This window comes from Mobula birostris, chromosome 24, assembly GCF_030028105.1.
Source record: "Mobula birostris isolate sMobBir1 chromosome 24, sMobBir1.hap1, whole genome shotgun sequence".
Taxonomy (NCBI): domain Eukaryota; kingdom Metazoa; phylum Chordata; class Chondrichthyes; order Myliobatiformes; family Myliobatidae; genus Mobula; species Mobula birostris.
In genome coordinates, this window is record NC_092393.1 from 63,314,906 (window position 1) to 63,584,484 (window position 269,579).

The 269,579-nt window shown below is 44.7% G+C and overlaps 1 protein-coding gene across 3 annotated transcripts; it reads right to left on the bottom strand.

The window, feature by feature from the left end:
• Positions 1-65,275: 65,275 nt before the first annotated feature.
• ube2o (ubiquitin conjugating enzyme E2 O) lies at positions 65,276-221,933 on the bottom strand. 3 transcript variants are annotated; one of them, XM_072242695.1, is made up of 18 exons: positions 221,814-221,933; positions 173,613-173,675; positions 164,015-164,125; positions 158,718-158,815; positions 155,981-156,044; positions 144,851-144,994; positions 142,611-142,720; positions 129,951-130,101; positions 126,463-127,043; positions 118,358-118,512; positions 107,928-108,040; positions 100,631-100,762; positions 89,723-89,815; positions 83,316-83,982; positions 82,679-82,815; positions 75,245-75,448; positions 74,025-74,082; positions 65,276-66,479 (listed from the first exon to the last, which is right to left on the bottom strand). In XM_072242695.1, the coding sequence occupies exons 1-18, from the start codon at positions 221,916-221,918 to the stop codon at positions 65,743-65,745; spliced, it is 3,723 nt and encodes a 1,240-aa protein (XP_072098796.1). In that variant the 5' UTR covers positions 221,919-221,933; the 3' UTR covers positions 65,276-65,742. The 3 variants fall into 3 exon arrangements, with proteins under 3 accessions (XP_072098796.1, XP_072098793.1, XP_072098794.1); XM_072242692.1 differs by lacking the exon at positions 221,814-221,933 and adding an exon at positions 196,951-197,351; XM_072242693.1 differs by lacking the exons at positions 89,723-89,815; positions 221,814-221,933 and adding an exon at positions 196,951-197,351.
• Between the last annotated feature and the right edge of the window lie 47,646 nt (positions 221,934-269,579).

Genomic DNA, 269,579 nt, shown 5'->3' on the forward strand with positions numbered 1-269,579 from the left:
CCCTGAAACTCATGCCCTGAATCTCATGCCCTGAAACTCCTGCCCTGAATCTCATACCTTGAAACTAATGCCCTGAATCTCCGGCACTGAAACTCATGCCCTGAATCTCATACCCTGAAACTCCTGCCCTGAATTTCCTGCCCTGAAACTCATGCCCTGAATCTCATGCCCTGAAACTCCTGCCCGGAAACTCATGCCCTGAATCTCATGCCCTGAAGCACCAGCCCTGAAACTCCAGCACTGAAACTCCTGTCCTGAATCTCCTGCACTGAATCTCATGCCCTGAATCTCATGCACTGAAACACCAGCCCTGAAACTCCAGCACTGAAAATCCTGTCCTGAATCTCCGGCACCGAATCTCATGCCCTGAAACTCATGCCCTGAATCTCTAGCCCTGAAACGGCAGCGCTGAATCTCACTTCCTGAAACTCCTGACCTGAATCTCTTCTGCTGAAACTGCAGCCCTGAAACTCCTACCCAGAATCTCCTGCCCTGAAATTCATGCCCTCAATCTCATGCCCTAAACCTCCGGCACTGAATCTCCTGTGCTGTATCTCCTGTACTGAAACTCATGCTCTGAAACTCATGCCCTGAAAGTGCTGCCCTGAATCTCCTGCCCTGAAACTCATGCCCTGAATCTGATGCCCTGAAACACCTGTACTGAAAGTCATGTTCTGAATCTCCTGCCCTAAAACTCATGCCCTGAATCACATGCCCTGAAACTCATGCCCTGAATCTCATGCCCCGAAACTCCTGTACTGAATGTCATGCCCTGAATCTCCTGCCCTGAATCTCATGCCTTGAAACTAATGCCCTGAATCTCCGGCCCCGAAACTCATGCCCTGAATCTCATACTCTGAAACTCCTGCCCTGAATCTCATGCCCTGAATCTCATGCCCTGAATCTCCTGCCCTGAAACTCATGCCCTGAATCTCATGCCCTGAAACTCCTGCCCTGAATCTCAAGCCCTTAAAATCATGCCCTAAAACTCCGGCACTGAATCTACTGCCCTGAATCTCCTGCCCTAAAACTCATGCCCTGAACGACATTGCCCTGAAACTCATCCCCTGAATCTCATGCCCTGAAACTCCTGCCCTGAATCTCATGTCTTGAAACTAATGCCCTGAATCTCCGGCCCTGAAACTCATGCCGTGAATCTCATACCCTGAAACTCCTGCCCTGAATTTCCTGCCCTGAAACTCATGCCCTGAATCTCATGCCCTGAAACTCCTGCCCATATTCTCCTGCCCTGAAACTCATACCCTGAATCTTATGCCCTGAAACACCAGCCCTGAAACTCCAGCACTGAAACTCCTGTCCTGAATCTCCTGCACTGAATCTCATGCCCTGAATCTCCTGCCCTGAAACTCCTGCCCTGAATCTCCAGCCCTGAATCTCCAGGACTGAAACTCCTGCCCTGAATCTCCTACCCTGAAACTCATGCCCTCAATCTCATGCCCTAAAACTCCGGCACTGAATCTCCTGTGCTGTATCTCCTGCCCTGAAACTCATGCTCTGAAACACATGCCCTGAAACTCATGCCCTGAATCTCATGCCCTGAAACACCTGTACTGAAAGTCATGCCCTGAATCTCATGCCCTGAAACTCCTGCCCTGAATCTCATGCCTTGAAACTAATGCCCTGAATCTCATGCCCTAAATCTCCGGCATTGAATCTCCCGCCCTGAATCTCCTGCCCTAAAACTCATGCCCTGAACCACATGCCCTGAATCTCATGCCCTGAAACTCCTGTACTGAAAGTCATGCCCTGAATTTCATGCCCTGAAACTCCTGCCCTGAATCTCATGCTTTGAAACTAATGCCCTGAATCTCATGCGCTGAAACTCATGCCCTGAATCTCATGCCCTGAAACTCCTGCCCAGAATCTCCTGTCCTGAATCTCCTGCACTGAATCTCATGCCCTGAATCTCCTGCCCTAAAACTCATGCCCTGAACCACATGCCCTGAAACTCATGCCCTGAATCTCATGCCCTGAAACTCCTGTACTGAAAGTCATGCCCTGTATTTCATGCCCTGAAACTCCTGCCCTGAATCTCATGCTTTGAAACTAATGCCCTAAATCTAATGCGCTGAAACTCATGCCCTGAATCTCATGCCCTGAAACTCCTGCCCAGAATCTCTTGCTCTGAAACTCATGCCCTGAATCACCAGCCCTGAAACTCCAGCACTGAAACTCCTGTCCTGAATCTTCTGCACTGAATCTCATGCCCTGAATCTCATGCCCTGAAACTCATGCCCTGAATCTCTAGCCCTGAAACCACAGCGCTGAATCCCATGTCCTGAACCTCCTGACCTGAATCTCTTCTGCAGAAACTCCAGCACTGAAACTCCTGCCCTGAATCTCCGGCCCTGAAACCCATGCCCTCAATCTCATGCCCTAAAACTCCGGCACTGAATCTACTGCCCTGAATCTCCTGCCCTAAAACTCATGCCCTGAAACACATTGCCCTGAAACTCATGCCCTGAATCTCATGCCCTGAAACTCCTGCCCTGAATCTCATGCCCGAAACTCAAGCCCTGAATCTCATAACCTGAAACTCCTGCCCTGAATCTCATGCCCTGAAACTCATGCCCTTAATATCATGCCCTGAATCTCATGCCCTAAATCTCCGGCATTGAATCTCCTGCCCTGAATCTCCCGCCCTAAAACTCATGCCCTGAACCACATGCCCTGAAACTCATGCCCTGAATCTCATGCCCTGAAACTCCTGCCCTGAATCTCATACCTTGAAATTCATGCCCTGAATCTCATGCCCTGAAACACCAGCCCTGAAACTCCAGCACTGAAACTCCTGTCCTGAATCTCCTGCACTGAATCTCATGCCCTGAATCTCCTGCCCTAAAACTCATGCCCTGAACCACATGCCCTGAAACTCATGCCCTGAATCTCATGCCCTGAAACTCCTGCCCTGAATCTCATACCTTGAAACTAATGCCCTGAATCTCCGGCACTGAAACTCATGCCCTGAATCTCATACCCTGAAACTCCTGCCCTGAATTTCCTGCCCTGAAACTCATGCCCTGAATCTCATGCCCTGAAACTCCTGCCCGGAAACTCATGCCCTGAATGTCATGCCCTGAAGCACCAGCCCTGAAACTCCAGCACTGAAACTCCTGTCCTCAATCTCCTGCACTGAATCTCATGCCCTGAATCTCATGCCCTGAAACACCAGCCCTGAAACTCCAGCACTGAAAATCCTGTCCTGAATCTCCGGCACCGAATCTCATGCCCTGAAACTCATGCCCTGAATCTCTAGCCCTGAAACGGCAGCGCTGAATCTCACTTCCTGAAACTCCTGACCTGAATCTCTTCTGCTGAAACTGCAGCCCTGAAACTCCTTCCCAGAATCTCCTGCCCTGAAATTCATGCCCTCAATCTCATGCCCTAAACCTCCGGCACTGAATCTCCTGTGCTGTATCTCCTGTACTGAAACTCATGCTCTGAAACTCATGCCCTGAAAGTGCTGCCCTGAATCTCCTGCCCTGAAACTCATGCCCTGAATCTGATGCCCTGAAACACCTGTACTGAAAGTCATGTTCTGAATCTCCTGCCCTAAAACTCATGCCCTGAATCACATGCCCTGAAACACATGCCCTGAATCTCATGCCCCGAAACTCCTGTACTGAATGTCATGCCCTGAATCTCCTGCCCTGAATCACATGCCTTGAAACTAATGCCCTGAATCTCCGGCCCCGAAACTCATGCCCTGAATCTCATACTCTGAAACTCCTGCCCTGAATCTCATGCCCTGAATCTCATGCCCTGAATCTCCTGCCCTGAAACTCATGCCCTGAATCTCATGCCCTGAAACTCCTGCCCTGAATCTCAAGCCCTTAAAATCATGCCCTAAAACTCCGGCACTGAATCTACTGCCCTGAATCTCCTGCCCTAAAACTCATGCCCTGAACGACATTGCCCTGAAACTCATCCCCTGAATCTCATGCCCTGAAACTCCTGCCCTGAATCTCATGTCTTGAAACTAATGCCCTGAATCTCCGGCCCTGAAACTCATGCCGTGAATCTCATACCCTGAAACTCCTGCCCTGAATTTCTTGCCCTGAAACTCATGCCCTGAATCTCATGCCCTGAAACTCCTGCCCATATTCTCCTGCCCTGAAACTCATACCCTGAATCTTATGCCCTGAAACACCAGCCCTGAAACTCCAGCACTGAAACTCCTGTCCTGAATCTCCTGCACTGAATCTCATGCCCTGAATCTCCTGCCCTGAAACTCCTGCCCTGAATCTCCAGCCCTGAATCTCCAGGACTGAAACTCCTGCCCTGAATCTCCTGCCCTGAAACTCATGCTCTGAAACACATGCCCTGAAACTCATGCCCTGAATCTCATGCCCTGAAACACCTGTACTGAAAGTCATGCCCTGAATCTCATGCCCTGAAACTCCTGCCCTGAATCTCATGCCTTGAAACTAATGCCCTGAATCTCATGCCCTAAATCTCCGGCATTGAATCTCCCGCCCTGAATCTCCTGCCCTAAAACTCATGCCCTGAACCACATGCCCTGAATCTCATGCCCTGAAACTCCTGTACTGAAAGTCATGCCCTGAATTTCATGCCGTGAAACTCCTGCCCTGAATCTCATGCTTTGAAACTAATGCCCTGAATCTCATGCGCTGAAACTCATGCCCTGAATCTCATGCCCTGAAACTCCTGCCCAGAATCTCCTGTCCTGAATCTCCTGCACTGAATCTCATGCCCTGAATCTCCTGCCCTAAAACTCATGCCCTGAACCACATGCCCTGAAACTCATGCCCTGAATCTCATGCCCTGAAACTCCTGTACTGAAAGTCATGCCCTGTATTTCATGCCCTGAAACTCCTGCCCTGAATCTCATGCTTTGAAACTAATGCCCTAAATCTAATGCGCTGAAACTCATGCCCTGAATCTCATGCCCTGAAACTCCTGCCCAGAATCTCTTGCTCTGAAACTCATGCCCTGAATCACCAGCCCTGAAACTCCAGCACTGAAACTCCTGTCCTGAATCTTCTGCACTGAATCTCATGCCCTGAATCTCATGCCCTGAAACTCATGCCCTGAATCTCTAGCCCTGAAACCACAGCGCTGAATCCCATGTCCTGAACCTCCTGACCTGAATCTTTTCTGCAGAAACTCCAGCACTGAAACTCCTGCCCTGAATCTCCGGCCCTGAAACCCATGCCCTCAATCTCATGCCCTAAAACTCCGGCACTGAATCTACTGCCCTGAATCTCCTGCCCTAAAACTCATGCCCTGAAACACATTGCCCTGAAACTCATGCCCTGAATCTCATGCCCTGAAACTCCTGCCCTGAATCTCATGCCCGAAACTCAAGCCCTGAATCTCATAACCTGAAACTCCTGCCCTGAATCTCATGCCCTGAAACTCATGCCCTTAATATCATGCCCTGAATCTCATGCCCTAAATCTCCGGCATTGAATCTCCTGCCCTGAATCTCCCGCCCTAAAACTCATGCCCTGAACCACATGCCCTGAAACTCATGCCCTGAATCTCATGCCCTGAAACTCCTGCCCTGAATCTCATACCTTGAAATTCATGCCCTGAATCTCATGCCCTGAAACACCAGCCCTGAAACTCCAGCACTGAAACTCCTGTCCTGAATCTCCTGCACTGAATCTCATGCCCTGAATCTCCTGCCCTAAAACTCATGCCCTGAACCACATGCCCTGAAACTCATGCCCTGAATCTCATACCCTGAAACTCCTGCCCTGAATCTCATGTCCTGAAACTCCTGCCCTGAAACTCATGCCCTGAATCTCCTGCCCTGTAACTCATGCCCTGAATCTCATGTCCTGAAACTCCTGCCCTGAATCTCATGCCTTGAAACTAATGCCCTGAATCTCCGGCCCGAAACTCAAGCCCTGAATCTCATAACCTGAAACTCCTGCCCTGAATCTCATGCCCTGAAACTCATGCCCTTAATATCATGCCCTGAATCTCATGCCCTAAATCTCCGGCATTGAATCTCCCGCCCTGAATCTCCCGCCCTAAAACTCATGCCCTGAACCACATGCCCTGAAACTCATGCCCTGAATCTCATGCCCTGAAACTCCTGCCCTGAATCTCATACCTTGAAACTAATGCCCTGAATCTCCGGCACTGAAACTCATGCCCTGAATCTCATACCCTGAAACTCCTGCCCTGAATTTCCTGCCCTGAAACTCATGCCCTGAATCTCATGCCCTGAAACTCCTGCCCGGAAACTCATGCCCTGAATCTCATGCCCTGAAGCACCAGCCCTGAAACTCCAGCACTGAAACTCCTGTCCTGAATCTCCTGCACTGAATCTCATGCCCTGAATCTCATGCACTGAAACACCAGCCCTGAAACTCCAGCACTGAAAATCCTGTCCTGAATCTCCGGCACCGAATCTCATGCCCTGAAACTCATGCCCTGAATCTCTAGCCCTGAAACGGCAGCGCTGAATCTCACTTCCTGAAACTCCTGACCTGAATCTCTTCTGCTGAAACTGCAGCCCTGAAACTCCTACCCAGAATCTCCTGCCCTGAAATTCATGCCCTCAATCTCATGCCCTAAACCTCCGGCACTGAATCTCCTGTGCTGTATCTCCTGTACTGAAACTCATGCTCTGAAACTCATGCCCTGAAAGTGCTGCCCTGAATCTCCTGCCCGAAACTCATGCCCTGAATCTGATGCCCTGAAACACCTGTACTGAAAGTCATGTTCTGAATCTCCTGCCCTAAAACTCATGCCCTGAATCACATGCCCTGAAACTCATGCCCTGAATCTCATGCCCCGAAACTCCTGTACTGAATGTCATGCCCTGAATCTCCTGCCCTGAATCTCATGCCTTGAAACTAATGCCCTGAATCTCCGGCCCCGAAACTCATGCCCTGAATCTCATACTCTGAAACTCCTGCCCTGAATCTCATGCCCTGAATCTCATGCCCTGAATCTCCTGCCCTGAAACTCATGCCCTGAATCTCATGCCCTGAAACTCCTGCCCTGAATCCCTAGCCCTTAAAATCATGCCCTAAAACTCCGGCACTGAATCTACTGCCCTGAATCTCCTGCCCTAAAACTCATGCCCTGAACGACATTGCCCTGAAACTCATCCCCTGAATCTCATGCCCTGAAACTCCTGCCCTGAATCTCATGCCTTGAAACTAATGCCCTGAATCTCCGGCCCTGAAACTCATGCCGTGAATCTCATACCCTGAAACTCCTGCCCTGAATTTCTTGCCCTGAAACTCATGCCCTGAATCTCATGCCCTGAAACTCCTGCCCATATTCTCCTGCCCTGAAACTCATACCCTGAATCTTATGCCCTGAAACACCAGCCCTGAAACTCCAGCACTGAAACTCCTGTCCTGAATCTCCTGCACTGAATCTCATGCCCTGAATCTCCTGCCCTGAAACTCCTGCCCTGAATCTCCAGCCCTGAATCTCCAGGACTGAAACTCCTGCCCTGAATCTCCTACCCTGAAACTCATGCCCTCAATCTCATGCCCTAAAACTCCGGCACTGAATCTCCTGTGCTGTATCTCCTGCCCTGAAACTCATGCTCTGAAACACATGCCCTGAAACTCATGCCCTGAATCTCATGCCCTGAAACACCTGTACTGAAAGTCATGCCCTGAATCTCATGCCCTGAAACTCCTGCCCTGAATCTCATGCCTTGAAACTAATGCCCTGAATCTCATGCCCTAAATCTCCGGCATTGTATCTCCCGCCCTGAATCTCCTGCCCTAAAACTCATGCCCTGAACCACATGCCCTGAATCTCATGCCCTGAAACTCCTGTACTGAAAGTCATGCCCTGAATTTCATGCCCTGAAACTCCTGCCCTGAATCTCATGCTTTGAAACTAATGCCCTGAATCTCATGCGCTGAAACTCATGCCCTGAATCTCATGCCCTGAAACTCCTGCCCAGAATCTCCTGTCCTGAATCTCCTGCACTGAATCTCATGCCCTGAATCTCCTGCCCTAAAACTCATGCCCTGAACCACATGCCCTGAAACTCATGCCCTGAATCTCATGCCCTGAAACTCCTGTACTGAAAGTCATGCCCTGTATTTCATGCCCTGAAACTCCTGCAATGAATCTCATGCTTTGAAACTAATGCCCTAAATCTCATGCGCTGAAACTCATGCCCTGAATCTCATGCCCTGAAACTCCTGCCCAGAATCTCTTGCTCTGAAACTCATGCCCTGAATCACCAGCCCTGAAACTCCAGCACTGAAACTCCTGTCCTGAATCTTCTGCACTGAATCTCATGCCCTGAATCTCATGCCCTGAAACTCATGCCCTGAATCTCTAGCCCTGAAACCACAGCGCTGAATCCCATGTCCTGAACCTCCTGACCTGAATCTCTTCTGCAGAAACTCCAGCACTGAAACTCCTGCCCTGAATCTCCGGCCCTGAAACCCATGCCCTCAATCTCATGCCCTAAAACTCCGGCACTGAATCTACTGCCCTGAATCTCCTGCCCTAAAACTCATGCCCTGAAACACATTGCCCTGAAACTCATGCCCTGAATCTCATGCCCTGAAACTCCTGCCCTGAATCTCATGCCTTGAAATTAATGCCCTGAATCTCCGGCCCTGAAACTCATGCCGTGAATCTCATACCCTGAAACTCCTGCCCTGAATTTCCTGCCCAGAAATTCATGCCCTGAATCTCATGCCCTGAAACTCCTGCCCAGAATCTCCTGCTCTGAAACTCATGCCCTGAATCTCATGCCCTGAAACACCAGCCCTGAAACTCCAGCACTGAAACTCCTGTCCTGAATCTCCTGCCATGAATCTCATGCCCTGAATCTCATGCCCTTAAACTCCTGACCTGAATCTCTTCTGCAGAAACTTCAGCACTGAAACTCCTGCCCTGAATCTCCTGCCCTGAAATTCATGCCCTCAATCTCATGCCCTAAAACTCCGGCACTGAATCTCCTGTGCCTAATCTCCTGCCCTGAAACTCTTGCGCTGAAACACATGCCCGGAAACTGCTGCCCTGAATCTCCTGCCCTGAAACTCATGCCCTGAATCTCATGCCCTAAAACTCCTGCACTGAATCTCCGGCCCTGAATCTCCTGCACTGAAACTCTTGCACGGAATCTCATGCCCTGAAACTCCTGCCCTGAATCTACAGCCCTGAAAGTCATGCCCTGAAACTCATGCCCTTAAACTGCTGCCCTGAATCTCATGCCTTGAAACTAATGCCCTGAATCTCCGGCCCGAAACTCAAGCCCTGAATCTCATAACCTGAAACTCCTGCCCTGAATCTCATGCCCTGAAACTCATGCCCTTAATATCATGCCCTGAATCTCATGCCCTAAATCTCCGGCATTGAATCTCCCGCCCTGAATCTCCCGCCCTAAAACTCATGCCCTGAACCACATGCCCTGAAACTCATGCCCTGAATCTCATGCCCTGAAACTCCTGCCCTGAATCTCATACCTTGAAACTCCTGCCCTGAATCTCATACCTTGAAACTAATGCCCTGAATCTCCGGCACTGAAACTCATGCCCTGAATCTCATACCCTGAAACTCCTGCCCTGAATTTCCTGCCCTGAAACTCATGCCCTGAATCTCATGCCCTGAAACTCCTGCCCGGAAACTCATGCCCTGAATCTCATGCCCTGAAGCACCAGCCCTGAAACTCCAGCACTGAAACTCCTGTCCTGAATCTCCTGCACTGAATCTCATGCCCTGAATCTCATGCACTGAAACACCAGCCCTGAAACTCCAGCACTGAAAATCCTGTCCTGAATCTCCGGCACCGAATCTCATGCCCTGAAACTCATGCCCTGAATCTCTAGCCCTGAAACGGCAGCGCTGAATCTCACTTCCTGAAACTCCTGACCTGAATCTCTTCTGCTGAAACTGCAGCCTGAAACTCCTACCCAGAATCCCCTGCCCTGAAATTCATGCCCTCAATCTCATGCCCTAAACCTCCGGCACTGAATCTCCTATGCTGTATCTCCTGTACTGAAACTCATGCTCTGAAACTCATGCCCTGAAAGTGCTTCCCTGAATCTCCTGCCCTGAAACTCATGCCCTGAATCTGATGCCCTGAAACACCTGTACTGAAAGTCATGTTCTGAATCTCCTGCCCTAAAACTCATGCCCTGAATCTCCTGCCCTGAATCTCATGCCTTGAAACTAATGCCCTGAATCTCCGGCCCCGAAACTCATGCCCTGAATCTCATGCCCTGAAACTCCTGCCCTGAATCTCAAGCCCTTAAAATCATGCCCTAAAACTCCGGCACTGAATCTACTGCCCTGAATCTCCTGCCCTAAAACTCATGCCCTGAACTACATTGCCCTGAAACTCATCCCCTGAATCTCATGCCCTGAAACTCCTGCCCTGAATCTCATACCTTGAAACTAATGCCCTGAATCTCCGGCCCTGAAACTCATGCCGTGAATCTCATACCCTGAAACTCCTGCCCTGAATTTCCTGCCCTGAAACTCATGCCCTGAATCTCATGCCCTGAAACTCCTGCCCATATTCTCCTGCCCTGAAACTCATACCCTGAATCTTATGCCCTGAAACACCAGCCCTGAAACTCCAGCACTGAAACTCCTGTCCTGAATCTCCTGCACTGAATCTCATGCCCTGAATCTCCTGCCCTGAAACTCCTGCCCTGAATCTCCAGCCCTGAATCTCCAGGACTGAAACTCCTGCCCTGAATCTCCTACCCTGAAACTCATGCCCTCAATCTCATGCCCTAAAACTCCGGCACTGAATCTCCTGTGCTGTATCTCCTGCCCTGAAACTCATGCTCTGAAACACATGCCCTGAAACTCATGCCCTGAATCTCATGCCCTGAAACACCTGTACTGAAAGTCATGCCCTGAATCTCATGCCCTGAAACTCCTGCCCTGAATCTCATGCCTTGAAACTAATGCCCTGAATCTCATGCCCTAAATCTCCGGCATTGAATCTCCCGCCCTGAATCTCCTGCCCTAAAATTCATGCCCTGAACCACATGCCCTGAATCTCATGCCCTGAAACTCCTGTACTGACAGTCATGCCCTGAATTTCATGCCCTGAAACTCCTGCCCTGAATCTCATGCTTTGAAACTAATGCCCTGAATCTCATGCGCTGAAAATCATCCCCTGAATCTCATGCCCTGAAACTCCTGCCCAGAATCTCCTGTCCTGAATCTCCTGCACTGAATCTCATGCCCTGAATCTCCTGCCCTAAAACTCATGCCCTGAACCACATGCCCTGAAACTCATGCCCTGAATCTCATGCCCTGAAACTCCTGTACTGAAAGTCATGCCCTGAATTTCATGCCCTGAAACTCCTGCCCTGAATCTCATGCTTTGAAACTAATGCCCTGAATCTCATGCGCTGAAACTCATCCCCTGAATCTCATGCCCTGAAACTCCTGCCCAGAATCTCCTGTCCTGAATCTCCTGCACTGAATCTCATGCCCTGAATCTCCTGCCCTAAAACTCATGCCCTGAACCACATGCCCTGAAACTCATGCCCTGAATCTCATGCCCTGAAACTCCTGTACTGAAAGTCATGCCCTGTATTTCATGCCCTGAAACTCCTGCCCTGAATCTCATGCGCTGAAACTCATGCCCTGAATCTCATGCCCTGAAACTCCTGCCCAGAATCTCTTGCTCTGAAACTCATGCCCTGAATCACCAGCCCTGAAACTCCAGCACTGAAACTCCTGTCCTGAATCTTCTGCACTGAATCTCATGCCCTGAATCTCATGCCCTGAAACTCATGCCCTGAATCTCTAGCCCTGAAACCACAGCGCTGAATCCCATGTCCTGAACCTCCTGACCTGAATCTCTTCTGCAGAAACTCCAGCACTGAAACTCCTGCCCTGAATCTCCGGCCCTGAAACCCATGCCCTCAATCTCATGCCCTAAAACTCCGGCACTGAATCTACTGCCCTGAATCTCCTGCCCTAAAACTCATGCCCTGAAACACATTGCCCTGAAACTCATGCCCTGAATCTCATGCCCTGAAACTCCTGCCCTGAATCTCATGCCTTGAAATTAATGCCCTGAATCTCCGGCCCTGAAACTCATGCCGTGAATCTCATACCCTGAAACTCCTGCCCTGAATTTCCTGCCCAGAAATTCATGCCCTGTTTCTCATGCCCTGAAACTCCTGCCCAGAATCTCCTGCTCTGAAACTCATGCCCTGAAACTCTTGCGCTGAAACACATGCCCGGAAACTGCTGCCCTGAATCTCCTGCCCTGAAACTCATGCCCTGAATCTCATGCCCTAAAACTCCTGCACTGAATCTCCGGCCCTGAATCTCCTGCACTGAAACTCTTGCACGGAATCTCATGCCCTGAAACACCTGCCCTGAATCTACAGCCCTGAAAGTCATGCCCTGAAACTCATGCCCTTAAACTCCTGCCCTGAATCTCATGCCTTGAAACTAATGCCCTGAATCTCCGGCCCTGAAACTCATGCCCTGAATCTCATGCCCTGAAACTCCTGCCCAGAATCTCCTGTCCTGAATCTCCTGCACTGAATCTCATGCCCTGAATCTCCTGCCCTAAAACTCATGCCCTGAACCACATGCCCTGAAACTCATGCCCTGAATCTCATGCCCTGAAACTGCTGTACTGAAAGTCATGCCCTGAATTTCATGCCCTGAAACTCCTGCCCTGAATCTCATGCTTTGAAACTAATGCCCTGAATCTCATGCGCTGAGACTCATGCCCTGAATCTCATGCCCTGAAACTCCTGCCCAGAATCTCTTGCTCTGAAACTCATGCCCTGAATCTCATGACCTGAAACACCAGCCCTGAAACTCCAGCACTGAAACTCCAGCACTGAATCTTCTGCACTGAATCTCATGCCCTGAATCTCATGCCCTGAAACTCATGCCCTGAATCTCTAGCCCTGAAACCACAGCGCTGAATCTCATGTCCTGAACCTCCTGACCTGAATCTCTTCTGCAGAAACTCCAGCACCGAAACTCCTGCCCTGAATCTCCTGCCCTGAAACCCATTCCCTCAATCTTATGCCCTAAAACTCCGGCACTGAATCTACTGCCCTGAATCTCCTGCCCTAAAACTCATGCCCTGAAACACATTGCCCTGAAACTCATGCCCTGAATCTCATGCCCTGAAACTCCTGCCCTGAATCTCCTGCCCTGAAACCCATGCCCTCAATCTCATGCCCTAAAACTCCGGCACTGAATCTACTGCCCTGAATCTCCTGCCCTAAAACTCATGCCCTGAAACACATTGCCCTGAAACTCATGCCCTGAATCTCATGCCCTGAAACTCCTGCCCTGAATCTCATGCCCGAAACTCAAGCCCTGAATCTCATAACCTGAAACTCCTGCCCTGAATCTCATGCCCTGAAACTCATGCCCTTAATATCATGCCCTGAATCTCATGCCCTAAATCTCCGGCATTGAATCTCCTGCCCTGAATCTCCCGCCCTAAAACTCATGCCCTGAACCACATGCCCTGAAACTCATGCCCTGAATCTCATGCCCTGAAACTCCTGCCCTGAATCTCATACCTTGAAATTCATGCCCTGAATCTCATGCCCTGAAACACCAGCCCTGAAACTCCAGCACTGAAACTCCTGTCCTGAATCTCCTGCACTGAATCTCATGCCCTGAATCTCCTGCCCTAAAACTCATTCCCTGAACCACATGCCCTGAAACTCATGCCCTGAATCTCATACCCTGAAACTCCTGCCCTGAATCTCATGTCCTGAAACTCCTGCCCTGAAACTCATGCCCTGAATCTCCTGCCCTGTAACTCATGCCCTGAATCTCATGTCCTGAAACTCCTGCCCTGAATCTCATGCCTTGAAACTAATGCCCTGAATCTCCGGCCCGAAACTCAAGCCCTGAATCTCATAACCTGAAACTCCTGCCCTGAATCTCATGCCCTGAAACTCATGCCCTTAATATCATGCCCTGAATCTCATGCCCTAAATCTCCGGCATTGAATCTCCCGCCCTGAATCTCCCGCCCTAAAACTCATGCCCTGAACCACATGCCCTGAAACTCATGCCCTGAATCTCATGCCCTGAAACTCCTGCCCTGAATCTCATACCTTGAAACTAATGCCCTGAATCTCCGGCACTGAAACTCATGCCCTGAATCTCATACCCTGAAACTCCTGCCCTGAATTTCCTGCCCTGAAACTCATGCCCTGAATCTCATGCCCTGAAACTCCTGCCCGGAAACTCATACCCTGAATCTCATGCCCTGAAGCACCAGACCTGAAACTCCAGCACTGAAACTCCTGTCCTGAATCTCCTGCACTGAATCTCATGCCCTGAATCTCATGCACTGAAACACCAGCCCTGAAACTCCAGCACTGAAAATCCTGTCCTGAATCTCCGGCACCGAATCTCATGCCCTGAAACTCATGCCCTGAATCTCTAGCCCTGAAACGGCAGCGCTGAATCTCACTTCCTGAAACTCCTGACCTGAATCTCTTCTGCTGAAACTGCAGCCCTGAAACTCCTACCCAGAATCTCCTGCCCTGAAATTCATGCCCTCAATCTCATGCCCTAAACCTCCGGCACTGAATCTCCTGTGCTGTATCTCCTGTACTGAATCACATGCCCTGAAACTCATGCCCTGAATCTCATGCCCCGAAACTCCTGTACTGAATGTCATGCCCTGAATCTCCTGCCCTGAATCTCATGCCTTGAAACTAATGCCCTGAATCTCCGGCCCCGAAACTCATGCCCTGAATCTCATACTCTGAAACTCCTGCCCTGAATCTCATGCCCTGAATCTCATGCCCTGAATCTCCTGCCCTGAAACTCATGCCCTGAATCTCATGCCCTGAAACTCCTGCCCTGAATCTCTAGCCCTTAAAATCATGCCCTAAAACTCCGGCACTGAATCTACTGCCCTGAATCTCCTGCCCTAAAACTCATGCCCTGAACGACATTGCCCTGAAACTCATCCCCTGAATCTCATGCCCTGAAACTCCTGCCCTGAATCTCATGCCTTGAAACTAATGCCCTGAATCTCCGGCCCTGAAACTCATGCCGTGAATCTCATACCCTGAAACTCCTGCCCTGAATTTCTTGCCCTGAAACTCATGCCCTGAATCTCATGCCCTGAAACTCCTGCCCATATTCTCCTGCCCTGAAACTCATACCCTGAATCTTATGCCCTGAAACACCAGCCCTGAAACTCCAGCACTGAAACTCCTGTCCTGAATCTCCTGCACTGAATCTCATGCCCTGAATCTCCTGCCCTGAAACTCCTGCCCTGAATCTCCAGCCCTGAATCTCCAGGACTGAAACTCCTGCCCTGAATCTCCTACCCTGAAACTCATGCCCTCAATCTCATGCCCTAAAACTCCGGCACTGAATCTCCTGTGCTGTATCTCCTGCCCTGAAACTCATGCTCTGAAACACATGCCCTGAAACTCATGCCCTGAATCTCATGCCCTGAAACACCTGTACTGAAAGTCATGCCCTGAATCTCATGCCCTGAAACTCCTGCCCTGAATCTCATGCCTTGAAACTAATGCCCTGAATCTCATGCCCTAAATCTCCGGCATTGTATCTCCCGCCCTGAATCTCCTGCCCTAAAACTCATGCCCTGAACCACATGCCCTGAATCCCATGCCCTGAAACTCCTGTACTGAAAGTCATGCCCTGAATTTCATGCCCTGAAACTCCTGCCCTGAATCTCATGCTTTGAAACTAATGCCCTGAATCTCATGCGCTGAAACTCATGCCCTGAATTTCATGCCCTGAAACTCCTGCCCAGAATCTCCTGTCCTGAATCTCCTGCACTGAATCTCATGCCCTGAATCTCCTGCCCTAAAACTCATGCCCTGAACCACATGCCCTGAAACTCATGCCCTGAATCTCATGCCCTGAAACTCCTGTACTGAAAGTCATGCCCTGTATTTCATGCCCTGAAACTCCTGCAATGAATCTCATGCTTTGAAACTAATGCCCTAAATCTCATGCGCTGAAACTCATGCCCTGAATCTCATGCCCTGAAACTCCTGCCCAGAATCTCTTGCTCTGAAACTCATGCCCTGAATCACCAGCCCTGAAACTCCAGCACTGAAACTCCTGTCCTGAATCTTCTGCACTGAATCTCATGCCCTGAATCTCATGCCCTGAAACTCATGCCCTGAATCTCTAGCCCTGAAACCACAGCGCTGAATCCCATGTCCTGAACCTCCTGACCTGAATCTCTTCTGCAGAAACTCCAGCACTGAAACTCCTGCCCTGAATCTCCGGCCCTGAAACCCATGCCCTCAATCTCATGCCCTAAAACTCCGGCACTGAATCTACTGCCCTGAATCTCCTGCCCTAAAACTCATGCCCTGAAACACATTGCCCTGAAACTCATGCCCTGAATCTCATGCCCTGAAACTCCTGCCCTGAATCTCATGCCTTGAAATTAATGCCCTGAATCTCCGGCCCTGAAACTCATGCCGTGAATCTCATACCCTGAAACTCCTGCCCTGAATTTCCTGCCCAGAAATTCATGCCCTGAATCTCATGCCCTGAAACTCCTGCCCAGAATCTCCTGCTCTGAAACTCATGCCCTGAATCTCATGCCCTGAAACACCAGCCCTGAAACTCCAGCACTGAAACTCCTGTCCTGAATCTCCTGCCATGAATCTCATGCCCTGAATCTCATGCCCTTAAACTCCTGACCTGAATCTCTTCTGCAGAAACTTCAGCACTGAAACTCCTGCCCTGAATCTCCTGCCCTGAAATTCATGCCCTCAATCTCATGCCCTAAAACTCCGGCACTGAATCTCCTGTGCCTAATCTCCTGCCCTGAAACTCTTGCGCTGAAACACATGCCCGGAAACTGCTGCCCTGAATCTCCTGCCCTGAAACTCATGCCCTGAATCTCATGCCCTAAAACTCCTGCACTGAATCTCCGGCCCTGAATCTCCTGCACTGAAACTCTTGCACGGAATCTCATGCCCTGAAACTCCTGCCCTGAATCTACAGCCCTGAAAGTCATGCCCTGAAACTCATGCCCTTAAACTGCTGCCCTGAATCTCATGCCTTGAAACTAATGCCCTGAATCTCCGGCCCGAAACTCAAGCCCTGAATCTCATAACCTGAAACTCCTGCCCTGAATCTCATGCCCTGAAACTCATGCCCTTAATATCATGCCCTGCATCTCATGCCCTAAATCTCCGGCATTGAATCTCCCGCCCTGAATCTCCCGCCCTAAAACTCATGCCCTGAACCACATGCCCTGAAACTCATGCCCTGAATCTCATGCCCTGAAACTCCTGCCCTGAATCTCATACCTTGAAACTCCTGCCCTGAATCTCCTACCTTGAAACTAATGCCCTGAATCTCCGGCACTGAAACTCATGCCCTGAATCTCATACCCTGAAAACTGCTGCCCTGAATTTCCTGCCCTGAAACTCATGCCCTGAATCTCATGCCCTGAAACTCCTGCCCGGAAACTCATGCCCTGAATCTCATGCCCTGAAGCACCAGCCCTGAAACTCCAGCACTGAAACTCCTGTCCTGAATCTCCTGCACTGAATCTCATGCCCTGAATCTCATGCACTGAAACACCAGCCCTGAAACTCCAGCACTGAAAATCCTGTCCTGAATCTCCGGCACCGAATCTCATGCCCTGAAACTCATGCCCTGAATCTCTAGCCCTGAAACGGCAGCGCTGAATCTCACTTCCTGAAACTCCTGACCTGAATCTCTTCTGCTGAAACTGCAGCCTGAAACTCCTACCCAGAATCCCCTGCCCTGAAATTCATGCCCTCAATCTCATGCCCTAAACCTCCGGCACTGAATCTCCTATGCTGTATCTCCTGTACTGAAACTCATGCTCTGAAACTCATGCCCTGAAAGTGCTTCCCTGAATCTCCTGCCCTGAAACTCATGCCCTGAATCTGATGCCCTGAAACACCTGTACTGAAAGTCATGTTCTGAATCTCCTGCCCTAAAACTCATGCCCTGAATCTCCTGCCCTGAATCTCATGCCTTGAAACTAATGCCCTGAATCTCCGGCCCCGAAACTCATGCCCTGAATCTCATGCCCTGAAACTCCTGCCCTGAATCTCAAGCCCTTAAAATCATGCCCTAAAACTCCGGCACTGAATCTACTGCCCTGAATCTCCTGCCCTAAAACTCATGCCCTGAACTACATTGCCCTGAAACTCATCCCCTGAATCTCATGCCCTGAAACTCCTGCCCTGAATCTCATACCTTGAAACTAATGCCCTGAATCTCCGGCCCTGAAACTCATGCCGTGATTCTCATACCCTGAAACTCCTGCCCTGAATTTCCTGCCCTGAAACTCATGCCCTGAATCTCATGCCCTGAAACTCCTGCCCATATTCTCCTGCCCTGAAACTCATACCCTGAATCTTATGCCCTGAAACACCAGCCCTGAAACTCCAGCACTGAAACTCCTGTCCTGAATCTCCTGCACTGAATCTCATGCCCTGAATCTCCTGCCCTGAAACTCCTGCCCTGAATCTCCAGCCCTGAATCTCCAGGACTGAAACTCCTGCCCTGAATCTCCTACCCTGAAACTCATGCCCTCAATCTCATGCCCTAAAACTCCGGCACTGAATCTCCTGTGCTGTATCTCCTGCCCTGAAACTCATGCTCTGAAACACATGCCCTGAAACTCATGCCCTGAATCTCATGCCCTGAAACACCTGTACTGAAAGTCATGCCCTGAATCTCATGCCCTGAAACTCCTGCCCTGAATCTCATGCCTTGAAACTAATGCCCTGAATCTCATGCCCTAAATCTCCGGCATTGAATCTCCCGCCCTGAATCTCCTGCCCTAAAATTCATGCCCTGAACCACATGCCCTGAATCTCATGCCCTGAAACTCCTGTACTGAAAGTCATGCCCTGAATTTCATGCCCTGAAACTCCTGCCCTGAATCTCATGCTTTGAAACTAATGCCCTGAATCTCATGCGCTGAAAATCATCCCCTGAATCTCATGCCCTGAAACTCCTGCCCAGAATCTCCTGTCCTGAATCTCCTGCACTGAATCTCATGCCCTGAATCTCCTGCCCTAAAACTCATGCCCTGAACCACATGCCCTGAAACTCATGCCCTGAATCTCATGCCCTGAAACTCCTGTACTGAAAGTCATGCCCTGAATTTCATGCCCTGAAACTCCTGCCCTGAATCTCATGCTTTGAAACTAATGCCCTGAATCTCATGCGCTGAAACTCATCCCCTGAATCTCATGCCCTGAAACTCCTGCCCAGAATCTCCTGTCCTGAATCTCCTGCACTGAATCTCATGCCCTGAATCTCCTGCCCTAAAACTCATGCCCTGAACCACATGCCCTGAAACTCATGCCCTGAATCTCATGCCCTGAAACTCCTGTACTGAAAGTCATGCCCTGTATTTCATGCCCTGAAACTCCTGCCCTGAATCTCATGCGCTGAAACTCATGCCCTGAATCTCATGCCCTGAAACTCCTGCCCAGAATCTCTTGCTCTGAAACTCATGCCCTGAATCACCAGCCCTGAAACTCCAGCACTGAAACTCCTGTCCTGAATCTTCTGCACTGAATCTCATGCCCTGAATCTCATGCCCTGAAACTCATGCCCTGAATCTCTAGCCCTGAAACCACAGCGCTGAATCCCATGTCCTGAACCTCCTGACCTGAATCTCTTCTGCAGAAACTCCAGCACTGAAACTCCTGCCCTGAATCTCCGGCCCTGAAACCCATGCCCTCAATCTCATGCCCTAAAACTCCGGCACTGAATCTACTGCCCTGAATCTCCTGCCCTAAAACTCATGCCCTGAAACACATTGCCCTGAAACTCATGCCCTGAATCTCATGCCCTGAAACTCCTGCCCTGAATCTCATGCCTTGAAATTAATGCCCTGAATCTCCGGCCCTGAAACTCATGCCGTGAATCTCATACCCTGAAACTCCTGCCCTGAATTTCCTGCCCAGAAATTCATGCCCTGTTTCTCATGCCCTGAAACTCCTGCCCAGAATCTCCTGCTCTGAAACTCATGCCCTGAAACTCTTGCGCTGAAACACATGCCCGGAAACTGCTGCCCTGAATCTCCTGCCCTGAAACTCATGCCCTGAATCTCATGCCCTAAAACTCCTGCACTGAATCTCCGGCCCTGAATCTCCTGCACTGAAACTCTTGCACGGAATCTCATGCCCTGAAACACCTGCCCTGAATCTACAGCCCTGAAAGTCATGCCCTGAAACTCATGCCCTTAAACTCCTGCCCTGAATCTCATGCCTTGAAACTAATGCCCTGAATCTCCGGCCCTGAAACTCATGCCCTGAATCTCATGCCCTGAAACTCCTGCCCAGAATCTCCTGTCCTGAATCTCCTGCACTGAATCTCATGCCCTGAATCTCCTGCCCTAAAACTCATGCCCTGAACCACATGCCCTGAAACTCATGCCCTGAATCTCATGCCCTGAAACTGCTGTACTGAAAGTCATGCCCTGAATTTCATGCCCTGAAACTCCTGCCCTGAATCTCATGCTTTGAAACTAATGCCCTGAATCTCATGCGCTGAGACTCATGCCCTGAATCTCATGCCCTGAAACTCCTGCCCAGAATCTCTTGCTCTGAAACTCATGCCCTGAATCTCATGACCTGAAACACCAGCCCTGAAACTCCAGCACTGAAACTCCAGCACTGAATCTTCTGCACTGAATCTCATGCCCTGAATCTCATGCCCTAAAACTCATGCCCTGAATCTCTAGCCCTGAAACCACAGCGCTGAATCTCATGTCCTGAACCTCCTGACCTGAATCTCTTCTGCAGAAACTCCAGCACCGAAACTCCTGCCCTGAATCTCCTGCCCTGAAACCCATTCCCTCAATCTTATGCCCTAAAACTCCGGCACTGAATCTACTGCCCTGAATCTCCTGCCCTAAAACTCATGCCCTGAAACACATTGCCCTGAAACTCATGCCCTGAATCTCATGCCCTGAAACTCCTGCCCTGAATCTCATACCCTGAAGCTCCTGCCCTGAATTTCCTGCCCAGAAACTTATGCCCTGAATCTCATGCCCTGAAACTCCTGCCCAGAATCTCCTGCTCTGAAACTCATGCCCTGAAACTCCTGCCCTGAATCTCATACCTTGAAACTAATGCCCTGAATCTCCGGCCCTGAAACTCATGCCCTGAATCTCATACCCTGAAACTCCTGCCTTGAATTTCCTGCCCTGAAACTCATGCCCTGAATCTCATGCCCTGAAACTCCTGCCCAGAATCTCCAACCCTGAAATTCATGCCCTGAATCTCATGCCCTAAAACTCCTGCACTGAATCTCCGGCCCTGAATCTCCTGCACTGAAATTCTTGCACGGAATCTCATGCCCTGAAACTCCTGCCCTGAATCTACAGCCCTGAAAGTCATGCCCTGAAACTCATGCCCTTAAACTCCTGCCCTGAATCTCATGCCTTGAAACTAATGCCCTGAATCTCCGGCCCTGAAACTCATGCCCTGAATCTCATGCCCTGAAACTCCTGCCCAGAATCTCCTGTCCTGAATCTCCTGCACTGAATCTCATGCCCTGAATCTCCTGCCCTAAAACTCATGCCCTGAACCACATGCCCTGAAACTCATGCCCTGAATCTCATGCCCTGAAACTGCTGTACTGAAAGTCATGCCCTGAATTTCATGCCCTGAAACTCCTGCCCTGAATCTCATGCTTTGAAACTAATGCCCTGAATCTCATGCGCTGAGACTCATGCCCTGAATCTCATGCCCTGAAACTCCTGCCCAGAATCTCTTGCTCTGAAACTCATGCCCTGAATCTCATGACCTGAAACACCAGCCCTGAAACTCCAGCACTGAAACTCCAGCACTGAATCTTCTGCACTGAATCTCATGCCCTGAATCTCATGCCCTGAAACTCATGCCCTGAATCTCTAGCCCTGAAACCACAGCGCTGAATCTCATGTCCTGAACCTCCTGACCTGAATCTCTTCTGCAGAAACTCCAGCACCGAAACTCCTGCCCTGAATCTCCTGCCCTGAAACCCATTCCCTCAATCTTATGCCCTAAAACTCCGGCACTGAATCTACTGCCCTGAATCTCCTGCCCTAAAACTCATGCCCTGAAACACATTGCCCTGAAACTCATGCCCTGAATCTCATGCCCTGAAACTCCTGCCCTGAATCTCATACCCTGAAACTCCTGCCCTGAATTTCCTGCCCAGAAACTTATGCCCTGAATCTCATGCCCTGAAACTCCTGCCCAGAATCTCCTGCTCTGAAACTCATGCCCTGAAACTCCTGCCCTGAATCTCATACCTTGAAACTAATGCCCTGAATCTCCGGCCCTGAAACTCATGCCCTGAATCTCATACCCTGAAACTCCTGCCTTGAATTTCCTGCCCTGAAACTCATGCCCTGAATCTCATGCCCTGAAACTCCTGCCCAGAATCTCCAACCCTGAAATTCATGCCCTGAATCTCATGCCCTGAAACACAAGCCCTGAAACTCCAGCACTGAAACTCCTGTCCTGAATCTCCTGCACTGAATCTCATGCCCTGAATCTCCTGCCCTAAAACTCATGCTCTGAACCACATGCCCTGAAACTCATGCCCTGAATCTCATACCCTGAAACTCCTGCCCTGAATCTCATGTCCTGAAACTCCTGCCCTGAAACTCATGCCCTGAATCTCCTGCTCTGTAACTCATGCCCTGAATCTCATGCCCTGAAACTCCTGCCCTGAATCTCATGCCTTGAAACTAATGCCCTGAATCTCCGGCCCGAAACTCAAGCCCTGAATCTCATAACCTGAAACTCATGCCCCGAATCTCATGCCCTGAAACTCCTGCCCTGAATCTCATACCCTGAAACTCCTGCCCTGAATTTCCTGCCCAGAAACTTATGCCCTGAATCTCATGCCCTGAAACTCCTGCCCAGAATCTCCTGCTCTGAAACTCATGCCCTGAAACTCCTGCCCTGAATCTCATACCTTGAAACTAATGCCCTGAATATCCGGCCCTGAAACTCATGCCCTGAATCTCATACCCTGAAACTCCTGCCTTGAATTTCCTGCCCTGAAACTCATGCCCTGAATCTCATGCCCTGAAACTCCTGCCCAGAATCTCCAACCCTGAAATTCATGCCCTGAATCTCATGCCCTGAAACACAAGCCCTGAAACTCCAGCACTGAAACTCCTGTCCTGAATCTCCTGCACTGAATCTCATGCCCAGAATCTCCTGCCCTAAAACTCATGCCCTGAACCACATGCCCTGAAACTCATGCCCTGAATCTCATACCCTGAACCTCCTGCCCTGAATCTCATGTCCTGAAACTCCTGCCCTGAAACTCATGCCCTGAATCTCCTGCTCTGTAACTCATGCCCTGAATCTCATGCCCTGAAACTCCTGCCCTGAATCTCATGCCTTGAAACTAATGCCCTGAATCTCCGGCCCGAAACTCAAGCCCTGAATCTCATAACCTGAAACTCCTGCCCTGAATCTCATGCCCTGAAACTCATGCCCTTAATATCATGCCCTGAATCTCATGCCCTAAATCTCCGGCATTGAATCTCCCGCCCTGAATCTCCCGCCCTAAAACTCATGCCCTGAACCACATGCCCTGAAACTCATGCCCTGAATCTCATGCCCTGAAACTCCTGCCCTGAATCTCATACCTTGAAATTCATGCCCTGAATCTCATGCCCTGAAACACCAGCCCTGAAACTCAGGCACTGAAACTCCTGTCCTGAATCTCCTGCACTGAATCTCATGCCCTGAATCTCCTGCCCTAAAACTCATGCCCTGAACCACATGCCCTGAAACTCATGCCCTGAATCTCATACCCTGAAACTCCTGCCCTGAATCTCATGTCCTGAAACTCCTGCCCTGAAACTCATGCCCTGAATCTCCTGCCCTGTAACTCATGCCCTGAATCTCATGCCCTGAAACTTCTGCCCTGAATCTCATGCCTTGAAACTAATGCCCTGAATCTCCGGCACGAAACTCAAGCCCTGAATCTCATAACCTGAAACTTCTGCCCTGAATCTCATGCCCTGAAACTCATGCCCTTAATATCATGCCCTGAATCTCATGCCCTAAATCTCCGGCATTGAATCTCCCGCCCTGAATCTCCCGCCCTAAAACTCATGCCCTGAACCACATGCCCTGAAACTCATGCCCTGAATCTCATGCCCTGAAACTCCTGCCCTGAATCTCATACCTTGAAACTCCTGCCCTGAATCTCATACCTTGAAACTAATGCCCTGAATCTCCGGCACTGAAACTCATGCCCTGAATCTCATACTCTGAAACTCCTGCCCTGAATTTCCTGCCCTGAAACTCATGCCCTGAATCTCATGCCCTGAAACTCCTGCCCGGAAACTCCTGCCCGGAAACTCATGCCCTGAATCTCATGCCCTGAAGCACCAGCCCTGAAACTCCAGCACTGAAACTCCTGTCCTGAATCTCCTGCACTGAATCTCATGCCCTGAATCTCATGCCCCGAAACACCTGCCCTGAAACTCCAGCACTGAAAATCCTGTCCTGAATCTCCGGCACCGAATCTCATGCCCTGAAACTCATGCCCTGAATCTCTAGCCCTGAAACGGCAGCGCTGAATCTCACTTCCTGAAACTCCTGTCCTGAATCTCTTCTACTGAAACTGCAGCCCTGAAACTCCTACCCAGAAACACTTGCCCTGAAATTCATGCCCTGAATCTCATGCCTGAGTCACCAGCCCTGAAACTCCAGCACTGAAACTCCTGTCCTGAATCTCCTGCCCTGAATCTCATGCCCTGAAACTCCTGACCTGAATCTCTTCTGCAGAAACTCCAGCACTGAAACTCCTGCCCTGAATCTCCTGCCCTGAAACTCATGCCCTGAATCTCATGCCCTAAAACTCCTGCACTGAATCTCCGGCCCTGACTCTCCTGCACTGAAACTCTTGCCCGGAATCTCATGCCCTGAAACTCCTGCCCTGAATCTACTGCCCTGAAACTCATGCCCTGAATCTCATGCCCTAAAACTTCCTCCCTGAATCTCATGCCCTGAAACTCCTGCCCTGAATCTCATACCTTGAAACTAAAGCCCTGAATCTCCGGCCCTGAAACTCATGCCCTGAATCTCATACCCTGAAACTCCTGCCTTGAATTTCCTGCCCTGAAACTCATGCCCTGAATCTCATGCCCTGAAACTCCTGCCCTGAATCTCCTACCCTGAAATTCATGCCCTGAATCTCATGCCCTGAAACACCAGCCCTGAAACTCCAGCACTGAAACTCCTGTCCTGAATCTCCTGCACTGAATCTCATGCCCTGAATCTCCTGCCCTAAAACTCATGCCCTGAACCACATGCCCTGAAACTCATGCCCTGAATCTCATACCCTGAAACTCCTGCCCTGAATCTCATGTCCTGAAACTCCTGCCCTGAAACTCATGCCCTGAATCTCCTGCCCTGTAACTCATGCCCTGAATCTCATGCCCTGAAACTCCTGCCCTGAATCTCATGCCTTGAAACTAATGCCCTGAATCTCCGGCCCGAAACTCAAGCCCTGAATCTCATAACCTGAAACTCCTGCCCTGAATCTCATGCCCTGAAACTCATGCCCTTAATATCATGCCCTGAATCTCATGCCCTAAATCTCCGGCATTGAATCTCCCGCCCTGAATCTCCCGCCCTAAAACTCATGCCCTGAACCACATGCCCTGAAACTCATGCCCTGAATCTCATGCCCTGAAACTCCTGCCCTGAATCTCATACCTTGAAACACCTGCCCTGAATCTCATACCTTGAAACTAATGCCCTGAATCTCCGGCACTGAAACTCATGCCCTGAATCTCATACCCTGAAACTCCTGCCCTGAATTTCCTGCCCTGAAACTCATGCCCTGAATCTCATGCCCTGAAACTCCTGCCCGGAAACTCCTGCCCGGAAATTCATGCCCTGAATCTCATGCCCTGAAGCACCAGCCCTGAAACTCCAGCACTGAAACTCCTGTCCTGAATCTCCGGCACCGAATCTCATGCCCGGAAACTCATGCCCTGAATCTCTAGCCCTGAAACCACAGCGCTGAATCTCATTTCCTGAAACTCCTGACCTGAATCTCTTCTGCTGAAACTGCAGCCCTGAAACTCCTACCCAGAATCTCCTGCCCTGAAATTCATGCCCTGAATCTCATGCCCTGAGTCACCAGCCCTGAAACTCCAGCACTGAAACTCCTGTCCTGAATCTCCTCTCCTGAATCTCATGCCCTGAAACTCCTGACCTGAATCTCTTCTGCAGAAACTCCAGCACTGAAACTCCTGCCCTGAAACTCATGCCCTCAATCTCATGCCCTAAAACTCCGGCACTGAATCTCCTGTGCTGACTTTCCTGCCCTGAAACTCTTGCCCTGAAACACATGCCCTGAAACTGCTGCCCTGAATCTCCTGCCCTGAAAAACATGCCCTGAATCTCATGCCCTAAAACTCCTGCACTGAATCTCCGGCCCTGAATCTCCTGCACTGAAACTCTTGCCCGGAATCTCATGCCCTGAAACTCCTGCCCTGAATCTACTGTCCTGAAACTCATACCCTGAATCTCATGCCCTGAAACTCCTGCCCTGAATCTCCTGCCCTGAAATTCATGCACTGAAAGTCATGCCCTGAACCTCATGCCCTTAAACTCCTGCCCTGAACCTCATGCCTTGAAACTAATGCCCTGAATCTCCGGCCCTGAAACTCATGCCCTGAATCTCATACCCTGAAACTCCTGCCCTGAATTTCCTGCCCTGAAACTCATGCCCTGAATCTCATGCCCTGAATCTCATGCCCTGAAACACCAGCACTGAATCTCCTGTCCTGAATCTCCTGCACTGAATCTCATGCCCTGAATCTCCTGCCCTAAAACTCATGCCCTGAACCACATGCCCTGAATCTCAAGCCCTGAAACTCCTGTACTGAAAGTCATGCCCTGAATTTCATGCCCTGAAACTCCTGCCCTGAATCTCATGCTTTGAAACTAATGCCCTGAATCTCATGCGCGGAAACTCATGCCCTGAATCTCATGCCCTGAAACTCCTGCCCAGAATCTCCTGTCCTGAATCTCCTGCACTGAATCTCATGCCCTGAATCTCCCGCCCTAAAACTCATGCCCTGAACCAGATGCCCTGAAACTCATGCCCTGAATCTCATGCCCTGAAACTCCTGTACTGAAAGTCATGCCCTGTATTTCATGCCCTGAAACTCCTGCCCAGAATCTCTTGCTCTGAAACTCATGCCCTGAATCACCAGCCCTGAAACTCCAGCACTGAAACTCCTGTCCTGAATCTTCTGCACTGAATCTCATGCCCTGAATCTCATGCCCTGAAACTCATGCCCTGAATCTCTAGCCCTGAAACCACAGCGCTGAATCTCATGTCCTGAACCTCCTGACCTGAATCTCTTCTGCAGAAACTCCAGCACTGAAACTCCTGCCCTGAATCTCCGGCCCTGAAACCCATGACCTCAATCTCATGCCCTAAAACTCCGGCACTGAATCTACTGCCCTGAATCTCCTGCCCTAAAACTCATGCCCTGAAACACATTGTCCTGAAACTCATGCCCTGAATCTCATGCCCTGAAACTCCTGCCCTGAATCTCATGCCTTGAAATTAATGCCCTGAATCTCCGGCCCTGAAACTCATGCCGTGAATCTCCTACCCTGAAACTCCTGCCCTGAATTTCCTGCCCAGAAACTCTTGCCCTGAATTTCATGCCCTGCAACTCCTGCCCAGAATCTCCTGCTCTGAAATTCATGCCCTGAATCTCATGCCCTGAAACACCAGCCCTGAAACTCCAGCACTGAAACTCCTGTCCTGAATCTCCTGCCATGAATCTCATGCCCTGAATCTCATGCCCTTAAACTCCTGACCTGAATCTCTTCTGCAGAAACTTCAGCACTGAAACTCCTGCCCTGAATCTCCTGCCCTGAATTTCATGCCCTCAATCTCATGCCCTAAAACTCTGGCATTGAATCTCCTGTGCTGTATCTCCTGTACTGAAACTCATGCTCTGAAACTCATGCCCTGAAACTGCTGCCCTGAATCTCCTGCCCTGAAACTCATGCACTGAATCTGATGCCCTGAAACACCTGTACTGAAAGTCATGCCCTGAATCTCCTGCCCTAAAACTCATGCCCTGAATCACATGCCCTGAAACTCATGCCCTGAATCTCATGCCCCGAAACTCCTGTACTGAATGTCATGCCCTGAATCTCATGCCCTGAATCTCCTGCCCTGAATCTCATGCCTTGAAACTAATGCCCTGAATCTCCGGCCCCGAAACTCATGCCCTGAATCTCATACTCTGACACTCCTGCCCTGAATCTCATGCCCTGAATCTCATGCCCTGAATCTCATGCCCTGAAACTCATGCCCTGAATCTCATGCCCTGAAAATCCTGCCCTGAATCTCAAGCCCTTAAAATCATGCCCTAAAACTCCGGCACTGAATCTACTACCCTGAATCTCCTGCCCTAAAACTCATGCCCTGAACGACATTGCCCTGAAACTCATGCCCTGAATCTCATGCCCTGAAACTCCTGCCCTGAATCTCATGCCTTGAAACTAATGCCCTGAATCTCCGGCCCTGAAACTCATGCCGTGAATCTCATACCCTGAAACTCCTGCCCTGAATTTCCTGCCCTGAAACTCATGCCATGAATCTCATGCCCTGAAACTCCTGCCCATATTCTCCTGCCCTGAAACTCATACCCTGAATCTTATGCCCTGAAACACCAGCCCTGAAACTCCAGCACTGAAACTCCTGTCCTGAATCTCCTGCACTGAATCTCATGCCCTGAATCTCCTGCCCTGAAACTCCTGCCCTGAATCTCCAGCCCTGAATCTCCAGGACTGAAACTCCTGCCCTGAATCTCCTACCCTGAAACTCATGCCCTCAATCTCATGCCCTAAAACTCCGGCACTGAATCTCCTGTGCTGTATCTTCTGCCCTGAAACTCATGCTCTGAAACACATGCCCTGAAACTGCTGCCCTCAATCTCCTGCCCTGAAACTCATGCCCTGAATCTCATGCCCTGAAACACCTGTACTGAAATTCATGCCCTGAATCTCATGCCCTGAAACTCCTGCCCTGAATCCCATGCCTTGAAACTAATGCCCTGAATCTCGTGCCCTAAATCTCCGGCATTCAATCTCCCGCCCTGAATCTCCTGCCCTAAAACTCATGCCCTGAATCACATGCCCTGAAACTCATGCCCTGAAATTCCTGCCCTGAATTTCCTGCCCTGAAACTCATGCCCTGAATCTCATGCCCTGAAACTCCTGCCCAGAATCTCCTGCCCTGAATCTCATGCCCTGAATCTCATGCCCTGAAACACCAGCACTGAATCTCCTGTCCTGAATCTCATGCTTTGAAACTAATGCCCTGAATCTCATGCGATGAAACTCATGCCCTGAATCTCATGCCCTGAAACTCCTGCCCTGAATCTCCTGTCCTGAATCTCCTGCACTGAATCTCATGCCCTGAATCTCCTGCCCTAAAACTCATGCCCTGAACCACATGCCCTGAAACTCATGCCCTGAATCTCATGCCTTGAAACTCCTGTACTGAAAGTCATGCCCTGTATTTCATGCCCTGAAACTCCTGCCCTGAATCTCATGCTTTGAAACTAATGCCCTGAATCTCATGCGCTGAAACTCATGCCCTGAATCTCATGCCCTGAAACTCCTGCCCAGAATCTCCTGTCCTGAACCTCCTGCACTGAATCTCATGCCCTGAATCTCCTGCCCTAAAACTCATGCCCTGAACCACATGCCCTGAAACTCATGCCCTGAATCTCATGCCCTGAAACTCCTGTACTGAAAGTCATGCCCTGTATTTCATGCCCTGAAACTCCTGCCCTGAATCTCATGCTTTGAAACTAATGCCCTGAATCTCATGCGCTGAAACTCATGCCCTGAATCTCATGCCCTGAAACTCCTGCCCAGAATCTCTCGCTCTGAAACTCTTGCCCTGAATCACCAGCCCTGAAACTCCAGCACTGAAACTCCTGTCCTGAATCTTCTGCACTGAATCTCATGCCCTGAATCTCTAGCCCTGAAACCACAGCGCTGAATCTCATGTCCTGAACCTCCTGACCTGAATCTCTTCTGCAGAAACTCCAGCACTGAAACTCCTGCCCTGAATCTCCGGCCCTGAAACCCATGCCCTCAATCTCATGCCCTAAAACTCCGGCACTGAATCTACTGCCCTGAATCTCCTGCCCTAAAACTCATGCCCTGAAACACATTGCCCTGAAACTCATGCCCTGAATCTCATGCCCTGAAACTCCTGCCCTGAATCTCATGCCTTGAAATTAATGCCCTGAATCTCCGGCCGTGAAACTCATGCCGTAAATCTCATACCCTGAAACTCCTGCCCTGAATTTCCTGCCCAGAAACTCATGCCCTGAATCTCATGCCCTGAATGTCATGCCCTTAAACTCCTGACCTGAATCTCTTCTGCAGAAACTCCAGCACTGAAACTCCTGCCCTGAATCTCCTGCCCTGAAATTCATGCCCTCAATCTCATGCCCTAAACCTCCGGCACTGAATCTCCTGTGCTGTATCTCCTGTACTGAAACTCATGCTCTGAAACTCATGCCCTGAAACTGCTGCCCTGAATCTCCTGCCCTGAAACTCATGCCCTGAATCTGATGCCCTGAAACACCTGTACTGAAAGTCATGTTCTGAATCTCCTGCCCTAAAACTCATGCCCTGAATCACATGCCCTGAAACTCATGCCCTGAATCTCATGCCCCGAAACTCCTGTACTGAATGTCATGCCCTGAATCTCCTGCCCTGAATCTCATGCCTTGAAACTAATGCCCTGAATCTCCGGCCCCGAAACTCATGCCCTGAATCTCATACTCTGAAACTCCTGCCCTGAATCTCATGCCCTGAATCTCATGCCCTGAATCTCCTGCCCTGAAACTCATGCCCTGAATCTCATGCCCTGAAACTCCTGCCCTGAATCTCAAGCCCTTAAAATCATGCCCTAAAACTCCGGCACTGAATCTACTGCCCTGAATCTCCTGCCCTAAAACTCATGCCCTGAACGACATTGCCCTGAAACTCATCCCCTGAATCTCATGCCCTGAAACTCCTGCCCTGAATCTCATGTCTTGAAACTAATGCCCTGAATCTCCGGCCCTGAAACTCATGCCGTGAATCTCATACCCTGAAACTCCTGCCCTGAATTTCCTGCCCTGAAACTCATGCCCTGAATCTCATGCCCTGAAACTCCTGCCCATATTCTCCTGCCCTGAAACTCATACCCTGAATCTTATGCCCTGAAACACCAGCCCTGAAACTCCAGCACTGAAACTCCTGTCCTGAATCTCCTGCACTGAATCTCATGCCCTGAATCTCCTGCCCTGAAACTCCTGCCCTGAATCTCCAGCCCTGAATCTCCAGGACTGAAACTCCTGCCCTGAATCTCCTACCCTGAAACTCATGCCCTCAATCTCATACCCTAAAACTCCGGCACTGAATCTCCTGTGCTGTATCTCCTGCCCTGAAACTCATGCTCTGAAACACATGCCCTGAAACTCATGCCCTGAATCTCATGCCCTGAAACACCTGTACTGAAAGTCATGCCCTGAATCTCATGCCCTGAAACTCCTGCCCTGAATCTCCTGCCCTGAATCTCATGCCCTGAAACTCCTGCCCTGAATCTCATGCCTTGAAACTAATGCCCTGAATCTCATGCCCTATAATCTCCGGCATTGAATCACCCGCCCTGAATCTCCTGCCCTAAAACTCATGCCCTGAATCAGATGCCCTGAAACTCATGCCCTGAAACTCATGCCCTGAAACTCCTGCCCTGAATTTCCTGCCCTGAAACTCATGCCCTGAATCTCATGCCCTGAAACTCCTGCCCAGAACCTCCTGCCCTGAATCTCCTGCACTGAATCTCATGCCCTGAATCTCCTGCCCTAAAACTCATGCCCTGAACCACATGCCCTGAATCTCATGCCCTGAAACTCCTGTACTGAAAGTCATGCCCTGAATTTCATGCCCTGAAACTACTGCCCTGAATCTCATGCTTTGAAACTAATGCCCTGAATCTCATGCGCTGAAACTCATGCCCTGAATCTCATGCCCTGAAACTCCTGCCCTGAATCTCATGCCTTGAAATTAATGCCCTGAATCTCCGGCCGTGAAACTCATGCCGTAAATCTCATACCCTGAAACTCCTGCCCTGAATTTCCTGCCCAGAAACTCATGCCCTGAATCTCATGCCCTGAATGTCATGCCCTTAAACTCCTGACATGAATCTCTTCTGCAGAAACTCCAGCACTGAAACTCCTGCCCTGAATCTCCTGCCCTGAAATTCATGCCCTCAATCTCATGCCCTAAACCTCCGGCACTGAATCTCCTGTGCTGTATCTCCTGTACTGAAACTCATGCCGTAAATCTCATACCCTGAAACTCCTGCCCTGAATTTCCTGCCCAGAAACTCATGCCCTGAATCTCATGCCCTGAATGTCATGCCCTTAAACTCCTGACATGAATCTCTTCTGCAGAAACTCCAGCACTGAAACTCCTGCCCTGAATCTCCTGCCCTGAAATTCATGCCCTCAATCTCATGCCCTAAACCTCCGGCACTGAATCTCCTGTGCTGTATCTCCTGTACTGAAACTCATGCTCTGAAACTCATGCCCTGAAACTGCTGCCCTGAATCTCCTGCCCTGAAACTCATGCCCTGAATCTGATGCCCTGAAACACCTGTACTGAAAGTCATGTTCTGAATCTCCTGCTCTGTAACTCATGCCCTGAATCTCATACCCTGAAACTCCTGCCCTGAATCTCATGTCCTGAAACTCCTGCCCTGAAACTCATGCCCTGAATCTCCTGCTCTGTAACTCATGCCCTGACTATCTCATGCCCTGAAACTCCTGCCCTGAATCTCATGCCTTGAAACTAATGCCCTGAATCTCCGGCCCGAAACTCAAGCCCTAAATCTCATAACCTGAAACTCATGCCCTGAATCTCATGCCCTGAAACTCCTGCCCTGAATCTCATACCCTGAACTCCTGCCCTGAATCTCATGCCTTGAAATTAATGCCCTGAATCTCCGGCCGTGAAACTCATGCCGTAAATCTCATACCTGAAATTCCTGCCCTGAATTTCCTGCCCAGAAACTCATGCCCTGAATCTCATGCCCTGAATGTCATGCCCTTAACTCCTGACCTGAATCTCTTCTGCAGAAACTCCAGCACTGAAACTCCTGCCCTGAATCTCCTGCCCTGAAATTCATGCCCTCAATCTCATGCCCTAAACCTCCGGCACTGAATCTCCTGTGCTGTATCTCCTGTACTGAAACTCATGCTCTGAAACTCATGCCCTGAAACTGCTGCCCTGAATCTCCTGCCCTGAAACTCATGCCCTGAATCTGATGCCCTGAAACACCTGTACTGAAAGTCATGTTCTGAATCTCCTGCCCTAAAACTCATGCCCTGAATCACATGCCCTGAAACTCATGCCCTGAATCTCATGCCCCGAAACTCCTGTACTGAATGTCATGCCCTGAATCTCCTGCCCTGAATCTCATGCCTTGAAACTAATGCCCTGAATCTCCGGCCCCGAAACTCATGCCCTGAATCTCATACTCTGAAACTCCTGCCCTGAATCTCATGCCCTGAATCTCATGCCCTGAATCTCCTGCCCTGAAACTCATGCCCTGAATCTCATGCCCTGAAACTCCTGCCCTGAATCTCAAGCCCTTAAAATCATGCCCTAAAACTCCGGCACTGAATCTACTGCCCTGAATCTCCTGCCCTAAAACTCATGCCCTGAACGACATTGCCCTGAAACTCATCCCCTGAATCTCATGCCCTGAAACTCCTGCCCTGAATCTCATGTCTTGAAACTAATGCCCTGAATCTCCGGCCCTGAAACTCATGCCGTGAATCTCATACCCTGAAACTCCTGCCCTGAATTTTCCTGCCCTGAAACTCATGCCCTGAATCTCATGCCCTGAAACTCCTGCCCATATTCTCCTGCCCTGAAACTCATACCCTGAATCTTATGCCCTGAAACACCAGCCCTGAAACTCCAGCACTGAAACTCCTGTCCTGAATCTCCTGCACTGAATCTCATGCCCTGAATCTCCTGCCCTGAAACTCCTGCCCTGAATCTCCAGCCCTGAATCTCCAGGACTGAAACTCCTGCCCTGAATCTTCCCTACCCTGAAACTCATGCCCTCAATCTCATGCCCTAAAACTCCGGCACTGAATCTCCTGTGCTGTATCTCCTGCCCTGAAACTCATGCTCTGAAACACATGCCCTGAAACTCATGCCCTGAATCTCATGCCCTGAAACACCTGTACTGAAAGTCATGCCCTGAATCTCATGCCCTGAAACTCCTGCCCTGAATCTCATGCCTTGAAACTAATGCCCTGAATCTCATGCCCTAAATCTCCGGCATTGAATCACCCGCCCTGAATCTCCTGCCCTAAAACTCATGCCCTGAATCAGATGCCCTGAAACTCATGCCCTGAAACTCTTGCCCTGAAACTCCTGCCCTGAATTTCCTGCCCTGAAACTCATGCCCTGAATCTCATGCCCTGAAACTCCTGCCCAGAACCTCCTGCCCTGAATCTCCTGCACTGAATCTCATGCCCTGAATCTCCTGCCCTAAAACTCATGCCCTGAACCACATGCCCTGAATCTCATGCCCTGAAACTCCTGTACTGAAAGTCATGCCCTGAATTTCATGCCCTGAAACTACTGCCCTGAATCTCATGCTTTGAAACTAATGCCCTTAATCTCATGCGCTGAAACTCATGCCCTGAATCTCATGCCCTGAAACTCCTGCCCAGAATCTCCTGTCCTGAATCTCCTGCACTGAATCTCATGCCCTGAATCTCCTGCCCTAAAACTCATGCCCTGAACCACATGCCCTGAAACTCATGCCCTGAATCTCATGCCCTGAAACTCCTGTACTGAAAGTCATGCCCTGTATTTCATGCCCTGAAACTCCTGCCCTGAATCTCATGCTTTGAAACTAATGCCCTGAATCTCATGCGCTGAAACTCATGCCCTGAATCTCATGCCCTGAAACTCCTGCCCAGAATCTCTTGCTCTGAAACTCATGCCCTGAATCACCAGCCCTGAAACTCCAGCACTGAAACTCCTGTCCTGAATTTTCTGCACTGAATCTCATGCCCTGAATCTCATGCCCTGAAACTCATGCCCTGAATCTCTAGCCCTGAAACCACAGCGCTGAATCTCATGTCCTGAACCTCCTGACCTGAATCTCTTCTGCAGAAACTCCAGCACTGAAACTCCTGCCCTGAATCTCCGGCCCTGAAACCCATGCCCTCAATCTCATGCCCTAAAACTCCGGCACTGAATCTACTGCCCTGAATCTCCTGCCCTAAAACTCATGCCCTGAAACACATTGCCCTGAAACTCATGCCCTGAATCTCATGCCCTGAAACTCCTGCCCTGAATCTCATGCCTTGAAATTAATGCCCTGAATCTCCGGCCGTGAAACTCATGCCGTAAATCTCATACCCTGAAACTCCTGCCCTGAATTTCCTGCCCAGAAACTCATGCCCTGAATCTCATGCCCTGAATGTCATGCCCTTAAACTCCTGACCTGAATCTCTTCTGCAGAAACTCCAGCACTGAAACTCCTGCCCTGAATCTCCTGCCCTGAAATTCATGCCCTCAATCTCATGCCCTAAACCTCCGGCACTGAATCTCCTGTGCTGTATCTCCTGTACTGAAACTCATGCTCTGAAACTCATGCCCTGAAACTGCTGCCCTGAATCTCCTGCCCTGAAACTCATGCCCTGAATCTGATGCCCTGAAACACCTGTACTGAAAGTCATGTTCTGAATCTCCTGCCCTAAAACTCATGCCCTGAATCACATGCCCTGAAACTCATGCCCTGAATCTCATGCCCCGAAACTCCTGTACTGAATGTCATGCCCTGAATCTCCTGCCCTGAATCTCATGCCTTGAAACTAATGCCCTGAATCTCCGGCCCCGAAACTCATGCCCTGAATCTCATACTCTGAAACTCCTGCCCTGAATCTCATGCCCTGAATCTCATGCCCTGAATCTCCTGCCCAGACACTCATGCCCTGAATCTCATGCCCTGAAACTCCTGCCCTGAATCTCAAGCCCTTAAAATCATGCCCTAAAACTCCGGCACTGAATCTACTGCCCTGAATCTCCTGCCCTAAAACTCATGCCCTGAACGACATTGCCCTGAAACTCATCCCCTGAATCTCATGCCCTGAAACTCCTGCCCTGAATCTCATGTCTTGAAACTAATGCCCTGAATCTCCGGCCCTGAAACTCATGCCGTGAATCTCATACCCTGAAACTCCTGCCCTGAATTTCCTGCCCTGAAACTCATGCCCTGAATCTCATGCCCTGAAACTCCTGCCCATATTCTCCTGCCCTGAAACTCATAGCCTGAATCTTATGCCCTGAAACACCAGCCCTGAAACTCCAGCACTGAAACTCCTGTCCTGAATCTCCTGCCCTGAATCTCATGCCCTGAATCTCCTGCCCTGAAACTCCTGCCCTGAATCTCCAGCCCTGAATCTCCAGGACTGAAACTCCTGCCCTGAATCTCCTACCCTGAAACTCATGCCCTCAATCTCATGCCCTAAAACTCCGGCACTGAATCTCCTGTGCTGTATCTCCTGCCCTGAAACTCATGCTCTGAAACACATGCCCTGAAACTCATGCCCTGAATCTCATGCCCTGAAACACCTGTACTGAAAGTCATGCCCTGAATCTCATGCCCTGAAACTCCTGCCCTGAATCTCCTGCCCTGAATCTCATGCCCTGAAACTCCTGCCCTGAATCTCATGCCTTGAAACTAATGCCCTGAATCTCATGCCCTAAATCTCCGGCATTGAATCACCCGCCCTGAATCTCCTGCCCTAAAACTCATGCCCTGAATCAGATGCCCTGAAACTCATGCCCTGAAACTCATGCCCTGAAACTCCTGCCCTGAATTTCCTGCCCTGAAACTCATGCCCTGAATCTCATGCCCTGAAACTCCTGCCCAGAACCTCCTGCCCTGAATCTCCTGCACTGAATCTCATGCCCTGAATCTCCTGCCCTAAAACTCATGCCCTGAACCACATGCCCTGAATCTCATGCCCTGAAACTCCTGTACTGAAAGTCATGCCCTGAATTTCATGCCTTGAAACTACTGCCCTGAATCTCATGCTTTGAAACTAATGCCCTGAATCTCATGCGCTGAAACTCATGCCCTGAATCTCATGCCCTGAAACTCCTGCCCAGAATCTCCTGTCCTGAATCTCCTGCACTGAATCTCATGCCCTGAATCTCCTGCCCTAAAACTCATGCCCTGAACCACATGCCCTGAAACTCATGCCCTGAATCTCATGCCCTGAAACTCCTGTACTGAAAGTCATGCCCTGTATTTCATGCCCTGAAACTCCTGCCCTGAATCTCATGCTTTGAAACTAATGCCCTGAATCTCATGCGCTGAAACTCATGCCCTGAATCTCATGCCCTGAAACTCCTGCCCAGAATCTCTTGCTCTGAAACTCATGCCCTGAATCACCAGCCCTGAAACTCCAGCACTGAAACTCCTGTCCTGAATTTTCTGCACTGAATCTCATGCCCTGAATCTCATGCCCTGAAACTCATGCCCTGAATCTCTAGCCCTGAAACCACAGCGCTGAATCTCATGTCCTGAACCTCCTGACCTGAATCTCTTCTGCAGAAACTCCAGCACTGAAACTCCTGCCCTGAATCTCCGGCCCTGAAACCCATGCCCTCAATCTCATGCCCTAAAACTCCGGCACTGAATCTACTGCCCTGAATCTCCTGCCCTAAAACTCATGCCCTGAAACACATTGCCCTGAAACTCATGCCCTGAATCTCATGCCCTGAAACTCCTGCCCTGAATCTCATGCCTTGAAATTAATGCCCTGAATCTCCGGCCCTGAAACTCATGCCGTGAATCTCATACCCTGAAACTCCTGCCCTGAATTTCCTGCCCAGAAATTCATGCCCTGAATCTCATGCCCTGAAACTCCTGCCCAGAATCTCCTGCTCTGAAACTCATGCCCTGAATCTCATGCCCTGAAACACCAGCCCTGAAACTCCAGCACTGAAACTCCTGTCCTGAATCTCCTGCCATGAATCTGATGCCCTGAATCTCATGCCCTTAAACTCCTGACCTGAATCTCTTCTGCAGAAACTTCAGCACTGAAACTCCTGCCCTGAATCTCCTGCCCTGAAATTCATGCCCTCAATCTCATGCCCTAAAACTCCGGCACTGAATCTCCTGTGCCTAATCTCCTGCCCTGAAACTCTTGCGCTGAAACACATGCCCTGAAACTGCTGCCCTGAATCTCCTGCCCTGAAACTCATGTCCTGAATCTCATGCCCTAAAACTCCTGCACTGAATCTCCGGCCCTGAATCTCCTGCACTGAAACTCTTGCCCGGAATCTCATGCCCAGAAACTCCTGCCCTGAATCTACAGCCCTGAAAGTCATGCCCTCAATCTCATGCCCTAAAACTCCGGCACTGAATCTCCTGTGCTGTATCTTCTGCCCTGAAACTCATGCTCTGAAACACATGCCCTGAAACTGCTGCCCTGAATCTCCTGCCCTGAAACTCATGCCCTGAATCTCATGCCCTGAAACACCTGTACTGAAATTCATGCCCTGAATCTCATGCCCTGAAACTCCTGCCCTGAATCTCATGCCTTGAAACTAATGCCCTGAATCTCGTGCCCTAAATCTCCGGCATTCAATCTCCCGCCCTGAATCTCCTGCCCTAAAACTCATGCCCTGAATCACATGCCCTGAAACTCATGCCCTGAAATTCCTGCCCTGAATTTCCTGCCCTGAAACTCATGCCCTGAATCTCATGCCCTGAAACTCCTGCCCAGAATCTCCTGCCCTGAATCTCATGCCCTGAATCTCATGCCCTGAAACACCAGCACTGAATCTCCTGTCCTGAATCTCATGCTTTGAAACTAATGCCCTGAATCTCATGCGATGAAACTCATGCCCTGAATCTCATGCCCTGAAACTCCTGCCCTGAATCTCCTGTCCTGAATCTCCTGCACTGAATCTCATGCCCTGAATCTCCTGCCCTAAAACTCATGCCCTGAACCACATGCCCTGAAACTCATGCCCTGAATCTCATGCCCTGAAACTCCTGTACTGAAAGTCATGCCCTGTATTTCATGCCCTGAAACTCCTGCCCTGAATCTCATGCTTTGAAACTAATGCCCTGAATCTCATGCGCTGAAACTCATGCCCTGAATCTCATGCCCTGAAACTCCTGCCCAGAATCTCCTGTCCTGAACCTCCTGCACTGAATCTCATGCCCTGAATCTCCTGCCCTAAAACTCATGCCCTGAACCACATGCCCTGAAACTCATGCCCTGAATCTCATGCCCTGAAACTCCTGTACTGAAAGTCATGCCCTGTATTTCATGCCCTGAAACTCCTGCCCTGAATCTCATGCTTTGAAACTAATGCCCTGAATCTCATGCGCTGAAACTCATGCCCTGAATCTCATGCCCTGAAACTCCTGCCCAGAATCTCTCGCTCTGAAACTCTTGCCCTGAATCACCAGCCCTGAAACTCCAGCACTGAAACTCCTGTCCTGAATCTTCTGCACTGAATCTCATGCCCTGAATCTCTAGCCCTGAAACCACAGCGCTGAATCTCATGTCCTGAACCTCCTGACCTGAATCTCTTCTGCAGAAACTCCAGCACTGAAACTCCTGCCCTGAATCTCCGGCCCTGAAACCCATGCCCTCAATCTCATGCCCTAAAACTCCGGCACTGAATCTACTGCCCTGAATCTCCTGCCCTAAAACTCATGCCCTGAAACACATTGCCCTGAAACTCATGCCCTGAATCTCATGCCCTGAAACTCCTGCCCTGAATCTCATGCCTTGAAATTAATGCCCTGAATCTCCGGCCGTGAAACTCATGCCGTAAATCTCATACCCTGAAACTCCTGCCCTGAATTTCCTGCCCAGAAACTCATGCCCTGAATCTCATGCCCTGAATGTCATGCCCTTAAACTCCTGACCTGAATCTCTTCTGCAGAAACTCCAGCACTGAAACTCCTGCCCTGAATCTCCTGCCCTGAAATTCATGCCCTCAATCTCATGCCCTAAACCTCCGGCACTGAATCTCCTGTGCTGTATCTCCTGTACTGAAACTCATGCTCTGAAACTCATGCCCTGAAACTGCTGCCCTGAATCTCCTGCCCTGAAACTCATGCCCTGAATCTGATGCCCTGAAACACCTGTACTGAAAGTCATGTTCTAAATCTCCTGCTCTGTAACTCATGCCCTGAATCTCATACCCTGAAACTCCTGCCCTGAATCTCATGTCCTGAAACTCCTGCCCTGAAACTCATGCCCTGAATCTCCTGCTCTGTAACTCATGCCCTGAATCTCATGCCCTGAAACTCCTGCCCTGAATCTCATGCCTTGAAACTAATGCCCTGAATCTCCGGCCCGAAACTCAAGCCCTGAATCTCATAACCTGAAACTCATGCCCTGAATCTCATGCCCTGAAACTCCTGCCCTGAATCTCATACCCTGAAACTCCTGCCCTGAATTTCCTGCCCAGAAACTTATGCCATGAATCTCATACCCTGAAACTCCTGCCCTGAATTTCCTGCCCTGAAACTCATGCCCTGAATCTCATGCCCTGAAACTCCTGCCCATATTCTCCAGCCCTGAAACTCATACCCTGAATCTTATGCCCTGAAACACCAGCTCTGAAACTCCAGCACTGAAACTCCTGTCCTGAATCTCCTGCACTGAATCTCATGCCCTGAATCTCCTGCCCTGAAACTCCTGCCCTGAATCTCCAGCCCTGAATCTCCAGGACTGAAACTCCTGCCCTGAAGCTCCTGCCCTGAAACTCATGCCCTCAATCTCATGCCCTAAAACTCCGGCACTGAATCTCCTGTGCTGTATCTCCTGCCCTGAAACTCATGCACTGAAACACATGCCCTGAAACTGCTGCCCTGAATCTCCTGCCCTGAAACTCATGCCCTGAATCTCATGCCCTGAAACACCTGTACTGAAAGTCATGCCCTGAATCTCATGCCCTGAAACTCCTGCCCTGAATCTCATGCCTTGAAACTAATGCCCTGAATCTCATGCCCTAAATCTCCGGCATTGAATCTCCCGCCCTGAATCTCCTGCCCTAAAACTCATGCCCTGAATCACATGCCCTGAAACTCATGCCCTGAATCTCATGCCCTGAAACTCCTGCCCTGAATCTCATGCCTTGAAACTAATGCCCTGAATCTCATGCCCTAAATCTCCGGCATTGAATCTCCCGCCCTGAATCTCCTGCCCTAAAACTCATGCGTTGAATCACATGCCCTGAAACTCATGCCCTGAATCTCATGCCCTGAAACTCCTGTACTGAAAGTCATGCCCTGAATTTCATGCCCTGAAACTCCTGCCCTGAATCTCATGCTTTGAAACTAATGCCCTGAATCTCATGCGCTGAAACTCATGCCCTGAATCTCATGCCCTGAAACTCCTGCCCAGAATCTCTTGCTCTGAAACTGATGCCCTGAATCACCAGCCCTGAAACTCCAGCACTGAAACTCCTGTCCTGAATCTTCTGCACTGAATCTCATGCCCTGAATCTCATGCCCTGAAACTCATGCCCTGAATCTCTAGCCCTGAAACCACAGCGCTGAATCTCATGTCCTGAACCTCCTGACCTGAATCTCTTCTGCAGAAACTCCAGCACTGAAACTCCTGCCCTGAATCTCCTGCCCTGAAACCCATGCCCTGAAACACATTGCCCTGAAACTCATGCCCTGAATCTCATGCCCTGAAACTCCTGCCCTGAATCTCATGCCTTGAAATTAATGCCCTGAATCTCCGGCCCTGAAACTCATGCCGTGAATCTCATACCCTGAAACTCCTGCCCTGAATTTCCTGCCCAGAAATTCATGCCCTGAATCTCATGCCCTGAAACTCCTGCCCAGAATCTCCTGCTCTGAAACTCATGCCCTGAATCTCATGCCCTGAAACACCAGCCCTGAAACTCCAGCACTGAAACTCCTGTCCTGAATCTCCTGCCATGAATCTCATGCCCTGAATCTCATGCCCTTAAACTCCTGACCTGAATCTCTTCTGCAGAAACTTCAGCACTGAAACTCCTGCCCTGAATCTCCTGCCCTGAAATTCATGCCCTCAATCTCATGCCCTAAAACTCCGGCACTGAATCTCCTGTGCCTAATCTCCTGCCCTGAAACTCTTGCGCTGAAACACATGCCCTGAAACTGCTGCCCTGAATCTCCTGCCCTGAAACCCATTCCCTCAATCTCATGCCCTAAAACTCCGGCACTGAATCTACTGCCCTGAATCTCCTGCCCTAAAACTCATGCCCTGAATCTCATGCCCTGAAACTCCTGCCCTGAATCTCATGCCTTGAAACTAATGCCCTGAATCTCCGGCCCTGAAACTTATGCCCTGAATCTCATACCCTGAAACTCCTGCCCTGAATTTCCTGCCCAGAAACTTATGCCCTGAATCTCATGCCCTGAAACTCCTGCCCAGAATCTGCTGCTCTGAAACTCATGCCCTGAATCTCATGCCCTGAAACACCAGGCCTGAAACTCCAGCACTGAAACTCCTGTCCTGAATCTCCTGCCCTGAATCTCATGCCCTGAATCTCCTGCCCTGAAACTCCTGCCCTGAATCTCCAGCCCTGAATCTCCAGGACTGAAACTCCTGCCCTGAATCTCCTGCCCTGAAACTCATGCCCTCAATCTCATGCCCTAAAACTCCGGCACTGAATCTCCTGTGCTGTATCTCCTGCCCTGAAACTCATGCTCTGAAACACATGCCCTGAAACTGCTGCCCTGAATCTCCTGCCCTGAAACTCATGCCCTGAATCTCATGCCCTGAAACACCTGTACTGAAAGTCATGCCCTGAATCTCATGCCCTGAAACTCCTGCCCTGAATCTCATGCCTTGAAACTAATGCCCTGAATCTCATGCCCTAAATCTCCGGCATTGAATCTCCCGCCCTGAATCTCCTGCCCTAAAACTCATGCCCTGAATCACATGCCCTGAAACTCATGCCCTGAATCTCATGCCCTGAAACTCCTGCCCTGAATCTCATGCCTTGAAACTAATGCCCTGAATCTCATGCCCTAAATCTCCGGCATTGAATCTCCCGCCCTGAATCTCCTGCCCTAAAACTCATGCCCTGAATCACATGCCCTGAAACTCATGCCCTGAATCTCATGCCCTGAAACTCCTGTACTGAAAGTCATGCCCTGAATTTCATGCCCTGAAACTCCTGCCCTGAATCTCATGCTTTGAAACTAATGCCCTGAATCTCATGCGCTGAAACTCATGCCCTGAATCTCATGCCCTGAAACTCCTGCCCAGAATCTCTTGCTCTGAAACTGATGCCCTGAATCACCAGCCCTGAAACTCCAGCACTGAAACTCCTGTCCTGAATCTTCTGCACTGAATCTCATGCCCTGAATCTCATGCCCTGAAACACATGCCCTGAATCTCTAGCCCTGAAACCACAGCGCTGAATCTCATGTCCTGAACCTCCTGACCTGAATCTGTTCTGCAGAAACTCCAGCACTGAAACTCCTGCCCTGAATCTCCGGCCCTGAAACCCATGCCCTGAATCTCATGCCCTGAAACTCCTGCCCTGAATCTCATGCCTTGAAATTAATGCCCTGAAACTGCTGCCCTGAATCTCCTGCCCTGAAACTCATGCCCTGAATCTCATGCCCTGAAACACCTGTACTGAAAGTCATGTCCTGAATCTCATGCCCTGAAACTCCTGCCCTGAATCTCATGCCTTGAAACTAATGCCCTGAATCTCATGCCCTAAATCTCCGGCATTGAATCTCCCGCCCTGAATCTCCTGCCCTAAAACTCATGCCCTGAATCATATGCCCTGAAACTCATGCCCTGAATCTCATGCCCTGAAACTCCTGCCCTGAATCTCATGCCTTGAAACTAATGCCCTGAATCTCATGCCCTAAATCTCCGGCATTAAATCTCCCGCCCTGAATCTCCTGCCCTAAAACTCATGCCCTGAATCACATGCCCTGAAACTCATGCCCTGAATCTCATGCCCTGAAACTCCTGTACTGAAAGTCATGCCCTGAATTTCATGCCCTGAAACTCCTGCCCTGAATCTCATGCTTTGAAACTAATGCCCTGAATCTCATGCGCTGAAACTCATGCCCTGAATCTCATGCCCTGAAACTCCTGCCCAGAATCTCTTGCTCTGAAACTGATGCCCTGAATCACCAGCCCTGAAACTCCAGCACTGAAACTCCTGTCCTGAATCTTCTGCACTGAATCTCATGCCCTGAATCTCATGCCCTGAAACTCATGCCCTGAATCTCTAGCCCTGAAACCACAGCGCTGAATCTCATGTCCTGAACCTCCTGACCTGAATCTGTTCTGCAGAAACTCCAGCACTGAAACTCCTGCCCTGAATCTCCGGCCCTGAAACCCATGCCCTGAAACACATTGCCCTGAAACTCATGCCCTGAATCTCATGCCCTGAAACTCCTGCCCTGAATCTCATGCCTTGAAATTAATGCCCTGAATCTCCGGCCCTGAAACTCATGCCGTGAATCTCATACCCTGAAACTCCTGCCCTGAATTTCCTGCCCAGAAATTCATGCCCTGAATCTCATGCCCTGAAACTCCTGCCCAGAATCTCCTGCTCTGAAACTCATGCCCTGAATCTCATGCCCTGAAACACCAGCCCTGAAACTCCAGCACTGAAACTCCTGTCCTGAATCTCCTGCCATGAATCTCATGCCCTGAATCTCATGCCCTTAAACTCCTGACCTGAATCTCTTCTGCAGAAACTTCAGCACTGAAACTCCTGCCCTGAATCTCCTGCCCTGAAATTCATGCCCTCAATCTCATGCCCTAAAACTCCGGCACTGAATCTCCTGTGCCTAATCTCCTGCCCTGAAACTCTTGCGCTGAAACACATGCCCTGAAACTGCTGCCCTGAATCTCCTGCCCTGAAACCCATTCCCTCAATCTCATGCCCTAAAACTCCGGCACTGAATCTACTGCCCTGAATCTCCTGCCCTAAAACTCATGCCCTGAATCTCATGCCCTGAAACTCCTGCCCTGAATCTCATGCCTTGAAACTAATGCCCTGAATCTCCGGCCCTGAAACTTATGCCCTGAATCTCATACCCTGAAACTCCTGCCCTGAATTTCCTGCCCAGAAACTTATGCCCTGAATCTCATGCCCTGAAACTCCTGCCCAGAATCTCCTGCTCTGAAACTCATGCCCTGAATCTCATGCCCTGAAACACCAGGCCTGAAACTCCAGCACTGAAACTCCTGTCCTGAATCTCCTGCCCTGAATCTCATGCCCTGAATCTCCTGCCCTGAAACTCCTGCCCTGAATCTCCAGCCCTGAATCTCCAGGACTGAAACTCCTGCCCTGAATCTCCTGCCCTGAAACTCATGCCCTCAATCTCATGCCCTAAAACTCCGGCACTGAATCTCCTGTGCTGTATCTCCTGCCCTGAAACTCATGCTCTGAAACACATGCCCTGAAACTGCTGCCCTGAATCTCCTGCCCTGAAACTCATGCCCTGAATCTCATGCCCTGAAACACCTGTACTGAAAGTCATGCCCTGAATCTCATGCCCTGAAACTCCTGCCCTGAATCTCATGCCTTGAAACTAATGCCCTGAATCTCATGCCCTAAATCTCCGGCATTGAATCTCCCGCCCTGAATCTCCTGCCCTAAAACTCATGCCCTGAATCACATGCCCTGAAACTCATGCCCTGAATCTCATGCCCTGAAACTCCTGCCCTGAATCTCATGCCTTGAAACTAATGCCCTGAATCTCATGCCCTAAATCTCCGGCATTGAATCTCCCGCCCTGAATCTCCTGCCCTAAAACTCATGCCCTGAATCACATGCCCTGAAACTCATGCCCTGAATCTCATGCCCTGAAACTCCTGTACTGAAAGTCATGCCCTGAATTTCATGCCCTGAAACTCCTGCCCTGAATCTCATGCTTTGAAACTAATGCCCTGAATCTCATGCGCTGAAACTCATGCCCTGAATCTCATGCCCTGAAACTCCTGCCCAGAATCTCTTGCTCTGAAACTGATGCCCTGAATCACCAGCCCTGAAACTCCAGCACTGAAACTCCTGTCCTGAATCTTCTGCACTGAATCTCATGCCCTGAATCTCATGCCCTGAAACACATGCCCTGAATCTCTAGCCCTGAAACCACAGCGCTGAATCTCATGTCCTGAACCTCCTGACCTGAATCTGTTCTGCAGAAACTCCAGCACTGAAACTCCTGCCCTGAATCTCCGGCCCTGAAACCCATGCCCTGAATCTCATGCCCTGAAACTCCTGCCCTGAATCTCATGCCTTGAAATTAATGCCCTGAAACTGCTGCCCTGAATCTCCTGCCCTGAAACTCATGCCCTGAATCTCATGCCCTGAAACACCTGTACTGAAAGTCATGTCCTGAATCTCATGCCCTGAAACTCCTGCCCTGAATCTCATGCCTTGAAACTAATGCCCTGAATCTCATGCCCTAAATCTCCGGCATTGAATCTCCCGCCCTGAATCTCCTGCCCTAAAACTCATGCCCTGAATCATATGCCCTGAAACTCATGCCCTGAATCTCATGCCCTGAAACTCCTGCCCTGAATCTCATGCCTTGAAACTAATGCCCTGAATCTCATGCCCTAAATCTCCGGCATTGAATCTCCCGCCCTGAATCTCCTGCCCTAAAACTCATGCCCTGAATCACATGCCCTGAAACTCATGCCCTGAATCTCATGCCCTGAAACTCCTGTACTGAAAGTCATGCCCTGAATTTCATGCCCTGAAACTCCTGCCCTGAATCTCATGCTTTGAAACTAATGCCCTGAATCTCATGCGCTGAAACTCATGCCCTGAATCTCATGCCCTGAAACTCCTGCCCAGAATCTCTTGCTCTGAAACTGATGCCCTGAATCACCAGCCCTGAAACTCCAGCACTGAAACTCCTGTCCTGAATCTTCTGCACTGAATCTCATGCCCTGAATCTCATGCCCTGAAACTCATGCCCTGAATCTCTAGCCCTGAAACCACAGCGCTGAATCTCATGTCCTGAACCTCCTGACCTGAATCTGTTCTGCAGAAACTCCAGCACTGAAACTCCTGCCCTGAATCTCCGGCCCTGAAACCCATGCCCTGAAACACATTGCCCTGAAACTCATGCCCTGAATCTCATGCCCTGAAACTCCTGCCCTGAATCTCATGCCTTGAAATTAATGCCCTGAATCTCCGGCCCTGAAACTCATGCCGTGAATCTCATACCCTGAAACTCCTGCCCTGAATTTCCTGCCCAGAAATTCATGCCCTGAATCTCATGCCCTGAAACTCCTGCCCAGAATCTCCTGCTCTGAAACTCATGCCCTGAATCTCATGCCCTGAAACACCAGCCCTGAAACTCCAGCACTGAAACTCCTGTCCTGAATCTCCTGCCATGAATCTGATGCCCTGAATCTCATGCCCTTAAACTCCTGACCTGAATCTCTTCTGCAGAAACTTCAGCACTGAAACTCCTGCCCTGAATCTCCTGCCCTGAAATTCATGCCCTCAATCTCATGCCCTAAAACTCCGGCACTGAATCTCCTGTGCCTAATCTCCTGCCCTGAAACTCTTGCGCTGAAACACATGCCCTGAAACTGCTGCCCTGAATCTCCTGCCCTGAAACTCATGCCCTGAATCTCATGCCCTAAAACTCCTGCACTGAATCTCCGGCCCTGAATCTCCTGCACTGAAACTCTTGCCCGGAATCTCATGCCCTGAAACTCCTGCCCTGAATCTACAGCCCTGAAAGTCATGCCCTGAATCTCATGCCCTGAAACTCCTGCCCAGAATCTCCTGTCCTGAATCTCCTGCACTGAATCTCATGCCCTGAATCTCCTGCCCTAAAACTCATGCCCTGAACCACATGCCCTGAAACTCATGCCCTGAATTTCATGCCCTGAAACTCCTGCCCTGAATCTCATGCTTTGAAACTAATGCCCTGAATCTCATGCGCTGAGACTCATGCCCTGAATCTCATGCCCTGAAACTCCTGCCCAGAATCTCTTGCTCTGAAACTCATGCCCTGAATCTCATGACCTGAAACACCAGCCCTGAAACTCCAGCACTGAAACTCCAGCACTGAATCTTCTGCACTGAATCTCATGCCCTGAATCTCATGCCCTGAATCTCTTCTGCAGAAACTCCAGCACTGAAACTCCTGCCCTGAATCTCCTGCCCTGAAACCCATTCCCTCAATCTCATGCCCTAAAACTCCGGCACTGAATCTACTGCCCTGAATCTCCTGCCCTAAAACTCATGCCCTGAAACACATTGCCCTGAAACTCATGCCCTGAATCTTCTGCACTGAATCTCATGCCCTGAATCTCATGCCCTGAAACACATGCCCTGAATCTCTAGCCCTGAAACCACAGCGCTGAATCTCATGTCCTGAACCTCCTGACCTGAATCTGTTCTGCAGAAACTCCAGCACTGAAACTCCTGCCCTGAATCTCCGGCCCTGAAACCCATGCCCTGAATCTCATGCCCTGAAACTCCTGCCCTGAATCTCATGCCTTGAAATTAATGCCCTGAAACTGCTGCCCTGAATCTCCTGCCCTGAAACTCATGCCCTGAATCTCATGCCCTGAAACTCCTGACCTGAATCTCTTCTGCAGAAACTCCAGCACTGAAACTCCTGCCCTGAATCTCCTGCCCTGAAATTCATGCCCTCAATCTCATGCCCTAAAACTCCGGCACTGAATCTCCTGTGCTGTATCTCCTGCCCTGAAACTCATGCTCTGAAACTCATGCCCTGAAACTGCTGCCCTGAATCTCCTGCCCTGAAACTCATGCCCTGAATCTGATGCCCTGAATCTCATGCCCCGAAACTCCTGTACTGAATGTCATGCCCTGAATCTCATGCCCTGAATCTCCGGCCCCGAAACTGATGCCCTGAATCTCATACTCTGAAACTCCTGCCCTGAATCTCATGCCCTGAATCTCCTGCCCTGAAACTCATGCCCTGAATCTCATGCCCTGAAACTCCTGCCCTGAATCTCAAGCCCTTAAAATCATGCCCTAAAGCTCCGGCACTGAATCTACTGCCTTGAATCTCCTGCCCTAAAACTCATGCCCTGAACGACATTGCCCTGAAACTCATGCCCTGAATCTCATGCCCTGAAACTCCTGCCCTGAATCTGATGCCCTGAAACACCTGTACTGAAAGTCATGCCCTGAATCTCCTGCCCTAAAACTCATGCCCTGAATCACATGCCCTGAAACTCATGCCCTGAATCTCATGCCGCGAAACTCCTGTACTGAATGTCATGCCCTGAATCTCATGCCCTGAATCTCCTGCCCTAAAACTCATGCCCTGAATCACATGCCCTGAATCTCATGCCCCGAAACTCCTGTACTGAATGTCATGCCCTGAATCTCATGCCCTGAATCTCCGGCCCCGAAACTGATGCCCTGAATCTCATACTCTGAAACTCCTGCCCTGAATCTCATGCCCTGAATCTCCTGCCCTGAAACTCATGCCCTGAATCTCATGCCCTGAAACTCCTGCCCTGAATCTCAAGCCCTTAAAATCATGCCCTAAAACTCCGGCACTGAATCTACTGCCTTGAATCTCCTGCCCTAAAACTCATGCCCTGAACGACATTGCCCTGAAACTCATGCCCTGAATCTCATGCCCTGAAACTCCTGCCCTGAATCTGATGCCCTGAAACACCTGTACTGAAAGTCATGCCCTGAATCTCCTGCCCTAAAACTCATGCCCTGAATCACATGCCCTGAAACTCATGCCCTGAATCTCATGCCGCGAAACTCCTGTACTGAATGTCATGCCCTGAATCTCATGCCCTGAATCTCCGGCCCCGAAACTGATGCCCTGAATCTCATACTCTGAAACTCCTGCCCTGAATCTCATGCCCTGAAACTCATGCCCTGAATCTCATGCCCTGAATCTCCTGCCCTGAAACTCATGCCCTGAATCTCATGCCCTGAAACTCCTGCCCTGAATCTCAAGCCCTTAAAATCATGTCCGAAAACTCCGGCACTGAATCTACTGCCCTGAATCTCCTGCCCTAAAACTCATGCCCTGAACGACATTGCCCTGAAACTCATGCCCTGAATCTCATGCCCTGAAACTCCTGCCCTGAATCTCATGCCTTGAAACTAATGCCCTGAATCTCCGGCCCTGAAACTCATGCCGTGAATCTCATACCCTGAAACTCCTGCCCTGAATTTCCTGCCCTGAAACTCATGCCCTGAATCTCATGCCCTGAAACTCATGCCCTGAAACTCCTGCCCATATTCTCCTGCCCTGAAACTCATACCCTGAATCTTATGCCCTGAAACACCAGCCCTGAAACTCCAGCACTGAAACTCCTGTCCTGAATCTCCTGCACTGAATCTCATGCCCTGAATCTCCTGCCCTGAAACTTCTGCCCTGAATCTCCAGCCCTGAATCTCCAGGACTGAAACTCCTGCCCTGAATCTCCTGCCCTGAAACTCATGCCCTCAATCTCATGCCCTAAAACTCCGGCACTGAATCTCCTGTGCTGTATCTCCTGCCCTGAAACTCATGCTCTGAAACACATGCCCTGAAACTGCTGCCCTGAATCTCCTGCCCTGAAACTCATGCCCTGAATCTCATGCCCTGAAACACCTGTACTGAAAGTCATGCCCTGAATCTCATGCCCTGAAACTCCTGCCCTGAATCTCATGCCTTGAAACTAATGCCCTGAATCTCATGCCCTAAATCTCCGGCATTGAATCTCCCGCCCTGAATCTCCTGCCCTAAAACTCATGCCCTGAATCACATGCCCTGAAACTCATGCCCTGAATCTCATGCCCTGAAACTCCTGTACTGAATGTCATGCCCTGAATCTCATGCCCTGAACCTCCTGTCCTGAAAATCCTGACCCGAAACTCCTGTCCTGAATCTCCCGCCTTGAAACTCCTGCCATGAAACTCCTGCCATGAATCTCCTGGCCTGAAACTCGACGCCTGAACCTCCTGCCTTGAGTCTCCTGCACAGAAACTCCTGCCTTGAGTCTCCTGCACAGAAGCTCCTGCACAGAAATCCCTGCCTTGAAACTCCTGCCCCGAAACTGCTGCCGTGAAACTCGACCCCTGAAACTCCTGCGCTGAATCTCCTTCCCTGAAACACGACCCCTGAAACGCCTGCCATGAAACTTCTGCCCTAAAATTTCTGCCATGAAACTCCTGCCCTGTATCTCCTGCAGTGAAACTCCTCTCTTGAAACTCGACCCCTGAAAATCCTGCCCTGAAACTTGACCCCTAAAACGCCTGCCTTGAAGCTCCTGACCTGAAACTCCTATCCTGAAACTCCTGCAATGGCCTGAAACTCCTGCCCTGAATCTCCTGCAGTGAAACTCCTGACCTGAAACTCGAGCCCTGAAAATTCTGCCCTGAAACTCCTGCCTAGAATTTCCTGCCCTGAAATATATGGCCTCAAGCTCCTGCACTGATACTCTGGTCCTGAAACTCCTATCGTGAATCTCGACGCCTGAAACTCCTGCGCTGAGACTCCTTCACTGAATCTACTGCGCTTAAATTCCTGCCCTGAATTTCGTCCCCTGAAACTACTGCCTTTAAACTCCTGCCCTGAAACACGACCCCTGAAACTAGACTTCTGAACCCCTGCCCTGAACCTCCTGCCCTGAAACTCATGCCATGAACCTCCTGCAGTGAAACTCCTGCTCTGAAACTCGACTACTGTAAATCCTGCCCTGAAACTGGACCCCTGAAATTCATGCCCTGAAACTCCTGCCCTGATACTCCTGCCCTGACAATGTTGCCCTGACACTGTTGTCCTGAAGCTCGACCCCTGAAACTCCTGCCCTGAAACACGGCGCTGAAACTCCTGCTCTGCAAATGCTGCGGTGAAACTCGACCACTGAAAGTCCTGCCCTAAAACTCGACCCCTGAAACTCCTGAGCTGAAACTCGACCTCTGAAACTCCAGATCTGTAACTCTTGCCATTAAACTCCTTCCCGGAATCTCATGGCCTGAAACCCCTCCACAGAAACTCCTGCCCTGAAACTCGACCCCTGCAACTCCTGCCCTGAAACTCGACCCCTGAAACTCCTGCCTTGAAACTCCTAACCTGAAACTCCTGTCCTGAATCTCCCACCCTGAAAGTCCTGCCTTGACACGTCAGCCATGAAACTTCTGTCCTGAATCTCCTGGCCTGAAACTCGATGTCTGAATATGCTGCTGAACCTCCGCCCTGAAACTCTACCCCTAAGTCTCCTGCCCTGAAACACATCCCCTGAAACTCCGGCCCTGAAACTAGACCCCAGAAGCCCCTGATCTGAAACTCATTTCCTGAATCTCCCACCCTGAATCCCCTGCCATGAAACTCCTGCCCTGAAACTCGACCCCTGAAAATTCTGCCCTGAAACTCGACCCTTGAAACTCCTGCCTTGAATCTCCTGTCATTAAACTCCTTCCCGGAATCTCCTGGCCTGAAACTCCTGCTCTGAAACTCGACACCTGAATCTCCTGCCCTGAAATACTACCCCTGAATGATCTGACCTGAAACCACTACACAGAAACTCCTGCCCTGAAACACTACCCCTGAATGTCCTGACCTGAAACCACTGCACAGAAACACCTGCCCTGAAACTCCTGCCCTGAATCTCCCACCCTGAAACTCCTGCCTTGAAACTTCAGCCATGAAACTCCTGCCCTGAATCTCCAGACCTGAAACCCCTCCACAGAAACTCCTGCCCTGAAACTCGACCCCTGGAACTCCTTGCTTGAAACTCCTAAACTGAAACTCCTGTCCTGAATCTCCCACCCTGAAAGTCCTGCCTTGACACGTCAGCCATGAAACTCCTGTCCTGAATCTCCTGGCCTGAAACTCGATGTCTGAATCTGCTGCTGAACCTCCGCCCTGAAACTCTACCCCTAAGTCTCCTGCCCTGAAACATATCCCCTGAAACTCCGGCCCTGAAACTAGACCCCAGAAGACCCTGCCCTGATACTCCTGCCATGAATCTCCTGCCCTGAATCTCCTGCTGTGAAACTCCTGCCCTGAAATCGACCCCTGAAAATTCTGCCCTGAAACTCGACCCTTGAAACTCCTGCCTTGAATCTCCTGTCATTAAACTCCTTCCCGGAATCTCCTGCCCTGAAACTCCTGCTCTGAAACTCGACGCCTGAATCTCCTGCCCTGAAACACTACCCCTGAATGATCTGACCTGAAACCACTGCACAGAAACTCCTGCCCTGAAACACTACCCCTGAATGTCCTGACCTGAAACCACTGCACAGAATCTCTCACCCTGAAACTCCTGCCTTGAAACTTCAGCCATGAAACTCCTGCCCTGAATCTCCTGGACTGAAACTCCTGCCTTGAAACTCCTGTCCTGAATCTCCTGGCCTGAAACTCGATGTCTGAATCTGCTGCTGAACCTCCACCCTGAAACTCTACCCCTAAGTCTCCTGCCCTGAAACACGTCCCCTGTAACTCCGGCCCTGAAACTAGACCCCAGAAGCCCCTGCCCTGATACTCCTGCCATGAAACTCCTGCCCTGAATCTCCAGCTGTAAAACTCCTGCCATGAAATCGACCCCTGAAAATCCTGCCCTGAAACTCGACACCTGAAATTCCTGCCTGAAACACCTGCCCTGAAACTCGACCCCTGCAACTCCTGCCCTGAAACTCCTGCCTTGAAACTCCTGACCTGAAACTAGACCCCAGAAGACCCTGCCCTGATACTCCTGCCATGAAACTCCTGCCCTGAATCTCCTGCTGTGAAACTCCTGCCCTGAAATCGACCCCTGAAAATTCTGCCCTGAAACTCGACCCTTGAAACTCCTGCCTTGAATCTCCTGTCATTAAACTCCTTCCCGGAATCTCCTGCCCTGAAACTCCTGCTCTGAAACTCGACGCCTGAATCTCCTGCCCTGAAACACTACCCCTGAATGATCTGACCTGAAACCACTGCACAGAAACTCCTGCCCTGAAACACTACCCCTGAATGTCCTGACCTGAAACCACTGCACAGAATCTCTCACCCTGAAACTCCTGCCTTGAAACTTCAGCCATGAAACTCCTGCCCTGAATCTCCTGGACTGAAACTCCTGCCTTGAAACTCCTGTCCTGAATCTCCTGGCCTGAAACTCGATGTCTGAATCTGCTGCTGAACCTCCACCCTGAAACTCTACCCCTAAGTCTCCTGCCCTGAAACACGTCCCCTGTAACTCCGGCCCTGAAACTAGACCCCAGAAGCCCCTGCCCTGATACTCCTGCCATGAAACTCCTGCCCTGAATCTCCAGCTGTAAAACTCCTGCCATGAAATCGACCCCTGAAAATCCTGCCCTGAAACTCGACACCTGAAATTCCTGCCTGAAACACCTGCCCTGAAACTCGACCCCTGCAACTCCTGCCCTGAAACTCCTGCCTTGAAACTCCTGACCTGAAACTAGACCCCAGAAGACCCTGCCCTGATACTCCTGCCATGAAACTCCTGCCCTGAATCTCCTGCTGTGAAACTCCTGCCCTGAAATCGACCCCTGAAAATTCTGCCCTGAAACTCGACCCTTGAAACTCCTGCCTTGAATCTCCTGTCATTAAACTCCTTCCCGGAATCTCCTGCCCTGAAACTCCTGCTCTGAAACTCGACGCCTGAATCTCCTGCCCTGAAACACTACCCCTGAATGATCTGACCTGAAACCACTGCACAGAAACTCCTGCCCTGAAACACTACCCCTGAATGTCCTGACCTGAAACCACTGCACAGAATCTCTCACCCTGAAACTCCTGCCTTGAAACTTCAGCCATGAAACTCCTGCCCTGAATCTCCTGGACTGAAACTCCTGCCTTGAAACTCCTGTCCTGAATCTCCTGGCCTGAAACTCGATGTCTGAATCTGCTGCTGAACCTCCACCCTGAAACTCTACCCCTAAGTCTCCTGCCCTGAAACACGTCCCCTGTAACTCCGGCCCTGAAACTAGACCCCAGAAGCCCCTGCCCTGATACTCCTGCCATGAAACTCCTGCCCTGAATCTCCAGCTGTAAAACTCCTGCCATGAAATCGACCCCTGAAAATCCTGCCCTGAAACTCGACACCTGAAATTCCTGCCTGAAACACCTGCCCTGAAACTCGACCCCTGCAACTCCTGCCCTGAAACTCCTGCCTTGAAACTCCTGACCTGAAACTTCTGTCCTGAATCTCCCACCCTGAAACCCCTGCCTTGAAACGTCAGCCAAGAAAATCCTGTCCTGAATCTCCTGGCCTGAAACTTGATGTCTGTATCTGCTGCTGAACCTCCGCCCTGAAACTCTATCCCTAAGTCTCCTGTCCTGAAACACGTCCCATGAAACTCCTGCCCTGAATCTCCTGCTGTGAAACTCCTGCCCTGAAATCGACCCCTGAAAATCCTGCCATGAAACTCCTCCCCTGATACTCCTGCCATAAAACTCCTGCGCTGAATCTCCTTCCGTGAAACTCGACCCCTGAAACTCCTGCCTTGAATCTCCTGCCATTAAACTCCTTCCCGTAATCTCCTGGCCTGAAACTCCTGCCCTGAAACTCGACGCCTGAATCTCCTGCCCTGAAACACTACCCCTGAATGTCCTGACCTGAAATCACTGCACAGAAACTCCTGCCCTGAAACTCCTACCCTGAAACTCCTGCCTTGAAACTTCAGCCATGAAACTCCTGCCCTGAATCTCCTGGACTGAAACTCCTGCCCTGAAACTCGACGCTTGAATCTCCTGCTGAACCTCCTGTCCTGAAACTCTACCCCTGAATCTCCTGACCTGAAACCCCTGCACAGAAACTCGTGCCCTGAAACGCGACCACTGAAACTCCTGCCCTGAAACTCCTGCTCTGAAACTCATTTCCTGAATCTCCCACCCTGAAACTCCTGCCCTGAATCTCCTGCTGTGAAACTCCTGCCCTGAAACCGACCCCTGAAAATCATGCCCTGAAACTCGACCCCTGAAACTCCTGCCTTGAATCTCCTGCCATTAAACTCCTTCCCGGAATCTCCTGGCCTGAAACTCCTGCTCTGAAACTCGACGCCTGAATCTCCTGCCCTGAAACATTACCCCTGAATCTCCTGCCCTGAATCTCCTGTTGATCCTCCTGCCCTGAAACGCTACCCCTAAATCTCCTGACCTGAAACCCCCGCAGAGAAACTGCTGCCCTGAAACTCGACCTCTGAAACTCCTGCCCTGAAACTCCTGACCCGAAACTCCTGTCCTGAAACTCCCGCCATGAATCTCTTGCGCTGAAACTCGACGCCTGAACCTCCTGCCTTGAGTCTCCTGTACAGAAACTCCTGCCTTGAGTCTCCTGCACAGAAATCCCTGCCTTGAAACTCCTGCCCTGTAATTCATGGCCTGAAACTCCTGCCCTAATACTCCTGCCGTGAAATTCCTGCCCTGAATCTCCTTCCCTGAAACACGACCCTTGAAACGCCTACCATGAAACTTCTGCCCTAAAACTTCTGCCATGAAACTCCTGCCCTGTATCTCCTGCAGTGAAACTCTTGCCCTGAAACTCGACCCCTGAAAATCCTGCCCTGAAACTTGACCCCTAAAACTCCTGCCCTGATATTCTTGTCCGGAAACTGCAGCCGTGAATCTCGACCCCTGAAACTGCTGCGCGAAATTCCTGCCCTGTAACTCCTGCTCTGAATCTCCTGCACTGAATCTGCTGCGCTGAGATTCCTGCCCTGAAAATCGACCCCTGAAACTACTGCCCTGAATCTCCTGCAGTGAAACTCCTTCCCTGAAACACGACCCCTGAAACGCCTGGCATGAAACTCCTGCCCTGAAACTCTTGCTCTGAATCTTGACCCTCGGATTGAAGTGCAACCCGTCCTTTTTGTACAGCTCACACCTGCTCCAAGAAGTCCCGGTGATCCAGAAATCTGAAACCCTGCCTCCTGCTCTAATCCCTCAGCCACGCATTTATCCTCCACCTCACTTTATTCCTACACTCACTGCCGTGTGGCACAGGCTGTAAATCCAAGACTACTACCCTTGAGGTCCCGCTAATCAACTTCCTTCCTAACTCCATGTAGTCTGTTTCCCGGACCTCTTCCTTTTTTCTATCTATGTCGTTGGTACCAATATGTAGCACAAACTCTGACTGTTCACCTTCCCACTTCAGGTTATCGTGGACACGATCAGAAACATCCTGGACCCTGGTACCTGGGAGGCAAACTTCCATCCGTGTTTCTTTCCTGCGTCTAGATTCACCTGTCTGGCCCCCTAATTATAGAGTCCCTTATTATTGCTGCCATCCTCTTCCTTTTCCTACTCTTCTGTGTCATGGTCCGGTCCGTGAAGTCAGCATTCCAGTTCATGGTCCGGTCCATGGACTCAGGACTCCAGGTCTTCCAGCTGTCCTTTGTTTGACTAAATCAAAGGCACCTGATTCCCATCTTTGGGCTTGCAATATAAGTAGCCTTGGGATTGAGTGTTGGCTGCTGGTTTGTCTTGTCAGTCCCTCTTGGAGCAACCTGCTGATGAAACTATTTGTGATCTCTAGGCCTGGTTGGAGGACCACTGCTTCATGGAGCCTTGTTGCCACTTGTTGGAGTAGTCTTTGTGGGATGGATTCGGCTGTTTCCCGGGCCAGCTGAGTGGCTGTCAGCCACTCTGAGCTAGATAAGAATCTTGCTGTTTCTGTAGCCAGCTGAGGTTGCTGGCTGAACTGAGACTTGGAGCTACCCTGGAGCAGAGATGGAACTGTCTGTTGTTCTTTGGTGTTTGTCTCTTTTTGTCCTCCCCTCGGTGGGGTAAGTGGGGCTGTTTTGCCGTTGCCCTGCGGGGGTTGGGGGGCGGTCATGTCTTGTCTTCTCCTCGCCTCCGTGGGGTAAGTCAGGCCGTCTTGCCATTACCCAACAGGTGGACTTGTCCCACTTTGGTGTGGAGATGAAGTTGAGTCCCGGCTCTATGTCTATGTTCTGTCCTGTCTCATGTTAGTGTTGTGTTAAGGATGAGTCCTGGCTTGTTGAAGGATAAGTCCCGGCTCTATGTTGATGTTCAGTTCCCAGTCTGTCTCTCAGCTCCAGCCTCTGAGTTATCAGCCTCCACATTTCAAGACGATGATCCAGCAGCCAAGCTTCACGAACCCAAGCCTCGAGGATCCCAAGCCAAGCTCAAGACCCAAAACCCCAAACCTCAAGCCATGTCATGTCCTTGCCTGGTTCTGGGGTCCGAGCCCGAGGCAAGACCCAGATTCTGGGTCCTTGTCCAATCTCAGGCTCGGAGTCCAAGCCTTGTCTCCTAGTCCATGGTTCTTAGTCCTGGTCCCGCTTTCCCTAGCCCAACTCTGCATTCTTGTCCCTGCTCCTGGTCTGAATCCTGTCATGTCCCTACTCTAGTCAAGTCCTATTCCTTGTACTTCAGTGTCTGTGTCTTGCATTTGGGTCCGTTCCCAGCACCCCATTGTGACATTCTGAGCCACAGGGCCAGATTCTGTGCCAGAGACGTGGCCACTGTTGCTTTCACCAGGTAGGCCACCCTGCCCACCCCCCCAGCAGTACTCAAACAGGAGTACTTATTGTTAAGGGGGACAGCCATAAGCGTACTCTCTAATATCTGATTCTTGCCCTTCCATCTCCTGACTGTTACCCACTTATCTGTTTCTCGAGGCCCCGATGTGACTACTTGCCTTTTGCTCCTCTCTATCACCTCCTCACTCTCCTGAACCAGACGAAGGTCATCAAGCTGCAGCTCGACGCAGCTGGCACAGATGTGGCCATTAGGGAGGCTGGGAGTCTTCTGGTCTTCCCATATCTGACACCCAATACAGAACACCGGCCCAGACATGCTTCCTGTTTCTATTCTTCACAGGTAATCGATCGTGCCTCGACGCATTATCACTGAGGCCCCATTGAGCCAAAGCCCTCCTATTCTGTTTGCCTCTACTCCGTTGCCCGTTCCTCTGAAGCTCACTCTATAAAGCTGTCTCCTTTTAACTCTTCTAACTCGTTGTCATCCAGGTGTTTGCACAGTCATATCTCAATCCTTCAAGATGAGCTCCAACTTTTGTGTGCATTTGGACTGGGTTAACTGTAACAGGCCATTTTAATGTTGTTTATTTTCTTTTCTCTGCTGTTTGATAAAGCTGACATTTCTATATATACTTTTTTTTCATAATTGTGTGCAGTATACGATCTGCTTTTTCTTGCCGACAGACAATTGCATGGGGGCAGTAGATACACAGCGTTCATACACATTGGGGTTCGAGTGGACAAGACATCTCAACCTGAGTTTGGTGGGACCCAAGTCATCTCACCACTGAGTCCGGTGGTTGTCAGCGAGGGGCTAACGAACTGCATCTCTAGAGACACCTGGCAAAAAAAACAAGGGTTTCGTTATGGGGGCTATCGTCCGCAAATGGATTCACTGAATAATGTGTAATTGCTCTAAGAATGAAGAATTTAAACTAGATTTGCAGGGGGTGGGAACTGAAGTGAAGAGGCAGAGGATGGGGTGGTAGGCGCACATGTCGAGTCAGCTTGTAGGGAGTTTGTGAGGAAGGATAAGCAGATGATAGAACAAAAACGCACTCAGACTGATGGTTTGAGATATGTCTATTCTAATGCAAGGAGTATCATAGACAAGGCGGATAAATTTAGAGCGTGGAACGATACATTGATGTTGTGGCCATTACAGAGACTTGGATGTCTCAGGGGCAGGAATGGTTGCTGAGTATGCCGGGCTTTAGATGTTTCAAAAAGGACAGGGAGGGAGGCAAAAGAGGTGGGGGAGTGGCACTGCTAATCAGGGCTGCAGAAGAGGAAGTCATGGAGGGATTGTCTACTGAATCATTGTGGATGGAAGTCAGAAACAGAAAGGGGGCAATAACACTAATGCAAAAAGAAGAAATAATATATATTAAAAAAGTGAAATAGTGTCCAGGGGTTCAATGTCCATTTAGCGAGGGGAAGAAGCTGTTCCTGAATCACTGAGTGTGTGCCTTCAGGCTTCTGTACCTCCTACCTGATGGTAACAGTGAGAAAAGGGAATGCCCTGGGTGCTGGAGGTCCTTAATAATGGGTGCTGACTTTCTGAGACACTGCTCCTTGAAGATGTCCTGGATACTTTGTAGGCTAGTACTCAAGATGGAGGCAACTAGATTTACAACCCTCTGCAGCTTCTTTCGGTCCTGTGCAGTAGCCCCCCACCTCCACCCCCCCATACCAGACAGTGATGCAGCCTGTCAGAATGCTCTCCATGGTACATCTACATAAGTTTTTGAGTGTATTTGTTGACATTACCAAATTTCTTCAAACTCCTAATGAAGTATAGTCACTGTCTTGCCTTCTCTATATCTGCGTTGATATGTTGGGACCAGGTTAGATCCTCAGAGATCTTGATGCCCAGGAACTTGAAGCTGCTCACTCTCTCCACTTCTGATCCCTCTATGAGGATTGGTATGTGTTCCTTCATCTTACCCTTCCTGAAGTCCATGATCAACTCTTTCGTCTTACTGACATTGAGAGCCAGGTTGTTGCTGTGACACCACTCCACTAGTTGGCATATCTCACTCCTGTACACCCTCTCGTCACCATCTGAGATTCTGCCAACAACTGTTGCATCATCAGCAAGTTTATAGACAGTATTTCAGCTATGCCTAGCCACACAGTCATGGGTATATATAGAGTAGAGCAGTGGGCTAAGTACACACCCCTGAGGTGCACCAGTGTTGATCATCAGCGAGGAGGAGATATTATCACCAATCCGCTCAGATCTAATTAAGAATAAAAGAAAAGCTTATGAAAGGATCAAGAAACTAGGTACTGTTAAAATTCCAGAAAATTACAAGGGTGCCAGGAAGGAGCTCAAGAAGGAAATTTGGAGAGCTAGAAGGGGCCATGAGAAGGCCTTGGTGAGCAAGATCAAGGAAAGCCCCAAGGCATTCTACAAGTATGGGAAGAGCAAAAGGATAAACCATGTGAGAATAGGAGCACTCAGGAACGATAGTGGAAATATGAGCATGGGGCCAGAGAAAATAGTGAAAGTACATAATGAATACTTTGCTTCAGTATTCACCGGTATAAAGGACCTTGGCAATTATGGGGATGACTTGCAGCAGACTAAAATGCTTGAGCATAGACATTAAGTAAAAGGATGTGCTGAAGCTTTTGAAAGGTATTAAGTTAGATCAGTCGCAGAGACCAGATGAGATATACCCCAGGCTACTGTGGGAAGCGAGGGAGAAGAGTGCTGAGCCTCTGGCAGTGATCTTTACATCATCAATAAGGACGGGAGAAGTACCAGAGAATTGGAAGGTTGCAAATGTTTTTCCCTTATTCAAGAAAGGAAATTATAAACCAGTGAGTCTTACTTCAGTGGGTGGTGGGCAAGTTGTTGGAGAAGATCCTGAGAGGCAGGATTTATGAGCATCTGGAGAGGCATAATCTGATTAGAGATAGTAAGCATAGCTTTGTCAAGGGCTGGTTATGCCTTACAAACCTGATCGAATTCTTTGAGGATGTAACAAAACATATTGATGAAAGTAGAGTGGATGTAGTGTATATGGATTTCAATAAGGTATTTGATAAGGTACTCCATGCGAGGCTCATTCAGAAAGTAATAAGGCATAGGATCCAAGGAGATCTTGCTTTGTGGTGCGATTCAAAGAGGTTACTCGAAACTAAGGTTTGTGTTTGAGCAGGGTGGCTATCTGCAATCCAGATGAATTGCTAATAAGAGCTTGAAGTTACTTTCCAGAATTAGGGAAAGTTACAATGATGGAATGGCAGGCAAAAATGTCCTTTTAGTTCAGACTAGCTATGACGTGACGCAAGTGGATCTGCCTGTTATGCTTGGGGTGCCTGGAGAGGCGGGGCTGTCCATACTTTTAGAGAAGAGGGGAGTGTAGGCGAGAGTGCCAGATTGGAAGTCAAGTTTCCCATAGGGGAGGGCAGACTAAAGACAAGTTGTCCTCCATTCTGCAGGAGTGAGGGGAAGGAGTGGTCTGATATGAAAGGTCTGAAGAGTCCTTCAGCAGTGGACTTAAATTCTGAGCTTGTTTTGGCTATTACATCACTAGCTGATAAATGCTGAAGTGTTTGTATATCTGCAGAGAGCCAAGGTTATTGTAGGCTGAGTCTTTTCTGAGGTCAAGCCCACACCTGATGGGGAAGCATATGAGGCTTGGGCTGAGCAGACATCTCAGTTACTGGATGAATAAATGGCAATGCTCAGATCATATGAAAAATACTGAGACTGGTGGAGAGCTTAAAAGGCCCAGCAGCTGATATGGTGAGGTTCCCCAAGCCCAGAAAATCCATTAGCCACATCAGCTAATTACCTGCAAGTTCTGGAAGATGTTTTTGGCACTGCTGGAAGTGCAGCTGATCTAAGAATGAAGTTTAGGCACACATTTCAGGAGGAAGGAGAGTAGTTGTCTGTCTATGTTTTCAGGCTGCTGCACACCCGGTGCCACAAAGGGGTCATTCAACTGTCTGAGAGAGGATGGAGCAAGATGTGAAAAGCAGGTGTGAAATGATGCAAATGCTCTACAAATTCAGATGATCTGCAAGAAGGCCCCTCCTCCATCTTTTACTGAATTACTCATAAATTAGAGAGGAGGAAAACACGATGGAGGAGCGGGAGGCCTCTGTCAGCAGGGCAAAGTCCTCGGTAGTAACCTCTGTTGCTAAAGCAACCTGATGCCACACAAGCTGGGATTTTGCAGGATGTTGTGAAAAATCTGAGGCCCGAGGTACTTTTGGATGGTATCGGTTGGTGCTGCCACCGAGCATGACAAGGCTGAAAGGAAGCCAGACCCAATGGTGGGGTATATCAAGGCGAGGGCTGCTACTGAGCGGGTTCCTTGACCAGGGAAGTGACCGGTATTTTCTGTTACAACTGTGGAGAAGATGGACATTTCAAGTGGGAGTGTGAAGGACAGGAAAATCTTGGAAAAGTAAATCAGGGATTAATCAAACAGTGAAGGAAAGAGGTAAAGATACGGAGGGACCCAGTAAAGGATGGGCTGACGTTTTGGAGAGGATATGTTCTTATCAGTGCATAAAGGGAAATACTTAAGTTCAAAATACTATTCCCTAAGGTTTAGTGGGACCAAGCTCTGATGTAACCATATGAATTGAAGGTGTTTATGTTAAGCTATACTTGACAGAGTCTTGTTACTTTGCTTTACAGATCCTTTTACAAATGGTATTTAACACATTTACAATTGACACCACTCTGTAGTCTTGAAATTCACAAGCTTAATACTGGTGAGTATCCATACGATGATTAATTGCCATTGAACTGGAGTTTTCGGAAGCAGACTTTGGAGTAACTGAGACGATTGACACACCAGTGTTGGTCTGCCTGGATCCGGTTGAAAAGGCTGGAGCTTTTGATAACCTTCTCAATTCAACCCTGGGTAGCCTCCAACCTGATGGCATGAACATCCACTTCTCTAACTTCCGCTAATGCCCCACCTCCCCCTCGTACCCCATCCGTTATTTATTTTTACACACACATTCTTTCTCTCACTCTCCTTTTTCTCCTTCTGTCCCTCTGACTATACCCCTTGTCCATCCTCTGGGTTTCCCCCCCTTGTCTTTCTCCCCAGACCTCCTGTCCCATGATCCTCTCATATCCCCTTTGCCAATCACCTGTCCAGCTCTTGGCTCCATCCCTCCTCCTCCTGTCTTCTCCTATCATTCTGGATCTCCCCCTCCCCCTCTCAAATCTCTTACTAACTCTTCCTTCAGTTAGTCCTGACAAAGGGTCTCGGCCTGAAACGTCGACTGCACCTCTTCCTAGAAATGCTGCCTGGCCTACTGCATTCACCAGCAACTTTGATCTGTGTTCAGCACTGCTTTTAAGAAGCTGAGTTCAGTCATGGAGCAGAGGAGGGGGCTGAGCCGCTGGAAGACACAAGTGATAGACAGGAGGAGGCATCCTCTAGTAGGCAGGAAGGATCACAAGGGGTGCTTGAAGTTTCAGCCAAAGGTGGATGGGATAAGGAGGGCTTAAAGAGTCAGGAAACCCCCAAATAGGCTAAATGATGTTGCATCTATTCCTCCTACCATTTATAAATGGAAAGGAGGTCATGACATTAACAAAGTTCTTGTGAAAACCGTTGTTAATAATGGGTTGGTAAATTTCAAATCATGAGGGCATGACTATTTTTGGTGGGAGGAAGAGTGTAATGCCCTGGTTAAGATTTTTACTGCTAAGCTGTAGGTATTTCTTTTTAGTAGTTCTGTAAGAGCAATCTGTTCTGCTTTTAGCATGTTTGGGTTTGAGCTAAAGATAAGGAGCCATGTTGTTCAACTTATCAGCCAGTCAGGAGGGTGGAATTGGGAGTAGATTCTAGGGAACACTGGGCAGTGAGGTATTGTGATGGCCACTAGTGTGGGTCGAGGTCTTTTGGGCTAGTGTTGGGATAAGACAGGAGGGAAGATGGCTGAGGACGCTGTCCCTGTTTCACAACTAATTTCAACACTCTTGGGTAGCATCAGCAAAACTTCCTGCCAGGGTATTGGTTCCAGGTCATCCCTGTCCTAGAAGGTTGCATGGATCCCAAACCTTGCTCCCACCCTAACTGCTTAGAAACATATTTAAATTTCTGTTCCAACACTGCTGATGAGGAATGCCCAGTTCCTGCCATTCGGGACAATTGGGATACAACATTGGCTTGGGGGAAATATCTCAGGTAATGGAGGGCTGCAACTTGGACTACAAGTATGCAACCGATGGTTTACATTGATATTGAAGAATTGTTGCCTGACATATTTGGAAGAGTGTAGGTGGTTCGATTAGTAAGTTTACTGTTGGCATGAAAGTTGGTGGAGTGATAGGTAGAGAAGGTTGCCTAAGAATCATATGAGATGAAAACTTGGGCAAAGTGGTGGGAGATGGGAATTTAATCCAGTTAAGTGTGAAATAATGTACGTTATGATGTGGACAGAGTAAATGGCAGGGTCCTCCTCAGGAGATCTCAGGGTGCACTTAATACAGCTACATCTCCTTAACCATTTCAAGCCTGTCACTGGAGTTGCAAGTTCTTTTAAAAATTGTCTGTAGTGACATTAATAGTCATGGATTCCCATAGCAAATCCACCCTATCTGACCAACCAGTGCAGAATTTCAATCTAGCCCCCAAAGACTTTACTACTCAGTGATCAAGATGCAGGTACAATGTTTCGTCACGCTAATGTTACTGGAATACTGTAACAATTACTAAACAGCAAAAAATGTAGAAACCCAAATTCAGTGACATCTTAAGGCCGATTTAATTGTAAAGTCTTATATTACACTAGTATAAGGCAACCAAAAATAAATTTTAAAAAATAAAGCACGCACTCTTACAATTTCTACATAAATAGGAAGCAATCAAGCATTCTGAACTTAATACAGGTCCACACATGTAGACATTTAAATCTGGATTAAATAGTGTATACATCAAGCTATAAACTCCACTTTGTTAGTGGGAGAAACATTTATCAATATTTTACATCTTAGTCTCATACTGCAGCCATTTATCAGCAGGGATGCAATTGACCAAATGTAACATGCGTTAAGATGCTCAGGCTTCGGTTTCTCTCCCTCACTGGATACACATTAATCCTACTCCACTTCAGATACAAAAAGCCAGCAGCTCTCATTGGCACACTATCTTTTTGCTTTATTACATAATTATCAAAAGTCTAGAAAACTTTGTAAACCTGCGGCACAGATGCAGTGCTCATCTCTCTTCCCTCCTCTCTGGAATTCCACATTCTATTAATGCTTCCTTATATCGCTGTAGACAGCCACAGATGCTTTTCACAAAGCCTTTAGAGAGGGGAAACAGAGGGAAACCTATATCAGGGTAACCACGCTTCTCAGGGAGAAAGCTCCTATAACTCTTTCGCCGTCTTTTTGGCTTGACAATAGCCTGCGATGAAGCCTTCTGTTCTGCAGTTAAAGAGGAGGGTTCAGCTGCTGCCTGTAATTGCTCAGTGGAATTCATATCGAGGCACATACTTTCCTCAGGGCTAGCTTCTGCCAACAACCTCTGCTCTATACTGCTTGCATGCATTTCAGAACTCTCCATTCCTGGCTCCTTGGTGGCCTCAGATTGAGCAAGCACCTGTGATGGAGATGGTGAAACATGCACAACCTGCCCATCTGCCACTTCAGAAGAGCAGCTATTAACAGACAGGTCTTCAGCAATAAGTTCAGTACTTTTTTGGATCATTTCATTAATTTCCAGCCAAGACTCCATCCTGTTTAAAAGGCGCCAGCCGTTGGTATAGAAGTGCTCTTTTATTTCTTGTTCAAATATTTCCACAGGTTTGCGAATCAGCTGTGTCATAGATTGTACCAGTTTTATCAAAGCCATCTCATTGTAGCAGCGACTATTTTCATAACCTTCTTGCAGGCCACGATCACTGTCAAACCCAGCCTCATTGTAATAGGGCTCATTCACCAGGATCAATCCTGCAGAATCAATAACACAATGTAGACGAAGTAACAATGATAAGTCTTGAAAATACAAAGACCTGCTGCATAGATTATATACTTCTATAATGATATTGAATCCTATATAGGCACCAAACACAACTTTCACAAGCATTTCACACAACTCCAACATCATAGGCAAAAACATGCAGCTTTCATTTAAATTTTGTTTTAAAAAAGCATTTATTTGAAACTTCTGAAATGTTATACAGAGGGTTACTTTAGTGATACTGAAGCTTATTTTTAAATGAGGGTGTGGGGACAAAACCATGAACTGGAATTGATACATCATTGTCACCGGTACCAAGATTCAGTCTAAAAATTGTGTGCATGCATGCATTCCAGACAGATCAGCAGATGGAGTTAAATACAGACAAGTGTGAGGTATTGCACGTTGGAAGGACAAACTAAGGTAGAACATACAGGGTTAATGGTAAGGCACTGAGGAGTGCAGTGGAACAGACACAAAACTCCCTAAAAGTAGTGTCACAGGTAGATAGGGTGGTAAAGAGAGCTTTTGGTACATTGGCCTTTATTAATCAAAGTATTGAGTATAAGAGCTGGAATGTTATGAAGAAGTTGTATAAGGCATTGGTGAGGCCAAATCTGGAGTATTGTGTTCAGTTTTGGTCACCAAATTACAGGAAGGATATAAATAAGGTTGAAAGAGTGCAGAGAAGGTTTACAAGGATGTTGCCGGGACTTGAGAAAGGTTGAATAGGTTAGGACTTTATTCCCTGGAGCGTAGAAGAATGAGGGGAGATTTGATAGAGGTATATAAAATTATGATGGGTATAGATAGAGTGAATGCAAGCAGGCTTTTTCCACTGAGGCAAGGGGAGAAAAAAAACCAGAGGACTGGGGTTAAGGGTGAGGGGGGAAAAGTTTAAAGGGAACATTGGGGGGGTTTCTTCACACAGAGAGTGGTGGGAGTATGGAATGAGCTGCCAGACGAGGTGGTAAATGCGGGTCCTTTTTTAACATTTAAGAATAAATTGGACAGATACATGGATGGGAGGTGTATGGAGGGATATGGTCCGTGTGCAGGTCAGTGGGACTAGGCAGAAAATGGTTCGGCACAGCCAAGAAGGGCCAAAAGGCCTGTTTCTGTGCTGTAGTTTCTATGGTTCTATCATGCCATACAGAATTGTATCAACATAGTAAAAAGGAAAAAACAGAAGGTAGAACAACAAATTTCATGACATATCAGTGATAATAAACTTGATTCTGAAAAGTTATGGAGTTACACACACAGCGCAGTGCAGGTAGACAAGCAAAGCATAAGGGCCGACTGGGAGATCACAAGAGTTTCTCTTTTAGCATATTCAAGAGTCTGATAACATCAGGATAAAAGCTATCCTTGAGACTGATGGCACAGGACTCAAGCTTCTGTATAAACTGCTTGATGGAAGGGGGAAGAGAGAGAGAATGACTAGGTGAAGGAGAGAGATCCCTGATTACATTGGTTGCTTTACCCAGGCCAGGAGGTGGGGGAGTATAGGGAATATAGACAGTCAATAGCGTGGACACTAGTTTGTATGCTGGACTGGGTCGCGTTCACACCTCCGTGCAATTTTCCTCAGTCTTGGGGACAACAGTTGCCATACTCAGCTGTGATACATCTGGTTAGGATACTTTCAATGGTGCCTCTGTAACAACTGGCAAGTCTTCAAGAACTTTCAATTTCCTTAGCCTGAAGAGGTAAATGCATCGATGTGCTTTTTCTTTTTTAAATAAAAAGTTCTCGCAACCATGTGGTTGGACCAGGACAAATTGTTGGTGATATTTACACCTAGGAGCTGAAGCTCTCAACCATCTCCACCCAGCACCATTGATACAGAATCCACCCTACTTCCTGAAGTCAATGACCCACTTCTTTGTCTTACTGAGGACAATCTGTTGTCTTGACACCATATCACTAGGCTCCATTTCCTTCCTGTATTCCATCTTGTTGTGTAAAAGTTAGCCCACAATGGTGATGTCATCTGTAAAACTGGTAACTGAAGTTGAGCAGAACTCAGTCACAGTTGTGAGTGTATAGGGAGTATAGTAAGGGCCTGAGGATGCAGCCTTGCAAAAAAAATAGAATTGCATGAAACCATGAAATTGATATTGTCGCCTATCCATTAAGACATCTGGTCAACGTATTTTGTTAAATTCCCAATCACTTTCAGGAGCAAAATAGGACTATGGCTGCAGCATATGCAATCACCACAGATGGACAATTAATTTAAAATAGTTAGAATTGAATGACCAGAGGTGGCTCTTTAGCCCAAGCATGTTCTGCCATACGATGAGAGCATGGATGATCAGTGACCCAAATCTATCCTTAATTTGTAACTCCCAGAACTTTACACAAGACACCAAATGCGCCCTGCCTAATTTTCAAATGGCTGCAGCAACATTCCCACATTATAGGTTTGCATTCAAAACTGAACATAATACTCTAGTTATGGCCCAGCTGACATTTTATGAAGTCGTACCATAACCTTTCATATTTTATACTGTGACTAATGAAGGCAGTATCCCATATGTGACCTTAACTATCTTATCTATCCCATGTTGCTACCTTTAGGGATTTGAGACAGAGGTACCTCACTCTCAGAATCAAAGTACCCTTGAAGGTATCAGCACAGGGACACACAGAGCGGCAAAGGTGGCATATAGGAAACCCATTAGGCAGGGCACAGAATGTAAGAGACAGATTATAATAAACACTCTGCTAGAAGAAAGCAAGGCTGCAGGACCGGATGGTGTCAGTACCAGGGTGCTCAAACCCTGTGCCCCTCAGCTATGTGGAGTACTTCACCATGTATTCAACCTGAGCCTGAGGCTCCGGAGGGTTCCTGTGCTGTGGAAGATGTCCTGCCTCGTCCCTGTGCCGAAAACGCTGCGCCCCAGCAGCCTCAATGACTACAGACTGGTGGCATTGACCTCCCACATCATGAAGACCCTGGAGAGACTTGTTCTGGAGCTGCTCCGGCCTATGGTCAGGCCACACTTAGATCCCATCCAGTTCGCCTACCAGCCCCAACTAGGAGTTGAGGATGCCATCGTCTACCTGCTGAACCGTGTCTACGCCCACCTGGACAAGCCAGCGAGCACTGTGAGGGTCATGTTTTTTGACTTCTCCAGTGCGTTAAACACCATCCACCCTGCTCTGCTGAGGGAGAAGCTGACAGCGATGCAGGTGGATGCTTCCCTGGTGTCATGGATTCTTGATTACCTGACTGGCAGACCACAGTACGTGTGCTTGCAACACTGTGTGTCCGACAGAGTGATCAGCAGCACTGGGGCTCCACAGGGGACTGTCTTGTCTCCCTTTCTCTTCACCATTTACACCTCAGACTTCAACTACTGCACAGAGTCCTGTCATCTTCAGAAGTTTTCTGATGACTCTGCCATAGTTGGATGCATCAGCAAGGGAGATGAGGTTGAGTACAGGGCTACGGTAGGAAACTTTGTCACATGGTGTGAGCAGAATTATCTGCAGCTTAATGTGAAAAAGACTAAGGAGCTGGTGGTAGACCTGAGGAGAGCTAAGGTACTGGTGACCCCTGTTTCCATCCAGGGGGTCAGTGTGGACATGGTGAAGGATTACAAATACCTGGGGATATGAATTGACAATAAACCGGACTGGTCAAAGAACACTGAGGCTGTCTACAAGAAGGGTCAGAGCCGTCTCTATTTCCTGAGGAGACTGAGGTCCTTTAGTATCTGTCGGACGATGCTGAGGATGTTCTACGAGTCTGTGGTGGCCAGTGCTATCATGTTTGCTGTTGTGTGCTGGAGCAGCAGGCTGAGGGTAGCAGACACCAACAGAATCAACAAACTCATTTGTAAGGCCAGTGATGTTGTGGGGATGGAACTGGACTCTCTCATGGTGGTGTCTGAAAAGAGGATGCTGTCCAAGTTGCATACCATCTTGGTCAATGTCTCCCATCCACTACGTAATGTACTGGTTGGGCACAGGAGTACATTCAGCCAGAGACTCATTCCACCGAGATGCAACACAGAGCGTCATAGGAAGTCATTCCTGCCTGTGGCCATCAAACTTTACAACTCCTCCCTTAGAGGGTCAGACACCCTGAGCCGATAGGCTGGTCCTGGACTTATTTCATAATTTACTGGCATAATTTACATATTACCATTTAATTATTTATGGTTTTATTACTATTTATTTATGGTGCAACTGTAACGAAAACCAATTTCCCTTGGGATCAATAAAGTATGACTAAGTCAGCAGTTTATGGGAGGAAAACAGTTGTCAACATTATGGGTTAAAACACTACAAGCAAGACAGAGTGGAGAGGTGAGTTGGTCAGCACTTTGGGGCCCACATCCAAGGAAAAACATTCTGGCCTGGGGAGGGCACAGAGGGTTACAAGAATAATTTCAGAATTTAAAGACTTAACCCATGAGTAACATTGATGTCTTTGGGCCTGTAATCACTGGAGTTCAGAAGAAAGAGGGGTGGGGGGGGTGGCGGAATCTCAGAGAAAACTGCTAGATTCAGAAAGGCCAGGATGGAGTGGGTCTGTCCATTAGGAGAGTTTAGGATCAGAGGGTATAGTCTCAGTGTAAAAGGACAACCCTTTAAAACAGATGAGGAATTTCTTTAGCCAGAGTGGTGAATCTGTGGAATTTGTTGTCATATGGGCCATGAAGGCCAAGTCATTGGGTGTATTTAAGACAGATAAGTAGTTCTTGATTGGTAAAGGGGTTAAGGGTTACAGGAAGATGAGAATCAGATTGAAAAGATAATCATCCATGATTAATTAATGATTAAGAGATAATCAATGATGGAGCAGACATATGGACCAAATGACCTAATTCTGCTCCCATCTCTTAATGCATTATCATATACAGAAGGTGAGAGGTAAGACAGGAGACCGAGGTGATTTAGATGAAGGTGGGGTGCCAGATCAACACAAACACAAAGTGCTGGAGGAACTCAACGGGCCAGGTGAAATCTATCGAAAAGAGTAGAGCCGATGTTCCGGGCAGATCGGGAGTTTGTGCAAGAAGTGAGGAAGGTGCAAGACAGGAATATTCCAAAAAAGAAGAAATTTTCGAATGGAAAAAGGATGCAACCGTGGCTGACAAGAGAAGTCAAAGCCAAAGTTAAAGCAAAGGAGAGGGCATTCAAGGAAGCAAAAATTAGTGGGAAGACAGAGGATTGGGAAGTTTTTAAAAGCTTACAAAAGGAAACTAAGAAGGTCATTAAGAGGGAAAAGATAAACTATGAAAGGAAGCTAGCAAATAATATCAGAGTTTTTTTCAAGTATATAAAGAGTAAAAGACAGGTGAGAGTAGATATAGGACCGATAAAAAATGATGCTGGAGAAATAGTAATGGGAGATAGGGAGATAAGGAGACAGCGGAGGAACTGAATGAGTATTTTGCATCAGTCTTCACTGAGGAAGACATCAGCAGTTTACCGGACACTTGAGAGTGGCAGGGAAGGGAAGTGTGCGCAGTCACAATTACGACAGAGAAAGTACTCAGGAAGCTGAATATCTAAAGGTAGATAAATCTCCCGGACCAGATGGAATGCACCCTCATGTTATGAAGGAAGTAGCTGTGGAGATTGCAGAGGCATGAGTGATGATCTTTCAAAAGTCGATAGATTTTGGCATGGTTCGGGAGAACTGGAAGATTGCAAATGTCACTCTGCTATTTAAGAAGGAGGCAAGGAAGCAAAGAGGAAATTATAGACCTGTTAGCTTGACATCGGTGTTTGGAGTTTTTGGAGTCGATTATCAAGAATGAGGTTATGGAGTACCTGAAGGCATATGACAAGATAGGCGGAACTCAGCATGGTTTCCTTAAAGGAAAATCCTGCCTGACAAACCTATTACAATTTTTTGAGGAAATTACAAGTAGGCTAGACAAGGGAGATGCAGTGGATGTTGTATATTTGGATTTTCAGAAGGCCTTTGACAAGGTGCCACACGAGGCTACTTAACAAGAGCCCATGGAATTACGGGAAAGTTACATACGTGGATAGAGCGTTGGCTGATTGGCAGGAAACAGAGAGTGGGGATAAAGGGATCCTATTCTGGTTGGCTGCCGGTTACCAGTGGTGTTCCACAGGGGTCCTTGTTGGGACCGCTTCTTTTTACGTTGTACATCAACCATTTGGATTATGAAATAGATGGCTTTGTGGCTAAGTTTGCTGATGATACGAAGATAGGTAGAGGGGCTGGTAGTGCTGAGGAAACAGAGTCTGCAGAGAGACTTGGATAGCTTGGAAGAATGGGCAAAGAAGTGGCAAATGAATTACAATGTTGGAAAGTGTATGGTTATGCATTTTGGCAAAAAAAATAAACCAGCAGACTATTATTTAAATGGGGAGAGAATTCAAAGTTCTGAGATGCAACGGGACTTGGGAGTCCTCGTACAGGATACCCTCAAGGTTAACCTCCAGGTTGAGTCAGTAGTGAAGAAGGCGAATGCAATGTTGGCATTCATTTCTAGAGGAATAGAGTATAGGAGCAGGGATGTGATGTTGAGGCTCTATAAGGCACTGGTAAGACCTCACTTGGAGTACTGTGGGCAGTTTTGGGCTCCTTATTAAAGAAAGGATGTGCTGACTCTGGAGAGGGTTCAGAGAAGGTTCAGAGAAGATTCACTAGAATTATTCTGGGAATGAGAGGGTTAACATATGATGAACGTTTGTCTGCTCTTGGACTGTATCCCTTGGAGTTTAGAAGAATGAGGGGGGCCCTCATAGAAACATTTCGAATGTTGAAAGGCATGGACAGAGTGGATGTGGCAAAATTGCTTCCCATGATGGAGGAGTCTAGTACGAGAGGGCATGACTTGAGGATTGAAGGGCACCCATTCAGAACCCATTTTTTAGCCAGAGGGTAGTGAATCTGTGGAATTTGTTACCACAGGCAGCAATGGAGGCCAAGTCATTGGGTGTATTTAAGGCAGAGATTGATAGGTATCTGAGTAGCCAGGGCATCAAAGGTTATGGTGAGAAGACAGGGGACTAAATGGGAGAATGGATCAGCTCATGATAAAATGGCGGAGCAGACTCGATGGGCCGAATGGCCGGCTTCTGCTCCTTTGTCTTATGGTCTGATAGTGTGAAGGTAGGGAAGGGGACCAGAAATAAAAATGGGAGAAAGAGGCCAATAAATGATAGATGGGGACAGATAAAGGGGGAAAAATATATAGATGATGGAGCAAGTTTAGCCGAGGGGAGTGGGTTCACCAAGTTCATGTCAAATAATATAATTCTGACCCACGTCTTTCAACCAAGGTGCCTTTCTGAGCTACTGCCGTTTGCTTATGTTAACCCTTTGCTATCCACAAACGTATTAAATGTCTTTTGAATATTGTACTTGTAAGTGGAAACCCATAAGAATCCGATTAAGAGAGAGTCTGGACCAGTGAAAAAGCCTGCTTCGAAAGGAGCCCAAAATCCACAAGCATTCAGTCACTCCTTTCTGCTGCATTCAAGTAAAACATAACAATAACTACATTTGTAGATCAACATTTCTCAGCACTAACCTTGAATGGATATGAGCACCTGCAGAAGACTGGATTTAGTTGTCCATCTCTCTGTTCCCTAAATAAAAGTCAAAGCATGAAATTGTGAAGAGAATACAGATAAATAGTGATTCCTAAACAAAATAGCACATGGAAACAAATCAGAGCAGATATTATGGTTGACAGGATTAAAGACTCCCTTTCAATCTCATGCTTTAATTATTACCAGACCAGCATTCAGTCGATGGCTATGCTGGACACCGCAGAAGGCCTAAAGGCACTGCTCAAACACATTGAGCCCCAGATCGATCCACCCATCATCAGCAACTCTATTAGTAGAGAAAAGTGCCTGTTTTCTCTTTCTTTATTTTACAATGTTTTTAAATTAATTCTCAGTTCCTTCCTTCCCTTGGCACTTTCCTATTTAACTAAAGGATATACAACGTCTTGTCTTTTAGCTCCTCTTCGTGGTTTTCATAGTACCACTTCCTAGTTCAAGCAATAGTACATTTCCAATTCTTACTGCTTTTTACTACTTAACATAGAACTGAGAAACCTCCCGATTTCAAAATACTGCTATGAGACGTTCCGCAATCCCTGGAGGAAGTGCAATGCATGCACTTCCCCCTCAATGCTAGCATGTGTTTTTGCACTATAATCTCTGAACTCCTTACCCTTCTGACTCAGACGCAAGTATGCTGACAACCAAGCTACAAGCAAGTATTTAGCAGTATTTTTAGTTTTGATCATTACCAGTTGCAATCACTCCAATGTCTGGTGCATGGAGGCTATTCAACCTATTGTACCTATTGCAGCTCTCTCAAAGAGCTAGCCATTAGACTCACTGCCCTTTCTCAGTGGACTTTAAAAGAGCTAGCCACTTCATCCAACTGCCTTTTCTCTGTAGACTCTAAATATTCAAGTCTTCATACATTTAATTTAATACCATGCCAGATTCCACTAGCCATTCAGACAATACTTTTCAGATTATAATGAAGTCCTTAGTGCTGCCTTCAGTCTTGTCTGTTATGTTCAGTGGCTAACACTCGTTACTGCTGAAATAGTTTACTGTTAAAACCTTTCATGATTGAATTCATATCAAATCTCTTAACTTCTGCTTAAAGAATAACCATAGCTCCTTGGTTTTTCCTTTAACTATTTCTGTCAAAAGAAACTAATCTAGTAGAAAATCTTACCAAATGCTACCTACAAATAATGAGTCATTTCCATCAAGTGCATACCTTTCCAATCCATGTGCCCAAAAGACTTACGCAGACTTTGCCATTATCATACAAGTTGGGGTTGAGACGCCCACTACATTGAGAAATGTAATGGAAAAGTGGAGGAACTGCAGGGTAAACATTAGGAAGCTGAATATCAAACAGAAACAACCCATCATCATATGGAGTCCGTGTTGGCCCTTTGATTAGAGCTGAGAACAGATCCTACGGAAAGAACGTAAATTACTAGGAGTCTCAAATCCAGTTATAAAAAAATGAGGGTATTGAGTAATTATGTCTTGGCCAACAGAAAAATTATCAGAGGAGAGAGACTGACAAGCCTTCAAACTCAAAGTGGATAAATTCCCAGGGGCCAACCAAGTGCTTCTTCAAGAATGTGGGAAGTTAGAGACGAAATTGCAGAGTTCCTTGCAGAGATATTTGCTTCATCTTAAGCCACATGTGAAGCTCTTGAAGAAAGGAGGGCAATTAATGCAGTACCATTACTTAGGGACAGAGAACTACAGGCTGATGGGTCTGACGTCAGTGGTGGCTCAGTTACTGGAGGGTATTTTGAGGGACAGAAACAATCAGCATCTTGATAGGCAAGGTTAATTAGGGATGGTCATCCCTTGTTCCAAGCCTTCCTGGTAATGCTCCCCAACTTCTCATGCACTATATTGAACACTGCATTAGTGCTGCTTTCTGCACCCATGCTGAGTTCACCAATTTCATCAACTTTGCCTCCAACTTTCACCCTGCCCTTAAGATCATTTGGCTATTTCAGACACTTCCCTCCCCTTTCTCCATCTCTGAAGGCACTGTATACTGACATCATTTAACAGCTCTCTTCGCTATATTTCTTCCCAATAACTCAGAAATCATACCTCTTCCCACCCTGTCTGTTGTAAAAATGCTATTTCCTTCTCAGTTCCTTCATCTCTGCTGCAAATGTTCTCAGGATGAGGCTTTCCTTTCCAGGACATCAGACATGTCCTCCACCTTCAAAGAACGGGGTTTCCCTTCCTCTACCATTGATGCTGCCCTCACCCACATCATCTCCTTTCCTAGACACTTGCAATCATCCACCATCCCACCTTAACAGGGATGCAGTTTCTCTTTTCCTCAGCTATGACCCCCTGAGCCTCTGCATCCAACACACCAATTGCATCCTACCACCAAACACATCTTTACCTTCCACTCTCTGCTGGGAATTGGCCCACACATTAGGATTCACTTGTCCTTTCTTCCCTACCCACAAATCTCCCTCCCGGCACTTCCTACAAGCTGCTTAAGTGCTACACCTCCTCCCTTACCTTCATTCAAGGCCCCAAGCAGTCCTCCCAGTTGAGGCACATTTCACCTGCAAATCTGCTATTGTATCCAGTGCTCTCAGTGTGGTCTCCTCTACATTGGTAAGACCCAACCTAAAGTTGGGGACTGCTTTGTTGAGCACCTCTGCTCCATCCACCAAAAGCCAAATTTCCCAGAGGGCAAACATCTTAATTCCATTCCAACATTTTGGTCCATGGCCACCCTTTTTTGCCATAATGAGGCCACCCTAAGGGTGGAGGAGCAACACCTCATATTCCATCTAGGTAGACTCCAACTTTATTTTCCCTCCCCTTCCTCTTCTTACCTGCCTATCATCTCCCCCAGCCCCTCTCCTTCTCTTTCTCCAGTGTTCCACTCTATCAGATTTCTTCTGTGTACAGCTTTGCTTATAAGAAAGACATTAAATTGGGAACAGTCTAGAGAAGATCCCTGAAAGTTGCCTCACAGGTAGATAGGGTAGTTAAGAAAGCTTATGGAGTGTTAGTCTTCATAAGTCGAAGGATAAAGTTTAAGAGTTGCGAAGTAATGATGCAGCTGTATAAAACTCTGGTTAGGCCACACTTGGAGTACTGTGTCCAGTTCTGGTCGCCTCACTATAGGAAGGATGTGGAAGCATTGGAAAGGGTACGGAGGAGATTTACCAGGATGCCACCTGGTTTAGAGAGTATGCACTATGATCAGAGATTAAGGGAGCTAGGGCTTTAATCTTTGGAGAGGAGGAGGGTGATGAGAGGAGACATGATAGAGGTATACAAGATATTAAGAGGAATAGATAGAGTGGACAGCCAGCGCCTCTTCCCCAGGGCACCACTGCTCAGTACAAGAGGACATGGCTTTAAGGTAAGGGGTGGGAAGTTCAAGGGGGATATTAGAGGAAGGGTTTTTACTCAGAAAGTGGTTGGTGTGTGGAATGCACTGCCTAAGTCAGTGGTGGAGGCAGATACACTAGTGAAATTTAAGAGACTACTAGACAGGTATATGGAGGAATTTAAGGTGGGGGGTTATATGGGAGGCAGGGTTTAAGGGTCGGCACAACATTGTGGGCCGAAGGGCCTGTACTGTGCTGTACTATTCTATGTTCCATATGAACAAGGATGCTGCTGAGGAATTGAGGACAAAAAAAATCATTTTGAACCTAGGTAACCTCTGGCTAAAAGAATAATTGGGACTGAACAGGAAATTTTGAACTGAAGTAAACTGTCTTCAGCAGTTAGTTAAAAAACTGGCTTATGCTAGTTCTCTCCTAATTAACAGAGACATTGAGAATTTGATAAATATATTGTACCCTCGTTTGAGTAGGGGAGGGGAGGACTCACTGATAAAGGACAGGAATGAACATCTGTCTGTAATTAAGTCCAGGCCTTACAAAGAGAATAACTGATAAGGACTGGACAGCACATCCATCTGTAATCAAACCTTGATTTAGTGGACTCTCTTATCTAAGTAATTAAGTTTTGCACCAACAGACTTGGTGGGCGTACCAGTTCTAATAACAGATTGCAATAATAATGTATGGGGCTTACTATGTATAAATATACGGCTGTAACCTGACTAAGAGAGTCCACTTGCCAGATGGTGGCAGTACTTACGTGCCTTCCCTTTGACAACTGGGTCTCAAACTCCTGCAGGAGAGTGCGCAATAAACTGTGGTGATGATAAGACGCTGGTCTCCCGAGTTTTATTCAGATTTGACTTTAACACTGCTATGACTCAAAGGTGTGAGTTATAGGGAGAAGACGGGCAGGCTAGGGCTTTGTTCTGTGGAGCACAGGACACTGATAGGAGTTACCTTACAAGTGTATAAAATTGTGACAGGTATTAATCACAAACGGGAACCAAAAACTAGAGGGTGTGTGTTCAAGAGAAACAAGGTTTAAAAGATGTATAAAATCATGAAGGACAACTTTACTCGAGGTGGTCTGTACATGGAATGAGCTAGCAGACAAAGTGGCTGAGGCAGATACAACAAAATCCAAAACTACGGTGCCTGTAAAAAGTATTCACCTCCTTGGAAGTTTTCACGTTTTGTTGTTTTACAACATTGAATCACAGTGGATTTAATTTGACTTTTTTGACACTGATCAACAGAAAAAGACTCTTTCGTGTCAAAGTGAAAACAGGTCTCTACAAAGTGATCTAAATTAATTACAAACATAAAACAAAATAATTGATTGCATAAGTATTCACCCCTCCTTTAATATGACACACCAATCATCACTGGTGCAGTCAACTGGTTTTAAAGTCACATAATTAGTTAAATGGAGATCACCACATGCAGTCAAGGTGTTTCAATTGATTGTAGTAACAATACACCTGCATCTAGAAAGCCCAACTGTTAGTGAGTCAGTATCCTGACAAAAACTACACCACGAATAGAAAAATTGTCCTGGTTAATCTATATGGACCTAATGTAGATGATCCTTTTTTTTAAAAAGTGTATTTGGTTTATTGCCAGATTCAAATGAATATATGTTGTTAATAGGTAGTGATTTTAACTGTTGTTTAAATCCTTTGATTGACAAGAGTTCAACCAATCAATGACTTCCAAGTTGTTCAGCAACACTTATTAACTTTTTTTTAAATTGATTATGGTTTGATCAAAATATGGAGAAATTTACATCCTAATGATAAGAGATTATTCTTTTTATTCACGTTCTTAATAAATATTCAAGAATTGATTATTTTATAGCTGATTTCCAATTTTTATCCAAAGTCCAGAAATGTGAATATGATGCTATCGCTGATTCCGATCATAATTTGCCTTGGCGTTTTCCAGAAAATTTATTACAAAGTTCGGACTTTGTCAAATTTATTGAGACTCAGATAAAAGATTTTTTTCTTTTTAATAATACAGGAGATGTGTCGAAATTGATTATTGGGGTACACAAAGTATATTTGCGAGGTCAGATAATTTATTTAGCTAAGCTTAAGAAACAGACAAGAATAGAGTTAGATAAGATTTCAAAACAAATTAAAGACTTGGATAATATTTATGCAGTCTCTCCTAACATTGATTTATTTAAACAAGGGGTTGAACTTCAATCACAATATAATTTACTATTAACTTATCCTATTGAAAGAAATTTGCTTAAATTAAAAAGTCAATTTTATATGTTTGGAGACAAAAATAATAAGCTATTAGCATCCCAATTAAAGGCAGCTGGAGCTAAAAGACAAATTTTAAAAATTCGTAAGGGAGATGGTTGTTTAGCTTGTAATTATGAAGACATTAATAAAATTTTTCAGGACTTTTACAGTGAACTCTATAAATCTCAGTTTCCAGCTGATCCTTCTAAAATGAATGCCTTTTCACAAAAGATTGATTTTCCTAGAATATCTGTTGAAGATCAACAAACTCTTGATACTCTTATTACTGAAAAGGAAATTCAGAAAGCTGTTCTTTCAGTGCAATCTGGTAAAGCTTCTGGATTGGATGGTTTTTCTGTAGGATTTTATAAAAAATATGAAGAATTGCTTTCTCCATATACGTTGGAAATGCTCAAAGATTCTTTTTTGTTAGGAGAGTTACTTCCCATGTTTTATGAAGCTTCTATTTCTTTAATTCTTAAGAAAGATGAAGACCCTACTGATTGCGCTTTATATAAATCTATTTCACTATTAAATGTGGATGCTAAAATTCTTTCAAAAATAATGGCTAATCAACTGGAGAATATTCTAGCTAAAATTATTTCTCAGGACCAAACAGGTTTTATAAAAGGCCGTTATTCCTTCTGTAATACTCGGAGACTGTTAAATGTTATATACTCATCCCTTTGTAAGACTCCCCAATGTGTTGTTTCTCTTGATGCTGAAAAGGCATTTGATAAAACACATCATCTCTACCATGAAGCAAGGTGGTGGCTGCATCATGCTGTGGGGATGTTTCACTGCAGCAAGCCCTGGAAATCTTGTGAAGGTAGAAGGTAAAATGAATGCAGTAAAATACAGGGAAATCCTGGAGGAAAATCTGACGCAGTCTTCAAGAGAACTGTGACTTGGTAGAAGATTTGTTTTCCAGGAAGACAATGACCCCAAGCATAAAGCCAAAGCTACACAGGAATGGCTTAAAACAACAAAGTTAATGCCCTATACTGGCCAAGTCAGAGTCCAGACCTCAATCCAATTAAGAATTTGTGGCTAAACTTGAAAAGGGCTGTTCACCCAGGATCCCCATGTAATCTGACAAGTGTTTCAGCAGTTTTGTAAAGAAGAATTGGGAAAAATTGCAATGCCCAGATGTGCAAAGCTGTCGGGAGTCCTATCCACAGACTGTAATTGCTGCCAAAGTTACATCTACTAAATACTGACTTGAAGGGGGTGACTACTTATGCAATCATTTTACCTTTTACATTTGTAATCAATTTAGATCACTTTTTAGAGATCTGTTTTCACTTTGATACGAAAGAATCTTTTTTCTGATCAACAGAAAAAAGATTCTTTTGTATCAAGGTGAAAACAGATCTCTAAAGTGATCTAAATTAATCAATTGAATCAAATCCACTGTGATTCAATGTTATTAAAACAATAAAACATGAAATCTTCTGGGGGCGGGGTGAATAAATTTTTCTTAGGCACTGTAAATTCATTGGAAAGATAGAACATAGAAAACCTACAGCACAATACAGGCCCTTCAGCCCACAAAGTTGTGCCGAACATGCACTTACTTTAGAGCCTAGGGTTAACCATAGCCTTTTATATTTCTAAGCTCCATGTACCTATTCAGGAGCCTCTTAAAAGACCCCATCGTATCAGCCTCCACCACCATTGCCGGTAGCCCATTCCACACACTCACCACTGCGTAAAAAACTAATCCCTGACATCTCCTCTGTACCTACTTCCAAGCACCTTAAAACTGTGCCCTCTTGTGTTAGCCACTTAGCCCTGGGAAAAAGCCTCTGACTATCCACACGATCAATGCCTCTCATCATCTTATACACCTCTATCAGGTCACCTCTCATCTTCTGCCACTCCAAGGAGAAAAGGCAGAGTTCACTCAACCTATTCTCATAAGGCATGCTCCCCAATCCAGGCAACATCCTTGTAAATCTCCTCTGCACCCCTTCTATAGTTTCCACATCCTTCCTGTAGTGAGGTGACCAGACTGAGCGCAGTACTCCAAGTGGGGTCTGATGTTGTAACTATTTGTGAGTCTTAGTTGCAGGAGGGACAGGACTGGCAGCTCAATTATTAGGGGTTCTGTCATTTAAGATGTGATTGAAGGTGAAGCATTAAAGAGGGAGTGGTGGCATTACTCAAGGCTCTACAACACAGAAACAAGCCCTTCAGCCTATCTGGTCCAGTGCTTAACTGCTATTCTGCCTAGTCCAATCAAACCACACCTAGACCATAGCTCCCCACCACTCCCCCAACTGCATTTTCCACTTTCAATGGCAGCTTGTTCCAAACTCAGACCAGCATCTTAATGAAGTTCTCTTTCAGGTTCCCCTTAAATATTTCAGCTTACACCCTTAACCCATCACCTCCAGTTCTAGTCTCAACCAACCTTGGTGGAAAAAGCCTGTTTGCACTTACCAATTTATACTCTTCAATTCTGTATACTTGTATTAAATCTCCTATGCTCCAGAGAATAAAGTTCTAATCTATTCAACCTTTTCCCTACAACTCGGGTCCTCAAGTCCCAGCAACATCATTGTAAATTCTCTCCTGTACTTTTTCCAATCCTGAAATGTTTTGTACGTAGGTGACCAAACCAGTTTTGGCCAACTTTGATGATATCTGGTGTGGATTGGGAGAGGTTATCTTCTGTCAAAGATGCTTGGTAAGTGGGAGGCTTTCAAATCATGAAATATTGGGACAGAGAAACTGTTAGAATAATAAGCAAGGAAAACGGGTTATTAAGGGTTAGAGACCCTGGTAAAGAAAAAGTAGGATCAGGTATAGACTGTTAGGATCAAATGTGGCACTTAAGTATAAGAAATTCAAGGGAGCACTTAAGGAAAAATCAGGAAGGCCTAAAGAGGACATGAGGTTGGTCTGGCAGACAAGGTGAAGGAGAATCCCATGGACTTCTATAGATATATTAAGAGCAAAAAGAAAGCGAGGTACAATGGTTACTTCATTTAACTACCCATTCAACAAACAAAAACTGGTTCAACTTGCCATTCTGTCCTCGAATGTTTTGACCATGATGCCATCAGGAAGTGCAGTAGCAAGCAATGCCATTTCTTTTCTCACAGTGCTGAAAAATTTCTTTGAATCTGCTGGCTGAAATTCCATTTTTTTGAATGCATGGCTCTCTGCAAGCAAACAAAATTGGAACTACACATTATTGATGCCACGTGAAACAAGCAGCTACAGATTCACCACCCTCCACATGGAACAACACTCCCTGGCAAGCCAAGCTCCACCATAACCCCTCCACCACTGCACATATCACCATGGAGGAAATAATTTGTCCCATCAGATCACCAATCTATCCTGTAAACTATTAGCAAACCAACCTCATGTAAATTTCCTTCATGGTTTAATATCGTTTAAGAATCTGCCCTGCTCCTTGTCCATGTTAAAAGGAATTCCCTTTTGTGCTAAGGACAGAACAGCACAGAAGATGAGCCGAGATCCAGTCTTAAAACAGTAGCCATCTTCTATAATGGAACACTGTACAGCTACAGTTGTTGCTTCAGTTACATTAAACCAATACAGTCAAAGATAATTAATTTCTACTTTTAGTAATTGGTGGATAGGTTTCCTTGGAGCAAGGAAAGCAACCTGGAGTTTTGAAATTTGGAGATTTTACCTGGTACTGACTCGAGAACAGAGAAGACTTCCCCTTTTGCACTTGTGAATGTAACTCCAGGTTTGCTGCTCTGCTGGCAAAGCACAGGCGTATCACTTGTCCACTCAGACCTCACGGGAACCTGCATATCAACTTTTTCTTCTTTGCTTTCAGTTTCTGAAACAGCTTCCATCTTCTCTTCCTCCACTATGGCTACATTGTCAAGAGTCTTCTGAAGGGTTTCCTGCAGCTTCTTGATATCATCTCGAAACTTCTTCTCCTTAGTTTGCTTTTCTGGTTCTATTGTTGGGGAGGTAGCAGAGCCTGTCAACAACTGCTCAACTGTCATATTCTTTAAACTTTCCAAAATTTTGATTGCTTCCTTTATCTCATGAAAGCCTTTGGGAGATCCATCCTTTCCAGTTTTATCAGAATTAGAACTACTTGACGCTGCACCAGCTCCCTGTGCTTGTTCTACCTCATTCTTGCTTTCTTCCAGTGGTGTTGCCACCTCTATTCCAACTTCAAGTGCCTCACTCCCCTTTGCATTCTCATCCTCAGTCAAACCATCATCCGTTTCCCAGCTATCACTTTCATCTTCCCATTCATCTGAAGTAGCACCAGAAGAGGTACCATCCAGAGAGTCCAGGTCAGATTCTTCAATGTCAGACTCAACGTTATACAAGTGCTATATTAAATAAAAAACACAAATTTATTGAAAAAACAATTTGATTTGTTAAACTACATAATTTATGTTAGGACAGACAGAAAAGGCACTGCCTCAAGAAGGTGGCATCTATTATTAAAGACCTCACCATCTGAAACATGGCCTCTTCACGTTATTATCAATGGAGATTTTGCACAGGAGCCTGAAGACTCACACAACATTTTAGGAACAGTTTCTTTCACTCTGCCAGATTTCTGAAGTCAATGACCACCTTATTTTTTGGCACTATTTAATTTTGTTACGTTGCTGCAAAACATCAAATTTCAGAACGTATGTTAGTGATAATAAGCCTGAATCTAACTGGGGTGCAAACAGTTTGCCCCTAATCAATCCTAACTTTTGTACAAACCACATCTAGCCACATACCATTGCCTCACCACCAAGAAACAAAAGTTAAATGTTGGTACAGAGGACACTGGATGAGGTACTACATTAAAGGTCATTGACATGAAAATTGGTGTTGTAGATTGCAAAAACGGTTGCTCAAGGCGACAGTGAGCTCTAATGGAAGGTTGGGCAGAGCATTGACAGATAATTTTGGGGAGTCACATGAGTTAGGACACATACAGTAAATGGTAAAGCATGAAGGAAAAGAACAACACTGGAGTTGAAATCCATTGTTCCCCGAAAGCAGCAACAAATGGAAAGTGTGTTGAAGGCAGTTAGCATGCTTGTCTTCATAGGTCTGGCACAGAATACAAAAGTTGGTGTTATGTTGCAAATTTACAAGATTCTGGTTAGAATATACTTGAGGTATTTTGTGCATTTCTGGTTGCCACACTTTGGGAAGGGTGTGGTATGCTGGGAGAAGTGCAGAGGTGATTCACTTGGCTGGTGTCTGGATTGGGGAAGATGGGAAGGGTGTAGTATGCTGGAAGTGCAGAGGTGATTCATCGGGCTATTATCTGGAGTGGGGAAGTTAGATATGGGGAGGATATCTGGATGTTTTCCCTGGCGAGAAGCCTAAGAGGCATCCTAATAGAGGGGCAAATATAGGGTAGATCAGAATAATTTTCCCATGGTAGGAGCATCAAAAAGGTGAGAGGAAGGAGTTTTAAAGTGGATTTAAGAGGAAAGTACAGAATATGGAACACTACCAAAGGAGCTGGTGGAGTTCTATACCATCGTTTCAAGACATTGTTACACTACTTAGATGGGTACTGGAATGGACAAAGTATAGAAGGATAGAGATCCTAATGGGATCGGTATAGATAGTGAAAGGGGTTGGTACCTGGCCAAGCTGGGTTTGCTTAGTGTCGCGTCGAGCCCAGTTCCATCACCTCCACAAGATGTTAATGGTGGCAAACCTATTGGTGCTAATGTTATAAAATGTCAAAGGAATGTGGTTAGGCAAGTTGAGGTTTTTGTGGGCTGGATGCAACTTGCCGTTAATCAATCCATGCCTGAAAGCTGTTTTGGTCTTTGTACATCTAGGTAAGGTATTGTGAAGCATCACGGTAGTGTAGCAGATAGCGAGATGTTATTACAACTCGGGGTATTCTGGATTTAGTTCAATTCCATCGTCATCTGAAAGTAGTCATGTATGTTCTCCCCGTGGAATGGGTGTGTTTTCTCTGGGTTCTCTGGTTTCCTTCTACAGTCCAAAGATGTACTAGTTAGTAGGTTAAGTAGTCATTGTAAATTGCCCTATTATGATAGGGTTAAGTCGAGAGTAGTTGGGCAGTGCAGCTAGAATGGCCTGTTCCGTGCTGTATCTGTAACAAGCTCACTAATGACTGCTTCATTTACTGAGTATGGTATTGGACATTAGGCAATAAACTAATTCTTCACTTCACTTCTTACAATGGAAGGTAGGTCACAATGAAGCAGCTGATGATTTATGCCCTGAGAATGGGAAGGTTGACCACCAAGAGGATATCATTGTCTTTTAAACATGGTACGACTCCGACTACTGGAGATTTGCTACCCTTAATTCCCACCAACTTCAATTCTATTAGGGCTCCTTAGTTGCATATTTTGTCAACTGTACGACTGAGACGTCCCTCTCGCCCTTGCAATTCAGTTCTATATATATATTTGGGTATGCTTTCATCCAGAGACCACAAGGTTCTCCACCCCGGAGTAAGTCAGTGAACTTTGGATTTTGCACAGATTGGTAGTTTTCCCCGGTTATGTTCCTGACACTAGCTTTTCATTTCCCATTTAATTAACAGTTCAATTATAAACAGCATGTCCTCATACCTCTCACTTCTTTGCTCATTTTTTCCTCTTGTCCTAGACTCTCCCACCATGGGAAACATCCTTTCCACATTTACTCTGTCTAGGCTTTTCAACATTTCAAAAGTTTCAATGAGATCCTCCCCCTCATTCTTCTAAATTACAGCAAGTACAGACCCAGAGCTATCAAACATCCCTCATATGATAATCCTTTCATTTCCAGAATCCTTATGAACCTCCTTTGAACCCTCTCTAATGCTAGCACATCTTTTCTAAGATGAGGGGCCCAAAACTGTTCACAATACTCAAGGCGAGGCCTCACCAGTTCCTTATAAAGCCTCAGCATTAAATCCCTGCTCTTGTATTCTAGACCTCTCGAAATGAATGCTAACATTACATTTAGCTTCCTTGCCACTGACTCTACTTACAAGTTAACCTTTAAGGTGTTCTGCACAAGGACTCCCAAGTTCTTCGCATCTCTCATTTTCTCCCCACTTAGAATATAGTCTGCAAATTTATCTCGACCACCAAAGGGCATGACCATGCATTTTCCAACATTGCATTTCATTTGCCACTCTCTTGCCCATTCTCCTAATCAAAGTCTTTCCGCAGCCTACCTGTTTCCTCAACACTAGCTGCCCCACCACCAATCTTCGTATCATCTGCAAACTTGGCAACAAAGCTATCTATTCCATCATCCAAGTCATTGATACACAGCCTAAAAAGAAGTGGTCTCAACACTGACCCCTGCGGAACACCACTAGTCACTGGCTACCAACCAGAAAAGGTTCCTTTTATTCCCACTCGCTGTCTCCTACCAATCAGCCAATGTTCTAACCATGCAGTAACTTTCCTGTAATACCATGGGCTCTTAACTTGTTAAGCAGCCTTATGTGTGGCACCTTGTCAAAGACCTTCTGAAAAGTCCAAATATACAACATCCACTGCATACCCTTTATCTGCCCTGTTTGTAATCTCCTCAGACAATTCCAACAGGTTCATCAGGCAAGATTTTCCCTTAAGGAAACCATGTTGACTTTGTCCCATCTTGTCCTCTGTCATCAAGTACTCCATAACCTCATCCTGAAGGATTGACTCAAACATCTTCCCAACCACTGAGGTCGGGCTGACTGGTCTATACTTTCCTTTCTGCTGCCTTCCTCCTTTCTTAAAGAGTGGAGTGACACTTTAAAAAGCTCCGAGAAAGTTTGAAATACTTCTTTCCAAAATTTATCAAGCCGCGGGCAGGACCAAAACATATGAATTAGAGAGGCCTCTTCGACATTACACCTATTACAGTATGGAGAAAAATCTGAGTAAAAATGAGAGAGTCATATAGGCACTATGAACCACTTTAAATTGTAAAAGAGAGTGACGCGCACATAACGAAGAGGTGTGAATAAGTTTAAAAATTCTTAGTATCCTCATCAATTGAAATCTGTAGGTCATGTTCCCAGAGGTTTTTAATTTTGTCTAATGGAATGTTTCTCAATGCCAACAACATACTATAAATATTTGAAATAGATCCATTATGAAAAGATTTCAAAGTAAAATCTGTATCAATTAAATTCTTATCTGGACATTTATAAAATGTATAAAGTTGAGAACGCAAGAAGTCTCTAATTTGTAAATATCTAAAAAAAAGTGAGCTTTACAAAGATTATATTTAATAGATAGTTGATCAAATGAGGAAAGACCATCTCCGACAAACAGATCCTGAAAACATTTAATACCTAGTCTATTGCACTCTTTAAAAACTACATCAGTCAAAAGTGGTTTAAAAAAAATTAGAAAAAATGGGACTAGAGTGTGAAAAACCAAATAATCCAAAGAATTTTCTAAATTGTAACCAAATCCTCAAAGAATGTTTAACTACAAAATTATCAGTTAAATTACTTACGGATAGAGGAATTGAACAACCAAGAAGAGAAATAATAGGAAATTTATTAACAGAATTAACTTCTGAAGAAACCCAAACCGGACAGTCTTCACGATTAATGTAGTATATCCAAACATAAGGTAGCATATGTTGACTGCCCAGCAGTAAAACCTAAAATTGGGTAGGGCTAAAACCCCATTTTTTTCAGTTTTCTTTTTTTTTTTTGCCACTGATGTTTTTTTGATAGCTTGTTTTCATATTTCATCTTTTTCTTCCTAATGATTCTTTTAGTTGCTCTCGAGGTTTTAAAAGCTTCCCAATTCTCTGTCTTCCCACTAATTTTTGTGTTGTTGTATGCCCTCTCCTTTGCTTTTACATTAGCTTTGACCCCTTGTCAGCCACAGTAGTACGATTTTGCCATTTGAGTATTTCTTCATTTTTGGAATACATCTATACTGCATCTCCCTCATTTTTCAGAGAAACTCAAGCCATTGCTGCTCTGCTGTTAGCCCTGCCAGCAACTGCTTCCAATTTACTTTGGCCAACTCCTCCCTCATACCACTAATTTCCTTTACTCTACTGAGATAATTGCTGCATCAGACTTTGCGTTCTCCCTATCAAATTTCAGTTGAACTCAGTCATATTGTGATCACTGCCTCCTAAGGATTCTTTTACGTCAAGCTCCCTAATTATCACCGGTTCATTACATAACACCCAATCCAGTATAGCTAATCCCCTAGTAGGCTCAACAACAAACTGCTCTAAAAAGCATTCTCGTAGACAAACTTGAGATCCATTTCCAACCTGATTTTTCCAATCGACCTGCATGTTGAAATCTCCCAGGACTATCATCCATTGCCCTTTTGACACGCCTTTTCTATTTCCTATTGTAATCTGTGGTCCAAATCCCAGATGCTGTTGGGAGGCCCGTATATAACTGCCATCAGGGTCCTTTTATCCTTGCAGTTTCTTAACTCAACCCATAAAGATTTAACATCTTCCAATCCTATGTCACATCTTTCTACTGATTTGATGCTATTCTTTACCAGCAGAGCCACGCCATCCCCTCTGCCTGCCTTCCTATACCTCTGATACAACTGTAACCTTAGACATTCTACTTCCAACTACAACCATCCTTCAACCATGATTCCATGATGGCCATAACATCATACCTGACAATCTGTAATAGTGCAACAAAATCACCCATCTTTATTTTTATACTCTATGTATTGAGATACAACATCTTGAGTAATGTATTTGCTACCCTTTTTGATTCTGTATTCCTAATGCACTAATACTCATCCTGCTGGCTGAATGGCCTAATTCTGCTCCTGTGTCTAATGGTCTTATTAGCAGAATTGGGACAATTAGTCTCAGAAAAGATGCTTAAGAAATATTCACAATACCAGACAATGATTTAGATACAGTACAGAAGAAAGTTATTCCTTCTGGTGAGAACTTAGATTTAAATTCATTGACAAAGGATCTAGGAGAGACAGAAATGCTTTTAACCCATTAATTGTTGGAAACAATTTTCATTCATATCACATATCCTCAAGCAAGCAGTAGAAAGACATTTACCTTCAAAGCTGGAAGCAGTGCCAATGTTCTTTGGACAACTTTTACTGATGGGTAACTTCTTACCTGAGGTAGTATACTGGATTTAGAATTATCTGCCCAGACTACTTCAACCTTCCCACAAACATCAACACGAGACACTTGACCAACAGAAGGCTCCTGAAGCAAAAGAGTATTGTTTAACTGTAATATACAATTCCTCCTTTTCAAATGAATGAATTCTAATTTCTCAAAAAGCAAGGCAAAAGACAACTGAAATGCACCCCTCAAAACCGAAGTTCTGAATTCCTTTTGGCCAATAACTGAGATGCTTTTTATTTCTTTGAGAACAGTACACTTTAGGGAAATGGACTACAAATTTCATCAACATCTAGCAGGAAGCGGGGCAAGTCAGAGGACAAGTGGACTTGAATGGCTTTTTCAGTCTGTTCTTCCATTCTATCTCCTGGTTGATCTGATCTTTGGACATAAAATTCTAATTTACTCTTTGATTCCATAATCTTCAAGTCACTGATGTATTTTACAGATATAGGCTAATGAAACCATGTTGTATCATGTTATTGCCTTGGGGAAAGAGCAGGCTCAAAGGGCTGAATGGCCTATTTCTGACTATTGTTTTTGCATGGAACTTTCTTGCATTACTTTTAGATTCATTGCCAATTGTCTTATGTCCCCTAGTTTTGCATTTCATAAGCACACAGAGATCCAAAGATATGGATACAATAATCACAATCTCACTTATCAAATACCAACTTTAATTGACCTTAAAAGTTCCTTCAACCCTTATACAAACACACGATTTAGGAATAAGAGTATGCCACTAAATCCCTCAGGCCAGATTTACCACTCAGTAGGACTATGGCTGATATGAATGCAATCTCCACTCTACATTCTCACTCTGTTAACTTTTTAATCCACTTTTTCATAACTGCCTGGGTCTCAAAAATATTCAAAGACCATTTACATTAACATTTGACAAGAAGAGAAGATGGTGGCATGACGCAGCGCGCAGCGGCCACACCGGTGATGAATATCTTATCTGTCAAGTAGGATGCCGTGCACAATCCTGATTTGATGGGGGCAGACGTGAGAAGCGCGGAGGAACATCTGATAAAACTTCTGAAATGCCTATTTCGCTGCCGCTGCTACTGTGCGATCCAGAATCTCCGGAGGCGAAGGCCCCGAGTCCTCGGCTTTGCTTGTTGCGTGGCAGCCGGGGTGGGGTCGAAGTGCTCGGCGGAGATGGTGCTCAGTGTCGGAGGCTCGAAGTCTTCAGACAGACTCAGAGTCGGCTGTGGTCAGGTGCTTCCAGGGTGCTGCATCAGCAAGTTTGCGGCGCTGGAGGTTCACGGCAAGGAGTGTTTCTCCCTTCTACCGTACCGTCTACGTGAGATGATGGGGATATCAGGACTTGAGGCTTTTTTTTTTACCGTGCCCATGGTCTGCCCTTTATCAAATTACAGTATTGCTTTGCACTGTTGTAACTATATGTTATAATTATGTGGTTTTTGGCAGTTTTGGTCTGTCCTGTGTTTCTGTGATATCATACCAGAGGAAAATTGTATCATCTCTTAATGCATACATTTTTAAATGACAATAAACGAGGACTGAGTGTCCTCATAATCTAATAATAAAAAGTTCCAAAGAGTCATGCCCCTCAGAAAAAAAATATTCTGAGGTCCTACCTCATGTATGTGTTAATGTGAAGATTAGGTGGTTTGATAATTTTTGAAAACCTTAATTACCGTGCCCTGTAAAAGTATTCCGCCCTCAACCCTTTGTTCACATAACTGAGTATTACAATCAGGGATTTTGATCAATTTAACTGATAATTTTTATTTGTGAATCACATGCTCCTCCCTCCCCCACCCCACAGCACAAAAAATGGAAAATTGTAAAGCACGGAAAACTAAAAATTCAAAAACTGAAAAGTCAGCAGTTCAAAAGTATTCATCCCCCTTTGCTCAATACTCACAGCTATTAGGGCTAGCAGTCTCTTTATACATCTCTATTAGCTTCGCACAATGTGGCAACGCAAGATCTGCCATTCATAGAAACATAGAAAATAGGTGCAGGAGTAGGCCATTCGGCCCTTTGAGCCTGCACCACCATTCAGTATGATCATGGCTGATCATCCAACTCAGAACCCTGTACCAGCCTTCCCCCCATACCCCCGATCTCTTTAGCCACAAGGGCCATATCTAACTCCCTCTTAAATACAGCCAATGAACTGGCCTCAACTGTTTCCTGTGGCAGAGAATTCCAGATTCACCACTCTCTGTGTGAAGAAGTTTTTCCTAATCTCGGTCCTAAAAGGCTTCCCCTTTATCCTCAAACCGTGACCTCTCGTTCTGGACTTCCCCAACATCGGGAACAATCTTCCTTTATCTAGCCTGTCCAATTCCTTTAGGATTTTATATGTTCCAATAAGATCCCCCCTCAATCTTCTAAATTCCAACGAGTATAAGCCTAGTCGATCCAGTCTTTCATCATATGAAAGTCCTGCCATCCCAGGAATCAATCTGGTGAACCTTCTTTGTACTCCCTCTATGGCAAGGATATCTTTCCTCAGATTAGGGGACCAAAACTGCACACAATACTCCAGGTGTGGTCTCACCAAGGCCTTGCACAACTGCAGTAGTACCTCCCTGCTCCTGTACTCGAATCCTCTTGCTATGAATGCCAGCATACCATTCGCCTTTTTCACCGCCTGCTGTACCTGCATGCCCATTTTCAATGACTGGTGTATAATGACACCCAGGTCTCGTTGCACCTCCTCTTTTCCAAATGGCCACCATTCAGATAATAATCTGTTTCCCTGTTTTTGCCACCAAAGTGAATAACCTCACACTTATCCACATTAAATTGCATCTGCCATGAATTTGCCCACTCGCCTAACCTATCCAAGTCACCCTGCATCCTCTTAGCATCCTCCTCACAGCTAACACTGCCGCCCAGCCTCGTGTCATCCGCAAACTTGGAGATGCTGCATTTAATTCCCTCATCTAAGTCATTAATACATATCGTCAACAACTGGGGTCCCAGCACTGAGCCTTGCCACCAGTCACTGCCTGCCATTCTGAAAAGGTCCTGTCTATTCCCACTCTTTGCTTCCTGTCTGCCAACCAATTCTCTATCCACATCAATACCTTACCCCCAATACCGTCTGCTTTAAGTTTGCACACTAATCTCCTGTGTGGGACCTTGTCAAAAGCCTTTTGAAGATCCAAATATACCACATCCACTGGCTCTCCCCTATCCACTCTACTAGTTACATCCTCAATAAATTCTATGAGATTCATCAGACATGATTTTCCTTTTACAAGTCCATGCTGACTTTGTCCGATGATTTCACCGCTTTCCAAATGTGCTGTTATCACATCTTTGATAACTGACTCTAGCAGTTTCCCCACCACTGATGTCAGGCTAACCGGTCTATAATTCCCCGGTTTCTCTCTCCCTCCTTTTTTAAAAAGTGGGGTTACATTAGCCACCCTCCAATCCTCAGGAACTAGTCCAGAATCTAAAGAGTTTTGAAAAATTATCACTAATGCATCCACTATTTCTTGGGCTACTTCCTTAAGCACTCTGGGATGCAGACCATCTGGCCCTGTGGATTTATCTGCCTTTAATCCCTTCAATTTACCCAACACCACTTCCCTACTAACATGTATTTCCCTCAGTTCCTCCAACTCACTGGACCCTCTGTCCCCTACTATTTCCGGAAGATTATTTATGTCCTCCTTAGTGAAGACAGAACCAAAGTAATTATTCAATTGGTCTGTCATATCCTTGCTCCCCATAATCAATTCACCTGTTTCTGTCTGTAGGGGACCTACATTTGTCTTAACCAATCTTTTTCTTTTCACATATCTATAAAAGCTTTTACAGTCAGTTTTTATGTTCCTTGCCAGTTTTCTCTCAATCTTTTTTCCCCTTCCTAATTAAGCCCTTTGTCCTCCTCTGCTGAACTCTGAATTTCTCCCAGCCCTCAGGTGAGCCACTTTCTCTGGCTAATTTGTATGCTCCTTCTTTGGAATTGATACTATCCCTAATTTCCCTTGTCAGCCACGGGTGCACTACCTTCCTTGATTTATTCTTTTGCCAAACTGGGATGAACAATTGTTGTAGTTCATCCATGCGATCTTTAAATGCTTGCCATTGCATATCCACCGTCAATCCTTTAAGTGTTCCTCCAAGCAAACCTGCTCAAGAGACCACGGACAACAATCTTGAGGTCTTGCCAGAGATGTTCAATCATGTTAAGGTCAGAATTCTGACTGAGCCACTCAAGGACAATCAAGGACATCAACTTTCTTCATTTGAAGCCACTCCAGGGTTGCTCTGGCAGTGTGCTTTGCCGTCATCGTTCAGCTGAAATGCAAACTTTAAGTTTAAGCATTCTGGCAGAGGCTAGCAGATTCTCAATCTACGATCTCTATATTTAGCAGCAATCATCTTCTCATCAATCCTGACCAGATTCCCAGTCGCTGCTGCTGAAAAGCATCCCATAGCATGGTGCTACCTCTGCCATACTTCACAGTAGGGATGGTGTTACCTGGCTGATGCACTGTATTAGATTTATGTCATATGAATCACTTAGTGTTGAGGCCAAAAAGTTCCACTTCAGTCTCATCCAACCACAAGACTTTCTTCCACATCTTTACAGTATCTTCTAAGTGAAGCTTTGCCACATCTTTACAGGCAAGGATATGCTTTTTTTTTTTAAAGCCAGTGGTTCTTCCTTTCCACTCTTTCATAAATGCCCTCTTTATCCAAGGACTTATAAATAGTGGAGCCGTAAACTTCATCTCCAGTTGCAGCCACCGTCTTCCCCAACTTACTCAGAGTGATTGTTGCCCTCACAGTAGCTTCTCTTACAAGCCCATTCTTCTCTGGTGTCCAAGTTTAGATGGCTGGTCTGACCTTGGCAGTGGGGCCATCGTTTCCTATTTTTCTACTTTTTGAACTTCAAGGCATGTTCAATGCTTTTGAGATGGTCTTGTACCCTTCCTCAGATTTGTGATTCTCTATCATTTCTCTTAACTGTCTTGAATGCTCTTCTGTCTTCATTTTAATTTGGTCTATTGAAAATCTACCATACTCTTTGACCTTACAGAGAGAGGGGGTACTTATTCTTATGAATTCATTGAAAACAGATGATCCTCCAATTTTCTACAACAAATTGGTTGAGTTGGTAAGGTAATACAGTAGATTGCACTGGAGGAAAGTTAGCGTAATAATTGCAAAGGGGATGAATACTTTTTCAGCCTCACAATGTTGGTTTTTAATTTTTAGTAAATTGTTGACAAGTTTTGGAATTTGGCCACTCTAGGACATTAACTTCATTGTTTTTAAGCCATTCCTGTGTAGCTTTGGCTTTATGCTTGAGGTGATTGTCTTGCTGGAAAACAAAACTTCTCCCAAGTCACAGTTCTCTTGCAGACTACATCAGGTTTTCCTCCAGGAATTCCCTGCATTTTGCTGCATTCATTTTACCCTCTACCTTGTGTTGGGCACACGGCCAAGTGGTTAAGGCGTTTGTCCAGTGATCTGAAGGTAGCTAGTTTGAGCCTCAGCTGTGGCAGCGTGTTTGTATCCTTGAGCAAGGCACTTAACCACACATTGCTATAGTGTCTGTGAGAGGAGTGGCACCCCACACAGACTTCCAATCTGCGCCTTGTAAGTCATGAAAATGCCCAAAACAGGCCTCTCATGGTCTGAGTCGACGTTCCCTCCCTCCCTCCTTCATAGGCCTTCCAGGGCCTGCTGCACTGAAGCACCCTCACAGCATGATGCAGCCACCATCACAGTAGGAAGGGTATGTTTTTCGGGAAATGCAGTGTTTGGCTTATGCCAAACAGTGTTTAGTCTGATGGCCAAAAAGCTTAATTTTGGTTTCATCAGACTGTACAACCTTCCTACATGCCTTCTGGCAAACTCTAGCTGAGATTTCATGAGCTTCCCCCCCCCACCCCCACCAGTGGCTTTCCCTTTGCCACTCTCCCATAAAACTACGACTGGCGAAGCACCTGGGCAACAGTTGTTGTATGCGCAGTGTGACAAGAGTACACATAGATTAAGATGTTAGCTGTCCTGTGTGATCAGCAGTTGGTCTGCCACCTGTCTTCAGGAGAGAGAGATAAGGGAAACAATGGAGCAGCATTTGGAGATGTGTAATGAAGGGGAAGGAGAGCTGTCAAGAGCGGCTCCCCCTTTGAACCCTGAACTGTTTGAAGTGATGGACAGGCGATACCCCAGCAGGGGGATAAAAAGGGACAGGTTCGCTAAGGCAGGACACACACGACACCCGAAGTAACAAGACCCTGGAAGCGGTGCGTCTCTCACAAGTCGGTGGGTAGCTTTTGGACGGCTGATCGCGGGATCAAGCCTTAGACGTTCAGGGTGGAAAGGTACGATCGGCGGGAACCTGGTGTGTCTCCATCCTTGCCTGGGTGCCAGGTTCACCGCAGGGAAACGATCGTGTCTGGAAATGGAGGGGTCACGGTCGGTGACCTCTGATGACATCACAAAGGACTCGCCCAAAAGCTGACTGCGAAGGTCTGTGTGTGGAAGCCTTGAATATTCATTCGTGTTTGCTCTCTCTCTCCTCCCCCCCCCACACTGTCCATCGCCACTGCAGCGATTACTGCAAACTGAACTGAACTTTGCGTTGCTTTGAAACTGGTCATTTACCCCTAGACAACGATAGAGCTTGATTGATCCTGTTATCTTAATTCTGTGTACATGTATGTTTATCATTGCTGAACTGTTGCACTTATTATCCTTTCGATAAGAGTACTGTGTTGCTTGTTTCTTTAATAAAACTTTCTTAGTTCTAATAATCCAGACTCCAACTGAGTGATCCATTTCTGCTGGCTTGGCAACCCAGTTACAGGGTACGTAACATAAGTCTCTCCCATCTCAGCCACTGAAGCTTGTAACTCCTCCAGAATTGTCATAGGTCTCATGGTGGTCTCCCTCACTAGTCCCCTTCTTGCACAGTCACTCAGTTTTTGAGGATGGCCTGCTCGAGGCAGATTTTCAGCAGTGCCATATTCTTTCCATTTCTTGATGATTGACATAACTGTACTCCAAGAGATATTCAGTAACTTGGACGTTTTCTTGAATCCATCTCTTGACTTGTGCTTTTCAATAACAGTTTCACGGAGTTGTTTGGAGTGTTCTTTTGTCTTCATGGTGTGATTTTTACCAGGATATTGACTCTCCAGCAGATGGAACTTCCAGATATAGGTGTATTTTTACTACAATCAATTGAAGCACCTTGACTGCACAGAGTTCTCCATTTAACTGATTATGTGACTTCTGAAACCAATTGGCTGCACCAGGAATGATTCGGTGCATCATATTAAAGGGGGTGAATACCTATGCAATCAATTATTATTATTTTATGTTTTACATTTGTAATTAATTTAGATCACTTTCTAGAGATCTGTTTTCATTTTGACAAGAGTTTTTGTTGATCAGTGTTATAAAAGCCAGATTAAATCCACTGTGATTCAATGTTGTAAATCAATAAAACATGAAAACTTATAAGGGGGAGTGGGGGACAGTACTTTTTATAGGCACTGTGAGTGGAGGAAATCACAATTGGCATTTAGCCTACATGACTGCAAAGTATTATTTTCTGGCCGTCAGACCAGGCTAGGACTTTCAGTACAGAGTAAACCATGGGAGGTGTTTCATACAGAAGAACAAGCCTGTTGTTCATGATTCTCTGAAAGTGGCATCATAGGTAGACATGGAAGTGAAGGCCTTTGGCATGCTAGCCTTCATCAATCATCGAGTGTAAGAGTTGGGATGTTGCAGTTGAAGATGTTGAGGCCATACTGAAATACTACGTACACTGTCAGTTCCCTTTTGAGGAAAAGTCATTAAACTGGAAAGAGTGCAAAGAACATTTACAAGAGTTAGGAGAGGTCGGACAAGTTAGCACTTCATTCTTTGGAACATAGGAGACTGAAGGATGACCTTATTAGAGGTGTATATAATGATGAGAAGCACAGACAAGGTGAATGCAGAATTTCCTCACCTCAGAAATAGCAAATCAAGAGGTTGAGGGCATAGGGTTATCATGAAAGGTAGATGAGCTTGTAGCACAATTACAGAATGGCATGTATGGCATTGTGGGCATCAATACATCGTGGCTGAAACAAGACAAACTGGGAACTTAGTGTCAAAGGACACACTGTATTGAAAGGATAGGCAAGAAGGTAGAAGGGGTGGGTCTGCTGGTAAAAAAAAAAAAATCAAATCAAATCTTGAGCTGTAACAGAATTGTTGTGGGTACAGCTAAGAAACCGCAGGGGTAAAAAGAGCCTGATGGGACTAATATACAGACCTTCCAACAGTAATAAAAACGTGGTTTACAAATTACACCAGGAGATGGAAAGTGCATGTCAAAATGGCAATGGGAGATGGGCAATGATAGTCATGGGAGATATCAATAAGCATGTAGATTGGGAAAACAGGTAGTGCTGGGTCCCAAGAGTGGAAAATGTAGAATGCCTTTGTGATGGCTTTTTAGAGCAACTCACGGTTGAGTCCACTGGGAGATCAGCTATTCTGGATTGGGTGCTGTCCAATGAACTGGAATTGATTAGGAATCTTAAGGTAAAGGAACCTTTAAGGGCCAGCAATCATATGATCAAACTCATCCTGCAATTTGAGAAGGAGAAGCTAAAGTCAAATGTATCAGTATTACAGTGGAGTAAAGAGAATTACAGAAGTATGAGAAGAGACTTGGTTGGAAGGAAACAGAAGCAGGGATGACAGCAGAGCTGCAACGGCTGGAATTTCCGGGAGCAACTCAGAAGACAAAGAGGCAGCATTCAAAAGGCAGAATGATACAACGACAGCTGACATGAGAAATCAAAGCCAACATAACAGCCAAAGCAAGAGCATATAATGCAGCAAAAATTAGTGGGAAGCTTTTAAAAACCAACAGAAGTCACAAATTCATGTAGAAGGATAAGATGGAATATGAAGGAAAGCTAGCTGATAATATTAAAGAGGATACCAAAAGTTTGATGGACGAACTGAATAAATACTTTGCATCAGTCTCCACTATGGAAGGTACTAGCAGTATGCAGGAAGTTCAAGGGTGTTAGGTGGTAGAAATGTGAAGATACCATTACTAGGGAGGAAGTTCTTGGGAAACTGAAAGATCTGAAGGTAGGTAAGTCACTTGGACCAGATGGTCTACACCCCAGGGTTCAGAAAGAGGTGGCTGAAGAGATTGTGGAGGCATTAGTAATGATTTTTCAAGGAGGAATTAATTCTGAAATGGTTCCAGAGGACTGGAAAATTGCAAATGTCACTCCACTCTTCAAGAGAGTAAGGCAGAAGAAAAGAAATTATAGGCCAGTGGTTGGGAAGATGTTCCAAGTGGTTGGAATCAACTCTTAAGAATGTAGTGTTGGGCTACTTGGAGGCACATGATAAAAATAGGATGTACTCAGCATGGTTTCCTTAAGGGGAAATCTTGCCTGGGAAATCTGTTGGAACTCTTCAAAGAAATAACAAGCAGGATAAAAAAGGAGAATTTGTTGATGTTGTGCACTTGGATTTTCAGAAGGCCTTTGACCAGGTGCCACACATGAGGCTGCTTAACAAGTAAAGAGCCCATGGTATTACAGGAAAAGTGGGTGGTAGTGGACACAAGTATTATAGAGGTGTTTAAGAGGTTCTTACACAGAAAATGGAGGGATATGAACATTGTGCTGGTGCTGTACTTTTCTGTGATCGGAAGGCAGGTTTAAAAGGATATGGACCAAAAGCAGGCAAAATAGGACTAGCTTGGATGGGCATATTGGTCAGCCTGTGCAAATTAGGTGGAAGTTTCTGTTTCTATGCTGTATTACTCTATGCCCATTCAAGCATGACAAGACCCCTTAGTGAAAGGTGACAGCATTATTCACATGCAATACTGATTCCTCTTTTCCAGCAGCACCTCTCGGTGAAAGGTGAAGGACACAGCATTATCCACATGCAATGATTACCATTTTCCAACAGTTTCACCAGTGACTTTTAACCCTTGATTTTGTTTTTCAGCCAGTGAATTTTAAATGTTACTTCATATATTTATTCATATGAAGCTTAATATCTAATTAAAATTAAATGGGTTGCCCTTTAAAGTAGATAAAACAAGATTATTGCTCTGAAAAGGTTATAAGGGAAGTCTTTGGAACACTCTTCCTCAAAAGGCAGTGGAAACAGTCTGTAAATATCTTTAAGGCAGAGATAGATACTTGAACGAAAGAATCACTGGTTTCTGCAGACTGACAAGGAGGAATTGGATCAGCAATAAACATGTTTAATGGCAGATCAACAAGAGGCATTGGAACAGCCATGAATCTGTTTAATGGCAGATTTACTGGAGGAATTGGATTAGTCATGAACCTGTTTAATAACAGATGGACAAGAGGAATTGGATCACCCATGAACCTGTTTAATGATGGACAGATGCGACAGTGAGGTTCTTTACTCCTGCTTTGAATTTGCAAGTGCATTTAGGAAGTTCAGCACCATGTCACTGTAGCCAAAGCTGATGACAGATTAATGGACACCAGAGGCAGCAGAAAAAGTGATAGATCTAAAAATCTTTCAAATAGGATACTGACTACGCCATACAATTTAGTATTTCAATTTACTCTTTTTGCCATCTAAAATGTCAATAAAAGCACCTTTCTTAGTAATGACACTGCAGCAAGGTTGACTAAGATAGACGAGTCCTAAATGTTAATTTTAAATGTTATTGCCGGCATCCAAACCTCTACCTGCGAGACAAACATTTGCTGTATGGACAGAATGGGGCTTGTTATGATACCAGCTACTCAGGACAGGCACTTACAATTTTAACTTAAATAATTTTGAGTACAAGAACGCCAATTAAAAATTACTCTAAAAAAACTGCCACAGGGGAAAAAAGGAAAAAGTACACCTTTACTGTACCTCATCAGCTTTACGCGTAGCTCTGCCTTCTTCCACATTCCCAATACGAATCACAATGTCAGTAATGCGGAAGTGGAAATCCGGATGGTCAGCAATATCATAAACACTAATATCTTCTTCATGGCCCAGCACCTGCAATTTTAAGTTCAAACTTCAAGTAAGTTTATTATCAAAGTACATGTCACCATGTAAAACAATAAGTCATTTTCTTACAGGCATACTCAAATCCGATAATCATAATATAATCAATGAAGGACCACACCAACAGGGCAGACAACCAGTGTGCAAAAAACAAACTGTGCAAATACAAAAAGAAAAAAGATAATAAATAAGCAATAAATAAATATCAAGACACAAGATGGAGTCCTCGAAGGCGTTCAGAGTTTGTGGGAACAGTTCAGTGAAGTTGAGTGAAGAATCCCCTGGTTCAAGAGCCTGATAGTTGAGGGGTAATAACCTGGTAGTGTTGGACCCGAGTCTCCTGTACCTCCTTCTTGATGGCAGCAGCGGGAAGAGGGCGTGACCTGAGTGGTAAGGGTCCCTGATGGATGCTGCTTTCCTGTGACACGTAGATGTGCTTAGTGGTGGGAAGGGCTTTACCCATGATGGACCAGGCTTTATCCACTACCTTTCATAGGATACTTCATTCAAGGGCATTGGTTTTTCTATCACATATCTATAGAAATTTGTCAAAATTTTAGATGTTATGCTAGAGCTTCGCAAAATTCTAAGTTGAGATGCTGTCATTTAATAAATGAGGTTTATTTGAATAACCCATCTGAAAAAGAGCTGCCAGCAAACATCTACAGCGAAATCTGTCCTGATGTTGTTGATCTGAATGACAAGAATTAAGGTAGTGAGAAGGCAGGACATTCCCCTGCAGAGGCAATGGTATTCTGGTTCAAGTCCCTATTATTATCAATGTCCAAAAATCAAAAGCGATGATTGTGGATTACAGGAGGAATGGAGATAGGCTTGCTCCGATCAACATCAATAGTTTTGTAGTTGACAGGGTGAGTAGTTTCAAGTTCCTCAGTACACACATCATCAAAGATCTCACCCAGACTGTACACATCGGCCGTGCAGCAAAAAAAAAGCACAACAGTGTCTTTTCCACTTCAGGTGACTGAAGTAGTTCAGCACGAGCCCCCAGATCCTCAAGACCTTCTACAGGAGTACCACTGACAGCATCGTGACTGGCTGTACAGGAACCGCACCAACCCTGATCACTGGGCACCAACAGCCCAGCACATCTGTGGATGTGAACTTCCCTCCATTGAGGATATTTATAACAACAGGTGCAGAGAGGAGGCCTGGAATATCATCAGGGACACCAGTCACCCCAGCCATAAACTGCCTCAGCTGCTTGCAAACGGCAAACAGCACTGCAGTATTACAGCCAGAACCAACAGGCTATGGGATAGCTTCTTTCTACAAGCCTTCAGACATAAATTCACGTCTGTACATTGCAACAAAGTCATAACGCAAAGAATTTTACTCCTTCATGTTGTGGGATGGATGTAAGATTTAAATAAACTCAATAAATAAATTCAATATGCCAATATTGATTCAATATCTAATATTCTACCAACGTGCCCCAGTGCTGTTGATCTGAATGATAAGGATTAGGAGAGTGAGAAGGCAGGATATCCCTTTGCAGAGGCAAGGGGATTTTGGAGCGAGTCCCTATTATTATCTTCCCTTCTATTGCATCGTTTGTAGCCCAGATTAACTTTACCAATGCAACATTTATAATCAATTTACAACCACATATTGGTCTATTGGTCTTTTAGAAATAAACTACATCATCTGGTCTTGCAAATCAAGCTAGAAGAATTAAGGCATTATTGACTGAGCTACATCTCAAATCAAATTAACCAGATTACTAAGACTGCATTCTTTCATTTAAGGAAAATTGCAAGAGTTTGATTTCTTGTAACATCTCAAGATGCAGAAAAACTGATAATCACTTTTGATTTTAGCCAATTAGACTACTTTAATAGGCAAGACTGTCTAAGAAAGATATCAATCAGCCGCAGCTTGTTCAAGATACAGCAGCAAGAACCTTAACCACAGGAAAACTGAGCACATTTCACTGGTCTTCGCATCATTACACTGGCTGCCTGTGTCGTTAGGGATCAATTCTAAAATTGATCCTTAATTGTATATAAGGCTCGGAATAATCTAGCTCCTCCATATATGTTGGTGTGGCCATCTCCTTACATCCCTAATCATAATCTTAGATCCATAAATACTGATTGCTTAGTGTTCCTGGAGCCAGTATAGAAGAACTGGTCATATAGAATACCTTACTGACTGAGATACGCCAGGCTAGCACTGTGAAATGCTTCAAAACTTCTAAAAGTCTACCTTCTACTAAAAAAAAATTGGTCTACTTATAGGATTACTTTTAACCTGTTGATATTGATTATATTTATATAGATTGGTACGATTTGATATAGATTGGTTTCACTTATGATTTTTAATTTTGTATATTTTATGACTGTATTGATTTGTCATTACCATTTGTATATAGTATAGGTAATGGAGCTTTCACCAGTGACCAATCAATACATCGGAAGTTTGAGAGGAGGGAATTTCACTCACGTCCACTGCCCGAGTAGGAAAAGGCAACAATGGGTTGCAATAGCATAATAACGCTTTGACCAGCAAGCAATCTGTGTTTGAGACTGATTAGCATGAGCAAATGAAAGGCAGGCAGGGACAGAGTGGCTGCCATCGTCTGAGTGGACAGAGACAGGGCGGTGCACTTGAGGCTTCAGTCAAAGAAAGGAAACAAAAGAGTTGCAGGAGGCTGGGAACCAGACTGCCAGAACAGTTAGTGGAGAGGTTGTGGAGGCAAATGTTAGTAAGACCTCAGACAACGTCAGGAATCAAAAGGCTGAGCATTATGTGACTAGTGTCTTGAGCGGTGTATATTTCAAAGTGTGAAGTATCATAGGAATGGCAGGTGAGCTCAGGGCATGGATCAACAGCTGGAATGTAGCCATTAATGAGAGCAGGCAGGACTGGCAGCTCAATATTCCCAAGATCCAATAGGACAAATCGGGGATGAAGAATCAAAAAGGGTAGAAAATACAGTACTCAAAGTGTTATATCTCAATGCACAGAGTATAAGAAATAAGGTGGATGATCTTGTTGCAGTTTTATAGATTGTCAGGTATGATGTTGTGGCCATCAATGAATCGTGGCTGAAGGATGGTTGCAGTTGCGAGGGTAAAAGGACCCTGATGGCAGTTATATACAGGCCTCCCAACAGTAGCTGGGATGTGGGCCACAGGTTACACCAGGGAAGAGAGAAGGTGTGTCAAAAGGACAATGTCATGATAGTTCAGAAGATTTTAAAAACATGCACATAGATTGGGAAAAATCAGGTTGGTAATGGATCTCAAGAATGAACGTCTTGAATGCCTACAAGATAGCTTTTTAGAGCAGTTTGTTGTTGAGCCTACTCATACTGAAAGGTATACAAACTTGAGGGGTATAAATTGGGTAAATGGAAGCAGGGTTTTTTCCACTGAGTTTGGGTGGGACTAAGATGTCATGGCTTAACCGTGAAAGGTGAAAAGTTTAAGGGGAACATGAGGGGAATCTTCTTCACTCAGGGCCATAAGAGTGTGGAATGAGCTGCCAGCACAAGTAGTCCACGTGAGCTTGATTCAATGCTTAAGAGAAGTTCAGATAAGTGTGTGGAAATAGGGATATGGAGGGCTATGGTCCAGGTGCAGGTCGTTGAGAGTAGGTAGTTTTAAATGGCTTTGGCATGGACTAGATGGGCCAAAGGGCCTGTTTCCGTACTGTACTTCTATGACTAAGCACTTTAAACCCGCATTGTAATGTACGAAAGATGCTATATAAAGTTATTATATGCTAAAATGGTATGCGTGTACAAATGAAGTAGTCAAAGAAAATGCAAGTTATCAGAGCATTTTCTGTACAGTGCAAAGTCATTTGTACCTGGTCAAGTATTTTATCAGAATTTTCTCACAATCCCCAAGGTTAAATGTTGGTGCTGTCAAACACAGCAGCTACACTGGGTCAAATCGAATGTGTATTTGTCCGTCCTGTAAATCTACAGTGATTCAAGTCACTGATCGATACTATGAACATCAAGAAAGACCATAAAGACATAGGTGCAGAATTAGGTCATTTAGCGCATTGAGTCCACGCTGCCATTTCATCACTGCAGATCCCATTCAACCCCATACATCTGCCCTCTCACCATACCCCTTGATGTCCCAACCAATCAGGAATCTATCAACTTCTGCTTTAAATATACCCACGGACTTGGCCTCCATTGCAGTCTGTGGCAGACCATTCCACGGATTTACCACTCTGGGTTAAGGAAAAAAAATGAATAAATTCATCCTTACTACTGTTCTAAAAGGTCGTCCCTTAATTTTAAGGCTGTGCCCTCCAGTTCGGATAATCCCACCAGAGGAAATATCTTCACATCCATCTTATCTAGCCTCTGCAACTTTTATTTGGTTTCAATGAGGTCCCCACGCACTCTCCTAAATTCCAGTGAGAATAGCCCCAAAGCTGCCAAATGCTCATGTGTTAACCCCTACATTCCCAGAATCATCCTCATGAACCTCCCCTGGACTCTCTCTAATGACGATACAGCCTTTCTGAGATAAGGGGCCCAAAACTTGACAAAACTCCAAGTGTGGCCTGACTAGTGTCATAAAAAGCTTCAGCATTATCTCTATTTTTATATTCTATTCCCCTTGAAGTAAATGCCAACATTGCATACGTCTTCTTTACCACAGACTCAACCTGCAAATTAATCTTCTAGGAGTCTTCCACAAGTCCCTCTGCACCTCCGATCTTTGAATTTTCTCCCCATTTGAATAATAGTCCACACTATTGTTCCTTTTACCAAAATGCATCATACATTGCCCAACACGAGATTCCATCTGCCACTTTTGTCCATTCTTCCAATTTGTGTAGGTCCTGCTGCAATCACATTGCTTCCTTAGCACTGCCTACCCCTCCACTTATCTTCATATCATCTGCAAACGTTGCCACAAAGCCATCAATTCCCCTATCTAAATCATTGACAATGTGAAAAGTAGCAGACCCAATACTGACCCCTGAAGAACACCACTAGTCATTGGCAGCCAACCAAAGACCCCCTTTATTCCCACTCGCTGCCTCCTGCCTGTCAGCTATTCCTCTACCCATGCCAGTATCTTTCCTGTAACACCATAGGATTTTTCATCTTGTTAAGCAGCCTCACTTGAGACACCTTCTGAAAATCTAAGTAAATGATATCCACTACCTCTCCTTTGTCCACCCTGCTTGTTACTTCCTCGAAGAATTCTAACAGTTTTGTCAGGCAAAATTTCCCTTTACAGAAACCATACTGACTTTGACTTATTTTTATCATGTGCCTCCAAGTACCCCGAAACTTCGTCCTTAATAATGGACTCCAACACATTCCCAGCCACTGAGGTTAGGCTAACCGGCCTATAATTTCTTCTCTTTTGTCTTCCTCAAGAAGTGGAGTGATAGTTGCAATTTTCCAGTCCTCCGGGACCATGCCAGGATCCTCTGTTATCTCTTCAGCAATCTCTTTCAGGACTCTACGATGTAGACCATCTGGTCCAGGTGACTTATCCACCTTAAGACCTTTCAGTTTGCCTAGCACTCTTTCCCTTGTAATTGTAATAGCAATATCAAAAGTAGTGCAGGACAACCCCATCAGCAAGTTGCTCAATAGAAATGGAGCTGGACTTATTGCATACCGTTCGTGTTGTCACTTGGACTTGTTGCGTACCGTTGTGCTGTGACTGTGCACGGTGCAAATCAATGTTGTGTACATTTATACTGGGATTGCAAAACCCTGCTGGACATTGGTAATACAGTATATTGCAAGTCCAGTTCATTAGTTCATTGGCAAGACCAACAGTGGGGGAGCTGCAATGCCTCGGCTGTGGCAAGGACTAGGCCAAAGCCGCAGGCGCACCTATTGCAGCCATCCATGGCAAGAGGACTGAGGTAGTGTAGAAGAGAGCAGGGACTTCTGTTGCGCATGCTAGAATTCATCCTGGGTTGGGGCCTTCCAGTGTTCGCTCGATGCTATTCTCCAAGGTTTGCTTGGTGGAAGGACAAGCTGGATCAGGACACAAGTCATTCCACTCAGGGACTTGGGCTATTATTTTTTTTTGTGACTATGTTTTTCTGAAATCGCAACCACGTGTTACTTGTGCCATGTGCTGCTGGTAATGTGTGTTGCTCCTTGGCCCCGGAGGAACACTCTTTCATTTGGCTATATTCATGTATGGCTGAAAGATAATTGAACTTGGTGACAATTCACATCTACTTAACTTTGCAAGGCAACTGCAAGTGTTCGTGAACTTATCTTCAGGATGCAGCTCCAAAGGAGAATGTTGGTTGTCCGTCACATTCAACAATGACTAGACGACCTGTGTGGCAGAGTTTTTAAAAAGAGGAAAAGCTGTTGCACTGGGACAGCTCTACTCTCTTGACCTTGGAAGTCCAGGTCCAGTGATACAAGGAGTCGACACAAACTGGGGTCTTACTTGATTGCAGTGGATGACCATGACTACTTCTGTGCGTTTGTTATGCCAGAGAATAGCACCACCTTAAAGCCTGGAGTTTACATGCTATTAAACAACTATCAACTGACAAAGGACTTTAGGTGTTGATCCATTTTCTTCATTTTAATTCCATTGACTTTTACATCATAACTATTATGACTACCAGCGGATTATCGGCACCCAATTGCCCACCATTGAGAACGTCTACCATAAACGCTGCCTGGGCAGGGCGAAAAGCATTATCAAGGATGCATCTCACCCTATGGACTTTTTACTCTCCTCCCATCCAGCAGGCGCTACAGGAACCTCCGCTCCCACACCAGCAGGCTCAGGAAGAGCTTCTTCCCTGAGGCTGTGACCCTGCTGAACCTCACATCACAGCGCTAAGCAGTATTGCACCCATATTGGACTGTCTCAGTACTTTTATATTTGTATGCGGTAGCACTTACTTTTATTCGCAGTTATTTTGTAAATAATACTATTCTTTTGCACTTCTGGTCAGATGCTAATTGCAGTTCATTAGCTTTGTATCTGTAGTCAGCACAATGACAATAAAGTTGAATCTAATCTAATCTATAAATTAGACACTGTTTCAGGAGACAGCCTATGCCCTAACCTCAATTTTAAGATCTTTAACAGCCATTTATCCAACAGACATGAATTAGCAAAAAATCTGCAGTTTCAATACAATTGTTCTTTAAATTACTCACCTCAATCTCATTACCATTTGCCTTCGGTTTGAACCATTTGACTGAGCACGTCCGCCCAAAATGGTCAACGGATTGGACAACGCCATACACACCAATTTCCTGGGCACCTTGAGCTTATAGGAAAGAATAGTTAGTACAAAACAGGAACTAAATTGAAGTCCTACTTTTAACCTGAATTCTTAATAATACTCCTTTATCCAAATGACCAAAGCTTTGGTCAAGGTCACAGAAGTCAAACATTATCATCTTTCAATTATTATATGTATTGTTTGCTTTGCAGTTGGGTACTGCTTCTGGGGCTTTGAACACAAATGAGTTACTAGAGGTACAGTCGGTCCTCCTTATCCGTGAGTTCCGCATGCACGAATTCAACCAACCGCGATTCCGGAAAACCCGGAAGTTCTCTCTCCAGCATTCGTCGTTCAAGCATTGTTCGCCTCGTGTCTCGTTTGTTCGCTACTTTGTTTCTGTGAAAAAATGGCTCCTAAAAAGCAATTACATGGTCAAAGCAATTCCTCAAAGGCTAAGAGGGAGCGTAAAGTGGTATCTCTCACCAAGAAATTAGAAATATTAGATTCTTTGAAAAGTGGGATGTCGCATTCCGAAGTGGGCAGTAAGGTCAGTAAGAACGAATCGAACATTCGCACAATAAAGCAGAAAGAAGCTGAAATTCGTGTGTTAGTGCTAGGGATGGCTGGCTGGCGGGCGATGTAAAGCACTACAGCCTCAAGAACTTAAAGATCACGGGAGAACTGGGATCGGCTGATGCCGAGGCAGCATCAGCATTTCCCAGAAGAGTTACGATGGTTGCGTCTGTACTAAACATGTACAGACTTTTTTTTCTTGTCATTATTCCCTAAACAATACAGTATAACAAGTTAGACAACCTCTCCTCCTCCTCTCGCCCTGAACACCGGCGTGTCTCAAGGCTGTGTGCTGAGCCCTCTTCCGTACTCCTTTTTCACCTATGACTGCGTTCCAGTACATGGTTCTAACTCCATAATCAAATTCGCAGATGACACCACGGTGCTTGGCCTGATCACGAGACGGCCTACAGGGACAAAGTCCAGCACCTGGCCGCATGGCGTGCCGACAACAACCTGGCCCTTAACACCCAGAAGACTAAGGAGATCATTGTGGACTTCAGGCATGCTAGGAGCCACACTCACATCCCCACCTACATCAACAGAGCTTTAGTGGAGCATGAATTAGACTTCAAATTCCTTGGTGTCCACATTTCCGAGGATCTCAGCTGGTCCCTGAACTCCTCCATCCTGATCAAAAAGGCGCAATAGCGCCTTTATTTCCTGCAGAGCATCAAGCAAGCTCACCTCTGTCCCAGGATATTGACAGACTTTTACCGCTGTACCATTGAGAGCATACTCACCAACTGCATCTCAGTGTGGTATGGCAATTGTCCCATATCGGACCGTAAAGCACTCCAGCGTGTGGTGAAAACTGCCCAGCGGATTATCAGCACCCAATTGCCCACCATTGAGAACATCTACCATAAACGCTGCCAGGGCAGGGTGAAAAGCATTATCAAGGATGCATCTCACCCTAACCTTGGACTTTTTACTCTCCTCTCATCTGGTAGGCTCTACAGGAGCCTCCACTCCCGCACCAGCAGGCACAGGAAGAGCTTCTTCCCTGAGGCTGTGACCCTGCTGAACCTCACATCACAGCACTAAGCAGTATTGTACCCATATTGTACTGTCTTCAGTACTTATATATTTGTGTGCTGTAACACTTACTTTTTATTCGCAGTTATCTCGTAAATAACACTATTCTTTGCATTTCTGGTCAGATGCTAACTACATTTCATTGGTTTTGTATCTGTACTTGGCACAATGACAAAGTTGAATCTAATCTAATTTACATTGTATTAGGTATTATAAGTCAACGGAACAGAAACACTGCGAGCAGTGGGTCCTGTGCTGTTCTGGGTCCTAAAGTCCACCAGCACTGAGACAGGTTAAATAAGGTCTGGAGCTACCCCAGGTCCTAAAGTCCACCCACGCTGAGACAGGTTAAATAAGGGACTTGAGCATCCACGTTTTTTGGTATCCGCGGGGGGGTCTCGGAACCAATCCCTCGCGGTTAAGGAGGGCCGACTGTACTAGGAAATTAAAAAGGCCAGTTTTCTACTGATATCTCAGGTTAGCTGGGCTCTAGATTAACATCTGACCTTGTTTCTTCCTAAGATTGTAATGGAGCTAGTGCTACACAAAAGCAATCTACCTATTACTAGCTCTGCTCTTATGCACAAAAAGCTGCAAGAACAATTACTTACCCTCTTTGAAAATTGCTTTTCCACTATTGACCATAAGATATAATAGAACAAGGCTATTCAGCCCATCAAGTCTGCTCCGCCATTTTATCATGGCAGATTTATTATCCGTTTCAACCCCAATCTCCTGCTTTCTGCCCGTAACCTTTGATGACCTGACAAATCAAGAACCTAACAGCTTCCACTTTAAAAATACCCAATGACTTGGCAGCTGAAGACACTGTGGCAATTAATTTCACTGATTCACTGCCGTTTGGCAAAATATATTCCTCATGTCTGTGAAACTCCTTTTTACTGGGTGTTTCTGGAAATGTGGCTCATTAGCCCCTTGCTAACAGCCACTGGACTACCCGGTGAGAAACCCACCTTTCTCAGACTCTGTACGTTTAGGGTATATGCACTTTGGTCCCGCCAAACCAGAGGTTGGGCTGTCTCGCCCACCCAAACCCTGGCTTGTGTAAATGCTGTGTGATTTACTACCCCCTCCCATCCCCGCCAGCAAGAAATAACAGATTGTATAGTACATACAATTATAAAGACAGTATATTTATGAACATTAACTTATCCAAAGAGTTAAAGAAAAAAAAATCAAAAAGGGCCCATTACAATTACAGTCAAATGTGCACACAAGTTGGAGCTCATCTTGAACTTGTTTGTAGCTCACGTGCTGGACCCTTGGTCTGCGAGATAGTACACACCACCTTCCCTATATCACTCGAAATCCATCTCAAACAAATGGGTCTCCCATGGCGGTATTGGTCCTTCCTCCTTGAAGCCCCTCACCTGCACAAAGCACCTTGTGCAACAGGGATGGCATCCTCAGCCATCTTCCCTCCTGTCTTCTCCCAACTCCCACCAAAAAGAAAGCTCAACACACCAAGGTCCCTTACAAAATCTTTCCGCCCAGCATCCTCTAGAACCTTCTCCCAATTCGACCATTCTGACTGGCTGACACCACATTCCAAAGCTGAACAACAAAGCCTCTTATCTCAGCTCAAACCCAAACAGGCTGAAAGTAGAACAGACTGCCCTTACAGAACTGCTAAAATGAAATACCTACAACATAGTAGTAAAAATCAAGATGTTGCATTTGTTCTAAGTGGACAGCCCTCTATCCTGAGGCTGTCCCTTCTGGTCCTAGACTCACCCACTATAGGAAACATCCTCTCTCAGCCTTTGAGCACTTGGTAAGTTTCAATGAGCCTTCCTCATTCTTCTAAACTCAGCACATATAGCCCCAGAGCTATAACTCAAACATTAACCTTCATTTCTAGAATCATTAAAGGTTCAAAAAAGTTTAAAGGTTCATTTATTATCAAAGTATACACTCTGAAATTCTTCACACAACAAAAAATGAACAAAAATGGAACAGGCACATCAACCCCCAAACCCCACCCCTACAGACAAAAATAAAGAGAAAAATCAGGCAAAATACACAGACTATAGACTTTTTTTTCCCCCAGCCTTGTAGTTTTTTTTATATTCCAAGTCCACATACAAAACACAGAAAAACTCTGGTAACTTTCTTCAGGCACAACAGCAGGCTCTCCCCTCTCCAGCAGCAGAGCGATCAAAAGACAGGCAGCCAGCGCTCACTTCGCATTCACCTCGATGCTTCAATCTCCCTCGTCGCTTTAATCGGCGGACAACGGAAGCTTTAATCAGCTCACGCCTCATCTCGCAGCCTACTGCCGTGAAGTTCAGGCACGCTGCCCCTCTCCAGGAATCCTCTTGGAAGACTGCAGAGCGTTGAAACTCCTAAACTTCTGCATTCATCTCAACGCTTCAATATCTTGTCGCTTTAATCAGTGGACAATGGAAGCCTTAATTAGGGAAATGGAGTTGAACATTGCCTCACAGCCAGTCCTGCAGCATGCCCACCATGACGTTTGTACACGCTGCCTCTGTCTCCCGGAGACTGCAGAGCAGTGGAACCCTAATGCGTGGAACACCCACACAATCTCCAAACAGCAAATCATAGGCTCCAACCCACAGAATCACACCCAAGACCAAAAACAAACATAAAAGACATAGAAATAGTGAAATGTATGGTTTCACAATCTGCCCAGATGATCCTGACTGAAGGAGCATTGAATGTAGGGGCCATTTTGGCTGGAAGGATCATTATTGTAAATATCCTCTGGACCCTCTCTAATGCCAACACCTCTTAGATAAGGTCCTAAACTGCTCACAATTATCCAAGTGCAGTCTGACCAATGCCTTATAAAGCTTCCTTGCTTGCATATTAGTCCTCTTAAAATGAATGTTAACATTGCATTTGCTTTCCTTACCACCGACTCAACTTGGTGACCTCCAGTCCCTGGTCCAGACTTGCAGAAATCAGGCACCTGGGTTGTGGAGACTGGAAATCAGAGGTTTGATGTCTGCAAGTCTGAGCCAGGGACTGGAGATTGAGGACCGGAGGTGACTTTCTTGGGATTTTTGGATCTCACTGTTTAATTCTTAAATTAGACTGTTAATTGATATTTTCTTTGCAGTTTAACAATTATTTGCTTGTATTTTATATAATTACTTTTATTCAACAGATTAATATGCTTCCTTAGCGGTCACAATATACATTTGCAAGTTCAGTCTGTTCCCTAGTGCATGGACCCCTCGGTTAATGGTAGGGGTCTATTGAATGAAAATGGTTGGGAATCCCTGCCCTGGGGGCTATACAAATTCTGGAAAGCTCCAGAAGTTTCTTTGGTTTGCATTATTTGAATAAGAATCATGTAGGTTAACTCTCACCTCAAAAGTTTGAGTGGAATTTTCCATATCTGTGTGGTATAAAAGAGCTGGAATGGGCTGCCAGCGACGGTGGTGGAGGCGGATATGATAGGGTTTGTTTTTTAAAAAACAGACTCCTAGATAGGTACATGGAGCTTAGAAAATAGAGGGCTATGGGTAACCCTAGGTAATTTCTAAAGTACATACATTTTCGGCACAGTATTGTGGGCCAAAGGGCCTGTATTGTGCTATAGATTTTCTATGTTTCTATTTAAATGTCTTATAAACCTTGCAAATGTACCCACCTCCACCACATCTGGCGGAGTTTCCTCAGGCCCAATGTAGGGGCTTGGCTCAAAATGTTGACTGTTTATTTCCCTCCATAGATGCCGCCTGACCTGCTGAGTTCCTCCAGCACTGTGCGGGATAGCTCATAGAGCCTTTCTCTCACTTCCAATTTCCTACATATTTCAAGGGACTCATTGCTTAAACCTGCTACTCTTTTCCTGAAGAGATTCTCAAAATCCCTCATCAACCAAGGTTCCCTAATTGTGCAGCCTTGCCCTTCACTCTAACAGGAACTTGCTGGTCCTGAGCTCACTTTTAAAAGACTCACACTTGTCACACATCCTTTTGCTTGCAAACAGTCTCACGCAATCAGCTTCTGCGAGTTCCTGTCTTATGACATCAAAATAAACCCCAACACCCTCAGTCTTTACAACTTTCACTTGAGGACCCGTCCTAGGTTTAATCACCATCTTGAAACTAGTTATGGTCACAGGTGCCCAAGCTCTCCCCTACAAATACGTCAACCACTTGCCTGGCTTCATTTCCTTAGGTCAGTGATGCCTCTTCCCCAGAATGGTGCTCCACATATTAATTACTTCAACTTCCCATGCACACTTAAATTCTGCCCATTTAACCCCTAGCACCAAAGCAACAATAATTTCATTGCTCCTTTTACATGCCCCCAAATGTGTTGATCATATCCTGTTAATGTGGCTACTACTCCTCCCTTTCTTATTTATTGAGACACAGCACAGAAAAGACCCTTCCAGCCTTTCAACCCATGTGGCCCAGCAATGTCCAACAACCCTGATTAACCACTAATCCAACCACTAGACAATTTACAAATGACCAAATAATCTACTCGGTACATTTTGGACTGTGGGAGGAAATTGAAGCACCGGGGAAAACCCACACATTCCATGCAAAGGATGTACCGAGACTCCTTACAGAGGACACTGGAATTGAATTCCAAACTCCAGCACCCCGAGCTGTAATAGTGCCACACTAATAACTATGCTACCATGGCAATCAATGCATTTCCTTGCATTTTTTGCCTCCAGCCAAATTAACTTTCTTCTATATATTTTTAATCTACATTATTGCAATAAAATAAAAAACCTTTACTTCCCTTCATTCCACATGTCTCACTTTCACATTACCCTAACCCTTCCACTTTCATATTAGAGCCCTATCATTGTAAAATTCTGATTAAAACTTTCTGCCAACAGCTCCAGTAAACAATCCAGTGAGATGCCATTTTCGTTCAGCATTCAGTCAAAGCTACAATAAAATCTGTTTCCATTATCCTGTATGGCAGAGCAGCCTACGCTAACCTGGGAGGAAAAATAAAGTCACATTGATTCTTCTAACAATCATCTTCATTCTGTCCTCTGGTTCCTCACCCTTCTGCCAATGTGAAGGGCTCCTGTCTGCTCCCTTCCTGATTGATCAGATGTTGAGACATCCTCCTGTGCTGCTCCTAACCACTCCAGTTTTTACATGATCTAGTCAGACAAAATCTGACCTTTTGAATTTAATCCAGAAATGTGACATGTTGACCTAAGAAGCAGCAGGTACAAACCACTCAGCCACTTTATAATTCCATGGGTTTCATAATCAATGATAAGCTAACATTGTAGTATGTTACAAAGCACCTTGTGAACGCCCAATACACATTAACTTCATATAACCTCCGCTCCATAAAGCAATTACACATCATTTATACTAAAGAAATACACAATATATTGCACATTGTCCCAAGAAATTTCTAATTTTACTCCCATCATCATTTCTAAAAGTTTCTGCTCTGCTGATGTTAACTTTAGTGACCTACAGTTGCAGAGAAATTATGGTATTGAATATGGTTATACTTGCATTTCTCTAATCCTCATGTACACCCCTGGGTCTATAAATGTTTTGAAAATTTACGGACAAGACCACTGCAATTTGAAAGTCTATTTCTCTCAACAACCCATCCCATCTGGAGCAGATGATTTATCCACATCAAGCTTTTCCAGTTCTTCAACTACAACTCCCTTTACTGAGATTTCAGCAGCAAAGGCAAGGAGGATTAAAGAAAATTCCAAGGCACTCTGCAAGTTCATTAAGAGCAAGACGATAACTAGGGAGCAGGACCATTCAGGAATAATGGAGGGAGCACATGCTTGGAGGCAGAGGGTGTGTGCAACATTTGTATTAGTATTCACCAAGGATGTGGAGTATGTGAAGATCAGTGTGAAGCATGCTAGCCCACCAGGGCATTTTGAGATAAAGAAATACTGTGGGGTTACCTATAAAACATTAAGATGGATGTCTCTGGAGTCTGATGTAATCTACCCCAGGTTATTGACAGTAAAGAAATTAGATTGCTGGGGTTTGACCGAGATAGCCACAGTGAAGTCCCAGAACAGGTGAGCAGCTAATGTTGTTCCATATTTACAAATGTCACTCCACTCTTTAAGAAAGGAGGCAGGCAGCAGAAAGGAAATTATAGACCAGTTAGCCTGACCTCTGTGGCTGGGAAGATGTCGGAGTCAGTTGTTAAGAATGAGGTTACGGAGTAACTGGTGACACAGGACAAGATGGGACAGCATGGTTTCCTAAGGGAAAATCTTGCCTGACAAACCTGTTAGAATTCTTTGAGGAGATTACAAGTAGGATAGATAAAGGGGATGCAGTGGATGTTGTATACTTGGATTTTCGGAAGGACTTTGATAAGGTGCCACACATGAGGCTGCTTACCAAGTTGAGAGCCCACGGTATTATAGAAAAGTTACTGGCATGGTTAGGGCATTGACTAATTGGTAGGAGGCGAGTGGAAATAAAAAGATCCTTTTCTAGTTGGTTGCCAGTGACTAGTGGTGTTCTGCAGGAGTCGATGTTGGGACTGTTTCTTTCTATGCTGTATATCAATGATTTGGATGATGGAATAGACAGCTTTGTTGCCAAGTTTGCAGATGGTATGAAGATTGGTGGAGGGGCAGGTAGTGTTGAGGAAACAGGAAGGCTGCAGAATTACTTAAGATTAGGAGCATAGGCAAGAAAGTGGCAAATGAAAGACAATGTTGGAAGATGCATGGTCATGTACTTTGGCAGTAGAAATAAATGTGCAAACTACTTTCTGAACAGAGAGAAAATCCAAAAACCTGAGATGCGAAGGGACTTGGGAGTCCTTGTGCAGAACATCCTAAAGGTTAGCTTGCAGGCTGAGTCGGTGGTGACTCAATGGGCCTAATTCTGCTCCTATGTCTTATGGTCTATTCAATGAAAATGCCAATAATCTTGGAAATTATAGACAGGTGAGTCTCATGTTATTGAGGAGGAAACTATTGGAGGGGATTCTTAGGGACGTCATTAATGAGCTTTTGGAAAATCATGCCTAACTTGGTGCAGTCAGCATGGGTTTGTGTGGGGCAAGTTATGTCTTACTAACATGACTGAGTTTTATTGAGGTGATAAAAGTGATGAAGGTAGAGCTGTGGATATAGTCTACATGAATTTTAAAAGGCATTTGACAGGGTCCTACATGGGAGGCTCATCCAGAAGGTTGAGGTGTATGAAATCCACGAAGACTTAGCCATTTGGATTCAGAACTGAGTTACTCATAGAAAACAGAACATGGTGGTTGATGGGACTTATCCTGGCTGGAGGTCTGTGGCTAGTGACCAGCAGGGATCTGTTGTGTATATATACACATAAAGAACTTGCATGAAAATGAAGTTGGATGGGTTGGTAAGTTTGCAGATGATACAAAGATCAGTGACAGCCAGGATAGTTTTGAAGATGGCCATAGGACAGAGCAGGATAGAAGTCAGTCACAGATATGGGCAGAAAAATAGCACTGTTAATGACAGACCTTTAACAGTAAGTGTGTACAGCACGATCTTGGGCATCCAAGTCTGCACATTCCTGAAAGTGGCTGCATAAGTTGACAGAGTGGTAAAGAATGCAGACAGCATGATTGTCTTTATTAGTCAAGGCTGAGCTACAAGTTAGGAAGATATGCTGCAGCTTTATAAAATTCTAGTTAGGACAAATTTAGAGTATTGCATTTAATAATGCTTGTCCCAATATAGGAAGAATGCAGAGTCTTTAGATGGTACAGAAGAGGTTTACGGGGATGCTGCACAGATTACAAGGCATGTGTTACCAGCAGAGTTTAGACAAACCTGGGTGTTTGCCCCAGAGTGTCAGAGACTGATGGTGGTGTTTTGGGGGGGTGGAGTGGAGGACAGAAAGAAGATGACCTGATAGAAGTTTATGAGAGGTATTGATAGAGTAGGCATCCACCTGTTTTCTCAAGGTCAACATGTCTAATGCTAGAGGGTATGCATTTAATTTGAGAAGGGATAAGTTGAAATGAGATGTGCAGGGCAAGTTTTTTTTTACACAGTACTTGGTGCTGGAATATGCAGTCACGGGTGGTGGTGGAGGCAAATACAACAGTTGTTTAAGAGGCTTTTAAGGTACATGAATGTGCAGAGAATGGAGGGATGTGAACCTGTGAGGGCAGCAGGGACCAATGTAGATAAGTGTTTAAACCCTACAATACCAAAGTTCCCATTTCCTGATGTTGCCCCGAGTATACTGGCTCCAAATGGCACAGATCACTGCCGGAACCGATGCCACTTTTTGGGCACGAATATACCAGTCAGAAAATTTACCAGTCAAAATTCTCCAGAGTACACTTCAATAACTGTTCTCCTTTACCTATTGGATTATAACCCTAGACTATCTTAGGATTTGACATTTTCGAATTAATACCTTACAACTTTTGTGTACCCAATTTTTCTGTCCACTCCACGTCTTCAAAGCCCCTCTCTCTCGTTGCCCCCCCACCATCCTTCAGAGCCCATAACCCCCAACCACCCTGTCGTGTGTGCACCACTGTGTCTCTATAAAACCATGTGATAGAGTTCTAAACTTGGACAACAAATTATTTCTTTGCCATCTATCCTTGACCTATAGAGCTCACCTTCAGCACTGCCAATACACACTGAACTCAAGTGTGGTTGGCACCTACAACTGAAACCAAACGTGTCCTCAAACAAATATATTCTCTTGCATTTTCTGCCCTGCTACTAATCATTTCTTTGAATTAAGATTGCACAAAATCATTTACCACGCTTGTCCAGCACAAAATCTCCAGGGCAGAATTCATTATTATCCACATGATGGACTGGCAGTAGGTCATTGGAACGAATATTTTTCTCTACTATACCATCCTGCCACATCACATCCACACTGGTGCTGGTTTTCAGAATCTCCACAGCAATTCTAGGAAAGAAATGAACATTAGAATTTATAAATTACTTTCTCAAAGTTACAGAGGAGTGAGGAAAAGAGAGTGTTAAAAAGTTGAGATAGGCAAATTATAAGAAAGTCAAAGCATCAGCCAAAAGGTAGCACCCAAAGCATAGCACTACTTAGGCAATTCCAAGAGAACAAGGCTAGTTTATAACCCACTACAGTGATAATGCCTTTAGTGTTGAGTATGTATCCAAATAATAGTTACCTCACTTCACTTTATTTAGGTTCTTCTCTACCAAAATATTTCATATGCCATTCTCACTCTAGCTGTCTTGCAGCTGTGTTTTGGGAAATCAAATTCAACAAGGGGTAGAGAAAAAATACTGTTACTGAGCTACTGATCCAGATGTACAGATTAACAATCCCAATACCCTCATTCAACAGGGACAATTAAATAATTAAAAAACTAAAATCAGTAACATGAAATGACCAGATTGTAGAAAAAATCTGGTTCACTGATTTCCTCAGCTTGGCCTTTCTGTATCTAGAGGCTCAGCAACATGAAATCTCAACTGCCCTTGAAACTCACCAAGGAAGCACTCTGATCCATCAGTTTGCACCCATTCTATACAGGATCAATTCAGCTAGTCTCACTTCCTCACCCATTCTCTACTGGACTATGTTCAGATATTCCCGATGTGAACTCATTAAATTGAAGGCATAAAGAGTCTGAGGGTTGCTGGTGAACTGCAACCATATTGGCTGGATGACGGGGCAGGGGGTAGTTAGTGGCTGATGTCTGTTTTTCCTAACTCAAAATATTCATTGACTGGTACACTGCAGGGGCTGGTGCTGGAATCTGCTTGTAATGTAGCTTAGTTATTACAGATATCAATTTTCAAGCCGAGATTCTTCATCAGGACTGAGAAACTCCAGCCAAATGTGGGGTACAATTGCAATGTTTAAAAGATTTAGATATGTACAAACGTACATGGATCTGAATGTTCTAATGAACTTCATCGCTTCTCGGCCTTTTGGCGTGTGTGTAGGAACTGCAGATACCACATTATTAACCTGTGTAATCACCTTCAGGGAGCTATGACCTTACCTATACACAATACCCGCTCTCCATTTCATGCACATTCATTTGCTTATTTAAGAATGTCCAAATGCCCTGATTGTGTTTGTCTCCTTCACCACCACCAGAGCCAGCTCATTTCTTGCACCCACAACTTTGTGTGGGGGGGGGGGGGGAGACATAAACTTACCCCTCATCTCCCTCAAATTTAACCCCCCTCACCTTCAATGTATGCCCTCCGGAATCAAACATTTCAATGCTAGTAAAAACTCTATGTCTCTCAATCTTATAAACCTCTATCAGATCTCCATTCAGTCTCCACCACTCCAGAGAAAACAACCCAAGTTTGTCCAACCTCTTGTTATAGCACAAAGCCCTTTAATCCCGGCAGCATCCTGGTATAGCTCTCCTGCATACTCTCCAAGCCTCGACATACTCCCTGTAACGGGAGAACCAGAACTGAATGCAATACTCCAGATGTGGCTGATCATCCCATCAACCCACCACTGTCAGGGAGCTATGTCTCAGACCACAAGATCCCCTGGCTCATCAACACTTAAGGGTCTTGCCATTAACAGTCTCTTCATAATTGATCTCCCAAAATGCAACACTTCACATTTGGCTGGGTTAAACTCCCTCAACCATTTTTCCACCCATCTTTACATAGAAACCTACACATTACAGGCCCTACAACCCACATGTTGTGCTGACCACATAATCTACTCTAGAAACTGCATAGAATTACCCTATGACATAGCCCTCTATTTTTCTAAGCTCCATGTGCCTAAGAGTCTTTTAAAAGACCATATCATATCTGTCTCCACCACCGTCGTCAGCAATGCATTCCACACACCCACCACTCTGTATGAAAGCTTTTCATTGACATCCACCCGTACTTACTTTCAAGCACTTTAAAACTATGCCCCCTTGTGTTAGCCATTTCAGCCCTTGGAAAAAGCCTCTGGCTAGCCACACAATCACACCTCTCAACATCTTATTCACCTCTATCAGGTCACCTCTCATCCTCCATTGCTCCAAGAACAAAAAGCCAAAACTGATCTCAGTCCTACTGTTTCCTGTACATCATAAACAGCAGAGATCCCAGTATGGATCTCTGCAGAACACTCATCACAGAAATCAGCCTAGTAGATTATGCCTGCCACAATCCAGAACTACAAGTGCAACCCAGGCCCGAATCACTCACGTTCTACAAAGAACCTCCCTCATGTCACCGAATTATTTACTGACCACATGTCCCTGGTTCTTCATTCTTCTCACCAACTCCACTGAAATCCCTGGATTTTGTACAGCACTGTTCACAGAAAAGCAAAGCAACTTTTGCAGTATGCCCACAATTAAAAGTTCATCTGGATTTCACATTCGCTTTCCCATACAGAAGTCCTAACACTCCATGCTAAGGAGTTGGAGCTAGAACTGGACTCTGGATCATTCAGGAGACTAAGGGGGTAAATAGATCGTACATATAGAGAAGTAGTTACACCCAAGGTGTAGTACACAAGAAAATGAGTGACAATCAGGAAGGGGGAAGGGGTTAAATGGCCAGAGCAGAGTACCCCTACGGCCAATCCACACAACAACAGGTAATCACTTTGGAAACTGTTTTGGTGGGGATGGGGGGGAATATATGACCTAGCAGAGGAAAATCACAGCAGTCAGGTCTCTGGCACTCAGTCTGACTCTGATTCAGAAGGGAAGTGTGGGGGCGGGGTGGAGAAGAAGAAGAGACAAGCTGTTGTGAGAGGGAATTTATTAGTTAGGGGAATAGAAGAGAGGTTCTGTGGGTAAGAATGAGATTCCTGGATGGTACATTTCCTCTCAGGTGCCTAGGTCCAAGATATATCGGATCCAGTCTTCAGCAATCTTAAGTGGGAGGGTGAACAGCCAGAGGTTGTGGTCTACAAAGGTACTAATGATGTAGGTAAAAAAGTGACAAGGTTCTGCAAAGTGAGTTCAGGGAGCTGGGTGTCTCTGGCACTGAGCCTGGCGCTGTTGTGCAGGAGGGAAGGAGGGAGAAGAGGAATGCGGTAGTCATAGGGGATTCCACAGTCAGGGGAACAGACAGGAGATTCTGTGAGACTGACAGAGACACCCGCATGGTGTGTTGCCTCCCAGGTGCCAGGGTACAGGATGTCTCCGATCGGGTCCAGAATATTCTGAAGGGAGAGGGCGAGCAGCCAGCTGTCTTGGTACATGTTGGTACCAATGACATAGATAGGAAAAGGGAGGAGGTCCTGAAGAGAGATTTCCGGGAGTTAGGAAGGAAGCTGAGAAGCAGGACTTCCAGGACAGTAATCTCAGAATTGCTACCTGTGCCTCATGCTAGCGAAGGCAAGAATAGTAGGATCAGGCAGATGAATGCGTGGCTGAGAGACTGGTGTAGGGGGCAGGGCAACAGATTTTTGGATCATTGGGATCTCTTCTGGGGGAAGTATGACCTGTTCAAAAAGAATGGGTTACTCCTGAACACAAAGGGGACCAATATCCTGGTGGGAAGGTTTAATAGAGCTGTTAGGGAAGGTTTAAACTAATTTGGCAGACAGATGGGAACCGGAATGATAGAGCGGAGGAGGGGGAAAACAGAAATAAATCTAAGATAGTGAGCAGTAAAGATGTCAGGAAGGACAGGCAGGTGATGGGGCAAATTTGCAGCCACTGGGATGAGTTGCAGTGCAATAAAGTTGCAGTGCAATAAAAGCAAAAAGTACCAAATACTAGACTTATAGTGTTATACTTAAATGCACGCAGCATAAGGAATAAGGTGGATGATCTTGTCGCACAGCTACAGATTGGCAGGTATGATATTGTGGCCATCACTGAGACATGGCTAAAGGATGCATGTATCTGGGAGCTGAATGTCCAAGGGTACACGGTGTATCGGAAGGATAGGCAGGTAGGCAGAGAGGGAGGCATGGCTTTATTGGTATGAAATGATATTAAATCATTAGAAAGAGGTGACATAGGATCGGAAGGTGCAGAATCTTTATATGTTGAGCTAAGAAATTGCAGGGATAAAAGGACACTGATGGCAGTTATATACAGGCCTCCTAACAGCTGTAGTGACTTGGACTACAAATTACAACAGGAAATAGAAAAGGCTTCTCAGGAGGGCAGTGTTATGATAATTGTTGGGGGATTTTAACATGCGAGTGGATTGGGAAAATTAGGTCGGCACTGGATCTCAAGAGAGAATTTGTAGAATGTCTACGAGATGGCTTTTTAGAACAGCTTGTTGTTGAGCCCACTAGGGGAATGGCTGTACTGGATTGGGTATTGTGTAATGAACCAGAGGTGATTGGAGAGATTGAGGTGAAGGAACCCTTAGGAGACAGTGATCATAACATGATTTAGTTCACTGTGAAATTTGAGAAAGAGAAGCCAAAATCCGATGTGTCGGTATTTCAGTGGGGTAAAGGAAATTACAGTGGCATGAGACAGGAACTGGCCAAAGTAGACTGGAAAAGGACACTGGCGGGAAGGGTGGCAGAGCAGCAGTGGCTGGAGTTTATGCAAGAAGTGAGGAAGGTGCAAGGATGTATATTCCAAAAAAGAAGAAATTTTCGAATGGAAAAAGGATGGAACCGTGGCTGACAAGAGAAGTCAAAGCCAAAGTTAAAGCAAAGGAGAGGCCATACAAGGAAGCAAAACTTAGAGGGAAGACAGAGGATTAAGAAGTTTTTAAAAGCTTACAGAGGGAAACTAAGGTGGTCTTTAAGAGGGAAAAGATGAACTATGAAAGGAAGCTAGCAAATAATATCAAAGAGGATACTAAAAGCTTTTTCAATATAGAGAGTAAAAGACAGGTGAGAGTAGATATAGGACCGCCAGGAAAGGATGCTGGAGAAATTGTAATGGGAGATAAGGAGACAGCGGAGGAACTGAACGAGTATTTTGCATCAGTCTTCACTGAGGAAGACATCAGCGGTATATCGGACACTCGAGGGTGGCAGGGAAGAAAGCTTGCGCAGTCACAATTACAACAGAGAAAGTACTCAGGAAGCTGAATAGTCTAAGGGTAGATAAACCTCCCGGGCCAGTTGGAATGAACCCTCATGTTCTGAAGGAAGTAGCTGTGGAGATTGCGGAGGCATTAGCGATGATCTTTCAAAAGTCGATCGATTCTGGCATGGTTCCAGAGGACTGGAAGATTGCAAATATCACTCCGCTATTTAAGAAGGGGGCAAGGAAGCAAAAAGGAAATTATAGACCTGTTAGCTTGACATCGGTGGTTGGGAAGTTGTTGGGAGTCGATTGTCAAGGATGAGGTTACAGAGTACCTGGACGCATATAACAAGATAGGCAAAACTCAGCATGGTTTCCTTAAAGGAAAATCCTGCCTGACAAACCTATTACAATTTTTTGAGGAAATTACCAGTAGGCTAGACAAGGGAGATGCAGTGGATGTTGTATATTTGGATTTTCAGAAGGCCTTTGACAAGGTGCCACACATGAGGCTGCTTAACAAGATAAGAGCCCATGGAATTACGGGAAAGTTACATACGTGGATAGAGCATTGGCTGATTGGCAGGAAACAGAGAGTGGGAATAAAGGGATCCTATTCTGGTTGGCTGCCGGTTACCAGTGGTGTTCCGCAGGGATCAGTGTTGGGGCCGCTTCTTATTAAATTGTACATCAATGATTTAGATTATGGAATAGATGGCTTTGTGGCTAAGTTTGCTGACAATACGAAGATAGGTGGAGGGGCCGGTAGTGCTGAGGAAACGGACAGTCTGCAGAGAGACTTGGATAGATTGGAAGAATGGGCAGAGAAGTGGCAAATGAAGCACAATGTTGGAAAGTGTATCGTTATGCACTTTGGCAGAAAAAATAAACGGGCAGACTATTATTTAAATGGGGAAAGAATTCAAAGTTCCGAGATGCAATGGGACTTGGGAGTCCTCGTACAGGATACCCTTAAAGTTAAGCTCCAGGTTGAGTCAGTAGTGAAGAAGGCGAATGCAATGTTGGCATTCATTTCTAGAGGAATAGAGTATAGGAGCAGGGATGTGATGTTGAGGCTCTATAAGGCACTGGTGAGACCTCACTTGGAGTACTGTGGGCAGTTTTGGTCTCCTTATTTAAGAAAGGATGTGCTGACGTTGGAGAGGGTACAGAGAATAATTCCGGGAATGAGAGGGTTAACATATGAGGAACATTTGTCCGCTCTTGGACTGTATTTCTTGGAGTTTAGAAGAATGAGGGGAGACCTCATAGAAACATTTTGAATGTTAAAAGGCATGGACAGAGTGGATGTGGCAAAGTTGTTTCCCATGATGGGGGAGTCTAGTACGAGAGGGCATGACTTAAGGATTGAAGGGCGCCCTTTCAGAACAGAAATGCGAAGAAATTTTTTTAGTCAGAGGGTGGTGAATCTATGGAATTCGTTGCCACGGGCAGCAGTGGAGGCCAAGTCATTGGGTGTATTTAAGGCAGAGATTGATAGGTATCTGAGTAGCCAGGGCATCAAAGGTTATGGTGAGAAGGCAGGGGAGTGGGACTAAATAGGAGAAAATGGATCAGCTCATGATAAAATGGCAGAGCAGACTCGATGGGCCGAATGGCCTACTTCTGCTCCTTTGTCTTATGGTCTTATGGGATCTGTTCTGGAACCTCTATTGTTTGTGACATATACAGTGGATTCTGGTTAATTGGGACATATTTGGACCAGATCATTGTTCAACTAACCGGTTGCCCCAATTAGCCAAAGTTACATGGAAATAGTTAAAAAGGTGTCAGAAACAACCAACCATTGAACTGTGACAAATTGTGTATTTAAATGAAATACAAAACAAATTAGAACACTGTCACATCTGTATCTTGGAATATTGAGTACCTTCCTGCCCTTCATCCAGCCATGTTTCTCAACCTCAACAGTCAGCTCTCAATCAATCCATGCTCTGCATTTGTCTGCCTTACCTTTAAAACTCAAGCATTGAAATAAATACATTTTAACTGAGTATTTCTTTCCCTGATGTTACTGTGTCTCTGGCTATCCTGATTACCAGACTTGCTCACTGGCTACATGGTTAATTTTATAGAACATTACCCTCAGCTGTGCTTAACTTCTTAAATAGCAGGAGAAATGTACCAAACCCCAACCCCAACTCACATGGCACCGTGAGTAATCTAGAGATCCGTACCCTTGGCCCTGTTCCTCACTCACCAGCACATGGCACTGTGAGTTACCTAGAGATCAGTACCCCCGGCCCTGTTCCTCCCTCACCAGCACATGACACCGGGAGTAATCTAGAGATCAGTACCCTCGGCCCTGTTCCACACTCACCAGCACACAGCTCTGTGAGTAATCTAGGGATCAGTACCCACGGCCCTGTTCCACACTCACCAGCACATGACACCGGGAGTAATCTAGGGATCAGTACCCTCGGCCCTGTTCCTCTCTCACCAGCACATGACACCGGGAGTAATCTAGAGATCAGTACCCTCGGCCCTGTTCCTCCCTCACCAGCACATGGCACTGAGTTACCTAGAGATCAGTACCCTCAGCCCTGTTCCTCCCTCACCAGCACATGGCACCATGAGTAATCTAGAGATTAGTACCTCGGCCCTGTTCCTCATTCACCAGCACATGGCTGGCTCTGGAAGTAATCCAGAGATCAGTTCCTTTGGCCCTGCTCTTTAACTTCTTACATAGCACGTGGAATCACAGCACATTCAAAACCAATAATTTCCATAAACAAGAAACACAAATGCCCAGAACTATATCATCTATCACCACTAGCCATCTACGTATGATTCTTGATCTCAGTACTACAGAAAAATTTACAGAGAAATATGCATGACTGGAAAAATGAAGTGATGCTCCAGTATACAAGTGTTACTGATTGATCTGCTGATTGGTTTAGTCAAGTGCAATATCTCACCTATCACCTGGTTTGAATTCTCTGGAGGGTTTGTTTTTTTTCTTCTTGTGCTTCTTTTTCAGATTTTTAATAGAAAGTGGGATACTTTTTTTGCGTCCTTGTCCACCACTTTGCGATGATGCAGTTGAACTGGCAGAGGAAGAAATAGAGCTGGTTTCATCAGTGTCCTCAGCACCTTCATCATCTGCATCCTGTTCTACAAGCTGCAATTTTCCAGCCTGACTTCCCAACGAATCTTCAAGAATCACCGCAGGCTGCCCAATATTCTTCCAGTTCCCATCTTGCACTTTTTCCTCCAGCTGATTTTGCAAGTTACCATGAGTAGAGACAGGGCCATTGCTCAGAATGGATTCTTTCTGTACAATCCCATTTAAAGGCTGGTATTTTATTCCAGTGGGCATCTGGGTTGAGCCATCAGAACCTAGCCTTAGCTTTGAGCTACCAAGTCCTGAAACAGATGAGGTGACCATAACAGAGCCATCACCCAAAGCAACAGAGAGTTTGCCCACAGCATCCACTTCTTGGCTGTCCGTGTTATTCAGGATTTTCTTCACCATCTCTTTGTCAAAGAGTCTCTTAACCTAAAAGATAGAAGGGCAAACTGAAGCAGTTCATCATTACAGCAGCAAACTAAAAACACGGCACAGTGACAATCAAAACTCAGGTATTTCTAATACTTTCTGATCATTCCTCAACACTAATACAAATTAACACACCTACCCTTCTCAATCTTAAGGAAAATGCAAAATTTTATGTTTCTATTTAATTTGATGTAGAATTCAATTATCTAGAAAAGAAACTGATGTTTCAGTGCAGAATTACCAGTTAGTGCGTCTTGGTAATAATGCTCTACATGAGCCTCCCTCCCAACCCTCGTCAACCAACACAATCAACATATCCTTCTTCAAAGAAAGGGGCTTCCCTTCCTACACCATCACTGTCCTCAACCGTACCTCTTCCATTTCATACATGCCTGCCTTCACCCTATCCTCCTGCCACCCCACCAGGGATAGAGCCCTCATCCTCACCTACCACCACACCAGCCTGTGTCCAGCACATTAATTCTCAAACAACAGGAATTCTGCAGATGCTGGAAATTCAAGCAACACACATAAAAGTTGCTGGTGAACGCAGCAGGCCAGGAAGCATCTCTAGGAAGAGGTGCAGTCGACGTTTCAGGCCGAGACCCTTCGTCAGGACTAACTGTTAGTTCTGACGAAGGGTCTCGGCCTGAAACGTCGACTGAACATTAATTCTCTGTAACTTCCGCCATCTCCAACTGGATTCCACCACCAAGCACATCTTTCTCTCCCCCCCCCCCCCGCCACTTTCTGCACACTCCTTATACACTCCCTTGTCCATCTCCCTCCCCACTGATCTCTCTCCTAGCACGTACCTTTGCAAGCGAAACAAGTGCAACACCTGTCCTTACACCTCCTCCCTCACTACCATTCATGGCCCCAAACAGTCCTTCCAGGTGAGGCAACACTTCATCTGAGAGTCTGTTGGGGTCATATACTGTGTCTGGTGCTCCCAATATGGCTTCCTCCTGTACACCTGTGCGATCCAATGCAAATTGGGAGACCACTTCACCGAGCACCTACAGTCTGTCCGCCAGAAAAAGCGGGATCTCCCAGTGGGCACCCATTTTAATTCCACTACCCAGTTCCATTCTGACATGTCAGTCCATGGCCTCCTCTCCAGTTGTGATGAGGCCACGCTAAGGCTGGAGGAGCAATACCTTGTATTCCATCTGAGTAGCCTCGAACCTGATGGCATGAACATCGATTTCGCCAACTTCCAGTAATGCCACCCCCACTCGCCATTCCCATTTGCTTCTTACCTTTTCTCCTTACCTGCCCATCACCTCCCTCAGGTGCTCCTCCCCCTTTCCTTTGCTCCATGGCCTTCTGTCCTCTCTCAGATTCCCCCTCTCCAGCCTTGTATCTCTTTCACCAATCAACTTCCCACCTCTTTACTTCATCCCTCCCCACTTCCCAGTTTCAGCTACCACCTTGTGTTTCTTCCTCCCCTCACCAAACTCTAACTTTTTTTTCAATCCAGTCCTGATGAAGTATCTCAGCTCCAAACATTGACTGTACTTTTTTTTCCATAGATTCTGCCTGGCCTGCCCGAGTTCCTCCAGCATTTTGTGTGCATTCATTGGATTTTCAGCATCTGCAGATTTTCTCATGTTTGTGATTGTCCTTCTATTTCTTTCTCACTTTGGGTGTATCGCTGCAATTCACCTCTCAACTATTTCCTGCTGTAATGAAGTCTACACTTACAGTTACTCTTTAATTCAATATTGGATTCATTACTTACCATTTTTATTGATAGTCCCTAATTCTGTTTGCCTACGCATGTGGAAATAACTTCTGTACTCAATGCAAAAGCTTCACAAACTAAAAACCTTCCAATCCCACAAACATTCCTTCTAAAGCACAAAACAGTAATCTTCCCTTTGCCAATGTTTCCATGCTCTTTGATTAAGATGCAGGTGAGAACAGCTTGCTTCTGTATTTGAACTGCATACAATGGCGTACAAGTCTGCATTACAGAAAAGTACAACATAGCAACAGACCATTTGGCCTGTGATATCTGTGTCATGATGATGCCAATTTGAACTAATTCCACTTGTCTATATCTTTCCATCTCCTGAAATGTTACTATTCTTTCTGCTTCTACTACCTTACCTAGTAGCCTGTCCAGGCATCAAGCATAATAAAATTGTTTGCCTCGAATCTTTTAAATGCCGCCCTTCTCACCTTAAATTTAGGCCCCCTGACTTTGACATTTCCATCTGGGGGAGAAAACACTTACTTATCCTATGCCTCTCATAATATTGTACACTTCTATCAGGTTAAACCTGAAGCTTCAGATATGAGGGAAAGAAACAAATGAATTGTACCCAATCTCTCCTTATAATTAATAATCCCAGCCAGGCAACATGCTGGTGAACCCCTCTGCACCCTCTCCAGATCCTCAACATTCTTTTTGCAGCCACTAGGATTGCACACAATATTCCATCTGTGGCTTAACCAAAGTTTTATACGGCTACAAAATGACTCAGCATTTGTTATTCTCAGTGATCTGACTAACAAAGGCAAATATGCCACACGCTCTTACCAGCCTATCTGCGCTTTAGGGATCTATGAAACAGTGGTCCTCAAGCTCCTGTCATTAATTGTCTGCTTTCCTCTTACATTTAATCTTCCAATGTGGCTAACTTCCAACTGAATAGCTTCTGATTAAAATGACCACACTACTTTTATGATCTGTGCTTTTGAACCCTCTGATCTTCTCTGTATCTGCCCCCTTTTAGAAGTCAATAATGCAAGTTGTGTGTGACAATCGTTACCCTTTCCATCATAATGTACTATTTCCGTCTTAACCATCTGGCAAAAGCCATCATGCCCTCCTTAAGGAGGAACCATACTTGTGATTAGTTACCTGCCTTAGGAACAGTATCGCCATACTGAAGTTACCTTTCTGACAACAGAGTTCACAGCAATGATTGAATTTCCTTCTGGGCCATCTGAAGAGATAGTAGTACATTCAGGATCTCCTGGAAGCACATACACTGCCCGTTCTGCTAACACCATGCGAGCATGGTCATAACAGTTTAAGCGTTTCACCCTAGAGAAAAAAAAGATACTGTGTGAATGGGTCCATTTGTTTTAGACATTTTCAAACTTGTTGCTGTAAAGAGACACTCAGATCTGCAGGATTAATTGCAGTATAAAAAGGAAACATGAACTGATATATTGAAGTCAAAATGCACACAATGAATACTCCCTTCAACTTGTTAGTGTTACTGTCCAATCCAAATAAAACACAATATTGCCTGTATAAATTCCAGCAACTTCTCACGAATGGCCTCTGGTGGCACCAGTCTTCCGGTTAGTCCAAGAGCACAGAAAATACTTATGACAGTTAGAAATCAGTCATCCAGCCCGTTGCATTGTTTTGGGGCTATTAAAGGCAAGCGTGCCAAGTACCTTCGAATCTTTCAGCCCTGTTAATTCAGGTGTTTTTGTTCAGAGAACTTTCCCTATTCCGCTACATTTCAATGATGCATCTTTCATTGTGCTCACTTGCCGTCAACCAAAATTTTCCAACTATGAACATTTCTGCAATCACAAATCTCAACAACTTACATTAGCCTGTCATTAATAACTTGGTTTTAAAATTCAAATCTTAGTTTCAAAGCCATATGGTCTCATGCCTCCATATAACTACACCCTCCAGTTCAGGTTTGCTGATATCCCCAGACTCAAGGCATATTGACAGCTGTACCATGAACTGTCAAATAGAAACATAAACACAGAAAACCTACAGCACAATACAGTTGCTTCAGCTGACAATGCTGTGCCAAACATGTACTTACTTAGAAATTACCTAAGGTAACCCATAGCCATCAATTTTTCCAAGCTCCATGTACCTATCCCAGAGTCTCTTAAAAGACCTTATCGTATACTCCTCTACCACCACTTCCAGCAGTCCATTCCACACATTTATACCTCTCTGTGGGGGAAAAAAAAAACTTACCCCTAACATCTCCTCTGTACCTACTTCCAAGCACCTTAAAACTGTGCCCTCTCGTGCTAGCCATTTCAGCCCTGGAAAAAAGCCTGACTATCCACACGATCGATGCCTCTCATCATCTTATACACCTCTATCAGGTCACCACTCATTCTCCATCGCTCAAAGGAGAAAAGGCCCAGAAAAGTTCTCATAAGACATGCTCCCCAATCCAGGCAACATCCTTGTAAATCTCCTCTGCGCCCTTTCTATAGTTTCCACATCTTTCCTGTAGTGAGGTGACCAGACTGAGCGCAGTACTCCAAGTGGGGTCTGACCAAGGTCCTATACGGCGGTAACTTTACCTCTCGGCTCTTGAACTTAATCCTATGGTTGATGAAGGCCCATGCCTTCTTAGCCACAGAATCTCAACCTGTGCAGCTGCTTTGAGTGTCCTATGGACTCGGACCCCAAGATCCCTCCGATCCTCCACACTGCCAAGAGTCTTACCATTAATACTATATTCTGCCATCATATTTGACCTACCAAAATGAACCACCTCACACTTATCTGGGTTGAACTCCATCTGCCACTTCTCAGCCCAGTTTTGCATCCTATCAATATCCCGCTGTAATCTCTGACAGCCCTCCACACTATCCACAACACCTCCAACCTTTGTATCATCAGCAAATTTGCTAAACCATCCCTCCACTTCCTCTTCCAGGTCATTTATAAAAATCACAAAGAGAAGGGGTCCCAGAACAGATCCCTGAGGCAAACCACTGGTCACCAACCTCCATGCAGAATATGGCCCATCTCTAAGCACTCTTTGCCTTCTGTGGGCAAGCCAGTTCTAGATCCCGAAGCAATGTCCCCTTGGATTCCATGCCTCCTTACTTTCTCAATAAGCCTTGCATGGGACACCTTATCAAATGCCTTGCTGAAATCCATATACACTATAGCTACTGCTTTACCTTCATCAAAAAATTCAATCAGGCTCATAAGGCACAGCCTGCTTTTGACAAAACCATGCTGACTATTCCTAATCATATTATGCCTCTCCAAATGTTCATAAATACTGCCTCTCAAGATTTTTTCTATCAACCTACCAACCACTGAAGAAAGACTTACTGGTCTATAATTTCCTGGGCTATCTCTACTCCCTTTCTTGAATAAGAGAACAACATCTGCAACCCTCCAATCCTCCGGAACCTCTCCTGTCCCCACTGATGATGCAAAGATCATTGCCAGAGGCTCAGCAACGTTCTCCCTCACCTCCCACAGTAGCTTAGGATACATCTCGTCCGGTCCCAGAGACTTATCCAACTTGATGCTTTTGAAAAGCTCCAGCACATCCTCTTTCTTATTGTGTATATGCTCAATCTTTTCAATCCGCTGTAAGTCATCCCTACAATCGCCAAGGTCCTTTTCCGTAGTGAATACTGAAGCAAAGTATTCATTAAGTATCTCTTCTTATCCTCCGGTTCCAATCATACTTTTCCACTGTCACACTTGATTGGTCCTATTCTCTCACGCCTTATCCTCTTGCTCTTCATATACTTGTAGAAAATCTCCTTACCTCCCTACCAGAGGCTTCTTTAAGATGTGTTCCAAACCTACACGACCACACAGAGATGCATCAGCTCCACCCCACTACAATTCCACAATCACAATTTCCAAGGAGAGTCAAATTTTAGTTTTTTGAAGTATTCATACAAAAATACATAAAATGTGTTACTAGCCTCTGCCTTAGTATTGGTCACAATGAATATACAAGGGAAAAGGTTTTGAAATTGCTGAAGGCTTTTACTAATTAGCACCTTTTATAATAACAAATATAAAGCAGTCTGGTTGGGGGCCAGAAATGCACTTCTACAACAAAACTTCCCTACTGATTTACTTCCTATAAGCATTGAGTACAAGAGAAGGAGTGTCATATTACAGCTGGGCAAGATATTGGTAGAATTGCACCTGTAGCAGTGTGCGCAGTTATGGTCACAATACCATAAGTCTATAAGATATATGAGCAGAATTAGTTCATTTAGCCCATCGAGTCTGCTCTGCCATTTCATCATGGCTGTTCCAATTTTTCTCTCAGCCCCAATTTCCTGCCTTCTCCCCGTATCCTTTCATGCCCTGACCAATCAAGAATACATCAACCTCTTCCTTAAACATACATAAAGACTTGCCCTCCAAAGCTGCCTATGACAAAGAATTCCACAGATTCACCCCCCTCTGGCTAAAGAAATTCCTCATCTCCGTTCTAAAAGTTCGCCCCTCTATTCTGAGGCTGTGCCCTCTAGTCTTAAGACTCTCCCACCATAGGAAACACCCTCTCCACATCCACTCTATCAAGGCCTTTCACCATTTGATAGGTTTCAATGAAGTCACCCTTCATTCTTCTGAATTCTAGTGAATGCAGGCCCTGACCCATCAAACGCTCTTCATATGACAAGTTATTCAATTCTGGAATCATTTTCGTGAACCTCCTTTGAATCCTCTCCAGTTTCAGTACATCCTTTCTGAGATAAGGCACCGAAAACTGTTCACAATACTCCAAGTGAGGCTTCAGTGCTTTATCAAGTCTCAACATTATATCCTTGCTTTTTATTCTAGTCCTCGAAGTGAATGCTAACATTACATTTGCCTTCCTCATCAGACTCAACATGCAGATTAACCTTCAGGGAATCCCACTCAAGAACTTCCAAGTCCCATTGCACCTCAGATTTTTGTATTTTCACTCCATTTAGAAAAATAGTCAACCATTCAATTTTTTCTACCAGAATGCATGACCATACACTTCCTGACATGACTCCACCTGAATACAAAGTACTCTGCAGATGCTGGGGTCAAAGCAACACTCACAACACACTGGGGGAACTCAGCAGTTCGGGCAGCATCCTTGGAAATGATCGGGCCGGAACCCTTCGTCAGGACTGTAGAGGGAAGGGGCAGAGGCCCTATAAAGAAGGTGGGAAGGAGAAGGCTGGTAGGTGCCAGGTGAAAAACCAGTAAAGGGAAAGATCAAGGGGTGGGGGAGGGGAGGTAGGGAGGGGATAGGTAGGAAAGGTGAAGAAGGAATAGGGGAAAGCACAATGGGTAGTAGAAGGCGGCAGAACCATGAGGGAGGTGATAGGCAGCCGAGGGAGGGGCAGAGAGAAACTGGGATGGGGGAAGGGAGAGGAAGAGAATTACCGGAAGTTGGAGAATTCAATGTTCATACCAAGGGGCTGGAGACATCCCAGACGGTATATGAGGTGGTGCTCCTCCAACTTGAGTTTAGCCTCATCATGGCTTTAGAGGGGGCCATGTATGGATATACCTGAATGGGAATGTGAAGCAGAGTTGAAGTGGGTGGCAACCGGGAGATCCTGTCTGCTGTGGCGGACAGAGTGGAGGTGCTCGACGAAGCGGTCCCCTAATCTGCGTCGGGTTTCACCGATGTAGAGGAGGCCACACCGGGAGCACTGGATGCAACAGATGACCCCAACAGACTCACAATTGAGGTGTTGCCTCACCTGGAAGGACTGTTTGGGGCCCTGAATGGTGGCAAGAGAGGTGGTGTAGGGACAGGTGTAGCACTTACACTTACAGGGATAAGTGCCGGGTGGGAGATCTGTGGGGAGGGATGTGTGGACCCACCACAGACGTAAGGTTCACTGGTCTATAATTACCCAGACTATCCCTACTACCTTTTTTTTGAACAAGGGGACAACAGTCGCCTCCCTTCAATCCTCCAGTACCATTCCCGTGGACAACGAGGACAAAGATCCTAGCCAGAGGCTCAGCAATCTCTTCCCTCGTCTCGTGGAGCAGCCTGGGGAATATTCCGTCAGACCCCGTGGACTTATCCATCCTAATGCATTTTAACAACTCCAACACCTCCTCTCCCTTAATAGCTACATGCTCCAGAACATCAACCTCACTCATATTGTCCTCATCGTCATCAAGTTCCCTCTCATTGGTGAATACCGAAGAGAACTATTCATTGAGGACCTCGCTCACTTCCACAGCCTCCAGGCACATCCCAATTCACACCCGCAAGTTCTAGCCTTATAGCCTCATAATTTGCCCTTCCGCAATTAAAAATTTTCCTGTCCTCTCTGATTCTATCCTCTTCCATGATAATGCTAAAGGCCAGGGAGCAGAGGATACTGTCCCCCAGATGCTCACCCACTGAGAAATCTGTGACCTGACCCAGTTCGCTACCTAGTACTAGATCTAGTATGGCATTCCCCCTAGTTGGCCTGTCAAAATACCATGACGGGAATCTGTCCTGGACACACTTAACAAACTCTGCTCCATCTCAACCCGTGGAACTAATCAGGTGCCAATCAATATTAGGGAAGTTAAAGTCACCCATGATAACAACCCTGCTATTTTTGCACCTTTCCAAAATCTGTCTCCCAGTCTGCTCCTCTATCTCTACTGTTACCCCCAATAGAGTAACTGCTCCCTTCCTGTTCCTGACTTCCACCCATACTGACTCAAAGAGGATCCTGCTACATTACCCAACCTTTCTGTAGCTGTAATAGTATCCCTGACCAGTAATGCGACCCCTCCTCCCCTTCCCCCCCCATCCCTTTTAAAGTACTGAAATCCAGGAATATTGAGAATCCATTCCTGCCCTGGTGCCAGCCAAGTCTCTGTAATGGCCACTACATCATAATTCCATGTATGTATCCAAGCTCTCAGTCCATCACCTTTGTTCCTGATGCTTCTTGCACTGAGGTACACACACTTTAGCCCTTCTGCCTTACTACCTTTACACCCTTTATTCTGCTTCTCTTTCCTCAAAGCCTCTCTACATGTTAGATCTGGCTTTACTCCATGCACTTCTTTCACTGCTGTCCGGGTCCCATCCCCTTGCAAATTAGTTTAAACCCTCCCGAACCATGCTAGCAAACCTACCTGCAAGGATATTGCTCCCCCTCGGGTTAAGGTGCAACCCATCCAATCTGTACAGGTCCCACCTTCCCCAGAAGAGATCCCAATGATCCAAAAATCTAAAACCCTGCTCCCTGCACCAACTCCTCAGCCATGCACTCAACTGCCATCTCCTCCAGTTCTTACCATCACTATCACGTAGCACTGGCAGCAATCCTGAGAACGCCACCCTTGAGGTCCTGCTCTTCAGCCTTCTGCCTAGTTCCCGAAACTCACACTTCAGGACCTCATCCCTCTTCCTGCCTATATCGTTGGTACCAACATGTATCATGACTTCTAGTTGCTTTCCCTCTCGTACCAGGATGTCATGCACCCGGGAGGCAACAAACCATGCGGGTTGTCCTTCTCACGTCCACAAAATCTACTGTCTGCTCCCCTGACTATAGGGTCTCCAATGACGACAGCTCTCCTCTTCTCTGTCCCACCCTTCTGTACCACAGAGTCAGACTCAGTGCCAGAGGCCCTGCCACTGTGACTCACACCTGGTCGGTCATCCCCGCCAACAGTATCCAGGACGGTAAACTTACTATTCAGCGGAATGGCTACAGGGGTGCTCTGCACTACCTGTCTGCTCACCTTCGCTTTCCCCCCTCTGACTGTCACCCAACATCCTGCTTCCAGCAGCCTAGGTGTGACTACCTCCCTGTAGCTCTCATCTATGACTGCCTCATTCTCCCTTATGAGTTGAAGGTCATCCAGCTGCTGCTCTAGATTCCTTACACGGTCTTCCAGATCGCCCAGCCGCATGCACTTCTGGCAGATGTGACTCTGCGGGAGAGGGGCGTTCCCCCAAGACTGCCACATCTCACATCTCAGGAGGCATTGTAAAGACTAACTGCAAGCAAGCTTGTCCTCCGCCTCTTCTTGTCGAAGCCTCTCGAGTCAAAGCTCCACTCCTTCACTGGCCCACTCGCTCACTGGGCGCTTTCCACACAGTAGGCTTATTCAGAAAGTCAGAAGGCATGGGATCCAAGGAAGTTTGGCCAGGTGGATTCAGAATTGGCTTGCCTGCAGAAGGCAGAGGGTGGTGGTGGAGGGAGTACATTCAGATTGGAGGATTGTGACTAGTGGTGTCCCACAAAGATCTGTTCTGGGACCTCGACTTTTCGTGATTTTTTTTTATTAATGACCTGGATGTGGGGGTAGAAGGGTGGGTTGGGAGGTTTGCAGGCGACACAAAAGTTGGTGGTGTTGTAGATAGTGTAGAGGATTGTCAAAGATTGCAGAGAGACATTGATAGGATGCAGAAGTGGGCTGAGAAGTGGCAGATGGAGTTCAACCCGGAGAAGTGTGAGGTGGTACACTTTGGAAGAACAAACTCCAAGGAAGAGTACAAAGTAAATGGCAGGATACTTGGTAGTGTGGCGGAGCAGAGGGATCTGAGGGTACATGTCCACAGATCCCTGAAAGTTGCCTCACAGGTAGATAGGGTAGTTAAGAAAGCTTATGGGGTGTTAGCTTTCTTAAGTCGAGGGACAGAGTTTAAGAGTCGCGATGTAATGTTGTAGCTCCATAAAACACTAATTAGGCCACACTTGGAGTACTGTGACCAGTTCTGGTCACCTCACTATAGGAAGGATGTGGAAGCATTGGAAAGGGTACAGAGGAGATTTACCAGGATGCTGCCTGGTTTAGAGTATGGATTATGATCAGAGATTAAGGAAGCTAGGGCATTACTCTTTGGAGAGATGGAGGATGAGAGGAGACATGATAGAGGTGTACAAGATATTATGAGGAATAGAGTGGATAGCCAGCGCCTCTTCCCCAGGGCACCACTGCTCAACACAAGAGGACATGGATTTAAGGTAGGGGTGGGAAGTTCAAGGGAGATATTAGAGGAAGGTTTTTAACTCAGAGTGGTTGGTGCGTGGAATGCACTGCCTGAGTCAGTGGTAGAGGCAGATACACTAGTGAAGTTTAAGAGACTACTAGACAGGTATATGGAGGAATTGAAGGTGGGGGGTTATATGAGAGACAGGGTTTGAGGGTCGGCACAACATTGTGGGCTGAAGGGTCTGTAATGTGCTGTACTATTCCATGTTCTATGGACCAGGGAGACACGGAGGGAACGATCCCTGTGGAAAGCGGAGAGGGGTGGAGAGGGAAAGATGTGCTTAGTGGAAGGGTCCTGTAGAAGGCGAGCACCTTCGTCGAGCACCTCTGCTCCGTCCGCCACAACCACCTCCAAAATGCCCTCCCACCAAGAGATCTGACATCTGACCAGGTTCATATCTTAATATCAGATCAAGTACAGCCTCTCATCTACATGTTGCATCAGGAAACCTAACAAACAAACTCCACCCCATCTAAACCCCTTGCTCTAAGGAGATGCCAGTCAATGTTAGTAAGGTTAAAATCTCCCATTAGAACAGCCCTATTATTGCACCGTTCCAGAATATGCCTCACTACCTGCTCCTTGATGTCCCTGTTACTATTGGGGGTCTATATATAAAACAAAACCAGAAGAGTTTAAAATCACAAACAAGGGAAAATCTGCAGATGCTGGAAATTAGAGAAACACACAAAATGCTGGAGGAACTCAGCAGGCCAGGCAGCATCTATGGAAAAAAAAACACAGTCAACATTTTGGGCCGAAACCCTTCAGCAGGCCTGGAGAAGAAAAGCTGAGGAGTAGATTTAAGAGGGGAAAGGAGAGAGTGAAACACCAGGTGATAGGTGAAACCTGGAAGGGGAGGAGTGAAGCAAATAGCTGAGAAGTTGATTGGTGAAAGTGAGAAAAGGCCATGGAAGAAAGAACAAGGCGAGAGGAGAACTAGAGGGAGGCGATGAGCAGGCAAGGAGATAAGGTGAGAGGGGGAAATGGGGATGGGAAACGGTGAGGGGGGGTGGGGGGCATTACAGGAAGTTTGAGAAATCGATGTTCATGCCATGAGGTTGGATGCTATTCATATCGAATACAAGGTGTTGTTCCTCCAACCTAAGTGTGACCTCATCAGTGGAGGAGGCCATAGATGGACATACTGGAATGAGGTGGAATTAAAATACAAAAGGGTTTAGAGGGACATGGGTTAAACACAGGAAAACGGGACTAGCTCAGGAAGAGATTTTGTTGCATGGACTAATTGGGCAAGTTTAGAACATACAAGATATACAATTGAACTTAAAACAAAGGGCAACAACATGGGCTGCTGGTGTGATGCAGTTTAATTTTAAAATTCTATTCAGCACAACATATATACTTAATAGCTTGCATGCTTTGGCATTTACTAATATTGTAAACTTTTCCTCCAAGTGTTCAGTATATGAAACGAGTGTCAGGAAATGGTTAAAGCAGTTACATTAATAACATTTAACTGGTAATTGAATGTACAGGGACAGAAAAGACCAACGGATGGTTGTAGTTGAGAGTTGAATGTCCAAGGTTACATGTTGTATCGGAGGGATAGGAAAGTAGGCAGAGGGTGTTGGTGTGGCTCTGCTGGTAAAGAACGGCATCAAATCAGCAGAATGACGTGACAGAGGATCGGAAGATGTTGAATTCTTCTGGGTTCAGTTAAGAAACTGCAAGGGTAAAAGGACCCTGATTGCAGTTATATACAGGCCTCCAACAGTAACTGGTATGTGGACCACAGATTACAACAGGAAATAGAAAAGGCGTGTCAAAAGGGCAATGTTATGATAGTCGTGGGAGATTTTAACATGCAGGTTGATTGGGAAAATCAGGTTGGTAATGGATTTCAAGAGAGTGAGATGCCGACAAGATGGCTTTTTAAAGTAGTCTGGAAATTGAGCGTACTAGGGGATCAGCTATACCAGATTGGTTGTTATGTAATGAACCAGAGGCGATTAGGGAGCTTAAGGTAAAACAGCTCTTAGGTAACAGTGATCACAATATGAGTTCAACTCAAAATTAGATATGCAGAAAGTAAAGTCTGATGTGCAGTATTTCAGTGGAGTATAGGAAATTACTGTGGTATAAGAGAGGAGTTGGCCAAAGTAAATTGGAAGGAGATGCTGGCAGGAATGACAGCAGAGCAGCAATGGCGAGAGTTTCTGGGCTAAAAAAAAAATGAGAAAGGTGCAGGAAAGATGTATTCCAAACCAGAAGAAATACTCAAATGGCAAAATAGTACAACCGTGGCTGACCAGGAAAGTCAAAGCTGATGTAAAAACAACAGAGGGGGCATACAACAAAGCAAAAATAGAGGAAGATAGAGGATTAGGAAGCTTTTAAAAGCCTACAGAGAGCAACTAAACAAATCATAAAGGAAAAGATGAAAAACGAAAGCAAGCTCGCAAACAATATCAAAGTGGATAGTAAAAATTTTTTCAAGCATGTAAAATAATAAAAGAGAAATGAGAGTGGATATAGGACCGCTAGAAAAGGAGGCCAGAGAAATAATAACAGGGTACAAGGAAATAGCAGATGAACTAAATGAGTATTTTGCAGACTTTACTGTGGAAGACACTAGCAGTGTGCCAGATGTTGTAGTGTGTGAAGGAAGAGAATTGGGTGCAGTTACTATTACAAGGGAGAAAGTGCTCAAAGAGCTGAAAGACCCAAGGGTACATTTGTCTCCCGGACCAGATGAACTGCACCCTAGGGTTCCGAAAGAAGTTGCGGTAGAGATTGTGGAAACATTAACAATGATCTTTCAAAAATTATTGGACTCTGGCAAGGTGCTACAGGACTGAAAAATAGCAAATGCTACTCCACTCTTTAAGGAGGAAGGCAGCAGAAAGGAAATTATAGACCAGTTAGCCTGACCACAGTGGATGGGAAGATGTTGGAGTCAATTGTTAATACTGAGGTTATGGAGTACTTGGTGACACAGGACAAAGTCAGCATGGCTTCCTTAAGGGCAAATTTTGCCTGACAAATCTGTAAGAATTCTTTGAGGAGATTACAAGTAAGATAGATGAAGGGGATGCAGTGAATGTTGCATATTTGGACTTTCAGAAGGCCGCTTTGGCAAGGTGCCACATGAGGCTGCTTACCAATTTAAGAGCCCATGGTATTATAGGAAAATTAACATTGGCCAATTGGTAGGAGGTGGCGAGTGAGAATAAAAGGATCTTTTTCTGGTTGGCTGTCAGTGACTTGAGGTGTTCACAGGGGTTAGTGTTGGGACCGCTTCTTTTTATGCTATATATCAATGATTTACATGATGGAATAAATGGCTTTGTTGCCAAGTTTGCAGATGATATGAAGATTGGTGGAGGGGCAGATAGTGTTGAAGAAACAGGTAGGCTGCAGAAGGACTTAGATTAGGAGAAAATTCAAGAAAAAGGCAAATTAAATAAATACAATGTTGGAAAATGCGTGTCATGCACTTTGGTAGCAGAAATAAATGTGCAGACTATTTTCTAAATGGGGAGAAAGTCCAAAAAAATCTGGGATACAAAGAGTCTTGGGAGTCCTTGTGCAGAACACCCTAAAGGTTAATTTGCAGGTTGAGTCAGTGGTGAGGACGGCAAATGTAATGTTAGCATTCATCTCAAGAGCTCTTGAATATAAGAGCAGGGATGTCATGCTGAGGCTTTACAGAACACTGGTGAGACCTCGCCTTGAGTATTGTGAAGTTTGGAGCTCCTTAGACGTACTGGATTTGGAGAGGTTCCAGAGGAGGCTCACAAGGATGATTCGGGGAATAAAAGGATTATCACATGAGGAATGTTTGATATCTCTGGGTCTGTACTCGCTGGAATTTAGAAGGATGGCGGGGGGGGGGGGGGGATTCTCACTGAAACCTTTCAAATGCTGAAAGGCCTAGACAGCGTACACTTGGAAAGAATGTTTTCCATGGTGGGGGGGGGGGGGGAGTCTAGGACAAGAGGGTACAGCCTCAGGATAGAGGGGTGCCCAATTAAAACAGAGAAGCAGAGAAATTTCTTTAGCCGGAGGGTGATGAATTTGTGGAACATGTGACCACAGACAGCTATGGAGGCCAGGTCTTTGGGTGTATTTAAGGCAGAGATTGATGGGTTCTTGATTGGACACGGCATCTAATTTTACAGGGAGAAGACTGGGGAATGGTGTTGGGGGGGGGTGGGGGGGAAGGAGAAGGATCAGCCAAAATTGAATGGTGAAGAAGACTCAATGGGCCAAATGGCCTAATTTCCACCCTCTGGCTAAAGAAATGGCCTGTGTCTTATGTCTTATGGTCCAAGGGATATAGGACCAATGGAGGGAAATGGGACTAGATTTGATGGGAAAGACCAAAGGATATGGGCCAAATTACAGGCAAATGGGACTAATAGAATCTTGGTTGGCCTGTGCCATACCATTCTGTGATATGCTTGGAAACTAAAGTTAGGAGTGTGAGGTAATTCTTGACAGGGATTAGAAAAATTAATACAGCAAAAATAAAGGCTCTTTGGCCCATCAAGCCCATGTTGTGACTATCCAGATAGCTTTTATTTCCTGTGTCACTCCTAGAAACATCTCTGAGCTACCAGCCTCACCTTCCTATTATAAGCCATCCAGCCATGTGTGCCAAGAACCCAACAGTATTGCAGGAAAGGACAAGAGACTAAGCCACTCTGTTGAGGAAAGGAAAGCTGAGGGATGAAAAATCAAAGGATTTAAAATTAAGAGTTTTTGTGCAGTCAACAAACACAGCTAACGTTATCAGTGGTGGACTTGCAAGCTTGTTTAACATGCGTCTCATGCATGTCAGATTTAAATGATGTAAAGGAATAAATGATTGCACTACCTGGGCAAGTTCTCCTGTGTAATGAGCGGAGACGGAGGGTAAACACTCTCACTTCCACCAAGACAAAAACTCTTTGTGATCCAAGAAACTCTAAGCTCCACCACTTGTACCTGCAAATAGGAAATACTTCAGGTCATTATGATTCATTTGCACAAGCTTCACAACTCAGATTCTAGAGCCAGTGGTCAAAAAAAGTACTCAATGAACTCAACAGCTAATTCGACAGGAGTCTCTTTACCAGAAAGTGATTAAGTGGAGCTCACTGCCACAAGAAGCAGTGAATTAATTTTTAAGGGGTGAGACAAGATGGACCAATGTAGGTTACAACCAAAGGGTAAACCTCAGATAGAATGGACACGTCTGCTTTGTAGCTCCAGTACTTACAAAATGGAAGTTTCATTGCTTAAGTGAAAAAGAGTGGTTGGTCTTTCAGTGCAGCATTTCACTGTGCCCAACCATCTGTCCATGTTGCTCTGGGTGCCATGCCCACAAAAGACAAGCTGCCTCATTCACAGTGCAGGAGAGCAAAACAAAAATTCAGAGGCCCATGTTTATGAATTGCTTAGATATTTCAATAAACATTTAACTGCAGTTTGATCAGATATTTCATTACGAAATTTGGTACGTCACCAAAGACACTCACAAATTTCTACAGATGTATCAGGCAGAGCATTCTAACTGGCTGCATCACCATCTGGTATGGGGAGAGGGTGCCTCATATCTATACACTGTGTCTTGAGTAAATACAGATTTTTTTAAAAAATCTAATAAGATCTCCATCTGTTTCAGCTCCATGCATAGATTAACACTGATCTTCCAGAGGACCCATTTCTTAATATATCTACAGAAGCATGTTCTTTTTTTATTTCTTATACTCCTCGGGTATCTCATTTGTTCATGCCTGCCTATACCCACTATGGACCTACACTTTCTTAACCAGCACCTCAATATCTCTATAACCAAGGTTCCATAATCTGTTATCCATGCCTTCTATTCTGACAGGAACAAATAAACTCCATATTCACAAAATTTCACGTTTAAAGGCCTCCCATTTACCAAGTACACACTTGCCAGAAAACAATCTATCCCAATCCATACTTTCCAGATCCTCTCTGATACCAACATTATTAAAATTATATTTCTTTCCAGTGCTAAAACCCTTCACAATTTTAAGCATCTTCCTATACGAGGGGCATCACAGCCCTCCAATTTATGTGCGCACCTGAAGGCTCTCCGCCATAGAATCATTTTTGTAAATAATTTCTGCATCCTCCCCAAAGTCTTCACATTGTTGTTAAGACCTACACACCAAGCCAGTGGTTTATGAAGCATAGGGTTGATAAGAAATTTCTTTAGCCAGAGGGTGGTGAATCTGTGGAATTCATTGCCATAAGGCCAAATTATTAAGTATATTTAAAGCAGAGGTTGATAGGTTCTTGGTTAGTCAGGATGACAAAGGTTACAGGGAGAAGGCAGGAAAATGGATTTGGGAGGGATAATAAATCAACCATGGAATGGCAGAGAAGACTTGATGGGTCAAGTGGCCTACTTCTGCTCTTACATCTTATGGTCTTATTCTGCACTGTTATTGATTTAACTTGCTCAACCTCAATGTACAATGAACAGTAGGCAAGATTTACCATTTTTCAGTATAATAAGGAAATATAATTTTTTATGTACAATGATGCATATCTGGAATAGGTTGGCAGTGCACTGGTGAAAACATACAATGGTGCCATTTAGGAGACTTTTGGATAGATACATGAATATCAGGGTATAGAAGGCTACAGATTACATGCAAGCAGAAGACATTTAGTTTAATTTGGTATTGTGTCTGGCACAGACCTCATCAGCCAAAGAGTCTGTTCCAATGCTCTTCCACGTAATGCTCATGTATGTTCTAATCAGGGTCACACAGTTTAAACTGTAAAAATATTAGCTCATCTTGAAATGCTGATTACTACTCTGACAGTTTATAGAATATCTTTTAAACATTTCTAGTGTTTCTCCTTGAATCTATTGGGAGGGCTACGCAGGATGTGAAGGTTGGACTGATCTCAGAGTAAAGGTTGGCAAAACATCGTGGGCCAAAGGACCTGTATTCCATGTTCTATGTTCAAACTGAGAAACAGTCAACCCACAAATACAAAAATCTATTTAATTCCCATAAAATCACCCAATACCCAGATGACAATACCTTCTACTGAAACACATTCTTTGTACTTAGCAGAAGAACTTACTTCTTCAACAACTGCTTTAAACTTGCTCTTTTTGCTCAATACAGGTCGGACACCAGATAACCATTGCACATTGGAGAAAACTTTAGCTGCTCCGAACAACATCTGTCCTGGATAAAATCCATAGGATTCATCAAAGAATTGCCCCTATAAACAGAAAGATATCGATGAATGTAATTAACATTGACCCTTTCAAGTACACAAACTCAGTATGTGAAAACTCAAATCAGCTCAGTGCAGAATATAAAGAATGAATCAAGCAAGTCTTCAAAAATAATATTCGCGATGCAGATTTTCACAAACCTTTCTCCAGAGAAAATAATTAAGTTGGCTTAAATTACATCTATTTATTGACAAATCCAGCCATATATTAACACACTCAGAGCAAGTGATGCAATAGATAAGAGTCCTCAGGAATAAACATCATAGGTAAGAGCGGGTAGGTTCAAGGGGAATGTGAGGGGCAAGTTTTATTTACTCAGTCATGGATGCCTGGAATGCAATGTCTGGTATGGTGGTAGAGGCAAATGCATTAGAGGCTTTTAAGAGATGTTTGTATAGGCACATGGATGTAAGGAAGATGGAGGGATGTGAACATGGTGTAGGTAGAAGTAATTAGTCTTTGGGTGTTTTTGATTTGCTATTTAGCTGGTTTGGCACAGCATTGTGGGCCAAATGGCCTGCTCCTGTGCTGTACTCTATGACCATACACTTCCTTGCACTATATTCTATCAGGACGAAGGGTCACGGCCCAAAACGTCAACTGTACCTTTTCCTAGAGATGCTGCCTGGCCCGCTGCGTTCACCAGCAACTTTGATGTGTGTTGCTCATGTGTGGCACCTTGTCAAAGGCCTTTCTAAAAGTCCAAATAAACATCCACTGACTATCCTTTGTCCACCCTGTCTGTTATTTCCTCAAAGGATCCCAACAGATTTAATAGGCAAGATTTCAGCTCAAGGAAACCATGCTGATTTTAGCCTGCTTTCCTATGCGCCTCCAGGTACTCTGAAACCCCATACTTAATCGACTCCAACATCTTCCCAACCACTGAAGTCAGGCTAACTGGCCTATAATTTCCTTTGTAATTTTTCAGCCTTCCAGGCCTGTTGAGTTCCTCTAGCACTGTGTTGAGCCAACATCTGCAGAATCTCATGAAACTGGTTGGCATGGAGGAGCTAGGCTAAAGGACCTGCTTCCCTGAAGTCCTGATCCCAGTGCCAGAATTACTCAGGGAAACTACAAATTCAACACCGGTCTCCTTTACACATTCTTGTCAAACAGCCCTTTCCTCATTCATTGACTGAACCATTTCCCCCCTCTTCTGCATGCTTTCACTCCCACACAGACTGCACCAGGGAATACAGGCAAACTGCACGATAAAGCTGCAGCAATGAAAATGGCCCTCCAGTTTACTAAGCCCAGTAACAGCCATCTAATCAACCGTTTCCCTTGTTATTAATCAAAGCCCGACAGTTTTCTCTAAGGTGTCTCTCACTATCAAAGGGTACGGCACACCTTGGCTGCAGAGTAAAAATCCAATGTTAAAAAAATACTCATTATATCCTTCTATAATAAACAGTTTAAGTACAGAAAGCTGTTCTCACTTTAGGTCTAAACAGGTGTTTGTTATACATCCTAACTACTATTTCTTCAAACAAATCATTGTACTTGACCTGCCCAGTATCAGCATTGCTCCATTATTAGTTGCCAGCTTAGATTTAAACAAAGCCATACTACACTAGATACAATATCTTCCCCAAAACTCCAGAAGAATCACTCCCAAAACTGCCAGCTACAGAAAAGCTACACAGGCTGTATCACTTCTGTCCACCTACCCCATCCCATCCCACCCCCTCTAATCCCAAGATCTATCCCTACGTTCCCTAGAGTTCAGAGTTACACAGTATGAAACAGACCCTGCAGCGCCAACTCAGTCACAAAGGTCTACCTGTTCTAGTCCTATTTGTCTGCACATGGCCTGTTTTTCTTCCTTTATCTGTCCAAATGCCTTTTAAACATTGTAACTGTACCCGCTCTACAAGTTTCCCAGTAGCTTACACTCTATACCCAGCAGCCTATGTGGAAAACATTGTGTCAGGTTCCTTTCAAAGCTTTCCTTTCTACCTGAAATGTATGTCCTCTAGTTTTAGACTCCCCTACCCTGTGAAAGACAAGCCATTCACTTCTATGTCCTGCATGATTTTATATACCTCTATAAGGTCACCCCTCAGCCTCCTACACTCCAGAGAAACTTATCCAGCCTCTCCTTGTAAATCTAGTCTTTCCACAACGTGAAGATCGTATCAAAACTTATTTTCATTTAAACAGGGCTTAATAGATCAATTGCAGCCCCTGCTAGAGTCTAGAACATTGATTATAGCTGCAGGACCAAGTGGGGAGAAACTTAATACACACAGTACAAAAATTTTCGAATTCACTACCCCAGAGGGCTGTGGAGGTACAGTCATTGTAAAAAAAAACACACCAGGAATCAGAATCAGGTTTATGATCATCAGCATGTGACGTGAAATTTGTTTACTTAGCAGCAGCAGTTCAATGCAATACATAATATAGAAAAACCAAAATAATAATAATCAGTAAGTAAATCACTTACAGTATATGTATGTTGAATAGAATAAAAATCAGGCAAAGAATAGAAATAATATACATTTAAAAAGTAAGGTAGTGTCCAAGGGTTCAATGTCCATTTAGGAATTGGATGGCAGAGGGGAAGAAGCTGTTCCTGAATTGCAGAGTGTGTGCCTTCAGGCTTCTGTACCTCCTATCTGATGGCCTCCAAACAGCAGCTGGGATGACGATTACAAATTACAGCAGGAGATAGAAAAGGCGTGTCAGAAGGGCAATGTCATGATGAGCACTGGGGATTTTTAACATGAAAGTGGATCGGGAAAACCAGGCTAGTACTGGACCTCAAGAGAGAATTTGAAGAATATCCAAGGGATGGCTTTTCAGAACAGCTTGTTGTTGAGCCCACTAGGGGATCAGCTGTTGTGCAATGATCTGGAGATGATAAGAGAGCTTAAGGTTAAGGAACCCTTAGGGAACAGTGATCACAATATGATCGAGTTCACTTTGAAATTTGAGAAGGAGAAACTCAATTCCAGTGTGCCGTCGGTATTTCAGTGAAATAATGGAAATTACAATGGCATGAAAGGGGAACTGGCCAAGGTTGACTGGAAAGGGACACTAGCAGGAAGGACAGCAGAGCAGCAATGGCTGGAGCTTCCGCAAAAAATCAGGGAAATGCAAGACATAAATATTCCAAATAAGAAGAAATTTTCAAATGGAAGAAGGACACTACCGTGACTGACAAATGAAGTCAGAGCTATAGTAAAAGCAAAAGAGGGCATACAAAGAAGCCAATCTAGTGGGAAGATAGAGGATTGGGAAGCTTTTAAAAACATGCAGAAGGAAACTAATATCAAAGAAGATACTAAAAGTATTTTTACGTATATAAAGGGTAAAAGAGAATTGAAGGTAGATGTAGGACCAATAGAAAATGACACTGGAGATATTGTAATGAGATGCAGAGATAGCAGAGGGACTGAATGCATATTGTGCATCAGTCTTCACAGTGGAAGATACCTGTAGCATACTGGACATTCAAGAGTGTTAGGGAAGTGAAGTATGTGCAGTGAAAATTATGACTGAGGTGCTCAGGAAGCTTAATGGTCTGAGGATAGATAAATCTCCTGGACCTGAATGCACCCTTAGGTTCTGAAGGAAGCGCGCAGGCATGAACAATGATGTTTCAAGAGTTGAGAGATTCTGGCATTGTACTGGATGACTAAAAAATTGTAAATGTTACTCCACTATTTAAGAAGGGTGGGAGGCAGCAAAAAGAAAACTATAGCCTGACATCAGTAATTGGAATCCATTGTTAAGATTGAGATTAGAATACCTGCAGGCACATGACTAGATAGGCCAAAGTCGCATGGTTTCCTGATAGGAAAATTATGCCGGACTAACCTACTGCTATTTTTTGAGGAAATTACAAGCAGGGAAGACAAAGGAGATGCAGTAGACATGGTGTACTTGGATTTTCAGAAGGCCTTTGACAAGGTGCTGCACATGAGGCTGCTAAGTAAGATAAGAGCCCATGGAATTACAGGGAAGTTACTAACATGGGTGGAGCATTGGCTGATCACCAGAAAACAGAGAGTGGGAATGAAGGGATCCTATTCTGGCTGGCTGCTGGTTACCAGTGGAGTTCCACAGGGGCTGGTTTTGGGACCACTGTTTTTTTACGATGTACGTCAATGATGTGGACTACGGGATTAATGGATTTGTGGCTAATTTTGCCCATGATACAAAGATAGGTGGAGGAGCAGGTAGTGTTGAGGAAACAGAGCCTGCAGAGTCACTTAGTTAATTTAGGGGAATGGGCAAATAAGTGGCAAATGAAATACAATATTGGAAAGTGTATGGTCATGCACTTTGGTAGGAGAAATAAACGGGCAGATTATTATTTAGATGGGGAGAGAATTCAAAATGCAGAGAGGCAAAGGGACTTGGGAGTCCTTGTGCAGGATACCCTGAAGGTTACCTCCAGGTTGAGTCAGTGGTGCAGAAGGCAAATGCAATGTTGGCATTCAGTTCTAGAGGTACAAAATATAAGAGCAGGGATGTGATTTTGAGGCTCTAAGGCACTTATGAGACCACACCTGGAGTATTGTGTGCAGTTTTGGGATCCTTATTTTCGAAAGGTATACTGACATTGGAGACAGTTCAGAGAAGATTCACGAAAATGATTCCAGGAATAAAAGGGTTACCGTATGAGGAACGTCTGGCAGCTCTTGGGCTGTGTTCCCTGGAGTTCAGGAGACTGAGGGGGGGATCTCATAGAAATGTTCCGAATATTAAAAGGCCTGAACAGATTAGATATGGCAAAATTATTTCCCATGGTAGGGAAGTCAAGGACAATAGGGCACGACTTAAGGATTGAAGGACATCCATTTAGAACAGAGATGTGGAGAAATTACTTTCGTCAGAGGGTGGTAAATCTGTGAAATTTGTTGCCATGAGCGGCTGTGGAGGCCAAGTCATTGGGTGCATTTAAAGCAGATACAGATAGGTTCTTGACTAGCCAGGGCATCAAAGGTTATGGGGAACGGGGATGACTGGAAAAATTGGATCAGCCCATGACCGAATGGTAGAGAAGACTCGATGGGCTGAATGGCCTACTTTTGCTCCTATACCTTATGGTCTTATGGTAACAATGAGAAAAGGGCATACCCTGTATGCTGGAGGTCCTTAATAATGGACGCTGTCTTTCTGAAACACTACTCTTTGAAGATGTCCTAGGTACTTTGTCGGCTAGTACCCAAGATGGAGCCGACTAAATATACAACCCTCTGCATCTTCTTTTGGTCCAGTGCAGTAGCCTCCCCATACCAGACAGTGATGATGCAGCCTGTCAGAATACTCTCCATGGTACATTTATGGAAGTTTGAGTGTATTTGTTGACATACCAAATCTCTTCAAACTCCTAATGAAGTATAGCAGCTGTCTTGCCTTTATTATACTTGCAGTGATATGTTGGGACCAGGTTAGATCCCCAGAGATCTTGACACCCAGGAACTTGAAACTGCTCACTCTCTCCACTTGTGATCCCTCTATGAGGATTGGTACGTGTTCCTTCATCTTACCCTTCCTGAAGTCCACAATCAGCTCTTTCGTCTTACTGACGTTGAATGTCAGGTTGTTGCTGCGACACCGCTCCTAGTTTAGCATATCTCGGTCCTGTACGCCCTCTCATCACCAGCTGAGATTCTACCAACAATGGTTATATCATCAGCAAATTTATAGATGGTATTTGAGCTAATCCTAGCCACACAGTCATGGGTGGAGAGTAGAGCTGGGCTAAGCACACACCCGAGGTGCAAAAGTGTCAATCGTCAGTGAAGAGATGTTATCACCAATCTGCACAGATTGCGGTCTTCCGGTTAGGAAGTCAAGGATCCAATTGCAGAGGGAGATACAGAGGGCCAGGTTCTGCAGCTTCTCAATCAGGATTGTGGGAATGATGGTATTAAATGCTAAGCTATAGTCGATAAACAGCATCCTGACATAGGTGTTTGTGTTGTCCAGGCGGTCTAAAGCCATGTGAAGAGCCATTGAGATTGCATCTGCCATTGACCTATTGTAGTGATATGCAAATTGCAGTGGATCCAAGTCCTTGCTGAGGCAGTAGTTCAGTCTAGTCATGAACAATTTCTCATAGCATTTCATCACTGTAGATGCGTGTGCTACCAGGCGATAGTCATTAAGACAGCTCACGTTATTCTTCTTAGGCACTGGTATAATTGTTGCCTTTTTGAAGCAAGTGGGAGCTTCCGCCCGTAGCAGTGAGGTTGAAAATCCTTGAATACTCCTGCCAGTTGGTTGGCACAGGTTTTCAGAACCTTACCAGGTACTCCATCAGGACCTTCCACCTTGTGAAGGTTTGAGGGTTCACTCTCTTTAAAGACAGCCTAACATCGGCCTCTGAGACAGAGATCATAGGGTCATTAAGTGCAGCGGGGATCTTCACAGCTGTAATTATATTCTCCCTTTCAAAGCGGGCATAGAAGGCACTGAATACATCTAGTAGTGAAGCATCGCTGCCATTCATGATATTAGGTTTCACTTTGTAGGAAGCCATGTCTTGCAAACCCTGGCAGACTTGCCATACATACGATGTTGCCTCCATTTGAAATTATCTCTTCACCCTTGAAATAGCCCTCCGCAAATCATACCTGGTTTTCTGGCACACACCCGGGTCGCCAGACTTGAATGCCACAGATCTAACCTTCAGCTGACGATGTACCTCCTGGTTCATCCACGGCTTTTGGTTTGGGAATGCATAGTAAGTCTATGTAGGCACACACTCATCCACACAAGTTTTAATGAAGTCGGTAACAACTGCAGCATACTCATACAGGTTCGAAGATAAATTCTTGAATACCGTCCAGTCCCCCGATGCAAAGCAGTTCGGTAGGCGCTCCTGTGCTTTCCTTGTCCATACCTTCTTGATCCTCACTACTGGTGCTGCAATCTTCAGTCTCTGCTTATACTCAGGGAGTAGAAGTACAGCCAGGTGATCAGACTTCCCAAAGTAAGGGCATGGAATAACATGGTAGGCATTCTTGATGGCAGTGTAGCAATGGTCCAGTGTGTTGCTTCCTCTAGTATTGCAAGTGATCTGTTGATAGTAATTGCTTAGTGATTTTTTTCAGACTAGCTTGGTTAAAATCTCCCAAAACGATGATGAAGGCATTAGGATGCGCTGTTTCGTGCATGTTGATCCCATTGGTCAGATCATCCAAAGCCTGACTGACACTGGTCTGAGGTGGAATGATCCCAAAGAACTCCTGCGGTAGGTAAAAAGGACAGCACTTAACTGCTAGATATTCCAGGTCCGGGGAATATCTAGGATTTCGTGAAACAAAGGACGCACGCAGTCCTAATGTCCCTCTGATTCAGAACCCTAGCTCTGAAATCATTGATTTTATTCATCAGAGACTGCACATTTGCCAGCAAGATATTCAGTATTGGGATATCTGGATATTAAAGGGATATCTGGATATTAAAGGAACACCACAATAGGGCTGGAAAATGACATTGGGGAACAGCCATGATATTGGTGAATGACAAAACCAAATGGTCACTGCCTGCTTTTATGTTCTTCTGTCCTTAAACCACCATTTTCTTCAGATTCACGCGCAGGATAAAATACAACACTGCAGTGAAGTAGTATAGTGCAGGAACAGGTGCTTCAAACTCCATCTCACTGACCATGACATCAATGTTAATTAATCCATCTGTCTCACATGGTCCATAACCCTTTATTCCACTGCCTGTTCACGTGCCATTTAAATGCCTCTTGTAGGTACAAGTTCCACAGAGTGTTCCAGGCACTTGCCTTGCCCATCTCCTCTGAACTATCATGCCCTAGTCAGGTATCAGAATTGTACATTCCACTACCTCTGTCAATCTTCATCACTTCAAAAAAAAAAAAACCTCAAATTTGTGAAGGACATCCCTTGCACAAAAACATGTAATCCCATGATGATACTCCATACTACTGATAATGAAGACAAGTATCCGGTAAGTCTTTTTAACCATTTATCTACCTGTGGTCTGATATTAGATTTCTTTGTCCATGTAGTGAGGTCAGTACAGCTAGGGCCCTAACACTGTCTATATCCCGGTTTCATTAGTCCTCCTAATATGCATTAGTTCATATATTTCAGACCAAACTACAGTCTATGCAGCCTATCTTCACTGATACCATTATTCACCACTGAAAAATGCAAATTAGTCTACCTCCATGAAGTTGCGCCAGCTATCCTGATTAACTCCCAAGTGCAGGAGGTACAGGGTGTTACAGATGGGAGTTTCAAACGTGGTCACATCTAATGCGTGGTAACGTCAAAGGCTCAGACGGAGATGGGTGACTGCCAGGAAAACAAGCAGGTATTTAAAGACTTTTCTGTATTTGTTCCCCTCTCAAATGAGAATACCCTTTGGATATTGTTTGGATTGGGTAGGAAGGGACAAGTGGGGGTAAATGACAGTAGCAGTCACGTTAGTGGCAGCACAAATGGCTCTGCTGTATAGCAAGGTAGGTCAAGGACTAGGCAAAAAACAGTGACAGGGGACTCCATTCAGGGTTACAGGTAGACATTTCTGTGACCACAAGCAAGACTCCACAAAGTGTTAAATCTCCCTGGTGCTAGGATCAAGGATGTCTCCTAGGCAGGCACTGGACATTCTGAGGTGGTGACCAGCCAGAGGAAAGATGCAAAGACCACACAGAGGTCGTAGTGGCTTTGAGTTAGGAGGGTTACAACTTCCAAACTTTAAGAATTATTATAAAGCAAATCAACTTAGATTTATTGCATCTTTTTTCGATGATCGAAAACCAGCATGGATTAAAATAGAATTAGACAAGATAGGAGAAAATAGACCTGAAGATTTTATATATAAATGGGAATCTAAATGGATACGGGAAAAGAAAGAATCTCCTATATTAACACATTTGATTGATCTATGGAATAAGATAAATGTTGATAATGAAATACAAAAATCTTTACTAGCAAGGAGACCTTTGTTTCAAAATAGACTTATTCCTTTTACAATGGACAATCAACTTTTATATAATTGGTACCAAAAAGGGATTAAATTTATAGGAGATTGTTATGAATGAGGTATATTGATGTCATTTGAACAATTAAAGGATAAATATAAAATATCAAATAATATTTTCTTTTGTTACCTTCAATTAAGGGCTTACTTAAAAGGTAAGCTGGGTCAAACAATGTTTTTGCCAAAACCTAATGAAATTGAAACTTTAATTCAAAAAGGAGAAATTTAAAAATTTATTTCTTGTATGTATAATTTGATTCAAGAACAGACAATTAAACAAGGAATCCATAAGTCAAAACAAAAATGGGAAACAGATCTGAATATTAATATTGATGAAACAAATTGGTCAAGACTCTGTCTTGACAGTATGACAAATACAATAAATGTTCGACTTAGATTAGTACAATATAATTTTTTACACCAATTATATATTACACCACAAAAAATAAATAGATTAAATTCAAATCTATCCGATAAATGCTTTCGGTGTAATCAAGAAATTGGTACTTTTTTACATTCTACTTGGTCTTGTTTTAAAATTCAACCCTTTTGGATAAATTTAAGAGTCTTATTGGAACAAATTACTGGAACTCAACTTCCACATAACCCTGTATTATTTCTATTAGGTGATATTGAAGGGATAAAGCCGAAACTTAAATTGAATAAATATCAGAAAGAATTTATAAAAATTGCATTGGCAGTAGCTAAGAAGACTATAGCAGTTACTTGGAAATCTGATTCGTGTTTAAGTATGAATCGTTGGAATAATGAAATGGCTAGTTCTGTTCCACTCGAAAAAATTACTTATAATTTAAGAGATAAATATGTAACATTTCTGAATATTTGGCGCCCTTATTTACAAAAGATAGGATGGCATATTTAAGTGCTCCGATAAAGATCTTGGTCCCTTGGGGAAAGTAACGAATAAGTATACCAAATTTATTTTGAACTCCATGGAGCATGTGGAAACCTTCCAACACCCAGGCGGTTCTTCTTTTTTTTTTTCTTCTTCTTTTTTTAGGTAGGACTATATATGGGGGGGGGGAGAGAAGAGGGTTAAGGGAAGGGGGGAGGGTAGACACTATCTTTTCATGTATTCATTTTGAAAATTCAATAAAAATTATATTAAAAAAAAGAGGTCGTAGTGGGTGAATTTAGTTTCCCAATACTGACAGACTCAGTGTCAGGGGTTAGATGGAGCAACATTTCTCAGGTGCAACCAAAGGGCTTTCTTGTCAGTATATAGATTACCTAACCAAGAAAGAGGTCATATTGGTCCTTTGCATTGGAAAATGAGCCCAGTAGGTGACCACTGATTCAGTGGGAGAGTTAACAATAGAAGACTGAACTTTGGGGAAAGTACTAAATTGGAGAAAAGCTAATTACAATAGTATTTGTCAGGAGCTGGGGAGAATAGTTTGGGAACAGTTGTCAGAACTCAATTTCTCTAATAACATTTCAAGGCCAACATGGATCAACATGTTCCAGTGAGAAGGGAGGATAGTGAGGTTTAGGAATCTTGGATGATGAGAGGTTACAAAAGGATGACTCAAGGTTTAGGAAGCTGATATCAGCTGGAAAGGAGTCCAGGAGAGTTAAAAGGTACCATGAAATGTCATTGGAGTGTATGATTAAAGAGGCATGCTGTACATAATAACAGGAGGTTAACTGGGCAGAGCACAAGACCACCTAAAGACCAAAGAGGAAACTGATACCTAGAGCTGAAGGAAAAGGCAAAATACTAGACTTTGCAGTGTACACAGGTGCGCAGTTTAAATTGGCATCATGGGTGGATTGGCTTGCTCTTGTGGTGTACTGTTCTACAATATACTCTATAAACACAATCACACTGACGATAAAACACTCAAAAAGGCCATTTAGACCATGTCAACATTCACTTAGCTCTAGGACGAAACTCACTAAAGTAAACAAACATATTAGGGTGAAGGAACAACAATTAATACTTCCATCCACAAACTTACCGAGTCACTGACATGGGGACAGAGATCAACCAGCTTACTCCCATCACTGGTAGTCATTGAGCACCTGCAACAGGAACAGATCATTTACCAGAATAGATTCATTCAGCCATATGCACATTAGATAATTTCATTATCAAGCAAATGCAGGGGATACTAAGAAAACACAAGAAACACGTGGTTCAATGGGAAAGAATTTTTGCACAAGCCAAAGGTCATAGGTTCTAAGTCCACTTTAACTTTAGAAATTCAAACCTGTTCTCTATATTGATTCGCAGGGTAGCACTGAGGTGAAATTGTACACTCAGAGTTAGACCTTCCCATTGCCTGCCTTTTCTGGTACACACAAAAATCCTGTCAAAATCAAAAGGGAGATTTCTCCAGTGTTCTGAAAACATGATACATTTGACCTGGTTACTTATCTCACTGCTCTTTCTGGGATGCCTTACTATGCTAGACCAGCAGAAATTAAAAATGCATTTAATGTCTTGCAATGGAAACTTCAAAATAGTTATAGAAATAGTAGAGTTATATCATAAATAAATTGCTTAAGCATTATTTGTTACTTATAATTCATTACAGATCTATGTAAAAATACATGAATTACACGTTATGACACTACCACGTGATACTTGCACACCTCAGTTAAAGTAAACACGAAGTTAAGACTCACATTTCAGACTCCCATGTCTTCCATTGAATTAGTTTAATGTTTTGAAGATATAAAACATAAGTATAGAATATTTATCCCCTTTCACCATTTAACCTGTCCGTTCACCTTGTCCCCTTTTATCAGTGGCTCAAGTACTTCCTTTCAAGTACAGCAGCAATTTAATTATGCTTCCCATTGTTTCAACAATGGAGAAGAAATGCAGACTGGGTTAACACTGAGGAATTTCGCAATTCAATGCATCAGGTAAAGAGCCCAGTTGCTTGTATCTTTAATTCCCAATTTGAGTCCCATTTGGACCACTACCTTTTAGCCTCTTGCACTCCTCTAACAAAGTCAATACAAGCTCAAAACTTATCTTCAAACTTTGAATGCCATAACAGTCGAATGAACATTAAATTTAGAAGAATGCGGGGATCTCATTGAAACCTACCAAATGTTGAAAGGACCAGATAGCATGGATGCGGAGAGGACATTTCCTGTGCAGGGGGTGACATTCAGAGCGAGAGGGCAGAGCCTCAGAATTGAGGGCTGACCCTTTAGAACAGAAGTAAGGAGGAAATTTTTTAAGCCAGAGTAGTAAATCTGTGGAATGCTCTGCCACAGGCTGCAGTGGAGGCAAAGTCCGTGCATATATTTAAGGAAGTTGATCGTTTCCTGATCAGTCAGGGCATCAAAGGATATGGCGAGAAGGCAGGTGTATGGGATTGAGTGGGATCCGGGATCAACCATGATGGAATAGCAGAACAGACTCATGGGCTGAATGGACTAATTTGCTACGTCATATGGTCTTATAGTCTAAATTCAACAACTTTAGGTGACCAGTTTTTCTAATTTCCACCAGAAAAGGCCATTTCTGATGAAAGGTAATAACTTAAAAGTTTCAATGACACTGTAACCTGCTCAGTGCTTCCAACGTTTGCATAATGTTGACCTTCAACGATTCATGAATAAACTCTTCTCTGGCTTATAACCAATGTTTCGATGACAAATTCTGCCTGGGCATGTGGTATTTATACCCCCAAAGTCTGTCCCTCCTGATTGGTTAGAGCTCATCCAACCAGGTTTCTGCTCTCCCACCTTACTTACAATTGGATTCTAGTTCTTACTTAGAGCAAGGCCTTTGTCTTTGTTAAAATTCTTTTCCTCTAGTTTTATTTCAATGGCTTTCTTTACCAGGTGGTCGCAAAAGCTATTGGTGTGGCACAGTAGTTTTGTGCTGCCAGAATCAATCCCATGGCCACTGGGAATGCAATGTTCTGCTACTACCAATTTCTCCAGGTAACCCAAAAGGGTACACCACCTGTGCTCCTTGATGCAGATTTCTACTGTGCACCTAGTCTGGCCCATATACACTGCTCCGCATTCACAGGGAATCCTGTAAAAGCCAACTGGCCTGAGTCCCAAGTCATCTTTGACCTGCATAAGCTGTGATTTGAGTTTCCTTCCAGGTTTGCGGATGCCATTAATCCAGAATTTCTTCAGGATCCTGGCGATCCTCCCAGAAACCGTGAGAATATAGGGAAGACAAAGTAACCAATTAGGAAGGCCAGAATATGGGGGTATAAATACCACCAGAATAGACATGCCCAAGCATTATCCCTGATGAAGCTGCCAGCTTGTTACTGAAAACTTGGTTATAAATGACACCTGTGCCCGGCTGGAAGCCTGAGAAGTGTTTATTCATCATACACACCAGGAAAGCACTAGATCTTTTTGTCAATGATTCCTGTATAAGCACACCCAGTTTCACATGAATACCAACTTTCAGTTGGGCTTTTGTCTTCTCCTCCCCCCCCCACACCCTTATTCCCCACAGTACATAGGTTACATTCCATCTGCCATACCTTTGCCCATTAAAAAAAAATCCCTGCCAAAGTACCTCTGCAACTTATAAGTCCAAAATACCACTTTGCTTTGACTCAGCAGACAAAATTATACTTGATTTCTCTTATGATTGAGGTACCAGAGCTTAGAACTGACCAATATTTGTTACTTAAGCAGGGCCAAAATACAATGCAGATCTTGTATAGTCCCATTTGAAACACACATTTAAGATTGAAACAATACCTGGCTCCATTTGATAGCTTTAAGATCAGCTGGGCAACCATGTTGTCAACCTTCCCTAACCAACAATCAAAGGCAATATAGTCTCCATAGACAAAAGGCTAAAAAAAATTAAAATATGACAGTTACTTTTAAATAATTGCTATGTTCTGGCATTAATGCCCAAGTATAAATAAAGCAATAGCTAAGCACCCATTTACCAGAAATAATTTAGAGTCTTTATCATACAGAAGTACGTGTCTAGAAACAGCTAGCTCTGCAGCATAGCTTTTGCAGACTCACTGAAGGGATTGGAATTTGCTTCTACTGGTGAATGAGCACTGATCTTGGGATTGGGTCTTTCTGCTCAACATCATGTCATACTGTGGTCGGAGTGAAGCAGCAAACCTACAGCAAGCTGTAAACTCCACTTGATCATACAGCAAATTTTAGTTCTCCAAAATTCTGAAAGCAGAAAGCGGCAAATTCCAGAAAATCTGAAGAGACATTTACACTAACATGGAAATTAAGAGCAAAGAAAGGAGGTTAGGCATGTTCAATCGAATGAGAAATGGGAAAAATTTCAAAAGATGACAGGCACTTCAATCATATTGTTCAGATATGATATTCCTTCAGCAAATCCAAGATGATTGCCCTAATTAATCTGCCTTTCTCCATGGAAATTGAAAAAAAATAAATGCTGTCTCAGAATGGATTCCAACAATCTGCCCAAATGGCTATATCTATGCTTAAATTCTAATTCCCTGTTAAACTGCAATAAATCAATTTACAGTGCCTATAAAAAGTATTTACTCCCCTTGGATGTTTTCATGTTTTATTGTTTCACAACATTGATTAACAGTGATTTAACTTGGCTTTTTTGACACCAAAAAAGACTTTCCAGTCAAAGTGAAAACAGATCTCTACAAAGTGATCTAAATCAATTACAAAAATAAAACAAAATAATTGATTGCATAAGTATTCACCCCCCCCCACCCTTTTTTTAAATGACACAAAAATTATCACTGGCACAGCCGAATGGTTTTAGAAGTCACATAATTAGTTAAATGAATATCTGTTTTTGAAGATCTGTGTACAGTCAAGGTGTTTCAATTGATTGTAGTAAAAGTACATCTGTATCTGGAAGGTCCAAATGTTGGTGAGTCAGGATCCTGGCAAAAACTACACCATGAAGACAAAAGAACACTTCAAACAACTATGAAAAGGTTATTGAAAAGCACAAGATATGAAATTAATGCAAAAAAATTTCCAAGTCACTGAATATCCCTTGGAGTACAGTTACGTCAATCATCAAGAAATGGAAAGAATATAGCACAGCTGCCTAGAGCTGGCCGTCCTCAAAAACTGAGTGACCTTGCAAGAAGGGGAATACGGAGGGAGGTCACCCAGAGATCTATGACAACTCTGGAGGAGTTACAAGCTTCAGTGGCTGAGATAGGAGAGACTACGCAAACAGCGACTGCTGCCCAAGTGCTTCACCAATCACATCTTTATGGGATAGTGCAAAGAGAAAGCCACTGTTTAAAAAACTTACATCTCAGCTAGAGTTTGCCAGAAGGCATGTGGGAGATTCTGAAGTCAGTTGGAAGAAGGTTCTGTAGTCTGATGAAACCAAAATTGAGTTTTTTGGCCAGAATTAACACTATGTTTGGCATAAATACACCATTCCTACCACGAATCATGGCAGTGGCTATATCATGCTGTGGGGATGCTTCACTGCAGCAGGCCCTGGAAGACTTGTGAAGGTAGAGGGTAATATGAAAGCAGCAAAATACAGCAATTATCTGCCTGTAAGTTTGATGTCAGTGGTGGGTAAATTATTGGAAAGTATTCTTAGGGACGGTATATATAATTATCTGGATAGACAGGGTCTGATTAGGAACAGTCAACATGGATTTGTACGTAGAAGGTCATGGTTGACACATCTTATTGAATTTTTTGAAGAGGTTGCCCACCACTGACGTCAAACTTACAGGCCGACAATTGCTAGGTTTACTCTTAGAACCCTTTTTAAACAATGGAACAACATGAGCAATACGCCAATCCTCCGGCACCATCTCCGTTTCGAATGACTTTTGAAACATTTCTGTCAGAGCCCCTGCTATTTCCACACTAACTTCCCTCAAGGTCCCAGGGAATATCCTGTCAGGACCCGGAGATATCCACTTTTATATTCCTTAAAAGCACCAGTACTTCCTCTTCTTTAATCGTCATAGCTTCCATAACTACCCTACTTGTTTCCCTTACCTTACAGAATTCAATATCCTTCTCCTTAGTGAATACCGAAGAAAAGAAATCATTCAAAATCTCCCCCATCTCTTTTGGCTCCGCAAATAGCCGTCACTCTGATTCTCTAAGGGACCAATTTTATCCCTCACTATCCTTTTGCTATCAATATAACTAGAAACCCTTTGGATTTATTTTCACCTTACTTGCCAAAGCTACCTCATATCTTCTTTTAGCTTTTCTAATTTCTTTCTTAAGGCTCTTTTTACATTCTTTATATTCCTCGAGCACCTCATTTACTCCAAGCTGCCTATATTTATTGTAGATCTCTCTCTTTTTCTGAACCAAGTTTCCAATATCCCTTGAAAACCATGGCTCTCTCAAACTCTTAGCCTTTCTTTTCAATCTAACAGGAACATAAACATTTTGTACCCTCAAAATTTCACCTTTAAATGCCCTCCATTTCTCTATTACATCCTTCCCATAAAACAAATTGTCCCAATCCACTCCTTCTAAGTCCTTTCGCATCTCCTCAAAGTTAGCCTTTCTCCAATCAAATATCTCAACCCTGGGGCCAGACCTATCCTTCTCCATAATTATATTGAAACTAATGGCATTGTGATCACTGCACCCGAAGTGCTCCCCAACACAGACCTCCGTCACCTTACCTATCTCATTCCCTAACAGGAGATCCAACACTGCCCCTTCTCTAGTTAGTATCTCTATGTATTGCTGCAAAAAAACTATCCTGCACATATTTTACAAACTCCAAACCATCCAACCCTTTTACAGAATGGGCTTCCCAGTCTATGTGTGGAAAATTAAAATCTCCCACAATCACAACCTTGTGCTTACTACAAATATCTGCTATCTCCTTACAAATTTGCTCCTCCAATTCTCGCTCCCCATTAGGTGGTCTATAAAACACCCTAATAAGCGTTACTACACCTTTCCCATTCCTCAATTCCACCCAAATAGCCTCCCTAAATGAGCCCTCTAATCTATCCTGCCAAAGCACCACTGTAATATTTTCTCTGACAAGCAATGCAACACCACCCCCTCTTGCCCCTCCTATTCTATCACACCTGAAGCACCGAAATCCAGGTATATTTAGTTGCCAATCACACCCCTCCTGCAACCACGTTTCACTAATAGCTACATCATCATATTTCCAGGTATCAATCCATGCTCTAAGCTCATCCACCTTTCTTACAATGCTCCTAGCACTAAAATAGATGCATTTAAGAAACTCTCCACCTCTTACTCCCTGTTTATCCCTAATGGTGCAAACAACTATCATCTATTTCTTCCTTCTCCCCTACATCTTCGGTTTAAGAGCTCCCCTTCTGTCAGCTGCCTATCTTCCCTCACACACTGTCTACTAGCTTTCTCTATTTGTGAACTAACCTCCTCTCTCCTAGTCTCTTCAATTTGATTCCCACCCCTCAACCATTCTAGTTTAAAGTCTCCCCAGTAGCTTTCGCAAATCTCCCCACCAGGGTATTGGTCCCCCTAGTATTCAAGTGCAACCTGTCCTTTTTGTACAGGTCACACCTGCCCCAAAACAGGTCCCAATGATCCAGAAACTTGAATCCCTGCCCCCTGCTCCAATCCCTCAGCCACGCATTTATCCTCCACCTCATTCTATTCCTACTCTCACTGTTGCGTGGCACAGGCAGTAATCCCAAGATTACTACCTTTGCGGTCCCTCTTCTCAACTCCTTTCCTAACTCCCTGTATCCTCCTTTCAGGACCCCTTCCCTTTTCCTACCTATGTTATTAGTACCTATATGTTCCACGACCTCTGGCTCCTCACCCTCCCACTTCAGGATATCTTGGATGCGATCAGAAACATCCCGGACCCTGGCACCAGGGAGGCAAACTACCATCCGGCTCTCCTGACTGCATCCACAGAATCGCCTATCTGTCCCCTTACTATCGAGTCCCCTATTACTACTGCCCTCCTCTTCCTTTCCCTACCCTTCTGAGCTACAGGGCCGGACTCTGTGCCAGAGGTACGGCCACTGTTGCTTCCCCCAGGTAGGCTGTCCTCCCCCACCAACAGTACTCAAACAGGAGTACTTATTGTCAAAGGGTACAGCCACTGAGGTACTCAAGTATCTGACTCTTCCCCTTCCCCCTCCTAACTGTGACCCACTTGTCTGCCTCCCGTGGCCCCAGTGTGAACACCTGCCTAGAACTCCTATCAACTCCTCACTGTCCCTGACCAGACAAAGGTCATCGAGCTGCAGCTCCAGTTCCCTAACATGGTCCCTTAGGAGCTGCAGCTCAGCGCACCTGGCACAGATGTGGACGTCCGGGAGGCTAGGAGATTCAAGGACCTCCCACATCCAACACCAAGAACAGCAAGCTGCTTTCACACTCATACTTCCCCCTTTCCTCAAATAGCAGGAAAAACTGAAAACCAAACCTACTTTGCCTCGTCCATTTCCGCCCCCGTTGAGCCAAAGCCCTTAAGCCTTCACTCTGCTCCCCGCTGTATAAGGCTGTGTTCCTTTGAAATCTTCTGCGCTTCACTGCCCGATGTCACACGCCTGCACAGTTCTGAACTCCGATGAGAAAAAATCAAAATGGCTCCCGCCACACTCCCGCTCCGATTCTCAGACTTCCTTCTCCAAATACAGACTTGAAAGGGGCGAATATTTATGCAATCAATTATATTGTGTTTTATATTTGTAATTAATTTAGATCACTGTGTAGCGATCCGTTTTCACTTTGACACAAAATATTTTTCCGTCGGTCAGTCGAAAAAAGTCAAATTAAATCCACTGTGAATTGATGTCATAAAACAAAACATGAAAACTTCCGGGGGGGCGGTGAATACTTTTTAGAGGTTCTGTATTATTCTACATTGACAAATGCGTTTTTGCACACACTTATTTATAGTGAAAGGCTGTTCTACATATCAGAAAGGTCAAAAATCCAGAAAAGGAGCTTCTAAAAAGCAGTGGGAAGAAAAATCCATTCAAAAAGTATCATGTGGTATGATGAATTACTGTATTATGCACTGTATAAAATACATTAGCAGGGTAACAGTAATTTCAATCACATACCCAAATATGCTGCAAGTCCCTGCTGTTGACAGGGTGAAGAATGTAATTTGTACCCAGAATCTTCAAGGTGCACTCCATATTCACATCAATCACTGTTCCACACTGATTATCCTACAACAAAGCACATAGATTGAAATCCAATAATCACATTTTTGTTAATACAAAAAGATAAACCCAGCAGTTACAGGCAGCTTAAGCTCAAATGAAACAGATTCAGTCAGCAATAAACAAGGACAAAAGTAAGGGTCATTTGAATCAGCATACATTAAGTGTCAGCAGAGGTTAATGGCAAATTATATCTAATCTAACTGAATACCTTAGACAAAATATCACCACATGATTTGTGTTGCTCATGGTGAATATCAGTGCATTAGGGATGCAGAACCAAAAAGGGTAATGAATACAGTACTCAAAAAGTGTTATATCTCAATGCACCGAGTATAAGAAATAAGGAGGATGATCTTGTATTATTACAGGTTGTCAGGTATGATGTTGTGGCCATCACTGGATCGTGGCTTACGGATGGCTGTAGTTGGGAGCTGAATGCCAAGGTTACACGTTGTATCGGAGGGATAGGAAGGTAGGGAAAGGGAGTGGCATGGCTCTACTGGTAAAGAATGGCATCAAATCAGTAGAAAGATGTGACAGAGGATCACAAAAGGTTGTATCCTTGTAGGTTGAGTTCAGAAACTGCAAGGGTAAAAGGACCGAATGGCATTTATACACAGGCATCCCAACAGGCTGGGATGTGGACCACAGATTACAATGGGAAATAGAAAAAGAGTGTTAAAAAATCAATGTTATAATAGTCATGGGAGATCTCAACATGTGGGTCGATTGGGAAAATCAGGTTGGTAATGGATCTCAAGAGAGTGAGTTTGTTGAATGTCCACAAGATGGCTTTTTAAGAGCAGTTTGCCGTTGAGCCTACTAGGGGATCGGATATAATGCATTGGGTGTTACGTAATGCACCGGAGGTGATTAGGGAGCTTAAGGTAAAAGAACCCTGAGGGAACAGTAATCACAGTATCACTGAGTTTAACTTGAAATTTGATATGGAGAACATAAAGTCTGACGTAGAAATATCTCAGTGGAGTAAAGGAAATTACTGGTATGAGGGAGTTGGCCAAAGTAAATTGGAAGGAGATGCTGGGAGAGATGACAGCAGAGCAGCAATGGCTCCTGTTTCTGGGAAAAATTGAGGAAGGTGAAGGATAGATGGCAAAGTAGTACAACCACGGCTGACAAGGGAAGTTAAAGCTAATGTTAAAGCAAAAGAGAGGGTGAAAAACAAAGCAAAAATTAGCGGGAAGATAGAGGACTGAGAAGCTTTTAAAAACGTACAGAGAGCAACTAAAAGAATCATTAGAAGGGAAAAGATGAAATATGAAAGCAAGCTAGCAAACAACATCAAAGTAGATAATGAAAGCTTTTTCAAGTATGTAAAAAAATAAAAGAGATGAGAGTGGATAAAGGACTGCTAAAAAAATGAGGCTGGAAAAATAATAACAGGGGACAAGGAGATAGCAGATGAACTAAATTAGTACTTTGCATCAGTCTTCACTGTGGAAGACACTAACAGCTAGATGTTGAAGGGTGTGAGGGAAGAGAAGTGAATGCAGTTACTATTACAAGGGAGAAGGTGCTCTAAAAGACCTAATGTTGTGAAAGTCACCCAGACCAGATGAACTGCACACCAGGGTTCTGAAAGAGATGGCTGTAGAGATTGTGGAGGCATTAGTAATGCTCTTTCAAAAAGAATCATTGAATTCCAGCATGGTGCCAGAGGACTCGAAAAATGCCATTGTCACTCCACTCTTTAAGAAAGGAGGAAGGCAGCAGAAAGGAAGTTATAGACCAGTTAGCCTGACTTCAGTGGTTGGGAAGATGTTGCAGTCAATTGTCAAGGATGAGGTTATGGAGAACTTGGTGACACAGGACAAGACAAAGTGGCATGGTTTCTGAGGGAAAATCTTGCCAAACGAACCTGTTGGAATTCTTTGAGGAGATTACACGTAGAATAGATAAAGGGGATGAGGTGGACTTTCCGAAAGCCTTTGTCAAGGTGCCACACATGAGGCTGCTTACCAAGTTAAGAACCCATGGTATTACAGGAAAGTTACTGGCATGGCAACAGCACTGGCTGATCGGTAGGAGGCAGCAAGTAGGAATAAAAGGATCCTTTTCTGGTTGACTGCCAGTGACTAGTGTGTTCCGCAGGGGTCGGTGTTGGGACCACCTCTTTTTATGCTGTATACAAATCATTTAGAGCAGGGTTTCTCAACCGGGGTTCACAGAATCCTAGGGTTCCACAAGAAGTCGCTCATGATTCCATGAGAGCTCGGATTTTTAAAAATAAACATTATTCTTTTGAAGCAACACACATCAAAGTTGCTGGTGAACGCAGCAGGCCAGGCAGAAGGGGTACAGTCGACGTTTCGGGCCGAGACCCTTCGTCGGGACTAACTGAAGGAAGAACTAGTAAGAGATTTGAAAGTGGGAGGGGGAGGGGGAGATCCAAAATGATAGGAGAAGACAGGAGGGCGAGGGATGGAGCCAAGAGCTGGACAGGTGATAGGCAAAAGGGATACGAGAGGATCATGGGACAGGAGGTCCGGGAAGAAAGACGGGGGGGGGGGGGGACCCAGAGGATGGGCAAGGGGTATATTCAGAGGGACAGAGGGAGAAAAAGGAGAGTGAGAGAAAGAATGTGTGTATAAAAATAAGTAACAGATGGGGTCCGAGGGGGAGGTGGGGCATTAGCGTAAGTTAGAGAAGTCGATGTTCATACCATCAGGTTGGAGGCTACCCAGACAGAATATAAGGTGTTGTTCCTCCAACCTGAGTGTGGCTTCATCTTTACAGTAGAGGGGGCCGTGGATAGACATGTCAGAATGGGAATGGGATGTGGAATTAAAATGTGTGGCCACTGGGAGCTCCTGCTTTCTCTGGCGGACAGAGCGTAGGTGTTCAGCAAAGCGGTCTCCCAGTCTGCATCGGGCCTCGCCAATATATAAAAGGCCACATCGGGATCACCCCAGCCGACTCACAGGTGACGTGTTGCCTCACCTGGAAGGACTGTTTGGGGCCCTGAATGGTGGTAAGGGAGGAAGTGTAAGGGCATGTGTAGCACTTGTTCCGCTTACACGGATAAGTGCCAGGAGGGAGATCAGTGGGGAGGGATGGGGGGGGGGGGGAGAAACGAATGGACAAGGGAGTTGCGTAGGGAGCGATCCCTGCGGAATGCGGGGGGGGGGGGGAGGGAAAGATGGGCTTAGTGGGTGGATCCCATTGGAGGTGGCGGAAGTTACGATGAATAATATGTTGGACCCGGAGGCTGGTGGGGTTGTAGGTGAGGACCAGGGGAACCCTATTCCTAGTGGGGTAGCAGGAGGATGGAGTGAGAGCAGATGTACACGGAATGCTAGCACTCACAGTAGTGGACAGTGACCAAGCAGACCCATTAGTAATCTCTGTCAGCCCAGTATGGCAGTGTGCAATAGGACTGTGCTTATTTGGCTGAGTCCATTCTCAGTTTTTAAACACAACATAGGGCAAGCTGTTGATAATTGATTAGTACTGTAGTGCATGGAGGGGAAGTCAGTGGGCTGATGGAGCAATAAAAGCATTTTCCAAGCCTTGAATGGACTCACCCATTTTTATATTTTATTAACCCTTGTGTCTTACAGACATGTCTGATGATCCATGTGGCAATTTTTGAATTACAACCTTCTGAGTAATTTTACTGCACTAGTGCTAGAACAGACACACAAAAAAGTCTGTTTTTACAATGAATGCTACTTATTAATGGGTTTTATATGGAATGGTGATCCAAGTTGTCCCACTTCATTGTGCCTAGATTGTGGCAAACTATTTACAAATGCAGCAATGGTTCCAGCAAAATTGAAAAGACAACTACAAATCACAGCCATATGACTCTTAAAAGTGCTGATTATTTTAAACGGCTATAGGAAACACAAAACAGTGAAGTTTTTGTTAATACAGTCACAGTCAGTAAAAGCACCCAGGAAGCAAGTTATTTAGTAGCAGAAATTATTACCCAGAAACAGAAAAGTCACACAGTTGGTGAGAACACAATAATGCCAGCATGTAAAATTATAGTGCGTAAAATGCTAGGACAAGATGCAGGATGAGAAACTGAGAAGGTTTCACACGCGATGATGATGGCTGGTTCTTCACTTGCGAAGATCAGGAGTGAAGAAGAGTCCTCAGGAGCGATGGCATGATCGTTGGTGACTGTAGAGGGCAATTCTGGATCTGCAGACGCTGGAGCAGTAGGGACATAGGAACAGCAGGGATGCGGGCACATAGGTAGTAGGATGCTTCCTGTATCTCCTCTTCTGGATTCCTCAAAATTCTTGGCTGCGCTGTGGATCAATGGTCTCTGTGACAAGTCTGCTGCTGCCCCTTGTTGACCTCAATATTTGCTTGAGAGAACTACTGCTTAAGTTGGTCTTTGTACCTCTTGCATGGGGCACCACGATCTCTCTTGTCCTGAGAGAGTTCTCTGTAGAGTACTGCATTCGGTAACCTGGAGTTGTCTATATGAGACACATGGCCTGGCCAGCAGAGCTGCCTGAGCAGTAAAGAGGCTTCAATGCTTGGAAGTTGAGCTGTTTTCTAGGACCTTTTTGTTGGAGACACGATCCAGCCAGCTGATTGAAGCGCTCGGGCAACCGGATTTGCTTACAAGACCCAGGCTTCGGAGCCGTATAGCAGTGTTGTGACGACAGCAGCCCTGTACACCTGGATTTTTGTGGAATTTGCTGATGATACAAAGATAGGAGGAGGAACGGGTAGTGATGAGGAAAAAGAGAGCCTGCAGTGAGACTTAGATAGTTTAGGGGAAAGGGCAAAGTGGCAAATGAAATACAAGGTTGGAAACTGTATGGTCATTCACAAGTCACCGTATGGGGAACGTCTGGCAGCTCTTGGGCTGTATTCCCTGGAGTTCAGGAGAATGGGGGGGGGGGGGCAGAAAATCTCAGAAACATTCCAAATGTCAAAAGGCCTGAACAGATTAGATATGCCAAAGTTATTTCCCATGGTAGGGGTGTCTAGGACAAGAGGGCACAACTTCAGGATCAAAGGACGTCCATTTAGAACAAAGATGCAGATAAATTACTTTAGTCAGAGGGTGGTAATTCTGTGGAATCTGTTGCCACGAGCGGCTGTGGAGGCCAAGTTACTGGGTGCATTTAAAGCAGAGATAAATAGGTTCTTGATTAGCCAGGGCATTAAAGGGTACAGGGAGAAGGTAGGGGAGTGGGGATGACTGGAAGAATTGGATCAGTCCATGATCAAATGGCGGAGCAGACTCAATGGGCTGAATGGTCTACTTCTGCTCCTATATTCTTATGGTGGTTCTTCCACATACGTTTCTGGAGGCGCCCAAAGGCACTGTTAGCTCTGGTGAGTCAATTGTCAACGTCCTTAACTACCGTAGTGTTGTTGGAGATGACGTTAATGATGCTACTCAGGTGGGTGAACTGCTCAACCATGGTGAGAGGGTGGTTGTCAATGATGACCTGAGGTGGGTGATAAGCACCATAAGCAGGCTTCTGATGGAGGACCATTGTTTTCTTCAGACTGACCAGTAACCCAAAAGCCCTTGCAGCCTCGGCGGACTGTGACTGTAGCGCATCCTCTGTGTGCGCGAGAAGAGCACAGTTGTCCGCCGATGGTAGCTCAAGAATGGGCTCTTGCATGGTTTTTGTTCGGGTGAGAGGGCGGCCACGCTCATACAGTACAAGTCAACACATTGATGACATGTTACAGGATGCTGAAGAGGCTTTGCAAGATAAACTAAAAAAACAACAGCTTCTCTTCCAGGTTAATGAGTCAACAGATTTCACCAATAAATGTCATGCTGTAGTGTTTGTAAGATGCTTAAATGGTGAAATTCAAGAAAACTTTTTCTGCTGCAACGAGCTGCCTGAAACAAGCAAAGGCCAAGATATAGTTAATGTTTGGAAACAAAAGGTCTGTCTTGGAAGAATTGTTGTCATCTGTACTGATGGTGCCCTAGCAATAGTTGGCTCCATGAGAGGTTTTGTTTTTCTTGTAGAAAATCCTGATGTCACAACACACCGCTTCCTTCAGAGGTGCTGAGATCAAAAACTCTTGGAGATGAAATGAAAAATTTTCTGCATGATGCTACAAAAAATGGTTAATTTTATTAAACAAAGACCAGTTCACCCCAGAATGTTTAAAAATCTAATGTTACGTACCCCATAAATGGGTTGCCAAACCAGCAGAAATGGATCACTCAGTTGGAGTCTGGATTACTAGAACTACGAAAGTTTTATTAAAGAAACAAGCAACACAGTACTCTAATCAAAAGGATAATGAATGCAACAGTTCAGCAATGATAAACATACATGTACACAGAATTAAGATAACAGGATCAATCAAGCTCTATCGTTGTCTAGGGGTAAATGACCAGTTTCAAAGTGACACAAAGTTCAGTTCAATTTAGTTCAGTTCGCAGTAATCGCTGCCGTGGGAGATGGACAGTGTGGGGGAAGGAGAGAGAGCGCAAAACGAATGAATATTCAAAACAGCTTCCACACACAGACCTTCGCAGTCAGCTTTCGGACGAGTCCTTTGTGATGTCATCTGAGGTCACCAACCGTGACCGCTCCGTTTCCAGATACGACCGTTTCTCTACGGTGAACCTGGCACCCAGGCAAGGGTGAACACACACCAGGTTCCCGCCGATCGTGCCTTTCCACCGACTTGTGAGAGACGCACTGCTTCCAGGGTCTCGTTACCTCGAGTGTCGTGTGTGTCCTGCCTTAGACAACCTGTCCCTTTTTATCCCCCTGCTGGGGTATCGCCTGTCCATCACTTCAAACAGTTCAGGGTTCAAAGGGGGAGCCGATCTTGACAGCTCTCCTTCCTTCATTAACATCTCCAAATGCTGCTCCATTGTTTTCCTTCTCTCTCTCTCCCCTGAAGACAGGTGGCAGACCAACTGCTGATTCCACTGGTGCCAGCACAGGACAGCTACATCTTAATCTATGTGTATTCTCGTCACACTAAAAACTTGGACAAAGAGCACAATCTTCTGCTACACATAGAAATTCGGTGGCTTAGCAGAAGAGTTCTCAACAGAGTACTTCAAGAAAATAGTAGGCCAGATTTTGCTGAGCGCTTTGAAGATGAAGAATGGTTGCAGAAACTAGCCTACTCAGCAGATATTTTTCGTCATATCAACCAGTTGAACAAGTCTCTGCAAGGCCTTAGAAAAAATGTTTTGACTTCAAGTGGCAAAACTCTTGGATTTAAAAGGAAACTGAATCTTTGGGAAAATCATGTAGCAAAAGGAAATCTTGAATTGTTTCCACTGCTGCTTAGGCTGTAGAGTGAGGAAGGATCAGAAAATTTCGAGTCTTATTGAAAACCACCTGGAAGAACTGCAGAATAAAATTGGGAGTATTTTCCTATTTGGCCCCCCGACTCCAAAGTGATTACCAACAGCCTTGGTAACCTGTCCACCCTCGTCAAGCCCCATGTGATATTTGATTCCACCTTTAAGTTTGACAAACAAGTTAATGCAGTAGTAAAAGCCAGTTTTTTCCAGCTTCGTGCTATTGCCAAAATCAAGTCGTTTCTCTCTTTCAAAGATCTCAAGAAAGTCATCCACGCCCGTATATCCTTCCGCTTGGACTACTCCAACTCCCTGTATACTGGGATTAGTCAGTCGTCCCTGTCCCACCTGCAACTGGTCCAGAACACCGCAGCCAGGCTCCTGACAGGTGCCCGGAAGGGGGACCATATTACTTCTATCCTGGCCTCTCCACTGGCTACCAATACGGTTTAGAATTTATTTTTAAGGTTCTCCTGTTTGTTTATAAAGCCCTAAATGGGTTGGCTCCTCCTATACCGCAGACCTTCTAACCCCTTATTCTACCTCCAGGTCCCTCAGGTCGGCTGACTTGAGGCTCCTGGCTGTCCTGCGATCTAAATTTAAGTTCGGGGTGACTGCGCCTTTGGTGTTGTAGCCTCTAGACTGTCGAACAACATTCTCCTCCCCATCAGATCCACCCCTTCCATTGAGTCTTTTAAGTCCAGGCTCAAAACTTACCGTTATTCACTAGCGTTTGAATCTTCCTGATGCGGTTGATTTTTGGCTTGTGCCTTGGCTCATGTGTTGTTTATTTTGTGCCTATAAGCTGTGTGCCTTGTTGTTTATACCTGTTTCTTGTATTTGTGATTTTAGCTACCTGTTATGGTTTGTACAGCACTTTAGTCAACATGGGCTGTTTTTAAATGTGCTTTATAAATAAATTTGACTTGACTTGACTTTCAACACAAGTGTAAGACTGTGTGAGGGACCCTCTCTCTAAATCTTCTGCTCAGCTTGAGAACTTGACTTTTGAGAGAAGAGGAAGAACTTTGTGAGATGCACTGATTGTACACTCAAGATGGACATTCTGAATATCTGTGAAAGAAGAGTATCCTGCCATACTTAGGAAAGCAATGTGGCTTTCAACTTTTCATGTGCGAGCAAGCATTTTTTTTTTAAACAAGCATCAAGAGCAAGGATGGAGATCGTCTCATCTCAGTTGAAGGTGAAATCCCTGTGTCCTCATCTCAAGTTCGACCCAGAATTGAGTATTTGTGCAGCAAAACACAAGCACAGGTTTCACATGCTAGGCCTATATTTGAGCCTGATCATGTCACTTAGTAAGAAAATGTTTTTTCAAAGCCTCTGAAACAGATGAGCTCAGGGCATGTATCAACACCTGGAATTATGATATTGTAGTCATTAGTAAGGCTTGACTGCAGGAGGGGCAGGTCAATATTCCAAGGTTTCGTGTTTTTTTAAAGACACAAAAGATTGGCAGGAATTAAAGGAGAGTGGAGACGTTACTAATCAGGGAAAATGTCACAGCGGTGCTCAGTCAGGACAGACTGAAGAAATCAACTAATCAGGTGTTATGGGTGCAACTGAGAAATAAGAACGGTATGACCATGTTAATGAGGCTATATTACAGGCCATCGAACAGTCTGAGGTACTTAGTGGAACAAAACTGCAGGGAGATTACAGACTGTTGCAAGAAACAAGGTTGTTATAGTCAGTGAATTTAACTTTCCACACATTGATTTTGGACTCCCATAATATAAAAGGACTAGATGGTATAGTGGTTGTTAAATGTGTTCAGGAAATTTTCCTTCATCAGTACATAGAAGTCTCAATGACAGTGTGCGATACTTAATCTATTAGGGAATGAGTCAGGTCAAGTGACAGAAGTTTGTGTACGGGAACATTTAGCATCTAGTGATCACAATGACATTAATTTCGAAGGAAATATGTAAAAATAGGTCTGGTCTTCTTCTATCCACCCCCTCATCAACCTAGCGAATATGCTGTTACTATTCACAGATCATTTCAAAACTAGCTTCTATTAGATCTACAATGTAACTATCTCTTGCAGTAACATAGGTATCTATCATTGCTGTGGTATGTATGAGTGCAGGATTCAAACAAGAAACTACATGGGAGAGGAAGTGGAAGGCAAACTGTATGCAGCATCAGAAAATACAATCATACACTCGTGAAGAAACTTACAGTATTTGGCCCCATACGACGCACCAGATCACGAGGCATTAGTGACCGATCTTCCAGTTTTAGCTAAAAAAAGAAAGTCATAAATTACTTGCAACACCAACTTGCATAAATTAAAATTGTATTATAAAAATCAAGCCAAAACTAATTAAACTTAGCAAATCAATGCTATCAAGAGAGGTGTAATCACCATCACATCAGTGTACCAAAAACAAGTATTCCAAAACAATAATAGAATGAAAATGCAACAAAAGACATGATACATCAGCCATAATATTCCAAAATTCACCAATACAGTATTCAAGATCGAGTGCACAATAAAGACTCCACAGAGTTGGTAGCATTGTGCCCTTTTTAAGGAAATCCTTTTGGAAATGTTAACAAAACATCAGTCAGAGTCAATATAGTTTATTGTAAGTGAAATAGTTTAACAAGATTTAAGTTGAAAGACAAATAGCAAGGTAAAGGCAAATGAAACAACAAACATACAAAATGCTAGAAGAACTCAACAGGTCAGGCAGCATCTATGGAAATGAATAAACAGTTAACAATTGTGTTTGTGTTGAGAGATGCTGGTTCAGGAAATCCAGAGCAACACAATGTTGGAGGAATTCAGCAGGTCAAGCAGCATTAGGACAGGAAACCCAGGGCATCAACAGAACATCTATGGAAATGAATAAACAGTTATGTTTCAGCCTAAGACCCTTCACCACAACTGGAAAGGAAGGGGGAAGGACACCAGAATAAAAAGGTGGGGGTAGGGGAAGGAAGATAGCGGGGTGATAGGTGAAGCCAGATGGGTAGCAAAAGGACTGGAGAGGAAGGAATCTGATAGGAAAGCAGAATGGACCATAGGAGAAAGGCAAGGATGAGGGAACCCTGGGAGAGGTGATAGACCGGTGAGAAAAGGAGCTAGGGCTTTACTCTTTGGAGCCAGCGCCTCTTCCCCAGGGCACCACTGCTCAATACAAGGGGCCATGGCTTTAAGATAAGGGGTGGGAAGTTCAAGGGGGATATTAGAGGAAGGTTTTTTACTCAGAGAGTGGTTGGTGCGTAGAATACACTGCCTGAGTCAGTGGTGGAGGCAGTTACACTAGTGAAATTTAAGAGACTACTAGATAGGTATATGGAGGAATTTAAGGTGCGGGGCTATATGGGAGGCAGGGTTTGAGGGTCGGCACACCAAAGTGGGCCGAAGGGCCTGTACTGTGCTGTACTATTCTATGTTCTAAAAGGTCAGAGCGGTGAAAAGAAAAGGCGGGGGAGGGGGGGGTTTAAAACCAAGAGAAAATGATATTCATGCCATCAGGTTGGAGGCTACCCAGATGGAATATAGTGTCGCTCTTCCACCCTGAGGGCGGGCTCATTGTGGCAGAAGAGGAAGCCATGGACATGTCGGAATGGGAACGGGAGTTCAAATGTTTGGCCACTGGGAAGTTTTGCTTTTGGCAGATGGAGCGGAGGTGCTCTGAACTGATTGTGCGGAGCCTATTTGAAAAAGCAGTTAGTAATGGCTCAAACATCCAAGTTGCTGGTGAACGCAGCTGGCCAGGCAGCATCTCTAGGAAGAGGTGCTGCCTGGCCCGCTGCATTCACCAGCAACTTAGTTGTGTGTTGCTTGAACTTCCAGCATCTGCAGAATTCCTCATGTTTGCATAGTAATGGCTCAAAGGTTGATTATCAAATTATGTATGCAATTGGAGATTAGTCTCCAGATAGCCCGAAACAAAGAAAACCATCAACCTCTTCCTGCACGAAAAAATTAAATCGTGCAAATGGCAAGAACATCAATCCCAAAACGACGCCCGCACAAAAAAAACTAACAAACCACGCCAAATAGCAACAAGAAAGAACAGCCAAATACACAATATAAAAAACAAAACTGAAAGAGTCCACAGTCCAATCCATAAATCGAAGAACTTCAGTAACATTCCATCAGCATCAAGGGAGAGACACAACACTTGGGCACAACGGCTTTCCATCTGCACCCTCTGCTCTGCATTGAACGATAGGCTGTCACACAGACACTTTATCCAGCAGCAGCAAGAGGCAGATAGTCAGCATTGAACACACACCTTCCACATTTGCCTCAATGGTTCAATGTATCATGCTCTATTTGTGACCTCCAATTAGCACAAACAGTGCATTACAGCTAAATCGAATTAAAATGCGCTAACTTACAGAATGCAGGCAAAGTTCAGGGTTATATATTTGTATAAAATTGCTCATTCGCCAAAATCAACAGGCTCGTTTTCCCCCCGAGAGCCGATCCACCATCATGGAAATCGGGACGTGACAGCCCGACACATGCGCACGGCCAGCCTCAGCAGCGACGCCTACTGGAGCAAAAGGGCAGGGCAGCTCTATTTCGAGGGGTCACATTCTGCTAATCACCATCAACATGTGCGGGATCCGGACAGATCTAACTGCCACCCATCAATAAGAGATAATTAAATCTTATTGTAATGACGTACTTCGAGACACTCATAAAACCCTGTGCTGCAGTCAAAGGACAGCGGTGACTATATCACGTCCATTTAGGACAGCGCCAACCACATCATCAAGAATAATCAGCATCCTTTGGTGTTAGTGCTTCATATCTTCTATCCAGCATTGGGGTAGAAAAAATGGTCAGCTAATTATGCCGCGTGGAAAGGGAAGAGGGACATTATGGTCAAGAGATGACGCCAAACGTCATCAGGAAGCGGCAAGGAGAGGGAGAGAACAAAAATCGGATGAAGTCAGGGTCGCATGACTCCAGGATCAAACAATCAGGACAAAAAAAGATGAGAGAAGAAGAGACAGAGGAGGAGAGACATGCACATCTCAGGGATCAGAGACAAACAACAAACAGCAGAGGAGATAGAGATGGCGGATGAAAGGGCTGCACATCTCCAGAATGACAAAAACAGGCACAGAAGGAGGAGAAAGGAAGAAACAAAGGAGCTGAGAAATGCACGTCTCCAGGATCAGAGACAAAGACAAACAGAAGAGATGAAGAGACAGGGTAATGAAAGGACTGCACATCTCCAGAATGACAATGAGAGGCACAAGGGTGGCAGATAAACCAGAAATTATGCCTTCTAAAGAGTCCTTTGTTAAACAAGGAAGAGCTATATTTGCTTTGCTATGCATCGTACTTCTTTAATAAACTGAGATTTTCTACTTCAGTTTCCAAAGCAAAGCAATACCAATAGCATTCAGGAAAATTTAATGTTCATTCTGGTCACATCAGATTGCACTACCCTTCTCTCAAAGGGTGCCCCAGTAGGTCACCTCGTTGCCTAGTCTTCCTCTGTTTTAATCAGCAAGAAATGGAGTTAATCATAGGCTTGCGCCGTCTCTAAGCTTCTTCGCCTTAAGATCGCTCCCTCTCACCTGCTGGAATTTTCTTGGAGACAGCAAAGTGCTAGATCACTAAATCTCCAAAATGCAAATCGCAGGCTTTAACAGTTCCAGAAACATACTTAAAATAAAAGTGAAATAGACAGCTTTGTGGACTATCTGGAAGATGTCGCCATTTTTCACTGGTGGCATCTTGACTAGAAGACAACAATGATGGTTTGACCTCAGATGCATTGCAAAAGATGGAAGCACATAGGCAATAGAGATAAAGGTTTGGCAAATTGATTGTAGGGATAAACAGACTAGTATAGCAACCAGCATTTAATTGGATATGACAGGAATCAGTGACTAGCCCAAAGTCAGCTACAATCAATGTTATTTTAAATTCACTCTGGGGATCTGGATTTCACTATTAAGGACAACAGCAAATATTACTCATCCCAAGATGCCATCAAAAAGTAGTAGGAGATGCTTTATTGAACCCACACAATCTTTCTCTGAAAATACTACCAGTGCTGTGAGCCAAATCCTCTTGCTGTATTTCTGCAGTTGGCCCAAGTGAGTTTCTGGATGGTCACTGCTGGTACTTTCATGGAACTAATGTTTATTAGCCACTTAACTCATGCCCCAAAGTTGTTTAAGTTTTAGTGGTGGAGGCAGATATACTAATGAAGTTTAAGAGACTACTAGACAGGTATATGGAGGAATCTAAGGTGGGGGCTTATATGGGAGGCAGAGTTTGAGGGTTGGCACAACATTGTGGGCCGAAGGGCCTGTACTGTGCTGTACTATTCTATGTTCTATGTATGTTCTTACCATAACATATAAGAGCAGAAATAGCCCATTCAGCCCATCGAGTCTGCTCTGCCATTCAAACATGACTGATCCAATTCTTCCAGTTATCCCCACTCCCCTGCCTTCTCCCCATACACTGGTTAATCAAGAACCTATCTCTGCCTTAAATGCACCCAATGACTTGGCCTCCGCAGCCGCTCGCAGCAACAAATTCCACAGATTTACCACCCTCTGACCAAAGTAATTTCTCGGCATCTCTGTTCTAAATGGATGTCCTTCAATCCTAAAGTCATGTCCTATTGTCCTTGACTCCCCTACCATGGGAAATAATTTAGCCATATCTAACCTGTTCAGGCTTTTTAACATTTGGAATGTTAAAATGCTTGAACATGCCATCACAGGCTATTTCATTGCTGAGAATTTCATTGCAATGAAATTCAGCATTTGTACAAATCACCCAGTTGCATGAACAATATTTCTGTTGTCAGAACAGATGTCTGACAAAGCAAGAAAAATCAAATATTCACTGAAGGTAGTTAGACCTTGTTATTTTGAAGTTCCATAGATTAATGGACAGCAATAAGCCAGACTGGATGTCCTACCTTTTAGAGAATCTAGTTAATTCTCCACATTATCAAATAGATGTCATTACTGCAACTGTATTGAACCTGCTTGGTTAGGAGTGCACTCCAGAACTAGCTGCTGCAATTCATTATAATGCAATAATGCTGGCTGGTCTCCATCTCTGCTGTATCCAGAGGTCTCAGCTATTTCTATCAGCTTCAGTGAAAGGAATAGGCTGAAGATTGGATCAGCCACCTCGCCTTCCCCTGCACTGCACTTATAGCTGAACCTGGCTGCAAATGCATATCAGAAACCAGGCTCCTTCCAGACTGTCTACATCTCATTGACTCAGTAAAGCAGCAAACATAATCAAAGACCCCTCCCACCCCAGACATTCTCTTCTCTCCCCTCATAAGGCAGAAGATACAAAATCTTGAAAGCAGATACTACCAAGCTGCTACATAAACTATTGAATAATTTCCTCATAAGATTAAATGGCCTTTTGACCTTAAAATCCGCCTTATTGTAGCTTTGCACCTTGCATCTACCTGCACGATCTGATTTTATGTACCTCTATTCTTTGGAGCACGGGAGAATGAGGGGTGATCTTATGAAGTCCCAATCTGCGCAACATCTTCATAACCCAGTCCTAAGACCTGACAAAACCCTCAAAGCTCTGCTGCACTCTCTCCTGCTCAAGGACATTTTTCCTATCACAGGATGACCAAAATTGAACAATATTCCAAATTCAGCCTCACCAGTATCTGTTACAACTTCAAAATAATCTTCAGCCTCTATACTCAGTGCCCTCACTGATGAAGGCCAGTGTGCTAAAAGCCTTCACCACACTGTATACATGAGATGCTACTTTCAGGAAACCACATACTTGTACTCCTCAGTCCTTATGCTCTATTACACTCCAGGTCCCTACCATTCACTGTCAAAGTCCTACTGTCATTTGACTTCCCAAAATGCAATACCTCCTAGTTATCCAAATGAAACTCAATTTGCCAATCTTCAGCATACTTACAGTCGATCAAGATCATCAAATGCAGATAACCACATACTTTAATATCATCTGCAAAATTACTAATGTCTTGCCAAATCACTGATCTAGATGGCAAAAAGCAATGAGCCTAACACCAATTCCTGGGGAACATTAGTCACAGGCTGCGTAGTTTGAAAAACAAGTTGACACATTCCTCGATTTCCCACCATTAAGACAATTGTGTATCCAACTATTCTGGCTAGTTCTCCCTGGATCCTATTCCACAGCAGCCTACCACATGGAAATCATGAAGTCCACATCTACAGACTTGCCAAATCAATCCAGTTGGTTTCTTCTTCAAAAAGCTTGTTTGAGAGACAATCTTCCATGCTGATGATGCAGAATCAACATGTTCACCAAATACTTGGATGTTATTCCTAAGAATAAGATATACTGTACATACATTTAGAGGTTGGTGACCAGTGGTATTCCACAGGGACGCCTACTGAAGTAGGAGGGTGGGTTTGTAAGTCAGCAGGTGATATGAAGGTTGCTGGTGTGGAAAGTTGTCATAGGTTACAACCACATATAGATAGGAGAATTGCCAGAGTTCAAGATTCAATTTTATTTACCATATGTACATCAAAACAGTGGAATGCAACAACCAACACTACCTAAAGATGAGCTGGGGGCTGCCCACACATTCCGGCAGCAACACATCATGCCCACAGACTACAACCCACAACAAAACAAATAGCAATTTAGTAAAGTGCACAGGATCGGAAAAAGCTGCGCTTTGAAGACATGATTGGCTTGGTAGCAGGAAGCAAAGGGTAATGGGAGAAGGTTGTTACTGATCAGTCTGCCAAGTGAAGTGGGCAGATTTTATTCATCCTACCTGGGACTTACAACTTTCCCCTGAATTCCAAAAGGAAATACCCAACCTAGTCAAACTAACTATAGTACTGTCTAAGGGTTTAGGTATTTCCATATCAGTATGAATAACCAGTGCTTCAGCTTAGACAGTACTACAAGTTCAACCAAATGTACTGATCTGCTGATAGGCATTTTTCCAACCTACTGGAAAAGCCAATGAACAGAATTCTAGATTTTACTTCATTAACACCCCTTTAATTATATACAGTTAACTAAACATTTGTCAACTCTGCATTTCGCTGAACATTCAACACTTCTGTAGCAGTATCCATGCTGCATTGATATTTATTCACTCATTTTACTGTTTGAATTTCATCCCAGCAAGGGTACCCAAGCTTCTTCAATGTTAATAGAAACAGCATATCCATCAAAGCCAACAAAGTTAAAGAATTCTAAAGCTTTTTATAGATATTAGAAGGTTGATAGGGAGGCAGGAATAGGAGGAGATGGACTTTGCTCAGTCATGTTAGATCCATGCATCATAGAAAAAGGCCTTTTGGCACAACTCATCCACGCTGACCAAGTTGACTAAGCTAGTCTCGTTACCCTCAAACTTTCCTATCCATGTACCTGTCCCAATGTCTTTTAGGCCTTGTACTTGTATCCCATTTCTGTGCCACTTCCTCTGGCAGTTCTATTGAAAACATCACCCTGTGCAGAAAACGATATTCCTCAGGGCCATTTTCCCTCTCACTTTAAACCTGAGTCTTCTAGTATTGGACTGCCCTATCCTGGGGAATAGACTGACTATCACCTTATCTATTCCCCGTGTACATTTATAAACAACAATAACATCACCCATCAACTTCCTATGCTCCAATGAGAAATTATCTAGGTTATTCACCCTCTCCTTACAACCCAAATTCTCCAGTAACATCTCATAAAATTGGATTGTTCAGAAAACAATTCGTGCTTAGGTACATGGACTTCAGAAGGCTTTTGAAGAGGTCTTACTTTAGTAACTGCTTGAAAAGGTTAGAGCCCTTGGGATGCAGGGAAAATTGGCAAATTGTATTCCAAAAATGGCTGGAAATAAGAAGCAAACATGACGGAGAATTGCATTTGTGGTTGGAAGATTGGCAGTGTAAGCAAGCATGGATCAGTTTTGAGACTTATGTTTATTCTACGCAACCAATTTGTATACAAACGTAGGAAGTATGTTTAGACCAAAAGATATAGGAGCAGAAGTAGGCCATTCAGCCCATTAAGTCTGCTCTGCCATTCAATCATGGGCTGATCCAATTCTTCCAGTCATCCCCACTCCCCTGCCTTCACTCCACACCCTTTGATGCCCTGGCTAATCAAGAACCTATCTATCTCTGCCTTAAATACACGCAATGAATTGGCCTCCACAGCTGCTCGTGCCAATAAATTCCAGATTTACCATCCTCTGACTAAAGTAATTTCTCCACATCTCAGTTCTAAATGGACGTCCTTCAATCCTGAAATTGTGCCCTCTTGTCCTAGAATCCCCTAACATGGGAAACAACTTTGCAATATCTAACCTGATCAGGCCTTTTAACATTTGGAATGTTTCTATGAGATCCCCCCCCCCTCATTCTCCTGAACTCCAGGGAATACAGCCCAAGAGCTGCCAGAAGTTCCTCATACGATAACCCATCCATTCCTGGAATCATTCTTGTGAATCTTCTCTGAACCCTCTCCAAAGTCCGTATATCCTTTCGAAATCAAGGAGCCCAAATCTACACACAATACTCCAAGTGTGGTCACACGAGTGCCTTATAGAGCCTCAACATCACATCCCTGCTCTTATATTCTACACCTCTAGAACTGAATGCCAACATTGCATTCACCTGACGAAGGGTCTCGGCCTGAAATGTCGACTGCACCTCTTCCAAGAGATGCTGCTTGGCCTGCTGCGTCCACCAGCAACTTTTATGTGTGTTGCTTAAATTTCCAGCATCTGCAGAATTCCTGTTGATTGCATTCACCTTCTTCACAACTGACTTTTAGGGCATCTTCCACAAGGACTCCCAAGTCCCCTTGCATCTCTGCATTTTGAATTCTCTTCCCATCTGAATAATAGTCTGCCCGTTCATTTCTCCCACCAAAGTGTATGACCATACACTTCCCAACATTGTATTTCATTTGCCACTTTTTTGCCCATTCCCCTAAACTAAGTCTCTCTGCAGGCTCTGTTTCCTCAATACTACCCACTCCTCCACCTATCTTTGTATCATCAGCAAATTTAGCCACATACCATAGTCCAAATCATTGATATACATCATAAAAAGCAGCGGTCTCAACAATCCCTGTGGAACTCCACTGGTAACCAGCAGCCAGCCAGAACAGGATCCTTTTATTACCACTCTGTTTTCTGCCAACCAGCCAATGCTCCACCCATGCTAGTAACTTTCTTGTAATTCCATGGCTCTTATCTTGCTAAGCCACCTCATGCATGACACCTTGTCAAAGGCCTTCTGAAAACCTAAGTACACCACGTCTACTGCATCTCCTTTATCCACCTTGCTTGTAATTTCCTCAAAGAATTGCAGTAGGTTTGTCAGGCAGGAACCATGCTGGCTTTGGCCCATCTTGTCATGTGTCTCCAGATACTTCATAATCTCAACCCTAACAATCGATTCCAACAACTTCCCAACCACTGATGTCAGGCTAACAAGTTTATAGCATTCTTTCTGCTGCCTCCCATCCTTCTTAGATAGTGGAGTAACATTTGCAATTTTCCAGTCATCTGGTACAATGCCAGAATCTATCTATTCTTGAAAGGTCATTGTTAATTCCTCCGCAATCTCTCCAGCTACTTCCTTCAGAACCCAAGGTGCATTCTATCAGGTCTAAGAGATTTATCCACCCTCAGACCATTAAGCTTCCTGAGCACCTTCTCAGTCATAATTTTCATTTCCCTGACACTCTTGAATGTCCAGTATACTGCAGACGTCTTCCACTGTGAAGACTGATGCAAAATACGCATTCAGTTCCTCTGCCATCTCTGCCTCTCTCATTACAATATCTCCAGCATCATTTTGTATTGGTCCTGTATCTACCCACGACTCTCATTTACCCTTTAATATACTTAAAAAAGCTTTTAGAATCTTTTTTGATATTAGTTGCCAGCTTCCTTTCATAATTCATCTTTTCCTTCCTAATGACCTTCTTAGTTTCCTTCTGCAAGTTTTTAAAAGCTTCTCAATCCTCTATCTTCCCACTAGCTCTGGCTTCCTTGTATGCCCTCTTTTGTTTTTACTTTGGCTCTGATTTCACTTGTCAGCCACGGTAGTGTCCTTCTTCCCTTTGAAAATTTCTTATTTGAAATATATCTGCTTTGCACTTCCCTCATTTTCACAAAAACTCCAGTCATTGCTACTCTGCTGTGCTTCCTGCAAAAGTCCCCTTCCAGTCAACTTCAGCCAGTTCCCCTCTCATGCCATTGTAATTTCCTTTATTCCACTGAAATACCAACACACTGGATTTTTTTCCCCCCCCTCAAATCTTAATGTGAACTCGATCATATTGTGATCACTGTTCCCTAAGGATTCCTTAACCTTAAGCTCTCTTATCACCTCCGGATCATTGCACAACAGCTAATCCAGCATAGCTGATCCCCTAGTGGGTTCAACAAGCTGTTCTAAAAAGCCATCCCTTAGATATTCTACAAATTCTCTCGCTTGAGGTCCGGTACTGACCTGGTTTTCCCAATCCACTTTTATGTTAAAATTCCCAACGATTATCATGACATTGCTTTTCTGACATGCCTTTTCTATCCCCTGCTGTAATTTGTAATTCACACCCCGGCTGCTGTTTGGAGGCCTGTATACAACTGCCATTAAGGTCCTTTTACCCTTGCCATTTCTTATCTCAGCCCATAGAGACTACACCTTTCAGTCCTATGTCATCTCTTTCTAATGATTTAATATTATTTCTTATACACAGAGCCACACCCCCCCAGCCTACTAACCTATCTTTTTGATACATCGTATATCCTTGAACATTCAACTCCCAATGGCAGCCATCCTTTAGCCAAGTTTCAGAGATAGCCACAATGTCATATTTGCCAATCTGTAGCTGAATTTCAAAATCATCCATGATTTCTTATGCTGCGTGCATTCAAATATAACACTTTCAGTCCAAGCTTCCAGATGACAAAAACTTTGGGGTACTTGATAATCATAGTCTTATCAAGTACACTGGGATGATATTGATCAGTAAGATGAACAGAGAAAGAGAAGAAATTTAATCCTGATAAGTGCATTTTAGAGGACTTGCAATGACATACAATGAAGGCAGGAATACAGTAACACTAAAATTCTGCTCTCTGTGCATTCAGCAATACCAGTTGCTCAGCATCTGACTCAACAATTGATGTTTGCAGCAATTTCTTGCAACTCACCAGATCCTGGTTCTCACATCAACTCCCTAGTTGAGTAGAGAAATTATAATATGGTGTAACAGCTTAGAAAAAGTGAATTAAAATATATATTGGGGTACAATAGGAATAACATTCAAGGTCCTGAAAATAATGGGGGGGGGGGTTAGGGTTCTGAGAGACTGAAAAGATAGCCGATGCATTGGCCACGATCTTTCAATAATCACTTGATTCTACCATGGTCCCAGAGGACTGGAAGATTGGAAATGTCACTCTGCTCTTAAAGGAGGGAAGGAAAGCAAAAGAAAGGAAATAAAAGGCCATTTAGCCTAACCTCAGTGGCTGGGAAAGTGTTGGAATTTATTATTAGCGAATAGATTTCAAGGTACTTGGAGACTACTGATAAAATAAGTCAACGTCAGCATCGTTTCTGTAAAGGGAAATTTTTCCTGACCAATCTGGAAAGTTACAAGCAAGGTGGACAAAGGAGAGAGGCAGTGGATGTCATTTAATTGGATTTTCAGAAGGCATTTGATAAAGTGCCACACATGAAGCTGCTTAACAAGACAAAATCCTGTGGCATTACAGGAAAGATACTGACAGGGATAACAAAATAGTTGACAGGCAGAAGGCAGCAAGTGGGAATAAAAGGGGCCTTTTCTGGTTGGCTGTCAGTGACTATAGATGCTCCTCAGGGGTCAGTATTGGGACCACTGTTTTTCACATTCTTTGTTAATGATTTAGATAATGGAACTGATGGCTTTGTTGCAAAGTTTGTGGATGATATGAAGATAGGTGGAGGGGTAGGTAGTGCTGAGGAACCATTGCGACTGCAGCAGGACTTAGACAAATTGGAAGAATGGGCAAAAAAGGTAGCAGATGGAATAGTGTTGGGATATGTATGATAATTCATTTTGGTAAAGGGATCAACAGTGCAGAATATTATCTAAATGGGGAGAAGGTTCAAACATCAGAGGTGCTGAGGGACTTAGGAGTCCTCGTGCAAGACTTCCAGAAGGTTAACTTACAGGTTGAGTCTGTGGTAAAGGCAGCAAATGCAATGTTGGCATTTATTTCAAGGGGAATAGAATATAAAAGCAAGGAGATAATGCTGAGCCTTTATAAGACACTAGTCAGGCCGCACTTCAAGTATTGTCAAGAGTTTTGGGCCCCATATCTCAGGAAGGGTGTGTTGTTATTGAAGAGAGTCTAGATAAGGTTCACGAGGATGATTCTGGGGATGAAGGGGTTAACAGATGAGAAGCGTTTGGCAGCTTCGGGCCTGTACTCACTGGAATTTAGAAGAATGCGGGGGGGGGGTGAAGAGAACTCATTGTATCCTACCAAATGTTGAAAGGACTGGGGTGGATGTGGAGAGGATGATTCCTTTGGTTGGGGTATCCAGAACCAGAGGGCACAGCCTCAAAATAGAGGGGCGACCTTTTAGAACAGAGGTAAGGAGGAATTTTTTTTATATAACAGAGTGGTGAACCTGTGGAATGCTCTGCCACAGACTGCAGAGACAGCGAAGTCCATGGGTATACTTAAAGTGGAAGTTGACAGTTTCCTAGTTGGTCAGGGCATCAAACGATATGGCTAGAAGGGTATGGGGTTGAATGGGATCCGGGTTCAGCCATGATAGAATTGTAGAGCAGACTTGATGGGCTGAATGGCCTAATTCCACTCCTTTGTCTTATGATCTAAGATAGCCAAGATTCCCTTGGTTTATTTGGGGCACTCAGTGATTTAGTTGGAGCATAAGACTTGAACTTTTTCTAACTAGTGCCAGTCACATGCATGTCATGGGGCCATTAAGACACTACACCGTGCTTAGAGCAACCAGTTTTTAAATTGCATCTCTTTCATGTTTGCATTCAAAAAGCAGTGATTTTTGTCACTAATAGGTAGCAACAAAGCAGTAAGACAACTCAAAATTGTTTTGCTCACTGCTGGATCAAATATTCAGGATTGGAGATACCGGAAACAGCTGGGAGTGAAAAACTAAATGATTTCAGTACTTCAACTGACTATGAAGAATTTGAAGAATACAATCGTCAGAAGCGTTGTTTAAAGGCAGTTCACTACCTGCATTAGGTGTCTGTGCTGATTTGTTCATTTACAGTCAAAAGAACATGTCAACATACACTGAATGAATTACTCTGTCCATTACTATTAGCAACTAACAGTATTATAGTACTATAGTAGTATTAGCAGTGCTCCAATATCTCATTTAAATACATAATTTGCTACTCGGTTTGATTTTTTTTAAAGTTTTAAACTATTTTCATGAAACTTCAACTAACTGGGGCAAAATGTACTAGTCCCGATGTATCCCAATTAGCCGGAATCCACTGTACTTTCCCCTAGCTAACGAACACAACCCAATGAAATTTTCATTAGGCCACAAATGGAACACCATTTATTGACCTGGGCACTCCACCTGAAGGTGGCTATAATCACACTGGACAGAGTGCGGAGATTTACCAAGATATCACCAGCATGGACCCGTTTGGTTATGAGATATAGAATAACCTAGCGTTGTTTTCCTTGGAGCAGAGAAAACTAAGGGCATAACTGATAGATATGTACAAAATTATAACCATATAACAATTACAGCATGGAAACAAGCCATCTCGGCCTTTCTAGTCCGTGCCGAACTCTTACTCTCACCTAGTCCCACCGACCTGCACTCATCCCATAACCCTCCATTCCTTTCCTGTCCATATACCTATCCAATTTAACTTTAAATGACAACACTGAACCTGCCTCAACCACTTCTGCTGGAAGCTCGTTCCACACACCTACCACTCTCTGAGTAAAGAAGTTCCCCCTCATTGAGGGGGATAGCTAAAACAGATGGCAGAAAACTTTTCCTCCTTGCAGAGGTTTAGGCTAAGAGGCAGGTAGTTTAGAAGGAAGGGCTCCTAGGAAGACCTTTTCCTCCACAGCTCCAATTCCAAAGAGTAATAATGCATTTATTTGCTCACTTTGCCAATTGATTGGGATGTGAAGTAGTAATTGCAATCTGCAGTGTGAAATTAAAATTGTTCTGCACTTAGTTTGAAAAATTACACATTAAAAACATGAAATACTGCAGTGTGTCCATTCCAGATACCTTCTAAACACTGCATTCAATAGAATACTCAGCTCAATTTGCAAGGGTAAATATCTTGTGCTGGAATCTTTTTTTTAAATGCACAATATTACCATGATGAAACAGTAAAAGGACAAGAAACAGCCCTAAACTGGAGATACAAAATAATTTCTACCCACTATTCCCTTTCCTTCATCCAGATTCCATTATTACAGTCTTCCCTGTGACTACAATAATGGGAATCACAGATACAGGAGATAAGCTAATTTGTCTGTATTTAATGCTCGTCACCGAGCTATGCCCAGCACTGGAGACCTGCATTCCATCAATAATCCTATTACATGACGAATTTGTATATTTAGACAAGACATCAGTATATTTATGCGTCATTTGTATATTTATATATGGCATTGCCCCTGCAGAAGATCAAGGATAATTGTCAAATCAATATCTCAATAAATTTATCAAGTCACAGAGGTCGGAGCCCTCTGATTCTGCTCGCTGTGAGAGCTGCATGTAAACAGCTGGTGTGAACACTGTTCCTCCCCTGCACTGCACAATAGCAGCACAGCTGCCTTCACAATGCAGCAGTGCTGGGTCACCAGCATACAGCAAGGCATGCACCATATGCACCAGAAACAAAATCATTTCACTGATTGAAAAACCATACATTTTGCAATCAGGAAGCTATAAAGAAATATTATAATATGACGCAGATTATTTAAGTGAGAGATTTAACTTGTGACGTTATTCTCCTTTCAAATACTCTTATTCTCTTTTCAGTCTCTGGAATAAGAATCCAGAGCATACATTCCACATTAAGCCTGTAGTTTATGCTCAAATGATCTTAACTTTTATTCAATTACTGGAGTCCATCATTAGAACAACTACAGACACATTGAAAACTTCTTTTAAAAACCTGTCATTTACAGCTCTGGGAATCAGTTTAATGTGTTTATCTCTACAATATACACCAAAATATGTGATAATGTGTGATATGTTACTTAAAAAGCATTTGTATCAGGATTTCTGATCAGGCATTGACTCACAGGTCCTCAGAGTTGACACTGAGAAATGACCATCAAGGTTCATTAAGCAAGTCTGTTATTCCACAGGAATTTTGTTCACAATGTCAGTTGTTCAGATAAGATTATCCCAAAGCCAGCTCATTGGAGTAAATAATACATTGTGGTTCACATTTTAAAACAGTGCTTCTTTACATTAGTAGTGGCATCCGTTAGTCTCGCGAGACCATGGATCTGCGCCTGGAAAGGTTCTCCAGGGCACAGGCCTGGGCAAGGTTGTATGGAAGACCGGCAGTCGCCCATGCAGCAAGTCTCCCCTCTCCACGACACTGATGTTGTCCAAGGGAAGGGCAAGGGCTGATACAGCTTGACACCAGTGTCATCTCAGGAGCTGCCAGAACAAGGCCAATGGTATTAGTTTATTGACGTCATCTCAACATACAATATTGGTAAAAGGAATATTGGTAGAAGGAATTTCACCTTCTTTTTCCCCAACTTGCTTTGATTTTTGAAACTGTTACACATCCAAGGTTAATAGCTTCAAAACAAGGAGGCTCTCAATGAAATTAGCATCACAATTAAAATGTTAATATACAAGGGTAAGTAGAATAATTCAGCAGAGCAACAGGCCCTTCAATCCACAAATTGAGAATGAAATGTCCAATTCAACTAATCCCATCTGCCAACAGGGTCCATGTCCTTCTATTTCCTGCACATTCATGTGCCTAAGAACCTCCTAAATGTCTCCACCATTGTCCAAGCACACACCACTTAAAAAAAACTTGCCTTGCACATCTTTGATCTTATTTCATCTTAAATGCATGCCTTTTGATATTAGACAATCCAACCCTGGGAAAAAATAGTGCCTGTTTGTCTAGTCTATGTCTTAATTGTATAAACTTTTATCAGATCACCCCTCAGCCTCTGCCACAGCTGAGAGTCAGAGAAAGGAAGGAACAGAAACAGGTCCTTCAGCCTGTCTTGTCTATGTCAAACCATTTAAACTGCTTACTCCCATCAACCTGCAACTGGACCATAGCCCTCCATAACTGGTTCAGCAATAGATTTTAATACATTACCTGAACTATTGTTTGAACTGACTAGTATTTTTAGAACTTGAGTATTTTGTAAAATGGTGATCAATCAAACCTCACTTTAGTAGCAATGAACTGAGAATAGCTATACTTCTATAGGCACGCTTGAAATTCCAGCAAATGTTGCACCATGACCTTGGTGAAAACCACTAACCATACCAGTCACTGTCAAACAGTAGTAATATTTAAGGTGCTTAACCAGAGTATAATCAAACAACCATCAAAAAGTTCAATGGTCAAAGTAATTCATTGAAGTGCCTATACAGGTGTCCCCCACTTTTCGAATGGTCGCTTTACGAAACCTCGCTGTTACGAAAGACCTACATTGGTTACTTGTTTTCGCTAACAGAAGGTGTTTTCACTGTTACGAAAAAGGCAGCGCGCACCCCAAGCAGCCGCTCCTCCCCAGAACTGCATTCTAGCCAGCATTGCTTAAACACGTGCCTGTGAGCAGCTGTTAGCAAGGTGAGTTCTAAGGTATCAGAAAAGCCTAAAAGAGCTCATAAGGCTGTTACACTTAGCGCAAAACTAGACATAATTAAGCATTTTGATTATGGTGAACAAAGTAAGGACAAAGTGAGTTTGGCTTGTGGAAGTTGACGAACATGATGTTGAGGAGGTTTTGGCATCCCATGACCAAGAACTGATAGATGAAGAGCTGATGCAATTGGAAGAGGAAAGGATAACAATCAAAACCGAATGCAGTAGCGAACGGACCAAAAGTGAAGTCATCCTGGAACTGAACACAAAGCAACTGCATGAGATTTTCGCTGCAATTGACAATAATGATTGCAGAAAAGTACGGCTTTAATTTTGAAAGGGTACAGAGGTTTAGGGCATATTTGCAGGATTGTTTGAGTGCTTACAATGAACTGTATGATAGAAAAATGCGCGAGGATAAGCAGTCAAGCATACTGTCATTTTTCAAGCCTTCCACATCAGCCACAGCAGACGACGAACCTCGACCTTCGACATCGAGGCAGGCAGACATAGAAGATGACCTGCCTGCCCTGATGGAAACAGACAACGATGAGATGACATCCCAGTGTCCCACCACCCCAACCCCCGTGCCGCGGATCGATACATTGCCACAGAGAATGCAGCGGTAGCCGGGACGCACCCAACACATCTTTAAGAAAAAAGTCGAAATAAACAAGCTAATTAATTAGGTGCCACCCAGCACTTAATTAATTAGCTTGTTTATTTCGGCTTTTTTCTTAAAGATGTGCATCCCGGCTACCGCTGTACCCCTGTATGCTTCACGGATCCGTATCAGTCGGCGGCCTGGAGGTTGGGGACCACTGCACTGCCCCAGCCACCGACAACTCAGCCTAACACACCATCATCAGTGTACTCGGCGCTGTCTTCCTGATTCCAGTAAGTGATACTACACTGTACATACATTATTTCTACTTTATATAGGCTGTGTATTTTTATGTGTTATTTGGTATGATTTGGCAGCTTCATAGCTTAAAGGTTACTGGAGAGAGTGTTTCTGCCAAGAGCGCTTGTGTGAGATTTTCACTATGGAGAACAGCGCAGCAATGATTGTAGAGAAGTATTTCTACTTTATATAGGCTGTGTATTTATCATATCATTCCTGCTTTTACTATATGTTACTGTTATTTTAGGTTTTATGTGTTATTTGGCATGATTTGGTAGGTTATTTTTGGGTCTGCAAACGCTCACAAGTTTTTCCCATATAACTAAATCGTAATTACTTCTTCGCTTTACGACATTCCAGCTTACGAACAGTTTCATAGGAATGCTCTACCTTCGGATGGCGAGGGAAACCTGTATGTCACCACACACTACCCTGAGATTCATTTCAAAAACTTGGAATTTAATGATCTTTAGATAATGGAATATCAACCATACGACCTCAAAATGCTCAGTCAAGGCACTATTGCAATATAGATTGAATATTACATTACTGAAGGAACCACCTGCATAATCTCAGAAGGAACACATTTCACCTTTACATTCCTCCTTACAAACACATCAATTTTATGCTCAATATCTGATAGGCTCTACCCAAGTTTAATTTTGAAGTGCCACACAACAGACTTAGGGTAATGGGGAATTTAAAACATATCAAAGAATTGTATTTACTTTCTCAATTTCAAACAATTTCCATGCAGAAATTAATTTCAAATGTTGTAATCAACACTGATCATCAGAAAATAGAATCACTGGGTGACAATGCCAGTAGTACATCAAACACTAGAATATTAAAATCAAATTAAAATCAAGATTAAATGCCACATTACACTGGCATTCAAAACAAAAGGAAATAGTTTTATAAGTCAAGTCACTTTTTTATTGTCATTTCGACCATAAACTGCTGGTACAGTACACAGTAAAAAAGAAACAACAACCCTCCAGGACCCTGGTGCTACATGAAACAACACAAAACTACACTAGACTATGTAAGACAGCACAAGGCTACACTAGACTACGTAAAACATCACAAAACTACACTAGACTACAGACCCACACAGGACTACATAAAGTGCTCAAAACGGTGCAGGGCAGTACAATAAATAATAAACAAGACAACAGGCACAGTAGTGGACAAATTACAATACAATAATAAATGAGTAGATGTCAGTCTAGACCCTGTGTATTAAGGAGTCTGATGGCTTGGGGGAAGAAACTGTTGCACAGTCTGGTCGTGAGAGCCCGAATGCTTCGGTACCTTTTGCCAGATGGCAGGAGGGAGAAAAGTTTGTATGAGGGGTGCGTGGGGTTCTTCACAATGCTGTTGGCTTTACGGGTGCAGCTTGTGGAGTAAATGTCTGTAATGGCAGGAAGAGAGACCCCGATGATCTTCTCAGCTGGCCTCACTATCCGCTGCAGGGTCTTGTGATCAGAGACAGTGCAATTCCCGAACCAGGCAGTGATGCAGCTGCTCAGGATGCTCTCAATACATTCTCTGTAGAACGTGGTGAGGAAGAGGGGTGGGAGATGGATTTTTCTCAGTCTTCGCAGAAAGTAGAGATGCTGCTGAGCTTTCTTAGCAATGGAGCTGGTGTTGAGGACCAGGCTTCCAATGAGACACGTCTGTTATTTTATTGGAGTCTTGATGTTTCTTATGCTGCTAGATTCTTATGTTTATGTGGGAAATCTGCACAATCAGATGGTATCTATTGCAGAGTTCTCAGATTTCCCAAGGGTATGAGAAATATGCAAAAGGACAACACATCATATAAAGAATAAAGAAACTAACCAATTCCTAGAGCAATTCTATGAGAAATAATATAAAGGTATGAGAAACACCAGCTATCTGCAAGGATACCAAATTCCCCAACATAGGTAATACCATTTGGAGGAGTTCGATGTTGCAGTTTTCAGAAAACATTTTGCAAGATGCCTTCAAAAAGTACTATTAAACAAGGGCACTCATGATAAAAAATATTAAGCAGCACAAATAGATCAGTAACAATGGTACAGAAATCTGATCAAGAGTGCAAAGACCTAAGAATGGTTACAGCACGGAAAGAGGCTATTCAGCCCATTGAGTCCGAACTGACTCGTGTACAAGACCAATCCATCTATCCTCATTCTCCATGCCTCTGCACAAACTATCCTTTCAGACTTAACTAGTATGCTTCTGAACAACTGAATCGGTCTCCACTGCTACACCTGGCAAATATATACCACAGCCCAAACACCTTTTGAAAAAATAAATCCTTCCTTTTGCTTATTTGCTCAATTTTTATTTTGTGCCCTCAGTCCTTAATCTGGCTGATGAGAACAATTTTTATCCAATGTTTACGGCTCATGATTTTAATTCAAGCCTGTTTCAATAACTCCGCTTTGCCAGTCTATTCACACATCTAAGGGCATCAGCCCAGAACCATTTTACTGAACATCTCTGAACTTTCAGCTCCATATTTGCATTGTTACAAACGTACACCATGCAAGTTGCAGCTGAACACTCAAAGTTTATGAACCATTTGTTCACACATGTATACAAAGTGCAGCATGTAAACTTTAACCGCTTTGTCAATCTGCATTCAACAAACCACAAATACGTATACCGCTTCAGAATTTATATCCTTCAGATTTTGTTAATGAAGTTATCATTAATGAGAATGTGCAATTATGATTATCGTAAAGCCACAAATGTGGATGCTCTGATGCCCATACACATTTACGTACTGAAGTTATTTTACTGATGCCAACTTCGAACCAGAATAAACGAAATAAGACGGACACAGCAGCTAAATTTAGACAAAGGTTGTGAAATACTTTTTTAAAAATTAAAAAAAAATTAAAAACCTAATCAGCAACTTGCAAGACTGGAGATGCAAAGAGACGGGTGATCCAAAGGCCTAGACTAAACATCCAGATATTGGATGTCCAAATCCCACCATAGAAATTGAGATTATGATTTTATTTAAATCTGGAAATTGAATCGATAAGCAGTGTACTTGCAGAATCCTAACTGGTTCATCCAATGTCTTGGGAAGGAATCTAGCCTTGCCGGTCTGGACTTGCAATTGAAAGGAAACAAGGATGGGGAAACAGAATTAGAGCTAACAGTCTTGTTTTGTCAGACTTTTGTACTATTTTATCAAACTCTCAAAACAAGGTAGGCGACATATTTCATTACTAATTGGAGTGGAGAGAAAGAAGTCTTCCAATGTCAGCAAATTACTTGATGCAAAGATTAGCACTTATCTTTGCGTAAACTGAAGGTTGCACTGGGTTGTACTGTACAGGTGACACCATGTGTGCATTGCCAGTAGCATTAGTCTTAATGGGGACTATCAACTTGCCTATTTAGTGCAAATTCCAAGCCCAAAATCCTCACATAATCTGAATCAGGTTTAATATCACTGGCGTTAGTCGTGAAACTTGTTTTGCAGCAACAATACATTGCAATAAAACTATGAATTACAATAAGCACAAAAAGAAATATAAATTAAATTAGTGCAAAAAGAGAAGGAAAATAGTGAGGTTGTGTTCATGGGTGTATTGTCCATTCAGAAATCTGATGGTGCAGGGGAAGAAGCTGTTCCTGAACTGAGTGTGTGACTTCAGCCTCCTGTACGTCCTTCCTTGATGGCAGCAATGAGAAGGAGGCATGTCCTGGTTGGAGGGATGGGGGTCTTTAAAGATGGATGCCGTCTTTTTGAGGCATCACCTTTTGAACATGCCCTGGACGCTGGGGAGGCTAGCACCCATGATGGAACTGGCTGAGTTTATAATTCTGATCCTGTGCACTGGCCTCTCCATACCAGGCTGTGATGCAATCAGCTAGAATGCTCTCCGCAGTACATTTGTAGAAATCTGAGAGTCTCTTTGGTTACATATTAAGTCTCCTCAAATTCCTAATGAAATATAGCTGCTGTTGTGCCTTCTTTGTAACTGTATCAATATGTTGAGCATAGGATAGATCTTCAGAGATGTTGACACCTAGGAACTTGAAACTTCCCACCCTTTCCACTGCAGGTCCCTTGATGAGGACTGGTGAGAGTCCTCTCGACTACCCCTTCCTGAAGTCCACAATCAATTTTACTGACATTGAATGGAAGGTTGCTGCTGTAAAGCACTCACTCCTGTACGCCTTCTCATCACCATCTTAAATTCTGTCAATAGTTGTGTCATCAGCAAATTTATCAATAGCATTTGAGTTGTGCCTAGCCACACAGTCATGGGTGTAGAGAGAGAGTAGAACAATGGGTTAAGCAGACATCCTTGAGGTGTGCCAGTGTTGATTATCAGCTAGGTGGAGATGTTACTGCCAATCCACAGGCTGTTTGTCTCCCGGTGAGGTCAAGGATTCAGTTGCAGAGGGAGGTACAGAGGGCCCAGGCTTCAGAGCTTTTCGATCAGACCTGTAGGAATGATTGTGTTAAACACTGAGCAGTAGACAATAAACAGCATAATGACGTAAGTATTTGTATTGTCCAGGTAATCAAAGGCTGAGTGGAGAGTCAATGAGATTGCATCTGCTGTAGACCTTTTGTGGCAATAGGCTAATTGCAGCAGGTTCAGGTCCTTGCTCAGAGTCGATTCTAGCCAGGACCAACCTCTCAAAGCACTTCATCATAGCAGAAGTGGGTGCAACAGTCACCCTGCTCTTCTTGGGCACCGATATGATTGTCACCCTTTTGAAGCAGCTGGGTAACCGACTACAGCAGTGAGATTGACGATGCCCTTGAACACTCCAGCCAGTTGGTTGGCCTACCACCTTCACCATCAAGGCCTGTTGCAAGGGCTCACCCCTTGAAAAATACTGTCAGCCTCCAAGACAGATCACAGAGTCACCAGAAGCTGTAAGGATTTGCAAACATGTAGTTTTGCTCTCCATTTCAAAGCATGCATAAAAGATGTTTAGCTCATCTGGGAATGAAGCATCATGTCAGGTTTCGCTTTGTAGAAAATAATGGCCAAGCTGACATGCATCCGATTCTGTCTCTAATCTTAATCGGAATTGTTTTTTTGTCTTAAGATAGCCTTCCATGGGTCATACCTGGACTTCTTGCATAGTTCTGCATTCACCTTTCAATTTCACTGCAATGAGGTAACCCAATCTATTCATCTCACAGACTAGAATGTATTAGCCCAAATGACGACATAAAAAAATACTTCGAGAAGCATAAATTTAACAAAAGTCTCTTAGACAAACAGCATGAGGACCAACAACACAAACAAGCTGATGCACAAACTGCATCATATCCAGTGGCACCATGCCCATTATTCTAAAAAAAATACTGCCTTCAAAAACTCAAGTTTCTGCTTTCTATTCTCAGAGGACATGGGCTTCCCTATCAATACTAGCAGTTACTGTTTATCCCTAACAGTCCCCGATTTACAAAATGATCTGAAAGGCACGCAGCTATATTTCTTCATTGAGCAATGTCATAACCTTTAACGGCATAAGTAATGCTCACCACTGAGGTTACCTCGTTCACCCATATTTATGCCCACTCATCGTAAAGAGGAAATTCAATCGCGGCCCAATCTGACAGCGGCATCAACTAGATGAGCTAAAATTCTGCTTCTGTACCACCACACTCAGATTCTAGGCTTCAGGGTACTCTCGGCCGAGCGTCTGCAGGAACACCTCGTGGGCTAGGCACTGCAACACCGAGCGCCAGCCCCTCCCTCTGGCCCACCCGCCCACACCCGTTATCAACGCACCTTGACTTCCTTCACGTCCTGCTTGCCTCCCTCCGGGTACCACTGCACCCGCACGTAGCCCTTCTTGAGCGGCCGCTCGCGGCCAGTTCCCTCCTCGTCCGTGTCCGAGCTCTCGCCACTGCTCACCTCGCCGTGAATCAGGCCGACGATGCCATGCCGCAAGGCCCCCTTGTAGGTGCCAGACACCAAGTCATCGACGAACAGGAGGCGCTGGTTGCCCGGAGCTGGGGACTGCGCGGGGGACGCTGCGGAGAGTACTGGCGTCTCGGCAGCCGGAGCCGGAGCCGGAGCCGGAGCCGGAGCCGGAGCCGGAGCCGGAGCCGGAGCAGCGGCAGCCGCACAACCTGCATCCGCATCCATCACCGCTGCACCCAGAAGCCGGGCCGCTCAGTCGCCGCCGCTTTACGTAGACGCATAGTGATGTCATGGGACGTCGTCCCGGACGCCACTGCTGACCAATCAAAATGTTTAACGACTGGTCACGTTGAAATGGGATAGGCTAACGTGGATAATAACAGGAGGATGTGTCGGCAGAGGGCTCCGCCTAATAGGAGCTCCGCCTTGTCGCAGGCTCCGCCTCCTTTCTAGACCACGTGCGACTGCACTGCTGTGGTGTGCACGGTTGCGGGCGCGGGCACGAGCACGAGCACTGTAGGGTGACTCGCTCAAAATGTTGGAGCGCCTCTGCAGGCCAGGCAGCCTCCATAGAAAGCAGCCCCTTTATCAAGATCTCTCGTTTAGGATTCAGCAGTATCCATTCAGCCTCTCACTTTTAATGATGTGCCAGGAAACACAGTGCAGGGACGAACACCATGGTCTGAGTAATGGTGATTAACTGCTTCTGACTGAACAGTGGCAATAAGACACAAGAACAGAATTGGGCCATTCAGTCCCTCGACTCTCATTGCCATTTCATCATGGCGGATCCTAGATCCCACACTCTTGATGTCCTGACCAATCAGGAATCTATCAACTTCCGCTTTAAAGATACACATGGACTTGGCCTCCACCGCAGTCTGTAACAGGGTATTCCACAGGTTACTCTTTGGCTAAAATATTCCTCCTTCTGTTCTAAAAGGTTGCCCTCGATTTTGAGGCTGTGCCCTCTAGGTCTGAATACCCTCACCATAGGAAACATCCTCTCCAGATCCACTGCATCTAATCTTTTAAACAGTCAGTAGGTTTCAATAGACAATAGGAGCAGGCCATTAGGCCCTTTGAGCCAGCACCGCCATTCACTGTGATCACGGCTGATCATCCACAACCAGTACCCTGTTCCTGCCTTCTCCTCATATCCCTTGACTCTGCTATCTTTAAGAGCTCTATCTAACTCTTTCTTGAAAGAATCCAGAGAATTGGCCTCCACAGCCTTCTGAGGCAGAGTATTCCACAGATCCACAACCCTCTGTGTGAAAAAGTTTTTCCTCAACTCCATTCTAAATGGTCTACCCCTTATTCTTAAACTGTGGGCTCTGGTTCTCCCCCAACATCGGGAACATGTTTCCTGCCTCTAGCGTGTCCGATCCCTTAATAATCTTATATGTTTCAATCAGATCCCCTCTCATCCTTCTAAATTCCAGTGTATACAAGCCCATTCGCTCCAATCCTTCAACATATGACATTCCTACCATCCCTGGAATTAACCCAGTGAACCTACACTGCACTACCTCCATAGCAAGAATGTCCTTCCTCAAATTTGGAGACCAAAACTGCACACAATACTCCAGGTGGGGTCTCAACAGGGCCTTGTACAACTGCAGAAGGATCTCTTTGCTCCTATACTCAACTCCCCTTGTTATGAAGGCCAACATGCCATTAGCTTTCTTCACTGCCTGCTGTACCTGTATACTTTCAGTGACTGATGAACAAGGACACCCAGATTGCGTTGTACTTCTCCTTTTCCTAACTTGACACCATTCAGATAGTAATCTGCCTTCCTGTTCTTGCCACCAAAGTGGATAACCTCACATTTATCCACATTAAACTGCATCTGTCCACTCACCTACTCTGTCCAAGTCACCCTGCATTCTCATAACATCCTCCTCACATTTCACACCGTCACCCAGCTTTGTGTCATCTGCAAATTTGCTAATGTTACTTTTAATTCCTTCATCTAAATCATTAATATATATTGTAAATAGCTGCGGTCCCAGCACCGAGCCTTGCGGTACCCCAATAGGCACTGCCTGCCATTCTGAAAAGGACCTGTTAATCCCTACTCTTTATTTCCTGTCTGCCGACCAATTTTCTATCCATGTCAGTACCCTACCCCCAATACCTTGTGCTCTAATTTTGCCCACTAACCGCCTATGTGGGACCTTATCAAAGGTTTCAATGAGATCCCCACGTATTCTTCTAAATTCCAGTGTGTATAGTTTCAAAGCTGCTAAATGCTCCACATATGTTAACCTCTTCATTTCCAGAATCATCCTTGTAAACTTCCTCTGGACTCTCTCAACATATCCTTTCTGAGATAAGGGGCCCAGAACTGTTAACAATAGTCCGTGCAGCCCGACTACTGTCTTATACTGCTTCAGCATTATCTCCATGTTTTTATATTCTCCTTGAAATAAATGCCAACATTGCAGTTGACTTCTTTACCACAGACTCAACCTGTGAATTAACCATCTGGGAGTCTTGCATGAGGACTCCTAAGTCCCTTTGCACCTCTGATGTTTGAATTTTCTCCCCATTTGGATAATAGTCTGCACTATAATTTCCTTTACCAAAACGCATTATCATACATTTCCCAACACTGTCATTTTTTTGCCCATTCTTCCAATTTGTCTAAGTCCTGCTACAATCGCATTGCTTCCTCAGCACTACCTATTGCTTCACCTATCTTCGTATCATCTGCAAACTTTGCCACAAAGTCATCAACTCCATCATCTAAATCATTGACAACCAATGTGAGAAGTAGCGATCCCAATACTGACCCCTGAGGAACACCACTCATAACCAGCAGCCAACGTAAAAAGGCTCAATTATTCCCACTTGCTGCCTCCTGCCTGTCAGCTATTCTTCTATCCATGCCAGTATCTTTCCTGTAACACCATAGGATTTCACCTTGTTAAGCAGCCTCATGTGTGACACCTTACCAAATACCTTCTGAAAATCTAAGTAAATGACACCACTGCTTCTCCTTTGTCCACCCTGCTTGTTACTTCTTTGAAGAATTCCAACAGATTTGTAAGGCAATATTTCCCTTTATAGACATCATGCTGACTTTGACTTATTTTATCATTAGTCCCCAAGTACTCTGAAACTTCGTCCCTAATAATAGACTCCAACACTTTCCCATCCACTGAGTTTAGCCAGACTGGTCTATAATTTCCTCTCTTTTGGCTTCCAGTCCTCTAGGACCATGCCACCATCAAGTGATTCTTGAAAGATCATGATCATCCATTATCACTTCAGCAAGGAGCATCATAAACAAGGCGGATGAACTTAGGGGGGAGGGAACGTTGACTCAGACCATGAGAGGCCTGCGTCGGGCATTTTCATGCCTTACAAGGCGCAGATTGGAAGTCTGTGTGGGGAACCAGTCCTCACACAGACTAGAGCAATGTGTGGTTAAGTGCCTTGCTCAAGTACACAAACACGCTGCCACAGATGAGGCTCGAACTAGCGACCTTCAGATCACTAGACGATCGCTTTAGCCACTTGGCCACGTGCCCAACACAACTTAGAGTGTGGATCAATACGTGGATCTATGATGTTGTGACTATTCCAGAGACTTGGATGTCTCAGGGGCAGGAATGGCTGCTGAGTGTGCCAGGCTTTAGATGTTTCAAAACGAACAGGGAGGGAGGCAAAAGAGGTGCGGGCGTGGCATTGCTAATCAGCGATAGTGTCACAGCTGCAGAAAAGGAGGAAGTCATGGATTATCTACTGAGTCAGTGAGGATGAAAGTCATAAACAGAAAGGGGGCAATAACTCTACCGGGTGTTTTTTTTATAAAGCCCTCAATAGTAACAGGGACATCAAGTAGCAGATGGGGAGGCAGATTCTGGAATGGTTCAATAATATTAGGGTTGTTGTGATGGGAGATTTTAACTTTCCCAACATTGACTGTCATCTCCTTAGAACATGGGGTTTAGATGGGGTGGAGTTTGTTAGGTGTGTTCAGGAAAGTTTCCTGACACAATATGTAGATAAGTCAACTAGAGGAGAGGCTGTACTTGAACTGTTTTTTGAGAAATGAACCCATTGTCAGATCTTGGTGGGAGAGCATTTTGGAGATAGTGATCACAACTCTATCTCCTTTACCATAGCACTAGAGAGGGATAGGAACAGACAATTTGGGAAAACATTTAATTGGTATAGGGGAAGTATGATGCTATTAGGCAGGAACTTGGAAGCAGATGTTCTCAGGGAAATGTACAGCAAAATCTGGCAAATGTTCGGGGAACATTTGCATGGCATTCTGCATAGGTATGTTCCATTGAGGTGGGAAAGGGATGGTAGGATAAAAGAACCATGGTGGACAAAGGATGTGAAAAATCTAGTTAAGAAGAAAAAGATCTTATGAAATGTTCGAGAAACTAGGTACTGATAGAGTTCTAGAAAATTACAAGGTTGCCAGGAAAGAACTGAAGAATGAAATTAGGAGAGCTAGAAGGGGCCTTGAGAAGGCCTTGGCGAGCAGGATTAAGGAAAATCTCAAGGCATTCTACAAGTATGTGTAAGGCAAGAGGATGAACCACATGAGAATAGGACCAATCAGGTGCGATAGTGGATACATGGGCATGGAGTCAGAGGAGGTAGCTGAGGTACTTAATGAATACTTTGCTTCAGTATTCACCGGGGAAAAGGACCTTGGCAATTGTGAGGATGATTTGCAGCGGACTGAAACACTTGAGCATATAGACATTAAGAAAGAGGACGTGCTGGAGCTTTTGAAAAGCTATGCGGTAGGGTGATTTTAGGCAGTTTTTAGAGTAGGTTACATGGTTGGTATGACATTGTGGGCCGAAGTAATGTGCTGTTGATTTCTATGTTCTATGTTCAGGACTCTGGGATGTAGTCCATCTGGTCCAGGTGATTTATCCACCTTAAGACCTTTGTGTTTGCCTAGCAATTTTTCCTTTCTAATAGCAATGGCACTTCTACTGCCTGACTCTCACAGACCTCTGGCACACTGCTCGTGTCTTCCACAGTAAAGACTGAAGCAAAGTACTTATTAAGTTCATCTGTTATTTCTTTGTCCCCCATTACTACCTCACCAGCATCATTTTCCAATGGTCCAATATCAACACTCACCTCCCTTCTATTCTTCATATAACTGAAAAAATTGTAGTTCCTTGCTTTATACTATCGACTGGTTTGTTTTCATATTTCACATTTTCTCTTCTGATAGCTTTTATTAATTGCCTTTTGTTGGATTTTAAAAGCTTCCCAATTATCCAACTTCCCATTCACTTTTGCTACTTTATATGCCTTTTCCTCGGCTTTTATGCAGTCCTTAACTTCCCTTGTCAGCCACAGCTGCTTCCCCCTGCCATTTGAGAATTTCTTCTTCTGTTGGACATACCTATCCTGCGCCTTGTGAACTATTTCCAGAAATTCCAGCCACCTCTTTTCTACCGTCATCCTCACCAGTATCCCCCTCCAATCCACTTGTGGCATTACACAAGGATTGATATCGGGGTCTTTGCTTTAGAAACCGGCATTTTCAAACTTCCAGATGACTTGAAACTTAGTAGTGTGAACTACAGTGCTGTTAGTTGGATACAAGCAAGCTGACAGAATGGGAATGAGATGAAATTTATAGGGGTATTGTGTTTTGTAGGAAAGAATGAGGGGAGATCATATTGAATAAAGATGTTGTTCAAAAATTATGCCATAATAAAGTGATGAGTGTGCAAAAATCATTGTACAAGTCCTCCCAGGTTACAACAGGGTTCTGGTCCTGACAACTGTTCATAGCCTGAGCAATTTGTAAGTCACCCTGCAATATATTGAAGAGTTTGCAACTTATTCCTCATGTCATTATTAATTTTTTTATTGAGATACAGAATGGAATAGGCTTTTCTGGCTCTTCAAGCCATGCTTCCCAGGAACCCCGCACTTAACCCTAGCCTAATCATGGGACAATTTACAATGACCAATTAACCTACCAGTCTACCAGTCTTTGGACCTTGGGAGGAAACTGGATCACCTGTGGGCAAGGAGTTATAGTGAGAGGGACAGAGGGAGAAAAAAGAGAGAAAAAAAGGGGAAAATAAATAAATAAGGGATGGCATGAACATTGACTTCTCTAACTTCCATTACTGCCCCACCTCCCCTTCGTGCCCCATCCCTTATTTATTTTTTTATTTTTTTATTTTTATTTTTCCCCTTTTTTCTCTCTTTTTTCTCCCTCTGTCCCTCTCACTGTAACTCCTTGCCCATCCTCTGGGCTTTCCCCCCTTCCCCCTTTCTTTCTCCCTTGGCCTCCCGTCCCATGATCCTCTCCCTTCTCCAGCCTTGTATTGCTTTTGCCAATCAACTTTCCAGATCTTGGCTCCATCCCTCCTCCTCCTGTCTTCTCCTATCATTTTGGATCTCCCCCTCCCCCTCCCACTTTCAAATCTGTTACTATCTCTTCCTCCAGTTAGTCCTGACGAAGCACCTCGGCCCAAAACGTCGACCGTATCTCTTCCTATAGATGCTGCCTGGCCTGCTGCGTTCACCAGCACTTTTTTGAAAGTATTCTAAAGGCAAAACGACATAATTGTGGCTAATAAGAGAAGTCAAAGCCAACATAAAAGCCAAAGAAAGGGCATATAATAGAGCAAAAATTAGTTGGAAGTTAGAGGATTGGAAACCTTTTAAAAAGCAACAGAAGTCAACTTAAAAAGTCATTAAGGTAAAGATGGAATATGTAAATAAGCTAGCAATAATATTAAAGTTACCATAAGTTTCTTCAAATACATAAAGTGTAAAGGAGAGGCAAGAGTGGTTATCGGACCACTGGAGAAGATGCTGGAGTGGTAGTAATGGGGCCAAGGAAATGGTGGACAAATTGAATAAGTATTTTGCATCAGTCTTCACTGTGGAAGACATTTGCAATATGGTGGAAGTTCCCGATATCAGGGCTCATGAAGTGTGTGAAGTTACCATCATTAGAGAGAAGGTGCTTGGGAAACTGGACCAGATGGTGTACACTCCAGGGCTCTGAAAGAGGTGGCTGAAGAGATTGTGGAGGCATTAGTAATGATCTTTCAAGAGTCACCGGATTCTGGAATAGTTCCAGAAGACTGGGAAAATGCAAATGTCACTCTAAGGGAGAGAGGCAGAAGAAAGGAAACTATAGACTTGTTAATCCGACTTCAGTGATTGGGAAGATGTTGGAGTCAATTATTAAGGATGAGGTCTCAGGGTACTTGGAGGCACCTGATAAAATAGGCCTTAGTCGGTACAGTTTCCTCAAGGAAAAATCTTGCCTGACAAGTCTGTGGAAATCTTTGAAGAAATAACAAGCAGGATAAACAAAGGAGAATTGTTTGATGTATATTTGGATTTTCAGAAGGTTTTTGACAAGCTGCCAGACATGAGGCACCTTGTAGCTTAACAAGCTACATACCCATGGTAATACAGGAAATCTTTTACCATGGTTAAAGCAGTGGCTGATTGGCAGGAGGCAAAGAGCGAGAACAAAGGAAATATTTCCTGGTTGGCTACTGATGACTAGTAGTGTTGGGACCGATTCTTTTTACATTATATGTTAGTGTTTTGGATGATAGAATTGAAGGTTTTATTGCAAAGTTTGCAGATGACATGAAGATAGGTGGAGGAGCAGGGAGTTTTGAGGAAGTAGAGAAACTGCAAAAGGACCTAGACAGATTAGGAAAATGGGCAAAGAAATGGCAGATGGAATACAGTGACGGGAAGTGTATGATCATGCACTTTGGTAGAAGAAATGAAAGAGTTGACTATTTTCTAAGCGGAGAGAAAATACAAAACTCTGAGGAGCAATGAGACTTGGGAGTACTTGTGCAGGATTCCCTGAAGATTAATTTGCAGGTTGAGTCTGTGGTGAGGAAGGCAAATGCGATGTTAGCATTCATTTCAAGAGGACTTGAATATAAAAACAAAGATGTAATGTTGAGACTTTATAAAGCACTGGTGACTCCTTGCTTGGAGTATTCTGAGCAGTTTTGGGCACCTTATCTTAGATAGGATGTGCTGAAACTGGAGAGGGTTCAAAGGAGGTTCACATGAACGATTCCAGGATTGAATGGCTTGTCATATGAAGACTGTTTGATGGTTCTTGGCCTGTATTCACTGGAATTCAAAAGAATGAAGGGTGACCTCATTGAAACCTATCGAACAGTGAAAGGCCTTGATAGAGTGGATGAGGAGAGGATACTTCCTATGGTGGGAGAGTTTAAGACTAGAGGACATGGCCTGAGAATAGAGGAGCATCCTTTTAGAACAGAGATAGGGAGGAATTTCTTCAGTGGGAAAACGATGAACCTGTGAAATTCTTTTGCCACAGGCAGCCGTGGAGGTCTAGTCTTCATGTATATTTAAAGCAGAGGTTGATAAATACTTGATTGGTCAGAGCCTGAAGGGAAACAGAGAGAAGGCAGGAGATTGGAGCTGAGAGGAAAATTGGATCAGCCATGATGAAATGGCAGAGCAAACCCAATGGGCCATATGGCCTAATTCTGTGCTTACACCTTATGGTCTCTACATCCTCCCCATATCTTCATGACCAGATATGAACTGAATACTTAAGTTGAAGCCATGAGAATATTTTAAAAAAGATACAATATACATCGTCATTGTCCAGGTCTATCAAGCACCACCATGAATTGCTTTGAGAGTCTGATTATGGCACACAGTAAAACCAGTCTCCCAGACACCTTGACACACTGCAATTCACCTACAGCTGAAACACATCCATGAAAGACACCATCTCCCTGGCCCTCCACTAACCTCTGGAGCATCTGGATAACAAAGACACCTACATCACAATACTATTCATTGACTATATCAATATCATAATTCCAAACAAACTCATCTCTAAATTCCTAGATCTAGGACTCAGAAACTTCCTTTTCAACTTGATCCTTGACTTCCTGACCAACAGGCCGCTATCAGTAAGCATTAGCAGCAACACCTCTGCAACGATTATCCCCAGCACTGGTAACCCACAAACCATCCTGAGCCCCCACTTTGCTCTCAACAGACTCACCACTGTGTGGCCAGATTGCAGATGACATCACTGTAGTGGGTTGTATCTCAAATAATGACAAAACATAGTACTGAAAGGAGGTAGAGAACTTGGGTTGAGAGCTTCAAGTTCCAGTGTGTGAACATCACCAAAACCTTTTCCTGGTCTATCCATGGAGATGCTTTGACCAAGAAAGCATATCAGTGCCTCAAATTCTTCAGAGGGCTAAGGAAATTAAACATGGCCCTGTTGACCCTCACCAGCTTTTACAGATACATCATAGAAATCATCCTATTCTGATGCATCGCAGTTTTATATGACAACTGCTCTGCTCAAGGCCACAAGATGTTACAGAGAGTTAAGGACACAGCTCAGCCCATCATGAAAACCAGGCTTTGCTTTGTGGATTTTGTCCACACTTGCTTCCTCAGAAAAGCAGCCAACCTAAGTGCTTGGAAAGAATCAGAGTCATGTTTAATATTACCAGCAGCTGTACAAAGTATGATAAATATAGAGAAAAAATGAATTACAGTAAGTATGGTATATGTATATTAAGTTAGTTAAATCAATAGTGCAAAAACAGAAATAAAAAAAGTAGTGAGGCAGTGTTATATAACCATATAACCATATAACAATTACAGCATGGAAACAGGCCATCTCAGCCCTTATAGTCCGTGCTGAACTCTTACCCTATCCTAGTTCCACCAACCTGCAATCAGCCCATAACCCTCCATTCCTTTCCTGTCCATATATCTATCCAATTTAACTTTAAACGACAACATCGAACCTGCCTCAACCACTTCTGCTGGAAGCTCGTTCCTCACAGCTACCACTCTCTGAGTAAAGAAGTTCCCCCTCATGTTACCCCTAAACTTTTGTCCTCTAATTCTCAACCCATGCCCTCTTGTTTGAATCTTCCCCACTCCCAATGGAAAAAGCCTATTCACGTCAACTCTATCAATCCCCCTCATAATTTTAAACACCTCTATCAAGTCCCCCCTCAACGTTCTACGCTCCAAAGAATAAAGACCTAACTTGTTCAACCTTTCTCTGTAACTTAGGAGATGAAACCCAGGCAAAATTTTAGTAAACCTCCTCTGTACTCTCTCAATTTTATTGACATCTTTCCTATAATTCGGTGACCAGAACTGTATACAATACTCCAGATTTGGCCTTACCAATGCCTTATACAAATTCAACACTACATCCCAACTCCTATACTCAATGCTCTGATTAATAAAGGCCGGCAAACCAAAAGCTTTCTTCACCACCCTATCCACATGAGATTCCATCTTCAGGGAACTATGCAACATTATTCCTAGATCCCTCTGTTCTAAAGCATTCTTCAATGCCCTACCATTTACCATGTATGTCCTATTTTGATTAGTTCTACCAAAATGTAGCACCTCACATTTTTCAGCATTAAACTCCATCTGCCATCTTTCAGCCCACTCTTCTAACTGGGCTAAATCTCTCTGCAAGCTTTGAAAACCTACTTCATTATCCATAACACCACCTATCTTAGTATCATCTGCATATTTACTAATCCAATTTACCACCCCATCATCCAGATCATTAATGTATATAACAAACAACATTGGACCCAGTACAGATCCCTGAGGCACACTGCTACACACTGTCCTCCAATCTGACACACAGTTATCCACCATTACTCTCTGGCATCTCCCATCTAGCCACTGTTGAATCCATTTTACTACTTCAATATTAATGCCTGACAATTGAACCTTCCTAACTAACCTTCCATGGACAACATCGACCGCTTTACCCTCGTCAACCTTCTTAGTAATCTCATCAAAAAATTCAATAAGATTTGTCAAACATGACCTTCCACGCACAAATCCATGTTGACTGTTCCTAATCAGACCCTGTCTATCCAGAAAATTATATATACCATCTCTAAGAATGCTTTCCATCAATTTACCCACCACTGACCTCAAACTCACAGGCCGATAATTGCTAGGTTTACTCTTAGAACCCTTTTTAAACAATGGAACCACATGAGCAATACGCCAATCCTCTGGCACCATCTCCGTTTCTAATGACATTTGAAATATTTCTGTCAGAGCCCCTGCTACTTCTACACTAACTTCCCACAAAGTCCTAGAGAATATCTTGTCCGGACCTGGAGACTTATCCACTTTTATATTCCTTAAAAGTGCCAGTACTTCCTCTTCTTTAATTGCCATACTTTCCATAACTACCCTACTTATTTCCTTTACCTGACACAATTCAATATCCTTCTCCTGAGTGAATACCAAAGAAAAGAAATTGTTCAAAATCTCCCCCATCTCTTTTGGCTCCGCACATAGTCGTCCACTCTGATTCTCCAAGGGACCAATTTTATCCCTCACTATCCTTTTGCCACTAACATAACTGTAGAAACCCTTTGGATTTATTTTCATCTTACTTGCCAAAGCAACCTTGTATCTTCTTTTAGCTCTTCTAATTTCTTTCTTAAGATTCTTTTTACATTACTTATATTCTTTGAGTACCTCATTAACTCCAAGCTGCCTATATTTATTGAAGATCCCTCTCTTTTTCTGAACCAAGTTTCTAATATCTCTTGAAAACCATGGCTCTCTCAAACTTTTAAACTTTCCTTTCAACTTAACAGGAACATAAAGATTCTGAACCCTCAAAATTTCATCTTTAAATGACCTCCATTTTTCTGTTACATCCTTCCCATAAAACAAATTTTCCCAATCCACTCTTTCTAAATCGTTTCGTATCTCCTCAAAGTTAGCCTTTCTCCAATCAAAAATCTCAATCCTAGGTCCAGTCCTATCCTCCTCCATAATTACACTGAAACTAATTGTATTGTGATCACTGGACCCGAAGTGCTCCCCAACACAAACCTCTGTCACCTGCCCTGTCTCATTCCCTAACAGGAGATCCAACACTGCCCCTTCTCTAGCTGGTACCTTTATGTATTGCTGCAAAAAACTATCCTGCACTCAGTTTACAAACTCCAAACCATCCAGCCCTTTTACTGTATGGGCTTCCCAGTCTATGTGTGGAAAATTAAAATCTCCCACAATCACAACCTTGTGCTTACTACAAATATCTGTTACCTCCTTACAAATCTGCTCCTCCAGTTCTCGGTTCCCATTAGGTGGTCTATAATACACCCCTATAAGCGTCACTACACCTTTCCTATTCCTCAATTCCACCCAAGTAGCCTCCCTAGATGAGTCCATTAATCTATCCTGCCAGAGCACCGCTGTGATATAATCTCTGACAAGCAATGCAACACCTCCCCCTCTTGCCCCTCCTATTCTATCACACCTGAAGCAATTGCCAATCACACCCCTCCTGCAACCACGTTTCACTAATAGCTACATCATCATATTTCCAGGTATCAATCCATGCTCTAAGCTCATCCACCTTTCTTACAATGCTCCTAGCATTAAAATAGATGCATTTAAGAAACTCTCCACCTCCCACTCTTTGTTTATCCCTAATGGTGCAAACAACTTCATTATTTTCTTCTTTTTCCCCTACATCAACCTCCCCCCTCCTAGTCTCCTTAATTTGATTCCCTCCCCCCTGTTCATAGGTTCAATGTCCATTTATGAATTAGATGGTAGAAGGGAAGCAGCTGATCCTGAATCACTGAATGTGTTCCTTCAGGCTTCTGTACCTCTTTCCTGATGGTAACAGTGAGCTGACTAATTTTACAACTCTTTACAGTTTACTTCAATCCTGCGCACTAGCCCCCTCATACCAGACAGTGATGCATCTGTAGAAGTTTTCAAATATTTTAGGTAAGAAACCAAATCTCCTCAAACTCCTAATGAAGTATAGTCACTGTCTTGCCTTCTTTATAGCTGAATCGATATGTTGGGACCAAGTTAGGTCCCCAGAGATATTGACATCTATCTACTTGAAATTGCTCACTCTCTCCACTCCTGATCCCTCGTCCTACCCTTTCTGAAGTCCACAGTCAGTTCTTCGATCTCACTGATATTGAGTGCAAGGTTGCTGCTATGACACCACTCAACTAGGTAGTATATCTCGCTCCTGTACACCCTTTTGTCTCCACCTGAGATTCTGCTCACAATGGTTGTATCATCAGCAAAGTTATATATGCCATTGGAGGTGTTCCTAGCCACGCAGCCATGGATCTGTCACGTCCCACATCAAGGACACAATTCCAGTTACCTTGGACCAGTTTGCCTTCAAGGTGAATAGATCAACTGAAGACACCATTTCTATCTCCTTTTATACTGTCTTGGAACACCAGAAGCACAAAGACGCCTATGTAAGGGTGCTTTTATTGATTACAGCTCAGACTTTAACAAGCTGATAGTCAAGCTCCACAATCTAGCTCTTAGCACAACAATCTATAACTGGACCTTGGACTTGCTCACTAATCGTACCCAGACAATGAAGCTAGATGAGCGCACGTCATCACCCCCCCATCAACCCTGAACACAGGGCTGTGTACTGAGCCCTCTTCTCTACTCCCTCTTCACCTATGACCGCATTCCTGCTGATGCTACATACTCAATCATCAAATTTGCAGATGACAGCAGCTGTGATTGGCCTAATGACAAACAATAACGAATCTGCATCTAGAGTGGAAGTGCTGTCTGTCCTGTTGGAGCAGGAAGCACAACCTATCACTCAACATCACAAAGACAAAAGTAGTGATAATTAACTTCAGGAAAGCAAGAGGTACCAAGCGAGCCCTGCTATTCATAAATGATGAAGTGGTGGTGGTTACCCTGTTTTACTGGAAATGGTGAAATAGTGTAATTTCAAGTTTTTGTTGATGAATATCATCGAGGAGCTCTTGGTCCATCAACACAACCTCAAGAGTAGGAAAAGCACAACAGCAATATACTACCTGAGCTGCTTAAGGAGAGCTAATCTGTCTCAAAAATTGCTGGCCAACTTTTATCGATGTGCGATAGAGAGCGTACTGACATATGGAATGACAGTATGCTATTCTGGCTGCAGCAAGACAGATCACAAAGCACTCCAGCGGGTGATTAGGACGGCTCTGCACATCACTGGGACTCAACTACCGGACTTGGAGACAATCCACAACTCTCGATGCCTACGGTGCACTCATAACATCATTAAAGACCCATCATGCCATCCTGGACACCGTCTGCTCAATCGCCTGCTATCTGGTAGGAGATGCAGAAACATCTTAGCCAAGACAGTTAGACTGAAAAACAACTTCTTCCCGAGGGCTGTTGTGCAGCTGAATAATGCCACACCCCAACTTGCCAATGGCTTTTGAGTGGTACAGACCATCAAAGTCACTTATTGCATGCAAATATGGATATTATTCTTTTTTAATTAAGCTATATCACATGCATTATAAATATCTGTTTTGCACGGACTGGAGTAGCAGTGTGATCTTGTTGTCCTGAGCAATAACAATAAAGTTCTATTCTATTCTGTTCCAATTCCAATTGGAATTTGGATTTCACGGCCTCAAGATAATGAAGCCAGGTTCTACAAATGCCTCTGAGAGTGAGTTGGAGAAAAAGAACAAAGGTTATGGAAAAAGGCCATAATGGAACTAGCGAGTCTCCTCCTTCTGTAGCCATTGTATGACTTCTTCAGATCTATGTTGGCTGAGAAAGAGCAGCACCGTTTGATCCCAGCACTCAGGCTTGATTCTATATCCCTGTAGGTCACATATGAATTTGATGCAGGAGGATACCACTAGACACTAGAATACTACAGCACAGTACAGGACCTTCGGCCCTCGATGTTCTGTCGACCCATATATTCCTTAAAACAAAAATACTAAACCCACACTACCTCGTAACCCTCTATTTTTCTTTCATCCATGTGCCTGTCCAAGAGGCTCTTAAATACTCCTAATGTTTTAGCCTCCACCACCATCCCTGGCAAGTCGTTCCAGGCACCCACAACCCTCTGTGTAAAAAACTTACTCCTGATGTCTCCCCTAAACTTCCCTCCCTTAACTTTGTACATATGCCCTCTGGTGTTTGCTATTCGTGCCCTGGGATACAGGCACTGGCTATTCACCCTATCTATTCCTCTCATAATCTTGTAGACCTCTATCAAGTCCCCACTCATCCTTCTATGCTCCAAAGAGAAAAGTCCCAGCTCTGCTAACCTTGCCTCATAAGACTTGTTTTCCAATCCAGGCAGCATCCTGGTAAATCTCCTCTGCACCCTCTCCATAGCTTCCACGTCCTTCCTATAATGAGGTGACCAGAACTGAACACAATACTCTTGTGTGGTCTCACCAGAGATATGTAGAGTTGCAACATGACCTCTCTACTCTTGAACTCAGTCCCCCTATTAATGAAGCCTAGCACCCCACAGGCCTTCTTAACTATCCTATCAACCTGTGCAGCGGCCCTGAGGGATGTATGGATTTGAACCCCAAGGTCCCTCTGTTCATCCACACTCTTAAGTAACCGACCATTAACCCTGTACTCAGCCCTCTGGTTTGTCCTTCCAAAATGCATCACATCGCACTTATCCGGATTGAACTCCATCTACCACTTTTCTGCCCAACTCTGCATCCTGTCTATATCCTCTTGTAACCTTCGACAACCTACAGCTCCATCCACAACTCCTCCAATCTTCATGTCATCCACAAACTTAATCACTCATCCTTCCGCCTCTCCACCCAGGTCATTTATAAAAATCACAACGAGCAGGGGTCCCAGGACAGATCCTTGCCGCACTCCACTAGTCACCGACCTCCAGGCAGAATACTTTCCTTCCACTACTACCCTCTGCTTTCTTCCTCTGAGCCAATTTTTTATCCAAGCAGCCAAGGTTCCTCTGATTCCATGCCTCATGACTTTCTGGACGAGTCTCTCGTGGGAGACCTTGCCAAATGCCTTGCTAAAATCCATGTAGACTACATCTACTGCCCTACCCTCATCAATTTCTTTTGTTACCTCTTCAAAAAACTCAATTAGGTTCGTGAGGCACAATATTCCATTCACAAAGCCATGATGACTATCCCTGAGTAGTCTGTACTTCTCCGAATGCTCAGAAATCCTATCCTTAGGAATCCTTTCCAATAGTTTGCAGACCACCAACATAAGACTCACTGGTCTATAGTTCCCAGGATTCTCCCTAGTACCTTTTTTAAGCAAGGGAACTACACCTGCCATTCTCCAATCCTCCGGCACCTCCCCTGCAGCCAAAGAGAATTCAAAGATCATAGCTACTGCTACAGAGATCTCTTCTCTCACCTCCCACAGCAACCTGGGGTATATCATGTCCAGCCCTGGGGACTTATCAATCTTGATGCTTTTAAGAAGATCCCACACTTCTTCTTCCTTAATCTCCACATTGTCCAGCACACAGGCCTGTTCTATTTCGACCTCACCCTGATCAAGGTCCTTTTCATTTGTGAATACTGAAGCAATGTATTCATTTAGGACCTCCCCAACCTCCTCTGCTTCCAGGAACGTGTTGCCTTCTTTATCCTTTAGAAGCCCCACCTTCATTCTTATCATCCTTCTGTTCTTCACATACGCATAGAACATCTTGGGGTTCTCCTTAGTCCTACATGCCAATGCCTTCTTATGCCCCCTTCGAGCTCTCCTAAGTCCTTTCTTAAGCTCCTTCCTGGCTACCCTATATTTCTCATGAGCCCCTCCTGCTTCCTGCTTCTTATATCTAACATATGCTTCCTTCTTCCTCTTGATGGGCTGCCTCATGTGTTTCATCAGCCAGGGTTCCCTTTTCCTACCATTTTTTCCTTGTCTCAGTGGGACAAACCTGTCCTGAACCCAGTACAATGGTCCCTAAACTTCCTCCACATTACTTCTGTGCTTTCACCCTTGAATATCCGTTTCCAATTTACTCTTGCTAGTTCCTGCCTCATCCTTTCATAGTTAGCCCTTCCCCAGTTAAGCACTTTCCCATTTTATCTGTTTTTATCCTTTTCCATAGCGATGCTGAAGCTCAGGGAGTTGTGGTCACTCTCACCAAAATGCTCCCCCACCAAGAGGTCTGCCACCTGACCAGGTTCATTACCCAGGACTAGATCCAGTACGGCCTCTCCTCTCGTCGGCCGGTCCACATACTGTGTCAGGAATCCTTCTCGAACACACCTGACAGATTCAGCCCCATGGTTTGGAGTTTGTAAAATGTGTGCAGGATAGTTTTTTGCAGCAATACATAGAGGTACCAACTAGAGAAGGGGCAGTGTTGGATCTCCTGTTAGGGAATGAGATAGGTCATGTGACGGAGGTATGTGTTGGGAGCACTAATAGCAGTGATCACAATGCCATTAGTTTCAATATAATTATGGAGAAGGATAGGACTGGACCCAGGGTTGAGATTTTTGATTGGAAAATGGCTAACTTTGAGGAGATGCGGAAGTATTTAGAAGGAGTGGATGGGACAATTTGTTTTATGGGAAGGATGTAATAGAGAAATGTAGGTCATTTAAAGGTGAAATTTTGAGGGTACAGAATATTTATGTTCCTGTTAGGTTGAAAGGAAAGGCTAAGAGTTTGAGAGAGCCATGGTTTTCAAGGGATATTGGAAACTTGGTTCGGAAAAAGAGAGAGACCTACAATAAATATAGGCAACTTAGAGTAAATGAGGTGCTCGAGGAATATAAAGAATGTAAAAAGAATCTTAAGAAAGAAAGTAGAAAAGCTAAAAGAAGATATGAGGATGCTTTGGCATGTAAGGTGAAAATAAATCCAAAGGGTTTCTAGTTATATTGATAGCAAAAGGATAGTGAGGGATAAAATTGGTCCCTTAGAGAATCAGAGTGACGGCTATGTGCGGAGCCAAAAGAGATGGGGGAGATTTTGAACAATTTCTTTTCTTTGGTATTCACTAAGGAGAAGGATATTGAATTGTGTAAGGTAAGGGAAACAAGTAGGGTAGTTGTGGAAACTATGATGATTAAAGAAGAGGAAATACTGGCACTTTTAAGGAATATAAAAGTGGATATCTCCGGGTCCTGACAGGATATTCCCTAGGACCTTGAGGGACGTTAGTGTGGAAATAGCAGGGGCTCTGACAGAAATATTTCAAATGTCCTTAGAAACGGGGATGGTGCCAGAGGATTGGCATATTGCTCATGTTGTTCCATTGTTTAAAAAGGGTTCTAAGAGTAAACCTAGCAATTATCAGCCTGTGAGTTTGATGTCAGTGGTGGGTAAATTGATGGAAAGTATTCTTTGAGATGGTATATATAAATATCTGGATGGACAGGGTCTGATTAGGAACAGTCAACATGGATTTGCGTGGAAGGTCATGTTTGACAAATCTTATTGAATTTTTTGAAAAGGTTACTAGGAAAGTTGATGAGCGTAAAGCGGTGGATGTTGCCTATATGGACTTCAGTAAGGCCTTTGACAAGGTTCCACATGGAAGGTTAGTTAGGAAGGTTCAATCGTTAGGTATTAATATTGAAGTAGTAAACTGGATTCAGCAATGGCTGGATGGGAGACGCCAGAGAGTAGTGGTGAATAGCTGTTTGTCAGATTGGAGGCTGGTGTCTAGCAGTGTGTCTCAGGGATCTGTACTGGGTCCAATGTTGTTTGTTATATACATTAATGACCTGGATGATGGGGTGGTAAATTGGATTAGTAAGTATGCAGATGATATTAAGATAGGTGGAGTTGTGGATAATGAAGTAGGTTTTCAAAGTCTGCAGAGAGATTTAGGTGAGTTAGAAGAGTGGGCTGAAAGATGGCAGATGGAGTTTAATGCTGATAAATGTGACGTGCTACATTTTGGTAGGACTAATCAAAATAGGACATACATGGTAAATGGTTGGGCATTGAAGAATCCTGTAGAACAGAGGGATCTAGGAATAATGTTGCATAGTTCCCTGAAGGTGGAATCTCATGTGGATAGGGTGGTGAAGAAAACTTTTGGTATGCTGGCCTTTATTAATCAGAGCATTGAGTATAGGAGTTGGGATGTAATGTTGAAATTGTACAAGGCACTGGTAAGGCCAAATTTGGAGTATTGTATACAGTTCTGGCCACTGAATTATAGGAAAGATGTCAAGAAAATAGAGAGAGTACAGAGAAGATTTACTAGAATGTTACCTGGGTTTCATCTCCTAAGTTACAGAGAAAGGTTGAACAAGTTGGGTCTTTATTCTTTGGAGTGTAGAAGGTTGAGGGGGGACTTGATAGAGGTGTTTAAAATTATGAGAGGGATAGATAGAGTTGACATGGATAGGCTTTTTCCACTGAGAGTGGGGGAGATTCAAACAAGAGGATGTGAGTTGAGAGTTAAAGGGCAAAAGTTTAGGGGTAACATGAGGGGGAACTTCTTTACTCAGAGAGTGGTAGCTGTGTGGAACGAGCTTCCAGCAGAAGTGGTTGAGGCAGGTTCGATGTTGTTGTTTAAAGTTAAATTGGATAGATATATGGACAGGAAAGAAATGGAGGGTTATGGGCTGAGTGCAGGTCTGTGGAACTAGGTGAGTGTAAGAGTTCAGCACTGACTAGAAGGGCCGAGATGGCCTGTTTTCGTGCTGTAATTGTTATATGGTTATATCCCTACCCCTTGCAGTCAGGAGGTGCCAGTCAATATGAGGGTAGTTGAAATCATCCATAACTACAACCCTGTATTTCTTTCACCATTCTAAAATCTGCCTGCTTATCTGCTCCTCGGTGTCCCGAGGGCTATCTGGGATAGACTACTCCCAGCACAGTGATTGATCCCTTCCTATTTCTGACTTCCACCCATACCGACATAGTGGACTCTCCCTGTGCAGTCGACATTCCATGTACTGATCCATGCTCTAAGTTTATCCTCTTTATTCCTAATACTCCTAGCATTGAAATAGACACATTTCAACCCCTCGAACTGGCTACATTCATGTTTTGTCCCCTGCCTGTCCTTCCTCACCAACTCAGAACACATAGCATCATACCCTTGTCCTTCTACCCTAATCTCCGCACTCCCATTCTGATTCCCACCCCCCCCGCCAAACTAGTTTAAACCCTCCCCAACAGCTCTCACAGACCACTTGAGCCTCCTTTACCATTCAGTGCTCACAGCTGAACCCAGGACAGGCTCTCTCTTCAGAGTAACTCTTCACCTACTTAATTATCAAGTCTCTACCTTCGTGTGTAAGATACTCTCCCTGCTTCACCCTTTGAGGAAGAGATATTCAGTGCAGGAGTAGGGGCATTATGTCAGGTCATTGGTGAGGCCGCACTTGGAGTATTGTGTACATTCTGGTCACCCCATTTTAGGACTTAGTTAAACTGGAAAAAATGCAGAAAAGATTTACTAGGATATTGCTAGGACTAGAGGGCTTGAGCTACAGGGAAAGATTGGCCAAATTGGTTTTGGAAAGTAGTGGAATGAGGTGTGACATTATGCAGACACATAACATACAGTGTATCCTGAGGGTGTGGTCCTAGACCCACCAGATGCAAGTCTGATGTCAATAGAGAGTGGTGGGTGTGTGAAACACGCTGCCAGGCATGGTGGCAGAGGCAGATACATTCGGGACATTTAAGAGATGATAGAAAAATATTGGGTCATGCGAGATGGGAGGATTAAATTGATCTTACGGTAGGTTAAGTCATCAGCACAACTTTGTGGGCTGAAGGGCCTGTACCATACATTCTCTGGACATTCACTTTATCCAGGCCTTTCAATATTCGTTAAGTTTCAATAAGATTTCTCCCCCCCCCCCACACTCATTCTCCTAAACTCCAGCAAATACAGGCAGGAGACATCAAACGCTCATCATATGTTAACCTTTTCATTCTCAGGATTCTTGTCATAAACCTCCTGTGGACCCTCTCCAATGCCAGCACATCTCTTTTTTTAAGATTAGGGGCCCAAAACTACTCACAGTACTCCAAATCTGGTCTGACCAGTGCGTTATAAAGCCTCAGTATAACATCCTTGCTTTTGTATACTAGTCCAAATCCTACTAATTTAGAAATCTAGAGAATCTAGATTTTTAGATTCTAGGGAAGATTACAACTAATTCATCTAACTTATCTGCAGCTAATTCTTTTAAGGTGCTGAAATCTAATCGAACAAGGCAGGAAACTTCAATATTGATTTGTCTAATACCGTTTCTCTGGTGACAGTGATTGTTTATCAATACTATTGATTTTACCATCACCTGCTGTAAGGCAGATACCAAATACTTTGTCATTGGGATACTTTCCTTTATGAGCCGTAGGAGTAGGGGATGTACACAACACTAGTCAGATCTCAGCTTGAGTTTGTGTACAGTTCTCTTCACCACTTAACAGGAAAGTGCAACTGCACTTCAGAGAGTACTGAGGGAATTTGAAAAGATATTGCCAGGACTGGTAAAGTGCAGCTGTGAGTAAAGTTTGGAAAGACTGGGATTATTGAACAGGCTGAGGGGAGATTCTCTTTTGATTAATTCTGGGAACAGGGCATTGCTTGTAAGCCAGCATCTGTGGTCCATCCATAATTTTGCTTGAGGAGACAGAGATCAGTTGCCTCTCTGAACTGCAAGATTCTCGCTGATGAAGGAGGTCCCAGAGTGGAGTTGGGTCAGGTGTGCCGAGGGTTAGATCCAATGATGGCGTGGGATCTTGTCATTTTTTTTTGATCCCCAGGTTCTTTTGGGAGTCCAAGAATGAGTGAAGACTTGTTGCTTCACAACTGTTTATTTTAAAGTTTAAACAAAGGAATAAATACAGAGCATATGAAGACAAAGAAAAAGAACAAAGATGGTGATTTTTGCAGAGCCTGACACCTTAATACTTGAACAAGATGAATTCCTAAAATAAGGAAAAACCAATTTAAAAAATACACGGTCACTGCACGTGTCATGTGAACACAGCCAGTGAAAAATGAAAAGGTGACAAACCATTATGTAACTGCTATACCCATTTACCACCAGTGGGTGGAGACAAACACCATATTGTGAGTTAAAAGATACAAATTGTGTGTTAGACAGATAGATACCTTATTGATCCTAAAGAAATTTACAGTGTCGCAGTAGCATTACAAGTTTACAGATATATAATATTAGAAGAGAAATAAGAAGAATAAATAAAAATAACTTATTTTAAACAGTCTAACAGGAGGGAGTCATCACTTCCCCGGCTATAGGTTGACTCATTATAGAGCCTAATGGCTGAGAGTAAGAATGATTTCATACAGCACTCTTTGGATCAGTGCAGTTGTCTTAGTCTATTACTGTAAGTGCTCCTCTGTCCAGCCAAGGTGGCATGCGGAGGGTGAGAAACATTGTCCAGAATTGCCAGGATTTCCCTTCAGGTCCTTTGTTCTACCACAGCCTCCAGTGTATCCAGTTTGATTCCTATGACAAAACCAAACTTTCTAATCAGTTTATTGAGCCTGTTGGCATCACTTGTGTTGATGCCAATGTCCAGCACACCACCACATAGAAGATTGTACTGATGACACCAGACTGGTAGAACACGTAAAGGAGAGACCTGTGTACTCCAAAGGACTTCAGCTTGCTCAGGAAGGAGATGAAATTCTTGCCCTTCTTGTACACAGCCTCTGTGTTTACTGTGATAGTAAAAACTGTGATTTCAGTCTTGGTAAAAACCTTATTAATTCAACTAATACCTCGTTAGAGGATACAAAAAACAACCCATTACAACAAAATTCCTTTGATTATAAATCAGCATTTAGAATGACCACATCTGAAAATCCAAGGGCAAAAAAATTTAAAATATCTACGTTACAAAGTAATCAAAAACTACTTCAGTTTTATAGTATCAAAGAGTATATGTATATGTTCTTAAAGATATTTTCTAGCATTACATTATGTTTGGATATATCAGGAACACAGTTTGGATTATTCTAGTGATGATCACCTTCAAACAAACACTATAATGTAGATGATGCTAATGTATATTAATATGAATATTATGACTTTTAATATTGAGCAACCCCAGCTTCCAAGACTGAAATGAATCCAATTAAAGAAATCCCATCCACCAGCTTCATGTAATTTAGCAACTTCTTTATAATGTGGTCAGCCAAATTAGTTATATCTTTGGAGTCGTCAAGTATGCAGGAGCAACATTCCTTGCCCATAACCGCACAAGATCTCTCCCTGAACTGCTAGGAGAAGAGCTGTGCCCTACTGGAATGGTACCTTCTGAACTCGAGCTAAAAGCAACTTTTATGGTAAACACATGATAAGATTGGTTAGCTTTGCCATGAATAGAGATGGTTATGTCCACAGCTATAATATGAATAGGGTCAGATGTGTCAATTCTTAAATCATGTTGATCATCTTAACATAAGTAACTCAGTGTAAGACGATTTGTGTGGGTTGGCCATTGTGTACTCATATCCCTTGTCAGAATAATGAACGACAGGAAAAGTACTTACATTGCCATCTCTGGAATGCTTAGTAAAAAGGAAACATACTTGCTGTGGGTCTGCAGGAATGCCTAGCATTGGTGAATACTTTCATAGTCATAGTCATAGTCATACTTTATTGATCCCGGGGGAAATTGGTTTTCGTTACAGTTGCACCATAAGTAATTAAATAGTAATAAAACCATAAATAGTTAAATAGTAATATGTAAATTATGCCAGGAAATAAGTCCAGGACCAGCCTATTGGCTCAGGGTGTCTGACCCTCCAAGGAAGGAGTTGTAAAGTTTGATGGCCACAGGCAGGAATGACTTCCTATGACACTCTGTGTTGCATCTCGGTGGAATGAGTCTCTGGCTGAATGTACTCCTGTGCCCAACCAGTACATTATGTAGTGGATGGGAGACATTGACCAAGATGGCATGCAACTTAGACAGCGTCCTCTTTTCAGACACCACCGTCAGAGAGTCCAGTTCCATCCCCACAACATCACTGGCCTTACGAATGAGTTTGTTGATTCTGTTGGTGTCTGCTACCCTCAGCCTGCTGCCCCAGCACACAACAGCAAACATGATAGCACTGGCCACCACAGACTCGTAGAACATCCTCAGCATCGTCTGGCAGATGTTAAAGGACTTCAGTCTCCTCAGGAAATAGAGACGGCTCTGACCCTTCTTGTAGACAGCCTCAGTGTTCTTTGACCAGTCCAGTTTATTGTCAATTCGTATCCCCAGGTATTTGTAATCCTCCACCATGTCCACACTGACCCCCTGGATGGAAACAGGGGTCACCGGTACCTTAGCTCTCCTCAGGTCTACCACCAGCTCCTTAGTCTTTTTCACATTAAGCTGCAGATAATTCTGCTCACACCATGTGACAAAGTTTCCTACCGTAGCCCTGTACTCAGCCTCATCTCCCTTGCTGATGCATCCAACTATGGCAGAGTCATCCGAAAACTTCTGAAGATGACGAGACTCTGTGCAGTAGTTGAAGTCCGAGGTGTAAATGGTGAAGAGAAAGGGAGACAAGACAGTCCCCTGTGGAGCCCCAGTGCTGCTGATCACTCTGTCAGACACACAGTGTTGCAAGCACACGTACTGTGGTCTGCCAGTCAGGTAATCATTGTGGTATGTATTGACATACTCAACAATTCGAATCATTAACAACATCCACGTATTCATGTAGCAGCCGTAAGTATACATTATGAGTTGTTTCAACCAGCACATCATGGGTAGGGGGAGTAAGTAAACATATAACAATAACAAACATCAAAATAAAATCCTTAATGTCTAATAATTATATGTGTGCACAGCACTTGTCTTAATCTGGTGTCACTTTAGCTCACTGCAGTGGCTGGCGTGTATCTGCCTACTTTTACCTTCTGCCCTGGCTGTTGAATTGGTAATTGATGGTACTTTGTAAGGACCTCCCTACCAAGTCCCAGTGGCTTCTTAACCAGGACCCGTTCACCAGGAATCAGCATGCATCCTCCATTTGATGGACCAATCCGAGCAGCAGAAACCTGTTGAGAAGCAGAACGAACAGCTTCTGTTACTTTTGCACAATACTCAACTAAACTATCTGCCATAATGTGCATATCACTTCTCTGAGAGTGAAAGCTCCCTGTAGGTCACCCTGTTACCACTTCAAATGTACTTAGATTTATATCATTGTTTGGAGTTGCTCTGATGCAGCATAAAACTAAAGGAAGAGCTGTAGGCTGTGGTACTTCTTCCTCAAAATACTTAGTCAGCCATTGTTTGATGACACCATTCATTCTTTCAACTTGTCCCGATGACTCTGGATGATGTGGGCAATGAAAGGACCATTCAATGTTCATCTGTCAACGTAGTTCTTGACAGAGATCTCTAGTGAAGTGTGTTCTTTGGTCAGAGTCAATATGTTATGGCAATCCCCATAGACTCAGAGTCATATAGAAGTACAAGATTTAAAAAGCAGAGCTTTGAGCCAGTTTTCTCCAAGTTGGACAATCCACACCAGAGCTACTTCTTAATCAGGGCGGCAATTGAGATTTTAAAGGCAGAGTTTCGCGGCAGTTTTTCTGAATTGAGGAGCAACCAATCACCAAGATGGATTCATTAGAAATAATCATAGAGCAAGCGGAGCAGCCATTCTTCTCGGTGATGCAGTCTTTGAAGTGGCTTTGGTTCATCAGGCTTAGGCGACATCAGGCTTGGGTGAGGTAGATTGCCTTGTAAGTTACTCTCTCTCTGGTCATTTCTCATCTATTTGTTTATCTGGGAGGTATCTAGACTCCCAGATAAACACATTTGCACCAGGTGCACTGAGCTACAGATCCTGACGTGACAGAACATACTATGGAAATGGAGCTGCAGCTGGATGACCTTCGACTAAATGAGGAGAATGAGGAGGTGATAGACAGGAGCTACAAGGATGTAGTTACCCCTAGACTGCAGGAGACAGGTAACTGGATGACTGTCAAGAGTAAGAGGAGAGATGCACAGCCAGTGCAGAGTACAACCGTGACCATTCCCCTCAATAATAAGTATACAATTTTAGATACCATTGAGGGGGACAAGCTGCCTGGGGAGAGCCACAGTGACCGCGTCTCTGGCACTGAGTCTGGCACTGTGGCTTAGAAGAGCAGAGAGGTGGAGAGGTCTGCAGTATTGATGGGAGATTCCTTAGTCAGAGGGACAGAGACAAGGTTCTGTGGGTACACTCGAATGGCATTTTGCCTCCCCGGTGCCAGGATCAGAGATGTCTCAGATTGTGCCCATGGCATTCTCAAGGGCGAGAGTGAGCAGCCAAAAGTCTTGGTACATATTGGCACCAATGACATAGGTAACCAAGGTGAGGAGGTCCTGAAGAGAGATTTTAGGGAGCTAGGCAGAAAGCTGAGAAACAGGACCTCCAGGGTGGTAATCTTTGGATTGCTACCTGTGCCACATGCTAGTGAGGGTAGGAATAGGATGATTTGGGAGGTGAATGTGTGGCTGAGGAACTGGTGCAAGGAGCAGGGGTAGAGATTTCTGGATCATTGGGTTCGCTTCTGGGGAAGGCATAACCTGTACAGATTGGGTGGGTTACACCTGAACCGGAAGGGGTCCAATATCCTTACAGGCAGGTTGGCTAGAGTAGTTTGGGTGGGTTTAAACTAATTTGGTAGAGGGATGAGAACAGATAGTGCTGAAGATAAGGTAGTTGGTTTACAACAGAGGAAACGTACAGTGAGATTCCTAGCAAGGTGAGGCTGATGACAGGGCAAAATTACAGTCAACATGATTGCAACGTAAAAGGTTGACAAAATCAAAAAAGATTACAGGACTAACGGTGTTATATTTCAATGTGCGCAGTATATGGAATAAGATCTATGAACTTGTAGCGCAGTTACAGATTGGCAAGTACAATAAGATCATAAGACATAGGAACAGAATTAGGCCATCTGGCCCATCGAGACTGCTCAGCAATTCAATCATGGCTGATCCATTATTTCCCCCTCCTCAATCCCATAAAAGGCCTGGCATAACTATGATGGAGGCATCACTGAATTATAGCTGAAAGAAAATTATAGCTGGGAGCTTAATGTCCCAGGATACACACTGTATCAAAAGGATAGATGGGAAGGCAAAGGAGGCAGTGTGGCTCTGAAATTAAATCATTAGTAAGAGGTGACATAGGATTAAAAGGTGCTGAATTGTTGTTGATTAAGCTAAAGAACAGCAAGGGTAAAAGGACTCTGATGTGAGTTACATACAGACGGCCAAACAGTAATAAGGATGTGGTCTACAAGTTACAACAGGAGGTAGAAAATGCATGCTAAAAGGGAAATGTTACAATATTCATGGGGGGTCTCAAAATATTCAGATAGATTGGGAAAATCAGGCTGATGCAGGATCCCAAGAGGGGGATCTTCTAGAATGCCTAAGAGATGACTTTTTAGAGCAGCTCATGATTGAGCCCACTAGGGGATCAACTATTTTGGATTGGATTTTTTGCAAAGAACCAGAATTGATTAGAGAGCTTAAGGTAAAATAACCTGGGGCGGGGGGGAGTGATCATAATATGATTGAATTCACCTTGAAATTTGAGAAGGAAAAGCTAAAGTAAGGTGTATCGTTTACAATGGAGTAAAGGGAATTACAGATGCATCAGAGGGGTTTGCCAGAAGCTGATTGGAAAAGAACAGTGGCAGGGATGATGGCAGAGTAGTACTGGCTGGAATTCTGGAAGCAATTGGGAAGGCACAGGATATATGCATCCCAAAAAGGAAGAAGTATTCTAAAGACAAGATGGCATAACCATGGCTAACAAGGGAAGTCAAAGCCAACGTAAAAGGCAAAGAGGGGGCATATAATGGAGCAAAAGTTAGTGGGAAGTTAGGGGATTAGGAAGTGTTTAATTACCAACAGAAGGCAACTAAAAAGCCATTAAGAAGGTAAAGATGGAATAAGAAAATAAGTTAGCCAATAATATTAAAGAGGATATCAAAAGTTTCTTCAGATACATAAAGTGTAAAAGACAGGCAAGAGTGGATATCGGACCGTTGGAAAACATAGAAACATAGAAATGTAGAGAACCTACAGTACAATACAGGCTGCTCAGCAACCCATAGCCCTCTGTGTTACTAAGCTCCATGTACCTATGCAGGAGTCTCTTAAAAGACCCTAGCATATCCGCCTCCACCACCGTCGCCAGCAGCTCATTCCACACACTCACCACTCTCTGCGTAAAAAACTTACCCCTGACATCTCCTCTGTACCTACTTCCAAACACCTTAAAACTGTGCCCTCTCATGCTAGCCATTTTGATACTGCAGAGGTAGTAATGGTGGGAGGGGCGGGGGGAGACAACGAAATGACAGATGAACTGAATAAGTATTTTGCATCAGTTTTCACTGTGAAAGACAGTAGCAGTATGGTGGAAGTTCCAGGTGTCAGGGGTCATGGAGTGTGTGAAGTTGCCATTACTAGACAGAAGGTTCTTGGGAAACTGAAAGGTCTGAGGTTAAATAAGTCACCTGAACTAGATTGTGTACACCCCAGGGTCCTGAAAAAGGTTGCTGAAGAGATTGTGGAGGCATTAGTAATGATCTTTCAAGAGTCATTAGATTCTGGAATGGTTCCAGAAGACTGGGAAATTGCAAATGTCATTCCACTCTTCAAGAAGGGAGAGGGGTTGAAGAAAGAAAATTATTTGCTAGTTAGTCTGACCTCAGTGGTTGGGAAGATGTTGGAGTCAATTGTTAAGGATGTGGGGTACTTGGAGGCAAATGATAAAATAGGCCGTAGTCAGCATGGTTTCCTCAAGGGAAGATTTTGCCTGACAAATCTGTTGAATTCTTTGGGAAATGACAAGCAGGATAGACAAAGGAGAATCGGTTGATATTGTGTACTTGGCCTTTGATAAGATGCCACACATGAGGCAGCTTAACACGCTATGAACCTATGGTACTACAGGAAAAAGCAGTGGCAAAAGGTGAAGAGTGGGAATAAAGGGAGCCTTTCCTGGTTGGCTGCCAGTGACTGGTGGTGTCCCACAGGCATCTGTGTTGGGATCGATTCTTTTTATGTTATATGTCAATGATTTGGGTGATGGAATTGATGGCTTTTTTGCAAAATTTTCAGACAATACGAAGATAGGTGGAGGGGCAGGTAGTCTTGAGGAAATAAGGAGGCTACAGAAGGACTTAGAAGAATTAGGAGAATGGGCAAAGAAATGGCAGATGGAATACAGTGCTAGGAAGTGTATGGTCATGCACTTTGGTAGAAGAAATTAAAGGGTTGACTATTTTCTAAATAGAATAAAAGCACAAAACTCTGAGGCACAAAGGAACTTGGGGGTCCTTGTGCAGCATTCCCTATAGGGTAATTCGCAGGTTGAGGAAGGCAAATGTGATGTTAGCATTCATTTCAAGAGGACTAGAATATAAAAGCAAGCATGTAATGTTGAGGCTGTATAAAGCACTGGTTAAGCCTCATTTGGAATATTCTGTGCAGTTTTGGGCCCCTTATCCAAGAAAGGATATGCCGAAACTGGAAAGAGGTTCATGAAAATTATTACAGGATTGAATTATTTGTCATATGAAGTTCATTTGATGGCTCTGAGCCCTAATTCACTGGAATTTAGAAGAATGAGGGGTGAGTTAATTGAGACCTATCGAATGGTGAAAGGCCTTGATAGAGTGGATGTGGAGAGGGTGTTTCCTTTGGTGGGAATGTCTAAGACCAGAGGACACAGCCTCAAAATACAGGTGCATCCTTTTAGAATGGAGATGAGGAAGAATTTCTTTAGCCAGAGAGTGGTGAATCTGTGGAATTATTTGCCACAGGCAGCAGTGGAGGCCAAGTATTTATGTATATTTAAGACAGAGGTTGATAGATTCTTGATTGGTCAGGGCATGAAGGGATATAGGATGAGAATTGGGGCTGAGAGGAAAAATTAGATCAGCCATGGAGCAGGCTCAATGGGCCAAATGGCTTAATTCTGCCCCTATATCTTATGGTCTTACAGCACAGGAACAGGACCTTTGGCACATCTAGTCCATTCCAAAACCATTTAGACTGCCTACTCCCATCGACCTGCACTGGGACCATGGTCCTCCCTACCATGTACCTATCCAAATTTCTCTTAAACATTGAAATCAAGCTGACAGCAGCACTTTTGCTGGCTGCTCATTCCACACTCTCATGACCCTCTGAGTGAAGAAGTTTCCCCTCATGTTCCCCTTAAACCACTCACCTTTCAGCCTTTACCATGACCTCTGGTTGTAATCCTACCCAAACTCAGTGGAAGAAAGCCTGCTTGTATTTACCTTATCTATATCTCTCATAATTTTGTATATATCTGCCATATCTCTTCTCAATCTTCTATGTTCTAAAGAATAAGGTCTTAACCTATTCAATCTTTCCTTATAACTCAGGTCCTCCAGACTTGGCAACTTCCTTGTAAATTTTCTCTGAACTCTTTAAACTTTCTTCTCATCTTTCCTATAGGGAGGTTGCCAAAACTGCACACAACGCTCCAGGTTAGGCCTCACCAACGTTTTATACAACTTCAACAGAACATCCCACCTCCTGTACTCAATACTTTGATTTATGATGGCCAATGTGCCAAAAGCATCCTTTATGAATATATCTACCTGTGAAGCCACTTCCAAGGAATTATAGATCTGTGTTCCCAGATCATCCTCTACTGCTCTCCTCAGTAACCTACTGCTTGCCATATAAGACCTACTCTAGTCGATCCTCCCAAAGTGCAACACCTGGCACTTGTCTACATTAAATTATATCTGCCATTTTTCAGCTCATTTTTTCAGCTGAAACAGATCTCTCATTCAGGACCTTGTTAAGTGGCTTACTAAAGTTCATTTAGACAACATCCACTGCCTAGTAACTTAGAAACATAGAAAAACATAGAAACATAGAAAACCTACAGCACAATACAGGCCCTTCGGCCCACAATGCTGTGCTGAACATGTACTTATTTTAGAAATTGCTCGAAAATTTTAGATTATTTTAGAACTTCCTTGAAAAACTCTATAAGATGGTTAGATGTGACCTACCATGCACAAAGCCATGCTGACTATCCTTAATCATTTCATGTCTATCCAAATAATGCTATATCTGGTTTTTTAGAATAACGTACCCTCCAATAACTTTCCCACAACTGATGTTAGGCTCACCGGCCTATAATTTCTTGGTTTACGTTTAGAGCCTTTTTTAAACAGCAGATCAATATTTACTATCCTCCAATCCTCTGGTACCTCCCCTGTTACTAAGGATGATATAATATCGCTGCTGGGACCTCGGCAATTTCTGCACTTGTCTCCTGTAGGGTCCGAGGGAACATCTTGTCAGACCCTGGGGATTTATCCACCCTGATTTGCTTCAGGTTAGCAAACAGCTCCTCCTCTGTAATCTGTACAGGGTCCATGAAGTTGATGCCACTTTGCCTCACTTCTGTAGACTCTGTGTCTGTCTCCAAGTAAATACAGATGCAAAAAATTCATTTGAGATCTCCCCCATCTGTTTTGGCTCCACACGTAGATTACCATTCTGATCTTCCAGAGAACCAATTTTGTCTCTTGCAGTCCATTTGCTTTTAACATATCTGTAGAATCATTTAGGACTTTCCTTCACCTTGTCTGCTGGAGCAAGTTCATGTCTTCTTTTAAGCCTCCTGATTTCTTTCTTAAGTGTTCTCTTGCATTTCTTATACTCCATAAGCACCTCATTTGTTCCTACTTGCCTACTTGCCAAATCCTCATGGGAGGGGGGAGAAGATGGCGGCGCGTAGACAGCGCGCGCGGCCACTTCGGTGATGAATATCTGTTATCTGTCAAGTAGGGGACCGTGCACAATCCTGATTTGATGGAGACAGATGTGAGAGCACAGCGGAACATCTGGAAAACTTCTGAAATGCTCACTTCGCTGCCGCTGCTACTGTATGGTAACTGGAATCTCCGGAGCTGAAGGCCCTGAAATCCTCGGCTTTGCGTGTTTCAGCGGCCGGGGCGAGGTCGAAGGCGCTCGACAGAGGATGGCGCTCGGAAGGCAGTATCGGAGAGGCTGCTCGGAAGCTCGGAGTTTTCGGACGGATGGACTCAGGGTCGGCTGGGGTCGGCTGCTTCCAGGGTATCGGCAAGTTGACGGTGCCTGGAGGTTTATGGCAGGGAGTTTCTCCCTTTTGCCGCCTGCTATCGGGGCCTCGGGAGTCGATCGACTCGGGACTTGAGAAATTTTTTTTACTGTGCCTATGGTCTGTTCTTTATCAAATTATGGTATTGCTTTGCACTGCTGTAACTATATGTTATAATTATGTGGTTCTGTCAGTGTTAGTCTTTGGTCTGTCTTGTTTTCTGTGATATCACTCCGGAGAAGCATTGTATCATTTCTTAATGCATGTATGCATTTCTAAATGACAATAAAAGAAGACTGAGTGTTCTCATAATCTAATACCTAGTATGAGCCTCCTTTTTCTCTTAAACATTGTCTCACTATCTCTTGAAAAACAAAGTTCCCTACACTTGTTGTATCTTTACCTTTTATTCTGACAGGCACCTCAAGATTTGAACTCTCAAAATTTCATTTTTGAAGGCCTTCTGCTTACTATGTACACTTTTGCCAGAAAACCTGTCCTGTCCAAATCTACATTTGCCAGATCATTTCTGATACCATCAAAACAGGCCTATCTCCAATTTAGAATCTCAACCCATGGACAAGTCTCATCTTTAAAACTAATGGCATTATGGATGCAAAGTGTTCCCCTATACAAACTTCTGTCACCTGCCCCGTCTCATTCCCTAACAGCAGATCCAGTATTGTACGGTCTCCTGTTGGGACTTCTACGTACTGATGAAGCAAACTTTCCCAGAGCACATTTGAAAAACTCTATCCCAAAAAAGGCAACAATTATACCAGTGCCTGAGAAGAATAATGTGGGCTGCCTTAATGACTGTTGCCCAGTAGCACTCACATTGACAGTGATGAAATGCTTTGAGAGGTTGGTCATGACTAGACTGAACTCCTGCATCAGCAAGGACCTGGACCCATTGCAATTTGCCTATTGCCACAATAGATCAACGGCAGACACAATCTCAATGGCTCTCCACATGGCTTTAGATCGCCTAGACAACACAAGCACCTACGTCAGGATGCTGTTCATCGAGTATAGCTCAGCATTTAATACCATCATTCCCACAATCCTGATTGTGAAGTTGCAGAACCTGGGCCTCTGCACCTCCCTCTGCAATTGGATCCTCGACTTCCTAACCGGAAGACCACAGTCTGTATGGATTGGTGATAACATATCCTACTCGCCGACAATCAACACTGGTGTACCTCAGGAGTGTGTGCTTAGCCCACTGCTCTACTCTCTATATACACATGATTGTGTGGCTGGGCATTGCTCAAATAACATCTATAAATTTGCTGATGATACAACCATTGTTGGTAGAATCTCAGGTGGTGACAGGAGGGTGTACAGGAGTGAGATATGCCAACTAGTGGAGTGGTGTCACAGCAACAACCTGGCTCTCAACGTCAGTAAGACAAAGGAGCTGATTGTGGACTTCAGGAAGGGTAAGATGAAGGAACACATACCAATCCTCATAGGGGGATCAGAGGTGGAGAGAGTGAGCAGCTTTAAGTTCCTGGGTGTCAAGACCTCTAAGGATTTAACTTGGTCCCAACATATCAATGTAGTTATAAAGAAGGCAAGACAGCGGCTATACTTTATCAGGAGTTTGAAGATATTTGGTATGTCAACAAATACACTCAAAAACTTCTATAGTTGTACCATGGAGAGCATTCTGACAGGCTGCATCACTGTCTGGTGTGGGGGGGCGGGGGGCTATTGCACAGGACCGAAAGAAGCTACAGAAGGTTGTAAATTTAGTCAGCTCCATCTTGGGCACTAGCCTACAAAGTATCCAGGACATCTTCAGGGAGTGGTGTCTCAGAAAGGCAGCGTCCATTATTAAAGACCTCCAGCACCCAGGGCATGCCCTTTTCTCACTGTTACCATCAGGTAGGAGGTACAGAAGCCTGAAGGCACACACTCAATGATTCAGGAACAGCTTCTTCCCCTCTGCCATCTTATTCCTAAATGGACATTGAAGCTTTGGACACCACCTCACTTTTTAAAAAAAATATACAGTATTCATTTTTGCATGCTTTTTTAATCTATTCAATATATGTAATTGAGTTACTTGTTTATTTATTATGTTTAATTTAATTTATTATTTTTTCTCTCTGCTAGATTACGTATTGCATTGAACTGCTGCTGTTAAGTTAACAAATTTCAAGTCACATGCCAGTGATAATAAACCTGATTTACAGTGTGGGATTCCTGGTCAATATGTGGAAAGTTAAAATCACCGACTATAACAAGCTATGTTTCTTGCAACTGTCTGTGATCTCTTTAGAAATTTGTTTGTCTAAATCCCTCGGACTGTTGGGTGGTCTGTAATATAGCCCCATTAACATGGTCATACCTTTCTTATTTCTCAGTTCCACCTATAGCGCCTCCCTAGTTGGGTTCTCCAGTCTGTCCTGATGGAGCACTGCTGTGACATTTTCCCTGACTAGTAACGTCACCCCTCCTCCTTTAATCCCTCAGCTCTGTCACGTCTAAAACAACGGAACCCCAGAATATTGAGCTAGCAGTCCTGCCCCTCCTGCAACTCTCTCACTAGTGGCTGCAATTGTCTCACTAATGGCTACAACGTCATAACTCCAGCTGTTGATCCATGCCCTGAGCTTATCCGCCTTTCCTACGATCCTTCTTGCATTGAAATATATGTTGTTCAGGACATTAGTCGCACCATGCTCAACCTATTGTTTCCTGACTTTGTCTGAGGTCTTACCAACATCTGCCTCCACAACCTCTCCACTAACTGTTCTGGCACTCGGGTTCCCATCCCCCTGCAACTCTAGATTAAACCCCACTGTGCAGCATTAGAAACCTTCCCACTAGGATATTAGTCCCCCTTCAGCTCAGGTGCAAACCATCCCTTCTGTACAGGTCCCACCTTCCCTGGAAGAGACCCCAATGATCCAAAAATCTTATGCCCTCTCCTCTATACCAATTCCTCGGCCACGTGTTAAACTACATAATCTTCTTAGTTCTGGCTTCACAAGCAAATGGCATGGGTAGCAATCCTGAGTTCACAACCTTGGAGGTCCTGCCTTTTAACTTGGTTCCTAACTCCCTGAAACCCCTTTGCAGAACCTCATCACTTGGCCTATCCATGTCACGGATACCCACATGGGCTACGACCTCTGGCTGTTCACTGAGGACTCGATCTGAGACGTCCCGGATTCCGGCACAAAGGAGGCAACATACCATCCGGGAATCTCGCTCTTGCCCACAGAAGCTCCTGTCTGTTCCCATGACTAACGAATCCCCCATCAGTACAGCATGCCTCTTTCCCCCCTTCCCTTTAGAGGCTCTGATTCAGTGCCAAAGATCCGATCGCTATGACTTTCCTCTGTTAAGTCATACCCTAATGGTATCCAAAGTGATATTCCTGTTGTTGAGGGGGATGGCCACAGGGTACTCTGCACTGGCTCCTTAACCCCTTTCCCCTTCCTGACTGTCACCCAGTCTCCTGTGACCTGCACCTTGGGAGTAACTACCTCTCTTTCTGTCCTACTGATGGGTGATAGCCCCTTCAGCCTCCCAAGTTATCCAGAATTCATCCAGTTCCAGCTCCAACGCTTAACGCGGATAGTTAGAAGCTGCAGCTGGATGCATTTCTCACAGTTCTTGGCGTCAGGGACACTGGAGGTCTCTTTGTCGTCCCACATTCCGCAAGAGGAGCATTCCACTATCCTGCTTGGCGTCTCGACTGTCCAGGCTGAGCAGTTATAAAGGGAGGGAAAAAACTTTACCTAGAGCTTTTTTTTTGCTTTCTCTGACTGAAGCCTCAAAGAGCTACAGCTCTTTGGGCCTGTACTCACTGGAATTTAAAAGAATGTTGGGGGGGGGGGCGGAAATCTCATTGAAACCTACCGAATGTTGAAAGGACTAGATAGAGTGCATGTGGTGAGGATGTTTCCTATGGTGAGGGTATCCAGAACTAAAGGGCACGGCCTCAAAATTGAGGGGTGACCCTTTAACACCAGAAGTAAGGAGGAATTTTTTTAGCCAGAGAGTAGTAATTCTGTGAATGCTTTGCTACAGACTGCAGTGGAGACCAAATCCGTGGATACATTTAAGGTGGAAGTTGATTGCTTCCTGATCGGTTAGGGGCATCAAAGGATATGGCAAGAAGGCAGGTGATGAAATGGTGGAGAAGATTCGATGGGCTGAATGGCCTAATTCTGCTCCTATGTCTGTTGGATTTATAGTCTAAGTCTCAAATTCTCCACCAACTCTGTCCACTCGAGGCCTCAAGATCACCATTCTAATTCTGTCCACTCTAAGCCTCAAGATCTCCACTCTGATTCTGTACACTCTAAGTCTCAGGATCTCCACTCTAATTCTGTCCACTCTAAGCCTCAAGATCTCCACTCTATCTCTGTCCACAGTTGACCCACTGATGATGCAATAGTCTCTATCCTCCACTTTGCACTGTCCCACCTGGAAAATAAGGTCTCCTATGCCAGATTGCTGTTTACAGACTTCAGTTTGGTATTCAACACTATCTGACCCCAGCAACTGGTGGGGAAACTGTCCTCGCTGGGTCTCAACACCTCCTTCTGCAACTAGATATGGGTTTTCTTAACAGAAAGGCCACAGTCAGTCTGTGTGGATAGCACTGTCTCTTGTCCCATTGCACTGAGCACTGGAGGTCCCCAGCCCACTGCTGTTCACACTGTTGATACACGACTGTGTCTCAGGGTCCAGCTCAAATCGTGTCATTAAGTTTGTGGGTGACACAACAGTTGTTGGCCTTATCATGAATGATGGTGAGACAGAGTATAGCGAGGAATTGGAGCAGCTGCTGGATTACATAAATGTAAAAACATAGAAAACTACAGCACGAGGCTGTCTACCAGAAGGGTCAGAGCCATCTCTATTTCCTGAGGAGACTGAGGTCCTTTAACATCTGTCGGACGATGCTGAGGATGTTCTACGAGTCTGTGGTGGCCAGTGCTATCATGTTTGCTGTTGTGTGCTGGGGCAGCAGGCTGAGGGTAGCAGATACCAACAGAATCAACAAACTCATTCGTAAGGCCAGTGATGTTGTGGGGATGGAACTGGACTCTCTGATGGTGGTGTCTGAAAAGAGGATGCTGTCCAAGTTGCATACCATCTTGATCAATGTCTCCCATCCACTACATAATGTGCTGGTTGGGCACAGGAGTACATTCAGCCGGAGACTCATTCCACCGAGATGCAACACAGAGCGTCATAGGAAGTCATTCCTGCCTGTGGCCATCAAACTTTACAACTCCTCCCTTGGAGGGTCAGACACCCTGAGCCAATAGGCTGGTCCTGGACTTATTTCATAATTTACTGGCATAATTTACATATTACTATTTAACTATTTATGGTTTTATTACTATTTATTACTTATGGTGCAACTGTAACGAAAACCAATTTCCCCCGGGATCAATAAAGTATGACTATGACTATTACAGACCCTTCAGCCCACAATGTTGTACCAGCCACGCTACCTACTTTAGAAACTGCCTAAAATTTCCCTACCACATAGCCGTCTATTTTTCCAAGCTCCATGTACTTATCTAAGAGGCTCTTAAAAGACCCTATTGTATCCGCGTCTACCACCTTCACTGGCAGTGTATTCCACGCACCCACCACTCTCTGTGTGAAAACATACCTCTGACATCCCCCTTGTACCTACTTCCAAGCACCTTAAAACTATGCCCTTCATGTTAGCCATTTCAGCCCTGGGAAAAAGCCTCTGACTATCCACACAATCAATAGAAACATAGAAAACCTACAGCACAATACAGGCCCTTTGGCCCCCAAAGTTGTGCTGAACATGTCTCTACCTTAGAAATTACTAGGCTTACCCTCTATTACTAGGCCCTCTATTTTTCTGAGCTCCATGTACCTATCCAAAAGTCTCTAAAAAGACCCTATAATATCCGCTTCCATCACCATTGCTGGCAGCCAATTCCACACACTCACCACTCTCTGAGTAAAAAACTTACCCCTGATACTTCCTCTGTACCTACTCCCCAGCACCTTAAACCTATGTCCTCTTGTGTCAACCATTTCAGCTCTGGGAAAAAGCCTCTGACTATTCACATGATCAATGCCTCTCATCATCTTATACAGCTCTATCAGGTCACCTCTCATCCTCCATCGCTCCAAGGAGAAAAGGCTGAGTTCACTCAACCTGTTTTCATAAGGCATGCTCCCCAATCCAGGCAACATCCTTGTAAATCTCCTCTGCACCCTTTCTATGGCTTCCATATCCTTCCTGTAGTGAGGCGACCAGAACTGAGCACAGTACTCCAAGTGGGGTCTGACCAGGGTCCTATACAGCTGCAACATTACCTATTGGCTTCTAAATTCAATTCCACGACTGAGGAAGGCCACTACACCGTATACCTTCTTAACCACAGAGTCAACCTGCACAGCTGCTTCCAGCGTCCGATGGACGTGGACCCCAAGATCCCTTTGATCCTCCACACTGTCAAGAGTCTTACAATTAATACTATATTCTGCCATCATATTTGACCTACCAAAATGAACCACCTCACACTTACCTGGGTTGAACTCCATCTGCCACTTCTCAGCCCAGTTTTGCATCCTACCGATATCCCACTGTAACCTCTGACAACCCTCCACACGATCCACAACACTCCCAACCTTTGTGTCATCAGCAAACTTACTAACCCATCCCTCCACTTCCTCATCCAGGTCATTTATAAAAATCATGAAGAGTAAGGGTCCCAGAACAGATCCTTGAGGCACACCACTGGTCATCGACCTCCATGCAGAATATGACCTGTCTACAACCACTCTTTGCCTTCTGTGGGCAAGCCAGTTCTGGATCCACAAAGCAATGTCCCCTTGGATCCCATGTCTCCTTACTTTCTCAATAAGCCTTGTATGGGGTACCTTATCAAGTGCCTTGCTGAAATCCATATACACGATATCTGTTCTTCCTTCATCAATGTGTTTAGTCACATCCTCAAAAGATTCAGTCAGGCTCGTAAGGCACGACCTGCCCTTGACAAAGCCATGCTGACTATTCCTAATAGCATAGTCATAGTCATAGTCATACTTTATTGATCCCGGGGGAAATTGGTTTTTGTTACAGTTGCACCATAAATAATTAAATAGTAATATGTAAATTATGCCAGGAAATAAGTCCAGAACCAGCCTATTGGCTCAGGGTGTCAGACCCTCCAAGGGAGGAGTTGTAAAGTTTGATGGCCACAGGCAGGAATGACTTCCTATGACGCTCTGTGCTGCATCTCGGTGGAATGAGTCTGGCTGAATGTATTCCTGTGCCCAACCAGTACATTATGTAATGGATGGGAGACATTGTCCAAGATGGCATGCAACTTGGACAGCATCCTCTTTTCAGACACCACCGTCAGAGAGTCCAGTTCCATCCCCACAACATCACTGGCCTTACGAATGAGTTTGTTGATTCTGTTGGTGTCTGCTACCCTCAGCCTGCTGCCCCAGCACACAACAGCAAACATGATAGCACTGGCCACCACAGACTCATAGAACATCCTCAGTATCGTCTGGCAGATGTTAAAGGACCTCAGTCTCCTCAGGAAATAGAGACGGATCTGACCCTTCTTGTAGACAGCCTCAGTGTTCCTTGACCAGTCCAGTTTATTGTCAATTCGTATCCCCAGGTATTTGTAATCCTCCACCATGTCCACACTGACCCCCTGGATGGAAACAGGGGTCACCGGTACCTTAGCTCTCCTCAGGTCTACCACCAGCTCCTTAGTCTTTTTCACATTAAGCTGCAGATAATTCTGCTCACACCATGTGACAAAGTTTCCTACCGTAGCCCTGTACTCAGCCTCATCTCCCTTGCTGATGCATCCAACTATGGCAGAGTCATCAGAAAACTTCTGAAGATGACAAGACTCTGTGCAGTAGTTGAAGTCCGAGGTGTAAATGGTGAAGAGAAAGGGAGACAAGACAGTCCCCTGTGGAGCCCCAGTGCTGTTGATCACTCTGTCGGACACACAGTGTTGCAAGCACACGTACTGTGGTCTGCCACATATACCTCTCCAAATGTTTATAAATCCTGCCTCTCAGGATCTTCTCCATCAACTTACCAACCACTGAAGTAAGACTCACTGGTCTATAATTTCCTGGGCTATCTCTACTCCCTCTCTTGAATAAGGGAACAACATCTGCAACCCTCCAATCCTCCGGAACCTCTCCTGTCCCCACTGATGATGCAAAGATCATCACCAGAGGCTCAGCAATCTCCTCCCTCGCCTCCCACAGTAGCCTGGGGTACATCTCGTCCTGTCCGGTGACATCCAACTTGATACTTTCCAACAGCTCCAGCACATCCTCTTTCTTAATATCTACATGCTCAAGCTTTTCAATCTGCTGCAAGTCAGCACCACAATCACCAAGATCCTTTTCCATAGTGAATACTGAAGTAAAGTATTCATTAAGTACCCCTGCTATTTCCTCTGGTTCCCTACACTCTTTCTCACTGTCACACTTGATAGGTCCTATTCTTTCATGTCTTATCCTCTTGTTCTTCACATATTTGTAGAATGCTTTGGGGTTTTCCTTAATCCGGCTCGCCAAGGCCTTCTCATGGCCCTTTCTGGCTCTCCTAATTTCCTTTTTAAGCTCCTTCCTGTTAGCCTTATAATCTTCTAGATCTCTAACATTACCTAACTCTCTGAACCTTTTGTAAGCTTTTCTTTTCTTCTTGACTAGATTTATTACAGCCTTTGTACACCACGGTTCCTGTACCCTACCATAACTTCCCTGTCTCATTGGAACATACCTATGCAGAATTCCACACAAATAACCCCTGAACATTTGCCACATTTGTTCCATGTTTTTCCCTGAGAACATCTATTCCCAATTTAAGCTTCCAATTTCCTGCCTGATAGCCTCATAATTCCCCTTACTCCAATTAAACACTTTTCTAACTTGTCTGTTCCTATCTCTCTCCAATGCTATTGTAAAGGAGATAATTGTGATCACTATTTCCAAAGTGCTCTCCCACTGAGAGATCTGACACCTGACCAGTTTCATTTCCCAATACCAGATCAAGTACAGCCTCTCCTCTTGTAGGCTTATCTACATATTGTGTCAGGAAACCTTCCTGAACACGCCTAACGAACTGCATCCCATCTAAACCCCTCGCTCTAGGGAGATGCCAATCGATATTTGGGAAATTAAAATCTCCCATTATGACTACTCTGTTATTATTACACCTTTCCAGGATCTGTTTCCCTATCTGCTCCTCAATATTCCTGTTACTGACAGGGAACGCCGACGGTGACCGGGTCTCTGGCACTGAGCCTGGCGCTGTTGTGCAGGAGGGAAGGAGGGAGAAGAGGAATGCAGTAGTCGTAGGGGATTCCATAGTCAGGGGAACAGACAGGAGATTCTGTGAGCCTGACAGAGATACCCGCATGGTGTGTTGCCTCCCAGGTGCCAGAGTACGAGATGTCTCGGATCGGGTCCTGAATATTCTAAAGGGGGAGGGTGAGCAGCCAGTTGTCTTGGTACATGTTGGTACCAATGACATAGGTAGGACAAAGGAGGAGGTCCTGAAGAGAGATTTCCAGGAGTTAGGAAGGAAGCTGAGAAGCAGGACCTCCAGGGTAATCTCGGGATTGCTACCTGTGCCACGTGCTAGCGAGGGCAAGAGTAGTCAGATCAGGCAGATGAATGCGTGGCTGAGAGTCTGGTGCAGGGGGCAGGGCTTCAGATTCTTGGATAATTGTGATCTCTTCTGGGGGAAGAATGACCTGTTCAAAAAGGACAGGTTACACCTGAACCCGAAGGGGACCAATATCCTGGCGGGAAAGTTTAATAGAGCTGTTAGGGAGGGTTTAAACTAATTTGGCAGGGGGATGGGAACTGGAATGATAGAGCGAAGGAAGAGGAAAACAGAAATAAATCTAAGATAGTGAGCAGTAAAGATGTCAGGAAAGACAGGCAGGTGATGGGGCAAATTTGTAGCCATTGGGATGAATTGCAGTGCAATAAAGTTGCAGTGAAATCAAAGCAAAAATACTGGTCTTAAGGTGTTGTACTTAAATGCACGCAGCATAAGGAATAAGGTGGATGATCTTGTTGTACAGCTACAGATTGGCAGGTATGACATTGTGGCCATCACTGAGACCTGGCTAAAGGATGCATGTCTCTGGGAGCTGAACGTCCAAGGACACACGGTGTATTGGAAGGATAGGAAGGTAGGCAGAAGGGGAGGCGTGGCTTTATTGGTATGAAATGATATTAAATCATTAGAAAGAGGTGATATAGGATTGGAAGGTGCAGAATCTTTATGGGTTGAGCTAAGAAATCGCAGGGGTAAAAGGACCCTGATGGCAGTTATTTATAGGTCTCCAAACAGCTGCAGGGATGTGGACTACAAATTACCACAGGAAATAGAAAAGGCTTATCAGAAGGGCAGTGTCATGATAATTGTGGGGGATTTTAACATGCGAGTAGATTGGGAAAATTAGGTCAGCACTGGATCTCAAGAGAGAGAATTTGTAGAAAGTCTGCGAGATGGCTTTTTAGAACAGCTTGTTGTTGAACCCACTAGGGGATCGGCTGTACTGGATTGGGTATTGTGTAATGAACCGGAGGTGATTAGAGAGATTGAGGTGAAGGAACCCTTAGGAGACAGTGATCATAACATGATTGAGTTCACTGTGAAATTTGAAAAAGGGAAGCCGAAATCTGATGTGTCGGTATTTCAGTGGAGTAAAGGAAATTACAGTGGCATGAGAGAGGAACTGGCCAAATTTGACTGGAAAGGGACACTGGCGGGAAAGACAGCAGAGCAGCTGTGGCTGGAGTTTATGCGAGAAATGAGGAAGGTGCAAGACAGGAATATTCCAAAGAAGAAGAAATTTTTGAGTGGAAAAAGGATGCAACCGTGGTTGACAAGAGAAATCAAAGCCAAAGTTAAAGCAAAGGAGAGGGCATACAAGGAAGCAAAAATTAGCGGGAAGACAGAGGATTGGGAAGTTTTTAAAACCTTACAAAAGGAAAGCAAGAAGGTCATTAAGAGAGAAAAGATTAACTATGAAAGGAAGCTAGCAAATAATATCAAAGAGGATACTAAAAGCTTTTTCAAGTATATAAAGAGTAAAAGACAGGTGAGAGTAGATATAGGACCGATAGAAAATGATGCTGGAGAAATTGTAATGGGAGACAAGGAGATGGCAGAGGAACTGAATGAGTATTTTGCATCAGTCTTCACTGAGGAAGACAGCAGTATACCGGACACTCAAGGCTGGCAGGGAAGAGAAGTGTGCGCAGTCACAATTACGACAGAGAAAGTACTCAGGAAGCTGAATGGTCTAAAGGTAGATAAATCTCCCGGACCAGATGGAATGCACCCTTGTGTTCTGAAGGAAGTAGCTGTGGAGATTGCGGAGGCATTAGCGATGATCTTTCCAAAGTCAATAGATTCTGGCATGGTTCCGGAAGACTGGAAGATTGCAAATGTCACTCCGCTATTTAAGAAGGGGGCAAGGAAGCAAGAAGGAAATTATAGACCTATTAGCTTGACATCGGTGGTTGGGAAGTTGTTGGAGTCAATTGTCAAGGATGAGGTTACAGAGTACCTGGAGGCATATGACAAGATAGGCAGAACTCAGCATGGATTCCTTAAAGGAAAATCCTGGCTGACAAACCTATTACAATTTTTTGAGGAAATTACCAGTAGGCTAGATAAGGGAGATGCAGTGGATGTTGTATATTTGGATTTTCAGAAGGCCTTTGAGAAGGTGCCACACATGAGGCTACAAGATAAGAGCCCATGGAATTACGGGAAAGTTACATACGTGGATAGAGCGTTGGCTGATTGGCAGGAAACAGAGAGTGGGAATAAAGGGATCCTATTCTGGTTGGCTGCCGGTTACCAGTGGTGTTCCGCAGGGATCAGTGTTGGGGCTGTTTCTTTTTACATTGTACATCAACGATTTAGATTATGGAATAGATGGCTTTGAGGCTAAGTTTGCTGATGATACAAAGATAGGTGGAGGGGCCGGTAGTGCTGAGGAAACAGAGAGTCTGCAGAGAGACTTGGATAGGTTGGAAGAATGGGCAGAGAAGTGGCAAATGAAGTACAATGTTGGAAAGTGTATGGTTATGCACTTTGGCAGAAAAAATAAATGGGCAGACTATTATTTAAATGGGGAAAGAATTCAAAGTTCTGAGATGCAACGGGACTTGGGAGTCCTCGTGCAGGATACCCTTAAAGTTAACCTCCAGGTTGAGTCGGTAGTGAAGAAGGCGAATGCAATGTTGGCATTCATTTCTAGAGGAATAGAGTATAGGAGCAGGGATGTGATGTTGATGCTCTGTAAGGCGCTGGTGAGACCTCACTTGGAGTACTGTGGGCAGTTTTGGTCTCCTTATTTAAGAAAGGATGTGCTGACATTGGAGAGGGTACAGAGAAGATTCACTAGAATAATTCCGGGAATGAGAGGGTTAACATATGAGGAACATTTGTCCGCTCTTGGACTGTATTCTTTGGAGTTTAGAAGAATGAGGGGAGACCTCATAGAAACATTTCAAATGTTGAAAGGCATGGACAGAGTGGATGTGGCAAAGTTGTTTCCCATGATGGGGGAGTCTAGTACGAGAGGGCATGACTTAAGGATTGAAGGGCCCCCATTCAGAACAGAAATGCGAAGAAATTTTTTTAGTCAGAGGGTGGTGAATCTATGGAATTTGTTGCCACGGGCAGCAATGGAGGCCAAGTCATTGGGTGTATTTAAGGCAGAGATTGATAGGTATCTGAATAGCCAGGGCATCAAAGGTTATGGTGAGAAGGCAGGGGAGTGGGACTAAATAGGAGAATGGATCAGCTCATGATAAAATGGCGGAGCAGACTCGATGGGCCGAATGGCCTACTTCTGCTCCTTTGTCTTATGGTCTTACTATTGAGCGGCCTATAAAATCACCCAGTAAAGTTATTGACCCCTTCCTGTTCCAAACCTCCACCCACAGAGACTCCATAGACAATCCCTCCATGATGTCCACCATTTCTGCAGCCATGACACTACCTCTGATCAACAGTGCCATGCCCCCACCTCCTTTGCTTCCCTCCCTGTCCTTTCTGAAACATCTAAAACCCAGCACTTGAAGTAACCATTCCTGTCCCTGAGCCATCCAATTCTCTGTAATGGCCACCACATCATAGTCTCTCATAATCTTATACACCTCTATCAGGTCACCCCTCATCCTCCATCACCCCAAGGAGAAAAGGCCAAGTTCACTTAACCTATTCTCTTAAGGCACGCTCTCCAATCCAGGCAACATCCTTGTAAGTCTCCTCTGCACTCTCTCTATAGTATCTACATCTTTCCTGTAATGAGGTGACCAGAACTGAACACAATACTCCAAGTGGGGTCTGACCAGAGTCTTATATAGCTGTAACATTACCTCACAGCTGTTTAACTCATTTCTACGATTGATGAAGGCCAACACACCATATGCCTTCTTAACAACACTGTCAACCTGCGCAGCCCCTTTGAGTGTCCTATGGACATGGACCCTGAGATCTCACTGATCCTCCACACTGCCGAGAGTCCTACGTTTAATATTATAGTTTGTCTTCAAATTTGACCTACTGAAATGAACCACTTCACACTTATCTGGGTTAAACTCCATCTGTCACTTCTCAGCCCAGTTCTACATCCTATCGATGTCATGCTGTAACCTCTGATAACCCTCCAGATTATCCACAACACCCCCAACTTTTGTGTCATCAGAAAACTTACTAACTCACCCTTCTACTTCCTCATCTAGGTCATTTATAAAAATCACAAAGAGGAGGGTCCCAGAACAGATCCCTGCAGAACACTACTGGTCACTGACCTCCATACAGAATATGAACCATCTACAACCACTCTTTGCCTTCTGTGGGCAAGACAATTCTGGATCCATAAAGCAAGGGCTCCTTAGATCCCCTGCCTCATTACTTTCTGAATGATCTTCACATGGGTAACCTTATCAAATGCCTTGCTGAAATCCATATACACTACATCCACTGGTCTACCTTTATCAACGTGTTTTGTTACAGGTTCGTAAGGCATGACTTGCCTCTGACAAAGCCATGCTGACTATCCCTAATTGGATTATGTCTCTCCAAATGCTCATAAATCTTGCCTCTCAGGATCTTCTCCAACAACTTGCCCACCACTGAATTAAGACTTACTGGTCTATAATTTCCTGGGTTAGCTCTATTCCCTTTCTTGAACAAGGGAAAAACATTTGCAAACCTCCAATCCCCTGGTACTTCTCCCATCCTTATGGCTGATGCAAAGATCATCACCAGAGGCTCAGCAATCTCCTCCATCACTTCCCACTGTAGCCTGGGGTATATCTTGTCTGGTCCCAGTGACTTATCTCACTTAATACCTTTCAAAAGCTCCAGCACATCCTCTTTCTTAATGTCTATACACCCAAGCATTTAAGTCCACTGTAAGTCATCCCCATAATTGCCAAGGTCCTTTTCACTGGTGAGAAGAACAAGCTAAGCCTGAACGTGGAGAAGACAAAGGAAATCATTGTGGGTTTCAGGAAGGTGCTGACAAACCCTCCCCCTCTGCGAATATATGGCTCCTGTGTAGGGGGAGTTATGTGCACCGAGTTTCTGGGAGTGCACATCACGGATGACCTCACCTGGTCCCTTAATATCCCCTCCCTGAACAAGAAGGTACAGCAGCACCTCCACTTCCTAAGAAATTTGATGCAAGCAAGGTTCCCACCCCCTCATCTTCACTGCATTCTACAGGAGCACATTTAAGAGGATCCTGACAAACAGCATCTCCATCTGGTATGGGAGCAGTCGAGCGTCAGACCAGAAGACCCCACAAAGGACAGTGAGAACAGCTGAGAGGATCATAGGGATCGCCCTACCATCCATCGGGGACATTTATCAGGAGTGCTGCATACGTAGGGCCCTTAGTATTACTAAGGATCCCACCCATCCATCCATCATCCTCTTTGACTTTCTACCATCAAGCAGGAGAGTACAATGCATAAGAACAAGAATGGTCAGGAAGGGAAACTGTTTCTTCCGCAGGCCATTAGGCTTCTGAACTCCCAGCTGCATCGTATTCAAAGTGTCATTGGTTAATCTGTTCCTTACCTTACAATATTTAATATTAATGCACTTCAGTTTGTTATTTATATGTGATTCATCTGTATATTTTATCCTTACCTTATAAGTTATCCTGTGTTATGTGCTTTACACCCTGGTTTGGAGAAATATTGTCTCGTTTCTATATATATTACATGGTTATATACATTATATACATACATAGAGTTAACTGACAACAAAATTGATTTGACTTTCTCCACTTGTTTGCCAGCTTGCATCAGGTCACTGCAGGAAATGACAGCTTCGCTCCAATTTGCTTCTGTTCGCTTCACCGTTTTGGCAACAGCTGGTTTCAAACCATCCATGAAGGTTGACTTGATTCTTCTATATTATCTTCAGTTATTACTTGAACTCCTGAGTATTTATTCAAACTGTCCTATAGCGGTCTACGTATTCAGAAACATCTTCTGAAGTCTTTGTTTGCAAACAACCACCTTCCTCCAAACAATCTGTCGTGGAGATTGGTGTACCAACCATTTCTTAATTACATCCCAAACACAGGTAAATTTCGTTTCTTCTACTCAACATGTCAACTGTCTTATTTGCCAAGAAGACAGCATGGTAGCAAAAATTTGTATGTCATCATATAGACACAATTTGTATATGTTCTTAATTCGTTGAAGTTCAGCCCAAGTCTTTCCTTTTTTAGGATGTGGAATTTCTTCAGACCGTTTGTCATTTGGTTCCGCTGGTTGATGGTAAACCTCCTGTCTCTTAACATAATCTCCATTTTCATTTTTGCATGTTTTCATTCCCTGAGGTTTCACTGGGGCAAGGCGTGACATTGCTGTCAGACCAATTATCTCATCACTGACATTGTCACTTAAGCCCCAAAGGTCTCTTCTCAGTCAGTGTTGTACCTATTTTGCAGTTCCTTGGAGTCTCAACATGACACTGTTTCTGGGAGCTATTTAGTGTGGACTGCATTCCAACGTCAGTGACATCACTGTTAACATTGCCCACTGGGTTGGTAGAACTGTCTACCGAAGGTCGTTGCTGTACAGCGCAACTCTGTCTCAGACCATCTACTAACTTGATAGGGGTACTTTCTTCAAGGACATCATGTTGTTTTCTCACTCCTTCAGTGAACAAAGAGATTCATTCTCCAGACTTTTTACCGTCTCTGTTATACTGTTCCTAAATAGTTAAATTATTTACTTGCTCATTCCTAGCTTGATTTTCTTTTTTTTTAATAATTTATTTTTTTATTGAATTTCATCATCAAACAAACATTTGCATAAGATGTATTTCAGACACTGTACATATGTATTATATAATCATATTTGTCACAAATCTCCATATAATATTTATCTGAAGTATACTCTTATAGAAAGAAGAGGAAAGAAAAAACAATCGAGAGAAGAAAACTATGTACAGAATAGGGAGTGATTTTTTTAACAACATATTCATTGATTGTGAGAATAAATTCAAGCCTATAAGATGTTATGTAGTTAAACCATTTTTTCCAGTATGAATAAAATTGTTCCAATTTATGATTAACAGATGTTGTTATCGTCTCCATTTTGTAGATGTCCATTGTAATCTCCATCCATACATTTAAAGTTGGGCTCTCCTGTGATAACCATTTCTTGGTAAGGGTCATTTTACCAGCCATTACATTCATTAAATATTTATCTCTTTTCAACCATTCTTGAGGTATATACCCAAAATATATGGCCTTACCCTCTAAGTTAGTATATCACTAAAATTTGCAGAATGTAACTTAATCGATCTACTCCCTGAACAAACAATAACCAAGAGAAGTGAATAATAAAAAGAAAGGTAACGAAGGTGTGGTTCCAAGGCTGGGGTCTCGAGATGACCCTGGGTTGAGCTAGAAGAAAAGTCTAGCTGTGGGGGATAGCTCCTCCTACCTGTGAGTTGAGGGCCCCTGCTGCAGTACCTATAAAAGTAGGTAAAAAAAACTATGTCCATTACACAGAAATGATTTCCCTGTGTATTCCTCCCATGTATATATTCTCATTTAGGTGGGGAAAAAGGAATGAATAAATGAATTTTTAAAAAATTCAGTAATATAAAAACCACATTATAACATGTATTTCTCGAGAAGGGTATATCACCATCTATTTTTGCTTCCGTTTAGTTTATCAGCATTTTTAAAGTTAGCCAAACCTTATGGCTCTTCTGGAGGAGGTGAGGGTTGTCTTCAGAAAACTCACAGTCTCTTCCTAATATCCTTCTCGCATCCTGTTCCAGTCCCCTGCTTTCTCGGTTCTCTTACTATTTCCCAAGCAGATCGGGATAACTGCTCAGCCAGACTTCCCTTGGTTTGACCACGCTAATGGGCAGTTCTCTGTTCTTCATGTCTGTAGTCACCTCTTCCACCGTCTGGTACAGTCATATCCCTTCTTGGTAAAATACCCTCAGTTTAGCAAGGTACGGGGTTTGGAATTTAATCTTTTCTTCCTTTAATACTTGTTTCACTTCAGAATACTCTTTCTGTTTCTGTAGGGCCGCCGGGGGGTAATCATGATCGAAGTATATTAACTTCCCATTCCAAAAAGCCCTTTTCTTACCCCAGGCCCTTCGTAGAATCTCCGCCTTGCTCTTGAATCGGAGAAGTTTAAGTACAATGGATCGTGGTTTACTTTGTCTGTCTCTGGCAGGCCGCTGGGCGAGAGAACGGTGCGCCCTTTCTATTTCCATCTCCATATTCGGGGGAATCTCCAGCGCTTCCCGCAGCAGCTTGCCTACAAAGTCTATCATCGACACTCCCTCCGCTCCTTCGGGAACATTATAAATCCTGATATTTTTCTGTCGTGATCTTCCCCCCTGGTCAAGCAATTTACTTTCCTGTTGATTTAATATTTTTATCGTCTTACCTAGTATCTGTTCCACGCTTTGCATGCGATCTTCCACCTTCTCAATTCGAGTCTCTGCCATCGCTATTTCCTGATTGACATTGGCGAGCTCTGACTTTATATCATTTAGGTGTTGTTTTATATCTTTTTTGGACTTCCCGTATCTCCTCCAAAATCCTCATCATATTTGCCGCTTTGCTTGCACTAGGCCCAGTGTCAGCCTCGCCACTACGTGCACGTGTGGGAGAGCCGCTCATTGTACCGTTCTCTTCCAAAGGCTCCGCAGCGGTGCTTTTTTTTATCCCCATTCTTTCTTCCTATTCTTGCCCCCCTATCAATTCAGATATGTTCGAAAGATCTTAGATTTGATACATTAACAGGGCAAAATATCCGTTTTTCCGGAGGAGCTGTTGATTTAAGCTGCCATTCTGAACGATGACGTCACCAGAACCCCCTAGCTTGATTTTCTAATTCAGCATGTTCCTGGTGTTTAACCTTGTAGCTTAGTATGTTTACATTTTCTTAGCTTTGGTAATACTGCTAGCATCCAGCCGGGTTTTCTAATTTCTCAACAGCACTTTCTGAATCTTACTCCATATTTTCTCAACTTTGGCCACTGTTCTAAGTTCGATCTTAATGAGTACTCTTCAAGTTAGACACCAATCACAGTCATTAGACAATATAATAGAGTTTATAGCCCGAATTTTTTTCAAATACAGCTTACAGACCAGCTGCACCTGAAAATTAGAACTTACTCGCCGGAAAATCATTGGAGCATATAGCCCAAAAATGAGCAAGAGGGGGAAATCTCACCTAACAAATCTGTTAGAATTCCTCAAGGGAGTAACAAGCAGGGTGCATAAAGGAGAGGCAGTGGATGTCATTTACTTGAATATTCAGACGGTGTTTGATAAGGTGCCACACATGAGGCTGCTTAACGAGATAAAACCCTATGGTGTTACAGGAAAGATACTGGCAATGGTAGAGAAATGGCTGACAGGCAGGAGGCAGCAAGTAGGAATAAAAGGGGCCTTTTCTGGTTGGCTGCCAGTGACTAAAGGTGTTCTTCAGGGGTCGGTATTGGGACCACTAATTTTCACATTGTTTGTCAATGATTTGGATAATGGAATTGATGGCTTTGTGGCAAAGTCTGTGAATGATATGAAGACAGGTGGAGGGGTAGGTAGTGCTGAGAAAGTAATGCGATTGCAGCAGGAGTTAGACAAATTGGAAGAATGATTAAAAAAGTGGCAGATGCAATACGGTGTTGGGAAATGTACGATAATGCATTTTGGTAAAAAGAACAATAGTGCAGAATATTATCAAAATGGGGAGAAAATTCAAACATCAGAGGTGCAGAGGGACTTAGGGGTACCTGTTCAAGACTCCCAGAAGGTTAATTTACAGGTTGAATCTGTGGTAAAGGCTGCAAATACAATATGTTGGCATTTATTTCAAGGGGAATAGAATATAAAAGCAAGCAGATAATGCTGAGCCTTTATAAGACACTAGTCAGGCCGCATATGGAGTATTGTCAATAGTTTTGGGCCCCATATTTCAAAAAGGATGCGTTGCCATTGGAGACAGTCCAGAGGAGATTCATGAGGATGATTGAGGGAACGGAGAGGTTAACATATGAGGAGCGTTTGGCAACTTTGAGCCTGTATTCACTGGAATTTAGAAGAATGGGGAGAGGGGGGATCTCATTGAGGTGGAGGCCAAGTCCGAGTGTATATTCAAGGCTGAAGTTAATGATTGCCTGATCGGTCAGGGCATCAAACAATATGGTGAGAAGGCAGCTGAATGGGATGAATGGGATCTGGGATCAGCCATGATGGAATGGCAGAGCAGACTCGATGTGCTGAATGGCCTCATTCTGCTCCTGTGTCTTATGGTCAACCCAGAATATCTTAAATGAAGCCGGACTGAGATTTAGCTGTGCCCAGTAGAGTTGCAACCCAGAATATTTAACATGGATCGACCACAAATAACAGGTAAAAGTATAATTTTCTTCTCACTCTTAAACTTCCTTTAGATTGTGTACTGAAGCAGAATCAGGCAATTTCTTGACAATTCAGGAAAAGAGGATGTTCTTACCTCCTGTTAGGTGTGCACTATAAGTTTCTTCTTTATCTGAAGAATTTTTCAAACTGTTTTCATATGCCAACTATGCCAGAAATTGTGGGATCTGGTGATCTTTTGATCCCCTGCTTCTTTTAGAAGTCCAAGAATGAGTGAAAACCTGTTGCTTCACAATATAAAAAAGGAAATTGCCTTTTAAACTCACGAGAGAGCATAGGCCATCAACTTTTTGCTGTTGATGTTTCTGTAGCAGGCAATTTCTTTTTTACGAGTTCGAGTTGCTAGCTCAACCCAGCATGGATGGCACGGATGGAAAGCGTGACTGGGGAGCCAGCTGGGTTCAAACTCAGGATCCTTCGCTCCAAAGTCCAGCGCTAATGACACTATACCACCAGCCAGCTTGATTGCTTCACAATGGTTTATTTTAAAGTTTTGTTAAAGGAACAAGTATAGAACATATTAAACTGAGGGGAGACAAAGAACAAAGATGGCGATTTTTACAGAGCCTGACACTTTTATACTTGAGTATTCCTAGATAAGGAAGGAACAATTTAAAAATACAGTCACAGCCTGTGTGTCACGTGCTAACACTTAACCAATGAAAAATGAAAAGGTGACAAGCCATTACGCAAGAGCTATATTGCTTTTCTGCCAGTAGGAGGAAACAAACACAATATATTTTGAAAATATAGGAGTTCAAATACAAATTGTGCGTGAGTATAAGCTATAATTTGAGTCTTGCTAAAAACCTTATTAATGTAACTACTATCTCGTTAAAGCATTAAAAAAAAACAACCAATTCCAACACAGTGAAGGACTGGTGATAGATTTTCAAGTCAGGATGGTGCTCGTGTTGGAACCTGCAAGGGGAGGTATTCCTCTGCACCTGCTGGTCCTGTTTCTGGTGGGAGATTTTCAAAGTGACTGCAGCATATTTTGTATACTGTAAACTGCAGACAATGTGCACTGGTTCTAATGGGGAACAGTTGATAAGCGGCCAGTGGGCTGAAGGGTAATCCTACTCCTTTAACAGGTAAGTGGAGATTTGTGGTGTTAGAAGGTGAGTTAAAGGATACCCAGCCTTGACCTCTCACCTAGTTTGATTAAACGGAGTTTCTGGTCAACGGTGGCCCACAAGATATTGATGGTGGGGGATAATACCACCAAATGGCATGGTTAGGTGGCTAGACTTTTCCTGTTCATTGCCTGGCACTTTCACATGAATATGTTTCGCCTCAGCCTGGCAATGGAGAAGGCTGAAGATAGGCAGGAAATTGTGCCAAAGAGAAGGGTTGAAGGTTACAACGTCTACTGAGGACAGTATGTAGGTGTTCCATAAAACAGTCTTATTGACGTTGGGGAGAGAAGTGTCATATCAGGAGAATTGAATGTAGTAGACTCACAGAATTCCAACTTATCCTTGCAAACCAAGATGCCCACCTGAGCTGGACCCATTTTCCCATGTTGGAACAGTGTCCCTCTAAAATTTTCTATCCAAATATAACTTAAATGTTGTTAAAGGTTGAAGGCTGTTTCTCAGAATGGAGGCTAATGACTAGTTGTATGCCACAGAGGTCAGTGTTTGGAACTGTTTTTCATTTATATAAACGATTTGGATGCAAATGCACAAAGCTTGATCAGTAATTTCAGATTGCACAAAATTTGCATATTACACAAAATCGTGAAGAAGTTTATTGTAATCTTGATCAGTTATGGAAATGGGCGAATGGATTTCAATACAGATACATCTGAGATCATGCACTTTGGAAAGTGAAATCAGTCATTGGGGAGGTTATACTCCATCGTAACCTCACCAGAGTTGGACTGTGCCCAATCAGAGAGCAGGAACATGAGAAGATGCAATGATTTCATTTAGGTCCGCTGCTGAAGTTTGAAAATGGCAGCACGTTGCGGCAGTGTTCAGAGTTGGACTGCACCTCGTCAGTGAACAGGATTCATTAGTGAGCAGCCATTGCGTGAGGGCCAGATATAGACCATAACACCATAAGACCACAAGATACAGGAGCAGAATTAGGCCATTTGGCCCATTGAGTCTGCTCCGACATTTCATCATGTCTGATCCAATTTTCCTCTCCTGCCTTCTCCCCATATCCTTTCATGTCCTGATCAATCAAAAATCCATCCAGCTCTGCTTAAATAAACATAAAGACTTGGCCTCTACAGCTGCCTGTGGTGAAGATATTGCTCCTCATCTCCGTTCTAAATGGATGCTCCTTTATTCTGATGCTGTGTCCTCTGGTCTTGGATTATCCCATCACAGGAAACATCCTCTCCACATCCACTCTATCAAGGCCTTTCACCATTCAATATGTTTCAATGAGGTCACCCCTCTTTCTTCTGAATTCCACTGAATAGAAACCCAGAGTCATCAAACACTCTTCATGTGACAACCTTTTCAATCCTAGAACCATTTTGTGAATATGCTTTGAACTCTCTCCAGTTTCAGCACATCCTTTCTAAGATAAGGAGCCCAAAACTGCTCACAATACTCCAAGTGAGGACCCACCAGTGCTTTATAAAGTCTCAACATTACATCCTTGCTTTTATATTCTAGTCCTCTTGAAATTAATGCTAACATTGCATTTGCCTTCCTCACCACTGATTCAACCTGTAAGTTAATCTTTAGGGAGTCCTGCGCAAGGACTCCCATATCCCTTTGCACCTCAGATTTTTGAACTTTCTCCCCATTCTGAAAATAGTCAACCCTTTCATTTCTTCTACCAATGTGCATGAGCATACACTTGCTGACACTGTATTCCATCTGCCATTTCCTTGCCCATTCTAATTTGTCTAAGTCCTTCTGTAGCCTCTCTACTTCCTCAAAACTACCTTCTCCTCCCGCTATCTTCATATCGTCTGAAAATCATTGACATATAATGTAAAAAGAATCAGTCCTAACACAGACACCTGAGGAAGACTAGTAGTCCCTGGCAGCCAACCAAAAAATACCATAAGACCATAAGACAAAGGAGCAGAAGTTGGCTATTCAGCCCATTGAGTCTGCTCCGCCATTTTATCGTGAGCTGATCCATTCTCCCATTCAGTCCCACTCCCCCGAAAATACCACGGGCTGATAGCTTGTTAAGCAGCCTCATTTGCGCCACCTTGTCAAATGCCTTCTGAAAATCCAAGAACATACATCAACTGATTTTCCTTTGTCTATCCTGCTTGTCATTTCCTCAACGAATTCCAGTAGATTTGTCAGGCAAGATTTTCCTTTGAGGAAACCATGATGACTACAGCTTATTTTATCATGTGCCTCCAAGTATCCAGAGCTCTCACCCTTAATGATCGACTCCAACATCTTCCCAGCCACTGAGGTCAGACTAACTGGCCTATAATTTCCTTCTTCTACCTCTCTCCCTTCTTGAAGAGTGGAGTGACATTTGCAATTTTCCGGTCTTCCAGAACCATTCCAGAATCTAGTGATTCTTGAAAGATCATTACTAATTCCTCCATGATCTCTTCAGCCACCTCTTTCAGAACTCTGGGGTGTAGACCATCTGGTCCAGCTGACTTATCTACCTTCAGACCTTTCAGTTTCCCAAGAATCTTCTCTCCATTTATGGTAACTTCGCACACTTCATATCCCCGACACCTGGAATTTCCACCATACTGCTAGTGTCTTCCACAGTGAAGACTGATGTAAAATACTTATTCAGTTGATCCACCATTTCCTTATCCCCCATTAATATATCTCCAGCATCATTTTCCAATGGTCTGATATTCACTCTCGTCTCTCTTTTACACTTTATGTATCCGAAGAAACTTTTGATATCCTCTTTAATATTATTAGCTAGCTTACTTCTGTATTCTATCCTTACCTTCTTAATTAGTTTTTTTAAAAACAAGAGAAAATGTGTAACCACAAAATAATCTGCAGAAGCTGGGGTCAAAACACGCTGGAGGAGCTCAGCAGGTCGGGCAGCATCCGTGGAAAAGATCTGTCGATGTTTCGGGCTGGAACGTCGACAGATCTTTTCCACGGATGCTGCCCGACCTGCTGAGCTCCTCCAGCGTGTTGTGAGAAACTGTGTAGTTGCTGGAAATCCAAGCAACACACACAAGATGCTGAAGGAACTCAGCAGGCCAGGCAGCATCTATGGAAAAGAGAACAGTTGATGTTTTGGGCCGAAACCCTTCAGCAGTAGTTTTTTTAGTTGTCTTCTGTTGGCTTTTAAAAGCTTCCCAATTCTCTAGTGAAGAAAGCTAATGGCATGCTGGCCTTCATAACAAGGGGAATTGAGTATAAGAGCAAAGAGGTCCTTCTGCAGCTGTACAGGGCCCTGGTGAGACCACACCTGGAGTACTGTGTGCAGTTTTGGTCTCCAGATTTGAGGAAGGACACTCTTGCTATTGTGGGAGTGCAACATAGGTTCACAAGGTTAATTCCCAGGATGGTGGGACTGTCATATGTCGAAAGATTGGAGCGACTGGGCTTGTATACTCTGGAATTTAGAAGGCTGAGAGGGGATCTTATTGAAACATATAAGATTATTAAGGGATTGGACACGCTGCAGGCAGGAAGCATGTTCCCGCTGATGGGTGAGTCCAGAACCAGAGGCCACAGTTTAAGAATAAGGGGTAGGCCATTTAGAACAGAGTTGAGGAAAAACTTTTTCACCCAGAGAGTGGTGGATATATGGAATGCTCTGCCCCAGAAGGCTGTGGAGGCCAAGTCTCTGGATGCTTTCAAGAAAGAGATGGATAGAGCTCTTAAAGATAGCGGAATTAAAGGTTATGGGGATAGGGCAGGAACTGGATACTGATTGTGGATGATCAGCCATGATCACAGTGAATGGCGGTGCTGGCTCAAAGGGCCGAATGGCCTACTCCTGCACCTATTGTCTATTGTCGAACCGCACTAATTTTTGCTCTATTATATGCCCTCTCCTTGGCTTTTATGTTGGCTAGAATTCTTCTATTAGCCACGATTGTATCATCTTTCTTTTAATATACTTATTCCTCTTTGGGATGTATATATCATGTGCCTTCCAAATTGTTTTCAGAAATTCTAGCTGTTCTGCTCTGCCATCATCCCATGCCAGTATTCTTTTCCAATCAATTATGACCAACTCCTCTCTCATCCCTCTGTAATTCCCTTTACTCCACTGTAATACTGATACATCTGACTTTAGCTACCCCTTCTCAAATTTCAAGTTGAATTCAATCATATTATGATCACTTTCCACTGGCGGTTCTTTTACCTTAAACACTCTAATCAATTCTGGTTCATTGCTTAATACCCAATACAGAATGGTTGATTCTTTAGCGGGCTGAACCGTGAGCTGCTCTAAAAAGCCATCTCATAGGCACTCCAGAAATTCCCTCTCCTGAAATCCAGCACCAACCTGATTTTCCCAACCTGCCTACATATTAAAGTCATGCATGACTATTGTAACATTGTCATTTTGGAATGCATTTTCTCTCTTTGGTTGTAATTTGTTGGACACATACTTACTACTTTTTGGGGGTCTGTAAACAACTCCCATCAGGATCCATAAGATGATAAGACACAGGAGCAGAATTTGGCCATTCAGCCCATTGAGTCTGCTTCGCCATTCCATTATGGCTGATCCCGGATCCCACTCTGCCCCATTACACCTGCCTTCTCATCATATCCTTTGATGCCCTGAACCATCAGGAAACCATCAACTTCCTCCTTGAATATCCGGACGGACTTGGCCTCCCCCGCAGTGTGCGGCAGGACATTCCACAGATTCACTATACTCTGGCTAAAAATATTCCTCCTTACCTCTGTTTTAAAAGATCCCCCCTCAGTTGAGGTGGTACCCTCTAGTTCTGGATACCCCCACTAGAGGAAACATCCTCTCCACATCCACCCTATCTAGTCTTTTCAAATTTGGTAGGTTTCAATGAGATCCCACACCCACACCCCCCCCCCCACCCGCATTCTTCTAAATTCCTGTGAGTACAGGCCCAAAGCTGACAAATGCTCCTCAAATGTTAACCTCTTTACTCCCTGAATCATCCTTGTGATCCTCTGGACTCCTTCTAATGTCAACACATCCTTTCTGAGATATGGGACCTAAAACTGTTGACAGTACTCTAAGTGTGGCCTGTCTAGTGTCTTATAAAGACTCAGCATTATCTCCTTGCGATTATATTCGATTCCCCTTGAAATAAATGCCAACATTGCATCTTCCTTCTTTACCACAGTGTCAGCTTGTAAATTAACCTTCTGGGAGTATGCACAGGGATTCCTAAGTCCCTCGCACCTCTGATCTTTGAACCTTCTCCCCATTTAGATAACAGTCCGCAATATTGTTCCTTTTACAAAAATGCATAATCATACATTTCCCAACACTGTATTCCACCTGCCACTTTTTTGCCCATTCTTCCAATTTGTCTATGTCTGCTGCAATCGCATTGCTTCCTCAGCACTACCTACCCCTCCACCTATCTTCGTTATATCCGCACATTTTACCACAAAGTCATCAATTCCATTATCCAAATCACTGGCAAACAATTTAAAAAGTAGTGGCCCCAATATTGATCCCTGAGGAACACCACTAGTCACTGGCAACCAACCAGAAAAGACCCCTTTCATTCCCACTCACTGCCTCCTGCCTGTCAGCCATTCCGCTATTATTGCCAGTATCTTTCCTGGAATGCCATAGGATTTTATCTTGTTAAGCAGCCTCATATAAGGCACCTTATCAAATGCCTTCTGAAAATCCAAGTAAATGAACACCTTTGCCTCTCCTTTGTCCACCCTGTTTGTTACTTCCCCAAAGAATTCTAACAGATTGGTCAGCCAAGATTTCCTTTTGCAGAAACCACTCTGACTTCAACTTATTTTATCATTAGTCACCAAGTACCCCAAAACCTCATCCCTAATAATAGACTCCAACATTTTCCCAACCACTGAGCTCCGACTAACTGGCCTATAATTTCCTTCCTTTTTTTTCGTAATTTATTTTTTATTGAAGTTCATCATCAAACAAAACATTCCAGAAGATGTATTTCAGATACTGTACATATATATCATAGAGTCATATTTGTCACAAATCTCCACATAATATTTATCTGAGGTATACACTTATAGAAAGGAGAGGAAAGAAAGAACAATCAAAAGAAGAAAACTATGTACAAAGTAGGGAGTGATCTTTTTTTTTACAACATATTCATTGACTTGTGATATTCATTGACTTCTCCGAGTGGAGGCCTGTGACTAGTGGTCTGCCACAGGGATCAGTGCTGGGTCCATTGTTATTTGTCATCTATATCAATGATCTGGATGATAATGTGGTAAATTGGATCAGCAAATTTGCTGATGATACAAAGATTGGAGGTGTAGTAGACAGTGAGGAAGGTTTTCAGAGCCTGCAGAGGGACTTGGACCAGCTGGAAAAATGGGATGAAAAATGACAGATGGAGTTTAATACAGACAAGTGTGAAGTATTGCACGTTGGTAGGACAAACCAAGGTAGAACATACAGGGTTAATGGTAAGGCACTGAGGAGTGCAGTAGAACAGAGGGATCTGGGAATACAGATACAAAATTCCTTAAAAGTGGTGTCACAGGTAGATAGGGTCGTAAAGAGAGCTTTTGGTACATTGGCCTTTATTAATCAAAGTATTGAGTATAAGAGCTGGAATGTTATGATGAGGTTGTATAAGGCATTGGTGAGGCCCAATCTGGAGTATTGTGTTCAATTTTGGTCACCAAATTACAGGAAGGATATAAATAAGGTTGAAAGAGTGCAGAGAAGGTTTACAAGGATGTTGCCGGGACTTGAGAAACTCAGTTACAGAGAAAGGTTGAATAGGTTAGGACTTTATTCCCTGGAGCGTAGAAGAATGAGGGGAGATTTGATAGAGGTATATAAAATTATGATGGGTATAGATAGAGTGAATGCAAGCAGGCTTTTTCCACTGAGGCAAGGGGAGAAAAAAACCCCAGAGGACATAGGTTAAGGGTGAGGGGGGAGAAAGTTTAAAGGGAACATTAGGGGGGGGCTTCTTCACACAGAGAGTGGTGGGAGTATGGAATGAGCTGCCAGATGAGGTGGTAAATGCGGGTTCTTTTTTAACACTTAAGAATAAATTGGACAGATACATGGATGGGAGGTGTATGGAGGGATATGGTCCATGTGCAGGTCAGTGGGACTAGGCAGAAAATGGTTCGGCACAGCCAAGAAGGGCCAAAAGGCCTGTTTTCTGTGCTGTAGTTTCTATGGTTTCTAATAAAATCAAGCCTATAAGGTGTTATGTAGTTAAACCATTTTTCCCAGTATGAATCAAATTGTTCCAACTTATGAATAACAGATGCTGTTATCTTCTCCATTTTGTAGATGTCCATTGTAATCTCCATCCATACATTTAAAGTTGGGCTCTCCTGTGATAACCATTTCCTGGTAAGGGTCTTTTTACCAGCCACCAGCAGTATATTCATTAAATATTTATCTTTCAACCATTCTTGAGGTATATACCCAAAATATATGGTCTTACTTTCTAAGGGAATTTCACATTTAAAGATGCCTTGTAGGGCGTTGTGTATCCCACTCCAATAGTCTTTGATAACGGGGCATTCCCGGAAGTTAGATAATGGTTTGCATTTTGATTTCCACAATTTCTCCAGCAGACAGGGAGGTTGCTATCATAATGGGATTTCTGAGAGGCTGTAATAAAATATCTTATCAAGTTTTTCCACCCGAACTCCCTCCATTTCTGTGAACTGGTACACTTCTATTGATACCTCCATATTATTGTCCAGTGTTCCTCAGATATTATTATCCCTCCTTCCTTCTCCCATTTTGTTTTAATGTATGAAGTCAAATGTGTTTTAAGATTTGACAAACCCTTATACACGCTTGAAATGATTCTACTACCATTGTCTGAATTATATGCTTTTCTAAATAGCTCTATCAGACATGTACTTGCCTTGGTTACATTTTTTAACCATCCTATTAACATACTGTCACATCTGTAAATATCGATAAAAGCCTTGTTTTTCTAATAAGTGTTTCTCTTTGAGCATTTCAAAACTGAACAGTGTTCCTTCTTTCATTATATTGCAAATAGCTGTTATTCCTTTGGCTGTCCGGTCCTTAAATCTAGCGTCCAGTTTGTTCGGCATAAAATCTGAGTCATATGCACACCATTTAAGAATTGCAATGTCTCTCTCTGGTTTATTTTTTTATAATAGTTTTCCATATTTTAAGAGTCCATTTCACCCATGGGTTGTCAATAGTATTTATGTAACTTTGTAAGTTGTTATCAGCCAAAATTGCCTGTATGGGGATGGAGAGTACCCTCTCCTCAATGTTTTTCCATTGAGCGTCATATGATGGGTTGCACCAGCATATCACAGCTCTCAACTGTGCTGCAAAATAGTAATCTCTAAGAGAAAGTAGGCCCCATCGCCCCTTTTCCTTGGCTAATTGCAAAGTTTTGAGACAAACCCTAGGCCTTTTACCTTGCCATATATATCTTGATAGCATCTTGTTCCATTCATTGAATTGATTTTGGTTAATCTCTATTGGTAGGGTCTGAAAGAGATATAGTAGTCTGGGCAGTATATTCATTTTAATAGATTCAATCTTTGAACTGAGACCAAGAAAAGGAATTAGGTTCCATCTTGTTATATCTTTCTTAATTTTTTTATATATAGGCTGATAATTGCATTCTGATAATTTTGGCAAATCTTTTGGCATAATGATGCCCAAATATTTGATGGACTCTGTTTGCCATGCCCAAGGATATCTACTTTCAATTTCTCTTGGTGGGCTATAGTTGTATGAAAGTAGTTAGGTTTTATCTATGTTGGTCTTGTATCCTGATAATTGCCCATATTGTTCAAAGGATTGCATCAATTTAGGTAAAGAGTATGTTGGTTGCCCTAGATAGCTCAAAATGTCATTCGCGTAACAGGCCAATTTATGTTCTGTCCCTTTAATAGTAATTCTCCTGATATCTTCATTTTGTCTGATGAATTGAGCTAATGGTTCCAGATATAATGCGAAGAGTAGCGGTGACCATGCACAACCCTGTCTCGTGCCCCTTTCCAGGGTAAAACTATTAGATAAATATCTATTGATTTTAATCCTGGCAGTAGGATTGTCAGATAGTGCCTGTATAGTTTTAATAATTGTGTCATGTAGACCAAATCTATGTAAAACACTGTAAAGAAAATTCCAATTAACCGAATCAAATGCCTCGAACTGTACAGGTGGCTCTAAGTTAATTTGGCAGGGGTATGGGAACTGGAGCGATAGTGCTGAGGATGAGGTAGTTGGTTTCTAAACAAAGGAATAGTGAGAAGAGGCTGTTCATAGGGCAAAATTGCAGTCAACAGGATACGTTGCAATGTAAAAGGCAGACAGAATAGAAGAGGGTGAATACAAGACTGTAGGTGTTATACTTCAATGCGTGCAGTATACAGACTCCATATCCTGTTGTTCTGTCCCACCCGAGCGTTGAAGTCCCCAAGCAAAAGGATCTATCATTCTTAGGGATCCGGCAAAGAGCTTCATCCAATGTTTGCTAAGAGCATTCCTTGGCCTCATTCTCAGATGGCAAAGTTGGTGCATAGGCACTGAGAAGCATGGCATAACATTTCTTTGCCGGGGGATATGGAGAGTCATTAATCTTTCACTAATGCCAACAGGTGTTTCTGTGAGGCTTGGTAGAAAGGTGTTCTTGATGGCCAGTCCTACTCCGTGGAGATGTTGTCCACCTGGGGGGAAACCTTTCTAGAAGAACAGGATATGGAGTGGAGTGCTAGGTAGGCGTGGTATTGGCAAGGTGAATGCAAATGGCATGAGGCTGCTTACTCTTTGCTCTGGCATAACCTTACCATAACCAACACCATCTTCCAGCAGAAGGCAAAATATAAGACCTCGTGGATGCACCCTCGCTCTAAACATTGGCACATGATCGACTTCATCATTGTGAGACGCAGTGACATCAAGGATGTTCTCATCACCTGTGCCATGAGAGGTGCAGAGTGCTGGACCGACCACCGTGTGATTGTGGCCAAGCTCCATATGAAAGTGCGTCCCCCCCTTGCGGCTGCAAAAACCCAATAAAAAGTGGCTAAATTGCAACTGCCTGAGAAACACAGAAGCAAGAAGTGAGTTTCGATGCATCTTAGCTGAGAAACTAAGGGAGCTGGAACCTTGTCTGAGCTCAGAAAATACCATGGAACAACAGTGGACCTACATCAGCTCTGCGCTCTATGAGGCAGCAGCCCAATCCATCGGCCATAAGAAAAGAAACCACCAAGACTGGTTTGACAATAACTCAGACACCATCCACAACTTGCTTAAGGACATGCACAAAGCACACTGGACAACTTTAGACAACCCTTCATCCATCAGCATCAGGCAGCATTGGCAGGCAGCTCGGAGGAAAGTGCAAAAGGCAATACGGGCCATACAAAATTAGTGGTGGACTGAAAAGGCACAGGAAATCCAGTCCTTTGCCGATAATAATAACATGCATAATTTTTACAATGCTGTCAAAACCACCTACGGCCCAATAAATCGATGCCTTACTCCCCTGAAAACAGCAGATGGTCTAACACTTCTGAAGAATCAGAATATCATTCTGCTGAGGTGGGCTGAGCAATTTAACACCCTGCTTAATCAGGACTCTGACGCAGACCCCACCATCCTGGATGAACTGCCTGAACTTCCTCCCATCCACGACCTCAGTCTACCACCAACCTTCCAGGAGGTTCAATCAGCTGTCCATTCCCTTAAGAACAATATCCCTGCTGAGTTACTGAAGAACGGAGGGTACATGTGTATGCGCACCCTCTACCAGTACATCACCAAGACCTGGACTGATGAGAACATGCCACAGCAATGGAGAAATGCAAACATCGTTGTCAGTTATAAGAACAAGGGTGTCAAGGCCATCTGCGGCAATAGTAGGGGCATATCACTCCTTTCTGCCGCTGGAAAGGTCCTGGCTAAGGTGATGCTTCAGAGACTCATCAGCAACATCACCGAGTCAATGCTGCCTGAATCGCAGTGTGGATTTAGGAAGAACAGGAGCACGATTGACATGATCTTCACAGCCCGGCAGCTTCAGAAAAAGTGCCAGGAGCAACATCAGGACCTGCTTATGGCCTTTGTTGACCTCTCCAAAGCATTCGACACTGTGCAAAGAGAGCTCTTATGGGATATTTGAAATACAACGTTGGAAAGTGTATGGTTATGCACTTGGCAGAAGAAATAAACGAGCGGACTATTATTTAAATGGGGAGAGAATTCAAGGTTCTGAGATACAACGGGACTTGGGAGTCCTCGTGCAGGATACCCTTAAGGTTAACCTCCAGGTTGAGTCGGTGGTGAAGAAGGCGAATGCAATGTTGGCATTCATTTCTAGAGGAATAGAGTATAGGAGCAGGGATGTGATGTTGAGGCTGTATAAGGCACTGGTAAGACCTCACTTGGAGTATTGTGGGCAGTTTTGGGCTCCTTATTTAAGAAAGGATGTGCTGACGTTGGAGAGGGTACAGAGAAGATTCACTAGAATGATTCCAGGAATGAGAGGGTTAACATATGAGGAACGTTTGTCCACTCTTGGACTGTATTCCTTGGAGTTTAGAAGAATGAGGGGGCACCTCACAGAAACATATCGAATGTTGAAAGGCATTGACAGAGTGCATGTGGCAAAGTTGTTTCCCATGATGGGAGAGTCTAGTACGAGAGGGCATGACTTAAGGATTGAAGGGCACCCTTTCAGAACAGAGATGCGAAGAAATTTTTTTAGCCAGAGAGTGGTGAATCTATGGAATTCGTTGCCACAGGCAGCAGTGGAGGCCAAGTCATTGGGTGTATTTAAGGCAGATATTGATAGGTATCTGAGTAGCCAGGGCATCAAAGGTTATGGTGAGAAGGCAGGGGAGTGGGACTAAATAGGAGAAAATGGATCAGCTCATGATAAAATGGCAGAGCAGACTCAATGGGCCGAATGGCCGATTTCTGCTCCTTTGTCTCATGGTCTTTGTGTTATGACCTCCTCAGGTTTGGCTGTCCCAATAAATCTGTCAGTTCCACGATGGGATGACTGCTCGGGTGACCATAGGAGGACAAGGGTTTGAGCCCTTCCTTGTACGCACGGGGTGAGGCAGGGGTGTGTACTAGCACCAGTGCTCTTTAATCTCTTCCTCCTATGTGTTACCAAGCTTCTCCACAACGAGATTGAAGACAGCAGCCGTGTGGCAGTGGACGTCAGATTAGATGGCAACCTCTTTGACATCAGGAGGCTCCACACAACCACCAAACTCCATAGAGAGTGGGTCCTGGAGCTGCAGTATGCAGACGACTGTGCTCTTGTGGCCCACACTCCGGAGGATCTTCAGGCCGTCCTTGCTGTGGCGGTGAGAGCGTACAGCAGGATTGGGCTGACTGTCAATACCACCAAGACAGAAGTGGTTTGCCAATGGAGTACCAGTGTCCCACCCACTCTACCTGCCTTTACTGTTGGTGATGAAAAGCTGTCAGTAGTGCCATCATTGAAATATAACATAAAAATAAATCAGTCCCATGACAGACACCTTGTGGAACACCACTAGTCACCGGCAGACAGCCAGAAAATTCCCAATATTTGCCTCCTGCCAATCAGCAACTGCTTTACCCATGCTAGAATATTTCCTGTAATACCACGGGCTCATAGCTTGTTAAGCAGCTTCATGTGTGGCACCTTGTCAAATGCCTTCTGAATATCCAAGTATACAACAACTGATTCTCGTTTGTCTATCCTGCTTGTTATTTCTTCAAATAATTCCAGCAGATTTGTCAGGCAAGATTTTCTCTTGAGGAAACCATGCTGAACATGGCCTATTTTATCATGTGCCTCCAAACACCCTGAGACCTCATCCTTACTTATTAACTCCAACATCTTCCCAGCCACTTAGGTCAAACTAACTGGCCCATAGTTTCATTTCTGCATCCTTTCTCCCTGCTTAAAGAGTGGAGTGACATTTGCAATTTTCCAGTCTTCTGGAACCATTCCAAAATCTAGTGATTCTTGAAAGATCATTAGTAATGCCTCCATAATCTCTTCAGCCACCTCTTTCAGAACTCTGGGGCATAAACCATCCAGTCCAGGCTACTTATCTACTTTCAGACTTTTCAGTTTCCCAAGAACCTTCTCTCTAGTTACGGTAACTTCACACACTTCATGACCCCTGACACCTGGAACTTCTACCATACTGCTGGTGTCTTCCACAGTGAAGATTGATGCAAGGATGCTTATTCAGTTCGTATGCCATTTTGTTGTCCCCAATTACTACCTCTCCAGCATCATTTTCCAGTGGTCTGATAACCTCTCTTGCCTCTCTTTTACACTTTATGTATCTGAAGAAACTTTTGGTATCTTCTTTAATATTATTGGCGAGCTTACTTTCATATTCCATCTTTATCTTCTTAATTACATTTTTAGTTGCCTTCTGTTGTATTTGAAAGCTTCACAATCCTCCAACCCCACAATTATTTGCTCTATCATATGCCCTCTCTGGGTTTTATGTTGGTTTTGACTTCTCTTGTTAGCCATGGTTGTGTTATCTTTCCTTTAGAATACTTCTTCCTCATTCAGATGTATATATCCACTGCCTTCCAAATTGCTTTCAGAAATTCCAGCCACTGTTGCTCTGCTGTCATCCCTGCCAGTGTTTTTTTCCCAATCAGTTCTTGCCAACTCCTCTCTCATACCTCTGTAATTCCATTTTCTCCATGGTAATACTGATACATTTGACTTTAGCTACCCCTTCTCAAATTTCAGGGTGAATTCAAACATATTATGATCATTTGCCCCTATAGGTTCTTTTACCTTAAGGTCGATGATTCAAAATCATCTGACCTTATGACACTTTTCAGACACACACTGGTCTCCACACACACGTGCACACACACACACACACACACCTGTCACACCCCACACACAGCAGTCACCCCCTCTCCCCATGTTGTCCACACACATTCCAGTCACCCCTCCCCACCCCATTCTCCACACACCAGACAACCCCCACACCCACTGGTCTGCACACACAGGTCACCCCCCCCCCCAAATCTTGATCTCCTACATACAGTAGTCACCCCCACACTCCCACACATGCCAATCATCCGTACACCCCTGTTGGAGCAATTTTTGAGCTTAGACGTTTACATTTAGCAAATGACTTTCCCCACAAATCTTCAAATCTGAATAAAAATTGTAAATTTAATTTAAAATGCAGCTTTGGGTTCATTAAACCCATGAGTTTAGGCCCAGACAATGCTGATTAATATTCACTTAGATATCTGTGTTGTGGGTGCAAATTGGGAGGTGTGAAGTTTGTGTTTAATTTCAAAGAAAGCATTGTGGATACATTGTAAATATGGATTCTAGGACAAGAAGGCACAACTTCAGGATTGAAGGACATCCATTTAAAACAGAGATGTGGAGAAATTACTTTAGTCAGAGGGTGGTATTGGTTGCCAAGAAATTACTTTAGTCAGAGGGTGGTATTCGTTGCCAAGAGTGGCTGTGGAGGCCAAGTGATTGGGTGCACTTAAGGTAGAGATAGATAGGTTCTTGATCAGACAGGGGATCAAAGGGTACTGAGACAAAACAGGGGAATAAGGATGACTGGAAGAATTGGATCAGCCCATGATTGAATGGTGGAGCAGACTTGATGAGCCAAATGGCCTACTTCTGTTCCTAGATCTTATGGTCGTATGGAATTGTAGTTTGATGTTTAGCATAAAGTATTGAGCCTCATGTTAGGCCAGCCAGGCCTTTTGATCGAAAGTGTCTCAATGATGCCTGTTGTACTTTGCTCTGTCGAGGGAAAGAAACTCTTTCATACCTACCAGTACTTTTCTCCAGTGACACGCACCAGTCACCCCCACAAACACGCTGGTCTCCACAAACGTCAGTCATACACCACATCCACTCGTATCCATACAGACCAGTCATCCTCCACGTCCCCTGATCGACAAACACACCAGTAACCCCTGACACCCGCCCAGTCTCAAACACACTAGTCACCCTGATTTACCCTGGTCTCCATACAGACAATTCATCCCCCGAACCACCTGGTCTCTACACTCACCAGTCACCTCCCACACCTCCTGGTCTCTACACTCACCAGTCACCCCACCCCCCCCCACCCCACAACCCCTGGTCTCTACACTCACCAGTCAACCCCCACACCCCCGGTCTCTACACTCACCAGTCACCCACCCACACCCCCTGGTCCCTACACTCACTAGTCACCTCCCACACCCCCCACACCCCCTGGTCTCTACACTCACCAGTCACCTCCCACACCCCCTGCTCTCGACACTCACCAGTCACCGCGCCCCCACCCCACACCCCCTGGTCTCTACACTCACCAGTCATGGCGCCCCTCCCCCCCACAACCTCTAGTCTCTACACTCACCAGTCACCACCCCCCCCACAACCCCTGATCTCTGCACTCACCAATCACCCCCCTACACCCACCGATCTCCACACTCACCAGTCACCCACCCACACCCCCTGGTCCCTACACTCACCAGTCACCGCTCCCCCCCACACGCCCTAGTCTTGACACTCACCAGTCACCTCCCACACCCCCTGGTCTCTACACACACCAGTCACCGCACACACCCCCTGGTCTCTACAATCACCAGTCACCGCACGCCCCCACCCCACAACCCCTGGTCTCTACACTCACCAGTCAACCCCCACACCCCCGGTCTCTACACTCACCAGTCACCCACCCACACCCCCTGGTCCCTACACTCACCAGTCACCACCCCCCCCCCACACACCCTAGTCTTGACACTCACCAGTCACCTCCCACACCCCCTGGTCTCTACACACACCAGTCACCGCACACACCCCCTGGTCTCTACAATCACCAGTCACCGTCACCTGCTGGTCTCTACAGTCACCAGTCAACTCCCACACCCCCATGTCTCTACACTCACCAGTCACCCCCCATAGCCCCGGTCTCTACGCTCACCAGTCACCGTCACCCCATGGTCTCTACACTCACCAGTGACCGCCGCCCCACACCCCCTGGTCTCCACATTCACCAGTCACCCCCCAGACCCCCTGGTCTCTACATTCACCAGTCACCTCCCACACCCCCTGGTCTCTACACTCACCAGTCACACCCACAGCCCCTGGTCTCAACACTCACCAGTCACACCCCATACATCCTGGTCTCTACACTCACCAGTCACTGTCACCCCCTGGTCTCTAAAGTCACCAGTCACCTCCCACACCCCCTGGTCTCTACACTCACCAGTCACCTCCCACACCCCTGGTCTCCACACTCCCCAGTCACACTCACACCCCCTGGTTTCTACACTCACCAGTCACACCCCACACCCCCTGGTCCCTACACTCACCAGTCACACCCAACACCCCCTGGTCTCTACACTCACCAGTCACTCCCCACACCCCCTGGTCTCTACATTCACCAGTCACCTCCCATACCCCCTGGTCTCTACACTCACCAGTGACTGCCGCCCCACACACTCTGGTCTCAACACTCACCAGTCACCTCCCGCACCCTCTGGTCTCCACACTCACCAGTCACGGTCACTCCCAGGTCTCCACACTCACCAGTCACCACCCCCACCCCACAACCCCTGATCTCTGCACTCACCAATCACCCCCCACACCCACCGGTCTCTACACTCACCAGTCACCTCCCACACCCCCTGGTCTCTACACTCACCAGTCACACTCACAGCCCCTGGTCTCGACACTCACCAGTCACCTCCCACACCCCCTGGTTTCTACACTCACCAGTCACCGTCACCCCACACACCCTGGTCTCGACACTCACCAGTCACACCCGCACCCCCTGGTCTCCACACTCACCAATTACGGTCACTCCCTGGTCTATACACTCACCAGTCACCACCCACACCCCCTGGTTTCTACACTCACCAGTCACCGTCACCCCACACACCCTGGTCTCGACACTCACCAGTCACACCCACACCCCCTGGTCTCTACACTCACCAGTGACTGCCGCCCCACACACCCTGGTCTCGACACTCACCAGTCACCTCCCGCACCCCCTGGTCTCCACACTCACCAGTTACGGTCACTCCCTGGTCTCTACACTCACCAGTCACCACCCCCCCCCCCTACAACCCCTGGTCTGTGCACTCACCAATCACCCCCAACACCCACCGGTCTCTACACTCACCAGTCACCTCCCACACCCCCTGGTCTCTACACTCACCAGTCACCTCCCGCACCTCCTGGTCTCCACACTCACCAGTCACGGTCACTCCCTGGTCTCTACAGCCACCAGTCACCTCTCACACCCCCTGGTCTCTACACTCACCAGTCACCTCCCACACCCACCAGTCTCTACACTCACCAGTCACACCCACACCCCCTGGTTTCTACACTCACCAGTCAACCCCCACACCCCCGGTCTCTACACTCACCAGTCACCCACCCACACCCCCTGGTCCCTACACTCACCAGTAACCGCCCCTCCCACACGCCCTAGTCTCGACACTCACCAGTCACCTCCCACACCCCCTGGTCTCGACACTCACCAGTCACCCCCCACACCCACCGGTCTCTACACTCACCAGTCACACTCACAGCCCCTGGTCTCTACACTCACCAATCACCCCCCACACCCACCGTCTCTACACTCACCAGACACACTCACAGCCCCTGGTCTCTACACTCACCAGTCACCGTCACCCCCTGGTCTCTACAGTCACCAGTCATCCCCCACACCCCCTGATCTCTACACTCACCGGTCACCATCACCCCCTGGTCTCTACACTCACCAGTGACTGCTGCCCCACACACCCTGGTCTCAACACTCACCAGTCACCTCCCGCACCTCCTGGTCTCCACACTCACCAGTTACGGTTACTCCCTGGTCTCTACACTCACCAGTCACCACCCCCCCCCACAACCCCTGATCTCTGCACTCATCAATCACCCCCCACACCCACCGGTCTCTACACTCACCAGTCACACTCACACCCCCTGGTCTCTACACTCACCAGTCACCTCCCACACCCCCGGGTCTCTACACTCAACAGTCACCCCCCACACCCCCTGGTCTCTACATTCACCAGTCACCTCCCACACCCCCTGGTCTCTACACTCACCAGTGACTGCCACCCCACACACCCTGGTCTCGACACTCACCAGTCACCTCCTGCAACCCCTGGTCTCCACACTCACCAGTCACACTCACACCCCCTGGTCTCTACACTCACCAGTCACTGTCACCCCCTGGTCTCTACACTCACCAGTCACCGTCACCCCCTGGTCTCTACACTCACCAGTGACCGCCCCCCCACACCCCCCGGTCTCTACACTCACCAGTCAACTCCCATGCCCCCTGGTCTCTACATTCACCAGTCACCACCCCACCCCCTGGTCTCTACACCAACCAGTCAAGGTCAACCCCTGGTCTCCACACTCACCAGTCATACACCACACTCCACGGTCTCTACACTCACCAGTCACCCCCTGGTCTCCACACTCACCAGTCACAGTCACTCCCTGGTCTCTACACTCACCAGTCAACACCACCCCCCCACAACCCCTGATCTCTGCACTCATCAATCACCCCCACACCCCCTGGTCTCTACACCCACCAGTTACTGTAATCCCCTGGTCTCTACATTCACCAGTGACCGCCCCCGCACACCCCCTGGTCTCTACACTCAACAGTCGCCCCCCACACCCCCTGGTCTCTACACTCACCAGTTACGGTCACTCCCTGATCTCTACACTCACCAGTCACCACCACCCCCCACAACCCCTGATCTGTGCACTCACCAATCACCCCCCACGCCCACCGGTCTCTACGCTCACCAGTCACACCCACACCCCCTGGTCTCTACACTCACCAGTCACCTCCCACACCCCCGGGTCTCTGCACTCACTAGTCACCCCCCACACCCCCTGGTCTCTACACTCAACAGTCACCCCCCACACCCCCTGGTCTCTACATTCACCAGTCACCTCCCACACCCCCTGGTCTCTACACTCACCAGTGACTGCCACCCCACACACCCTGGTCTCGACACTCACCAGTCACCTCCCGCAACCCCTGGTCTCCACACTCACCAGTTACGGTCACCCCCTGGTCTCTACACTCACCAGTCACTACCTGCCTCCACAACTCCTGATCTCTGCACTCACCAATCACCCCCCACACCCACCGGTCTCTACACTCACCAGTCACCTCCCACACCCCCCGGTCTCTACACTCACCAGTCACACTCACACCCCCTGGTCTCTACACTCACCAGTCACCGTCACCCCCTGGTCTCTACACTCACCAGTCACCGTCACCCCCTGGTCTCTACACTCACCAGTGACCGCCCCCACACACCCCCCGGTCTCTACACTCACCAGTCAACTCCCACGCCCCCTGGTCTCTACACTCACCAGTCACCCCCCACACTCCCTGGTCTCTACATTCACCAGTGACTGCCACCCC

What these genes read in the sequence shown, in the direction of transcription:
- ube2o (XM_072242692.1), bottom strand. Translation starts at nt 197,310, where the DNA reads ATGGATGCGGATGCAGGTTGTGCGGCTGCCGCTGCTCCGGCTCCGGCT. An exon ending in ACACAGGAGAACTTGCCCAG is followed by an intron (nt 130,102 to 142,610) that starts GTAGTGCAATCA and finishes TTTTTTCTCTAG; the next exon opens with GGTGAAACGCTTAAACTGTT. An exon ending in AATCCAGTATACTACCTCAG is followed by an intron (nt 83,983 to 89,722) that starts GTAAGAAGTTAC and finishes TATTTAATATAG; the next exon opens with CACTTGTATAACGTTGAGTC.